Below are 255,241 nucleotides of genomic sequence, written 5' to 3'. Positions count from 1 at the left end.
TCCTCCCAAAATACCTCCCTTAAAGGCATGTTTGTGAGCTGGCCTACTCAGAATTGCTGAATAGTGCAGTATATCTGTGCATGCAACAAAATACCTTTTTTCCCCCTGACTTGGCTGTGCTCAGCAGAAGGGAGGCAGGAAGGTACACTTTGAAACTGTAGCCAGCAGATTGAATTCAATTTTAGATACAAATGTCAAGGAAAAGCTCCCTTGGCTCTGTGCTCCTTGCTTACTGAGGCGCAGTGTGATGCTCCATTGAAAGGCCTGCTGATCTGGCCAGCGTGGGGCTGATAATGATACAGGGAGGGGAGCGAGCAGCTGCCACTGCAGGACCAGTGACCTTCCCAAGGATGCAGAGGAAAAACTCTGCCAGAATCTGCTATACTGCCTGGGACAAAGCAAGAGAGCCATTTAAGACCCAGTATCACCACACATACGTTGTATCACCCACTCCCTTAGCCTGGCCTTGATTTTCCTAGCATTTAAAAGAACAAAAAGCTGGGCACTGTGACTCATACCTGTAATTCTAGCTACTCAGGAGGCTGAGATTTGAGGATCCTGATTCAAAGCCAGACTGGGCAGGAAAATCTGTGAGACTCTTATTTCCAATTAATCACCAAAAAGCAGGGATTGGAACTACAGGCCAGAGTTGAGTGAAAAAGCTAACGGAACAGTGCCTAGGTTCTGAGTTCAAGCTCTAGTACCAGCACACATATACACAAAATAAATGCCTTTAAAAGATAAAAATATGAAAGGATGGAAATAGATGATCTCTTAAGGCTTTTCTTTCTAGTATTTTTATGATCCTAGCATTTACAGCCTTTATAGAAGAACATAATTAATGTCTGCTAAAACTTGGTATAGCCTTGTGGTGGGTGATTTGATTGTAGCCTTTCTATCTTACAATGAGCATACCATTTGGCCCAGAATGTCAATTCTTTGCTGTAGTCTATGGGAATCATTGACTACACAATGATGCAAACATGGGTGCTTAGCACTGCAAACTATCAAAGGGAAATGATATACTCACTAGTAGGAAAATGGTTAAAGAAAACTAGTACCTAGTAATCAGTGAGGGAAGGGTGGATTGGGACAGATGGGTGAGATAGGAAAGGGGTGACATTGTCCAAGATGCATTGTATTCATAAGTTGCTTTGTTAAATAGCAACTCCTTTGTACAACTACTTAAAGATAATAAAAATTTAAAAATTAATAATGCAGATCCAATTTAAAAAATAAGTGCAAGGCCCTGTAAAAAATGTATTCATCGTGGTTACCTAGCTATTGAATTATAATTGATAAGCCAGCCTGGGGAAGGAAAAGTCCATGAGACTCTTATCTCCAATTAGCCACCAAAAAGCTAGAAGTAGAGCTGTGGCTCAAGTGCTAACCTTGAGTACAAAAGCTCACCAACAGTACCCGGGCCCTGAGTTCAAGCTCCAGGAGTGGTACACACACACACACACACACACACACACACACACACACACACACACACACACAAAATTAGTAAGCTAAAAAAAAAGAAGAAAGTAAGAAAAAGAATGCAGATCTGTATGAGCTGAAAAGGAAAAAATAAAAAAAAGGAAAAAAAATCCTACAATGTGACTCTAGGTAAAGAAAATAGATGGTAGATTAAATCACACAGTAAGAGCATGATTTCCCTGAAAATGAACTTTAGGTATATATACTGTTATGTTATATATTATACTTGCTTTTCACACACTTGAAAACAGCAGTGGTATATATGATAGTCACAAACCACATAGGGGTTTAAACTCAGGGCCTAGGCTCTGTCTCAGCTTTTTTGCTCAAGAGTATCATTCTACCACTTGAGCCACAGCTCCATTTCCAAATTTTTGGTGATTAATTGGAGGTAAGAGTCTCATGGACTTTTCTGCCTCCATCTGGCTTTGAACTGCAATTCTCAGATCTCAGCCTTCTGAGTAGCTAGGATTACAGGCTTGAGCCACTGATGCCCAGCTTTAACTATATTTTTTGGACAGCTGCTACAATTGAAAAACTGAGATCTTAATTTATTCAATTTTAATTACTGCAAGTTTAATTTTTTAATAACTGGCACTTAATTGAGTTATTGGACAGCTTTTCATATGTCTGCAACAATCTGGCTATGCAAATCCAGTTTTTCAACTGTATGTTTTATGAAATCTAAATTTTTAACATCTAAATGGAGACAAATACAAAATACACAGACTCAGGACAAAAAAGAATGAAAAAGTAGCTGCAATAATTTTACTTCTCATTATTTGATAATGTTACATATTGGAATGATTGCTTGGATATGTTGGATTTAATAAAATATATGACTAAGATTTATTTTACCTGTTTCTTTTTACTTGTTTAATGTGGCTACTGGGAAAATTTAAGTGATACATGTGACTCAGCTGAGATTGATGGTAGGAGGGAGGAAGGGAGGCCTAGACTTTCCTTTTTTACATTACATAGTTTTGTACTATTCAATTTTATTACAATATGCAGGGGTGACATTTATACTTTCATAATTTACAAAGAATAGTACAAACTTTTATATCATTGAAGCAAAAATTAATTTCAATTATAAACTCTGTGTGTGTGTGCGTGTGTGTGTGTGTGTGTACCAACATGTACCAGACAAGGGTTTAAAGTCAGTGCCTGGGCACTGTCCCTGAGCTTTTTTTTAATCTAGGCTGGTGTTTTGCCACTCGAACCACAGTTCCAGTTTTTAGTTTTTGGTGGTAAATTGGAAATGAGAGTCTCATAGACATTTTTTCAGGCTGGCTTTGAACCATAATCCTCAGATCTCAGTCTCCTCAGTAACTAGGATTACAAGCATAGGCCACTGTACCCTGGTGATAAACTTCTACAAACTAAGAAAATTTCTCCCTCTAATTCATTTCTTTTGTGATATTGTATCAGGGTCTGGAAGAAATATTTTGCCATCAGATGATTATAAACTAGAACTCTCCCTGGTGTCTTCATGATTTACCAGCAGTTTCTAATTGTCTAACTTTTTTTTTTTTTTTGATTACTGCTATCCTTGACAAGGTGTGATTGCCTGACAACCATCCCAGCTGTGTTGGGAAGGGAGATTTTTTTTTTCTCAGAGAGTAGGAGTTAAGCCCAGGAGAGTTGGGGAGAGGGAGAGATAAATAACCCTTAAAGAAATCTCCTCTTTCTCTCTCCAATTCCCTCCTTTCCCTGTATCAAGATTCCCCAAAGCCTCGGGAGCTGTAGCTTTAGGCTGAACTTCCTACCTCACTAAGTGACAAGGCCAGGATGTTACTGCTCCCCACACAGACATGTCTGTATTCTACATAAAGATGTCTGTGTTACACATAAACACGTTATGGCTGTAGCAATATCACTTTCAAAGGAGCACTAATCCGCTGAAGTCATCGAGTCAGAAAACATTTGCTTCTCCATGTCTGGTGTCTGAGCTGAGTGTGTGAGAGGGAGAAAGAGGAGGGAGGAAAGGATAGAAAGATAAAGAAAGAGCAATTGCGTTTTTATAAAACCTGACTCTGTAGATATAAAAGTTTTCCACTGGTTTCGTGTTTGTTATGGCATTGTTCTCATATACTACTTACCCTGTGCTTTAAAACATGGATTATGATCTTTCTGTACGAACTTACAGATATCTCAAATCAGTGTTCTGGGTAAGAAGTAGTTGGGTTTGAATGGATGTCACAGAGTCACATGGGCAGAGAAAACTCAGCTGCAGTTCTCATAAAGCTCAGGAAATAACTGACTCAATGCTCCCCTAAAACTCTATACTACTCATATCACAGCCCCCATCTCCCCAGATCATATTCGCCTATTTTTATTTGTCTGTCTTACTAGACTGAGCACACCGCGAACCACCACTATCCCAGACACTGTAGACAGTAGGCTCTTGATTATAGTTTGTTGATTACAAGGAAGGAAGGAAAGGAAGAATGGAAGGAAGGAAGGAAGGAGGGAGGGAGGGAAGGAGGGAAGCAAGGAAGGAAGAAAAGAAGGAAGGAAAGAAGGAAGGGAGGGTGGGAGAGAGGGAGGGGGAAGGAAGGGAGGAAGGAAAGGGAAGGGAGAAAGGGTTAGAGCTGGCATCTAACCATCACCACTAAAACATTAATAAAATGAGAATTTTATCACAACGACTTGTGGGATCTTCATCTTGATTAATACTATCATTTATATATGTATATATATAAATCCTATTATGGACTATAAGATGGCTAAACAAATGTTCATTTTAACACACACACATACATCCCCGCTCTTGTGACATTTACAATCTAGGGAGAGAATAAAAGGCTTAAATAAATTAGAAATTAAAACTGGGGGAGAGAGAACAAAGGGGTGACAATATCCAAAAAGAAATGCGCTCTTTACCTGACTTATGTAACTGTAACTCCTCTGTACATCACCTTTATAATAACAATTAAAAATTAAAAATTAAAAATTAGAAATAAAAATTGTTAGAGCATCTCTGAAAGATATGATCTAAAGCAAGGACGGCTGTTGGTGGGATGTAAATTAGTCCAGTCACTGTGGAATGTTCCTAAAAAAAAAAAAGCAAACATAGAACTATCACATGATCTGCCAATCCACTAACCCACTATTGGGTATATATCATTAGGACATGAAACCAGTATATCAGACAATACTTGCACTCCTATGTTTATTGCACTGCTATTCACAATAACCAGGAAATCAGATCCAAGGTATCCATCAATAGATGAATAAGATTATACATACACACATATACATGAATCTATGGTAGAGGTCTTTTAAAAATACATTTGTGTGAGTTCTACCAAAAAATAATGAAGTGGTAATGGAAACTAGAGGGACAACTCAACTTAGCCAATCTGTGTTTTCTCTGAGGAAAAGACATTTACAGTGAGTCACACACACACACACACTCACACACACTCTTGGCGGGATGGAAGCCTTGGCCTCCCAGGCTTAGCAGCACCATCACGAGCCATTTCCTTACACCAGGAGGCCACTATTAAACTACTTCTTTTTTTTTTTTTTTTTGTGATGCAGGAATGGAGTGGTAGGAGACAGAGGAGCTTTCCATGCATGCACTCAGCAACGGTTTTGGTTTTGGCGTTGTCTGCCTTTATGACTCCCTGCTGAAATGAGCTATGTGATTTGAACTTGACTTGATTCATTTGGGTGTAAGAGGCCATGCTAATTTGCATGCCTGGCTAGATGTCAATGTCTGTTGGAAGCCATGCGTTCAGACTGTAAAGAGGGCCATTTCCCTTTTTTGAATGGCAGGGTGATCATGAGAGGTTGTTGTGATAGTAGGTGAAGAAAAGGTGAGCAATGGTCTAGTGGAGTGCATTCACATCATACAAAATCATCTCATGCCTCTTCACACTAGCGTCAGTATTTCTGAACGGTTCCTATTTCCTGTTGTTCAATTTCTGTCTTAAGGATACTTTTTGTTTTTTTGTGCAGAGAGACAGTTGTTGATGAAGGAGTTCTGAGGATTCAAAAGTTAGAGAATTCTTACTTCTCACTTGCATCCCGTGCCCTTTTGAATATGTTTAACTATTAACTTTTTATAAACTAGTAAAATACAAATTGTAAACTATATGCAGTTCTAGTTACCATACCATCTTATAACCAGGTGGTGCTTGTTTTTGTTTCTGGCTTTTGTTTTCTTCTGATCATTGATGCAACACATGCTCAATGCAACTAGATTGGAAATTTCATAATTTACTCATACAGAGATTACCTCCAATAATATTTCCATATATTTCTTCCCCAAATTCCAGGATCAAAATCTACAGGAGAATTTCTTACCTGAGTTTTAATTCGGTATATAGGCAACCTTCCCATGGCCAAAGTGTCAAATTTTTAAATTGGTATATCATACTTTAAGGTAAACCAGTTCCCTTTTGAAGGACACTTTGATTATAATTTTCAATGCATAATTAACTATTAATGAATGTGTGTGAGTCCTGAGGTTCCAACTCCGGGCCTGGGTGCTGCTGTCCCTGTGCTTTAGGGCTTGAGCCACAGAGATAAGAGTCTCATGAACTTTCTTGCCTGGGCTGACTCTAAACTGTGATCCTCAGATCACTACTTTCTGACCAGCTAGGATAACAAGCATGAGCCACAAGTGCCCTCCTAATTTTTAATCTAAATATTTACAAAATGTTATGTGCCTGTCAATATTCAACATAGCATTGATTCTTAGTAATCAAAAAATAAGATATTCTCTACAAGTAGTGAAGCATCTACTGGGGGCAAACGATATATAAGTGCCTAGGCTGAGCAAGTCAAATTCTAGATTGTTCCTAACTTCATAAATGAATTTAAATAGTCAAGTCTCACTTGGTTATCAGCTTCTAACAAGGTTGGGTGTGAGCAGCAGGGGAAAATGTCTTAGAAACATCTAATGATTGATTTTACCTTATTATTTGATTTTCAGTACTGGCATTTGAAGTGAGGTTATGCACTCACACATTTCACCTTTGTGTTATGCTATTTTTCATACTCTCCAGCATTTTGTCCAGGATTAATCTTGGACATCAATCCCCCTACCTATACTGCCTAACTAGCTGGTATTGCCAATGTAATACATTGCACTTGTCTGTGCTTTGAGATAGGGTCTCTCTAAATACCTGCCTAAGCTGTTCTCAAACCACAATTATCCTAACTCCACCTCCAGTATAGCTGTGGTTACAGATCTGAACCACCATGCCCAGATAATGGTTCATTTTAGATTGATTTTGTTTTTTGTTTTTTTTTTTTTTTTGAGGGCTTCCTATCTGTATTTTTTATTTTTTTTTTAATTTTTTTTATTGTAGAGATACTATACAGAGGGTTACAGTTACATGAGTGAGGTAATGAGTACACTTCCACTTCCTCTTGAACATTGTTACCCCCTCCATTGTTTTCCCCCTACCATCCCCTCCCTCCCTCCCTTCCCCAAGGTTCTTTTTTTTTTTTTTTTGATCGTGATTAAGTGATTACTTAATTTCCAGAAATTCACAGTATTGTGGAATAATGATGCTCATTTAAAGTCACAAGTTCATTCTAACTTTCCTGGAGCAAATTGTCTATCACAGTCTGTAATATATAACGGTGCTCATATGTTATATACCATATATGTGATCAGCAGCATGGGGATATTTAGTAGTGGTTCAACCAGATGAGTGGGAGTTCTTTGTTTCTTAAGTCCTGTTAGTTTTGTCATATCACCTAACATTTTGGATTCATCATCCACTTATCAGGGAGACCATGTACTGTTTGTCTCTTCGTTCTTGGCTTACCTCACTCAACATGATTCCTTCTAGCTCCATCCATTTCCCTGCAAATGCCATTATTTTGTCATTTCTAATGGCTGCATAATATTCCATTGTGTATAGATACCACAATTTTTGGATCCATTCATCTGTGGTGGGGCATCTAGGTTGTTTCCATATCCTAGCTATTGCAAACAGTGCTGCAATAAACATGGAGGTGCATGTGTCTTTGTATATTGGTTCCTGTTGTTCAGGGTAGATGCCTAGAAGTGGTATGACTGGGTCGTAAGGGAGGTCAATCTTTAGCCTTCTAAGGACCCTCCAGACTGCTTTCCAAAGTGGTTGTATAAGTGTACATTCCCACCAGCAGAGTAATAGCGTTCCTCGTTCTCCACATCCCCTCCAGCATTTGTCGTTGGCTGATTTGTGGATGTGGGACATTCTGACTGGGGTAAGGTGGTATCTCAGGGTTGTCTTTATTTGCATTTCCTTCACCACCAGGGATGATGAACATTTCCTCATGTGTTTCTTTGCCATTTTTATTTCTTCATTTGAGAAGTCCCTCTTTAGTTCCCTTGCCCATTTAGTAATTGGTTTGTTGGGTTTGGAAGGGATTAGTTTTTTGAGTTCCCTGTATATACAGGATGTTAACCCCTTGTCTGATATATTGCTGGTAAATATTTTTTCCCAATTAGTTGGTTTGATTTTGTTTTGTTTTTGTGGTTCTAGGGACAGATCACAGGTCCTTGTACACATATGCTCTACCACAGAGCTTTGCCAGGGCTCTGCTAAGGCTCCATTTTAAGAGCATCTTGCTTCATGGTGGATGCTAATCTCTACTTAAACCACAGTGTACCCTATGACCGTAAATAGGGCAAGTTTGGATGTGGAGTTAAATGCTGAGTTCCAGGAGCCTACATGTCAGAAACAGAATGGGACCACACTGTCTGTCAGAAGCCCCCAACCAAGGTTGGGAAAAGGAAGTGTCACCAAATAACTTTTTTGTTTTTGGTTGGTAGTGGGACTTGAACTCTGGACCTGGGCGCTGTCCCTCTATCATCTCAAGGCAAAGCACTCTACCACTTGAGCTACAGCACCACTTCGGATTTTCTGGTTAATTGGAGATAAGGGGTGGACTTTCCTGCCTGGGCTGGCTTTGAACTGTGATCCTCAGATCTCAGCCTCCTGAGTAGCTAGGATTACAGGCATGAGTCACTGGTACCCAGCTTACCAAATAACTCTTAACCAAACAGAATGCCAACTCCAGGCTGGATCAGCGGCTGTCTCCAAGTCAGTGAATATACACAAATCCATTCTTCCCTCAAACTTGACATTGTCCCTAGTTACAAGCCTGTGATTTCCAGAAAGACTGTTTTCTGTTTCTTTTCAGCTGTAGCAACCTGCTCTTTTAAATAGCTTCTTTATCTGCTGGGGTAATTACAGTCTGTGACTAACAGCTGCAGTTCATAAACATGAGTTTTGCGTTTGGGTCAGTAGTTCTCAGGTCTTTTCAGAATGGCAACTCCCCCAGCCCAGGCTGATCTTGGCAGTAGTTGAGATGCATCTCTCTTTCAGCACCCACACTGCCAGTACTCAGTGTGCAGTTAGTTCACTGAGGGCGGGAGTTCGATCTCCACTCATAAAAGAGGTCACAGTTTTGTTAAAAAGGCAAATTAATATCAATACAAATCTCTGGATGTAGGTATTAATAGCAATTTTAATTTTCCCTTGAATTTTTTTAATGCTCTCAATGGTCTACAATGGGCAAGCATGTCTTCCGTATTTAGGAATAAAATGGAATTTTCAAAAAGCAATTCATTATTATAAAACTTTTAGAAGAAAATGTAGGAGAAGGCCAACATTAGCTTAGAAGCTAGGCTTGGGAAAAAAAGAGTTCTTAGAAATATACTGTATGTAGTATGAAAAGAACACAATGAAACGTATATCATCCACTTAAAAACTTTCTAGGAGCCTGTGCTGTTGACCTTTACCCCTAGCTACTCAGGAAGATCGAGGTTTGATGCCACCAAAAAGCTGGAAGTGGAGCTGTGGCTCAAGTAATAATGCCCTGAGTTCAAGCCTCAATATCGCACAGAAAAAATTAAGTTGTAAGAAAATTTTAAAAGGAGAGTTGGACAGAGGAGGAAAAACAAGAGCAATAAAGATGATGAATATGATCAAAGTAGATTATATGTATAATGGGAGTATTACAGCAAAATCTCTCACTTTGTACAATTGGTAAACAAGTAAAAATCTTTTTAAAAAAATCTCTTGATCAATTTAACTTATATTTGTATTTTAGCATATTTATTCATCTTCAATCATATATAGATGTTGGATTTTGTTCAAAATATTTTCTACTCTACAAAAAACTATTCTTAGAAAGCATCGAAAGCATAATCCTTAAACAAAAAAGGGGATAGGTAAATTAGACTTGATGAAAATTTAAAAAGAACTCTGGGAGCATCCATGTTAAGAGAATGAGATATAAACTACAGAGAAAATACCTACAAGCCACATAGTCTAATAAGGACTAATATCCACACTATATAAAGAATTCTCACAAATCAACAGTGAAAATAGTCAAATTAAAAAATGTATAAAAGATACAAAGAGTTTTCACTGAAGAATATATGCAGAGTGCAAATAAGCCCAGAAAAAGATATTCAACATCTTTTCCCCCTAATGACAAAATGCAAATTAACACCACAAGGAAATATGACTACATACCTATTAGAACAGATGAAGTAAAAAAAAAAAAAAGATGATTGGCAGCTTGGGAAGTTGAGGCAGATGATCTAGCTCGAGACCAGTGTGGGCTGCATACTAGGCTTGGACTTGTGAGACTGTCTCAAACTAAGTCAAAACACATTTTTAAAAAACAGGACAGTAAGGATACTGAGAAATTGGGTCACTTCAACATTACTGTTAGAGGCAGATATTTGAACAGGAATTTCCAGTGGTGGCATTTTGAGTTATCTCTATTGCTATGAGAGGCTATGAACACTCAGTACTCTTTTACTACTGAAAATCGAGTCAATGATACCTTTAAGTCTAATTGGATTAGAAAAGAAATCCCAGAAATCTCAAAACTAATTAAGAAAATTCACTTTAAGTACTCTCAAAGTACCTAGAGATGATGTAGAATATAACCAGTGTCTGGTTATGAATGTATATGTACATGCTATTATATCCAAGTAGAAAAGGTCTCAGGAAAAGCTAACAATGGAAAGGCTAGCATGTGAAGTGGGGCAGGGGCAGATATAAGGAATGTTTCTTCAATTCTATACCATTGAGTGTGTTCACAAGAACAGATACACTTTTTAAAAATTATCTTTAAGTAATTGTACAAAAAAGTTGCCAGCTAACAGAGTAGTTTATGAATACAGCATATCTTGATCAATGTCACCTCTTTCAACATTCTCAGAAGACTTCTTTTGAAGTGGACGGATGGATGCAGAAATGAATAATCACTTTCCTAAACATTTCATGACTTCCAGAACTGCATAACTAGTGAGTTTTTCATTCATTTTGTTGGTGTACGTATCCACACTTTAACAGTATCAAGGAATTAAGACCCCAGAGTGACAAACGTGTGTCTCTTACGCTGAGTCTATGACTGGTTCTTCACTCCTTGGAACTAATGAGCTATGCACAATTACTTATAACTTCCATTACACCTTCCAGCTTCGATGCCATTGTGCTTCTCTATTGTAACCAGTGTGTTTAAAGACAGAGCTCTGCAGCACTCCTGCCACAGTGGACAATTTCCACACGATTTTGTTAGGTTCTGCAGAGCATATTCCATATAAACGCATCATATCATTCCTAGAAATCTTGGTCACATGAGAGATAGACTTGGTCTTGGAAAAATGTATCTGCTCTAGTAGGAAATGTATCTACTAGCTTTTTCTAGGAAGTCAGAGCAGTATCAGTGTAATTTTACAGACTGAGAAACAAAGGCATAGAAGGGTGGTCAGGCATGTCCAGTCGTCTGGCAGGTTAAAGGTGATGAGATAGTATGGATGAGGTATTGGAATCAGAACTTGGATTTCTAGTTTCAACTTGGAGCCACCTAGGGAGGTGGGGAGTTGTTTTGCTTTGTTTTATTGTACAGTTTAATTCCCTGAGCTCCAGTTTCCCTGTCAGTAAATCAAGTACTACAGTAAGTTTCCTAGAGTAATGCTACCATGAGAACACATAAACATTTTGCATATTATAAAGTATCATAGAGCTGATAGGAGGAACAACCACCAGGAAATTACATATAAATAGTTACTACATTGTAGCTGACTATATAATTATATAGTTTATATTTATATAGTTTATATTTATTTACATTGTTTAGTTTTCTTGATGCCCCAAACAAAAAGATTTTAAGGCCTTTTCATCTTTTTAGAAGCTAGCCCTCATTCTTAATTATCTATCTTATGGATTTTTTCTTTACACTAAATATTTCTGCAAACAGGTTAAAAGGAGACACCAAAGTATCAGTTCCCTGCTGAAGGCAACAATACATTAAGAATGCCATGCTAAATCAACTACCACTCTGGAAGTACATTAAAGTCGTTTGAAATGCTTCTAGGAGGAGGAAAAACTCTAATCCCCACAAGGCTCCCTTTAAATCCATATTTCTTAATTTCAGAAAATTTCCCAAGTCTTTCAAAAGGCCAAAATATCATTTTACAGTTTGGAAGTAGTAATGGAGACTATTTCAAAAAAATTCTTTTTAGATCATTCTTGTTTAAAGTAAGGCTCAATGAAGCTAGATCTCCTTTGCAAAGGGACTGGGCCAAGTAGTCCATTCCTGTCTTGGGGGAGGAGGGGAGAGGAGGAAGGGGAACGTGGGAGTCAGCCATCCCTAGGGCACTGAGCCTGGAGTTCAAGGCTAAATGACTACCTGGAGAATTCCTTAAAGCAGCAGAGTCAGGCATTTTCCCTGTTATTTCTGGGTGAGATTCTCATGTCTGTCATTGTGTGGAAGAACGCCCAGTCCCTCTACTAGGCAACAGTGAAGGAAAGAAAGTTTCCAAATGAGAAGAAAAACAAGACTGGTTACAAGACAGGCCAATGAGACCATTTCCATGCCTTTAGAAAACAATTCTTTAACCTTCTCAGAGAGACAAACTCTCTTCCCCATCATTCTCCTGCTGCTTATGAAAATGTCTAATTATAAAAGCCACAGTGATCACAATGAGTATTTCTGGAAACTACCAATATGCCTGGCATGATACCAAAAATCCTATATACATGCCCTATCTCTTTCAATCTTGCCAGCAGCCTTGAGGCAGATACCACTTATCAGTTCTGTTTTACAAATAAGAAGGTCAGGGTATATATGGATTAATTAAGCTATCTAATGTCACAATTACTGGTTGACTAATATTCAACACTGATCTTTCTTTTCTTTCTCCCTTCCTTCCTTCCTTCCTGCCTTCCTTCCTTCTTCCCTTTCCCTTTCTCTTCTTTCCTTTGCTTTCTTTTCTTTCTTCCCTTCCTTCATTCCTTTGTTCTTTCTTTTTTCTTCCTTTCTTCTTTCCTTATTTCCTTCCTTCTCTTTCTTTTTTTCTTTATTTCCTTTCATTTTCTCTTTCCTTCTTTCTATGCTGGTACTGGGACTTGAACTCAGGGATGGGCATTGTCCCTTAGATATTTCAGTCAAGGCTGATGCTCTACCACTTGAACCATAGCTCTATTTCTGGCTTTTTGGTGTTCTACACCAGACTCTCCTTCTTGGGCTGGCTTCAAACTAAGATCCTTAGATATCATTCTCTTTAGTAGCTAAGATTACAGGTATGAGCCACAAGCACCCAGCTCTTCTTCTTCTTCTCCCCACCAGGTTTTTTTGTTTGTTTGTTTTGTTTTGTTTGTTTGTTTGAGCCACGGTTCTATTCTGTAATTCAAGCCGCAAACTCAAAATCTTTCTGCCTCAGCTTCCTGAGTGCTTATGATTATAACTATGCACTACCACACCTGGTTTCTGGTCTTCTGACTCTGAAATTTGTGTTTGCCCAGAATGGCACACAGCTGAAATGTAGTCCCCAGATAGTTCCAGGGAGGCCCACACCAGATACTTAGCTTGCACCTTAATTGTGGGGTTGCCTTGTAATTAACAATCGTCACTGTATCCAGGTGAATGCTTTACATGCATGATCTCATTTACCACTTCCCAGCAGGCTTGAATGACACAAACTAACCTGACCCTGGAAATATTTTGTTTCCTTCATCAGTCCCTTTTCCTTTTCCCCTGTTTCCTTCCCCCTCCCTCTGCAACGTGGAGATGAAGAGTTCCAGTTGCCCATGTCTCACCTTGCTTTTAGCCTGGCCTAAAATGCAAAACCATATAGGCAAGGAAGACAGGAGTCTGTTTTAGGTGTCTTCTGGGTTTGCTTGAGAAGGAACAAGCATCCCTCTGCTCATCTTCAGGACAACTCCCTGTACACTGGGTGCCAGAGCAGTGACCTCAGACCACAGCTCCAACACTGATTACCAGTAATCCTGCTCAAGAGGTGATAGAGTGTCCTTTCTTTCAAAAAAAAAAAAAAAGGAGATAAAAATAGCCAAGAAACAACACTTTCTTTAGTTCTCTGAAAGCTTGGCAGCCTTCCAGAATAGACTTATGTACTTTTTGTACTTGGAGGGGAAAAAAGAGATGGGATTTGATCCAAGAATGGTCCTACAAATGAGAGAAATAGAGAGCAGGCAGCTGGAGCAGCAGGCCCAAGTGGTACCACCAGCTGCAGGCCCATTAATTAACGCTCCCTGGTATGCAGCCGTGCCCGTGACCTTGGTTCTTGTTGAATTCACAGAGATAATTTCTACAGAGCCTCTACTTTTCTCACTGCAGTATATTTATCCAAGGAGTATCTTACATATTTCCCCCTCATCTCTCTCTAAGCAGTAAATTTTATTCTAATTGCAAAGAGATATAGTAAAAGTCTGATTGAGCTCTTGGCAGTTTATAGAAATTTATTTCTAGGGCTGAAGGGTTGGGTTCGGTGGTTTTGTTGTGTGTGTGGTTTTTTTTTTAAGAGTATGTGACTAGAGAAGGCCTGAGGGGAGCCAGGAAAAGGAGCCCAAGAGAAAATGTAAATTTAATGGATCTATAAACTAACCCTGCTGCAGATGAACTCTGTTTCCAAAAAGAGTTTAAATAGTCTGACCCAAGACAGCACCTGTGACAGACAGTCTGACTAGAGATCTCTGAAGCATTGTCCATTTCTCTCTGGGTTTTCAGGTTTCTCTGTGAAATTTGTTATTCCCCAAGCTAGGGGATGATGCAGAATCTGTTTCCCAGAGGGGAGAGAAGGCATATTGAACTACAAGAGCTAGCAGCTATGAAAAGAGGCAAAAGCAGACTGCAGCACCTGCCCTTAACATCACTGTCTTCTCAGGAACTCCGTCAAAGCTGAATTGTGACTTTTAAGCCGTGATTGTGGCAGGCGGATGAGGCGAGCCTGACCTTTGTCTGGGGGTTTCTGTACAAGAATGGGGAGTCTTCTGAACTTCAGTCCCCTCAGGCACTTCCAGCTGATAAGGAGACAGACCAACACTCAAATCCCAAACGGGGCCTTCTGCTCCAAATAGGCTTTGCAAGCACACATTACTGAACATTTCCCTGGAATTCTTCTAGGCTTTTGATCCCAAGAGTGACATTCATCTTTTTTGCAGCTGCTTTGCAAGTTATGCTGAGGATGAATTTTAGGACTTCCAACTGTGCAATTGGTTATATTGTAAATCTAATCATGGCACTAAAATGGAGACGTCTGTTCTGGTAGAAGAGGCAAAACAGGAAAGTATCTGAAGTGGATGCTAGAGGGAAACAAAGCCAGAGAGTGGACCACTGGTCTTCAGCCCTGGGTGAGTTTGAACTTGGGTTAGCACTTGATAGAGTTCCTTCACTTCTGCTTTTTTTTCAGAAATTGGCACACGTAGATGTTGGGAGAAACTCTGTGTGTGTGTGTGCACGTGTGCATGCAGGAGTTCGCATACATACACACACATGCACACACTCACACACACACACAAGCCAGTCCTAAGGCTTGAACCCAGAGCCTCGTGCTCTTGCTCAGCTTGCTGCTGCTTTACCGCTTGAGTCATAGCCCCTAGTCTGGCATTTTTCTGATTAATTGGAGATTGAGTTCCATAGACTTGTCTGCCCAAGTTGGCTTCAAACTGTGATCCTCCAGGTTTCAGCCTTCCAAATAGCTAGAATTACATGTGTGAGTCACTTGGTACTTAGCAGAAATTGTCCTCTGTTTGGAGAGATGACTGGGATGGAGGCAATATGGAGGCTCGAACTTAAGGCCTTCTGCTCTTGCTCAGCTCACTTGCTCACTGCTGATTACCACTTGAGCCGTGTCTTCAGTCTCTGAAAACTGGCTAGGCAAATATTAGATGCTGTAGTCCATATGTAGCATCTTGGACACATAGTGGTGTCTCCTGGACCCCAAAGGGCTGGAGCAGCTCCCATCCTGTGGCTTTGCTGTTTGCCTGTCGTGGGCTGGCTGTTTCCTATAGTTTTCCTCAACACATATTCCATGTCTCTGGCTTCTCTGATGTCCTGTGGTCTCCAGGTCCTCAGAAGGCATGCTCTATTCCTGGCATTTAAACATTCTTGTGCTTTCCCCTACAGCTTAGTCTCTACCCTCACAGCTTCATCCATTACCCTGTGTATATGGGTAGGGGAAAACTCCTATAGTAATTCTGATCCTGCCACACATTGCCTGGTCTTCCTTGGAAATCTGGGTAGAACCCTCCACCATGCATTCTGCATGCCTGCAAAATCAGCATCATATGGATGTTGCCAAGAGCTGCTGCCATTTCAACAGTAACCTCTTGGTCCACTCCTTGAACCCTGGCTATAGTGGCCTTTGAGTGGTTGGGTAGCTTAGGGAAACTCTTCCTTAGGTAGCCCTGTATAAGCAGGATTCCTTGGAGATTTTCCAAGGAAAGTCTTTCAAACGAGTTCAACCTTGAGCCTCCCATGGGTGACAGCATATGTGTGCATATGTGTATACGTGCTTGTAAGAGCCTGTGTGCTCACATTAAAGTGCAGGCTTTCCAGGTTCTAGCTCCTCTAAGGAAATGGATGAAGAAGCAGAGGGTGTATCCCAGAAGGCAAATAGGTAAAGATGAGAGTCATTTAACTCTATAGGGCTTCGTACATGTCAGAGAAGCTCAGCACTGACCAACATTTGTATGAAAAGGAGTTGAAAAACAGCAGGAGTATGGCACAGATCTTGTGGTATACGAATCCCTGGTTGATTCTCCATGGGAACTTAAATGTAGGCTCCTATGGGGAGCTGCTAAATACAATGGTGTGATAGCTAGGCCTCTGTTCTGCTTCTGTGCTCTGCTTCAGCTTTCCTCCCCACAGCTGGGTACTTTTATAAGGCTCTTGGTTCTTGCCAAGGACTTCAGTTTGTCTTTGGATTACAGTAGCCAGCACTGTTGATGTCCTCACATCCTCTGACTCTTTTGGGAGTTCACCTACAACAGTGCTAGACAGTTAACCACAAGCTGGCAATTCCTCATGCCAGCATCCATGTCTCTCTCTTCCCTCCGAGTCTTTTTTCTGCTCCATGGTGGCCTGCTAGGCTGCTGCGAGGTTCAGCAATGTCCATGGATTCAGAAGTCACTGAATGAATGCTTCAATCTTCCTGCACCCCAGTGGGACACTTCTGAGGTGTTCCTCCGAGATTCTCAAGATGGATTTAGCCACAATTCCCTAAGTCAGTAACCTCTTCATGATGCATCTTTTATTCATTTTTCTTTCTCTTCTTTATTTTCTCCATCTTCACTGATGTTTCTTGGAACCACCTCCCAAATAAGCTTTCTGTATCCATGTCTTTGTCTCAAGGTCAGCTTTTGGAGGTTCCCTACGACTTTCCCACAGCGACACTTTCTGACTAAGACTCTGCTTAGAACTTTGGAGATCTGACGGGTCCAGATCAAGGGTCAGAGTGCAGCTCAGGCTCACATAGATGTTCCCTGGTGGGTGAGTTTAGTACACAATCATCATTGCTGGCACCCCTGACTTCTCTATGCTGGGTATTGTGCTGGTGGGTGAGTTTAGTACACAATCATTATTGCTGGCACACCTGACTTCTCTATGCTAGGTATTATGCTGGGTATGGTTCTTTGTTGAGAACAAAACACACTTTCTGCCCTTCAGGGGCTCCAACTGGGAAACTGAATTATAAATAATACTCATGTTAGAAAACAGCTTCATTTTGTACAATTGTACAAGTGTTAGGAAAGCAGAATAACAAGAGTTTGAGGTATAGAGAAGAACTGACATTCAATTTCAGACTCCCCAAAGTTTGGCTATTAGAAATCTTAAGTACAAAATCTAAAAAAAAAGTATAAATAGCAATTATTATATGCTAAGGTCATGGCAAATTTCTACTTATTTAGTTCCCACAACAACTCCATGAAGTGAATATCTTGTTTCCATTTACAGCTAACCACATAATTTGTTTTAACCTTAGGTTTCTTATTTGTAATATCATGAGCAGACAGCCTCTTGGAACTCTTAAATTCTGAGAATTTAAGAAAATGTCTGCTACACTCAATCCCTCGGTTATTTGCAAATTCAGTTCCTTCCCTGTAGCAATTTTTGCAGAGAGCTAGCATACAAAGATGATCAAGACTGATGTAGTTGCTGCTTCTCAGGATCTGCAAAAGAAGTGTTTTTTAGACTTCATTGTCAGAGCACTCCTTTTTGATTCCCAGAACCAGAAAAATCAGGAATTTAGTCAGGTATGGTGATTCACACCTGCAGTCCCAGCAGTTGGGAGGATTATTAGTTTGAGGTCAATCTGGATTACATAGCAAATTCTGGACCAGCCTGTGCCACATAGGTGACTCTGTCCCAGGAAAACAATAAACAACATAATGGGAAGTTAGCGTCTCATTTATTACAGGATCCTGTTGTAGAAGGAACTTTCAGGACCTGAGTTAGGATTCTACTTCACCAAAGAGGTCCATTGGAAGAATCAAATAACTTTAACATGATTATTTAGGTGCATCTAGGTTTTAAATTTTCATCTTCAACCTCTGTGACGATTCAGTCCTTTATTTCTACCAAGGTGGTGTACTTGGGCCCTGCTACGTGCTGACCCATTTCAAATCACTTAGCTTAAATATCTCATTTACTCCTTACAATAACCAAGTACCAGTAACCACTCCCATTTTACAGATGGGGGAACCTGCTGTAAATAACCTGCCTGAAGTCACAGAGCTGGTAAAGCAAGGTTTTAATCTCAGGCAGTATGGCTCCCAGGTCTATCCTTTAAATACTCACATTAAACTGACACTTCTTTCTGAAAAAATAAGTTGCACAAAATAATGGGCTTCATTAGATTTTCACACATACATACAATGTCATGCGCTCTCATGCCTTTCTTCCCTCCTCCTGATCCCTCTCCATACATAATCATCTCTTTAGGTTCATGTTCTTTGGCTTGCTTGTGTTTATGGGTCTAGATTCCATATGAGAGACAATGTGGTATTTGTCTCAGTCTGACATATTACTTAACATGATGATGTCTAGTTCCACACACTTTCCTACAAATGACATAATTTTATTCTTCTTTATGTCTAAATAATACTCCAGTGTGTGTGTGTGTGTGTCACACTTTCCTTATCAAGTCATCAGTTGCAGAGTATCAAGGCAGATTCATAGCTAGTATGAATAATGCTGCTACCAATGGCTATGCAGGTATCTCTATTGTATGCTGATTTATATTCTTTGGTTATATGCTTAGAAATGGTATAGACAAATCACATGGAAATTGGATCTGTAGGGGGTTTTTAGGGACTTCCATGTTTATTTCCATTGTGGCTGCACTATTTACATTCCCACCAACAGTATAGAAGGGTGCCCTTTCCTCAAGATCCTTCCCAGAACTCATTGTTTAAACTACTACTATCCTCCCTCCCCCCACCTCCACCCAACCCTACCCCTGAGCTTTTTTGATCAAAGTTAGCACTCTACCACTTTGAGTCACAGTGCCACTTCTGGTTTTCTGGTGGTTAATTAGAGATGAAAGTCTCATGGACTTTCCTGCCTGGGCTGCCTTTGAACCACAATCCTCAGATCTCAGCCTCCTAAGTAGCTAGGATTAGAGGCGTGAGCCACCGGTGCCCAGCCTAAACTGTTATTATTCTTAATAGTCAGATATTGCCCAAGAGATTTTCTATTGGAAACTTAAGAGTTGGCCTCTTTAAAGAGGTGAGCAGAACAAATAAGTGTTAAGCTCCAGTCTGATAGTGTTCTAAGGAGACAATGAAAACTTGAAAGCTTTTTATTTTAGCTAAGCACTAATCTCAGGGTTATGAATTTATCCATCTGCCAGGGCATACTGCACGTGAGATGGTACATTAATATGGCATTCGTAGTACTGTTTTAAACCTTATGGTTCTACATGTCTGACAGAATTTCTGAAATTGCTTCCAAGACAAGCCTTTACTCTCTAATCTAAAGATTTCCAACACCATGCAGTATTTACTTAATGGCATCAATGATATAGATGAAAGACTCAAATATTAAAAGTAGATGCATATTTTAATCATAAAATAGTGTGCTGCCAGAAGAAAAACAAAATATGTCAAAGAAATGTGCACCATGCTATGTCAGTGAGAATTCTTGACATCTCATTTTCAAAGTCACTTTGCATAGAAATGCGTAAAATATAAACACAGTACTTTATCTGGGATATGACAAGAAACTTTAAGATGGTAATGTGTATTAAGATAACATTTCAAACCTTTCAGAGTTTCAGAGTTTCAGTCAATATTTTTTTATTGTAGAGATACTATACAGAGGGTTACAGTTACATGAGTAAGGTAATGAGTACACTTCCTATTGAGCATTGTTACCCCCTCCATTGTTTTCCCACTACCATCCCTTCCCTCCCTACCTTCCCCAGGTTCTTTTTTTTTTTTTTGATTGTGATTAAGTGATTACATAATTTCCCAAATTTCACAGTATTGTGGAATAATGATGCTCATTTAAAGTCACAAGTTCATTCTAGCTTTCCTGGAGCAAATTGTCTATCACAGTCTATAACATATAATGGTGTACACATGTTATACACCATACATGTCATTAGCAGCATGGGGATATTTAGTAGTGGTTCGACCAGATGAGTGGGAGTTCTTTGTTTCTTAAGTCCTGTTAGTTTTGTCATATCACCTAACATTTTGGATTTAGCATCCACTTATCAGGGAGACCATGTACCATTTGTCTCTTTGCTCTTGGCTTACCTCGCTCAACATGATTCCTTCTAGCTCCATCCATTTCCCTGCAAATGCCATTATTTTGTCATTTCTAATGGCTGCATAATATTCCATTGTGTATAGATACCACAATTTTTGGATCCATTCGTCTGTGGTGGGGCATCTGGGTTGTTTCCATATCCTAGCTATTGAGAACAGTGCTGCAATAAACATGGAGGTGCACGTGTCCTTGTATATTGGTTCCTGTTGTTCAGGGTAGGTGCCTAGAAGTGGTATGACTGGGTCGTAAGGGAGGTCAATCTTTAGCTTTCTAAGGACCCTCCAGACTGCTTTCCAAAGTGGTTGTATAAGTGTACATTCCCACCAGCAGTGTAATAGGGTTCCTCTTTCTCCACATCCCCTCCAGCATTTGTTGTTGGCTGACTTGTGGATGTGGGACATTCTGACTGGGGTAAGGTGGTATCTCAGGGTTGTCTTTATTTGCATTTCCTTCACCACCAGGGTGTGTTTCTTTGTTTCTTTGCCATTTTTATTTCTTCATTTGAGAAGTCCCTCTTTAGTTCCTTTGCCCATTTAGTAATTGGTTTGTTAGGTTTGGGAGGGATTAGTTTCTTGAGTTCCCTGTATATACAGGATGTTAACCCCTTGTCTGATATATTGCTGGTAAATATTTTTCCCAATTAGTTGGTCGTCTTTCTAGCTTGGTTGGGATAGATTTAGCTGTGCAGAAGCTTTTTATTTTAAGGTAGTCCCATTTGTCGAGTCTCTCTCCAATTTGTTGTGACCCTGGGACTCTGTTCAGGAAGTTCCTTCCTGTGCCTATTAGTTCAAGTGTCTCTCCTACTCTGTCCTGCAGTAGTTTCAGAGATTCAGGTTTAATGTTAAGGTCTTTAATCCATTTTGAGTTGATGTTGGTGCATGGTGATAGGCTGGGGTCCACTTTTAGTTTTCTGCATGTGGCTGCCCAGTTTTCCCAGCACCAGTGGTTGAAGAGGCTGTGTTTCTTCCATTGTATGTCTTTGGCTCCTTTGTCGAATATCAGCTGGCTGTAGGCCTGTGGATTTATTTCTGGATCTTCTATTCTGTTCCATTGGTCTTTGGGTCTGTTTTTGTGCCAGTATCATGCTGTCTTTATTATTATAGCTCTGTAGTAGAGTTTGAAGTTTGGCATGGATAGCCCTCCCATATTGTCTTTATCCCCTAGAATTGTTTTGGCTATTCTAGGTCTTTTGTTGTTCCATATGAATTTTTGGACTGTTTTCTGTATTTCAGTGATGTATGTCATTGGGATTTTAATAGAATTGCATTGAATTTGTATATTAAATTTGGAAGTATTACCATCTTTACTGTATTAAGTTGGCCTATCCAAGAGCATGGGAGGTCTTTCCATTTCTTAGTGTCCAATAATTTGTTTTTATACTTCCTTTGCAGTTAGCAAATAGCTAACCTCTACTTGAGATTTCCATTTCCAGGCTGACAGTCCAATCCAGTCTGGTATGTCACTGTTACCTAGCCATGTGACGGGGACTAAATCACGTCCCCCAAACCCATAAGAATGGCTTGGATCACTCCAGTTTTCAACTCTGTGATTCTAGACTATGGATGGTGACAGATATCATAAAAAGTACTTACTAGAGGGATTGGGCTTTTAAAAGGTAGGATAGTGGACTGGGAAGGTGGCTCAGTGGTAGAGCGCTTGCCTTGCATGCCTGAGGCCCTGGGTTTGATTCCTCAGCACCGCATAAGCAAAAAAGAAAAAAGCTGAAAGTGGCACTGTGGCTCAAGTGGTAGAGCGCTAGCCTTGAGCTGAAGAGATGAGGGACAGCGCCCAGGCCCAGAGTTCAGGCCCCACAACCAGACCCAAAAATAAATAAATAAATAAATAAAATAAAATAAAATAAAATGTAGGCTAGTTAACTGTTTTGTGAGTGGCTCATTCTTCAGCCAGCTGAGAAGAGCATAGAAATGGCAGCTTCCAGGCCCTGGAGGGGACTTGTTTGTCTTGATGTTGGTTAGCAGACATCAGGCATATTTTTGAGTAAGCAAGTACTTTTTGGACTTCCCAGAAACAACAGTCTCACCATCTGTTTCTCTGACTTCCCATCACAAGAAAGGTCTCTGCGATTCTGGAGGAACTAGCAGTAGTCCCACGATCCACAAGGTGACTTTAGACATCATCTCTCTAACTGCAATGTCATGGGCCCAGGGATACACTACCCAGAGACTCCTCACGACCAAACATTTACCCTGCCAGGCTTCCATCCCAGATGAGGGTAGGGCTGCTGCCATACTCTCCAATGAGAGCACTCTGGAGCTAGCCCTGGGCTCAAGGACCTGCTTTGCCCAAAGCCACATTGAAGGCCTGGCCCCTGGTCAACACACCCAACCCTGAAAAGTCATGCCCGCGTGAGAGCTACATCTAGTGTGTGTGTATGTGAGGGGGGGGGGTTAGTTTCTCTCTGCACGCCCATAATGCCCCAGCACTCCCCCCAAAACTCCCTGCACACAGAACTGTCTTGAGTCTACTTCCTAGAGGTCCAGATCTGCCCTGGGCCTGAGGACTGAATTCCACACCCAGCTTGGCATAGTTCTAGGGTGAGATCTAGTTTCAGAAAAGCAAAAATAATCCCCACCTCCAAGAAACACTTAACAAGGAAAGGAGCAAATGAAACACACAGTAAATAATTAATAACAATAAGTTACCATGTAGAGTTTCTCACCCATCCTGTGGTATTTTATGCACTTAGCCACATAAGCACTCTATGAGGGAAAAAAAAAACATCCTTATGTTGTTAGGGGTGAGAAAAACGGAGGCACTGAGAAGTTAAGTCACTTTGCCAAGGTCACACAGCTGATAACACACAGCCAAGAAAACAAAGCCAGGCAGCCAACTACAGAACAAGCATTTGAAGCTACAACTCTACTGCCTCCCATTGATGAGGGAAAATTTAGAAAGTAAAAGCCCCATAAATGTCACCAGCTCCCAGAACCAGCTTTAAGACAAAGTAATTAATAGAAAAATATTCTCACAAAGAATCTCTGTACTTTCATACTTGAATTTTAATATTGATAAAAGCTATGCTTATTTTTCTTTTATGGTAAAAATACCATACAGAGGGGTTATGAGTACATGAGCAAGGTAATGAGTACATTTCTTATCAAGCATTGTTGCCTCCTCCTTTGTTTCCCCATCCCTTCCCATCTCCTCACCCCCTGCTACCCCCCCACCAGCCCCATTCCCCCCTACCAGCCCCATTCCCCCCATGCTTATTTTTTGGCATCAGAACCTTGTACCCTCAAAGGTGGGTAATATAGTAAGCAGCTGGTTGAGACTATAATTTGCCACTTGATGTGACTGCCATGGGTCCCTCTACTAGATTATAAGATCATTTATTCTTGTTGGGGTTTTTCTTTGGTGTATTTTAATGAAACATGGACTGGGTTTCTTTCTTCATGAAATGTATAGAAGAGCTGGGTGCTGATGGCTCACCTCTGTAATCCTAGCTAATCAGGAGCCTGAGATCTGAAGATCCTGGTTCAAAGCCAGCCCAGGCAGAAAAGTCTCTGTGAGACTCTTATCTTCAATTAGCCACTCAAAACCGGAAGTGGTGCTGTGGCTTCAGTGGTAGAGTGCTAGAGCCTTGAGCACAAAGAGGCTCAGGGACAGTGCTCAGGCCCTGAGTTCAAGTCCCACAACTGACAAAAACAAAAATTCAAAAAAAAACAGTATACAAGGCCCACAAATAAACCAATGACAAATTATTGATTAGGTAGTGATTTTGTACACTAGTATGGGTTCAAGTTACACCATACTTCCTATAGGTCAATACTAACCCTAGGATTCTGGAAGGCACTGGGACAAAAGTCCCTGCTGTGCCCCTCCTGTCCCTGTTTATAGCTTATACTTGCATTCCCTTCCAATTCATTTCCCCATTACACTCCTACTACAGTCAGGCTTATATCAGAAATTTTCTCTTAGAGGAAAAATGTGTGAACAATGTTTGTTTGGATCCCTCCCTGTTCTACCAGTAAAGTCAGAGAACTCTCTTACTCTTTAAGGCACAAGTCTGTTGCAGTTTTTATGACTTGCCAACAAAGTGGTTTTTCATCTTCTGCTATTAGACAGCTAAAGTAGAAGAGAGGGCCTTCCACACCAAATAAATTAAGCATCCAAGTAATTTACAGCTGTAGGTACGTTTGCCAGACTAGCATAACTGAATAAAGTCAACAGATTAAATGTTCCCTTGGCAATTGGTGAGGGTATGAGATACAGCACCTGGCCTGCGCCCGTGGGTCTCACCATTAAATCACAGGCAGGACCTCAGAATCCCGGGGTCCCGAGTGACAGGCGGGAGCTGATTCTGGAGATGGAGCTTTCCTTCCCTTCTAAGTGTCTGTAAATGAGAGAGGAGAAAACATAACTGTAGAGAGAGGGAGAGGGAAGAGGGAAAGAGGAAGGGAAGGAGAGAAACGAGCAGAGGGAAACTTGCTCCACTATGGGGAAATAGAAATTGTTACTTACATGTCATTAAATTGAGTTTATCAATGTGACAGTGTGTATTTTCACATCTCAGAGCAAAAAAAAATCACAGAAAGTTAGGAAACGTCTGGTATTAAACTAATACTTGTCACCATCAATGTCAGAACAAAACCCAGAAGAACTAGCTGGTGCTTCCTTCTCCATTTCTGAATGTTGACCAACATCTGCTTTTGCTAGAGAAGGGAAGTATAATCCACAAGACTGATAGCGACAGAAGAGAAACACCAGCCTCCAAAGACTTATATGGAATACCTTATCCACCAGGTTTTAAGTGCCAGGACCATTCACCTGACTTCTAATAAATGGAGTCTTAAAATCAGAACATGGTTTTGGCTTCAACCCATCCAGACAAAATTGGGTGGGGAAACAGCAGAGATGTTGATTTGGTGAGGATTTTTTTTTTTTTTTGCATTTTTACATACTGTTTGTATGGAGCTCTGCCTCCATGTCTCCCAGGAACCGAACTGCTAGGGAGCAAGAACTATGCTTCTAACTCTCAACCATTATTGGTATAGCGTCTCTGAAGATGAATGGGGTAGGCAAGAAGAAAAATAGGACACCCACACCATGTATGCTAAATGATTACTTTGGAGGAGGAAAAGAGGTGGGGGCGAGGGAGGGGGGATATGGGTGATTTAGCATCCAACCTACAATGCATTGGAATATAAGGTTAAAAACAAAACCCTACCCATTGGGCTTGTAGCTGCCTTTTTACTGGGCATGCTAATGTTTTCATGTTCACTTAGAAAGAAAGGGAGATGAGAAGCTTCCCAGGGCTGGGTTATGAACGTGCAGCCTTGAAAATGTCAACAGACTTATTGTCTTGTTGAGTCTGCAGGCAGGAAGGCAGAAATGAACAGCAGCAAAGCAGGTGTGAGTCCCTCCCCCCCCCACCTCTGTTTCACAGGCAGCTCACTTTGAAGCTGGAAAATCAAGGACACTGGTACCTTCAAGGAAACAAGGATATAATTATCACAACACCCAATTTGCCAGTGACCTTCCATTCCTCAGGCCTGCCCTACTCCCTTTGCTGGCACCAACCCAGATCCTTACAGACAGAGCTAGATGTCCCAGACAGCTCAGATGGAGAAGCGACCCCCTCAAGTACCCTTTGAAACTGTTCTTAATCTCTTTCTACTACACTGCACTTGCTGACATAAATCCGCCAGCCCAAGGGGCCGGCAGAGCCTCTATGGAGGGAGGCCCATTCAGGCCAAGAGAAGTCTAGGCAGGCCCAGTATAGAATTTATGCTTCCTCTCACCTGGGCCATCCATCTGTGACCTCAGCTCCAGCCTATTTGTGAAGGTTCGGATATAACCTCCCAGCCCCTGGCCAAACCTGCCATCACCACCCCGTCACAGGAGCCAGCTTCTCCAGGCCACGGGAAGCACAGAGCAAAGACTCTTAACTTCCATTATTAGATCTGAAATGTTGAAAGCAGAAGCCTAATAAAATGAGTGCAGAAAAACAAAAAGGGCTATAAATTGTCATCTGAAAGGAGTGGCTAAAGAATTCATCTACTCAGAATACCAAAGGGTGATTTCTCAGTTACAACTCTAATCGAGTATTCAGTTTCCTTTCCTTTCCTGGTCGAAAGTCTGGGCTGGGCTCCTCTACCCATATTCCTTTCTGCTTCTATAAGTCAAGTGTCCAGAGTCAAGAGTAACACAGCACTCCTTTACCCTACTGTGTGGTGTGTGTGTGTGTGTGGTGTGTGTTCACGCACACACACATTTTGGCCCTCAGGGATCTACTGGGTTACTGGAATTCATTCAGAACACCAGGAATGTTTCTACCTTCTCACTCAATAATACTTGTTACAGTTGAACATTCCATTTATTTAAAAATAAGAATAAAATTCTATTTTCTAGACCCCATAAAGACTGTTTATAGGGGCTGGGAAGGTAGCTCAGGGGTAGAGCGCTTGCCTTGCATGCCTGAGGCCCTGGGTTCCATTCCTCAGCACCACATAAGCAAAAAGAAAAAAGCCGGAAGTGGTGCTGTGGCTCAAGTGGTAGAGCGCTAGCCTTGAGCTGAAGAGCTGAGGGACAGCGCCCAGGCCCAGAGTTCAGGCCCCACGACCGGACCCAAAAAAAAAAAAAGACTGCTTATGGTAAACTGATTCCTGGGAAACATCAAATGTATTATTGCAAGTAATATCAGAAACAAATTAGCAATGCTCATATTATCGTTACTATTATGTAACATCTTGAAAATTCTAGGTCATTGATGCTTAAGTGGTAGAAATTTTGCTTCCGTGGAGTCACTAGGCAATGTGTAGGGCCAGTTTTGGTTGTGTCAGCTGTGAGGATGCAGGCGCCACCGGCATGAGGTGGGTAGAGGCCAGGGATATTGCCAAGCACCCTTCAATGTAACAGACAGCTCCACAGCAAAGAATTATCCAGCCAATCAGAGTGCTGAGATTAGGAAACTTCATTCTACATGATGCAACAAAACACACATAGATAAGAATAAATTTTGGGAAGTAACTAATTTTCATTATCATTAGTTACAAATGATATGTATCGGGGCTGAGAAGGTGGCTCAGTGGTAGAGCGCTTGCCTTGCATGCCTGAGGCCCTGGGTTCGATTCCTCAGCACCACATAAGCAAAAAGAAAAAAAAAGCCGGAAGTGGTGTTGTGGCTCAAGTGGTAGAGCGCTAGCCTTGAGCTGAAGAGCTGAGGGACAGCGCCCAGGCCCAGAGTTCAGGCCCACGACTGGATCCAAAAAAAAACAAAAACAAAAACAAAAACAAAAAAAACAAACAAATGACATGTATCACCTAGGAAAACAAAACCACTAAATAGGTATTAAGAATATAGTTTAGCTAGAATGTGTGTGATTTTCTTTAAGCTCTGGGCCACCAAAAACTATAATCATTCATTCAAGGCACTAAAAACTCCACAAACTAATTACTTAATATTAGGTCATCTAAATGTCATACTGGTACCGATTCATGGTCCACAAAGTCCCAAATTCACTTAGGAATACATCCTAAAAATTCATTGGTGAAGCTTACAAACAAGAGAAACAATACCATTTATTGAGCACTTACTATGTGCCAGTCATCTCGTCACGGAACTGTCCACGTGTAATCTCAACTAAATCTCACAGCCTTACCAGAGTTACATTGATGACTAATTTTAGTGTGAACTTGACTAGTCTAAGGGAAGGGCCAGATAGTTGGGTGTGTCTGTGAAGATGTTTCTGGAAGAGATTAGCATAAATTGGAAGCTGAGGAAAGATCACTGTCCCCAATGAGAGTAGGCAGAACCCAACCCATCAAGGGTCTGGATAAAACTTCCTGTCATTACTGGGGCATCCATCCTCCATACTGGACAGTAGTGCTTCTCCCTAGTTCTCAGACCTTTGGACTTAGACTGAACTATACCACCAGTTTTCCTGGGACTTCAGCTTGCAGACAGTAGATCAGACTTAATGGCCTTCCACAACCACATGAGTGGGCTCTGGTCAGAGCTCCTATGTCTTGGAAGCTCTAGGGAGACCCATTCCTTCTCTGGGGAAATGGAAAACAATTTGGGGGGGAAGGGTCTGTCATGATCTGATCTACACACCTGAAACAGGCCCCTGCCTGCTGGGTTGGGAACCGAGGAGGGGACACTGCTAGAAGAGGGAGAAGGAGGAGGGGCTTGCATAATTAGATCAGAGGTAAGACCAACACCAGGGGAGTGACAAGGAAAGTCATTTTCAAAGGTCATAACCAGGGCCGGGATATAACTGGTGGCAGAGAGGTGGGGAGAGGCCAGGGATACTTAGTATCCCAGTGTACTTAGTTTTTCATGGCTCTTGAGTTCAATCTCACCACCAAAAGCAAACCCACCTAAAAAAGGTCATATAGCCTTGGATACATTTTGAATTGATGGTCAATAGAATTTTCCAGCAGATTGGACAGAGATATAAGGAAAAAGAAAAGAAGCCAGGGGACAAGGGGAATATCAGAGTTCTGTCTCTAGGAAGTTCAAGAAATGGAGCAGTAGCTGAGTGCTGGTAGCTCATGCCTGTAATCCTAACTACTCCGGAGGCTGAGCTCTGAGGATCATGGTTTGACGCCAGCAAGAGGTGGAAAGTCTATGAGACTATCATATGGCAAATTATCCAGCAAAAAGCTGGAAGTAGGGCTTCAGCAGGCCCTGAGTTCATGCCCTAATACTGGCATGCACATGTGCACATGTGCCCAAGCACACAGAAGCACATACACACACACACACACACACACACACACACACACACACACACACACACACACACACACACACACACAGAACAGACACAGACACAGACACAGAACAGAGCTCTTGCTAATAAGGATTGGAAAGGGTTGAGATGCCTGTTAGGAATCCAGGAATAGATCAGTCCAGGATATTGGCATCTGTTAAATCTCAAAACCCACGATCTAACTAAGATCCTCAAACTTTTAATTTCATGAGCTTTTTCCGTTGGTTAAACAAAGATGGGGGGCAGGAATAGGTTTCCAGAAATTAGGAAAGATTAAAAAAAGATAAAAAGAAAATCTCAAAATTGTATTTACATGATTATCTTTAAACTCTGAACCTTCCCAAGCCCTTCCCCATGATCAGGGCCCATTTCCTGCCTAACTTCCCCCCTTCCATCTCCAAGTAAAATCTGTATGTGCCCTAGCTGGTTTTTGGCATGCTAACAACTAGAGGAATGTATGTTTGCCAGTAGGCTTTGTGGAAATGGTGACTGTGTTTGCTGACACTTGCTGAAGACTACTCTTACATTCTTCTGTTAGTTGGGCTACCGGCTGCTTTGGATCTCTCAGTCATTTCAGAGTTCCTTCAGGCTGCTGAAGGAGAAAGACTAGGAGTCAATCCTTTCATCCTATAGCCTTGCAATATGTCAGGAGATTCATGAGTGTCCTTATCACATTATGCAATAAAAAAATCTTGGTTAGAAGTCAGGGTCACTGTGAGTTTTTTTTTCTTTGCAGCATTCAAAAGGGAGAGGCAATTGATCATTGTAGGAATAAATGACTGAATGATACCCCCAAACAGATGTCTTTTCTCATTAATGAAGTAAGTTTTATGGGTAAAGGGATTTGGGTTCAACAACATTTAGCGATCTACTACATTACTCTTGCTTCTGCTGATCTCATTTAATTTTCCCAGCCCCACTGAGAGATGCGACATTATCTTACAATAAGAGAAATGAGGAGGGAAGAGGGCAAGCAACTTGCCTAAAGCCTCACAGCCTACGTGTGACCAGACGGAGGCTGCAAACCCAGGGCGCTTCCATGTCCCATTCTAGGCTCATTAGGAGCAAATAATGAGAAATTTAAGTGCAAACCAGTTTCCAAGCCCTCTGTTAGCCAAAGATGAAACTTTCTCCTCTTCAAAATGGAACTACTCATAGGGGAGAACTAACCAACTTTTGTGCTAATAAAAGAAATCTTCATATGTAAAAATCCTATCCCAGCTTTAAAATCAACAATGAGCTGGGTACAATAACTCACACTTTCAATCCAAGCTACATTTGAGGTGGAGATAGGAAAATCGAGGTTCAAGGCCAACCCCAGCACGTGAGCGCACACACGCGCTCTCACACACACACACACACACACACACACACACACACACACACACCAAGAACCCCTCATCTCAATCAATAAGTTGGGCATTGTAGTTCACACTTGTATCTCAGCTATTTGAGAGGCAGAGGTAGGAGGATCAGGCCCAAAGTGAGTCCTGGGTATAATTAATTAAAGAAAAAAAAATTGGACTGAAGGTGTAGCTTAAGCAGCCTAATAAGCACAAGGCCCTGGGTTCAAACTACCTTAATATTAATAATAGGAAGAAATAAAACATATTACTACCTAATAATTTAATAGTTTCTCCCCTGCAGATTGGGAAATGTCACCCTTTATCTGTCTCTAGTCAGAGTTCCTGTGGGGCCAGATTAGGGCTTCTCTGTCTTCCTAAGGAATGTTGTCCATAGGCACAAATCTGGGCATGGGTAGTGGGGGCTGGGATGGCATAAATATTTTCCAAGCTCTATTCAAACACTGACTTCTATCTCCTACATATACCCAGTGCTGCACTCATTTTTTTTTCTAACAGTTGATGGCAAATTCACCTCATAAATCAATCTGTACAAGAGGTTAGAGGCCAACCACAGCCAATTAAAACCTCTTGGCAATAATTCATCCAAGGTCTGAGTAAGGATTTTTTTTTTCAAGACCTAGGAGGCTCTTGTTTATTCTAATCAGATCAGTAGAGGAAGAACTAAATTGGGTAGAGCTTACATTTTTCTCTTATCCCAGGGCACAAACTCGGATATTTTTGTAAGAGAAGGAAGAGGAAAAGGAAAAAGATATGAAAAAAAATAGTGGGAGAAAGAAACGGAGACACTTTCTTCACTTAAAGTAGTGTTACAAGAGAAGGCTCCTTCAAGGAGTGACCTGCTACAAATGGCTTCTTCCTCAAGGTTCTGTTCTACTGTTTTGGTCGGAGTCCTGCCACAGCTGTGTCCAACAAATACAACTGAACTGCTACTTTCTGCATGCCTGTGGGAGGTCAGATGCTGTGGAGAATGGAAACGAGTCCGGAGTGTTTTGTGCTTTTTGATTAGGGAAAGCTGCACAGGTGTGAGAAAGTCCTGGGAAAACTAGGCTCTATAACATACAAATCCATAACTATACACACGCATGCCTTGTCCAAGGGAAGCCACATGGTTCAGTATACTCTCATTGGTTAGTTAGTTCCCCTCAACGTGCGAGCAGACCTTGCAGCTACTTTTCTTATATAAAAATGCCCTAGGGTGGGGGGGGGGGTAAAGGGAAAGAGGGAGAAAAAAATGAAGAAAGGGGAAACAAGTTAGACAAGAAATATAATCCCTCTGTACATCACCTTGGCAATAAATTTTTTTTAATTAAAAATACAAAAAATTAAAAAAAATAAAATCTGTGTTACATACAAAGCCCATCTATTCCTTTTTTTCTGTAAAGTGCTTCACAAACACACATGTGTATATGTATACATATATGTATATATATTTATATATAAATATAAAACAAATCCCATGATTATCTGTATCCGTATATCTATGTATGGGTATATAATTATCTATAGTTTCTTTTGAGACTACAGATTGAACCCAGGACTTAACTCAAGCTAAACTCTCTACTACTGAGCTTCATCCTCACCCAATCATGACGATAGATAGACAGACACAGACAGACAGACAGATAGATAGTCCTGGGGCCTGGATGCTGTCACTGAACTTTTTGCTCAAGTCTATCCTTCTACCACTAGAGCCACAGATCCATTTCTAATTTTTTGGTGATTAATTGGAGGTAAGAGTCTCATGGACTTTCCTGCTCTATCTGGCTTCAAACTGCAATTCTCAGATCTCAGCCTCCTGAGTAGCTAGGATTATAGGTCTGAGTCACTGATGCCCAGCCTTAAGTATATTTTTGCTGTAGACTTGAAATGATCATGGACAAATTGCTGACTTCATCAAACTGTGTTGCACATCTATAAAATGGGTGATAACAGTGCCAACTCATGGGCATGGCAAGTTCAATGAGATGTTTCCAAAGTCAGCATGCTTGCTTAATGGTGGATCTAACTTTAAAGCCAGGGGCAGGTTCCTAGGTTATCAGCTCATTCTGGTCAAGGGCCATCCCCCAGCCCCTGGTCTTAATCCAACACTTGATTGATCACTTAAGGGGCCTGCAGTGACATCTACGGGAGGTCAGGGCTGAGGATCCACAGGCTCCCACAGGGAGTCGCCAACAGCTGGCTTCAGCCTCCTTCTTGTGGTGATTTGGCCCAGAGGGCAGCTCTGCCTGGCCCGAAAGGCTTCACTTGGATCATATATTTCTACCTGGTTTAGTAAGGCTCACATTTAATCCTCCTCTCAGACAGCCCGAGGCACAATCTGCCCACAGGATTTCATTTCTTTCTTTCTTTCTTTTAGACAGATTGTCTCTTTAAGTGAGACAGGCATAAATTCAAGACCTTCCTGCTTCACATTCCCTAGTGCTTGAATTATCGGCATGTATCACCTCACCTGACTCTTCCAGCTACTATTAAAAACAAAAGATTCTAATTTTGTCTAAGTTATAAAAGCAAAAGATTACTGCTTATAACAAGTGAAACAACTCTGTTAAAAATTGTTTTTCTTTAGCCTTTGTACTGCACCCACTTGAGCCACAGGTGTATATGGACACCCATCCAGACTTGTAAGGACAGCTGGACTTCTGGATGTGTTGGCTCAACATCCAATGATTCAATCAGCTGTCAATGGAAAATATTATTTTTTTAATTCTAGAAAGTTCTCAAAAGCAAAACCTGAAGTTGCTGTGTGCCAAGTATTAAATTGAATCCACAAAACTCAAGTGAGGTGTAGGTATTGCATTGGGTATTATAAGTTATCTAGTGATGATCTAAAGTGTACAGAATGGTGTAAATAGGGTATGTGTAAATATTTTTCCATTTTATATAAAAGACTGTGGGTTTGATATGTGAAAGGGATCGTGAAACCTATCTCCCACAGATGCCAAAGGATGACTGTGCTTTAAAAGTCTTCATATGAGCACATGCAACTGCACAGATACATGATTAATACTTTTGTGTAATGTGACTTCTGTACAAAGTATGGCAGACAGGCATCTTTCCCAGGTGTCATTTAATAACTCTGGCAAAGCTATGGTCCTTCCCTAAGTTCTGCAGGACCCTCAACAAAGTAAACAAACAACAAAGCAAATTGAAATACTAGCTTTACCTATTGTTACTCTTTCCAACTTCATTCAAGGAGGCCTGCCTGGTGTTAGGTTCTGAAACCTAGTTTGGGATGAGGAAGGAGGTCAAAGAACTCATACCTGTTAGTTAATTCTCTGTTAAGCCAAGTAGTGATTTGAAAAACCAGTCCTGGCTACTTGTGGTCTGTTTCTCTTTCCTAAGCAAGTCTCTTTATTGCCAGGCACAGGTGGACACACTTGGCTATTCAGGAGGCTGAGATCTGAGGATTACAATTTGAAGCCAGCTGGACAAATCTGTGAGACTCTTGTCTCCAATTAACCACCAAAAAGCTGAAAGTGGAGGCATGGCTCAAGTATAGAGTGTCAGCTGTGAGCAAAAATACAGAGTGAGAACATGAGGTCCTGAGTTCAAGCCCTGGTACCAGCTGAAGGAAGGAAGGAAGGAAGGAAGGAAGGAAGGAAGGAAGGAAGGAAGGAAGGAATAGAGAAAGAAGGAAGGAAGGAGAAAAAAGAGATGAGGGAGAGGAAGAGAGAAAGAAAAAGAGGAGAGAGAAATAGGAAAAAAGAAGAAATCAAGAGGAAAAGAGAAAGAAGAGGCTAGAGAGAGAAAAACAAAAGAAAAAAGAAAGAGGAAAAGGAATGGAAGGAAAAGGAAGAGGAAGAAAGGTTTAAGAAAGGGAAGGAATTCTCTGTCTTCAGCTTTCTGAGATGTATGCATAATTTCTCAAGTTCCAAGCGCTACAGGAACAAAGAACAAACAAGAATTGGAAGTCTTTCCCATACCCAGGACTCCAAGAGACAGAAGGGGAGAGTAGAGGGTCATAGTGGTCACAGCCAACCCAACTCCCTCTCGTGCTCTGTATTGATCACCTGAACCACAGGGAAAGGGATGTGGAGGGAGGAAGATACTCCTGTGATGAAGTACTCTAGAATTTCTCCCAACTCTTCCAGTAAGAAAAACTACTAGCACATCCTTACATCCACTGGGAATTGGTGCAAGAGCAAAAGTAAAGATTCACAGTTGAGCGAACCAAGATAAGAGAAAAGGAAAAGTAATGGATCTTGAGAGAAAGTATGCTGTCACCAAACTTAAGTCCCTAAATTCTGCCTTGCACTAAGGAGAATAAGGAGGCTCCAACCCCCCCCAGATGCACCGCAGCCCTCCTGGAGCTCCTTAACATTCACCCACCATGTTTATTACTGTCTGAGAGCCCGTGAGAGGCTGTTTCTGATAGGTGGGGGTAAGGGAAACCAGGACAGGTGGCATGGGAATTCTGAGAATTTGGGAGCTCAAGGGAACTGAGGAGGTGAGAGCCACGTGGTGAGGAGACACTGGCCCTCCACCACACATGAACTGTCACCCTGCGTCTATTTGTAGCTAGTCAGGAGCTTCCTGAAGATGAAGTGGGGTTTCATTCCCGCAGCATCTTCTCCAGGTCATTCTTTAACAGGAAATAAAGTTCATGAAGCAAGCATTCAACCGCTCTTTCCAAAGTGGAATCACTCAGAGTTCAGAATCACTTCTGATTGTCAATAAAAATAATATCATCAACCAATAATATTGAATCTAGGACCCAGAGAAGGGGGTAGCCTTCAAACGCGCACTCCTTCCCTCCTTCCTTACTCTCCCCCTCCCTCCCTTCTCCTTCTTTCTTTCCTTTCTTCATTCCCTCCTCCTTTCTGCCCTCTCTCCCTCCCTATTTGCCTTCGTTCCCTCTCTCCTTCCTTCCTTCCCTCCCTCCTTCTTTCCTACCCTTCCTTCTCTCCCTCCCTCCCTCTCTCTCCCTACTTTCCTTCTCTCCTTCATTCTTCTCTTCACTCCTTCCTTTCTCTCCCTCTCTACTTCACTTCCTTCCCTTCTCGTCTTCTTTCCTCCTTCTTCCCTTCCTCTCTCCCTTCCTACTTCCCTTCCTTCTTTCCTTTCCTTTTACTTCTCTGTTCCCTCCCTCCCTTCATTCATTCCTCCTTCCCTCACTTACTCAATCTTTTTCTCCTTTCTCCTCTTTCCTTCCTCCTCCATTTTCCTTTCTTCCTCCATTCCTCCCTCCTCCTTTCTCCTCTCTTCTTTCTTTCTTCCTTTCTTAGTATGGTAATAACACACAACTACACAACATGAAATCTACCCTTTGAACAAACGTTTGAGTAAATATCACAGTATTGCTAACTCTAAGCATAATGTGGTACAACAAATCTCTAAAATTTAATCATCTTGTGTATCAGAAACTGAAATAGTAACTCTCCATTTCCCCTCTCCCAGCACTATTTTTAAAATAGTTCCTCTGAGCACGATTTAGGACACTTAGATTTAAGATGTCTAATTTGTCACTAGTGCTCAGTCTTCTCCTGCCAGCAGCTGAAATATGTAGGTATTTTTTTATCTCCACAATTAATCAATGAAGACAAAGAACTTCAGAAGGAGCTCTTCATAGGAGTCATTCCTGCATTCTCATAAGCAAGAGAAACAGAACAAACACCATCAAGGAGCCAAAAGTTACCTCACAATGATGAAAATGCTTCATATATAGCTATTTCCTAATATTTTAATTAAATATACTTTTTCATTCTTGGTACTTCTAGGTAATTTTGGTAAGTCAGTTTGTCAGCTAATATACCTTTACATATGTAAACATGTATTATTTAAAGCAAGTGACTGTCTATAGAATATAAACTTTTTGGTTACAAAAAAAAAAAACCACCATAAAATGGAAAGGAACCCTTACAGGAATGAATCCTCAGCTTGACTCTCCTTCCACTTGAATACTGGGATGTCTTAGATACAGGTTGTCTTCCAAGGGTTCATATTAGTCCCCATGTGATGTTAAGGTGGTAGACCTTTAGGAGGCAGATCCTAGTGGAGGGTTGTAAGAGCGGCCTTCGCCTCTCCTCTGGCTTCCTGTCTGTCTCCATATATGCTCCTCCTCTGAACCAAACTGACATGGGTGCCGTGCCCTTAAACAGGCAAGATTGTGACTTAAACATTTTTTCTTTATAAAGTTAGCCAGCTTTGTGTACTACATTACAGCAGTGGGAAACTATTAGAGATGTAATTACACTTTATTATAATCATTCATGAAGTCAAGTTATTTATGGGTATACAAGCAATACAGGAATGCCCATGTCAGAACAGCTATGTTATTCTTGATATTCATTCCCAGCCTTGAGAACACACATTGAGCAACACTTCATTATCTAGTTGGAGAGATGTTTTGGTGGAAACCATGGTTAGAGTTAGCCTAAGATGTGCTAAAGCAACAGCTGTGCCCTGGTTCTCCTGAGCACATCAGATATGTAGCCCTAAGGCAGGGGATGGAATGATTCAAGAGATACTAGTTTCACCTCCTAATTAGCCGCATGGCATGGGATTGTAAGAACAGGAAACAATGAAGCTGATCATAATGGCACACACCTGGGATTCCCAGTGCGAGGCTGAGGCAGGAGGATCATAAGTTCATTGCCACGAAATGAGCTTGAAGCAGGGCTGGGCTAGAACTGTCAGAAGGAAGGAAGGAAGGAAGGAAGGAAGGAAGGAAGGAAGGAAGGAAGGAAGGAAGGAAGGAGAGGAAGAGAGGGAAGGAGGAAGGAAGGGAGGAAGGAAGGAAGGAGGCAGGCAGGCAGGAAGGAAGGCAGGAAGGCAGGAAGGAAGGAAGGCAGGAAGGGAGGGAGGGAGGGAGGGAGGGAGGGAGGGAGGGAGGGAAGGAGGGCCTGACATACAGCTTGTGCTATTGATTTTTATGCCATGATTCCTGCAAAAGGGCTGTCTGACAGGGGTTATTTGTTCCTTGACCTAGAAAACATTTTGCTCAGCAAAGAAGCCTAATACAGCTGGGGATGCAGCTCCCTGATAAAATGCTTGCCTAGCATGCTGAAGGCTTTGGGTTCAATTCCCAGCATGGGGGAAAGGAGGGGAAAGGAGAAATTTGGAGGAAGAGGAGGAGGGGGATAAAGAAGAGGGAGAAATAGCCTAATAAAAACGACATTCTATATAATTACATTTGTATGAAATCCTAATGTCCAGTGACAAAGACCACATCTGTAGCTAGCTGGGGCTGGAGAGTGGACTACACAGCAAAGATTGACTATAAAGATACTAGAAGATTTGGGGTTTGACAGAAATTTGTTATATCTTGATTGTACTGTTGGATACACAATAGTATAATGGTCAGAACTCAAACTATATGCCTAAACTGGAGGCACTCAGATGTGTGTAAATTATATAAAGTTAAAAAATGGTTTAAAGTGCTGCATGTGGCTTTGTTTTTATTTGCTGGGTGTGCACTTCAGAGCTAGTGTGGCATCAACATGTCCCTTGGCTCCTGAGTGTTGCGGTTACCATGTGCTGCAGTGCCTATTTGTTTGGGAGCCAGCCCTCCATTTTCATCACCAAGGGACCACTGCGGACCGCTGCCCCCAGAGTTCATGATCTCAGCACTTACTGCTTTGTTTTTGTTTTTTCAAAATACAGAAAAGTAATTAGAAGCCATGATGGGCAATAACCTCTGTGCCAAATTACCTTGTTTTAATTTGATGACGCTTTTGAATTGTTCAAGCTCAAATAATTAATTTAAAATTGCCAGACTCTTGATAGGATTTTTTTTGGGGGGGGGGCCTGGGGAATGTGCATGGCAAGTATTATAAGGAATGTTTTCTCTGGTGAAAATCAATCCCTTAAAACATGCAATGACCACTGGACCACTGATCTGCTTCAAATGTTCAAAAGATAATAATCCACATGGCGGGGTTGACTGCCTGGCCAGCCTCTAGGAGTGAAGTTGGACTGTTTCTTCGGGGACACTGATAAGACTCCATTGCACTAATCAAATCATGAAAAGGCTGAATGAGGTTTTAGATCTCCTTAGGGTTAATAATTAAGTTCATTCCTGAAAGTGCTACGGGGCATAAGTACAACCATGCAAAAGAAGGATTTTCTTTTCTTTTCCTTCTTTCTTTTCTTACATCCTCCTTCCCTCCCTTCCTCCTTCCTTCCTTCCTTCTTTCCTTCCTTCCTGTCTGTCTTTACTAGGGCTTGAACTCAGGGCCCGGACACTTAGCCTTTTAACTCAAGGATTGCATTCTTGTTCTTGAGTCACAGCTCTATTTCCAGCTTTTTGCTGGTTAATTGGAGATATGAGTTCTAGGATTTGTCAGCCTCAGCTGGCTTCAATTTGCTACCCTCAGATCTCAGCCTCCTGACTAGCTAGGATTACCAGCATGAGCCACCGACAAAGAGAGATTTGAAAAGAAGGATGGTGACATGAGCAAAGAAAATATTCCCCATTTAGCATGTTCCTGGAAATAGCTTTGCCCAAACCTGAGGTTAATGGAGGGAAAATTGTGGGAAAGACTATGTATTAATAAGTTCTCTGTTGGAGGGAAGAAAAGGGAGAGAAGTTCAGCTTCATGGACACTGTTGACAGCGTCCTTTATGCCTCATGTGGAGCTCTATGCCCTGTGCCTTCTTGCCAACAGGATGTGCTGCCTGATCTTTCCCACCACTGTGGAAAAGCATAATTGGCTTCCCTATTAAAAACCAGAGAAAAATTCCTGACCATCTTCTGTAAATATTTGTTCTTCAAAAGGGCAAGGTGACTTCCTAAGTAGGTAAGCTGGCCAAAGATCAGAGTGAGCTTGGAAGAGAGAGCCAGGCCTGTCCTTGAACCTGAAGAGATGTGCGCAGCAGCCCTGGCATCCGGCCCTGAAGTGGAGCCCAAAGTGGCCTCAGGAAGGTCACAGTGCATGCAGAGCTCAGGTCTCACATCTACCTCTAAGTCTCAGTCCTTGTAGGGAGTGAGCCTTGAATCGTCTTTGCTTACACAGTGTTAGAGAACGGCCTCGTGTGCTATAGATACCAGGTTTTAGTCTCATTTATGAGAAGCATATAGCATCAGGGTTGTCTCATGCAAAGTGGATCTATAGACCACATAGAAAGTTTCAGATTTTTTTGCACCTAGTATGTGCCTGATATGGAGCCAGCACTCAGTGATGGTTGAACAACTAGGTTTGGTTTAGGATTCCACTTATCTACCTATGCCTTCTTGCTATCACAAATGTACCTATTTTTCAAAGTGAGGATTGAGCCAGGTGCTGGTAATCTATGCCTTTAATCCTAGCTACTCAGGAGGCTGCAATCTGAGAGTTGTGGTTCAAAGCCAGCATGGGCAGGAAAGTCCATGGGATTCTTATCTCCAATTAATCACTAGAAAACTGGAAGTGGGCCTGTGGCTCATAGTGGTAGAGTACCATCCTTGAGCACAAAAGCTCAGGAACAGCACCCAGGCCCTGAGTTCAAGGACTGACAGATGAAAAAAAAGTGAGGATCGAGGTTCAGAGCCAGACTGGGTAAGCAAATCTGAGACTCTTCTATCCAATTAACCACCAAAAACCCAGAAGTAGAAGGGTGGCTCAACTGGAAAAGCACAAGACTTGAGAAAAAAAAGCAAAGCAAGAGCTTGAGGTCCTAAATTTAAGGCTCCAGTAAAACACTCTCTCTCTCTCTCTCTCTCTCTCTCTCTCTCTCTCTCTCTCTCTCTCTCTCTCTCTCTCTCTCTCTCTCTCTCTCTCTCTCTCTCTCTCTCTCACACACACACACACACACACACACACACACACACACACACACAAGTGTAGATCAAGTATGGTTAATAAGATGTACACTTTTGGAAATGGTTGTGATGCCTGTGTTTCCCCATAGACATTTCAGACAGCCTTAGGTCTTTGAGCCAACATACCAATGGGATGAAAGACTGGTCCCATCTTTTTGTATAGGTACCACTGCCCTAAATCTAAGTTGGTGCCAGATAACTAAATCAAAGATTTTTAGATTCCAACTTAAGGAATCTATCTTGTGGTTAGTCATTTTGTCCTACAAGTTTAAGAAATCATGTTGAAATTAAACAATACAATTTGTGGATAGGGACAGGAGGGAAAAACTGGGAGAGAGCAAGGGAAGGGGTGACACTGCCCCAAAAGAAATGTACTCTATCCCTTGCTTATGTGACTGTAACCACTCCACACATCAACTTCATAATAACAATAATTTTTTAAAATAAATGTACTCTCTACTTGACTTAGGTAACTGTAACCCCTTTGAATATTACCTTTATAATAACAATTAAAAAATTCTAGAACACAAACAATGCCACACTAAAGCTACCAGTACAACAATACTCATTACAGTATTATTTACCATAGCCAAGATATGTAATCAACCTAGATGCCCCTCAGTGGATGAATTGATCAAGTAAATGTGGTATATGTACACAATGGAATTCTACACTTCCATAAGAATGATATTGTACCATCCAGAAGGAAATGGAAAGACTTGGAAAAATTATATTAAGTAAAGCAAGATAGACCCAAAGAAACACAGGTTTCATGGTTTCCCTCATTTTTATAACTAGAATATGCCTATAAATATACAAGTAAACACACTAGGTGGTAAAAAAACAAAAAGAATATACTTGAACATGATAAATTATATAGGACTCTAGACATTCATATAATAAGACCAAAGAAGGATATTCATAAGATTGGATTATGAAGGCTCAATAGCTAGGTACATGTGATCCTATGAAATGGTATTTATCAAAATGAACTTAAATGGAAACAAGAATTTTTTTGTTATTTGGGAATTTGTTCTTTTTTTTCTTTTGCTACTATTTTTGTTTTCTGTGACTTTTGGCTTATTTGTAACTTTATCTGCTTTGGGGAGGGCAGGGGGCACAGAAGTGGTGGGACAAAGGGTGGACAAATGCAGCACTGATACTCACTAGACACTATGTTGAAAATGAGCTATGAAACTTGCAGGAGGGGGATGGAAGGGAAAACTGGCAGAAAATGAGGGAAGGAGTAACACCGTTCAAAAAGAAATGTACTCATTACCTAACTATATAATGTAACAATAACAATTTTTTTAAAGCTGAAAAGGTTTTTTTTTTAAGTTTCAGAAATCCTAGCCACATAGATAATAAAAATCAGGGTCATATATCTTTCTAGAGCCAGTAAGACTGTTCATTATTTAAAGCCTCTTCCAGGGTTTTAAATTCTACACCACCATCTTTGTTACTGGTAATGGATGCCCATGTGACCCCCCCTCCCCAATTCCTCTTAATTGTGAGCTGAATTTATGTCAGTTTTTATGCCAGGTATGAGAAAGGCTTCATCAGAAAAGCAACTCAGCAAGATGCTCTCATACTGTTATCTTTGGATTGTAGTTTTGATGTTCTCATAGCTTAAAGATTTCGTTGGGAATATTTGGCTTTGATTATGTCACAAGACCAAACCTACTGATTTTTTTTTTTTGCGGGGGGAGTCCGGTCATGGGGCCTGAACTCTGGGCCTGGGCACTGTCCCTCAGCTCTTCAGCTCAAGGCTAGCCCTCTACCACTTGAGCCACAGCGCCACTTCTGGCTTTTTTCTTTTTGCTTATGTGGTGTTGAGGAATCGAACCCAGGGCTTCAGGCATGCAAGGCAAGCGCTCTACCACTGAGCCACCTTCCCATGCCCCTACTGATATTTTTAGTGTACTAAGAATACTCATGCTTGTATTGATTCTGTGTAGTCCCTTTGCTTTCTACCACCTGCCTTTCTTCTCCATCCTTGACTACTGAGGGCTTCCACAACATCACTGTAGTAGTGTTCACAGTCCAGAGCTATGCTGTCCAGTTCTTATTTGCCTCCTGAACTTCCAGAGTTCTTCTCTGAATCCATTGCCCTTTTTAAGGCACATAATTTGAGTTGCATTATTAATACTGTTTCACTTTTCTTCTGAGTATCTCAGCATTGTATCAAGAAGATTTAAAGTTCTTACAGAACAGGAACATTGTCTTGCTTTTCATTCACACATTTTGTCAGCTTTTTGAGAGTGTTGCAAAAATACACATTTAGTGCCCGGTCAATGCTGGTTGCTTGATAAGTCACTGTGTTAATTCAGTTGTGAGTTTGGGACACTAGCACAGAGGGTCTGGAAAGGACAGTCCTCGTTGGTAGACATGTGTCACTGAAGCTAAACACTATTTCTAAGTAGGAAACTGGGAGGCAGAGCAGGACCGCACTCCCGCGTAACTGGAAGGCACACACGGTTTCACAATTCTGGACAAAAGGGCAGCCTTTCCCATTTTATGTGATGATTAGATTGTCCACACATTTGTTAACACAGCAAATTGTTCTTGAGTCATGTGCTATGTATGAAGTAATGTGTACCTTATGGAGGACACAGAGAGATAATTGAGAATCTTGCCATTTGGGGTGCCCAAACTCAGAAGGAATTAAAACCAGCTCTATTTCCTAAAAGAGTCTTGGAGGCAGAATCTGCAAATCATGAGCATCTGACATCAGTATGTGGGCTGCTCCCTTGGACCCCCACCTTTGGGCTAAAACAGCCTATCCTGGTGGAAAGAGAAGCCAAGGATCTGGACCTTTGAATCAAAATTCTTTGAAACTTCTTTCTATATTTTATAGAACTCAAAAGCATGTTAACAAGGAGCATTAGGGTGATATCTTTCACATATCCTGTTAGCAGATGTGCAGTGAGCTCATACCAGGGCATTGTGCTAGAACAGGGTGGGGGGTGGAGAGGGGGAGTGATACAAAGATTAGTTACTATCTTTGTTAATAAAGCATCTGGAGGAAAGGAGATAAAACACACTTAAAGAAATATAGACAAAAAATGTGATAAGCTATGCAACAGAATAAAAATGTTGAAGAGAGAGTTCAGAGACCTGTACCCATAAAGGAGATAAAAGGGCAGTGAAGGAAGGGTGGGCAACAAACATGTGTAAATGCGAATCAGATTGAAGTCTGAGGGTTAGAACAAATTTTTCTGCAGGGGCAGAAATACATAAGACTTGGACATGGAAGAGTGAACAGTTCCGTTTGATGGAAAAGAAAAAAAATTGGGTGCCAGTGTCTCATGCCTGTAATCCTAGCTCCTCAGGCGGCTAAGATCTGGGGATCACCTATCAAAGCCAGCCCTGGCAGGAAAGTCCATGAGATGCTTGTCTCCAATTAATCACAGGAAAATCCAGAAATGGTGCTGTGTCTCAAGTGGTAGAGTCCTAGCTTCAAGCAAAAGGAGTTCAGGGACAGTGCAGAGTTCAAGCCCCAGGACCACCAAAAAGATGAAAGAAGGAAAGAAAGAAAGAAAGAAAGAAAGAAAGAAAGAAAGAAAGAAAGAAAGAAAGAAAGAAAGAAAGAAAGAAAGAAAGAAAGGAAAGAAAGGAAGGAAAGAAAGAAAGAAAGAAAGAAAGAAAGAAAGAAAGAAAGAAAGAAAGAAAGAAAGAAAGAAAGAAAGAAAGAAAGGAAAGAAAGAAAGAAAGAAAGGAAAGAAAGGCAGAAAGGCAGAAGGAAAGAGAAAGAATGAAAAAGAAAGAAAGAAAGAAAGAAAGGAGGAAAGAAAGAAGGAAGGAAGGAAGGAAAGAAAGAAAGAAAGGCAGGAAGGCAGAAAGAAAGGCAGGAAGACAGGAAGGCAGGAAGTCATGACTCCCCAGCTAAGAATGGCTGGATAATATACCTAGGTGAGGTTGCCATACAATGTATTATCCCTATTAGGACACATTAATGTGAGCATGTTAGCAGGATCCCTTAGGGAAAAATTCTTAATGTAAGAATTTATACCTTCAAAGTGTCCTTTCTTTGACTGAAAAATGTTCTTCACTTCTTTTGGGGGGGAAAAAAAAGAAGAAGCTAAATGTGACCAGAAGCATTCCCATCTGCCATTTTGAATATGCACTCCATGTCCTTGAGTTAAGCAATCCCAGGAACTTACCACCATATTTCCTTCTATATTGTAAATTGAGCATGCTCAGGAATGTCTGCCTCCCCAAGTGCTTTCCTATATAAATATGTATACGCTCCCTGAATAAAATCCTCACACTTCTGGTTCTCAAGGAAGCCATTGCTTCTTACCTGAAATAAGTAAACTTTTCTCCTCTTTTATGTTTTGGCTGTGGTTGTTTGAATTTGCACTTGCCAAGATATAAACCTGTTGTGTTCAGTTACTAAAAGAGACATAAAAATGATTTAAGTTATATGCACTTTGAAATATTTTGACCACCATATTTTATTGTATTGGTGAACCTCTTTAAAGTTATATTGAAACTATCTTAATCAACCTATTTTTAGTTTTAAAAATGCCCATCATTATTTAGATATCAAGCAAAAAATTTAAACCTCTACATTGGTCATCGGAACATTTACCATACCATAATCAGAACCATCATGCTTGATATTCTCATATTTGAATCCGTTTCTTGGGTAGTTTTTGCTTTAATATTATATATAACATTATATAACATATATTACATATAACACTAGTATCTTTTTCTGTAAGATTATTATGTTTACACTGTTCATGAAATTATCTGTTCTTCAAAGTTATTATCTGTTCTTCAAAGTTAGCTTGAAGCTTGATACTTTTCATTTTCATCAAGAAAGAATGAGAGAAAAGAAAGAAAGGGAGAAGAAGGAGAATGAGGATGAGGAAAAGGAGGAGAACAAAGGAGAAGGGAGGGGAGAGGTGGGGAAGGAAAAGAATAGGAAAAGAAGGAACATTCCAAGTTTCAGCATCATGGTATTCATTTTGTTAGACTATATGCTAGTTGTTTAAAGGAGTTACACCATTAGAATTATCCTTTGCATATACCATACTCAGGTAATATATTTGTGTATATAGGTATATGACCCTGAATATATGTTTACATATATAATTATAAACCCTGAAAAAGTCAATAACCCAATTAATAAATGGACAAAAGAGCTAAATAGAGACTTCTCGGAAGAAGTAAAAATGGCCAATGTACACATGAAGAAATGCTCAATATCTTTTGCCATAAGGGAAATGCAAATCAAAGCAACATTGAAATTCCATCTCACCCCAGTAAGAATGACCATCATCAAGAATATAGATGTGGTAAAAAATACGGAGGAAACAGGATCCCAATACATTGGTAGAAATGTCAATTCATGAAACCACTATGGAAAGCAGTTTGGAGATTCCTTTAAAAAAAAAAACACCTAAGTATAGACCTACCCCCATGATCCAGAGATACCATTCTTGGGCACTTATCCAAAAAATTACAACTCAGGATACAAGAAGGTCACTTGTACAACCATGTTTGTTGCTGTACTATTCACCATAGTCAAGTTATGGAAATAGCTCAGACCCTTTTCAATGGATTAATGCCTCAAGAAAATGGGATATATATGCATATATAATTATATGTACATTCACAAATATATGTGCATATATAACTTTAGTATGAATATGTTCATAAATGTACACATATACATTCATGTATATATAAATGTCACTCATCTATCAGGAAGAATGATATAACATCATTTGCAGGGAAATGGTTGGACCTGGAAAAAAGTATGTTAAGTGAAGTAAATCAGTCTCACAGAGACAAAGGATACATATTTCTCTTATATGTGGAAGTTAGATCTATTTTATAAATATATATGTAGGCATATACAGGGTCATAGCATATATCCACGTATGACTTTTTGTCCATACAGTTTAAGGGCAATGGGCAGTTTAAGGGTCAATGTATCCAATAACCATCTTAGACAAGTTAGGCTTAGTTGAACATTAATGTGCCTAGTAACATCCTACCTATCTTAGGTAGAAGATAAGTTCTTCAGCATACAAAAAAAAAAAAAGTCAAGCATCAACACAGGCTCCAGGCTACTGCACTGTAATTGTCTATCTAGAATAGAGGGTTTCTATAGCAGTGGTAGAAATATCTAACTTGCACTATTGGAAGACAGGGAAATAATGATAGTCCTACCTCCACTAAAATTTTAAATATAATTCTATTATTAAGGTGTGTACAGAGGGGTTACTGTTTCATAAGTCAGGTAATGAGCACAAAATCTCCTAACTCAATTCTAGACATAGATCTTTATCACAACACCATGACATTTGCAAGAATTAGGTGATAGGTTCAAAACAGTTAGACCAGCCCCTGGAAGTTGACACCTGTAATTTGTGATGATTAATTTTGTATTTGGGAGAATCAGAAACTGTTACAGAAATTTCTGAAGTAGACAGACACATTTTAGTGCTTTTTTTTTTTCAAGTAACCATTGAAATATCTGTAAATTCCTTGTTGGTTATTTATTTTAGTCAGCATCTATTCATGGTAATGCTTATGACTGGCAGAACCTAGTTGTCAGGTATCACTGTCATTTAATCATCCCAGCAAATTATCACCCAAATTTTATTGTTGCAGCTCATTCTTTAACTAGTCTAAACTGAATTCGATAAGCCATATACTAATAAACTTTAAGAAGAAATTAGTTTTTAGATTAAATGAATTCATTCTGATGTTCAATTTCCAGACAGTAATTGCTCTTCAGAATGCCAGCAGCACACACATAGCTGTAAACTCAGAGAAATGTGAACATTCAGAGAACAGCCAGCCCAGTTACGATGTCATTAAATAAAACACACACTCACATAACCAGGAGCCACACAGACCATAAAGCAGCTGATTTCTTTCCACAAAGACCAAATGCACCTACTTGAAGAGTGAGGACTGGTTTTCCCAATTAGATTATTTCCATAAATTGAATGCAGATATTCTGAGGCTCCAAGGATTTACTAAAAACACGTGTACATAATGTGTCAATATAAAATAATTTAGGAAAAACAAAAACATCAACGAAAGAGTATTGAACTAAAAAGGGTTTGGATATTCCCACCCATTTCTGAATATAGTGGGTTAGTAGGAGAAGTCATAACATTGTAAGTAGAAAAGTAATGCATGTACTTAATCATTTGGTAACATTTTGATAAAAGCTTCAAATTTACATTGGCAATTGAGAAAACAAATTATTCTAACAGCTGAATCATAAGACATTTGTACAAAATTAGAATACGTAATTTAGTTGATTATGTTAGTTGATAGAAAAAAGGTTAATTCTGGATAACTGTGCTGTTTTTAACACAAATTTGGGAAGAAACTTAAAGTATTGGATGACATTGTCCAAATCTTGCTTTTCAATCGAGAAGTGACATAAGTCTTCATATCTCAAGGAAAATTAGCCTAGAATTACTATAGAAAACCTGTTTTATTGTAGGTAATATCAATCTACGGATATATGAATCCATTTTTAAAGGGCTTTTTTGTGTTTTTTGTTTGTTTTGTTTTGCTTTTTGTTTTTGTCAGTTTTGGGGCTTGAACTCTGGGCCTGGGCGCTGTCCCTCAGCTCTTCAGCTCAAGGCTAGCATTCTATCACTTGAGCCACAGTGCCACTTCGAGCTTTTTCTGCTTATGAATCGAACCCAGGGCCTCATGCACACTAGGCAAACACTCAACCACTGATCCATCTTCCCAGCCCTAAAATTGTTTTTTTTTAACCAGTACAAAAAGTGTAACCCAGGTCCTTGCATATACTATGCTGAGCTACACCCTCAGCTAAACAATTTTTTCAGAATGCCCATCTGTCTCACAAATCTCTTTTTTATAAGTTTTTTTAATTGTGAAAATACCGTACAGAGGGGTTTCAGTTACATGAGCAGTATGAGTACATTTCTTATCAAGCATTGTTGCCTCCTTTGTTTTTCCCCTACCATCCCTTCCCTCCCACCTCCTAAACTACACCCCCATCTCCCCACCCTAAATTGTAAAGTTTGTTTTTCAACAGTGTCTTGTACATCTCATTGTTGCAATGAGTTAACCTGTATTACTATTTAAACATTTGTTTTTTTTCCCTTCCCCTCCCTAAATTATACCAACATCAAATGCAGTGAAAACAAGGGTTATACCATGGGGGAGGGACATACAAAGCAACAAAAAAAAATCACATAGTACCTTATGAATATGTTAGAAACAATAGCAAGCAAGAAAGAAACACTTGTGTCCCTATCTTGGGGTCTTATAATCTGTTGGTGAATTGTGTATTACAATTTACTGTGTAGTGATAATGTAACTAATCTGGAATAAAAATTTAAACTTTTATGGGTTTATTATTATAGAAAAAAATAAATTTTGATTTCCATTTCTTTATGTATTTCTGTAGCAGAGAAATAACCGAAGGTGATCAACAACCCTTCAAGGTCAAAACTGCTTATGTATGGATCACATTCCATGGAGTCAGCAGAAAGAAATAGAAACAACAGCAAAGAGAAAAGACACAAAGTTTTCAACTGTTAAAGATGAGTAGTGGACTGGGAAGGAGGCTCAGTGGTAGAGCACTTGCCTTGCATGCCTGAGGCCCTGGGTTCCATTCCTCAGCACCACATAAGCAGAAAAAAAAAGCCGGAAGTGGTGCTATGGCTCAAGTGGTAGAGCGCTAGCCTTGAGCTGAAGAGCTGAGGGACAACACCCAGGCCCAGAGTTCAGGCCCCACGACCGGACCCCCCACCCCCAAAAAAGATGAGTAGTTTCTGCTTAATAAGAAATGTACTCATTATCTTGCCCATGTAATTGTAACCTCTCTGTACAGTATTTTCACAATAAAAAAAGAAGAGTAGTTTCATATATTCTTTAGGCAATGGAGTCAAAAACTATAATGGCTATAAAGTATCAGTTATGAAAGATGAATAGAAGACCTAATACAAGGTATGGTGGCTGTAGTTTACTAGATTGTACGCTTGAAATGTATTTATGTATTTCAAAGTGTCATAATGCGTGCTGTGGTGACACCTGGAATTCCAGCTCTTAGAAGGCTGAGTATACATTTGAAGCCAGTCAGGACTAAATAATGAGAAATAAATAAATTACAATCAAAATTTAAAACATCACATTGTATAATTTAAATATATATGAATTTCATTTGTCAATTATACCTCAATAAAGCTGGCTAGAAGTAGATAAGGGCATAAAATGACTCAAATATCTAAATTCCATTGGATACATTTAGAAGCGCTATTTTTCAAATGTCCATGTTTATAATAACTACATATGATATACTTTGCCATTGTCTGAACTGAGTATGGCACTTTTATTTCAGGGCAGGTGGTGCTGTTACTGAGGTTTGAATACAGCCCCTAGTGTAGGCCTTTTACCACTTGAGCCACATTACCAGCTCTATTTTTTATTTTATTTTATTTCTTGTCCATCGTGGGGCTTGAACTCTGTCTGGACCTGGGCACTTTGCCTGAGCTCTTTAGCTCAAGGCAAAGCACTCTACCACTTGAGCCACAGTGCCACTTCTGATTTTCTGGTGGTATTGGAGATAAGAGTCTCATGGACTTTCCTGCCCCGGCTGGCTTTGAACCGTGATTCTCAGATCTCAGCCTCCTGAGTAGCTAGGATTATAGGCGTGAGCCACCAGCACCCGGCCCAGCTCTATTTTTCTAATAGAGTCTTGAATTTTTGCCCAAACTGGCCTTAGACTATAATCATCTTACCTGTGCCTGCTATGTAACTGTGATGAAAGGCCCAGCCCCATACCTAGCTATTGGTTAAGACAGAGTCTCAAAAACTATTGCCCATGCTGGCTTCAAATCTTTTTATATATTTTTTTAATTGTAAAATTACAGTTACATTAGTAAGGTACATTTCCTATCGAACATTGTTATCCCCTCCTTTGTTTTTCCGCTACCATCCCTTCCCTCCCCACCTCCCAAACTCCTCCCTCCCCACCCCCAAGTTGTAAAGTTCATTTTCTACATAGTGTCTTGTACATCTCATTGTTACAATGGGTCAACCTGTATCCTTGTTTCAGCATTTTGTTATTTCCCTTCTCCTTCCCAAATTAGAAAAATGCATGTACAATATGCAGGGCACCAGAATCAAATGCAGTAAAAACAGGGGTTATACCATGGGGGAAGAACATACAAAAGAAACAAAAAAAAAATACATAGTGCATTAAAAACAACAGACACAAAGATAAAACCTCTTGTGTCCCTACCTTGGGGTTCATTTCACTTAACATCATCTTATATGGTCATTTATACATAGCTTTTGACCTTTTCTGCTTGTCTAGCAAGATTATCCTAGACGTATACTAGTTATTGTAAATAAGAGAAGCCATGGGACCTGTTTCTTTGGGCCTGGCTTATTTCACTTGATATAATTTTTTCCAAGTCTTTCTATTTCCTAACAAAGGGGGAATGTCATTCTTTCTGATGGGGGCATAGAATTCATATATATACCACATTCATCTACTGAGCAGCATCTGGGTTGACTCCATATCTTAGCTATGGTAAATAATGCTGTGATAAACATAGTTGTGCTGGTAGCTTTAGTATAGTCTTGTTTGTGATCATTTGGGTAAATGCCCAAAAGTGGGATTGCTGGGTCATAGGGGAGCTCTATGTGGAGTCTTTTGAGGAACCTCCATACTACTTTCCAAAGTGGTTGAATAAGTTTACAGTCCCACCAACAATACAGTAGGGTTCCCTTTTTGGCCTCAAATCTTGATCCTCTGAGTTTCCATGTCCAGAGTAGCTAGTTACAGGCCTGAGCCACTATGATTAGACTAATACTTTCTGATGATTGATACCAATTGTGCAGGAAGTGCATAGATTTTTTACATAAATTTGGCTAAGTATGGGAGCAAAATCACTAGATAATCCTTCTGTGGGGCACAACATACACATGGAATCCGAAAGGATGAAAAAGGGAAGTCCAGAAGGAAGAGGCTGAAGCCAATCACATGATTTCACCAAGACTCAGTTTTCTAATATGTAAAAAAGGTAATGGTGACATGACTAGATCATAAAATGTATATCTTATAAACTGTAAAGTGACAGAACAGTATTATGTAATTCACAATAAACATACAAGTTAGAATGAGTATATAGGCATTAGTCACACCCATCAGTAATTTTGTACATTTGTTAGTCTAAGTGTGTGTGTGTGTAGCTTAAATTCATTATATGGAAGAGAAAGTATAGGGGTAATTTCCATACATGTTTACAATACATTCCAATCACTGTTTCTGCTTCCTTACCCTCTTCCCAAAACAGTTTCAACAGGCTTCATTGTTCTATTTTCATGGTTGCAAATAATCTATTTTGAAAGTATTCTACCTCTTTCATCCTCTTTTTAACCCAACCCTCTCCTGAAAATCTCTCTCCTCACTAGTCTAATGATAATTTTGTTTTGAAGAGCATAGAAGGGGTAGTGGGAGAAAAACAAGGGAAGGAGTAACAATGCTTGACAAGAAATGTACTCGTTGCCTTACTCATGTAACTGTAACCCTTCTGTACAGCATCTTTATAGGAACGACAGAATAAGAACATAGAACTCGGGAGCTGGAAAAGTCTGCTGTGACCATCAAATCAAAGTCTCTAATTTCATTAAAAGGAAGCTGACTCCCAGAGACATCTAGTGACTTGTCTAAGACCACATAGCTAACAAATGACAGAATCAGGACTGATTTAAGCTTTCTTAGCCTTGTACAAAGTCTACTTACCATGATACTACTTGAATGTGATTTGTCAGTTGAGGTGTCACATGCTATTTCTACTACATTATAGTGATGCTTTAGTTTTTCACAAAGGTGAGATCTGCTTGTCTTTATAAAGAGCAGTCTACGCTGCAGAGTCTCCAGTGGGAAGAGAAACTCATGTTAAATAACAGTATTCGTGCCTTCAGGCACAAAGATAAGGAAATCACATTGGCTTGGGCCTAGGAATGGCTATGCTGAACCCACAGCAGCCACAACATACATAGCCTTGCTAAATCTTGGCAGGGTCAACATGAGAGCTTAACCTTTTAGGACAGATAAATTGAGCTTTTTGGAATGTCCCTGGTTAGTAAACTCAAAGGGGTCTTTTGGATGAACCCTTTGTTAAGTGAAGCTCAGTCTGCTTTGCATCAACTTTTCACAGTCCTGAGATCTTCTTCAACTGGATCTCCAGGAGGTCAAAGCCAGGGAATTATTCTAACAGTCTATCAACTTTTTGTTTGCATGGAAGAAATAATTGTGTGGTTCATGGCAACATTATTCATCAGGGAAAATCTTGGAAACTGCCTCTACGTTAAAAATTAAGAAATGTTTAAATAAACTATGATCTATTTGTAGGAGAAGACATTGTGCAGCCAATGAATAGTATTACTTTCTTAGAATTAAATATCTTAACTGAGCATGATGATACATACTAGCTACATGGAAAGGTGAACAGGAGAATCACAAGTTCAAAACCTGCTTGGGTTACTTAGTGAGATCCTGTCTCAAAATTAAAAATTAAAAATAAAGAGAATATATATATATATAAACTATATATAACTACATATAAAACTATATAACTATATATATCTATGTGTATAGATATATATAGTTCAATGGTAGAGAGCTTGCTTAGCATAAGGGAAGCCCTAGGTACAATCCCAGTAGAAGAAAGAAAGATTAGAAACTAGATCTAAAATACACTGGGACATGATAAATTATGTCTCTAGACATTCACACATAGTGAGACCAAAGGAGGATATTCTTAGAAGACGATCACCACAAAGTCCCAATGCCTATGTGCCTCTGATTATACAAAATATTTACCAAAATGAACTCCAAGAAATAGAAATGAGGTTTTTTTCTTTGTAGCTGTTTTTGTTTTCTTTTCTTTTTGCCTTATTTGTTGGTTTATTTGTCTTTGGGAAGGTAAGAGAAGGCACAGAAATGGAGGGACAAAGGGTAAGCAAATGTAACAGTGGTACTCACTAGATACTATGTTGAAATTGAACTATACAACCTGTGGATGGGGAGGGGAGGGAAAACTAGGAGAAAGTGAGGGAAGGGGTGAAACTTTATCTGACTTATGTAACTGTAACCTTCTGTAGATCACCTTTATAATAACAATAAAAAATTTAAAAGAGAGAATGAGCTGGATGTGGTAGCTCACACCTGTAATCCTAGCTACTCAGGAGGCTGAGATCTGAGGATCACGGTTCAAAGCCAGCCCAGACAGGAAAGTCAGTGAAACTCATCTCCAGTTAACCACCAGAAAACCAGAAGTGGCTCTGTGACTCAATGTGTTAGGATGCTATCTTTGAGTGAAAAAGCTCAGGAACAGCACCCAGGCCCTCAGTTCAAGCCCCAGAATAGATATTTTTTAAATTGCTTATGAGCCTGAAAAGTAGCATTAGTGTCCTTAGCCAAATAAATGGAAACAACTCAAATTCCCAGCAATTGATGAATGGACAAAACACGGCACATGCTGACAATGGACTACCCAGCCATAAAAAGAAACAAAAGTATCAGTATATGCTATAATATGGATGCACTGCAAAACATTAGGTTAAATTAAAGAAGCCAATTTAAAAAACACATGCAGTAGGATTTCATTTATAAGAAATATTCCTTAAGCAGACGAGATAGATTAGTGGTTGCCCAGAGATGGACATTTGTGTAGGTAGAAGGGTAATTTCCTGTCGGGTGATGGCAACATTATAAAATTGATTTTGGTGATGGTATAACCACTCTGTATATACTAAAAATACAGAGTTATATACATTTTGAGTGGATGGATGATACATAAATTATATCTCAAAGACTAAAGTATTCTTCCATTCAATGCGAGATCACACACATTAGGAAGTGGAACACTTGTTTCTTCCATGAGTTTGAAAGTCTGAGGTACTCAAAAGTCACAATTTCAGGTCCATCGGACATGAATGTGGAGTCACCAACAGATGCACCATTCAAACTTAAGTCTGAAGGACAATACTCCCAGACTATTTTTTAAGACCCCATCAAGTAGTGAATGGATCATAAAATTGACACAATTAAACAAGCTAAGCATAAACCATCACCAAAGTCAGTGGAAAACTGTAATTTTCATGGTATTTAGGGATACCAACTTGGTGACTGCCTTAACCAATCAATCCTAATGTGCCTATCAGAAGTGGATGGGATCTTGATGTATCTTTTGCTTTCACCAGGGGGAGGAAGACATTCCCACATAATAATCACATCCTTAGAGAAATTGGAAACGTATGTTCAAGTCATGGTGGTCCTGAAAAAACATAAACTCAGATAGGGTTTCTTGATTGTCACAATTCATTTTGCCCGCTGGAATAACCAGAGTTTTACCAGCCTAGACATTGACTGATAGCTTTTTCATAATAGGATATTTTACAAAATATTGAAATGTAGCTCTATTTCTACCTGACAAATGCCCGGACCTGTAAACTTTGAACCCTCATTGGCCTTTATTTCTAGTGACCTTGTTTAAATGATTAATGTTCTTGTAACCACTGCTGGCCTTGGAAGGCAGTATGTATTCCTTTTGTGTGGACTCTTTATTTGAGGCAAAGTGAAATTGTTCAAACTCAAAGCTTCTAGTCATATACCCTCTGGAACATAGTTGGATCATTTTTATTTGTTTCTCTATTAAGGGGAAGGGGTTCATAACATGTATTTTTGAGACATAGATCTTCTATTTTTAAAAGTTGTAAAATATCCTTCAGGCTTTTAATTTCTAAAAAATAATACAAATGGTATATTGATACAACTCATCTTCAAACACAAAATGAAAGGATAATTACATATTAACTTATAATTCATTTTTCCCATGTTTTGTGGCATTTGGTACCATCTTGCTGTTATCATCCAAAGTGGTGAGTTACATCACTTTCAAACTGTTAAGCCTCAACTCTCCACACCTCAATCTCTATCCACAATTAAAGTTCAAAACTTAAACATCAAAAGTTTGAATTCACCAGAAGTCAATAGTTTCTTTCAGGGACTGGGTAAAAAATGGCCTGAGTCTTTCTTACTAACATCATTCTGGAAATGGTAAAGACAGAACAAATTTCTCTTGTCTTTGTACTAGTTTTGAGGACAAAAGCCAGAAAGGAGAGACAGACAGACAAACAGACAGACAGACAGACAGACAGGAGGAAGGGGGAGGGGGGAGGAGGGGGGGGAGAAGGAAGAAGAAGGAGGAGGAGGAGGAGGAGAAGGAGGAGGAGGAGGAGGAGAAAGGGAGAGAAGAAAAGAGCTGGGAGGCAGGAATTAGAAGAGAGGAAGCAAAGAGGAAGAGAAAGAAGAGAAACAGGGAAAGAGGAGAGAGGGTAAGGAAAAAGAGAAGCAGAGGGGAGAGAAAGGAACAAGAGCAGTAAAGAAAAGAGAAAGAAAAGAGAGGGTAAAGAGAAAAACGAGGTGAGAAAAACAGAGAGAGTGAGAGGAGAGAGGGCAGCCTCCACGCTTACAAAATATTTAATGAACCTAATGTCCCCTTGTAAAGGTTCACGGGAAACAAATTAAATGATCAGTCTTTAGCAACTTGCTTAGCATACATCATTGCTCCTAGTAGGTAAAAGGATTTTTTTTAGTTTTGTTTTGCTGTTTTGGGGTTTTTTTGGTCGGTCATGGGGCTTGAACTCTGGGCCTGGGCGCTCTCCCTTAGCTCTTCAGCTCAAGGCGAGTGCTCCAACCACTTGAGCCACAGTGCCACTTCCGGTTTTCTAGTGATTTATTGGAGATAAGAGTCTCACAGACTTTTCTGCTTGGACTGGCTTTGAACTGTGATCCTCAGATCTCAGCCTCCTGAGTAGCTAGGATTACAGGCATGAGCCACCAGCGCCCAGCTAAAAGGATTTTTGCAAAAAAAAAAAAAAAAACATGCTGAAAGTGTGTTTTATCAACTAACATTTTCTTGTGACTTTGATAAGAAAGATCCTCCTTGTTTAAGGATAAGGGACCATGGGGATGGAGAGAAGCCGGGAGTTGGGAGCCCAGCTTTGTTCTAAAAGCCTGTTTACCCTAAAGTCAATGGATTCTTAACACCAACAAGACACTTCCTACCTCACCAGATTCCAAGGTACTGCGTGTAGAATTTTTGTTGAGCAATTTACATAAATTACCTATAGTATTAGAGTTAAAGAGTGTGTGTGTGTGTGTGTGTGTGAGAGAGAGAGAGAGAGAGAGAGAGAGAGAGAGAGAGAGAGAGAGAATCTGTACATTTCTTAATGGCTCTAAGGTTAAAGTTGAAAATACCAACAAGGCTATGCAGAGATGTGGCAAGATTGAATGTCAGGTCCACATTTTCCAGTAAATCTTTTCATTATCCCTAAGAATAATCTTCACTGGCTTTACAAATAATTGCTTTGCTATACTTAAAGGAAGTCTGATTTTAATTTGCTATCTACATCTCCATTCTGCTATTCTTTTAATAGATTTTAACAAGTTATCAGTAGAATCTTCTTTCACTCAAACATTAGTGAAAGTTTTATCTATCTGGAGATATCTCTAAAATGATTTACGGCCAGAGAAACAAAACCTTTTGTCTCAAAAATATATTTTTCCACCGACAGCTGTGGTATTTCACGGAAAGCACCAGAGCTATGACGGTCTGGACTGCAATCAACCATTCTTAATAGGAAATTTTACAGACTTTTAATAAGATATCCTTGAATAATTTATGGGGAGAGGTTTTGAAGTAAAGAGGCATTGTTTGCCAATATGTTCTTCCTCTAATCTCAGGAAATTTAAATAAAAGAGTACTCATTTCCTCTGAACTCCGCAGTTCTCCTTTAAAAGAAAAAAAAAAGATTAAGTAAAACACCTGCTACCAAACTCCCAAAACATGGTTTACATTCTCCTAACAAAGTATGCTAACAGAAACAAACAAACAAACATGAACTTCAGCACGAGAGTGCTCTTGTAGGCTTCCTGGTCTCTGACAGGTTAGAAATTTCCATGGAGGAATACACAGGACAAGGCTGTTTGAAAACCATAAGAGAAGTTGTTCTTTGCTTATAAAGTATGTGGAGAATCCCCAAATCTCCTGCCCATTCAGACCCTGCTTCCTAATCCCTTCCATATGACCAACCCCACCCCTGCCCAGCTGTTTTCTTGTTATCAACTTGATTCCGTACTTAATTCTTCCCATCTTCATCGTTTTCCTACTATTTTGGAGGTTTTGTTTGCTTGCTTTGCTTTTAGATTATAATATTGTTTTTCTAATGACAGCATTCATTCCATTTATTTCCCACAAGGAGTACTAGGTAGACTAGATTTGTACCTCACAAGTTATTTGCTTCCTTATTAGTTTATTTCTATATTTATTTATAATATTTATAAGTATTTATGATAGTTATAATATGATGAGTGATTTAGGGCTGATCCTCATGATATTCACCTCCTGAGTGAGTAGGATTATAGGCATGAGCCACCATGCCAAGCTTCCTCTCAAGTTTTAATGATACAAATCATTTGATATCTGTGTTTAAAAGCTGGCTTTTGTCTTATAAGGTCTGCACCTCTGGTGCATCTGCTGGGTGATGCCATGTTACCACGCCTGGGGTCAATCCCTGAGAAGCAAAGACTAGATGATATTAAAGGTCCTTTCAATGTTCGATGCAATCTCTTGGGGTGTCAATGGAGTTCCTGTAAGGTCACTCAAGGATCGACAAATGATCCAAAAACTTGATAAGAAAAGTTCAAACAGGTTGGTAGCCACTCATGTCCATTTCCCTTCTTTCAGAATTACAATAAGGAAAAGAAAAAGAAACCAAACATTAACTGACTAGCAGTAAATGTAATGTTGAAGAGATCTTTGCCTTAAGTCAAGAGAAGGTTATTTTACGTATTTTCATGCCATCTCTTTCTCTCCCTCTCTCCTTTTTTCCCCCAATAACCTTGTCCCATCTCCTTCACACACTGACAGTTGAGCAGCTCCTGAACTTAAATTTTGTTTACATTCATCAACTACTATTCAAAAACTCATGACTATATAGTTAAAACAAAGGATGAAAAAAGATACAGAACTAGGCCTCTGATAAGATGTATAGTTTACTGGAAGCTCAGCAGGATTGAGAAGCAATGTGGATTCAATAGATTCTCAAGATATCCTGAAGCTTTAGCCACTTAATCTAAGAGATCCCTTTCTCCAGTAACTGCTGATTCTTACCTCATTCCACTAAGTCTATAACTAGGGGTGGATCATTCTTAGACCTTCAATCAAGATGTGAATAAAGATTTCTTTCAAGTTAAAAAAAAGAACTGATTTAGCTTAGAACCTATTATGATGGGATAGCTGTCATGGATTTTTCTTCTTTCCTCTTTCAAGCAAGAAATATAGTAATTTTTTTAAAGCTAGAAAAAAGAAAGATGGAAACCAAAATCTCAGTTTTGTTATTTCTTATTTTAGACTATACTAGGGATTGAAGTAAGGGCCTATGCTTGCTATGCAGGTGCTCTACGACTTGAGACATGCCTCTAGCTCCTTTGTCTGTTGGTCTTTTTTTTTTTTTTTTTTTTTTGGTCAGTTGTGGGGCTTGAACTCTGGGCCTGGGCACTGTCTCTCAGCTCTTCAGCTCAAGGCGAGCACTTTACCACTTGAGCCACAATGCCACTTACAGTTTTTGAGTGGCTAATTGAAGATAAGAGTATCACAGCCTTTCCTGCTCGGGCTGGCTTTGAACTGCGATCCTCATATGTCAGCCTCCTGAGTAGCTAGAATTACAGGTGTGAGACACCTGTGCCCATCTGTTGGTCATTTTTGAGGTGGATCTCAATTTATGCCTGGGCCAACTGGCCTGTGATCCTCCTACTTGTTCTTCCCTGTGTCACTGGGGATGACAGACATTTGTCATTGTGCCCAGCCATAGGTTGACAAGGAGTCTCATGAACTTTTATCCACTCGCAGGTCTCAAAATGTGATCCCTGATCTCTACTCCCCCAATAGCTAGAACTACAAGCTTAAACTGCCAAGCCCAGTGTGTTTTCTAGTATTTTTCTTCCTATTTTCTGTATTTTTCAAGAGTATATACCAAGGATATATAGATGAATATCCAAATTAATAAAAGACTTCAACAGTATTCATGCTTACCATGCATAGATGAGAAGAATTTTCCAGAAATATACTTTTAATGAAATTTCCAAATCCATTTGCATAAGCCTTTGGTTAGATTGTTTGAACTAATCAAAGAACAAAATAGCTAATGCTTGGCATAAAGTCAAAGATCTTAGCAACTACAGCAAACAAAAAGAGGAAGAATAGAGCAGAAGACAAAGAGGAAAGAACAGACTAAAACTGAAAGAGTTTGCTCTTGCTGGGGAGGTTTCCTTTTGGAGGAACTTTTCAGGCTATGAGAAAGAAAAGGAACCAGTGGCTCATGGCTGTAACCCTAGCTAATCAGGAGGCTGCAATCTGAGGATCACAGTTCAAAGCCAGCCTGGGTAGGAAACTCTGTGAGACTCTTATCTCCAGCTAACCACCAGAAAATCAGAAATGGAGCTGTGGCTAAAAGGGGTAGAGCACCAGCCTTGAGCAGAAAAGCTTAAGGACAGTGCCTAGGCCCTGAGTTCAAACCCCACAATTGACCAAAAAAAAAAAAAAAAAAAAAGGAAAGAAAGAAAGAAACCATGCCTTGGCAGGTACCATGAACAATGTACCAGCAGATATAGGCAAAAGGCCCTTAGTTCACTATTCATTGCTGTATAACAAACAATCTCAAAACTTAGTGTCTTTAAACAGTAACTCTACTATGTCTCACAACTTTGTAGGCCAAAGCTTTGATGGAGGCTTAGCTATTCCATAAGTTGTCAATAGAGGCCACTTGGAGATATTCAGCAGAAGGTAAGGAGAATGAGGTCATCCGTAGCATCCAAACTGGCTTCACTCCCACACCTGGAAACCTGACAGGATGCTCAGTTGGAATGCTTGATGATATCCAAAGACTTCTCTGGCAAGAAAACTCAAGGGACTAGACTTGTCAGAAAGGCCATTTTAGTGACAAGGAAGAGTCTGCATGCATTTTGTGACTCAGCTTTGGAGGTCACATGTCTTGGAATTCTTTTGTCCAAGCAGTTACAAACCTGCTATAGTCAAAGAGAAGGGACAGAGACTCCATTTCTTGAAAGGAAGAGTGTCTATTTTTTAAAAATTCTTACATCCCAAATGCATGAAGTACTTTAGAAATATTCATAGTGAATATAAATTCAAGCAAATACAAACTGTTTTTCTTGCTGTATATATAAAATGACATAATAAAAAGAGAGGACAAAATGGATCCTTTGAAACTATATTATTCAATTTGGCAAAAATGTAGTTACTTTCTTTTATATTGCTACTGGTATTTTATGCTATTTTCAGCCGCTTTGTGAAGTCTGCAAATATTGGAGTTTGCAGTCCAAAATATGTGACAATAAATTATAGTTCTTACTAACAATAATATCCTGGAAATTTGTTATTGTACTTCCCACATTAGGATTTTATTTCCCTAAGAAACAGATACATCAATGGATTACAAAGTGTTTTGAAGTTGCGCATGGTGGCTCATCTCAGTAAACCCAATACTGGAGAGGCTGAGGGAGAAAGATTGTGAGTTCAAGGTTAGCCTGAGTTTGGACCACATAGCATGACCCTGTGAAAGAAAGGAAAGAAAGATAAAGGGTGAGGAGGGAAGTAGTAAGAAGGAGGGAAGAAGGAGTGGGAGGAAGGAGGCAAGCAAGGAATGAGAGAAAGAAAAAGAAAGAAAGGAAAGAAAGGAAAGAAAGAAAGAAAGAAAGAAAGAAAGAAAGAAAGAAAGAAAGGAAGGAAGGAAGGAAGGAAGGAAGGAAGGAAGGAAGGAAGGAAGGAAGGAAGGAAGGAAGGAAGGAAGGAAGGAAGGAAGGAAGAAAGAAAGGAAGGAAGGAAGGAAGGCAAGGAGGGAAGGCAAGGAAAAGAAAGGAAAAGAAAGAAAGAGAGAAAGAAGCTTTGGTACCTAAAATTCAATACTACTGGTAACACAAATTAGTCAGTTTCTTTAGAGGCTTGAGCCAGATACTATCTTAGATCATTTATTCATCACTTCTAATCTTTCTAATCAATTATTAACTTAAGTAAATAATACAAATATGATTATTAACTAAAGTAAATTAAAATCTAGGAGAAATTCTTTTTAAGTAAATGATATACAATGAGATTTTCATACTTTATATCATTCACTGTCCAGGTTACTCTGTACTGGCAGCAGCTGAGATTAGCAAGCAGTTAATAAAACTAAAATTGGTCAAAATCTGAAAAATCAAGACCCGGGATCAGAATTGCTCATGAGATAGAGAGAGAGAGAGAGGAGAGAGAGAGAGAGAGAGAGAGAGAGAGAGAGACAGAGAGAGACAGAGAGACAGAGAAAGAGAGAGAGAGACAGAGAGACAGAGAGAGAGAGACAGAGAGAGAGAGGACAGCCACACACCACCATGAGGAAACAGAGTGAGCATCTGACCTCCTAAATAATGCATTCCTGGGTAAACTCTTCCTAGCTACACCCCAGGAGTGACTGCCACTGGGATATGGTTCCTTTTAGGAAGCATGGAAATATTCTAGTTCCTAAAAAAAAAAGTACTGAATTGTGTCTTTAAAGAGGTGAATTTTAAAGTATGTGAATTATATCTTTAAAAATGTAAATAAAGTACTAACAATGCATGTTCCTTATAGAAAAATGGGGCAAAGGAATGCCAGTAACACCAGATAATCTTTAAAAATGCCTATTAGCAAGTCAAGTTACTATACACAGTGTATTATGCAGTGCAATCTAATTTATATTTTCTACCACGTGCATTGACAGTACCAACAACTCTGAGGTATTAAATCTGCAGTCAGGAAAATGAGTAGTGAGTTAATCTTTGCCACTTGTCCTGCTTCCTCTCACCCTAGCAGCCATACTCCCTTAACTGATCATTAAAATGTCATGGAAAGAATGTGACCCAACCTTCTCAACCCTGCTCCAATAAGACCTCAGCACTACCAAATCAATACGGAAACGCACACCATCAGCTGTTGGCAACTACTCAGAGTGGAGTTTACTTTTGAAGTCGCCATGAATAAAACCCCACAAAACTGCACATTCATGCTATTCATAGTTACTAGGGATTGTTTGCTCATATAATAGGTATAATTTCTTTTTCTGTCTTTTCTCGACCTAAGTGGATTTAAACAACATACAGGCCCACATTGTACTAAAAATACCATTTTGAAGTGGCACGTCACTACAAATAGGCTAGAGAATTCCTGCCAATCATGAGTGCTAAGATAGTACGATATGTTACTGATGTACTCTGATGGCATAAAAAATACTTTAAATTCCAGGATAAATGGATAAAGTTCATACATTCAAGCATCCAAATCTAGGGTTTTAACTAGAATTCAAATCCCCTACCAAACTCTTCCACAGCTACAAATATCCTACATAATTGCCCCTGGAGTGCAATCTGTGCTGGATTTCCTTTGAACGTGGCAGAGATCCCTGTGCTGCTAAAGGACCCTGAGAGATCAAAGGGCAGTGGTACAAACTCATGTGAGTTGGGTAGTGAGATCCCATCCCCAAAGCCTGTTCTCATTTGTGGCCCTGCCTCTCATGAGCTCTCAGGCCTCTGTTGGCCCTGACTGCTCTGTGATGCCTGGAGTCCCTGATGTGGCTTTCCATTCCAGCTATCACCCCTGACCTTGCCCTCTCCTCCCATGTTCTCCTCCCATGTCTCTTCATCAAAGCTCCAATCACCTCACCGACCCTTTCTCACTGTTGTTCAAAAAGTGTTATGGAGTATGCAAATGCTCTGAAAACTGCACAGCTCTGTACTAGCGGTCTTAGCTGTGGTAAATAACTTCAGGGTGACTTGTGTTCATATTTTAAAAACACAGCTTGCAGTGATAACTTTGATCCAAGGAATGCATCTGTAATGGTAGAATGGTGAATAGGAGGAATGCTTTGGGAACTAGAGCTTTCCCAGCCAGCCAGCCATAAATCACATCATATAGGTGCTGTACGCTCTGGGATAGTGTTCACTACACACAGCTTCTAACTTCATTTGTTTGTAAAGAGGCTGAACTTTCATCTTTAATGCTAAATTGCTTATTATTGGATGACTGCTACCATATGGCTTGGAAAATGATGACCATTTCAGTTCAGTGAGTTTCTAAGTACATAGCAAAATATTTACTAAAGTATTTACTACTACTACTACTACTACTACTACTTTGGGACAGTCATCATTCAAAGGTGTCTCTTCTGTCCTTAAATTGTCTAGCCCACCAGGTACCACGCCCCTGTTCTTCATGGAAAGAAGGTTCTACTGAACCATGGAAGACATTTTCCCTGTTCTCTCATCACTGTGGTCTCAGATTCTAGATCCACCACCTTACTTCCATGTGTCGACTCTCCCTTCAGTTCAAAGGACCATCTACATCCTCTTCTGGCTTTCTGTGTTTTGTCTAAACTTTGCTCCTTCTCCCAGTTCTGGTGCCCTACTTGCTTTCAGATGAAGTACTCTAGATAGATGTCTACAAGGTTCAGTCCAACCTCTCAGCAAAGCGGCAGGAGAATTCACAAGGGAAGAATCTTACCTTTCATGCTAGTAATTGTTATGTAAGATAACCACTTGTTATATGTAATGGGTTACTGAAATTATTTTGCTAGGATAAATGGGGAAAATAATTCTTCTATAGAACTATAAACCCACTTAACCAGAATGCAGGACATGTATTCTATGCTATAGTGCCTAAGGACTTATGCTCAGCTTCAGCAGCTACTCTGATATGCACCACACAAACCCACCAAGCAAATGGCTGTGGAAATTTAAAAGTCCATTTTGTTAAGCAATAAAGTACCCTTCAAAGTTTCACAAATCAAAGAAAATTCAGTCAAATTGGACTGAGCCCAAGGAAAGGACATTTTAAAGAAAAACGGTATTTTTCGTGAAATGGTATTTTGTTGTGCTTGGTTGATGGCAATTTAAAGGACATATATGAAGATGGATCTGGGACTTTATAACTGTCAATGAGTTTATTTGAATTTGACTGTCACTAGACATGCTGAGAATAAACTTCATTTCTATCCTAATTCATTTAACTTTCCTTACCCAAGTGGGTAAGTCTCTCATCCAGGAAAGGCTGGAAAGTTGGAAGATTGCTTTCTTGGGTCACTGGAAGCTAAGTGTGTTGGATCCTAAAACTTCCATAACTAATGACCACAAATTAGGTGGATTAGAATGGCAGAAATATATCATTTCAGAAGTGGAAGATCAAGATGCTGGCAAGACTACCTTCCCTCCAGAGGCTCTAAGAAGATGCCCTCAAGCCTCTTCCAGCTTCCAGTGGTCCCAGGTGTGCTTTGGTTTGAGACTGTATTATTCCATCTCACACAGCCTTTCCTTCTCTGTCTTGTAATCTTCTGTCTCTTACAATGATATTTGCCCAAGTAAGCCAGGATGGGCTTATTTTTGAGACTCTCAATATAAGTCTGCAAAGATACAGGCTTGGGAGACTTGCAAGTTCAGGTTCCAGATGGACATTCAGCCCACTAGGAAAGCGTACCTGAAGACGAACTGGGTTCTGTCCATTCGATGTACCATGTGGAGGTTGAAAGGCAGAAGTGAGGAGAGGCTATCTTTCTATTACTTCGGTCAAAGCTGTTGATAATCATTTATGAAGATCTTGGGATTTACTGAAGCATGTTAGCAGTGGATAGTCTTTAGATTTGTCAAGGAAGGTCAAAAGTAACTACAGAAGTATCTTTCTGATCTCTAGAGTCCAGAGCCATCTTTAAGTTTTAGAAGTCAACCTGCTATCTAGTTCCCCACTAGAGGAGAAGCAGCTATCTGAATAAACTAGTGCTTTGATGTTATTCTAGGAGTTAAATTCTGGAGGTCCAGCCTATAACTTATCACTCTAGTATATAATCCCCTGTATTAAATCACATCTCACTTTAAGATAGTTGTGTTTCCTTCAGCTAACCCTGACAGTATAGGGTAGATAAAACTTTAATATTTTAATTTTAATATTCAAAATAATGTCATTTTGTTTGAGCTCCATACTATATCTGATCTTGTTTCATAGTGACTGAATTTTTTTTAATCATATGAGCAGTAATGCAGAGATTTGTGTGTGTGTGTCTTTGTGTTTGCACACACATCAGTCACATGGTTTGAACTAAGGGCCTGAGCACTGCCCCTGAGCTTTTTCACTCAAGGTTAGTGCTCTACCACTTGAACCACAGCTCCACTTCTGGCTTTTTGGGTGATTAATTGGAGATACTCGACTTTCCTGCCCCAGGCTGACTTTGAACCACAATCCTCAGATTCAGCCTCCTGAGTAGTTAGGATTAGAGACGTGAGCCATTGGCATCCAGCTGAGAATCTCTTTTAGGAGAGTGAAACTATATGGTGCAGAAATGGTGAACAGATGATAGTATACATTTACCAAAACCATAGAATAGGATACTTCTTCATTCTTCCCTGGGATATTCTATTTTGAAGCTATGAGTCCTGATCTTTTCTCATACATAAACTACATATCCTCAAAAAGGTGAAAAGTATCCCTAAGCTAAAAACTGGGCTGTCAGATAGTGGAATAATGGAACTAGTTGCTGGCATTTCAAGATTAGCGATTTATATATTGTGATATGAATTTATAGTTTTAAAATAAAAAGAGGCACTTGTAAGACCAAGCCCAAATTTGCATCCAACAGCATGCACAGAAATCATCATCTAGAGCTAAGCTGATGTTGGTTCTTTAGATACTACTATCCATTCTGTCACAGTCTCCACCAGGCCCACGGCACTCCACTAGGTTACCTACCCCATCTGAATGTGCAGCCCCCGAGGTAATGGGGATGAAGGTAGTCCCTACAGCTGACCTCCTCTCCCCTTTTGGCCCTTGCTCCCCTTCTTTAAGATTCACCTCCTGCCTCTTTCCCAAGACTCTTTCCTAACCTATTTTCTCAGAAAAGAAAAGCAATCTGGCAATGCCTGACAATTTAGCACCTTTGTATTTGCAGAGAAGAATCTAGAAAAGACTGCAGTAGAAAAGAATTTAACACTTGTGTGAGTGTTTAACTTGTAACAAAGACCGATAGATGTGACTTAGAACTCACCATTCAGGATGAGTTCAATTCATCTAAGAAGGAATATGATGTTTTTTAAAGAAAAGAGTGAACATTTCTGGCAGTGTTCCAGGCACCATCAGAAACATTCTCAGCTATACCACTGCTGCCACTACTCAATCTCTTTATAATGTAACTCTTGGACACAGTCTCTGGCAAAGCTCGAAGACATGCCCTTAGTTAGAATTGAGATTTTTTTTCTTACCATGGACACAGCAATAGTGAAACATGTCAACTAGTAAGCCTTTAGTGTTGAAACTCATTAAATTTATTGGTTCTTTGAAGTCCAATTCATGGCAAACTCTCATGGTTATTTTGCCAAAAGATGTCAAGGTCATAAAGTTGTATTTTTTTTAATGAGTATTGATACACTCTTATGAAAAGAACTTTGTGGAATTTTCTAAGGAACATCCATTTCTCTTCTTCCTAAGTACAGTAACCTTGTCATGGCCCTTTGAGTATTCAACACCAGTGTGAACGCTGTTTTCTCATGAATTGCACAACCGATCTGACAAAGTATTCTGACTTCTGCACCTAAATGTCAAAACCTTTCAGTTGTCCAAGAGAAGAAAACATCATTATCAAAAGCTTTTTTCATGCCATACTTATGGAAACCACTAACCATTTTAGGAAAATAACAGGCCAGCAAAGTTCAAATGAAGAAATTCATCTTTCCTTTGTGATAAAAAGTTTGGCCATGACTTGAGAACTCACTACATGCTTCATTGGCCGCAATACGGTCTTTCTGCATGAAAGCCTGGGTACTTCAGACGGGCCTCCCCTCCTGAGGATGAGTAAAAACAATATCATTTTCCCTGATAGCTGCTGAACTGCAGGGAAGGATTATTTATTTAAACTTCTGAAGCATGAAGCAAAATGCAGCCAGTGTGTACTGTGTCTGTCTGAGAAGCCATAAGTCAGAGATAAGAGTTTACGAAGCGTTAGGTCAGCAGGATGAGTCTCACTTTCTCATGCGGAGCCCCAAAGAGCAGCAGGCTGCTGCAGCTACAGGCTTCGCTAAAGGAACCAGTGTCTCTGTGCTCCTGCTCCTGAAGATTTATTTACCTCTTCTTTCTTCCCAGAAATATGGACTGTTTTAGTACTTTCTAACAGCAATTGTTAGTACTAAATACAGTAACATAGCGCTGGGAAGGTGGCTCAGTGGTAGAGTGCTTGACTTCCATGCATAAGGCCCTGGGTTCAATTCCTCAGCACCACATAAGCAGAAAAGGCCAGAAGTGGAGCTATGACTCAAAGGGTTGAGCGCTAGCCTTGAGCTGAAGAGGTGAGGGATAGCGCCCAGGCCCAGAGTTCAGGCCCACGACCAGCAAAATAAATAAATAAATAAATAAATAAATAAATAAATACAGTAGTGTGTGTGTGTGTGTGTGTGTGTGTGTGTGTGTGTGTGTGTGTGTGTGTGTGTGTGTGTGTGCTGGTACTTGTGCTTGAACTCAGGGGCTGGGCACTGTCCCTGAGGGTTTTTTCTATTGTTTTGTTTTTGCTTGTTTGTTTGTTTTTGTCGGCTGTGGGGCTTGAACTCAGGGCCTGGGTGCTGTCCATAGCTCTTTTGTTCAAGGCTGTGGGGCTTGAACTCAGGGCCTGGGTGCTGTCCATAGCTCTTTTGTTCAAGGCTAGTACTCCACCACTTTGATCCACATCTCTACTTCTGGTTTTCTGGTTAATTGAAGATAAGAGTCTCATGAACTTTCCTGCCCAGTCTGGCTTTGAACTACAATCCTTACATCTCAGCCTCCTAGTAGCTAGAATTACAGATATGAGCCACCTGTGCCCATCTGTCCCTGAGTTTTTTGCTCAAAGCTTGCATCCTACCACTGGAGTAACAGCCCCACTTTTGGATGGTTAACTGGAGATAAGAGTCTCATGCCAGGGCTAGCTTTAGACTGCAATTGGCAGACCTCAGCCTCCTGAGAAGAGTATTTGTGAAAGCCTCTCTTCTCTATCCATCCAGCCACCCTCCCCTCATAGCAAGGGTTGGCCAAATCCCATCCCTTCAGCACCCAATTGTTTTTCAAAGTTGCATTCATTCCTTACAGCCTGGCTTTGGTTACCTGCAATCAGAACTCCTGCAGCCCAGCCTCCAACCAACTTGTCTTCAAGAGCTGCTTGGGCCTAAGGTACAATTTGAAATTGTACTGTTCAAATTTGAGTCAATTTGAAATTGAAACTGTGCTGTTAACTACTCCTTGGCCCAGGTGCTGTTAACTACTCCTTGGCCTTGTTAACTACTCTGTTTACTTTCAGCTAAGCACAAGCCCTCCAGGGGCCCTAAGAGGTCTTCTAACACTCCCAGCTCCCTCAGTTGTTATGGGCCAAAGCACACTGTTCACCTCCTTTCTTGGTTTTTCCAATAATGCTCAACGCTCAGTATTCATATCCTAGTAATGTCCTACCAAATGGTCACAAACATATTGGTTTGAAACAACAGAAATTTCTTCTCTTATAGTTCTTTTTTTTGGGGGGGGGTCACTCATGGGGCTTGAACTCTGGGCCTGGACACTGTCCCTCAGCTCTTCAGCTCAAGGCTAGCAGTCTACCACTTGAGCCACAGCGCCACTTGAAGATAAGAGTCTCCTGGACTTCCCTGCCTGAGCTGGCTTTGAACCTCGATCCTCAGATCTCAGCCTCCTGAGTAGCTAGGATTACAGGCATGAGCCACCGGTGCCCAGGTTCTCTTACAGTTCTTTTAAGACAGAAGTCCAAAAGAAGTTTTATGGATCTAAGTTCAACTTTTAGCAGGATGGGTTCTTTCAAGAAGCTCCAAAAGGAAATCTGTTCCTTGCCTCTTTTGGTTTCTAATTGCTGCTGCCATTCTTTGGCTTGTGGCCATATCATTCTAATCTCTGCTTCCCATGTCATATTCCCTTCTCTTCTGTAGTCTAATCTCCCTCTGTCTCTCTTTTATAAGGGCATCTGGAATTAAATGTAGAGCCTAACCAGGATAATTTCCCTATCTTCAGATCTCTAAAACTCCTTTTGTCATACAAAGTAACAGGTTCTAAGGCTTAAGTCAGGGACATTTAATGGTGAGAGGTTGGTATACACACACACGCACACACACACACACCATGTTACAAAGATGAATTCATGATTTGACTATTGTTTCCTTCTTGGTAATATGTTTTTGTTTTGAACATGGCTGTTAGGAGAATATAAAACTTTTTTTTGCTTTTATTTATCCTTCTTTTTGTATGACCTATAATCAAGTAGTTGATAAGACAGAGATAGATAGATAGATAGATAGATAGATAGATAGATAGATAGATAGATAGAATGACTTCACCTGATAAATAGAATTGTAGAATTAAAAGGCTCAAGGCAGCCAGTGGGCAGTGGCTCATACCTGTAATCCTAGCTACTAAGAGGCTGAGATCTATGGATAGCTCTTCAAAGCCAGCAGGAAAGTCTATGAGACTCTCTTTCAGTTAACTACCAAAAAACCAGAAGTGGAGCTGTGGCTCAAATGGTAGAACACCAACCTTGAAAAGAAAAGCTTAGGGATAGTCCCCAGCCCCTAGGAATGGCCCCCACCAAAAAAGGGTGGGGGCTCAAGGCAGCCCCCTAACAAACTAATGAATTGTGTAATCCCTAATGAATGAATCCATCTGCATAATGATGATCCATAGCTATCAATTCACAAAGCTGTAGTAACGGACCATGACCCTTTTGGGCAGAGACATGCACTCCTAAGTCACTTTACAGAAAAAGGATGCCAAGTAAACCTAAACAAAATTCTAAACCTAATCACTAGTGTTCAGAAAATGCAGAGAGAAAGGAACATGTTCAACAATACAAGGTAGATGCAGTTAGTAAAATTTGTATGAGAGGTACTCCGCAGGACAAAAATTGGTTGGGGAAAAAAATGATGGAGGAATGTTTAAATTTTAAAGGGTTTCAGTTGGTATATCTATTGATCATAAAGTAGAGACTATAGTTTTATTGTTGTTTAGACTATTAAAATGTAGCAATAGAATAATCAAGAAAATAAAAACTATGAGTAAATATTTAGTGATGTTAAGGAATTGGTATTAAACTTTTAAAGGTCATTTGTATAGTAGTTTTAGGTTCATAGGAAAATTAAGTGGAAAGTACAGAGATTTCCCATAACTGCCTGCACCACACACACACGCACACACACACACACACACACACACACACACACACACACACACACACACACACACACAGCCTCCTTCATTATCAGCAGCCTCACCAGACTGGTACATTGTTACAACTGATGAGCCTACACTGATCTGTCCTAATCATTCAAAGCCCATATCTTACATTAGGGCTTATTCTTGGTGCTGAACATCTTGCAGGTTTAGACTGATGTATACTGATAACATTATATATTATAGTAGGGGACACATGATCCCAGGTTCAAGTATTGGTACACTGTTTCACTACATGAATTTTACTCAAATGTCCCCAGTTTTTTAATATATTATATATTTTATATATTATGGCTAGACATATGATTTAAATGGGCTATAACTCTTTACAATTTCATGGATTGCTCTTATTACCTATTCTCAAATGTCTTGATAATATCCATAGCTATAAATCTTATATCAGGTCATACCCTTTTGTATCTTGGCACTGGAGAGAAAATTCCAAGCAAAAGTCAACCCATCTCCTAATGCAGACTTGCATTTGGGAAAATAATATGTAAAAATAGTAGCATACTTGTTAAACTATAAAGATCTTCCAAAGATATACCATGCTCTAAGTAACTCAGACTCAACACCTTGGTATAATTATTGATACATCTTATATGACCTTTACGTTAGATATTTTTTGAGTAAGTACTATGTGCTTGGCATTGATAATATAAAGGAACACATATATTCTTGTTCATGAACAACAAAGCCTAGTGGATGGAAAAGAACAGATATCTGGCAGTCATTTGACTCAAAGCTCATGAGGACATGTTGAACAAAAGGTGCAAGTTTTATCTTATCGTATGAACAAGTTCTGGGGATCTTATTACAGCATGAGTGAAGATGGACGTTGCTAATTTAATTGTGATAATCTTATACAACATTGGACATTGCTAATTTAATTATGATAATCTTATACAACATCTATATAAATCATCATACCATACATCTTGATAAAACCTTGTCAATGAAGGAGTTTACTTAAGTTTTAGAAAAAGAACCTAGCAAATGTTCTGATGGAAGCTCTCACATTTTTCATCTTTTTGTTGTTGTTGTTGTTGTTGTTGTTAGTCATGGGGCTTAAACTCTAGGCCTGGGTGCTGTCCCTTTAGCCCTTCAGCTCAAGCTAGCACTCCACCATTTGAGCCATAATACCACTTCCGGGTTTCTGATGGTTTATTGGACATGAGAGTCTCATGGGCTTTCCTGCCCAGGCTGGCTTTGAACTGCAATCCTCAGACTTCAGCCTGCTGAGTAGCTAGGATTACAGGTGTGAGCCACTGGTACCCGGCTCACATTCTTCATCTTTTGCGTGCCATTGTTTCCCTCTGGTTCTCAATAGCCATTATCTGAACCACCATGCAGTGTCACTTCAGACAGTGTGGTCCATTCCCAAGAGATATGAGAACACACAGTTAGGGGCCCAGACTTCAGTGCTGGACTCTATAGGTGAGAGTCTTGCTTACATAGCAATATATCTTGGAGACATTTTGTATATATGTATCGCTGCACCTTCCTCATCTATAACCTAGGGTAAGGATCATACCACCTTATAAGGTTGTTGTTAGGCTTTTATGAGTCCATATCTATAGAGAAAAAGAACCCGATCTGAAAAGACCCTAGGAGTGTTTGCTACAATCACTGCTGCTCTATTTGTGGGAATCCACAGACACATCCTACTCATTGTTCATTGCCCATGACTCTTGATTGCTTCCTTCTCTATCTTACTACTTATTCAAGCTGCTCTCCTTGCTTCCTCTAATTCTTCAAGTCCTCCCAGGAAGAAACTATTATTGTTCATACAGACTACTGTACCTAGAGCGACTCTTTTCAAAAAGTCACTTTGAAGGCATCTCTCTGCTCATGCCTTGGCCTGCTACGGTGTTTGAGGACTCTGCCCTGAAGTTCATCACGGTGTCCGCAGCCCACCCTCCGTCCCCACTCCCACCCCGGCATGCCAAAATCTCTCCCTTGGTCCTAGTAAGTAAAAAAGCTCTGTTTCAGTAATAATTTCTTCACAAATGTTCCCTGCTCACAGTAAGACACTTTTCACTGTTAGGCAAAGCAATTTAGCATAATTTAGTATCCCAAGCTGCTTTATGTCAAAGCAGTATTTCCTTTTACCTTTGCATAATTCAAAAGGCTCATTATATGTTATTTTTCTTACAGAGTAATGAACAGTCTTCACTTAAAGAATTCCCCAGCCACGTCTAGACTGACATTAACTCCATTTATTTCCTTTGGTTTTAAATTATTTTGAGTTCCTGGTACATATGCATAGACAAATCTCATGAACAAATCCAAGAAGGCTTCCTAGTAACGCTTAAGCCTTAACCTACCTCCACTTCACATTCTTTCTTGCTCACTGTGTGTCAGGGGTAAGAAAGAGAAAGGGACTGAGGTGAAATATGGCACACCCAAGCAGTGAGTATCTCTGGGTGAGGGACTTTGGGTGATTGTTTTTCTTCTTTATACTTTTTATACTACCCAACTTGCTACAATGAATATGCTACATTCAGTATAAGAGTAAAAAACTGGCACCAAAACTTGTCTCCTATCTAATGTTCCCTTTCATTCTTGTTGCCTCACCTTCTTCCCAGGTCCTTTGATCTTGACATTCCCCTACTTGCACCTAACAGTGCCCCCCCCTGCTTTTTCCATCCAGATCTAATAAATGACTTGCAGGCTTGTCTATAATGAATCCTACTCCACCTCCTATTATATTTCCCCCTTCATACACTCATTATTCAATCCAAAATTTCAAAGGGAAGTGACTGTTTTTCATGATTCTGAGATCTCTAAGAGAAATATCCCACAGTGTCTAAAAATGCTTCCTTGAATAGATCATAAGGGTTAGCTACATACAAAGGTGTCAACATGTGTATCTCCTTTCTAGGAATTGCCATTACTATTCACAAGAGTCATGTAGCTACTAACTGCAATGTTTCATAGATAAGGCTAAGAAAGTTACCCAATACATAGGGCTAGAGGAATCCAGGACCTGAGTCAGGACACAGGTCTGCTGAACGTCAAAGTCACGCTCTTTCTATTACACCATGCCTTTCGCAAAGAGCATTAGTCATATTTATATTCACAATGAGCTATACACTCAGACACATGAGTTGAAATTAAAACATCCTTTCTAACAAAATCATTATTCTCACAGTCTTTGCCTGTGGCCTATAATTTAGCACATTTTATATTATATTGGATTTTTACTATGTCTTCTAAGTCCTGTCTCCTTAACCAGATCATTGACTTAATGAAGTAATGCCCACTAGCTATGTACATACTCAGAACTTACATATGAAGAACTTCTTTTTATTGACTGCTTCTTTTACCAAGAATTGAAGTTTATATAATTCCTTCTAAAAGCCTGAAATGAAAGGATAATTTGCCAAACATAAACATTAATTAAATGTTTTTGAAGACAAAGGAGAGGGGCTGGGAAGGTGGCTCAGTGGTAGAGTGCTTGCCTTGCATGCATGAGGCCCTTGGTTCGATTCCTCAGCACCACATAAGCAGAAAAAGCTGGAAGCTGCACTATAGCTCAAGTGGTAGAGTGCTAGCCTTGAGCTGAAGAGCTGAGGGACAGGGCCCAGGCCCAGAGTTCAGGCCCCACAACTGGCAAAAAAAAAAAAAAAGACAAAGGAGAAGCTAATAGGTATCTTATGAAACTATTTGTTACATTATCTACTATCAATATTTTCCAAACACTGATGGCTCTACTACTTTTACAAATATTTATGTATGTGTGTATGTGTGTTGTCATCTAATCTACAAAGGAAAATACAAATGGACACACATTTTAAAGATAGATAGATAGATAGATAGATAGATAGATAGATAGATAGATAGAACTACTTGGGAGAGCAGAAATTAAATTTTTAAAAACAATTTTTTTGGGGGGGACAATCCTGGAGCTCAATCTGTCCCTAAATTTTTATACTCAGGACTAGTGCTGTACTACTTGAGAAATAGCTGCACTTCCAGTTTTTAATGTTTAATTGGAGATAAGAGGATCATGGGCCTGGCACTTGGGGCTCACACCTATAATCTTAGCTACTCAAGAGGCTGAGACCTGAGGATCATGGTTCCAAGCCAGCCTGGGCAGGAAAGTCTGTGAGACTCTTATCTCTAATAAACCACTCAGAAAACCAGAAGTGGCACTATGGTTCAAGTGGTAGAGTACTAGCCTTGAGCTGAAGAGTTGAGGGACAGGGCCCAGGCCCAAAATTCAAGTCCCACGACCCACGGGGGAGGAGGGTGATTGGGGGGAAAGAGTCTCATGGATTTTTCTGCCCAAGCTGGCTTTAAATCATGTTCCTCAGGTCTCAGTCACTTGAGTAGCTAGGATTACAGGCACGATCCACCAGAATCCAGTTACAAAGACCTTTTTTAAAGGAGTAAGAAACCAAACCAAGAAAACTGAGAGAGTAACTCAAATTTATATTCAAGAAAAGTCTACAGAAATTACTTAATCTGTCGAGGATGGATTTCTACCTAACCAATTCTTCTTTTCTTTTTTTTTTTCTCTTCTTTCTTTCTTCTTTTTTTTTTCTTTCTGTTGGTCATGGGGCTCAAGGTTGCCGCTCTACCACTTGAGCCATAGCTCCACTTCCAGCTTTTTCCACTTATGTGGTGCTGAGGAATCGAACCCAGGGCCTCATGCATGCAAGGCAAGCACTCTACCACTGAGCCACCTTCCCAACCCCCCAAACAATTCTTAAGACAGAAAAAGCAGTCCGTAGATTGACCCAGATGTTTCTGTAATGAAGATTACTTCAGATCTGATGCCAAGAAACTCATGATACCGAACTATCATCATTTAATTATAAACTATTGCCTTTGCAATGATAGATTACATAGAATAGCTATGTACAAAATGAAACTTTCTACCAGGTTATTTCTTCTTCCTGTTCTGCCTCATTGGAGAGAGAGGAACGACAGAGGTGTTATTTAGCAAGTCATTTCTTCCGTAAAACAACATATACAACTTTCTTTTCTTGTAAGGCGTCTCAACTCCTCCAATCTCCACCCTCACCAGCATTTTCCTTTGGGACTGGATCCTGTTTTTACATACTTGACTGTACTTGTTTTCATTTCATTACTTTTTTCTGGTTGGATTATAAGGTCTCCCGCAGTTGGTTTTCTGTCTTTTCCATAAAAACAGTATCCTCTTAGCTCTTTGTACAGTGCAGTGCCAGAACAGACATTCAATAAATTAAAGCTTTATTGGGTTTTGTTCTCCTAGGGTCGTTCCCCTGCTTCTCTCTCCTCAAGTCTTTGGCCTTCTCAAAAACCACACTCTTATACACAGCACAGCTGAAATAACAACGCCAGCTTGCCTTTTTATAGTACCATATAGTTTTCAAAGTGTTTTCCTATCTCTTATCTCATGTCTTCTTCACCAAAATCCTATGAGGTAAGTAGAGCAGATATGGTTCGTCTTATTTGATAGATGGTAAAACAGAGGAAGAGGGAGGTTAAGTGACTTGCCCAGTCTCTCACCACTCCACTACATCTGCCAGAATTATCTGCCTCAAAATAAATATAAACATGTCATTCCCCTGCATAAAATCATCAACGGGACTCTGGCTGTCTACAGGGTAAAGTGCAAACTCCTTAGGAGGGCATGTGTGTCCCTTCATATCCTGGCCCCCTGCTCCCGAGCAGCTTCATCTCCCACCACTTCAGCCAGCATACCACATTCCCCCAGCCAGTCCTGTCCCCCAGTGACATCATCTCCTGCCTCTGACACATGGCGTTCTCTGCCTGGACAGCCCTTTCAGCTTAAACCTCTCCGTGCCACCCTTTAACCTGAGATGTCCTGGCTCAGTCTCCTGTGAGTCAATCAAATGAACCCTTCTCTACCATCTCCCCTCTGCTCTACTACTTCCCATCTTCTTCTCTGCTGGGTAAGTCAGCCACTTATTTATTCATTTAGTTAAAGACATGGTCTTGTCATGTAGCCCAGGTTACCCTGAAACACAGGATTTGCTTGTGTCAGCCTCTGGAGTACTGAGATTACAGTCATGTGATACCATGCCCAGTAGGCTAGTCAAGTATTACAAACTACCAATCCATACAATGGTGTTCCCCATTACCCTATTTTTCCTTTTCCTTTTTCTATATACTCCTAACATACTGCATACTTTAAGTCTTCAAGTTCTATTCTGCTAGAACAGAAGCCCCACAAAGGCAGGGAGCTTGGAGGGGTTTGCTCACTGGTATATCCCATGGACCTAGACTATAGTAATGGTCAGAACATAAATGCATGGTACCTTCTAAAAGCATTCATTAGGGCCTGGCAATGTGGCTTAGTGTTCAAGTACATGCCTAGCATGTGCATGTGTACAAAATCCACAGTTTAATCTCCAGCATATCAATCTCTCTCTCCTCCCTGCTCTCCTCCTCCCTCTCCTTTCTCTCTCCTCTCCCTTTCTCTCTTCCATTAAGAAACTATTATTCTGATATGAAGACTACCCAGATAACCAGGTGCTGGTGGCTCACACCTGTAATCCTAACTACTCAGGAGGCTGTGATCAAAGGATAATAGTTCGAAACCAGCCAAGGTAGAAAAGTCAATGAGACTTTTTTCTCCAGTTAACAACTAGAAAACCAGAAGTGGAGCTATGGCTCAAAGTGGTAGAGTGCTAGCCTTGAGCACAAAAGCTCAGGGACAGCACCAGGCCCTGTATTCAAACCCCAGAACCAACCAAAAAAAAAGTACCAAATAAACTGTAGTTTCTTTGGTCTATGGGGGGGGGGAGGGAGAGGGAGAGAGTAAGAGAGGGAGACAGAGGGAGAGAGATGAACTGAACCACACAGAGAACTATAATGGTCACAGTGGGAGCTAGGGACACAAATAAGGAGGCACAAGGAGCCGGGGACTAGGGATAGGGTATAGACTGAGTACAGACAGGAGAGGCTGAAGGGTACATGCATAATAAAGAAAACTTTGACATCCATATACAGGTCAACCAAGTTCACAAAGAGCATCTTTCTATTAGTCATTACAAGTAAGTGTTCAGAGCGTGATTAGGATGCATGGAAAGTAGATATAAAACTAGAGTAGTAGCAGGGTGCCAGTGGCTCATGCCTGTAATCCTAGCTGAGATCCCAGGATCTCAGTTTGAAGCCAGCCAGGGCAGGAAAGTCCATGAGACTTCTACCTCCAATTAATCCTGGTTTAATCCAATTAAACCAGGAGTGGTGCTGTGGCACAAGTGGTAGAGCACTAGCCTTGAGCAAAAGAAGTTCAGGGACAGTGCCCAGGCTCAGAGTTCAAGCCCCATCCCCACACACACACACACAAAAGACAAACAAACCAACACCAGAGCAGTAATGACTGTATAGGAAAGGCAGACGAGCCCCTGAGCAGTAAAGACCATACCTTCACATGTACTTGGATGTTTCCACCCCTAAAACTGTTTTACAAAACTTTTACTTGTAATAAAAAACTGCCAGAAATTAACAATTCTGATGTTATTAGTTTCAAGAGGAAATCAGTCTGGGCTCAAAGCATTTCACCCAGATCTCCTTATGACTCAGAGAAAATCCTAGCACTCATATCTTGAAATATTAAACCTGTTCATTCATAGAGCTTCTAGATTAGCAGAAATCTGATACATTTTCCCTTATAAAAGCCCCTTCTTTTGCCCTTTTTAGTTTAAAACAAATTTTCATAACTAAAAGTATATCTAGTGAGTGATTAATTGCGGTATTTGGCTTAATTTTAACAGTAATATTTTTATTCTTTCATTAGCTCAATTTCTTTCTTTCTTTTCTTGGGGGAGGGGGTTGGTGCTGAGGATTGAATTCAGGACCTCACCCTCTCTATTAGGGTTCTACCACCTGAGTCATATCCAGTCCTTTTGCTTTTAGTTCTGTTTTTTTCAGATGTCTCAGGCTTTTGGTGGGGCCAACCTCATGCTGAGATCACCTTGTCTTCCTCTTAAGTAGCTGGGTAGCTGGGATTACTGGCAGGAACCACCACACCCGGTTCTTGCTTAACAATTTTAAACTAATGTGCTTGGTCACTTGTGACAAAGACTAGTGACTCACGATCATAGCTGTTATAGCTTTTGTAGACTGGGATGGACAGGCAGATGTGTAAGTGTCATATAAATGTTACAGCAATAAATTATGGAAGTATACACAAGAGTCAGAGGGCAGACAAGGAAGGAAGTGCTTCATTACTCTGGGAGAGAGGGAAAGAGGAAAGCAGGGTTATAAGGCATCTCAGAAGAGAGGACACCTGATCTAGGTCTTGAAGTTCTGTGTATACTCAAGGTAAAGGAGGAAAAATGGGAACAGGATTGAGATCTGAAACCGACTGAAGTGTTCAAGGAAATACAAGCAGTTCAATATGGCGGGGCTGGTGGGGGTGGGGTGGGGGGCACTTGAGTGTGCTACATGATATAGTAAGGAGTGGGGATTTTACTCAGTAGGCCAATGTGCTCTCAAATTGTGATTCCCTTATGGTCCTCATTAAATTGTAGATTCTGGATTCTCAAGAGGAATGATGGGTAAGTCTGGATAGAATGAGAATCTTAAGGTTTTCTAGATGTCTGCATTGTACAATGAAAGCTTGAGGACCGCTGTAACAGGTGATTGGCAGCCATTCAAAGGTTGTAAACAAAAGCAAACCAATTGGATTTGCTTTTATCAAGATTATTTCCTGGTTCCAGTAGTGCAGAAGATCCTAAACTCTGATGTTTACAAGAGCAAGATATGTAATATTTTTTCATGTAAAGCAGGCTGTATGTGTGATAAACTAGGGAATGGTGATAACTGACAATTGAGGAGCCTGGCACTTGGTTAAAGGAAGTAACCATTCTGCAGCTTCAATTCTTGACTAGCAGGAATTTCAATCCGGTGCCATCAGACTATTGATTCTTTTCTTTCCAAAGTAAATGAACTATCTTAGTTCATTGGAGGTTACTCTAACAGCACTGGAGACTGAAGATGTAGGATTACTCCACTTGTTATCATGCAAAACCAGTATACATTCCATAGAAACTATACTTGCAATTTTGAGTTTCTACTATTTTTTTCTGACAGCTTGCAAGACTCAGTGGGATACCCTCACAATGCTGGGAGCTGCAGCAAACCACAGCACATGGTCAGCCACATGACCATGAAGGTGAACAACTGGTACTCTATGGTTTGCTGGGCTATGTTAAGATATCCAATGGCTTAGGTGTATTCAATACGTTTTCAACTTAATGGTGTTTTCAAATTATGATGAGGTTTATTAGGGAAATTATTCCATGAGCATCTTACTCATTGAATACATATTTCCGTGTTGTTTCTCTGTATATCTTACAAGCAGAAGCACTGACACCACTTGTTCTGAGATTTCCAGCTTCTTAGGATAAGCACACTGGATCTGTGGCTCTCCAGCCCACAGAAGGCCACGGTGAAACTACTCAGCCTCTGATGGTGTAAGTCAATCTAATAAACCCTTCTTAAAATTGTATGTGTATAAAATTATACATAATATACAATTATATATAACATATTATATATGCATAGCATATAATATATATTATATAATAGTATAATATAGGGCTGGGAAGGTGGCTCAGTGGTAGAGTGCTTGCCTTGCAATGCATGAGGTCCTAGGTTCGATTCCCCAGCACCACATAAGCAAAAAGAAAAAAGCCAGAAGTGGCGCTGTGGCTCAAGCGCTAGCCTTGAGCTGAAGAGCTGAGGGACAGCACCCAGGCCCAGAGTTCAGGCCCCACAACCGGACAAAAAAATTTAAAAAAAAAGTATAATATAAAATATAAAATATATTATTATATAATAAATTATAATATATAAAATGATACATTATATTATGAATATATTATATATAATTATATATATAATTTTATATACATGTATATATGTGTCTATATATATTGGCATATATGTATATACATGCCTATATAGACATGTCTACATATGTTTATATGCCTATATATGTTTATATTTAAACATATATAGTATATGTGTATATATGTATATAATATATAATATATATTTATATATAAACATATGTGTGTATATATACATATACATATATATATATATATATATATATATACACACACAGAGAAAGAGAAAGAGATTTTAGTGGTTCTGTTTTGCTAGAGAACTCTGGACAATGCAACAAGGTTGTAGTTTAATGTGGAACTCTTTTGGAGCTCAAACTAATATTTTTCCCTAAAAAAATAAAAAATTATGAGCTCATAAAACTCCTCTTACATTTGTATTGTTTGCAGTTGATAAGCCTTTTGACTACTATATTTCATTTTCTTCCTCTTCTAAAGTCATTGTAAAAAAAAAAAACCTGGGTGATGATTATGTCTTTCTTGAACAGATTTATGAATATCTCAATAACTGACTATGTCATGTGAAGTGAAGAGGTTAACCTTATGAACTTTCTCTTACTACAAAGACTACTGAGAGGGTTAACACTTTCTTGTGCTGAGTGTGTTTAAGATTTCAGGTACTGTGTTCTACAGCTGGACTATAGCCTCAATGTAATACATTTCAATAAGGTACTAATCAACTGGCTTAATCATCATTTGTTTCACCTATAAAGTCAACTGCAATCATATGTTATATCACTAATATAAAATTTCATTATTAGCTATAAATCCCTGAGATCCAAAAATGATAGTATCTTTGTAAATTCAGTGTTACACTGTAACAATCATGAGTCCAAGATTCCCACCATAAACAGACAATAAAATTTTGTTAATTTGCACTTACATAAACCTTCTACTTACAAAATATGACTGTGAACTTCGAAGTTTTCTTTCTATGTCTAAGAGAATACCAGTGTAATAGTACATAAAGTGAGATGGAGGTTTATCTTCTGTGCTAATACAAGCTTAGAGGTAGGCATTCATGGACTGGCACCACCCTCTCCTGATGTCACCAGGGATATGGGCTCCTTCCATCTTTCCTCTCCCTGGTTGGCATCCACCTTTAAGGTCATGGTTCCATGTTATCTCATGTTTCAAGCACAGAAAGGGAAAGATCAAAGTCAGTTTCCAAGCTCTTTTTTAAAAACCCAAGACTCCCTCTTAAAACTACTATTTACAACTTATTGGCTATGTCTAGTTATAATAAAACTAATCAATTGAGTTTCATAGAAACGTATACTGCTACACCTACAATGACACACTGGTTTGCTACTAAAGTGGAGATCAGGTTGTCAAGACTTTGCCACACATCTACAAAATTATTCCCCATGTCTTTCTAACATGTTGCTCTCATTCATTTTCATGCAAAGATTTAATTCACTATTAAATGTTAAAGCAATTATTGGAGATTTATTACAAATCAGTTCAATGAATCAATTATTAGGGTGCTATTCACTAGTGTACCTTCTTTGTATCAGACATTCTGGTAAAGAGATGGTGTGTACTAATGGCACACCCCCTCCTTTTCAGAGTTCAAAGTTCATTTATGCCAGGCACTGGGCACCCCTGTAATCTTAGCTACTCAGGAGACTGAGATCTGAGGATCACAGTTCAAAGCCAGCCCAGACTGGAAAGTCCGTGAGACTCTTATCTCCAATAAACCATTAGAAAACCGGAAGTGGCGCTGTGGCTCAAGTAGTAGCGTGCTTGCCTTGAGCTGAAGAGTGCAGGGACAGTTCCCAAGTCCAGAGTTCAAGCCTCACAACCAACAACAACAAAAAAGTTGGTTCACTAAAACTATGAGGTACTAATTATATAAATAATGCCCATTTGGAATAGGTTACTCTCCTATGTGGCATTTGTATTCAAGTAAAATTGTATGTAATATTTTAACATAAACATATACTTTGATCAGGTGAATAGTTACACAGTTCTAGAATGTCTATTAGATTTGAGTTTTATAAATCTGTATCATGTGAAGTGTTCTCTTTGTAAAAAATAAATAAATAAAGTTTTTGGTACAATAGTAACTTTTCAAGTACTTAATGTGGCCATGCATAATTAATATAGAGCTAAATCCAGTTTTTCCCAAAATTTGCATCATAAAGAAACCACAGAAATAACAACAGAGAGGAGGTAAATTAAATAACTGAAACTATGGACATTTGGTTTCTTTTTCAGGTTGAAAAAGACAACTAAAGGAATTTAACTTATTCTTGTCTTGAAGAGTATTTGAGGCTTGGTTTAATTTTCTGATTGCTCTTTTCTAGACAGTTCCTAGGAATGTCTTTGAGAAACTCTAAAGAAGAATATGATACAATAATAACAGGTTGCTATCATAGTGGTGGAAATGACAGCTCTTTATTAGCTTTAACAACCAGTGACCTATATTTTATTTCATGCATATGATCAAGTTGGAATTGGCCAGCTCCAATTTCAACTAAAGCATTTGGAACTTTTCATACCATACGTAGTAAAATAGTATTTCTTGCACTGTTTGTCTGAGTTAAATGAGGCTTAAGACCAGAACAAAATGACTAGAATACATTGATTTCATTTAATAAAAATCAAACTTAAAATGGTTTGATTCATTTAAAAATGAATTTAATCTCAGCTGTCATTAAAAATGAATACAGGGGGCTGGGAAGGTGGCTCAGTGGTAGAGTGCTTGCCTTGCATGCCTGAGGCCCTGGGTTCCATTCCTCAGCAAAAAGAAAAAAGAAAAAAAAGAAAGCAAAAAGAAAAAAGAAAAAAAGCCGGAAGTGGCGCTGTGGCTCAAGTGGTAGAGTGCTAGCCTTGAGCTGAAGAGCTGAGGGACAGCACCCAGGCCCAGAGTTCAGGCCCCATAACCGGACCCCCCAAAAAAATGAATACAGGGCTCAGACTATAGCTTAATGATAAAGTGCTTGCCTAGCATGTGCCAAGCCCTAAGCCTGATCCCAGCACAGCAAAATAAGATCAACATAAAGCATCAGCATCCAGAATTCATACTACATCCATGAGACTGGAACTTCCATCACTACGGAGTGGCTCCTCTCCCCAAAGCCATCAAAAATGAAACTCACAGTTCTGAGCTCTGAGAATTAGACATGTTTAGAAAAATAGATTTTAGCTGGGACACCACAACCATTCCTATCCTCACTTAAAATACAGCACTTGATTTTACAACAGTTCCTGGCACATAATAGAGACAAATACTACTTTTTTAAGAAATAAAGTTTACTCTTCTGCACTTAATCTTTCACACCACAATGTTCTTTTACTTCACAAGGACCACAGAATTAAGAAAAATACTAAAATGAGCAAGGCTTTTAATCAGTCAGTGAAAGATATGTTTCAGTTTGCATTCCTAGAATTCAGCAGTAAGATGTTCAGAGATTATTCCTTCAGTACCAACAGATATATGTTGATTCTCAGGGGCTGAGTACTGAGATAGGAGCAGGAAATGTAGAGTTCCATACACAAGTTCTCTATCTTCAAGTTCAGTTTTTCCTTCCTTCCGTCCTTTCTTTCTTTTTCCTTCCTTCCTTCCTTCCTTCCTCCTTTCATTCTTCCTTCCTCTTTCTCTTTCCTCTCTCCCCTCTGCTCTCTCTCTCCCTCCCCATCCCCTTACCTCCTCTTTCTGTACTGGAGTTGGAATTTGGGCCTCACACTTGTTAGAAAAGTACTCTACTACATGAGTCACAATTTAGGTATTTTTAAGGTAGGTCTCAAGTGTTTGTCCAGGACAGACTGCAATCCTCCTACCTAGAGCCTCATATATTGTGGGATTTCAGGTGAGTGCCACTATGTTTATATTATTGGTTGAGATGTGGTCTTCCCTAATTTTTTGCCCAGCTGTCATGAAACCAAGATCTTGCTGATCACTGCCTCCTGAGTAGGTGGGAGCACAGGCATGGGCACTATGACTTACTTTTTTTTTTAAAGTTAATTAATTTAATTGCAATAATGGGAATACCTAGGGCCTCATGCATACTAGGTAAGTGTTTTACCACCTGAATCTATCTCACTCCCAGCCCCTTTTGCTTTGTTTTTGAGATAGGATTTTGCTAGTTTGGCCTGAACCTTGATCTCGTGATCCTCCTGTGCTGCCATGATGGTTAGCTTCTACAGCATTAATGTTATTTCCCAAGAGAATGATTTGTTTTTCATTCTGGAATTGAACCCAGGGCTTATGCATACTAAGCCCTAGTGTTCTATCACTTGTCCTACAGTACCAAACCTTGTTTGGTTTTTGTTTTTGGGGGGGGGGTTGTTTTTTTCTTTTGGTTGCTTGGTTTTGTTGTTTGCTTTTTAGTTGTTGTTTGAGACAGAGTCCCTGTATATAGCCCAGGCTGATCTCAAACTCACTGTCCTATGGCCTCTACCTCCAAAGTGTTGAGATTACTAACATGTACCACATCCAGCCAAGAATGGAGTGTGTGTATATATGTGCATGCACATGCATGAGTGCTTGTGCCAATCCTGGGGCTTGAACTCAGGGCCTGGGCCTGGGCACTTTTCCTGAGCTTTTGTACTCACAGCTAATGTTCTTCCGCTTGAGCAACAGCTCCACTTCTGGCTTTTTGATGGTTAGATGTAGATAAGGGTTTCACAGACTTTTTTACTTATGCTAGCTTTGAACTGTGATCCTCTGATCTCAGCCTCCTAAGTAGCTAGGATTACAGGCCTTTGCCATTGGTGCCCAGAAAGTATTTTTTAGTTTAATCTAGCCAGATATTTTGAGCTCTTTTCTTCCACATGTTTGTTTTGCTTTGTCTAGCATTTTCTTATATTGAAATAAAATTCTAGTATCAGTAAATAACATATTTTAGAAGTATACAACTTGATATGTGTGTACATTTATACACATATATATACAACCATTAACATAGTCACCACAATCAAAATAATGGCATATCTATAACACCTAAAAGTTCCCTTGTGCAGCTCTGTGATCATTTTTCCCTCTTTCTTGCCCAGCTTCTATTTCCTAGGCAATAACAGCAATGAATAGTGCTGCCAATGAAGATTAGTTTGACTCTTCCTGACTTCTCTATGAATGGCATCAGAGAACGTGTCTGGCTTCTTTTACTCAGCAAAGTGACTCCAAGATACAGGAATGTTTTTTGCATGCTCCTAAAGTTCATCATTCAATTGCCCCACACTGTTTCATTACCTGCTGCCGTATGGCCATTTGTTTATTGATTTCATTCATCTGTCCATGAACAGTTGGCCTATTTTCAGGTTTTGGATATTTAAAATACAATGACTGCCCCTTTTGGAAAATAACTCCTGAAAGCCAAACATGACATCAACACAGAACTCAGTGGCTCCTCTTATAGGTGTATGCCACGAGAATATAAACACAAATTCTCAAGTATCTCCTACCTGAGTGTTTATGGAAGCATTACTGATGATAGCCCCCAAATTGAGAAACAACCCAAATACCCACTAAATGATGGTTGGATAAACAAAAAGTGAAATATTAATAACACTGGTATATTATTATAAAAAGTAATGAAGGACTGACATATGTTTCAACATGGATATGCCTTAAAAACCTGTTAAGTAAAAGAAGCCAGACATAAAAGGTCATACATTTTATGGTTTCATTTATAAGGAATGTCTAGAAAAGGCAAATTCATGGAAGGAGAGAGCAGACTAACGGCTGCTAGGGCCTTGGGTTGAGGAGGGGAATGGAGCATGGCTGCTAATGGATACAAGGGTTTCTTTTCAGTTTGACAGGATCCTAAAATTAGTAGTGATGGTAAGAATTTTATGTGGGAAGTCGTTTTTTCTTTCTTGCTATTGTTTTTAACGTATTTAAAAGCACTCTGTGATTTTTTTTTTCTCTTGTATGTTCTTCCTCCAACAGTATAACCCATTTTCACTGTATTTGATGTCGGTGCCTGTATCTTGTATATGCATTTTTCTAATTTGGGGAGGGGAAGTGAAATAACAAAATGCTGAAATAAGGATACAGGTTGACCCACTGTAACGAGATGTACAAGACACTATGTTGAAAATGAACTTTACAACTTGGGGGGAGGGGGCAGGCGGAAGGAGGAGTTGGAGAAGTGGGAAGGGAAGGGAGAGTATGGGACAAACAAAGCAGGAGGTAACAATGATCGATAGGGAATGTACACATTACCTTACTCATATAATTGTAACCCCTCTGTACAGTATTTTTACAATAAAAAGATTTGAAAAAAGGAAAAAAAGAATTTTATATGGGATTTTATGTGGCTAACATGTAATCTTTCCAATAAAAATTGCATCAAAAAATTCATGTGTAAGTGTTTTGTGTGGATTTGACATTTTTCTTGGTAAACAGTAGAATAATTGGGCCAAATGATGTGTATGTTAAATTTTTTAGGAACTATTTCTGTCTTGCAAAAGTGACTGTAACCATTTTGCATTCCTGGCATGTATGTAGATCCCAAGTCCTACACAAATACACCAATATTCAGTATAGACATTTTTTTTTACTTTAGATATTCTTGCAAATATATAGTGCTAATTTCATTTAACTCACATTTTCCTAGAATCATGTTGCTGTGTTTCCTTCTGCTTACTGAATATCTGTGCATATTCTTTTTTTTTTTGGGGGGGGGGTCCGGTCGTGGGGCCTGAACCCTGGGCCTGGGCGCTGTCCTTCAGCTCTTCAGCTCAAGGTTAGCACTCTACCACTTGAGCCACAGCGCCACTTCCGGCTTTTTTTCTTTTTGCTTATGTGGTGCTGAGGAATGGAACCCAGGGCCTCATGCATTGCAAGGCAAGCGCTCTGCCACTGAGCCAACTTCCCAGCCCCTATCTGTGCATATTCTTTAGTAAAGTGTGCTCAAAGTTTTTGCCCACTCTTTTTGAAATTTTAGTTTATGGAAGTAGTAGAGTTTGAATTCTGGGGCTCATGCGTACAAGGAAAGCACAATACCAGTTATGCCAAATAGTTATGCCCTTTTTTGCTTTAGTTATTCTTCTGATAGGGTTCTGAGCTTTCTGCCTAGGACTTACTTCGGACCACAATCCCCCTACTCAGCTCCTGGGTAGTTGAGATTACAGATGTTTGTCACCATGCCCAGCCTCTTTGCTCACTTAAAAAAAATATTGTATTGTTGTAGAGGTGATATACAGAGAGGTTACAGTTACATAAAGCAAGTAATGAGTACATCTCTTTTTGAACCATGTCACCACTTCCCTCGCTCTCTCCCAATTTTTTCCTCCAGTCCCTACCCCAAAGTGAATAGCTCATTTTCCACATAGTGTCTAGTAAATACCATTGTTGTATGTGATCACTCTTTCTTCCACTTTTCTGTGCTCCCCCTTACCCTCCCAAAGACACTTAAACTAACAAACAAGACAAGAGGAACAGATTACAAAAACAGCAGCAACAACGAAAAATTCCTTTTCCTGGAGCTCATTCTGTAAGATTTGGGGGGTGTGGGGGACCTGGTTCTAAGGCTTGAACTCAGGGCCTGGGCACTGTCTCTGGGTCTCTTTATTCTCAAGGCTAGCAATCTAACACTTGAGCTACAGCACCACTTCTGACTTTTTCTGAGTAGTTAAAATAAGAGTCTCCTGGACTTTTCTGCCCTGTCTTCAAACCCCAATCCTCAGATCCTAGCCTCCTGAGTACCTAGTATTCTAGGCATGAGCCACCAGTGCCCAACCATAAGATGTTCTTTTATATGATCATATGCATATAGCTATTGAGCCTTTATGATCCGCTCCTGAATATCCTTCTTTTGTCTCACTGTGTGAATGTCTAGAGACCTGTATAATTTATCACATCCCAGAGTACTTTCTTAAACCATCCAGTATGCTTACTTGTAGATGTATAGGCACATTCTAGTTACACAAAATGAGGGAAACTATGCAGCCTGTGTTTCTTTGGGCCTGGCTTACTTCGCTTAATATAATTTTTCCAAGTCTTTCCATTTCCTTGCAAATGAAGCAATGTCATTCTTTCTGATGGAAGCACAGAATTCCATTGTTGTCTATATACCACATTTTCTCGATACATTCATCCACTGAGGGACATCTGAGTTGATCCCATATCTCAGCTATGGTGTACAATGCTCTAATAAGCATGTATGTGCTGGTAGCGTTAGTGTGGCCTTGTGTTCTATTGGATAAAAATGCCTGAAAGTAGGATTGCTAGGTCATACGGAAGCTCTATGTTTAGTCTTTTGAGGAACCTCCATGCTGCTTTCTAGAGTGGGTGAACAAGTTTGTATTCCCACCAACAGTGAGCATTCCTTTTCAGCCACATCCCCACCAGCATCTGTTATTTTTAGTTTTCTTGATAATGGCCATTTTAACTGGAGTAAAGGGGGGGTCCCAATGTTGTTTTGATTTGCATATCTTTTATGGCCAGAGATGTTTAACATTTCTTCTTATGTCTACTGGCCATTCTTACTTCTTCCTCTGAGAAGTTTCTCTTAAGTCGTTAGCACATTTATTACTTGGGCTTTTGATTTTTGAGGGTTTATTTTGGGGGGTTTAATTTTTGTTGCTCACTTCTTAATTGAGCCATTTTCTTACTGAGTTTTGAACATTCTTTCTATAGCTGGCCCTCTTCATATCTATAGGTCAACTACAGACTTAAAAAGAATTCAAGAGCTAGGTGCTGGTGGCTCATGTCTGTTCTCTTAGCTATTCAGGAGGCTGAGATTGGAGGATCATGGTTCAAAGCCAGCCTAGACAGAAAAGTCCATAGGGACTCTTACCTCCAATTAAGCACTAGAAAACTGGAAGCAGAGCTATGGCTCAAAGTGGCAGAATATAAGTCTTGCATGGAAAAAGCTTGGGGACAGCATCTAGGCCCTGAATTCAAATCCTACGACCAACAATCAACAACAAAAAGTATTCAGGTAAAGTATCTGTATTGAATATATGCACTAACTTTTCTTGTCATTATTATCTAAACAACACAGCCTAGTAAGTATTCAGGGAATATTTACATTGTATTAGGTTTTGTAAGTAATCCAGAGATTATTTAAATATATATGGGAGGATCTAATAGGTTATGCAAATACCTCACCATTTTATAGAAGTGAATTGGGCACCCATGGCAGGGAGAGAACCTGGAATCACCCATAAACAAATACTGAAAGACAACTGAACATTATTGGTATAAGTCCTTATTAGTTTATGGTTTGCCAATATTTTCTCCCAGTCCGTGTCTTGTCTTTTAATTATCTTAGCAATGTTTTTCAAAGACCAGAAGCTGTAACTTTGATGAAGTTCAACTAGCTAATTTTAAATTTATGGGCCATGCTTTCAGGAATATTTTTTTTAACTTTTATCTAGACCAAAGTCACAAATTTTTCTATTTTCTCCTAGATGTTTAACAGTTTTGGCTTTTACAATTAGGCCTACAATCTAACTTTTTCATTTAGGACAAAGATTCAGTTTAATTTTTTCACATATGGTTATCCAATTGTTTCAGCACCATTTCTTGAGAAGATTAAATGGCCTTTGTATCTTGGTTAAAGATCAATTGATTATATACATATGAGTCTGTCTCTGGGTTTCTATTCTGTTTTTTTGACCTGTTTGTCAAAGTTTGAACTCAGTGCCTTGAACTTACTCTTTGGCACTGTACCATTGGAACCATGCCTGCAGTCTGGCTTGTTACTGGATATTTCAGAGATGGAGTCTAGACCTCAATCACCATCCTCTAGCTCTTAGCCTTCTGAGTAGTAGCTTAGATTATAAATGTGAACCACTGGCACCCTGCAACAGCACACTATTTTGATTACTTTTAACACTTTTACATTTCTACCAGAAATGAGTAAAACTTCTGTTACTCCTTGTCCTTGTTAAAACTAGTATCTTCAAGTTTAAAAGATAGTACATTTTTAATCTATTATAATAAGCATGTAGTAGTATCTCATCTCAATTTGAATGTTTTCTTACTACCAAGTTTCTCATCTTTTTCATTTAAATTTTCCCTAGTTCCCAAAACAAAAAATAATAACCATTCCAGTGTGTATCAAGACCTCTTTGTTGTGTTTCCTTGCACTTTCAAATTAGAAAACTTGCAAATTTTGCAAGTAGATATTCTGTCCCAGATTACTAAAGAATATTAGCTTGAATTCAACCAAGCCTTTGGAATCACCCTGATTTCCTTTTTCTCTCACACTCCATGTTTGATCTGTCAGCAAGCCAATTTTGCCATTAAAATGACCAAAATCCAATCAATTTCTCATTATGATTCTATCATCCTCTGTGGCCTGGCGTCTATAATAATGTCCTACTGGAGGTGAGAATGTGGCTTAGTGGTAGTGTTAACTTTGCATGTGTGAAACCCTGGGTTCAATTCCTCTGTACCACATAAACAGAAAAAGCCAGAAGTGGCACTATGGCTCGAGTAGTAGAGTGCTAGCCTTGAGCAAAAACAGCGCAGGCCCTGAGTTCAAGCCCTAGGCCTAGCAAAAATAAAAATAAAAAATAAATGTCCTATCTGGTATCCCTAATTTGGCTTTTATTCACTGAAGTCAACTTGTAAAGCACCCACTGAAGTAATAATACTCTACCAGAATAACAGTCTACAAAAAGTGTTAAGTTTGATCTCTTCACTCTTTTGAGCAAGGTTGTGAAGTCATGAAGGGTTAAAACAAACATTCATCATTGCTGAAGACTCCAACCCCATCAGACAATAGCTATCTCCTCTCCTGTTGCTCCTTTCTTCCTCATACTCAGCCACAGGCCTCCTGGCACATACTTCAAATCCTTTTCTTAGGTGTTCAAGAAATACTTCTTCCACCGAGTTCTTCCTTGTTACTTTCCTCATTCCCTTCAGATCTCAAATACCAGTTGGGCTGTTTTCTTTGATTACTGTATCTAAACAGGCATGAACTGACAGACTTACCCACCACCCATTTATTCATTTTCTGAGTGCTACTATGTTTCCTACATAAATTATTTAGTAATACTCCCTTACAGTGCTCACTATGTACTGAGGTTTTTACAAATTAACTCACTCCTCACAATACTGTCCATGAATTAAGTTTTCTTACATTTCCAAGAGGACAATGAAGCCCAGAGACCAGGCAATTACTCAAATCCCCCAGCCCTCCAGCCCTCCAATGGAGCATCTGGGACTCTATCCCCAGGAGTTCCACTGTGGAGAGCCGGCCAGCTAGGCCTGCCTTTCTAATTACTTTCTAGTGATCGTGGGTCCCTATTGAAACGCAAGCTGCACTAGGGGGCACCCTTTGAAAAGCAGTCGCCCGAACTCAGGGAAGCTTCCGGCCAGCTGGTCCCTCAAACAGAATAGGTCAAATCATACCACGAAGGCCGGGGTGGAGCGGGGCGCGGGAAGGAAACCTGTCCGCTTGGCAGCAGACGTGCATCCTGAAAGCTCTGCGCGACGCTCGGGCGCCGGTTTGGGCAGACGATTAGGGAAAATCAATTTTCAATGGCCAACAGGTCTAAAATTCCAGAGAGGGACCTGCAGGAAGGTGAGGCGAAGCCCAGGCCCCCAGGGTTAGGGACGCTGAGGGCCGGCGTTCGGAGGTGGTCTGCGCGGCGACGTTCACGCAAGCACGCCTGCCACGCCCACAGCCGCCGCGGGAGCCAGAGGACTTCAGGCCCCGCCCCGTGACCTGCCCCGCCCCGTGGCCCCGCCCCTGCCCGGACCGGCGCGGGGGTGACCCGGAAGCGGTTGTGCGGCACTGAGGTTCTTGCCCTGTTCTCTTTTCCGGTTGGCGTGGTCTGCGTGTGTGGCGTCCGCGGCGCCCAGGCCTTCGCCATGAGCGTCCCGGCCTTCATCGACATCAGTGAGGAAGATCAGGTGCGCTCCGGGGCCGTGGGCACCGCCTCGGGTGGCGCGGGGACGGTCTCAGGGGCCGCTGCCGGGTCTGGGCCGGGCGCGTGGCACCCTGCCCGGCGGGCGGGGATCCGCGGGTTTCACCCCCGCGTGGGAGTCGCGAGGCCGCGGGCCCGGGCCGTGCGGCCCCGCCGCGGGTCGCCGGAGGGCACCGAGCCGCCATCGCCGTTCGTTGCCAGCCTCCTGCGAGTCGGGACTTGCAGCTGTCGTCGGTGTGGACCACCGTATTTTTCGGCTGATTAGGAATGGTGACTGCTTCCGTCCCTCGATTGCAGCCACTTCCGGTCTGCGGGGAAAGTCATTTTGTATTAAAGTTGCAAAAACTGCTCTTACTACTGTGTAATCACAAAGGCGAAGGAGACTGGTATTGTCATACGTGGACTGTTGTCTTCTGTTCTTGTTAGTGCAGGGATGAGATCTGTAACTTCAAACTATATTGTCAGTCTGTCCTTAAAGGCTCTGAGCCATTACGCCTGGAGCACCATCTGGATCTATACCGATCCTTGAAATTTACAGTTTGGGGTTTGCTCTTTGGTATTCAGGGCTGATGGCTGATGGATTTCGTTTTCCCCATAACAGAAGTTTTAACTAATCGGTTGGGAGCTAAACTAAACGTGAAATTATAGTAATTCTGTATCATTGAAAACTATTTCTCGAAGTTTTAGCTTCGTCCTTTTTTTCGCTTGCTACTCCACGAAGATGGGGGTTTTGGCTTCCACATCTTTGCTGGTCTAAGATAACTTGTGGGAATGTAAGAAAAATACTGATTTAACAAAGTAAACTTGCTACTCGTAATTGGTTATATATTACTTTAAAATAATGGGTTTTTCTTAACATATAAAAGGATTCATGAATGAAGATGCTCTTGTCATTGATCTTATAAAGCGTCATTTGTTAAGTTACAATATTGGTGTAATACATGAATTTCTAAGTAGCTATTCCTTTCAAGGAAGTACTTGACTGCTCCAGGTGTTAATATCTGGTCATATGGTCAGTATGATTGGCATTAAGATAGTAAATGCCCCAGAACCATTTGTGGCATGTTAGAATGGCATTATCATTATTATTATTATTACCATCATCTTGGGCCAGTACTGAGGCTTGAACTCAGAGTCTGGGTGCTGTTCCTTAGCTTTTTTCCACTCAAGACTTGAGCCACAACAACTCCACTTCTGGCTTTTTACTAGCAAATTAGAGATGAGTCTCACAGACTTTGCTGCTCAGGCTTGCTTTGAACTGCAGTCCTCACAGCTCCTGAGTAGCTAGGATTGTAGGTGTGAGCCACTGGTGCCTGGTCTCATTTTATTGTTTTTAAAGCTGTCTGCATTAATATTTGACTACCAAGTCTCAATACTATATGTAGGCAGTAGGGTAGAAAATGTCCAAATGAAAGTTTTCCTGGACAAACTGATTATTGTATTAGAAATACAAAATACAAGTGACAGGAGGCTCCATATAAATGGTAGGTAGTATCCCTGGAGCCACAGGCCTTGTAGAGGGAGGAAAACCTGTGGCTCCTATGGAAGAAGTGGGGGAGATGCCTTTTAAAGCAGATTAGTTAATACTTGTCTCTTTTTTTCAAAAGGTTTGAGACCTTATGTTTTGACATATATAACAACTCTGGTTCCACAGGCTGCTGAGCTTCGTGCTTATCTGAAATCTAAAGGAGCTGAGATCTCAGAAGAGAACTCAGAAGGTGGACTTCATGTGGATTTAGCTCAAATTATTGAAGCCTGTGATGTATGTCTGAAGGAAGATGATAAAGGTTTGTTTTTAATATTTTTTCTATTTCTTGATAATCATAAAAACAGACTTTAAGGTTTCAGTGGAGGCCAGCTTGAGCAAACAGAAATTCATGAACTATGTCAGCCACTGGCTGGGCATGATGATTTGCACCTCACACCTGCTATCACAGTAGTAGGGGAAAGCACCATGGCTGGCTGCAGTGGCACATACTTGTCATACCCAGAAAAAATAGAAAAATCACTAGGAGACTTGCAGCCCAGGCTGGCCTAGGCATGTAGTAAAACCTCAAAAATCAGTAGCTAGCTATGCATTAGTGGCTTACACCTATTATCCTAGCTGTACAAGAGGCTGAGATCTGACAATTGAAATTCAGAGCCAGCATGGGCAGCAAAGTCCATAACTACCTCCAATTAAGCAGCAAAAAGCTAGAAGTGGGAGGTTTAGCTCAAATGGTAAAGCACCAGCAATGAGCAAAATAATCCAAGTGAGAAAGAGATGCTGTGCTCTGAGTTAAAGCATCAGTAGTGGCAAAAAAATAAATAATAAAAATAAAAAATGTAATCAGTGGAAAAAGGGGCTGGAGGTGTGGAACCTGTGGTACCTGTCTAGCAATCAACAGGTCTGAATTAAATTTCTTTTTTGGGGGGAGAGGGGGGAGGTCCGGTCGTGGGGCCTGAACTCTGGGTTTGGGTGCTATCCCTTAGCTCTTCAGCTCAAGGCTAGCACTCTACCACTTGAGCCACAGTGCCACTTCTGGCTTTTTTCTTTTTGCTTATGTGGTGCTAAGGAATCAAACCCAGGGTCTCATGCATGCAAGGCAAGCGCTCTACCACTGAGCCACCTTCCCAGCCCTTTTTTTTCATTTTTGCACATTATTTGAGTTTATCTTATCTGTTAAACATGTGCAGTAACGTATTTTGAGAAAAACCTATTAGTATGTATATTTCTTGAGTGCTACTGCACATATGAAATGTTAATTTCAGAATGAAAAAAAAATCCTGTTAATAAAGCTTAAGTAATACCAAGCATCATCTTACTTTTAGGCTGATTTCCTACTTATTGAGTTTTAATATTGCATTCTGAAATCTCTGAAATTTAGAGATTAAAATTGGCATTGGAGAGAGCTGGGAAGGTGGCTCAGTGGTAGAGCGCTTGCCTTGCATGCATGAGGCCTTGGGTTCGATTCCTCAGCACCACGTAAGCAGGGGAAAAAAAAGCCAGAAGTGGCACTGTGGTAAAATTGGCATTGGAATAATATCTATAATACCTGAAAAAAATCATTTAACCAGAAAATTAATAGCTTTCTTTTCTGAATAATTCTTTACATAAGTACCAGGTTTTCCTCAATTCAGACAGCATTCTGACCTAAAACCTAACAAATAATACCTTTATCATTGAATACCTGCCAGTAAAATATTATAGAAGTTTGTATATGGACATGTATGTCACCTATCTTTTACTGGTTAGAAACCAAAACCTAGATAGCAGTTGCTGTCTTCTTTTATAAAATACACTGCTTTCTGAATGTTGCTGAGCAACAGTGCTTATTTAGATTGAATTCATAATACTGTTTGCAGCTTTCCATTGACAGAAAAGAGCCATCTAGTACTGTTTCATAGTAAGTAACCAAATGACATATTTTAATGTCTTAAGTATAATTTTTTCATTATTATGAGAATGCTTATTAGACACATTTCGTATTATAGCATCACTGTTGTGTTATTGTACTTGTGTAGATGTTGAAAGTGTGATGAACAGCGTGGTATCACTCCTGTTGATCCTGGAACCAGACAAGCAAGAAGCATTGATTGAGAGCCTATGTGAAAAGCTGGTTAAGTTTCGGGAAGGCGAGCGCCCATCTCTGAGACTGCAGCTGTAAGTTAAGATCTGAAAGAGGCCTGTCTGTTTTTATGGCACTACCTTTTAATGACTAAAAGCAAGAATTTTTGAAACTTTGACTGTCAGCTATGGCTCTTACTAGTTGTGACCTTGGGTAGTCATTTAACTTTTGTGTATCTTAATTCCTTCCTTGATAATAGGGAAGTTACTATTAGTACCATCTCAAGTTTGTTGCGAGAGCAAATAACTGAACTTAATATGGTGGTGTCTCATCTTAAACATTGTTTTACTTGTTAACCAGGCTAAGCAACCTTTTTCATGGGATGGATAAGAATACTCCTGTAAGATACACCGTGTACTGCAGCCTCATTAAAGTGGCTGCATCTTGTGGGGCCATCCAGTACATTCCAACTGAGCTGGATCAAGTGAGTTACTTATGGAACACTTGCTCTGCTTATACAAAATGTAGTTTTATATTGTAGCTAAAATAATAATCTGTTTTTTGTATCCTAAATGTTATCTTTAAATTGTGAAAATGCACTCTGCCATGATACTAAGTTTTCTCCTGTTGTGAATCTCATTGTAGGTGAGAAAATGGATTTCTGACTGGAATCTCACCACTGAAAAGAAGCACACCCTTTTAAGACTACTTTATGAGGCACTTGTGGATTGTAAGAAAAGGTATTCAAAAGTAGTGAACTTACAACTTAATAGGGAATATAAATAGGTGGGTGTGGTTTTTGAAGACTAGTAAAGCCAGTCATTTTTATTCTACTTTGTTCTCTACAGTTGTTATAAACCTATTTCTATAAATTGTACCTTCTAAATTAAAAGATAGTTGCAGAGATTAAAGTGTTTTACCTCATCTGTAAACTTGTTAAAAGCCGAACACTTGCTTTTGTTTTGGAATTAGTACGGTTGTTAATTCCAAAACTCTGTGTGACATTTGACTGGTTTAATTAATGGTGCTTTCATATCTTAGTACAGTCATGCTGTTGCTTTTGTTGAGTGGTGGTGAGGGTACATCAGTCAGAGGTTCTCACAGCTGGATGCCAATGGCTAATGCCTGCAATCTTAACAACTTGAGAGATTGAGATCTGGAAGGTTGTGTGCCAGGCTAGCCAGAGCAGAGAAGTCCATGCAACTCATTAAAACAGGAAGAAAGCTGCATGTGGTGATGCATGTCTGTTATCCCAGTTATGACAGGAAGCCTAAAACAGGTGGATTTCAGGACAGGTATGAATCTGGGAGAAAAGCAAGACCATGTCTCCAAATAATCAGTGCCAAGAAGACTGGAGGCATTACTCAGCAACTGGGAGGCAACTGCTAGGCATTGCCTAGCCAGGGAGGCCCTGAGTTCAAACCTAAGTTCTACTCAAAAAAAGACAAACCTAGTCCTACAATATTTATTATTCTTTATATGTACTTTTAGAATGCCAACAAATGCTAGCTCTCTGCTACTTGAGCCACAGGTCTACTTACAGCTTTTTTGGTGCTTAATTGGAGAGAAGAGTCTCCTGGACTTTCCTGCCTGGGCTGGCTTTAAACTGTAATCCTCAGATTTCAGCCTTCTGAGTAGTAACATTACAGGTGTGAGCCACCATCAACCCAGCCAGACCCAGCTTTTTAGTTTTCTAAGTTTTGTGCTAGCTTTTAGTGCCAAAATGTTTAATGTATTAGTATCAGCAAGAACAGTTACCATGTAAAAGCTAGATGTGATGCTCAAGCCTGTAATCACACTTACTTCACACTTACTTCAGAGGCAAAGATCAGGAGGATGGCACTTTGAGGCCATCCTAAACAAAAAAGTGAGACCTCATCTTAATTCAACAAGCTAAGCACAATGATGGACACCTGCCATCCAAGTTATACAGGAAGTATAGACACGATTTTGGTGCAGGCCTATAGAGGCAATAATTTTTACTAAAACTAAACAAAAAACTAAAAAGGACCAGAAGCAACTTTCAAGTAGTGCAGGGCCTGTCAAGCTAGCACAAGGACCTGAGGTCAAACTCAATACCACCAGAAAAAAATTGTTTCCTTTATACAGAGAATCTTTTAGTGGCTTTAGAGGAAAAGACAGTCAACTCCAGCACCATAGTACTCACTCTTCTATAGTAAACTCTTTGTATCCATGTTGCTTCCTGCCCCACCCCTACCCTCTTCACATCTACTTAGTTGTTGTGAGAAACACTTCCTAGTACCTTGTAGCTAGCTAACAGCACCACCCCATCCCTATTGTATTATTTTTCCATTGTGCTAGCTATTACTAACAGGTATCCTAAATATTTAATGTTTAGTATCCCCACAAGAACATAAGCTTCATGATAGTAGGGATATTGCTTTGTTACTAGAACAGTACATGACTCTGGTAGAAAACTGATATATATTTGTTGGGAGAATGACTATTCCCAAAACTAAACAGTGACAAAAAAGTCAGACACACAAGACAATAATATGAAGTGATAGTTTGAACTACAGAGTATATGCTCTTTCCAAAGACAGTCACATGAAATTATCATAACACTTTCCAAGTATAACAGCCTTGACTTTCCTCTAGTTTTCTGAAGTGAAAATTAGTTTGCAGTATTTGAATTTCAGGTCCTGTAAGAACAGATACAGCCCAGTGGACATTCTGTAGACCCAGTCCTGGCCTTTCAACAGTATTGTACCCCTTTTCCTCAGAAGCTCTTCTCTTGGCTGATTCCCACTGTGCTAGTTTTCTCCACCTCTTTGACAGTTCATTTTGGTACCTTTGTAAATGACTGGTCTTATTCCTTAGATGATTGGTATTACTCAAGCTGTCAGCCTAGAACCTTTCTGCTCACTTGGCTCCCTTTTCCTGGGTCATCTGATATGTTCCCATGGCCTCTATCACCTACAGAGTAACAGTCTAGGTCTTGAACCCAGACTGATCTTCCAAGTTTCAGATCTGTATGTCAACTGCTTCCTGTTTCTGTCTGTATGTGGCCCAGAGGTGCCACAAACTCAATGTAATCAAAATGAATTTAGCATTCACTTCTGCAAGTGAAGTCTCTGTGTTCTTACTAGCACATGGTCAATCTCATATCATCCTTAACATATACACCCCCTGCCTCCTTCATCTTCTTATTGAAAGTACCATATTTGGTTATTTCTGCCTTCACAGTAATTACCTCTCTATAAACCAGTACTATCTCTGAGCTTGTCACAGGTCTTCATTGGGCAGCCACTGCTGTTGTAAACTTCAGCATATTCCTTGGATATTCACTTTCTCCAGGTTATAGTACAAATTCTTAATATAGGGTATAATACCTCTCTCTGGGGCCTCAGCTTGGTGAAAGTGATGAAAGTCATTTTTGGATGGCTCAGTGACAGACTACAAAAGCTTTATATGAATAGTTCCTCAGCTTTCCTCTGTGTTAACACACATACCCCACCCCACATACCCTCTCTTGTTACATCACCTTGACATAATGAACCTGTGTCCGGGACACACCACCATGACCTTTCCCAGCTGGATAGTTAATGGCACCTATGGATGGGCCACAAGCTAAGAATGTTTTTTATTTAATTACTTTTGTTGGTTATGGGGCTTGAACACTGTCCCTGAGCTTTTGTGCTCAAGACTAATGCTCTGCCACTTTTGAGCCTCAGCTCCACTTATGGTTTTAGAATGGTTAATTGGAAATAAAGAATCTCATGGACTTTCCTGCTTTGGCTAGCTTCGTGATACTCAGATATCAGCTTCCTGAGTAGCTGGGATTACAAGTGTGAGCCACTAGCACTGGCAGTTTTTATAATCAAAGCAAGAGTAATATTACATGATGAGAACATTATATGGATACCATATTTTGGTGTCCATGAAGTTTTATGGGTAACACATGTGCTGACTCATTTCTGTACTGTCTCTGGCTACTTTTGTCAAGTTGAGTAGGTAGGTGCAGCAGAGATCTCAGCCTACAAAACCTAAAATATTGACTCCCTATTTCAGAAAGTATGTCCTTGTTAGACACGATCTAGTCCATACAACTTCATTTCTGCCAGAAACATTCCTTTTTGAGGCTCAGTTCTTTTTATAGCACCGTATTTTTATTTCTTTGTCAGTCATGGGGCTTGAACTGTGGGCCTGGGACTATCCTTGAGCTCAAGGCAGGCACTCTACCACTTGAGTCACAATGCCAGTTCCAGTTTTCTGGGTTTATTGGAGATAAGAGTCCCAGACTTTACTGCCCAAGCTGGCTCTGAACCACGATCCTCACATCTCAGCCTCCTGAGTAGTTAGGATTACAGGTATGAGCCACCAGCGCCTGGCCAAACATGCATTTTTATGAGAGCATTGAATGTCCTTTGTTAAATACAGGTGCAGGTTCAATGAAAACAATGAACTTTGTCAACCTTTGCACTCCCAAGAATATTCAGCACATAATGGGCACTGAGTGGGTGGAGTGACACCCAAAGAAGGAACTGGAATTAAAGACAATAGTTGATGCAGATGTGAAGAAAAAGTGTTATAGAGAAACCCAGGCCTGTTTTCTCCCACTACAGAGCTTTCTGAACTAGCTCAAGATTCATCGGTTAAAGGAAGTAATGAAGGGTGAAGACAAACCATTTTCTGAGTTCAAATGAAATGAATGTATTTAGCTACTTTATCCTCCTCTTGGCAGAAATCATTGATTGTGTGTACAATTCTAAGGATAATTTAATTGGAGAGATAGCTTAAACAGTTCTGTAAATATTTGATGTTGGCTCAGCGGCCATCCTTGCCTCAACAGTTTCCCATCCTGTGCCTTTAGTTCAGTCTTCTCTCATTCTGGAAAATCATCTTCCCCCACCTTTCACCAACAGCTTTTTACACAGCTAAGTCAAGAATAATGAGGGATATTTTATACCTTGGGTCTCTATTTACTTGTCATTTCTTGAGAGAGACTTCCTGCACACTTGATAAAGCAATCTTCCCTTTCTACTTTATTTTCTTGTGACTTGTGTTACTTCACCATTTATTTCCTTGATAGCATTTACTCATTAGTTATTTTCCCCTTAGTTTTATCTAGACTTTCATATTAAAAGGGAAGTGCCATGATTATTATTTCTTTTTTTTCCTTCTCTTTTGTAGACAGGGATGTGTCTTGTTCTCTATTATATACCATTACAGGTCTTGTCATGTACTTTTAACTGCGTGACAGTAACATTCAGTTCCTAAAGCAGTATTTCTTTTTAGTGATGCTGCTTCAAAAGTCATGGTGGAATTGCTTGGAAGTTACACAGAAGACAATGCTTCCCAGGCTCGCGTTGATGCCCACAGGTAATATTAAGCTTTGCTCTGATGAGAACAAGTATGGGTCTTACAGGCTGAACTGCCACATTCAAAATTTTGCTCCATACCTTATTTAGAACTTGCTGAGAAGTTACTTGTTCTTTTTGGGCTTCTTTCTAAATGATGACAAATAGGCATGATGGTATTATATGTGTCAGCGTTGGAGGGATGACTTATGAGAAGCCTATAAAGCACTTGACACATGGTACAAGGCAAGGTGCTGCTGCTTGCTCTCTGTTCACCTTGGTGCTTTCTCCTCAGCTTGTTTGTCTACCATCTATTTTATTTCATCATATTAAAACAAGTATATCTGCATTTTAAAGATTTATAAGCCTATTTGAACCTCTTGAACCTTTCTTGTAGTGTTGTATATTAGATTCTTGGTTTATTGAAAATATTTTGTGATCTGCAAAAGTATATATGGTTAGGATTTCAATACTCTGATCATACCTTTTTGTTTTGTTTTCTAACTAAGGTGTATTGTACGAGCACTGAAAGATCCAAATGCATTTCTCTTTGACCATCTTCTTACTTTAAAACCAGTCAAGTTTTTGGAAGGCGAGCTTATTCATGATGTAAGTAGTTGTTCAAGTCTCTTTTTTCCAAAACGTTACATGCTGGAGCAACAAGTTTGCATTAGACTTCTGTTTGCATTGATATAACTACTAGAGAGATCCTACTGCCTTTATATCCAGATCAGGCTGCTATTTAGGCCCACGTCTTCTCCACCACTAAAAACAGTGCTATTCTTCCTTACCGTCATCTCCTTAGTCCATTATGAACTTTGATAGTACACTCTTCTTTGAATTACTTCCAAATTGGGAAGATACATCTAATATTTTATCATAAGCCAGTTGCTACATGGTTTATGCTGTAATTCTAGCTACTTGGGAATCTTGAGATCTGAATATTGCAATTCAAAGCCAGTGTGTAAGACTCTTATCTCCACTTAACCACCAAAAAAAAAAAAACCAGCCATAAACAACCATGTATGCCTATACTTTCCTATAATCACAACAGTTAGAAGGCTGAAGGTTGAGGCTTGCAAGCTCAATGCCAATCTGGGCTACCTTTCAAGACCCTCTCAAAAATAAACCGAAAAACCCTCGTAAACATACTTTTGAAATGCAAGTATAAATACTTTTTTGATTATTTTCCATTGAGTTGTTCCATTCACACCATCCTTCATTGCTCATAGCATATTAATGAGCAATATGAAAGTAGATGACTTGAATGGTAATCTGATGAAACCACTGATTCTTCCCTAAAATATTTTCTTATTAGGTCAGTGGGGGGTGGGGGGAGGAACCTTGATTGTGAGTCTTAATTCTGTTTTAATGGCTTTTTTTCCTTGTCTCTTTTTAGCTTTTAACCATTTTTGTGAGTGCTAAATTGGCATCCTATGTCAAATTTTATCAGAATAATAAAGACTTCATTGATTCACTTGGTAAGTTTTGGGATTTTGATGAGATAGAAAGATGGGATCATGCTACTCTGTAAAAGTTGTCCACTGTGAGACCCTGCAAATATACTTCAGGCTTTGTATGTAGATTACCCTAATGAGTGCTGTGTTATAGAACAGGGACCTACATTAACAGTTGAAAAGATGACCTAAGGATGAATTAGGAACCAGAAACAAAGATATAAACAGCATTAAAAAAAAATTTTTTTAGACAAGAGCAGGAACCAGAAACAAAGATATAAACAGCATTAAAAAAAATTTTTTTTAGACAAGAGCAGGAAACTAGCTAGTAAATAACCTAGATCTTTTTCACTTCCATGAAGTCTTTAGGCCCTTCTAACTCTGCATTACTGTGATTCTCATTAAATTCTAGCAAAAAAAAAAAAAAAAGGTGTGTTTAGAAAAGAGACAGATAAAAATAGTTTCATTAATAATGTGTTTTTAAAATTGGTGAGAGAAGGTGCAGAAAAGTAATTGAAAGAATTTTTACTTTAGTTATAATGGGAGGTGTGGGGGGAGATGAGAAGGGGAAACAAAGGAGGAGGCAACAATGCTTGATAAGAAATGTATTCAGGGGCTAGGAAGGTAGCTCAGTGGTAGAGTGCTTGCCTTGCATACATGAGGCCCTGGGTTCGATTCCTCAACACCACATAAGCAGAAAAATCTGGAAGTGGCGCTATGGCTCACGTGGTATAGCACTAGCCTTGAGCTGAAGAGCTGATAGACCAGTGCCCAGACCCAGAGTTCAGGCCCCACAACCAACAAAAATAAAGTTGTTTAAAGAGTGTGTATATGTATGTACATAAGTATGCGTGTGCAACATTATTTTCTAGATACATTGTGATTTATATTTTTGACTGCTATTTGTTCTTAATAGATGTAGTTAAAAGACTGTAACAGTTCTTTTCCCTCCATAGTATTTCATTCTTGCTTGGACACCACCCACACATTCCCTCCCACCCAACTCCCTTCACCCATTACCCCACCTCATCCATCATCATGACCCATCTGCCCAAAATTTAAGAATTACAGAAGATGTACCATTATTAATTAGATCTAAAGAAATAGAAATGAGAATGTATTGATTTTACTCAATTTCAATAGAAATGTTGCTGGGCCTCCATTTCATTGAAGACAGTATAAAAATTCTGATTTTGATCTTTAAATTTCATTACCTTAATTCATCAGATCTCAGAAAATTGAATAACTTCAGTATTTTCATTGTCTTTCAGAGATTTTTTTAAAATTACAGACTACTTAAAAAAGTTGCAACTTTACAAGATTCTAATTGTAAAACTACTAAGTTCTTGCGTTTGTTTTGTCGGTTTTTTGACAAGATCATCAACTATGAAACTAATGGGCTTATTTTTCTGTTAGGCAATAACCAAAATCCCTTAGAGGTTGACTATGTTTCATATTAAAACTGAATTATAACTTTCTTGGTTGAGGTGTAGATGAAGAAGAGTATAATTATAATCTACTTGACTAGACTTAGCCTAGTCTTAGACCAGACTTAATTCCTGTCATCTGTAAATCTGTGCAGCCATTGGGATTGGGAAAGATTGATTTATTTGATAGTAAGGCAGTTGAAATATAACAAAGATTTAAATAGATGCAAAAGCATGTAGAATGCTTTGCCAAGTGCACTAGACCCAGAAAACCACATTCTGTCCCAGTTAATTTGTTTTGTGGCATGAAGCTGTGTGATGGAATGTTAATGTCAGCATCCTCTTTATTTACGCACCAAGGCAAAAGGAGTAGTAATTAACACTTTGACACTCCCCCATTGATGTGTAATTGACTGTTTCAAAGGAGCACTGGTTCATAAGCTATTGCATGCATTAAAACTGCGTTTTCTATATTGCAGCATTTTAAGACGGGTCAGTGACAATGCAGAAATTGCTCAATGGTGCACATTTTTTTATTACTGCATTAAGCTCTTGACATATTAGTAATGAATAAATGTTTCCATAAAATTAGATTTTTTATAACTTTAAAATTGAAATATGACACACAACATTGTGCCTTTCTCTTTGAAGGTAGTATTCTAGTTTTATGAAACAAATAAAGCTTCCTGTAAATCTTTAACTCATACCTTACCTGCTTGCTTAACAGTTTGATGGTTAGAACAAAAGCACAAGAGGCTTTAAATTTGGTTTATTTTAAAGTAGTTACTTTAAGCATTTATTTGAAGTGTTTTTAGACATAAGTTTCCACATGTAAAATAAATAAGAATTTTATATAGTTTATCCTAGAAATAATCTTCATCCCTTTGATATGCTTATTTCACTTGCATTAAGGTTGTACCTATATAAAGTAAGAGTGAAATTTAAAGAATACTTTTAATTGGATTTTAGAAATGTCAGAAGCTTCAACTCATTTTGTCATATTCAAAGAAGATATATGCCCATAGAAGTAGAATATTTAGGAATTTTTGAGCTTCTGTAATGTTTTATTTTTATATAATTATTATTACATATTATTGATGGGAAAAAATTCCTAACATTGCTAACTTATTGTGCCAGCTGGAAATCAGATTCCCTAATCTGTTTGATTTTGAACATCTATGCAAATTAAGAATCTTCTATTAGCAATTTGTTCATATTAAAATGCCTTGGAGAAAACATTTCATTAAAAGTTTATGTTTGGGGTTCTTAATGTAGTAAGCATTTGTTACAGCTGAAAATTGATTCCACAGGTGGTATCAGGGTGTTAAAGCATGTATTTTTTTATTAACACTGACAACTTGGGGCAGTAGTATCATTATCTTGTGTCAACTGAATTGCCCTAACATGTCCACATGTAATCTGGTCTTATCCAGTTGTTACCTTCTTGCTTCAGAAAGTTAATCAGCATCTGATTTGCATTTGTTAATTAGGGTTAATGTGCACTAATTGATTTTTTTGATGCTTGTAGATTACCATTAAACCCAGTTAACAATACTTACTTTTGCACCTCATTCATTTGAGTTATGATGATCATGTTTTTTGTTGAATCTGTGCCAGATAGGAAGACTGTATCATAATTACAGCTAATTAACAGATGATCATGTGCTACATTAATGAGGTTTCTCTAATAAATGAATGTTATAAATTTCATTTTAGAGAGTGCTCAGACATAGAACTTTTTTAGCAATACAGACTTAGACTGAGTTTATTTGCTGAGTTTATGTAATTTCAAAGTTGAAAAAAGGAACATGCAAATCTATATTCGTTTAAAAAATTTTATAATACGATTAGAACAAATACATAAGATATACTTTAATTCTGTTTCAGCTTGGAACCATGATATAATTTAGATATGTAGAATTTTTAAATTATTTTTTCCTTTAAGTGCTTTGTTTTATAAATGGACCTAAGTTCTAGGCCTTGGACAACTGCTGACTTTGTAACTTTAAGTTAGTCATTTGATCTCTTTGGTTTTGTTTTTTAAAGTAAAAGAATCATATTTTTAAACTTTCTTCCTAGGCTTAACTACAACAGCATGTTTCATTAGAAATTATAACACAAACTTTGATATAGTTTCCTACTTTTTTCCTTATAAGGAACAGATAATTTTATTTAGTATTAAAGTATATTGGCCTATAACTGCATATATACTTATGTAATATATGTATGTATGTTACAAATACTGAGCACATTTTTGGCAAGTTTTGATTTTTAATATTAGATCCAGAGTAGCATAACAGGAAATGAAGTATTTTTATAACTGAAAATAAAAATGTTAAGAATGTTAAATGAAAAGAAACATTACAAAAAATAAGTGTGTGTGTGTAATGCATTTGTAAAAATTATCAGGGGGGTGTTATGGTATATCCATATATCTATACATATACTAAACAAATTCACCCCTCAACCATATTCCTGTTCTTCCCCTACCTCCTTTCCAATTTTGAAAATAAGTTTTAAACACTATAATGTCAGTTCATGGTTTGCAAAAATAACTTTATTCTAAATGCTCAGTGATTTCTACATCTTAACTCAAAGAGTTATAATTGTGTAGATGTTTCATTAATTTAGGTACTCAACAAGTTTCACTATTGTGTTATTCAGGCCTGTTACATGAACAGAACATGGCAAAAATGAGACTGCTTACTTTTATGGGAATGGCAGTAGAAAATAAAGAAATTTCTTTTGATACAATGCAGCAAGAACTTCAGATTGGAGCTGATGATGTTGAAGCCTTTGTTATTGATGGTAAGACAACTAGAACTTTTTTTTCTTACTACGTAGAAATTTGTATTTTTACCTTGAAATGAAACTTACGTTAACAAAGCAGATTGTTTTGTAGCAAATATATATGTTTATTTTATTTATTTTTATTTATTTTTTGGTCTGGTCGTGGGGCCTGAACTCTGGGCCTGAGCACTGTCCCTCAGCTCTTCAGCTCAAGGCTAGCACTCTACCACTTGAGCCACAGCGCCACTTCCAACTTTTTTTTTCTGCTTACGTGGTGCTGAGGAATCGAACCCAGGGCCTTATACTGCAAGGCAAGCACTCTACCACTGAGCCAACTTCCCAGCCCCAATATATATATATGTTTAATTGATAAGCAAATACATTTGTAGATTGAAAATTCAGCAGACATTGGTTTGGGTGTTCTGCCTTGTAAAATTGCATAAATCGTAGTCTTTTAGGTGTTTGAAAGCATAGATTTAGCATCAGATGTAGGTTTAAGACTAGATTTTCTTTGTTGGTTATGGAAGAATTCACTTGTAATTATGAGTTCTAAATGAATTAATGTAGATAAATTACGGTTCCTGGCACATAGCAAGTACTTTGCAAATATTAAACATTGCCAATTTTTTTTTATAATTAGGTCAGAAATAAGATTTCTTCCTCAACAATCACATTATAAAGTAATTGAGTTAATCAAGAATTTTCCCCCATTTTTTGATTTAAAAGCCGGGAAGATAATAAATTAAAATCTATAGAGGCGTTGACATCATTTCTAATGATGTAACTCTCAATAGTCATCTAAGAGTAAAGAGTAAAACCTTAGTAGGAAATTACTTCACCTGCTGTGTACAATTATAGGAAGAACTGGAATTATTTTTGTTCTAGTTCCTGCACTGGGTCCTTGTACTCCTCCTCACAAGTCGTGCTCTACTACTTGAGGCACACCTCCACTTCTGGCTTTTGTCTAGTTAACTACAGTGAATCTCTCCAGTCTTCCTAGCCTGGCTCAGAACCTTTGTACTCAGATCTCAGCCTCCCCAATTGCTAGGATTATAGATGTGAGCAACTGGAGTCTAGCTATAACTAGAAGTCTAAAACTGTATAGTAATAATTGAGTAGATTGACCCATCAGCCATAGGACTGTCAATTACATAACCATCCTCTTAATTGCAGTATATTGCTTTTCTTACAAGATTCACAGAGTTATTTTATAAAACAAAGCAAATTTTTATTGTATTTTGTTTTAACTGTCTTTCTTAGAAAGTTTCTGTATGACATATCTTATGAAAAATCTTTTTTCAGCAGTGAGAACTAAAATGGTCTACTGCAAAATTGATCAGACCCAGAGAAAAGTAGTGGTCAGGTAAGATATTTAATATGTTGCTGCTTTTTGTAGAACATTTAGTTTATTCTGATCATTTATTTCATGAAAATATTTAGAGAACCAAGGTGGTATTCTGTTGACTGTAGTTAAATAGTGGCTGTTTATCATAATTTTATTAAAGTTCAAACTGAATGTGATTAGCTTATTTAATGAAAGAGTCCTATTTTCCAGCACATTTCATTTAATGACTGAGCATTGTCTAGAATACTAATGACTTTTGAGTCTGTTTTTGTAGTTGGTGAGAATAGAAGGTTTAGAATCAATATGGCAAAAACTATTTTTTTAAATAAGCATCTGATTTTTAAATTCTCTAATTTTAAATTGTCTGTTATTAAAGGTTTGCTTTTAAGTAGATTCAAGTGTGTACTATGATGAAAGTATACGAGAGGATAGAAGATTGACTAATATTTTGTTTTAATTTTTTGATTTTTAGTCATAGCACACATCGGACATTTGGAAAACAGCAGTGGCAACAACTGTATGACACACTTAATGCTTGGAAACAAAACTTGAACAAAGTGAAAAACAGCCTTTTGAGTCTTTCTGATACCTGAAATTTAATGCATACAATTTTGTTCTTTTGGGGGAAAAAAAAAGAAATCCTAGTAAAATATACTAAAATCTTTTATAGTCTGGACATTTGTTCTCTCAAAGTTAAAGTATAATCGAAAATGCCAGGAATTAGAAAGTTATAGATTATAACTTGGAAAGAATTACATGCAGAGGGGAAGACAGTAAATAAAGCTAATTAAGGGGATGTGGATACTAACAGCTAACTCAGCTAATCTAGAAATTATTATTGATATATTTGCAGAATAAATACATAACAAAACTATCACATTCAAAAAACTGGGAAACTCAAGACAACTGTATAGCTTTATATGAAGTTTTCACTCCAATAAAAATTATGCCAGTGTTTCACTCATATCATTTCACCAGTGAATGCATTTATCAACACTACTCAGTCTATTTTTTCCAACATCTCTTCTGCTTTTCTTTTTTTAGATTGGTTGTCATTTTCTGCACTTAGGAAATCTGCAATTTCAGTTAGTTGATTTGTAACATGATCCTGCCAATCATCTTCATCAGAAATGGCAGCCAGATCAAGAATAGCTTTAACCTTGATTGCTTGATAATGGCTTTGTAGCACAGGTGAAATCAGAGCCTTTCCTTTTACCTAAGAAAGATGGAATTTATTTTGTCTTTGAAAAAAAACTGGTAAGCCTCTTAAATTGTCAGTATTTAATACAGCCAACATCTCTGTAGCTAACAATGACATTAGTAGTTTTAGCACACACAATAAAATCCTGTACAATGTGAATATGTGTTTTTATGTGGTAGTTCTGCAAAATCTAATCAGTTCCAGGAATACCACATTTCTAAAAGTCTTGTGTTTACAATGAAAGAAATTTATACAGGTAAAATCTAGTTTCATTTTTCACACCTTTTCCAAACATGTCTATTTTTGTGTCTTCCATCAAAACTGGTGGAAACCTAAACATTCAAATGGAAGTAAATAGTCAAATATTTGTTAGAAATTTAAAAATAGAAAAACCTATGTAAAAAACTAAAAATTATTTGTAATTCACTACCCAAAATGTTGAGACCAACATTTTACCATTTTGTACAAGTCTTTTTTCCCCTTTTTTTAGCATTTTTTATCTCTATAGAATTTCCTATCTTGCCTTTTCCTATGACTAGGTTTTAGAGGTCTTTGAAACTTTTATTTATTTATTTTTTTTTTGGGGGGGGGTCCAGTCGTGGGGCCTGAACTCTGGGCCTAGGCGCTGTCCCTCAGCTCTTCAGCTCACTTGAGCACCACTTCTGGCTTTTTTCTTTTTGCTTATGTGGTGCTGAGGAGTCGAACCCAGGGCCTCATGCATGCAAGGCAAGCGCTCTACCTCTGAGCCACCTTCCCAGCCCCTCTTTGAAACTTTTAATAAGCAATTGTCTGTGGCAGCAAAAAAAAACAAAATCCCTTTTATTAACTGTGTAATGATTTAACTATGTTCTATTGAATGTTGAAATTGTCTTCCAGTTTATCCAATCAAAAATAGATTAGCGGTCTGGAGATGTACCTCAGCATCTGTAGCGAATTTAGCATAGTAAGATGGAGGCCCTAAATTCAAACCCCAATACTGAAGAAAAAAATAAATTTTAGGTAATTTCCTGTGAAAATCTGATAGAGTCCCAGATTTAGTGTATTCATCTTTGCTAAATACCTTTTAGATAAGTTATTGTGCTTTACGTATAAGAAAAATGTATGTGTGTTTTAGAAAAAATGCATGATAAGAATCACATTAAAGATCCCAAACATTCAACATTTTGTTGTAATTCTTCTAGACTTAAGTGTGTTTGTGTGTGTTATGTGTCAGTAGTGGGGCTTGAATTTAGGTCCTCAAGCTCTCACAGCTGATGCTCTACCACAGGAATCATGATTCCAGTTCTGGCTTTTTGCTGGTTAATTAGAGATAAGTGTCTAGACATTTTGTCTGGCTGGGCTGGTTTCAAATCTCAATCCTTAAGAATTCGGCTTTCTGAATAGCTATGATTATATTCTTTTAAAAATATTTTTATGAGGTTTGTGTTGCAGTACTAAAACAATTTTAGCATTTACTTATTTCTTACAGATCTGTTAGGACTCCATCATATATCCTATAATTTAATATACTATTGGATGCCTACAATTTAAGAAAGTGATCACTTTCAGAAACTAGGCTATACTAGTCATTTGTCCATAAATTCTTGTGAAGGCCTTTGAGCACTGCCTTAAAATCTTTCCAGTTTGGTGAAAGTGCAGTTTAGTAACATTTTAATTCTTAATATGAAATTAGAGTAATAAATTCATTTTTAAATGTTAGGATCTGCTGGGCACTGGTGGCTCATGACTCAGTATGTGAGAGTCATAGTTCAAAGCCAGCCTGGGCAGAAATGCTCATGAGACATTTCCAATTAACCAGCAGAAAGCCAGAAGTGGAACTGTGGCTCAAATTAGAAGAGTGCCAGCCTTGAGCACAAAAATTAAGGAACAGTACCCACGCCTTGAGTTCAAGCCTCAGTACTGGCACACTGAATGACTGAATGAATGGTTTGTAATTAACCAGTTCCCTAACTATTGCTATAGTTGACTCCCTGAAAAATTATACGACACTAGTTGGGTTGAGAACATGTTCGTAAAAGGTGACCAAGAGATTGGGCATGTCTTAGTCTTTATGAGCCTCGTTTTTTCAGCTTCTTTTAGATCCTAGATTTTATTACTGTAAAGAGGTAACTGGTATAGAGTAAAAATGTGTATAAATGTATGAATTTCTGGTAATTCTGGCCTAAATATTCAAACCCTATTTAACTCAGAACCAAAATGGATTCTAAGAAACCCACATAATAGTGAGATTAGATGAGGAGAGAAAGATCAAATATAAAACTTGATTGTCTTTCAAACTCAATCTTATTTTACCAGCAAATTGGCAATTTCCAAAAATTCTGATTCTTTTGCTTTTTAATTTCTGATTAAAAGGAAGAACATATTTACACCTATATGCTTTAATTTCTTTTCCTTAACAACCCACATAGTGAGGGGATGGAGCGGAGATTCACCTTAAAGAAACAAGGTAAAATGTAGATTAAGATTTTACTTACCTAATGAAATTTCTCCTATTTATCATAACTAAGGTTCCTGTAGCCTACTGCAATAATTTTAGTTCCAGCTATTGCCAGTCATGTTGTCATATGTCTTTCTCTTCCCCTTTCTATACTTCTTCAGAAATTTTGCTGTTTCCTACTGCTTCCTACCTGACATTTCTTATAGCTTTAATACTATTTCATTTATTTCTGCCTGGGATTAAATATATGAAATGAATAGACTTACTCTAGGCCCTTTCTACATTTTCATTCTGAATATAATCAATACTGTAGTAGACTACCAACCAGACCCAAGAAGAAAACAAGACTCTTTTCAAGTGGTTCTGGTTTCACATGTACAAAGTAAATTCGCACCTAGTATCTACATTAAGTTTTACAGAATTGTGCAGACTACAGAAAGAATGCGGTGAAAAAGAACTTTTTTGGCTGGAAAAAAAGTTCACTTGGCATAAAATTCACTTGTCTTTATAGTCTGCAAACTATGCAAATAATCAGGCCAGGGGTGGTGGTTTAACATGAGCTACTCAGAAACTGGAGGATCATGTTTTGAAGCATGCTCAGGCAACAAGCCCATCTCAACAAACTTTACAGGTGATTCACAACTATAATCCTAGCTATAATGGTGATAGAGGTAGGAGGCTCACCCTGGACAAAAAGCTTAATCTCTAGCTTAAAAAAAAAAAAGATAAAAAGGTCTGGTAGTGTGCCTCAAGTAATTGTTGAGTGCCTGCCTGCCTAGCAAGTCAAAGGCCAAGTTTAAGTGCCAGCACTGCCTACCCACACAAAAGACAAGGGGTACTGTAGGCCAAATTGCCTCAACAGCTCAGTTTCATCATCACAGGGCAAAAAAAGACAACTGAGTGTGGATTTGCTATAATCAGATTTTACTTCCACAAGATCTACTTCTGGACTTAGCTACATTATATTGGTAACTTAAGCTTAACCTAGGATATAGTGCTTACTATTGTGCTTGACAAACACTAAGATACATATTTAGAAAACACATTAATATGCATATTTAGAAAACAATCTAGCCAGTGTTTTATATTTAGCAACGTGGTTTGTTTTGTTTTGTTTTTAATGAAATGTTTTCTATGATAGTTGAGGAAAACACAGTAACATCTGACTCAGACCCAACCATATAGCCTGGGTGTGCTGTAGATCAGCTCTAAATGACCCTGGGAAATCACTGCACATCTTGGATTAAGTAGAAAAAGAGTTATTTATCTTACAGGATGTGGGACTATTTCTTTGAGGTCTCAGAAACAGCATTAATTACTACAGTTAAGAACACCAGGAATTAGACACAGAACTTCCCGATTAGGTTAGTTATAAAAATAGGCTTTCTAGATATTTAAATTTCCATTGCACTAAGATGTATGGGATATCTAGCTCTGATCTCAAACTTTCTCCTTGATTCTCTGATTTACCCAGTTGTTCCAAGAAAAAAAAAAAACATAGTTTTGCTAATGCCAAATTTATGACTCCAACTACCCTGTGTCAGTACTTACACATACCAAGTTGAAAGTAGACCTCTGTCTCTTAAGTCTGGTTATGAAAATTTGAAAAGGATAGGATGTTCCTGATTTTTTGCTTCAGTTCTTAATTTGAGATTTCTCCAATTCAAAAAAAGCAAAAATACATTTTTAAAGAGCTGTTATTTGCTAAGGATGTGTTGATTTTATCATTTTATGCTACAGGAAAAAGTGTGCCTCTAAAATATAATCATTTCTAACATTTGAAGTCACCTTCTAATCAGTTACTGCCCATACTCTTCTTTTTGGAAAACTTTGAGCTCTACACTTTTTCTTGCTTACATTTTGCAACAGAAAACAATAAAACGTACACATTTAGCTAAATAACCTGTCAACTATATTTAGTTAGGAGTCATATGACCTCTACAAATACTCTGCTTAATACATCTATACTTAGGATATATCATGTTATATTTCAGTTATTTTATCCTATCATCCTCTATATTCTAATTCAAAATCCTCACTTTCCGAAAATAACAAATTAAACTAGGTGTAACAAAAGCAGCTAAGCTTGACTTGCTTATTTTTAGGCATCTTTTGTTAATAAAAATATTTGGGTGTTCAGAATGTACTATTTGTAAACTGATGTGACTAAAATGTACAAGTAAATAATAGGATGTCATCATACTCTCCTTTCCAAAACAAGCTGGATTCTATCTATTTGATTTACACACTGTGACTTTTTCCTGCTGTTTTCTATCAACCTTAACTGTGAAAAATGGTGCCGTGTTGCCCTCTTGATATTATTTTGGAGATCAGTTAGGCCTTAAAGCATCCAGATACATATAGTACTACACATATCTATAGAATTAGCTCACTGAGTTCTGCTCAGTAATATTTTTAATTGACTTACATGTTCTGTGGGAAAAGAAGAATCATAAAAAGGTTTTGCAACTGCATTCCTCTCTTCACTGGGCTCCCCCTGGGGATCTGGATGGTTACTCCAGTTAGTCAAAGTGTCAGCAACTCTGTTAATGCTGGTAGTGTCTGATTGACAAAGAGGAAATGGCAACAACTGAATTTTGTTCTCTAGATACTCATTTTAGTAACGACTTTCTCTCCCATACTCTTGTATTTAGAAAGTATTTTTTTCCTTTTACTTCATATCTTAAAACCTGCTGGTCACCATAATTTCACATTAAAAAGTGAAATTGGATAAATAGCTTCTGAAAGAAAATAGCTCAGAAAATTGCTACCTTTATTCCTGTTTACTGTATTACACATGTAAACAACTCTGCAATGACCATTTTACCAATATAGAATATTGAGAAAGACTGAACGTTTATAAACTATATTTGAAGAAGCTGCTATCAAAATAACTCAACAAAGACTGGTTACAAAGGTAAAGAAAAGGTTCATCGAGCTTCAATAAATAAAGCTGATTTAAAGAAACATACTGTAAAGGTTACAGACATAACATGCTTAATAAACGTTCCAAATTCAATTCAAAATTTTAGATGTCTTTCATATTTTCCTTATAACATTGAAATGGCACTGGGAAAATTTATATTTATTAGGCCAGCCCCTGAGGCAGAACTTAATTCAAAATTAACACAATCTAAAATAACATTTCACTGGGAATCAGTGGCTCATGGTTTGAAACCAGCCTGGGCAGTAAGGTCCATGAGACTCATCTCCAACAAAGTACTCAGAGTCCTGTGGCTCAAATGCTAGAGTGCTAGCCTTGAACACAAAGAGAGGAGGCTCAAATGCTAGAGTGCTAGCCTTGAACACAAAGAGAGGACAGTGCCCAAGCCCTGAGTTCAAGCCCCAGGACCAGCAAAAAATAAACTAACATTTTGTTACAAAATAACAATACTACAAATGTCATTTTGTGTATGTTCATCTTTACACATTAATATATAATCCTTTACATTCAAGATTATAGTGTGGGAAATGAAGTTAACATTTCAGCATTTTGTTTTATTGTGCTAGTAAACATGGCATATTTGTTTTATTTTTAATCTCCAAATATTTTTTAATTTTTTTCTCAATTTTCTCTTTAAAAGCCTATAGAGGACCATATAAAGCTTTTCTGTATTTTACTGCATTTCTTCAACAGTTCTAAGTGCATTGTTAAATAGAGTTCCTTAAAATTAGTGAGGACATGGTGGCTACTCCTGTTGTCACAGCACTGAAGCTGAGGCAGTATTGTGAGTTTCAAGCCAGCTTGAACTACCTTACAAGAGCCTATCAAAAACAGATTAAATTTTTCAAAAATCTCAATATGTCATCTCAAGAATCTTGATTATGAGACTTATTAACAAACATTTTTCTCATTGCTTTTTATCTTCAGTTTATAACTAGTCATATGTAATGTTTGTAAATATTCATATAAAATATTCATATAAAAATAGAGAACGTAGGCCACAGTGTACCTATCACCCAGCTTCAGCCCATTAAGTCATATTGATCAAATTAACTCTACTCTTTTTTTCCTGGAATATTTTATTTTATTTATTTATTTTATTTAGTCAGTAGTGGGGCTTGATCTCTGGGCCTGGGCGCTGTCCCTGCAACTCTTCAGCTCAAGGTGAGCACTCTACCGCTTGAGCTACAATGCCACTTCCGGTTTTCTAGTGGTTTATTGGAGATTAGAGTCTCACAGACTTCCCTGCCCAGGCTGGGAACTGTGATCCTCAGGTCTCAGCCTCCTGAGTAGCTAGGATTACAGGCATGAGCCACTGGTGCCCAGCACCTGGATTATTTTAAAGGAAAGCTTAGACATGTCATTTCATGTGCTCATTTTTTAAGAATAAAGTAGTCCACCATCCTCTTAAGCTATTTAATATTTGAATGTATTAATATAGGTACATAGGTATTGAGGCATTCAATATAAAGTATTTCAGACAGTAACAGATGTAAATAATATAAAATTCTTCTGTTGTACTATTAGAAAACAAGAACAAGCTAAATTTGTGGTGCTGGCAAAAGAATAGAAACAAGTAGAAAAACTGCAGGGGGAAAAAAAAAAACTAGGGAAGAAAAATGACAACCATAGGTGGCTCACACCTTTAATCCTACTGAGGAGGCTGAGATCTGAGGATGGTGGTCCAAAGCCAGCCAGGAAGGAAAGTCCATGATACATGTACTTCTAATTATCAACCAAAAAGCCGAAGTGGAGCTGTGGTTCAAGTGGCAGAATACTAATCTGTGAGCAGAAATTGTTCAGGGACAGTGCCCAGGCCTTGAGTTCAAGACCCCAACTGACACCAAAACAAGAAATAAATATAAATGTGTGTTTGATGGAAGAAGTTAAAGATGCTGACAGGATAGATAGGAAAGGAATAAACATGCTCATTGTCAGGAACCTTACCAACTCCTCAGATTCATCTGTTCTAAAAAGTAAAAGAAGATTCAAAAGTAGGTCATTAAGTAACTAATCCTAGTTTAAAATTAATGACCCAAACCTATTATGCCTTCATGATAGAAAAAAAAACAACCCTTAACAATTCTAAATGTGATTGTACACATTGGTAATACTGGCCTATAGATCTAAATCTCTATAGATCTATAGATCTAAATCTTTCAAACTTTTACCTATCTACATATGTATATAATACATTAGGCTTAGACAAAAATAAGTATTTTCATTTTAAACAGTCAATTTGGAAAGCTCTTACCAAGAATAAGAAGTAGTAAAACAAATTTTAAGAACTAAGATATACCCTGGTTTTCTTACCTGGCTGATTATCCTTTGTACCATCCTCCATACCAACATTTTTACAAGGCGTCAATGACATGATCCTTTTGTTTTCTGTTGGAACTGCTGGTCTCTCCTTCACCAACAAAGGAATACTACAGGTTAAAGTACTCACTATTTGACTTTCATTTTGATTTGCTTTTGACCAAGGACTAGTATCTAAATTCCTGTGTACTGGGGTTTTCTCAATTTGTTTATCTGAAGTAGAAAAATCAAAGGATGACCTTACACTCCTGTTTACTAAATCTTCAGATGGTTTTATGTGAAATGAATGTGATTCTTCCAGCTGACCTTCATTGTACATTTTTTCTGAAATGATGTCATTTAACGACTCTGTTTTCTCTGTATTCTTTAACAATGTATGCTGTCTTTTGTTAACATTGACAAAAAAGGGATTATTTTTTGTAGTTTCAGTTATCTGATTTTCATCAACCTGTCTTTCAGTGGAAAACTGTAATTCTGTGGATGTTTTCACATGAACACAAGTTTCCAAATCTTTGCTCTCATGGTTAATCTGAAGATGGGAACTGGTTACATTGTTTTCCACATATCCCAAACAGTTCTTAGATGGACTGTTTTGCATATTATTCACAGTTTTCCCTACAGTCCCTTCTTCAGGGCTTGAGTTGGTTTTCACTAACTTGAGCATAATACTGTTTTCTGAATTTTTAAGCACTTTCAAATTAGCAAAAGGAACAGATGAAGTGGGGCAGTTGATTGTTGTATCACAAGGAATAGTCTCGTCAGGTTTTTCTTTAGTCTGATGATAGACCTGGTGGAAATTTGAAGTTTGTTTAAAAGGTAATGTGCTGCAATCACTTTTTTTATTTAACAGTTGCATTTGTTTTCTGTTATACAGTTTAATATCTAATCTAACTTTATTTGAATCCTTTAAGCTATATTCACACTGAGAGGGATTCATTTTTACATCTTGAGACAAATCCAGTTCTGCTTTGTTTTGGTATCTATTTGAATTTTCCTTCTCCATAACATTTTCTTGAGTCCCTATAAGCATTATGAATTGTTTGCAAGGTTCATTCTGAGAAACATCCTTATTATTTTTTTCCTGAGCCATAGCATCTAAAATACTATCAACTGATCCTCTGTTATTTTCCATGTCCAGAAGTACACCCACATCTGTATGCTGAAGACCCACCTCTCGTGGGTGTCTCTTTTCTGTTTCTATTAGCATATCCACAGCTGAAAAGGGATCCTGTGGTAATTTAAAATTTGTACATCCACTGCCTTTTTCCAAATCTTCCTTGTCTTTGATTTCTGTAGTAACTGATTTTCTACATTCAGTAACATTCAAAGTTTGTTCTTGACTAACTGCAACTTTATCTATGCAGAAAGTTTTGCTTAGAGAGATTTCACTTTGATTTCTACTCTGAGATGATACCGTCATACTAATTTCATTCTTGAGGCTCTTTTCAAAAATCTGTAAGTCTGTCATAAAGAGAACACAGTAAAATTTTATGTTGAACAATAAAGTTTACTCTTTTTTAAAACATATGTGTTAACCTATTTTTATAAAAAACAAAAACATTTAACCTTAAATATTTTATTGGCCAATTATTGCACAAATATTATGCCATCATTTTACCTAAATCTTGGAATCCTTTAATTAAAGCAAGTATTCTAACAGTTTACACTCTCATTTCTATAACAGCCAAGGTCTAACAATATTTAGAATTGCTAGCTTCAAATCTAAAATCATTACTTTTTTTATTTACCATGCTTTAAATATTTTCAAATTCTGTAGTATATATTTGTAGATATATACTATTAGTTTTATTCATTTATGTTCTAACTGTATATATCAAATCTTAAGTATAGTTAACATAATATAGAATACAAAATTGTCTTGAAGGGCTTTTTTAGTCCAACCATTCTTTCTACAACATCTCCACCAAGTGGTTGGTTCTTCAGCCTAGGATTGAACACCTTCAATCAGCAGCATATTTAAACAAGTCTTTCTCAAGATGGAAGAATTAGTACATCACTGGTTATGGGTCATTTGAATTAAGAAAAGTGCTCTATTCTTCCCAGAAAGGCATTGCTGATTTAGAACATCCCCACAACATCAAAAAATGAAAGCAAAAATACAAGAAATAGATGTAGCAATGCAGAAATCTAGCTTTCCACAAAAATATGTGTTATAAATATTGACTTAAGGAAGAGCTTCAATGATGCTTTGTTGACAGACTACACAGTCTTAAAAGGCTATTCCCCTAAATTCCATTGACAACCCACCATGGTACTTTGCTGATCCTTTATTTGTAGGGGAAAAAACCCTCAAATATACAAGTTAGAATATGTGTAACTTTAAGTTACCGTCTGTAGTGGTTTCTTCTACTGGTAAGTGGTCTATCTTTTCTGCTTCTTCCCTGTATTCAGTATCTGAACAAAAACTTTTAGTATTTTCTTCCCTTATTTCAAGTCCAGATTTGTATTTCTGTAACATGATGCTTTCTGACTTTTCAGTTAATACATCACTTCTTTCATTATTTATTTCTGGAACATTCTAGTATAAAATGGAAAAGACAACTTTACTGTAGAACAAGACTTTTTAGAATATATTACATTTGAGTAAATTTTGCTGGTAAAAGTAGAACTGAGCTGGGCACCAATGGCTCATACCTATAATCCTAGCTATGCAGAAGGCAATCTGAGGATTGCAGTTTGAAGCCAGCCTACGCAGGAAAGTCCATGAGACCCATATCTCCAATTAACAACTAAAAGGCTAGAAGTGGAGCTGTGGCTCTAGTGATAGAGTGCTAGCCTTGAGCAAATAAGCTGAGGGACAGTGCCTAGGCTCTGAATTCAAGTTCCAGGACCAGTTCAAGAAAAAGATAAAAATGAAAGAGAGAGTAAAAAGAAAGAATGAAAGAGAAAGAAAGGGAAGGGGAAAAGGAAATAAAGGAAGGAGAAAGAGGAAGAAGGATAAGCTGATTCTAAAAGTAATATGAAAATTAAACATTGATAAAATAATTTTGAAAAAACAACAGAACTGAAGAGCTTATACCACATCCTAAGACATCTTAAAATGCTACCATTTCTTAAAAACATTGTGGTACTGGTTTAAATATAGATATCAATGAAACTGAATGGTCCTGAAATTGGCACATATGTATTTAATCAATTGATTTTTAAAGAAATTACCAAGGTACAATATAAAAAAGTAGGATATTAGGGCTGAGAAGGTGGCTCAGTGGTAGAGTGCTTGCCTTGCATGCCTGAGGCGCTGGGTTTGATTCCTCAGCACCACATAAGCAAAAAGAAAAAAGCCAGAAGTGGCACTGTGGCTCAAGTGGTAGAGTGCTAGCCTTGAGCTGAGCTGAGGGACAGTGCCCAGGCCCAGAGTTCAGGCCCCATGATTGGACCCAAAAAACAAAACAAAACAAAAAAGTAGGATATTTTCAACAAATATGTCCTGGGACAACTAGAAATCCATACCCCAAATTAGGACTCTTGATCTTTGTCTGTTTTTCTGTTTGTTTTTGGCCAGTCCTGGGGCTTGAACTCATGGCCTGGGCATTGTCCGTGAGCTTCTTTTTCTCAAGGCTAGCACCCAACCACTTGAGCCACAGCACCACTTCCAGCTTTTTCTATTTATGAAGTACAGAGGAATTGAACCCAGGGCTTCATGCACGCTAGGCAAGCACTCTACCACTACGCCACATTCCCAGCCCTCTTTGTCTTACTGTGAGGAAGAGAAGTTAACTAAAAATGTGTTGTAGATCACATGCTCATACTCATTCTTATCCCACATGGCTGGTGCCCTACCACTTCAGCCACACCTCAACCTTAAACCCATTTTTGGAAATTCAGAAACATAATAAGCAAAGAGAAAATTATCAGTGATGGTAACTACAGTTTATATCCCAACACCCTTGAAATTTACCTGTAGTTTCTTGTCTTCCTCAAACTTTTTCTGATCACATACTTTGTTGTAATGTTCTTGTAACTTACTATGCGTTTCTTTAAGTGATGATAATGCATTTTTAATATCATTTATTTCTCCATTAAGTTCTTCAGCCTATAACAACATTTAACCCAAATGAGTGAGTGTTTAAGTATGCTTTGTCCAAAAATAGTAATACAAGTTTTGTAGGATAATAACTAGACACATATATTAATATGTAACGAATTCATTATTAATATTGAAAAAGAACATTTATGTAAATGTACTGAGCTCTTACACATAATCATATACTCAAAAAAACTATGAGATACTGAATCAAGTAACTTACCCAGGATCATGTAAATATAAAATGGCAGGATTAAAATCCAAAGCCAAATACAAGGGTTGTATACTTACACCAAACAGCCTCTTCTTACTACTAACAATATTACTTTCAGTCATAAAAATCCAAAAGAACGTATATTTTTATTGTTGCAAATTGGATGTACAGATTATAACATTATCCAATGAAGAACAGCCTTTAAACAGTACAGTAGAAACTGACATGGAGTGTCTGCATTGTATTTATATCTACACCTATAAAACTTCATAATCTTTTTCTTAGGGGAGTACTCTTTCATACAAACACCATCAAATGTGAGACAAGGTCTGAAGAGGAAAATACCATTTTATCATAGGGATGATAATTCTCTTAAAAAAATTTTAAACTGCAGTCATAAATCTCATATATGTGTGTAGCATTCCTTATAGAAGCCAGCAGGTATAAGCTTACAATACTATCTTGTCCAGTCCATTCCTGTTTTTTTTTTTTCCTTGCGGGGGGGGGGGGGGGGAAGGGCAGTTCTGGGTTTTGAACTCTGGGCCTTGGTACTGTCCCTGAGCACTTTTGCTCAAGGCTAGTGCTCTACCACTTTGAGTCACAGCCCCACTTCTGGCTTTTTCTAAGTAGTTTATTGAAGATGAATCTCATGGACTTTCCTGCCCCAGCTGCCTTTGAACCAAGATCTTCAGATCTCAGCCTCCTGTGTAGTTAAGATTATAGCCGTTAGCCACCAGTACCCAACTATATCATTTCTTTGAACCATCTTTTAATCTATCTCCACAGCACATCTTTTCCAAGGCAACATTCTTCATATGTTCTCTGTCCCAGCCCCTATTCTCCTTAGTCTTGATTCAAGCAATTTTCTCTTTTCTTCTACCTGTGCTTACTCTCTTATTGTGAGCATTTTCTGTTCTGCTCACAAATACCCTCCCCTCATATTCCTGATTTTTTCTTTTTAACTCAGTTATTCTTATTTCTCAAAATAATCCACACTTGATATTTTCAAATTCTAACCTACCATGTCTTAACAACTTGACTTTAGCCATCATTGTTCTACTGATTATTTACTACTTCTCAGGCTGGGAATGTGGCTTAGTGGTAGACTGTTTGCCTAGCATGCATGAAGCCCTGGGTTCAATTCCTCAGTACCACATCAGCAGAAAAAGCCAGAAGTGGTGCTGTGGTTCAAGTGGTAGATCACTAGCCTTGAGCACAGAGAGGCTCAGGGACAGTGCCCAGGCCCTGAGTTCAAGTCCCAGGACTGGCAAAAAATAACAAAAACCAAAAAGCTATTTCTCAAATAGTAACTGTAAATTAGCAAATGATGTTTTTCACATCACACCATTAAAAAGCTTTGACAATGTTGATTATTATTTTTATGATACTGGGGTTTGCACTTGCTAGTCATGTGCTCTACCATATAAACCACACTGCTAGTCTTTTTTGCTTTGGTTATTTTTTCAGATCGAGTCTCCCATTTTACCCAGGCCTGCCTCATACTTTGATCCTTCTATCAATGCCTCTCAGTCTGTTGGGATTACAAACTCACAGCACCACATCCAATTTGTTGGTTCAGATGACAATTTCTTAACTTTTTGCCCAGGCTATCCTTGAACAGTACCTCACAATCTCTGCCTCCCAAGTAGCTGGGATTACAGGCATGTACCCATACCTAGCCTTCTACTTTTCTTTTTGTTGTTGTTGCTGTTATTGTTGTCAGTTGTAGGGCTTAAACTCAGAGCATAGGCACTGTCACTGAGCTCTTTTGCACAAGGAGAGCGCTCTACCACTTGAGCCATAATGCCAATTCTAGGTTTTGGGTGGTTAATTGGAGATAAGGCTGGCTTTGAACTGTAATGCTCAGATCTCAGCCTCCTGGGTAGCTAGGGTTATAACTGTGAACTACTGGCACCCAACTAACTCCCATTACTATTCTTGAAACAGATTCCTTTCATAATACTATGCTCTTTATCCTGCCAGCTTTCTATTTTGATCAGATTGCCCTCCCCTCCAGCTCCCAAACAGGACTAAAAAAAATGTTGCTACTCCCCAAGGTTCTTCCTTGTTTAGCACTGTTCAAGCTTTCCATTCTTTCTATAGATGGTCTTACTTCCCCTATAACTTCAAAAATCCCCTCCATGCTAATAAATTTTAAATCTATACCTCCTCCCCAAACTCTCCCTTAAGATGAAATTCACATTTCCAAATGCATGATATGCATTTCAAGCTAAATGTCCTGCAGGAACCATAAATTCAGCGGTTCTCAAATTAAAGTCATTATTTCTATCCTCCAAATCTGTTTCTCCTTTTACATTTTTCATGTCATTTAATGATATCATCCTATGAATTATACTAATCTTGGCATCATCTTTTTTTTTCTTTTCCCCTTCTAATAGCTATTATATATAAGAAGTCACTAAATCTGCCAATTCTATTCCCAAAATTCTTCTTGCATCTATCCCTTGTCTTTACTATCACTCCTACTGCTATAACTCACATTCTTCTGGGCTAATGGCTAAAGGGCTATTTTATTCTCCTCACTGGTCTCCTTCCATACAATTATCATTCATACTTTGCAAGAGTTATTTTGCAAATCTCAAATCTGCCTATGTCACTTCTCTGCTTTCAGACTTTCCATGGTGCCAGATGCCAGCAGCTCATGCCTATAATCCTAGCTATTTAGGAGGTTAAGACCTGGAGGATCTTAGCCCAAATCCAGCCCAAGAAGCAAAGTTTGTGAGCCTCCATCTTCAACTAACCAGTAAAATGCCAGGCTGGAGCCAAGACTCAAATAGTAAAAGTGCCAGTTATGAGCAAGAAAGCCAAGCAAGAGAATGTGAGGCCCTGAGTTCAAACCCCATTACACACACACACAAATACACACATATGCACTTGGTGCCCATGGATCATGTCACTCAAGAGGCTGAGATCTTGGGACAGCAGTTTGAAGTCAGCCCAGCCAGACAAATCTGAGAAAATCTTATCTCTAATTAACCAGCTGAAATGGAGATATAGCTAAGATAAAGCTCAAGGCCCTGAGTTCAAGCTCCAGTACTAGCATAAAAATAACCAAAATAAAAAACTTAAAGTTGCTTCTTATTACTTATAAAATTCAAATCTCTTAGGAAGACAGGGAACAATGGGTACCTTTTACTTGGTGAAATCCTGTAACATCTTTCAAGCCCAAACTTGTATCTTTTTCTCTAAAACTGTCTAACTAAAAGCTATAGAACTTTGTTAGTAATCCTAAAAATAACTCTACAGTCTAGATGTTGGTGGCTTACACCTGTAATCCTTGCTACTCAGGAGGCTGAGATCTAAGGATTGCGGTTTGAAGCAGCCCAGATAGGAAAGTCCGTTGACACTGTTATCTCCAATTAACTACCTAAAAACCAGAAATGAAGCTGTGGCTCATAGTGGTAGAATGCTAGCCTTCAGCATAAAATAAAAGCTCAGGGTCAGCACCAGGCCCTGAGTTCAAGCCCCACAACCAACAAAAATAAAACCCTCTACACTACTGTGTTTAATTCAGTATCTATCCCTGAATAGTAAGGGCTCTCATCTTTGCATTTTAGGCATTTTTGACATTCTACTGTCAGGTATAGTAACATACACCTGAAATCTCAGCAACTGGGAAGCAGAAGTAGGAAGATCAAGAGTTGAGGCCAACCTGGGCTACGTGGAAAGGCCCTGTCTCAAAAACACCAAAAAGTAAAGGAAATCCACTGCCTATAATAGTAATAATACACAGTATATACTTAAGGTTGATAATTCAATTTCTCTTGTTAACTCTTTCTCCTTAAATAATTCATCTGTCCATAGATATAGATAAAAATATATAATCAATGGATATATATGGATATATTCCATGGATTATTAAACTAGTCCATATAACAGATGGATAAAAAATATATAACATTGGTTTTTTAATATTTAAATGAATTTTAAATATAGATTCTAGTATAGACTACGTTTTATTAACATACTGTTTTCTTTTCATAGTATTTTCTTTTCATACATGAAATGGTATTTCATACTATTTTTGAGTGACCAAGTTTGAATGACTACTTTTAGGAATTCTACCTTATTTTGTCAGTATCATTTTTGTTTTTTTTAAACCCATTTTAATCCAATCTCAGTAACTGCACTGTCCTTCATTGAAAAATATCATAAAGAAGAGACAGAAAGAGAGTGCACAGATTCAATCTCCCATTCAAGAATATGGTTACAGAACCAAAGCAATTTTTTCTTACTTAATTATGGTCTATACTAAAGCATTAGAAAAGTAAAAGGATGTTTTAATAAAAAATTTATAAAACTATTTTATCCAAAAATAGGTTACAGTCTTATCAGTAAAGCACCTACAGTTTCTTGATTCAATCATTTTTTAATCTGGAAGATAACTTCATAGTCTCTTAAGAGAAAATGAATGCTTAATTTTCTGTGGTATGTTGGCACATTTAATATCTATTTTCATTTTACAGGGGTTTTTTGGGGGGGGGGGTCGGCCAGTGTGGGGCTTGAACTCTGGCCCTGGGTGTTGTCCCTCAGCTCTTCAGCTCAAGGGTGGTGCTCTACCACTTGAGCCACAGCACTACTTCCAGTTTTTGAGTGGTTAATTGGAGATAACAATCTCACAGGGACTTTTCTGCCTGCGCTGGCTTCAAACAGCAATCCTCAGATTTCAGCCTCATGAGTAGCTAGGATTATAGGTGTGAGCCACCAACACCTGACTCATTTTACAGTTTTCTTTCTTTTTGTTTGTTTTTTGTTTTGGGTTTTGTTTTTTTTTTTTTGGTTAGTCGTGGCACCTGAACTCTGGGTCTGGGTGCTGTCCCTCAGCTCTTCAACTCAAGGCTAGTGCTCTACCACTTGAGCCATAATTCCACTTCTGGCTTTTTCTGCTTATGTGGTGCTGAGGAATCGAACCCAGGGCCTCATGCATGCAAGGCAAGGCCACTGAGCCACCTTCCCAGCCCTTATACTTGTTTTTTAATTATAAATTTTTCTGATATACTATTAGTATTATTATTTCTAAATGTTTATTCTAAATTTGAATAAAACTTAACAAAATCAGTACTGAAAATTTGTCTCTCCAAACTATAAATATAGAAAATATGTTAACTACAAATGAATAAAAACAATAGCTACTTATATAATTAAATAAAATCCTCATAGAAAATTTGATCAACCAGATATTTAGGTGATATATTAGTATAATTAAAACATATACTAAAATTAGTGTAAGAGTCTCTGTAATTATACAGTTCTAAAAACAGCTTCAGAAACTCATACTGACTTGTTTTTTTTTTTACTGACTTTCTATTGTACTAAATCATGTTTTTGTTTTTGGTTTTCGGAGTGCTAGAGATTGAACACAAAACATGTGCTTCATTCAATCTCAGCATATTGTGTTTAATTCCTTAAAAAGAATTGAAGACAGGAAGTGGCGCTGTAGCTCAAGTGGTAGAGTGCTCGCCTTGAGCTGAAGAGCTGAGGGACAGCGCCCAGGCCCAGAGTTCAAGCCCCACGACCGACAAAAAAAAAAAAAGAATTGAAGACAATGAAAATTGATATTAAAATACAATAATCAATTCTGAGGTTCAAAAATAATGTAAACCTTTTATTTCACAACTTGAATTATTACCATTTTATATATACTTTTATCGACTTAAATTAAAATTTAGTGTGAAATAAACAAATGTGCTTTAAGAAAATACCTGTTCACAATATCTCAACTCTTATGATAAAATGTTAATACAATAAAAACAAAACTACTGTGTACTTGCTCTACATATATCCCTAATACATCTCAACAAAACTGCTGAGGAAAGCAAAATAGATCCATTAACAATAGTCCATTTTTAACTCTAATCATTTGCTAAAATACACTGCAATGGTTTTATGAAAAAGCAAATTAATTTTCCTTTGTCACATATAGAAAGTTATTCAATATACATTCAAATACATCCACACATACATATGTATGCAAACATGTATATGTATGGTCTTCCAAGCATGAAAACATTACTGGGAATTTTATTAAATTTACCTTATTAAAAAACACTCTAGAAATATGAGTGCAAGAAGATGTGTCTGACTTTATTTTTGAATTACTTTTGCAATATTATCTTAGTATTTAATAGTTATTTTAAAAGTCTACATCTATGTAAATACTTTAATATTTTACAATTTAATAAACATACATGTCTCTTCCAAGTTCCTAGTTCTTTCTCATGCTCATTTTGAAGATTAAGGAACTTTTCTTCATTTTCTTTTACCTTCTCCCTTTGCAGCTCATTATCTCTTTCAAGGGTCTGCAATAAAATTAATTATCCAAAAAAGAATCAATACCACATTAATGAATTTTGATGTGTTTTATGTTGCTTGGACCTTTGCTTTGAACATGCTGAAAGTGCCATACAGATCAGTGATAATGTGCTATCTCAACAATCATTTTCATAAATTAGCAGAAAGGTGCTTATAGTTTAGTCAACAGGAAATAGGGGGAGGTTATGATAAAGAAATGGCTATAAAAGGGTATAAAAACATTGCCATTATTCAGTTTCACTGCATAAGTTTTAATGTACTGAAAAAGTAATATAAAGTACAGAACTGAAAAGTATGAAATGTAGCATAATCTAGCCTAACCCTACTAAAAAGTATTTAACTACCACAGGACATTTTATTTTAGAAATTAACTGTCTAGTAAACTCTAAAATACAATTTTAACTTTAAATTCATGCTTTTTAGCCTAAATTAAATACTTGTCATTTAACTATTTCATTGCAATAATGTAATAGAATCATTACACACTTTTCCTCCCCCAAAATAACTTCAAAAATGCCAAGTACTAAGAAATGTATGCATTATCCTGCCCATGTAATTGTAGCCCCTCTGTACAGTATGTTCTCAAATAAAATAAAATAATATTAAAAAAAATGTCAAGTATTTTCTAAGACTATATCAGTGTAATCATTAGTATTAGTTATCTTCAATGTCTGCTTATAATCTAAGCAAACATCTGTAAATAAGTAAGTATAAGAATTCATTTATACATCTAATACATCTGGGAATTTTGAGTTCATTTATTTGTCATCCTTAAACTATGTAAAATCATGGTTAAAAATTTCAAGTCGCATAAAAACACATAAGTAGAAAAAGTAAAATTATCCTCTATCAGTTTGCCTCCCAAAAGTAATTACTAGTTTGATTACTATAATATGCCTATAATATGCATGTGTATAAAATACAGAGGATACCATCTCATAATACTTACTGTTATATAATCTGTTTTTTCCCTAAAAAAGAACAGTCTTGTTTACTTTCTATACTATTAAATATAAGCCCATCTCATTTTAAAGGTTTAATAACCTATTTAAAGTATCAATATGCAAATATATAATTGTGCAAAATTAGAGCAACTTATCTGAGAACAAACATTTTACAACTTCCAACATAAAAATTTATCTTTCTTATAAATACTCATTTTTAAGAACCTCCAAACAAATACTTATTTTTGTTGTCTATTTCAGGATAATATAAATTTTTGTGTGACTGTGTGCTGGTCCTGGGGCTTGAACTCAGGGCCTGAGCACTGTCCCTGACCTTTGTTTTTGTTTGTGGGTTTTTTTTGCTCAAGGCTAGCACTCTACCATTCCTTGAGCCATAGATAGATGAGTCTCACGAAGTTTCCTGCCTGGGTTACTTCAAACCTTGGTCCTCAGATCTCATCCTCCGGATTGGCCAGGATTACAAGTGTGAGCCATAGATACCCAGTCCTATAAGTATTTTCATATAAAACACATTTCCTTAATTCATTGCTTCATGTAGTAATAGTTTCTAAATAGTTAAAACAGTGTAAAATTAATAGATGCTCAGTACACTCACATTCTAACAAATATTTTACACTATGTAACATATTACATTTTTATAAAACAAACAAACCATAATTTTAGGGAAAAGATTAGAGAACAAAGTTATTCGCTAAACCCAGTAACAGTAACTGACCTAGAGCATTATGTTCTTAAAACGGTGCACAGATATGTTCATCATTTCCTGTCCTGACCCATATCCTCACCTAATTGACTCTTCAGGTATCTCTCAGTTTCAGCTTTTATGGAAACACTCCATCCTTCCACTACAATTTGCATATTCCTTTCAGTCTGCTGCACAGAACATGTTATCTATCAGGACTCCTATTGCTCTTTTGTCATAGGTCTCCTGTTTCCTAGATCCCAGTGTCCTCATTCTTGTATTACTGCTTTTTCATGAAATAGCAACTTTTCTGTTCATTTCTTTTCTGAAGTACTGAGCACTGAACTCAGGGCCTTGAGCTTGGTAGGAAAAGGCCCTACCTTCCCAGGCCTTTTGCCTTTAATTTGTTCTTCAGATATACTCTTGTGCTCACTTTGCCTGGGCTGATCTCCAAATGAGATCTTCCTGCCACTACCTCCCAATTAGCTGGGACCACCATATCTGGCTTGTTTGTGATGTAGATGTCACTTTGGTCCAGGCTGCCTTCTCTTTTTCCTTTTTTTCTTGATGGAGCTGTAGTTTGAATTCAAGTCCTTTTTTTTTTTTTTTTTTTTGGGGGGGGGGTCTGGTCGTGGGGCCTGAACTCTGGGCCTGGGTGCTGTCCCTCAGCATTTCAGCTCAAGGCTAGCGCTCTACCACTTGAGCCACAGCACCACTTCCGTCTTTTTTCTTTTTGCTTATGTGGTGCTGAGGAATGGAACCCAGGGCCTCAGGCATGCAAGGCATGCGCTCTACCACTGAGCCACCTTCCCAGCCCAAGTCCTTTCATTTGATAGCAAGGACTCTACAATTTGAGCCATGCCTCCAAATTCTTTTTGTTTTATTTTTTTAAGATAGTGTCTCATGCTTTTTGCCTGGGCTGGCCTCAGACTATGATCCTCCTACCCAAACCTCCCATGCACCTGGGATTATAGCTAAATGCCATCATTACCTGGCTTGTTCTTTGGTTGGTGGTGGTGGTGGTTCTAGGGCCTGGGCACTGTCTCTGAGCTCTTTTTGCTCAAGGCTAGCCTTCTACCACTATAAGCTACAGTTTCACTTCCAGTTTTTGAGTGGATAGTTGGAGATAAGAGTCTAACAGGGACTTTTCTGCCCAGGATAGCTTCAAATCACAATCCTCAGATCTCAGCCTCCTGAGTAGCTAAGAGTACAGGCGTGAGCCTCCAGCACCAGGCTACCTGGCTTGTTCTTTGAGATAGTCTTTCCATCTCCACTTCTCAGGCAGCTAGCATTACAGGCATGAAGCACAATTTCCAAGTGGGCATTATTTCTTGATAAAGAACACACACATAAAATTTTTCATACTATGCAGGTCTGCAAACATTTTTATTCTACTAGTTCTTGGCAATTAGATTAGCTCTATTTTGGAAATCAATTTCTTCCCAACCTCTGCATTCATGGTTCTATTATCTTCTACCTTCCAATATTGCCACTGAGAAACTGGAGGCCAATATATTGTCATTCTCATTCTTAGTCCTTCATATTGTTATCTTTCTTCCTTCAGTTTTAGAATCATCTCTTTAGGTGCCTGATATACATCAGGCAAAAAAAATCATTCTTTCTCCCTCCATTTTCTCTGTTCTCTCTCTAAAACTCGCCGGATTCCTTGGATTGACCCCTATTAATTTTCTTTCTCCCTTGTTTTCAAACTTACCGTCTTTCAGTTCTACTTTCGACAAGACTTTCTCAACATTATCTTCCAACCTTTCCACTGCACTTTTTTTTTTTATGTCAGTCCTGTGAGCAGTCTCGGAGCTTTTTTGCTCATAGCTAGTGCTCTACCATTTGAAACACTTCTGGCTTTTGGAGCGTTAATCAGCAATGAAAGTCACACACTTTCCTTTCCAGGAAGCTTTGATCTCAGTCTCTGAGCAGCTAAGGATTGCAGGTATGAGCCACCAGTGCCCAGCAGCTTACTTCTTTATTTTTATTTATTTTTGTGTGCCAGTTTAAGGCTTGACAGCCTGAGTGCTGCCCCTGAGCTTTTCTGCTCAAGGCTAGTGCTCTACCACTTTTTGTCTGCTAATATATTTGCCTTTAATGAAAGCTTCCTTATGTACTCTTAATTACTGATTTGTGGATCAATGTTATCTTTAAAACATGTTTTCTTAGTTTCTATGTATTCTTTTGTAGTACTCCAGGTGTCTTTTTTCATACTGGAGACTTTCTTCACATGTCCAGTGATCCTTAATTACCTATTCATAATTAAGAATGAGACACTAAGCTGATTAGAAGCTTTGTCAAATGGTGAGTTTCACTGTAGTTTCATCTGACTGAACTACTTCATATAGAGACCTTTTCTCTTAGGGTGGCAAGCTTCCACAAAAAGGAATCTTCCCGGGGGTTAGGCTAGTTGGTCTCTAAATGAGCAAACTACACTGGGAGGCCTCATTTAGTATTTTTTTTATCCTATTTCAGTTTAATATTCTCAACAGTGTACTTAGTGAACTGGGTAAAGAGGAGAAAAGGAGAGGGAAAGAGATTTAACTTTTAGTATCTAACATTTTCATTCTTGTTAAATATTGCCATCATGGGCAACTTCAAGCCACTACTTTTTTAACAACCAATTCTCAAAATTTTCTTAATGCCGAACAATCAGAACTCATTGTTACAAGCTTGCTCCAGAATACCACTGAATCCTTCCCCAATCTCAGCCTCAGCTTTCTCTCAAATTTCCAGCAGAAACCTCTAATATTCTGCCAAGTAAGAATGGGGCAGTGTTTGTCTGAGTCTAGGGTTTCAATAGGGTCTTACATAGGTCTTCTAGTTTGGGGATTCCATTGCAAACTCTACTTTATAGTTCCTGCCCATTCCTCTGTGTGTTTAGTGTGTATACATGTGCATGTTGGTTGTTTTATATGGCAGTGTTGGAAAATGAACAGTGTCTTATGCTAGGTAAGGACCAATGGAATCACATCAAAGCCACCATTCCTACATCTTTGACTTATATTTCAACTTCTTTTATGTGTTAAATTACCAACTGTCTACCTGGTTCACATCTTTAAAACTTATTTTTAATGTTGCTCCCCTACTTCCTTGTCCTTGTGGATTTATTAGTGTAATTCTATTGCCTTTTCAGAAGGAAGTGGAAGCAAATGTGTGTTCAATTCAATGTGTTTAGCTAGAATCTCTAACCAGGAAATATATAAAATTGGGAAGAGAATGTGTTTATTCCTATTCATTTATTTTAAAAAACTTAATGAGGTAAAAAAAAAACTTAATGAGGTCCTATTGTGTCCTTAACCCTATTTAATTTCCTTATGCTATGTAAGTGAAAATGTTGCTATCCTCATGGAGTTTATACAGTTTTCCAGCAGAAAAGTATTTGTTATTACTTGCAAATGACTTAATAAATCTGAAAAAAAAATCTGTGAAAAGGGGGTATTGTGGAAGATCAAAGTAAAAATCAACTACTAATGTTTAAAAATAAATCAACGGTACTAATAGTGTAGTTATAGAAATAAACCAAGTATATCATTCTTAGTGCTAGATTATAGTAATATAACTAATAACTAGACTGCATTACCATTAAATCATAGTAGAAAGTATTTTCAACTTGAGAATTTAAGTCTCTGTGCTCTAAAATTTACTACTAAGAAAGTAAGACAGATGACAGTACAATAGAGCATTGAAAAACAGTTGGCCATTATCAAGAGTAATGAGCCCTTTTAATACAGGTGGAATTAAAATGCTCCTCAAGACAACACTTGCAATGTCTATGCAGTATAATCCTTAGCAACAGGTCAACACTCATGTTTTGTTATGCTATATATCAGTGGTTCTCAGACACCAGTCTTCAGGCAAGTACTGATCCATGACAAAACATTTACTAGGCAAAAAAAGTCAATATATAACCATCAAATGACTTTTACAAGGAACTGTCTTTTATCTTGAGATTATATCCTTAATACATTCAGATGTCAAAATGTTCTATTTTATCAAATAATAGTCATGATAGTATTTCTTGTTCCTTAATGTCTTTATTAAAATAAACAATTCTGGGTTTGACAATACTATGAAATATCAAGAAAAAGGTAATAACTGTAATAATTAAAGGGAAAGGTATTTAAGTTACCTAAGATATTGGTAGTTATAGTTAAAAGATCCTGAGACCATATCTATAACCATGATTAACTCAAAGAAATATTCAAGTATATATTTGTGACTCCATTCATGTCTGTAGAATTTATATATAACTGTACATTGAGCTTGGAGCTTATAGTCAATCTGAGAGTTGTAGTTTTGGTATAAATAATCTAAGAATATTGGCAGCTCTTATAGATTTAGGAAAAGTATTTTAAGGGTATAACATTGTGGAAATAGTACTAAATTAGATTTAAACTGGTTTTGCCACTAATTATAAGACCTTGAACACCATTACTTATTATCTTCTAGCTCTCTATTTCATCATGCAAGGAACTAGATTAATCTCATAATATTTGTTTCATCCTAAAAAAAATCTATGTTTCAACTCCTTTATGAATTAGGAGATAGTCTTGGTGAGAGCTACTCATAAAGATTTTGGCCAAGTAGGATAGTACACACCTATCATTCTAATACCGTCTGAGGCAGAAAAATATCCAGTTCAGAGCCAGCCTAAGCTAAACAGTGAGACCTTGTCTTAGGCATTTTTTAAATGAAAGAATAAGGAAAGAAGAAAAAAAAGAAAAGGGAAAGGAAAGGGAGGAAGGGAAAATGGGAGGAAGGGAAGAGGCGGAGAAGGAAGAGGAGTGAGGAAGAAGGAAGAAGAATTTGAGTAAGCGATATGTTCTTAGGAGAAGGGTAAACATATTAGGGAAAAAGTCCCAGTTATCCAATTATAGTGTGTGGTAGGAAGAGGTAATGTGGGAAGAGGTTCTTGCTTGTAAGGGAAGTAGACTTGGAGATAATTTTTAATTAGTCTTCTTTTAGAATACATGAAAGGATTAAGGGAAGAGAGAAATTTAACTCTAGCACACCACTGCTTTCTCCCTCTTTCTCTTTGCCATGTAACTCCTACAGTATGAGAGCTGATAAAACTCCCTTTATATGAAAAGTAATTAAAACAGAAACATGGGTTTAAAAAAAGATTAATTGCATTGCTCAGGTCCCAGTCATTAGTGAGAGACTACATAAATTTTGTGGTTAGGAACAAAAAAATTAAAAGGTAATGTTATTAGAAAATGCTATTAGAAGTACAAAAATATGTGATCTCTCTGAGAGATTCTGTGTCTCTCTCTCTGTGTCTTTGTGTCTCTGTCTCTGGGTCTCTCTCTGTGTCTCTGTCTCTCTCTGTGTCTCTCTCCCCTCTTCTCTCCCATCATTCCCCTCCCTGCCATGGTTCTTTTTAATTTCTATTTACTAGCATGATCTGCTGGGCAGGGAAAAACAGAACAAATGTCACAGATGTCCTAAAGACTCCTTACCATCCAACACAGCAGGAGTGAAATCTGCTGGTTATCAGGTTCTCTTTCTTGCCAGTTTCTTCACCCATGTACTGTTCTTGTCAGAAAAGGAAAACAAATCTTCCCTTCCAAGGGACACTTTACCCAATTGATTTCATTATGGTGACTGTTAAAGGATTTCAACTACCAGGCAGGTGTACTTCCAGGCAAGTATGAAATCAGTCTTTGGACTGGGACTCCCCCTGACCCTGCCAAGGTACTGCCAATCTTTATCAGGGACAGCAGCTGCCATTCCCAGACCCCAAATGTTTCGTGGTTGCATGCCAGGGGACAGGGAGAATTTCTTTTTCCAGAAACTACAGAGTCTAGAATTTCAAGTATGCACAAAAACTACACCAAAAACCAAAAATATTTTCAAATTTCCTCTTTCTGCTCTATTGCTAAGGACTTGCCTCACCACTTCCAGTTCACCTGCCTCCCATTCCAAGATACTCCAACCTGAAACAGGGGCAGCCACCACCATGCCTCCACTGATGCTGCAGAGTGTATGTACCCAAGCTTCCCCACCTGCATTTAGACACACAGAAATAAAGGTTGTTGGTACAACATAGGTCTTTCCTCATGTCTTTCCTCACAAATGAGACCCAGTTAACCTGCAACAGTGAGAGAAAAAGAGGAGGGCAGGTAGAGTCCAGAAGTACTTGCAGCCAAAGAACTAAGACTGGGATCAGAGACAAGAAAATGCTGACGGCAAGCCTCTAGAGCACGTGCTCTATTGTCTAATAGACAATCTATGAAATATAAATTCAGGGGTAAAAAGTAATTTTTTAAAAACCTCAAAGATAATGTCTGCCAAAATTAACTGAAGGCCCTTCTGAGTGTGGGTTTCTAGGCAACTCAACAGTCACATACTCATAAAGTTGGCACTAGTCTCTACTAGTTGAGAGGCACCTAGTTTTCACTAGAAATGTTCTCTGGATTATATTTCCTTTGCCACCAAAAAATCAGAGAGGAAGAAGTCTCCTCTATTGGCCATCCCAAGCTCATTCTGAATCAGAAATCTCATCACTTGGTCAATGGCTCCTCTCCCTGCTCTCACCTCTATGTTCCTTCATATGACTCCAGAACCACCAGGTTCTTTCTAGTACACCATTCCAGAATCACACACTACTGAATCAACCAAAAAACTTTTTTGCGGGGGGGGGGGGGGGTCCGTCGTGGGGCCTGAACTCTGGGCCTGGGCGCTGTCCCACAGCTCTTCAGCTTAAGCCTAGTGCTCTACCACTTGAGCCACAACACCACTTCTGGCTTTTTTCTCCTTATGTGATACTAAGCAATTGAACCCAGGGCCTCATGCATGCAAGGCAAGCACTCTACCACTGAGCCACCATCCCAGCCCTCAGTCTGGATATTCTTGACAAGCTTCCAACTATAAAAAAATATATGCCACCTCCTCCACATGAACTTACTATATTTGTAATCAAGACAGGCCCTCTGACATCTATAGAAATCTCAAGCATCCATCAAATACAAGGTGAAAGCCTCTTCTTATATCAAACTTTATGAAAGCTTTTATTTATTAGCTTACATTAATTATAGAGGATTTCAATGTTGAATTTCCACAGGTGTTTACAATGTGTTCCATCAATTTCAACCCCTCTAGAGGGATTTTTCTTCTAGATCCTCTCACTTAGCTTTATGCTCCCCTACTAGGGAAGTAAAAGGAAAGCCTTTTGTTTTGAATTGTAAATTCTAAAATATTAGTGGTAATAGAATGTTTTCCCCCTCTTACATATGCTGGGAAGTGAATGCTGGGGAGATTGGGCTAATGTGGTAATTCTATCAAATTCCTGCAAGAATGTATCAGGCCAAAACTTTAAAAAAAAAAAAAAACAATTTCAATGAGTTTTCTTACATTATTCTCATACATACATATTAAGAACTTTGATAATATTTATTTTCCCATCACTGTCTCCTTTTGCACTATTCCCTCCCCAAATAGTCACACTTTTACAGTCATGTCATTTTGTTAGGTCTAGATTCCCCACATTAGAGAAATGTGTGACTTACTTAATCTAACATGATAGTCTCCAGTTGTATCCATTTTCCTTGAAACACCATAACTATTCTTCTTTATGGCTGAATAATACTCTACTGTGAATATACACTACCTTTTTAAAAATTCATTTACATTTATTTGCCACTTAGGCTGATTATTAGCTTGACTATTGTGAATAATATTGCACTAAACATGGATATTCAGGTATCTCTATCGCATTGCAGCTAACATTCCTTCAGATATATGCTACACATATACAATTTGATTTCTTTTTTCCTATTCGTTTCCCTTTCCTTCTCTTGCCTCAATATTCTGGCTAAGAACTCAAACACTATATTGAGTTAAGAGTGGTAAAAATAGACACCCTTGCTGGGCACCAGTGTCTCACACCTGTAATCCTAGCTACTCAGGAGGCTGAGATCTGAGGATCATAGTTCAAAGCCAGCCCGGGCAGGAAAGTCCATGAGACTCTTATCTCCAATAAACCACTGGCGCTGTGGCTCAAGCGGTAGAGCACTCGCCTTGAGCTGAAGAGCTCAGGGACAGTGCCCAAACCCAGAGTTCAAGCCCCAAGACAGACCAAAAAAAAAACAAAACATCCTTGTCTTGCTCCTATCTTTAGAGAAATAGTTTGTTTTTCCCCATTTAGTACAATGTTGCCTACTGGTTCATCATAAATAGCTTTATTATATTCTATTCCCAGTTTCTCCAAGGCTTTTATCATGAAGGGATACTGAGTTTGGTTAAAGTCATTTCACATCTATTAAGATAATGATGTGATTTTTGCCTTTTAATACTATATAGATGCTATTGTTTTATGTATCTTGAACCAAAATATCATCCTTGGAATTGACTAGATAATAGTATCATGTTCTTTTTAAATGTGTTAACTTCAATTTGCAAGTATTTATAGAGGATTTTTGTGTCTATAGTCATCAAAGAAATTTTATTTTTCTATTGCATTTTTGGTACTTGATGCTTTTGCTTATTGGCTGGCACTCTACCAACTGAGCCATTCCTCCAACTCCTTCTACTGCATTCTTACCCAGTTTTGGCTTCAGGTTAATACTGGCTTCAGGTAATGAGAGTGGTAGTATTCTGTCCCTTTCTATGTTATAGAATAGTCTGAGGAGCACTAGTATGGCTTTTCTTTAAATGTCTGATAGAATTCAATGTAAATCCATCTGGTTGTGGGCTTTTGTTTACTGAGTCAATCTCATTGCTTATAGATCAGTTTAAGTGGTGTAAAAGTTATTGGCTCAGCTTTGTTGGTTCATATGCATCTCAAAATATATCCTTTAACTGGCACTTCTTCTATGCCAATGTCTTTGCCTTTTAGTAGTGTTTCAGAAGTCTACTGTGTTCCATTTATATTTTTCTCTTTATCTTTATTTAATGTCCTAATTCATCTAATTTGACTTCAACCTAATCTAACCTATTGGTAAAGCTATCAACTGAATTTATTTATTTAGAACTTTCATTTCCAGAATTCCAACATTATTTCAGGATTTCTATAACATTATTCATTTCCACTTTCACATCCTACATTCAAGATTACATTCCTTATTCCATTCATCTGTTCATTTGTATTCTCTTTATATTTATTTGGGTATTTGTACCTGCTCCCTTAAATTCTGTTAATAATTCTAGTAATCATTCTTTTGAGTTCAGGATTTCATCCACTTCACATCCATTACTGTGGAGTTATGTTTTAAAAGGGTTGTGTTGCCTTTGTTTTTTTTTTCATATTTCCTGCATTTCAACAGAAGTATTGTTAATATTCAGCCAGGGCTGTATAGTGGCAGGAATGAGGTACAGTCTTTCACACTGGACTGGGGATATACTCTGTAGGCAAGCATTTGTCCACATGCTCAAGGCATTCTGGCAAAACCATTATCACTAAGACCAAGGAAAACTACACAAGTTTCTTATATTTCCTAAGGTACAGGTTGGTGCTGTATGTGGGTGAAGGGCAAAGACAATCAAGAATCAGGTGTCCACTTCTAGGCTGCTTTCATTTCAGAAGCTTCCCTTATTTATTCACTGGGATCTGCTGTTAGTCGCAAGAAGTACTGCAGTCTATGTGTCACATTTGTTTCATTAGCCCCCAGTTTGTGCTTCCAGTGGCAATAAGTGTCCAAGCCTAGAGGTGTTGTTCCAAATGTAACACATAGTGGGGGGGGGGGGGGGGGGCGGGGCAGGGGAAGGCAGACCTGAAGGACTGAGACATTCTGCCTTCTGGTTTCAAATGTTTTCAGACTGTCCAGTAGTTGAACATCCTATACGAGGGATGAGGTTGATGATTTGATATGACATGACACACAGGCTCTAAGGGTCAGAACTGATCTCAACCTGATAGGCAGTATACTACTCTATGGGAGAAAAGAGGCTGACTTCCCCAAACATTTTGAGATCTAGTTTATTACTTTCTTAAAATGTGGTTGATACTTTCAACTTTCATTTTTAATTTTAGACCTTGATACAATTCTAAGACAAAGTCTGACTCATCCCACTATAAAATGAATTCAGATAATGAATAAAATCTGTAGTTTGGCACTGGTGACTCATATTGGCTACTCAGGAGGCTAAGATCAGGGGGACTATGATTCAAAACATCCCAGGCAGAAAAGTCAACTAGACTGCATTTCCAAAATAATCAGCAAAAAGCTGGGCTGGAGGGATGGCTCAACTGTTAAATAACATCCAAGCAAACAAGCTGAGTTTAAACCAAAGACTGAGTTTAAATCTTAGTGCTAAATGACCTTTAACTAGTTACTTAAATGTTACAAAAATGTATTTGTTACTTTAAATACTGATACCACAACTTGTTGAAGGAATCTAGTATCTTACTCCTAAAACTTAAAATGATCTTGATAAAAAACAACTAGGTGTGAACAATGAGGAAGCTTATTAGATAGAAATACATTATCACATATGCTAATATATGTATATAAATTACCTGGTTGTTTTCTCTTAGTATCTTCAATTCTGCATTTATTTCAGCATTAGCTTTAATTTGTTGCTGAAGTAACTGCTGCATATGTTGAAAAGAAATGATGATATCCTTCAAAAATATAAATGATATATTTATCATATATATAAATGATAAAAATAGTATATATATATATTTTTTTTTTTTTTTGGTCCGGTCGTGGGCCTGAACTCTGGGCCTGGGTGCTGTCCCTCAGCTCTTCAGCTCAAGGCTAGCACTCTACCACTTGAGCCACAGCGCCACTTCCAGCTTTTTTCTTTTTGCTTATGTGGTGCTGAGGAATCGAACCCAGAGCCTCAGGCATGCAAGGCAAGCGCTCTACCACTGAGCCACCTTCCCAGCCCAAAAATAGTATATATTTTAAAATTAATTCTTGATATAAATTTTCTACTTAATCCATTATCTTTAAGGCTTAATTTCAATGTTTTATGTTTAACTAATAGCATATTTTATCATTTACTTTTTAAAAATATTTGTATTATCTTTAAGTAGTTGTACAAAGAAGTTGCCATTCACCAAAGCAGTTTATGAATACAGTATATCTTGATCACTGTCACCCTTTTTAACATTCTCAGCCACCCTCCCAATAATTTACTATTTAAAATAATTTATATTTTGCAGTTTCCTAAAAAATACTATATGAAAAGTACCTTAAGCTGGGTGCCAATGGCTCATGCCTATAATCCTAGCTATTCAGGAGGCTGAGATCTGAGGATCATGATTCAAAGCCAGTCTGGGAAGAAAAGCCCCTGAGACTCTTATCTCTAATTTACCACTCAAAAACCAGAAGTAGAGTTGTGGCTCAAAGTGGTAGAACACTAGCCTTGAGCAGAAAGAGCTTAGGGACAGTGCCCAGATCCAAAGAACAAGCCCCACAACCAACAAAAATAAATTAATTAAAATGTCTTAAATAATTAAGTTTTTTAATTACCATAGATTTTAAGATGTTATTGAAAATATGGGAAAAAAATCAAAACTAACATAAATTTTTGTTGGCTTTTCTTATCCCCAAATAGTGAAAATACTTCTCTCCTAAAATTTCATATGGGCTATAAAATTATAAAATGCCATACTGTACTAGAACATCATAAATCAAATGGAATAAAAACAGAGTAGAAAAGAAACCAACCTTTTTGTAAATATAATTATTACAAAAAACAGATTCCAATGTGAGAAAAATGTCCTATAAAAGCATGTCCACATATAAGTACATGTCAATAACTATCTGCCAGCATGCCACTAGCTAAACAAAGAAAAAACAAATCTTTTAAAATGAGATTATAGCCAGACACTGGAAACCCACACCTGTAATTCTAGTTATTCGGGAGGCTGAGATCTAAGGCTCATAATTCAAAGTCAGCCAGGGAAGGAAAGTTCATAAGCTGTGAGACTCTAATCCTCAACTGCCAAAAAGCCAGGAGTGAAGATGAGGCTCAACCGGTAGAACACACACCTTGAGCAAAAAAAACTCAAGGGCAGTGCCCAGACCCTGAATTCAACTCCCCCAGGACAAGGAGGGAAGGAGGGAAGGAAGGAAGGAAGGAAGGAAGGAAGGAAGGAAGGAAGGAAGGAAGGAAGGAAGGAAGGAAGGAAGGAAGGAAGGAAGGAAGGAAGGAAGGAAGGAAGGAAGGAAGGAAGGAAGGAAGGAAGGAAGGAAGGAAGGAAGGAAAACTGATAAATATCCATGTGTTCATTCAACATATATTAACCAAGTACTTACAAATGTAATTACGCCAAACCTTCATAGGCCATGATTCCATCTGTTACTTAGTTTCTTATTTCTTTTTTGCCACACAATAGCTAATTTTTTTTTGGCAGTAGTCAGGTTTGAACTTAGAGCCACAAGCTGACACAATACCAATGAGTCACACATCTAGTCCTATTCTTTTCTCTGGTTCTTTCTATAATAGTCTTGCTTCCCACTTGGGGAGTAAGCCTGAGCTGAGCCATTATCTGGGACTTCTCATCATTGCTGGGATCACAGACACACTGTGGCTGGGCTCTCAATCTCAGCTATGGGTTGAAAAGGGGTCTTCCTAACCAACTTTTCTGCCTAGGCTGACCTCTAATCACATTCTTTTATTCTTAGCCTCCAAAGTAGCTAGGATTACTGGCATCAGTCAACTGTACCCAGCTATTATAGGTTTTTTTTTTTTAAATACATGCTGGACCTTAAGGTATCTAATAACTGCTTACCTGCTTTTCTTCTTGAATACAGCTAATCTCCTCATTAATCTTCTTGTTTAATTCCAACTCCTTCAAAATTGAATAATTTTAAAATTATGATGTAAACTTCAGCATATTCTGTATTCAATTTAGTACCCACATTCATTTGTGGTCAAAAAATAAGTTCTAATGAATTAGAAAAGGTCTTAGAATCCAATAAGGACAACATGTAAATATTAAAATTACAATTTTCTTATCTCCAAAGCTGTTTCAAGATACCACTGGACCAAAACTGAGTGCCAGTGGCTCATAATCCCAGCTATTCAGGGGGCTGAGAACTGAGGATCAAGATTTGAAGCCAGCCAAGGCAGAAAACTCTGTGAGACTCTTATGTCCAATAAGCTACTCAAAAAAGCTGGAAATGGCACTGTGGTACAAGTGGTAGAATGCTTGCCTTGAGCAAAAGAAGCTCAGGGACAGTGACTAGGCTCAGCATTCAAGCCCCAGGTCTGGGGGAATAAAAAACATAACCACTGGACCAAGATCTGAAATGGTATCTGAAAAACATATTTAAGGAGAAATAAAATGGGCATAGCCAAATTTTGTTGTTCTAAAGTTCTAGTATGACAAAAATTACATAATAATTTTTAAAGCAGACTCATAATTTTTACATATATTAATTTTATAAATTAATATTTTATATAATCCTGAACTCATGTTTTATTGTAAGTTATTAATTTTACATTAACTTAATTTTACATAATTTTATATTAATCCAATACCACATTGAGTCTTTCCTGAAGTTCTTCACATTTTTGTTCTTTAATTGTTAGACTGATGTTTTCTTCTCCCATCTTACACTGACAGGTAACCTTGGACTTTATCAAGTCTGAAGCTACTTTTTTTAGTTCCTTAATAAAAGAAACATCAGAAAATTCAGTACATAAATTTCATCAAAGCAAGATACAATCTAAACATCCACCTTTAAATCTCCAATTATATCCTAATATCTAATTATATCTTAAGGTTTACATTCCTTAGATCCTTTGTAAGATTAGCCTTAATCTTACAAAGCTCACCATGACAGCATGTCCCATATGGTGGGAATGCCGTATGTGGTTATAGAATAGGCAAGGCCAATACATGGAGATAGAAAAGTGTGTACTAAGTGTCATAACAAAATGTATATCCAGTTACAGGCATCAGGTAGGCAGTATACAGAGAGGCTGGAGTGGTGGTGCACACTTGTAATCCCAACTACTTGAAAGGTGGAGGCAAGAAGATAGTGATTAAAAGCAGCCTAGGAAAAGTTAACAAGAATCTATCTCAAAAAAAAAGCAGGGTGTAATAGCACAAGTCTGTGGTCCCAGCTATGTGAGAGGCCATATGTAAGAGGATCTTGGCCTAGGCTGCCTCTAGGAAAAAATATAAGACTCTACCTGAAAAACAACTATAACAACTAACAATAAAAGAGACTGGGGTATGACTCAAGAGGTAGAGAACATACTTGCCAAATACAAGATCAGGTATTATTCCCTAGAAGAAACAATTTTCATATGTAGTTTACAAAATAGTATTTAAAGCTATGGGAACATATTAATAGAGGACAAAAGATGAAAAATGACTGAGTCCTAAGTACCTCCAACATATGTAGTTTAGCAAAAAAGCCAATATAGAAGGCTGAAAAGTAGCTAACTCAAGTAGAAGGTGATACAAGAATGTGGTATCAAGGAAAACTAACACAGGAGCAGCAGAAAACTGATGCTCTCTATGGCCTACATGTTAGTTTTACTCAATTATACCTTAACCTTCAATTCAAAATCCAAGAGGAAAAAAAATCATTAGTCTTAGTTCACATACCACTTTTGAATACAAACATTGCACAAAATGACTGCTAGAATAACTCTATGGATCAAGAGCTAGGACTCTATTCTCAGAAAAGCAAATTAATGTCTGGTATAAAGAGAATAACCTGGTATAAAGAAAATAACCAAGTTGTATTAAAGTAATGAAAGTCTATAAGAAGGACGTGAAAAAGTAGTAAGCTGGATAACTCCATTTGTCCCTCCTAATTTAGTTTCTCTTCTATCTCTACAATGCTCTGTGCCCAGAGATAGTCCAATTAACATAGAGGCAGGGCTTCCATGACCCATTGAAAGCTCACCATGATAGCATGTCCCGTGAAGGTCAAACATGGAGTTACAAGAGTAAAAAACACATATTTTTCATGCTGGGCTTTGGGTTTGGTCTCATCATTTATTTCTATGCCATTTAGAATGGAAATGTTAGCTCATGCTGAAAACACATAATGTTTTTAAACAGGGGCTCAATGTAGAAACTTGAAATGGCCTTTTAAAAAGTACTATATTAATATTTCACTTTTTTAATATTATTTTATTTTATTTGAGAACATACTGTACAGAGGGGCTACAATTACATGGGCAGGATAATGCATACATTTCTTACCAAGCATTGCAGCCTCCTCCTTTCTTTACCCTTCACCTCCCTTCCCCACCTCCCCCCTCCCCACACCCAATTATACCCCCCTCCCCCCCCCCACCGACATTGTAAAGCTGGTTTTGACATGACATTTTGTACTTCTCATTGTTGCAACAGGTCCACCTGAATCCTTAAACGACTTGTTTGCCCCCATCTCCTCCACATGTTATACTGACATCAAATATAGTGAAAGCGGGGGTTACACTGTGGGGGAGGGACATACAAAGCAACAAAGAAGTAATCTTATAAATGCGTTAGAAACATATGCATGAAAGAAACGAAAACATTAAAATACATATTTAAGGGTTCATTTTCCTAACATCACATTATCTGACCTTTTCTGCTTGACTCATACCTATACTAGATATTGCAAATAAGGGAAACCATGGGACCTATGCTTCTTTGGGCCTGGCTTACTTCACTTAATATAATTTTTTCCAAGCCTTTCCATTTACTAACAAATGGGGAAATGTCATTCTTTCTGATGGAGGCATAGAATTCCATTGTGTATATATACCACATTTTCTTGATCCATTCATCTACTGAGGGGCATCTGGGTTGGTTCCATATCTTAGCTATGGTAAATAATGCTGCAATAAACATAGTTGTGCTGGTAGCTTTAGTGTGGTCTTGTTTGTAAACATTTGGGTAAATGCCCAAAAGTGGGATTGTTGGATCATAGGGGAGATCTATGTGAAGTCTTTTGAGGAACCTCCATACTGCTTTCCAAAGTGGTTGAACAAGTTTACATTCCCACCAACAATGAAGTAAGGTTCCTTTCTGTCCACATCCCCTCCAGCATCTGTTGTTGTTAGAGTTCTTGATTTTTGCTGTTCTAACTGGAGTGAGGTGATATCTCAATGTTGTTTTGATTTGCATTCCTTTTATGGCTAGGGATGTTGAACATTTCTTCATGTGTCTATTGGCCATCCTTCTTTCTTCTTCAGAGAAGCTTCTCTTTAAGTCTTTCGCCCACTTATTTATTGGGCAGTTGTTTCTTTGAGGATTTGTTGTTGGGTGGTTTAATTTTTTGAGTTCCAAGTATATTTTAGATATGAGACCCTTGTCCGTTGTATGGCTAGTAAAGATCTTCTCCCAATCGGTGGGCTTTCTATTGATCTTGCTAGCTATGTCATTTGCCCTGCAGAAGCTCTGCAACCTTATGCAATCCCATTTGTCCAACCTTTCTTTGATTTGTTGTGCTTCCGGGTCTCTATTCAGAAAATTTCGGCCTGAGCCAAGGAGACCTAAGGTTTCTCCTATTCCATCCTGTAATGTTTTCAGAGTGTCTGCTTTGAGTTCAAGGTCTTTGATCCATTTGGAGTTGATTCTGGTGCAGGGTGATATATAAGGATCTAGCTTTAGTTTTCTACATGTAGTTAGCCAATTTTGCCAGCACCATTTACTGAAGAGGCTGTCTTTCTTCCATTCTATTGTTTTAGCTTCCTTATCGAAGATTAGATGGCTATAGGTCTGTAGGTTCATTTCTGGGTTTTCAATTCTATTCCATTGGTCCTGAGGTCTGTTCTTATGCCAATACCAAGCTGTTTTGATTACTATGGCTTTATAGTAGAGTTTGAAATTTGGTATTGATATTCCTCCAGCAGTGTTCTTTCCGTTGAGGCGCGTTTTTGCTATTCGGGGTCTTTTATTGTTCCATATGAATTTTTGGATTGCCTCCTCTATTTCCTTGAAGAATGAGGGTGGAATTTTGATAGGTATCGCGTTGAATTTGTAGATAGCCTTGGGAAGAATTGCCATTTTCACGATGTTAATCTTGCCAATCCAGGAGCATGGGAGGTTTTGCCATTTTTTAAGTTCTGTGTTGATTTCCTTTTTCAAGATTTTAAAGTTTTCATCATAGAGGTCCTTCACTTCTTTGGTTAAGTTAATTCCTAGGTATTTTATTTTTTGTGGGGCTATTACAAATGGAGTTGCTTTCCTAATTTCAGCCACACTTTTCTCATTGTTGGCATATAGAAAAGCCATTGATTTTTGGGGGTTAATTTTATAACCTGCTACTTTGCCAAAGTTTTGAATCAGCTTGAGTAATTTGGGAGTGGAGTCCATGGGATTCTTTAAATACAAGATCATGTCATCTGCAAAGAGGGAGAGTTTTATTTCTTCTTTCCCTATTTGGATCCCCTTTATGTCTGCATCTTGTCTTATTGCTGTAGCTAGGCATTCTAATACTAGATTGAAGAGAAGGGGAGAGAGTGGGCATCTTGTCTCGTTCCTGAGTTAAGAGGAAATGGCTTTAGTTTTTCACCATTGAGTATAATGCTGGCTGTAGGTTTGTCATATACAGCCTTTATTGTATTGAGGAATGTTCCATGGATTCCTAATTTTTCCAGAACCTTCATCATAAAGGGGTGTTGGATCTTGTCAAATGCTTTTTCTGCATCTATTGAGATAACCATGTGGTTCTTATTCTTGCTCCTGTTGATGTGATGAATAATATTAATTGATTTGCGTATATTGAACCAGCTTTGCATCCCTGAAATGAATCCTGTTTGATCATGGTGTATGATTTTTTGGATGAATTGTTGAAGTCGATTGGCCAAAATTTTGTTGAGAAGTTTTGCATCAATGTTCATCAAAGAAATGGGTCTATAGTTCTCTTTCTTTGATGAGTCCTTGCCTGGTTTTGGGATGAGGGTTATGATGGCTTCATAGAATGTGTTCGGTAGTGAGCTTTCTCTTTCAATTTCATTGAAGAGTTGGAGGAGTATTGGTGTGAGCTCTGCTTTGAAGGCCTTGTAAAATTCCGCTGTAAAACCATCTGGTCCTGGACTTTTCTTAGCTGGGAGGTCTCTTATTGCTGTTTCTATTTCAATGCTTGTTAAGCTGGTTTAACTCATCTTGGTTTAGTTTTGGCATGTCAATATTTGCTAGGAAAAGGTCCATTTCTGTCAAGTTCTCAGACTTATTAGCATAAAGTTTTGAGAAGTATCCCCTTATAATGTTCTGAATCTTGGTTGTTTCTGTGGTGATGTTTCCATTCTCATCTCTGAGTTTATTAATTTGGGTGTGTTCTCTCCTTTTTCTGATTAGATTTGCTAAGGGTCTGTCAATTTTGTTAAGTTTTTCGAAGAACTAACTCTTTGTTTTGTTGATTCTTTCTATAGTTTTTTGGATTCTAATTCATTTAATTCTGATTTAATTTTGATTATTTCTTTCCGTCTACTGGATTGGGGTTTATCTTGCTGCTCTTTTTCAAGGAGGTTTAGATGTGTCATTAAATTGTTAGTTTCCGATCTCTCCAATTTGTTGATGTAGGAGCTCAGAGCTATAAACTTGCCTCTGAGTACTGCCTTTGCTGTGTCCCAGAGGAGCTGGTAATTTGTGTGTTCATTTTTGTTGAATAGCATGAACATTTGAATTTCCTTTCTAATCTCTTCCATGACCCACTCATGATTCAGCAGTGTGTTGTTCAGCCTCCATGTGATACCGGACTTTCTTTGGTGGCTTTTGGTGTTGAGTTCTAATTTTATTCCCTTGTGGTCAGAGAGAATGCAAGGTATAACTTCAATGTTTCTGAATTTAGACAAGTTTGCTTTGTGGCCTAAAATGTGGTCTATTTTAGAAAACGTTCCATGTGCTGCTGAGAAGAACGTGTATTCTGATGCTGCTGGGTGAAATGTTCGGTAAATGTCTGTTAAGTCTAGTTGATCTATGCAGCTGTTTAGATCTGCGGTTTCTCTGTTGAGTTTTTGCTGAGTTGATCTATCTAGTGGGGAGAGTGGTGTGTTAAAATCCCCAACAATTAATGTCTTTGGATCTATATGGGATTTGAGGGAAAGTAGTGTTTCTTTGATAAATTTGGGTGCTCCATTGTTTGGCGAATAGATATTTAGAATTGTAATATCCTCCTGAAGGAGAGATCCTTTAATTAGTATGTAGCGACCTTCTTTATCTCTTCTCACGAATTTTAGTTTGAAGTCTATTTTATCTGATATTAGGATTGCAACTCCCGCCTGTTTATGAGGGCCGTTTGCTTGGTAGATTTTGTTCCAGCCTTTAACATTGAAGATGTGTTTGTTTTTACGGGCAAGATGTGACTCCTGCAGGCAGCAGATAGAAGGGTCTTGTTTTTTAATCTAACTAGACAGTCTATGTCGCTTAATTGGAGAGTTCAGTCCGTTAACATTAAGAGATAGTACTGAGAGGTATTTGGGAGTTCCTGCCATGTTATCCACCTTCTTGGGGGTTGCGGAAACTGGGTTCTTCCTAAGGTTCTTGGATTCTCAGTTTGGGTGCAGTTTCTTGGCCTTTGTTGTGGTCTTGTTGGTTTTCTATGTGTAGAACATCTTTAAGAATCTTTTGTAGGGCTGGTTTGGTGGAGATGTATTGTTTCAATTTTTCTTTGCTATGGAAGGTTTTTATTTGGCCTTCAGTTATGAAGGAGTTTAGCTGGGTACAGTATTCTTGGTTGATAATTATTTGTTTTTAGGGCATGGCATACGTCATTCCAGGCTCTTCTTGCTTTGATTGTCTCTGCTGAGAAATCTGAGGTGATTCTAATTGGTTTCCCTTTGTAGGTGATTACCCTTTTCTCCCTGACAGCTTTAAGGATCTTTTCCTTGGTCTGGGTTGATCCTGTGTGGATTATAATGTGATGGTGGGATGTCCTATTCTGGTCTGGTCTATTTGGGGTTCTAAAAGCTTCTTGTATCTGAATAGGCCTATCTTTTTGTATGTTTGGGAAGTTCTCTGCCAGGATCCTGTTAAACAAATTTCCTAGACCATTAACTTCTGTTTCTAGGTGCTCCTCTACACCCATTATCCTTAGATTGGGCCTTCTGATGGTGTCTTCCAGGTGTTGGATAGACCTATCATATTTCTTGGACTTGTCTTGGATGGTTGTATGTTCTTTCTCTATAATATCTAGGCTGTCTTCAATCCCTGAGATTCGATCTTCTGCATGGTCTAACCTGCTGTCAAGACTCTCTACTTTGTTTTTTATCTCTTTTCCTTCTAATTGGTCAGCTTTGATGGCTTCAAGTTCTTTGTTGAAGCTCTGTTTTAGGTCTTGTATGAATTTCTTTACTTCCTTAATTTGGTGTTCAGTGTTTGTTCTCAAATCACTTAGTTGATTGGTTATGGTTTCTTTGGACTCCCATTCCTTCTGTTGGGTTCCATTCAGCATTCCCTTTGTGGTCTCCCTGACTTCCTTCAGCTCTTTGTTAATGGATTCCATGAATGCCTTTAGTGATCTTTGTGTATTCTCTACCTGGTCTCTCAATTCCTGAATTACTCTTTGATTAGCTTCTTCCCGTCTGTGGGATTCTTGCAGTTCTCTTTCTTCCCGTTCGTGGGAATCCTGCAGTTCTCTTTGAGTGTTCTCTGCCTGCTCACGCCATTCCTCCCTTTCTCTTTGAGCATTCTCAAGTTGTTCACGCAAATCCTGTATCAGTTTTTGAGTAGCTTCCTCACGCTTATGATATTCCTGTATAAACTTCTGGGATGCCTCCTCTCTCTCCCTATCACGCTCATACAGAGTCCTTTGTACATTGTCAAACTTCTCATTTATCATGTTTGCTATTAGTGTTTGTAGAGCTATTTGGGAACTCTCCTCTGGATTATTCTTTATCTGTTCTAATCCCTGATTATCAAGATTGGGAATTGAGATACCTGAATTTGCCATTTTTCTTGTGTTTTTCCGGCTTACTCGGCCCATTTGAGATGAAGATTACACCAGTTTTATGCTAGAACACTATCTTAAGCCAACCATCAACCAAAGTTTGCGTTTGTACAGTCAATAGTCTACAGATACAATCTAGTTCAACAGATACATCTATTCAACTTCAAACAACTATATGTTAAAGTACTTCGAACCGCAGAAAAGAATTTGGAAAACCAGAAATTATTAGGATTAGGGAGAGATGTGGGTAAAAAATACGAATAGATTGGTGTGGGGAGGCACAGGGAGAGTTAACTATGTCCTAATCACAATGCAGGAAATGGGTTGGGTAGGATGCAAGTAGAGAGAGAGAGAGACCAGAAAAAAAATAGAAACATAAAAATTAATGTTATTATAGAAGTTAAAAGACCGTCTATTTAGAGAGGAATGTGAATATGTTCCGAGAAGGGGAGGGACATAGAGGAGATGTGAAAAGCTTTAAGGATGGGAAAGGGAGAAGAAAAGATCAGAAGTTCAGTAGAGCTAGACAAAAAACAAAAAGATAATTAAGAAAGAAAGAAAAAGAGAAAGAAGACAAGAAAAGAAAGGAAAATGCTCATTCACATATTCCTAAAATAAAAATTATAAGATGAGAAAAAAAAAAGTTACTGGAAAACAATTATTTTTTCAGAAGAGGCAAAAATTAAAGATTAATAAAAGTTTTAGAAGGGAAAAAAATATATATATAAGGTAGCAAAAAACAAAAAACAAGCAAAAAAAAGAAAAGAAGAAGAAGAAAAGAAAAAAAAGAAAAGAAAAAAGAAAAAAAAGTCTTTTGATTTTTTTTGGGGGGGGGGGAGGAGTGGGAAGAATCCTGTATCTCCCTTTTGTCTCTAACCAGTCTCTTGTTGGAGTCTCTGGTCAGCTTGAGGTCCTGTGGCTTGATTGGTTTCTTAAGTCGGTTGGTTGGAAGAGGCAGAAAAATGCTCTGCTTTACCCAAGATTTTGAGATCCCCCTCCCAGGTTAGTTTTCTGGGAGGGTGATCTGCTTTGAGAGTCACAAAAGAGGGGGATGTGGTGATGGGGCTAGGTTCTGGGTAGAGTTGAGGCCTTTCAACAAACAGTAGCTTTTCCCTGGGGCTATTTTGTGATAAAGCTCACAGCGCCCAGCCTGGAGCCATTCTCAGGGTTTCTGTTTTTCAATTGATTGTGGTGGCTGCTAGAGGGAGGGGTAGCCTCTGGGTCTGGTTACCCAGTGAGGCAAGGCACTCCAATGGCTGGCGCCTGAGCTGGGTGACTTTTCCCTGGATGGTGCTGAGTCTGGCAGGTCACTTCGCCGTTAAGTTCTTGTGACCTGCTAAATGACTCGTTTTATTCCAAGGCCTGAGCTGGAGCTAGCAGCTCCTCCGAGCTTTGTCGGTATCCAAGATGGAGATCACCGGTGCTGGGGGGGGAGGGGTAGCCTTCCCTCCTCTGCTTCCTGAGAAGGAGTGAGGATGTCGGGCTTGTACTCACGCCGAGTCTTGGATCCTGGGTCGTCTCTGGTCTGCAAACAGCAGGATGAGGATTTCCGCTCCTTGTCGGTTCTTGTTGGTGTTGTGTAGAATCCGCTCGTCCGCTGCGTCTGGCTCCTTCGTCCCGGACTCTCTGTGTCTCAGGTATGACCCCGCGGCGGTGGTCGCCGCCGCGACCCTGCCGCCGTAGCGGCAGCTGATATGTTTCCTTGGCTTCCCCTCTCTTGTCTAACTCTCTGTCCTGTGATGGCTCACTTGGTGTGATTCTCTGGCTTAGGACTGTTCACTAGAACTCTAAAATTGCTTTCTATGCGAGAGCTTGTTCAGATTCCAGCTTCTCCTCCGCCATCTTCCCGGAACCAATATTTCACTTTTTTAAACTAATTTCTTAGAGTAGTTTTGGTGTCACAGCAAAACTACGAACCAGTTCCCATTAACTGGACTTTCGAGAAATGCTGGAACTGTTGAGATTTTTGGAACTCTAATTTTGCATTAGATGGACTTGAGCCTTTTGAGGGCCAGAGGTAGTATGTTATGATTTTACAATGAATTGAATCCCAGAAGGCAGGCTTGTAGAATCTCAGCTACCGGGGATGCAAAGACTGAGGATCATGATTCAAGGCTAGCCTGGGCAAAAAGTTAATGAGACCCCCATTTCAACAAGCTAGTTTGGACATGCTGGAATATACTCGTCATCCCAGCTATGTGGGAAGGAAAAGTAGAGAGCTCCTGGTTAAGGCTAGTTTGTGTAAAACATAAGAATTTACCTGAAAAATAACTAGAGCAAAAGGGGATGGAGGTGTGGCTCATGTGGTACAGCACCTGTCCAGTAAGTGTAAGGTCCTGAATTCAAATCTCAGTACTGACAAAATTAAAGAGATGTCTCATACATGAACATATTGGGGATTTGGTTGCCAGCAGATAGGCTTTTGGGAAGTGACTAGCTCATGAGGACTCTGCCTTTGTGAATGGATTAATCCAATGATGTACTCAACATCTGACCAGACTATTGGGATATAGTGATACTGTGAAAGATAGGTCCTGAAGAGGGACTCTTTGGGGACTATATCTTGCCTTTTCGTTTTTTGTAAAGGTGATGTACACAGGGTTATAGTTAGGTAAGTCAGGTAATGAGTACATTTCTTTGTGAACAGTGTCACCCCCTCCCTCATTTTCTCCCAGTTTTTCCCTCCTGACCCTCCTTTTTCCCCAAGTTGTATACTGTTAGTTCATTTCCAACATGTGCCTAGTGAATATCATTGCTGAATTGGTTCACCCTTGTGCCACCATTTCTGTGCTTCCCCTACCACTCTGAATGTATATACAAGAAAGAAATCAAAAAAATGATTTAAAAAAGGGAATAAAAACAAAGGGGGGTGATAAAAAAAAAAAGAACCACAAACAGTACAATAAAAAAACCTCGTTTTCCATATCTTGGGAGTACATTTCAATAAGCATCATTTTATATGGTCATATGCACATAGTTACTGAGCCCTTTTGATCCTCTCCTAAAAATATCCTCCTTTGGTTTCCCTGTGTGAATGTTTAGAGTCCTGTTTAATCATGACCAAGTATAATTTTTTTGTCTTTTACTATCCATTGGGTTTACTGGCAGATTTATGGGCATACTCTAATTATTACAAATGAGGAAAATCATGCAGCCTATGCTTACTTTGCTTAATGGAAATACTTGGAAAAAGTATATCTTACCTTTATAGTTGAAAGGACTGTTCTTTCTTGCTCTCTTCCCCCCACCCTTGAAGGGACTGCTTCGTCTCCTCCCCCCCTTCCTTCCTTTCCTGTTTTTCTCTCCCTCCCTCTATTTCTTTCTCTTTCTCTCTCTCCTCCCTGACCGCTATAAGTTAACACTTCTGCCACATGCTCCTGCCACCATAATATTGTGCCACACAATAGGCCCAGAATCAATGAGCCAAGGGCTATGTGGCCCTAAGCAAATAATTCTGCCCTTTCGTGCAGTTGATTTCAGTATTTTGTCACAGCAATGAAAAGTCTAACTGATCTGATACAGTTCCACCATAAGACAAATGATTTTTAGTGGACAATTCAAGAGAGGAAAAAAAATTGTGTGAGTGGTTTAATGCTTTTATTATTATTAATAAAATGGTTAAGATCAGAATCTGGGGCCAAATCTGTCTTTCAATCTTGGTTCTATTTTCTTTGTTTTGTAGCTTTAGTCAAGTTACTTAATTTCATTCTGCATCTAAGTTTCTCATCTGTAAAATGGAGGTAATAAACTTTTAAAGGTCTCTGGTATGTAATAATCCATGCAGCAAGTATTTGCTAGACATCTAATATATGCTAGATAATGTCACCTGTACCACTATGCTTCGGCAAGGAATTTTATAAATTTTACAGCTATCGTATAATATAAAATTATGTTCCTACTTATAGAATACAGCACTCTGAAGTCTTAATTATCACCATAAATATTAAGTGTTCTTTTTATTTAAAGAATTAAGATTTGTCCACTTGTGGAACAAGAGCTTTCTTTTATAAATACCTCAAAGGAAGGTACCATGTTTCATATTTGCTTTATATTTTATAGCACCTTAATTTATTCAGGAATCTAAAAGTTACAGTATCAACAGAAAATTATAATAAAGGGCTGGGAAGGTGGCTCAGTGGTAGAGCACTTGCCTTGCATGCATGAGGCCCTGGGTTCCATTCCTCAGCACCACATAAGACAAAAAGAAAAAAAAAAGCTGGAAGTGGCACTGTAGCTCAACTGGTAAAGCGCTAGCCTTGAGCTGAAATGCTGAGGGACAGCGCCCAGGCCCAGAGTTCAGGCCCCACGACCGGACCCCAAAAAAAAAAAAAAATTATAATAAACATATGATAAAATGTAACAAACCTGTCTAAAACAAAATTTTAGTGAATTAAAAGTTTTAATGCATTTAGAATAAAGTAAGTGGCAATAAAGATAATTGATAACGGGGCTGGGAAGGTGGCTCAGTGGTAGAGCGCTTGCCTTGCATGCATGAGGCCCTGGGTTCAATTCCTCAGCACCACATAAGCAAAAAGAAAAAAGCCGGAAGTGGCGCTGTGGCTCTAGTGGTAGAGCACTAGCCTTGAGCTGAAGAGCTGACGGACAGTGCCCAGGCCAGAGTTCAGGCCCCACGACTGGACCAAAAAAAAAAAAAAAAGATAATTGATAAGATCAGTCAGTGTCAGTCAACAGACTGTTACTGGTATAGGAGTTCATAGTCTTATTTGCAAGGTTGCTTAGAAAGTAGTGAAGTAAGGAGACTGGGTCTGAGAAAAAGGCCTTAATAATAAAGGACATTTTTTTGCTTGAAAATGTGTTTTGAATTGATAAGTTCCAGAAAATCATTATATGACTGACAAAAGTAAAAATAAATAATTTTATATCATTGTCTCATATTAATTAATCTTAAGACTGTAATAATTAAAATCAAAGACCTCCACGAAATGATTTTCCACTGAAAAATACACTTCTGATTTTATAGCCTTTACAAGCTTTTAAATATCCTGAACTTTTAGTACATTGTCTGTTTTCTAACCATTTTATTCAAAGCTGTTAGTGCAGCAAATAAACAGTACATGCTTTGATCTCATTAAATTACAACTTATAGTTCCTAGAGTCATAAATACTGTGCTGTTTTCTGCTTCACCCTTCCTCTTCTGGCTTAGGGTAGTCTGTTTAATATCACTATCTCCTTGAGTGTACTGACATTTACTCAGACAAATAACAGAGGTTATGAATGCTGCTCATAGATAATATCAGGAATTCCTCATGATTGCCATAATAGTGAACCCAACATTCAGAACTGTAATACCTATTTTATCTAACAACTAAGTTTGATCTGTTTAACTGTGCTCTGCAAAAAAAGGAATTCCACCTTATCATAAACCAATAACTTAAGTGTTCTGGACAAAATCAAATAACAGTATAAAACAAAAATGAAAATTATCTTTGAGAAAATTAATGCTCAGAAGTTTTAAATGAGTGATATAATCAGTGTTTGTAGATTTGCTTAGCTTCTGAAAAACAAAGTCAAAAACTGAAAAAAAAATCTTAAGGTTAAATAGCAATGCTACATAAAATATTGTTAATGAACCTAGACTGTAAAATTGGCTCTTAAAAATACTTTTTTATATTTTCACCCTTGTAGTCACTCAGACTTTGAAGTCTCAAAAGTAACATCATTCTCTTATTTTACTCTTTCATACAATCTCTCTTCAAAAGAACAATTTGGCAGAATAGACTCTGTTATGGTTTGGATGTGAAAGGTCCTTCCACAGGTTGGCTGCAGGAGGCCTGGTTCTTAGCTGCTTTAGGAGGTGGAGACTGACTGGAGGAAAGTAGGTCACTGAGAGCTGTATCTCTCTGCACTTCTATCTCTGTCTCTGCTAACCACCTGAGGTGAGCTGTTTTGCTCCAACACATGCTCCCCACCAAGATATTCTGTCTACCATTGGCACAGAAGCAATGCAGCCAAGGACTGTGAACAAAGGACAGAAAGAAATAAATCCTTCCTTATGCATGACATCTGTTCTTTCTATTAAAGTCGTGGCTTGCCTATGAGCTTCTAATCATATTACTTATTGATATGAACTCCAAGAAATGAATAAGTGGTTTTTTTCTTTGTTGTTGTTTTGTTTTCTTTTTGTCATTTGTTTGTCTCTCTTTGGCGGGTAAGGGACAACACAGAAAAGGAGGGACAAAGAGTAAACAGATGCACTAGTGGTACTCTCTAAACATTATGTTGAAAATGAACTATACAACTTATGGGTGGGGACAGGAGGGAAAAACTGGGTCTCAGAGAGCAAGGGAACATTGTCCAATAAGAAATGTACTCTTGGGGCTGGGAAGGTGGCTCAGTGGTAGAGCATTTGCCTTGCATGCCTGAGGTCCTGGGTTCGATTCCTCAGCACCACATAAGCAAAAAGAAAAAAGCCAGAAGTGGTGCTGTGGCTCAAGTGGTAGAGCGCTAGCCTTGAGCTGAAGAGCTGAGGGACAGCGCCCAGGCCCAGAGTTCAGGCCCCATGACCAGACTCAAAAAAAAAAAAATTAAAAAAAAAAAGAAAAGAAAAAGAAATGTACTCTTGGGGCTGGGAAGGTGGCTCAGTGGTAGAGTGCTTGCCTTGCATGCATGAGGCCCTGCGTTCGATTCCTCCATACCACATAAGCAGAAAAAGCCGAAAGTGGTGCTGACGCTCCAGTGGTAGAGTATTAGCCTTGAACTGAAGAGCTGAGGAACACGCCCAGGCCCAGAGTTCAAGGTAGACAGACAGACAGACAGAGAGACAGACAGAGAGAGAGAGACAGACAGACAGACAGAAAGAAAGAAAGAAAGAAAGAAAGAAAGAAAGAAAGAAAGAAAGAAAGAAAGAAAGAAAGAAAGAAAGAAAGAAAGAAAGAAAGAAAGAAAGGTACTCATTACCTGGATTATGTAACTGTAACTACTCTGTACATCACTTTTATAATAACAATAAAAAATAAAAATTTTTAAGACCATTGCTATGTTAATCATAATTTTTTTAATTCCTTGTTTGATAATTCCAGCATTCTGGCCATGAATGACTCTGGTTTGGATGCTTGTTCAATGCTTTCAAATTTTGTCCTTTGCAACATAGCTTGGGAATAAATAGAAAACCCATAGAATGGGAGAAATTTTTTACTAGCTGTTCATCAGACAAAGGCTTCATATCTAAAATATACTTAGAAGCTCAAAAAAATTAGACCTCCCAAAAACAAATCTTCAAAGAAACAACAACCTAATAAATAAGTGAGCTAAAGACTTAGAGAGACTTCTCTAGAGAAGAAATAGGAATGGCCAATAAACACATGAAGAAATGTTCAACATCTCTGGCTAAAAAAGAAATGCAAACCAAAACAACACTGAGATTCCACTTCACCCCAGTTAAAATGGCCATTTTCATAACAGATGCTAGCAGTTATGAGGTCAAAAGGGAATGCTACTATACTGTTGGTAGGAATGTAAACTTCTTCATCCACTCTGGAAAGCAGTGTGGAGGTTCCTCAAAAGACTAAACACCGACCACAAACCAGGGCACACTAAAGCTACCAGCACAACTATGTTTACTGCAGCATTGTTTACCATAGCTAAGATATAGAATCAATCCAAATGCCCCTCAGTGGATGGATGGATCAAGAAAATGTGGTATATATATGCAATAGAATTCTATGCTTCCATCAGAAAGAATGGCATTACCCCCATTCATAAGGAAATGGAAAGTCTTGGAAAAAAATTATACTAAGCAAAGTAAGCTAGACCCAGGAAACATAGGTTACCTGGTTTCCCTCATTTGTAATAATTAGAATGTGCCTATAAATCCCTGAGTAAACCCAATGGATAATAAAAGACAAAAAATTACACTTAGACATGATTAATTAGACAGGACTCTAACCATTCAAACAGTAAGACAAAAGGAGAATATTCTTAGAAAAGGATCACAAAGGCTCAATAGCTATGTGCACATAATCATATAAAATGTGCTTACAAAATGTACCCCAAGAAATGGAAGCAAGAGATTTTTATTGTACTGTTTGTGGTTCTTTTTTCTTTCCTTTTTTTCTTTGGTTTATTTCTTTTTGTCACTGTTTTAGATTTCTGTATCCTATTTCTGTATCCATTTTTTTATTGTGAAAATACCTTACAGAGGGGTTACAATTACATGAGCAAGGTAATGAGTACATTTCTTATCAAGCATTGTTGCCTCCTCCCTGGTTTCCCCTTCCCATCCCTTCCCATCTCCTACCCCAACAACCCCCCTCCTCACCAAAATTGTAAAGTTTGTTTTTTTACTTGTACATCTCATTGTTGCAATGGGTCCTTTGATTTGGGGAGGGGAAGAGGAAGCACAGACATGGTGGGACAAAGGGCAAACCAATTCAACAGTGACACTCACTAGATACTATGTTGGAAATGACCTAGACAACCACTTGTGGGGGAAGGGAGTTGGGAGGGAAAAAACTGGAAGAGAATAAGGGAAGGAAATGTACACATTACCTAACGTATGTAACTAACCCCTCTGTACATCACCTTTACTATACATTTTGTTTCCTGTAATCAAAGAAATACCTATTTATTTATTTTTGAGATTAAGTGATTACATAAATTTCACAGTATTGTGGGACAGTGATACTTTGCTAAAGTCACAAACACATTTTAACCTTCACAAGGCAAATTGTCATTATCTTGGTCTATAAAGCTTATGAACTCTATGAACTTGACAAATAGAACTATTTCTTCCAAATTAGGTGATATGTACATTGCTTTCATTTTGCTTAGTGTAAACTGTTTAAATTTTTTTAAAAAATTGTCCTTTGCCTCTTACTATACTTAGTAATTGTTTTCACTGAAAGGTAGATATGTATACTAGATATAAGGAGCTGGGGTGAATAGGCCTTTAGTAATAAAGTGTTAAGGTATTAGGAAGGGAAGCATTGTATGATGCTTTTGATGAACTTGTACCACTATGCTTTTTTCCAGTTTTTTCCCATTCCCCTTAGGTGGGCCAAATATTCAGTGGAGGAAGCTGGAGTTTGGTATTTACTCTTCTCCAACGAATATTTGGTTCTGATATGACCCTACAAGTTAGGCTTTTATAAAATAGCTTTCCTGAAGACAGGCCACACCAGGAATAAGAGACAGCTAAGGCATACTCGAAAATGGTTCTTTTCCCTCCCAATGCTTGAAATACAGGAGGTTTCTGTTTTGTTGATCTGTAGGATCAAGGCAATCACAGTCAAAATACTAATAAACTATTTTGTAGATACTAATACTAGTTCTAAGTTTATACAGAGAGGGTAATAAAATAGTCAATTCAACATTATAAAAGAACCAAGTTGCAGGCTTGGGCTGGGAAGGTGGCTCAGTGGTAGAGTGCTTGCCTCTCATGCATGAGGCCCTGGGTTCGATTCCTTAGTACCATATATAACTTCAAGGCTTATTATAAAATGCCAGTAATCAAGACAGTGTGGGGTAAAAAACCATAGCTGAAAAGTCTATAGGTAGAATATGATGAGGGCTTGGTTGATTCACAGACTCAATAATGTCATAGGATAAGTAACCCTTGAAAAATTCTTTTGCTAGTACTGATGCACCATGCGACCAATCCTAAATAAGTTCTTCTCACTTTTTTCCCCAAGGCCACCCTGGTATCATGGTCTTAACTACTTATGCCTCCTACATTACTGGATCACAGGGGCACATCACCATTCTTGACCAGTTGAGAGGAAGGTCTAGCAAATTTTTTATCTGCACTGGCTTCAAACCAAAATCTACCCAATCTCCACCTCCAGTATGGCTATGGTTGTAGATTCTGAGCCACTGAATCTGGCTAAAAAATAGGTACCTTTATGTAACAATAATATGCCATTTACATGTCAAGCTCCTCTCTTTTGGATTCTCTCATGGTTGTTGGAAAAAGCTTCTATGGGTTACTTCTTTTTTTCTTTTCTTTCTGTCTTTTTTTTTTTTTTTTTTTTTGGCTGTAGGGTTTGAACTCTGGGCCTGGGCACTGTCCCTCAGCTCTTCTGTTCAAGGCAAGTGCTCTACCATTTGAGCCACAGCCCCACTTCCATTTTTCTGGTGATTTACTTGCGATAAGAGTATCCCGGCTTTCCTCTCTGGGTTTGCTTTGAACCATGATCCTCAGATCTCAGCCTCCTGAGTAGCTAGGATTACAGGCTTGAGCACCTAGCTGACATTTTTCTTTATTTATAACCACTAAGGCTACTTGTCCATTCTTGAACCAATGACTATGGGGAGATAAAAAGAAATGTCATGGATTTCTGCTTAAATGAAGAGGCACCAAAATAAAATATGAAGAATGTTAAGAGGAGAAAAAGGGATGCTGGTGCACAGTATGTAACCAATGCATCCTTCTTCAGGATGCAACTTTTTTCTATTTTCAAATATGCTAAACTCTTTCCTGCCTCAACACCATTGAATATATTGTTGTTCTTGCCTAAAACTATTATCTTCTGTCCTCCACTTTATCCCCAATCCAATAGTCATCACATTCCAATTTTTTCTTCAGTTCATTTATACAGTTTTAAATTATTTTTATATGTATGCTTAATTGTTTTATTCCAAACTCCCCTACTGAACAACAGTAGAAATGTTTTATTTTCTTCATAGTTCTATCCTAGTCTATATAGTGCACTTTTGTGTGTGTGTGGCACACAGTAAATACTGAATTAATGTCTGAATGATACTAACAGTGAGTTCTTGTTGATTGCTCACATTGCTATAAAAATTCATGCCACAGATAAGTCAAAAGAAACAATACATGGATTGAACAAATTCATTGATTATATTCACTAGAGTCATAACTCAAACTTTATGAATCTACATTTATCTTTGTATCAGTAATATCAACCCAGCATTTTTGTGATATTCCATAGAACTAATTATTTTAAACTATATTTTTATTTGTATAAAGTTTTATAAGTTATACCTTTTTTAAGCTGCATAGTTCAGATTCTTGTTTTTCATTTAAAATTGAAAGTTGTTTATTTAATTGTATTGCTTCCTGTACTGTAATAAAAAACCCAAGAAAATATTATATTAATTGTACATTTCAAAAATTATCACTGACATAACAGAAACATTGTCCCAATGTAATATATAACTATGACTTGATTTAATACTAGTATCAGATAAGTTCAATTTATTCATGAGAGTTCCAATTAAATGTTCTCCCATGAACATGTAAGTTTAAACAAGATAGTACCTACCATTTTGTTCTAACTTTACATGATCCTCTTTCACCAATCCAAATTGACTTGTTATTGCCACACAGTATTTCTCAATTTCATTCCACTGTTTATGATGATCTTCTTTAGCCAAAAGATTTAATTGGACCTTTTGTTCCTAGTTGGCAGAACAACTTTAAAGTCATTTTTTTCTTTATCTCTCCCTCTCTCTCTCCTTCCTGCCCCCCTCTATCTCCCTCTCTCTCTCTCTCTCTCTCTCTCTCTCTCTCTCTCACACACACACACACACACACACACACACACACACACAAACATACACAGAAACACAGAAAATATGTAAATATATAGTGGTAAACAACTGCTTCTTGTTAATATGTCAAAAATAAATGTCATAAAAAGCATTCTCTGAGCCGGGCACTGGTGGCTCACGCCTGTAATCCTAGCTACTCAGGAGGCTGAGATCTGAGGATAGGGGTTCAAAGCCAGCCCGGGCAGGAGAGACCGTGAGACTCCTATCTCCAATAAAAACCACCAGAAAACCGGAAGTGGCGCTGTAGCTCAAGTGGTAGAGTGCTCGCCTTGAGCTGAAGAGCTGAGGGACAGCGCCCAGGCCCAGAGTTCAAGCCCCACGACCGACAAAAAAAAAAAAAAAGCATTCTCTGAAGATCCACCATAGTAGGGAGAAAATATTTATTAGGAGATATTTCATAATCTATGTAAAACAATTTTCTTTCTATAATGAAACAATCATTTCCGGTTAGGTTATACTTGCTTTCAATTTATTTCTCAAATTCAAACTGCTTTATTTATAAAAAGTTTATCAGTGTCTGGCACTTATGGCTCATGCCTCTAATCCCAGAAACTCAGCATAATGGATCCAAAGGATCACTGTTCTAGACTGGCTTAGGCAGAAAAGTCTATAAGACTTAATCTCAAATATAACCAGCTTAAGAGTTGAACTGGACGTTCAAGTAGTGAGCATCAGACGTCATACTAGGAACTGAGTTCAAACCCTGGCAGAGTAGGGGTGCAGAAGAAGGGTAGAAAAGATAATCTGTCTAGCACTAAATAAAATGCAGTGGTTAAGAGTAGTATTTAAAATATTCATTTTATTTTTTCTTTCCCTAAATTATTTTAAAATTAGGACTTGGATTCTTGTTTTAATTCTTTGTCCTTTCTATTTGAAACATAGGGTTATCAAAATTGAAATTTCTCATAGAATAATTTTAATGATATAGTTTAATGTAATTTCATTACATATTTTTAAATGGGATAAAAGGACAGTATTTCTCAATGACCACAGTAGAAAATCTACTTCAGGAGCCAGGCACTGGTGGCTCACGCCTGTATTCCTAGCTACTGAGGAGGCTGAGATCTGAGGACTGAAGTTCAAAGCCAGCCTGGGCAGGAAAGTCCATAAGACTCTTATCTCCAATTAACTATTCAGAAAAAGTGAGAAGTGGTACTGTGACTAGCCTTGAACACAAAGAAGACCAGGGACAGTGTCTGGGCCCTGAGTTTAAGCCCAGGACTGGCGAAGAAAGGAATAAAGGAAGAGATGGAGAGAGGGAGGGGGTAAGGAGAGAGGGAAGGAGGAGAGGGAGGGAGGGAGGGACGGAGGGAGGGAGGGAGGGAGAGAGAGGGAGAGGGAGACAGAGACAGAGACAGAGACAGAAAGAGAAGAGAGAAGAGAGAAGTGGGAGAATCTACTTCAGTTAGACATATTGGTTAAAAAAAAATTAAGCCCTATTTAAAATAAAAGTCTCAGGCTGGGAAGGTGGCTCAGTGGTAGAGCGCACGTCTTGCATGCTTGAGGCCCTGGGTTTGATTCCTCAGCACCACATAAGCAGGAAAAAAAGCCGGAAGTGGCCCTGTAGCTCTAATGGTAGAGCGCTAGCCTTGAGCTGAAGAGCTGAGGGACAGCGCCCAGGCCCAGAGATCAGGCCTCATCAATGGACCTAAAAATTAAATAAATAAATAAATAAATAAATAAATAAATAAATAAATAAATAAATAAATAAATAAAATAAAGGTCTCTACTGTTTTCAGCTAAGAGGGCTTTTACCGTGTTTAGAAAAAATGGCAACAGATGGGCCTGGAAGGTGGCTCAGTGGTAGAGCACTTGCCTTGCATGCCTGAGGCCCTGGGTTCGATTCCTCAGCACCACATAAGCAAAAAGAAAAAAGCCAGAAGTGGCGTTGTGGCTCAAGTGGTAGAGCCCTAGCCTTGAGCTGAAGAGCTGAGGGACAGTGCCCAGGTCCAGAGTTCAGGCCCCACGACCGGACCCAAAAAAGAAAGAAAGAAAGGAAGGAAGAAAGGAAGAAAGAAAGGAAGGAAGGAAAGAAGGAAAGAAAGATGGCAACAGAATCAACAGTCTTTAAAAGTTTTTTATGTTGACCTGACATTAATTGGCTTCACTTAAAAAAAAAAACAAAAACTGTTTCTGGGCTGGGAATGTAGCTTAGTGGTAGAGTGCTTGCCCAGCATGCGTGAAGCCCTCAGTACCACATAAACAGAAAAAGCTAGAAGTGGCACTGTGGCTCAAGTAGTAGAGTGCTAGCCTTGAGCAAAAGCAGCTCAGGGACAGTGCCTAGGCCCTGAGTTCAAGCCCCAGGGCTGGCAAAAAAAAAAAAAAAAAGCAACTGTTTCTGATTCTTAAAATAAAGAATGGTATATGCCAATCAGGTGGCACTCACTAATTTTTTTTTCTTTTTTAAATCAGTAATGGGGCTTGAATTCTGGGCCTGAGCACTGTCCCTCAGCTCTTCAGCTCAAGGTTAGCGCTCTACCACTTGAGCCACAGCACCTTCTGACTTTTTCTGTTTATGTGATGCTGAGGAATCAAACCCAGGACCTCATGAATGCAAGGAAAGCACTCTACCACTGAGCTACCTCTTTCCAGCCCTCAATAATTGTTTTCTGAATGAATTGTTGTCCTATAAACTTCCAAAGTGGAAATTTGTTAGATTCCTCCTAACCAGGATCCATTTCCTTTGTCTGACAGTACCATAATGTACATTATTGATTCAAGGACCCCATTCTTCCATAGTAAAGAGAAGTTGATGTTACTCAAAATAAACCAATTTATTTCTGCCTTCCCAGAATCTGAATCTCAAGAAACAAAAACACTTAACTAAAATAAATAGCTCAGTGGTGTTCCTATCCAAAGCTTGTTTGGGATTTCTATATCTTGCTCCATAAACTCTGAAATTAAACTTCTCCCTGTTGAGTACCAAAGTAATTCTCTATTGTCTACCTGGTTGTAAATGCCTTCACGCAATTTACATTTGTGTAAGTTAACTGGAATTATTTTGTACTGCTTTAAACCAAAGTACATGAAATATGGCACAGTGGTCAAAAGCGAGTCTGCCTATAAATTCTGCCTTTAATTTCTGCCAATGTGATCCTGACTACCAGGAGGCTAGGATAAAATGAATGTATAAAAAGTACAGAACAAAACCCAACACATAATGATCAACATGAGGTGTTTATTTATTTTTGATACAAGATTCTCTGCACTTGAGGCCTTTATTTATTACTATTTAATGGTACTGGGATTGAACCCAGGGTTTTCTATACTAGGCAAATGCTCTACCACTAAGCCATGCTTTCAACCCAGTATGAGGTTTTATTATTCCTTTGCTGATAAAACTATCTTTAACAATTTTAATTTTTTGTTTAAAATAAAAACAGCTTTCACTAATACTAATAAAGAAAACACATTACAATTTGAACTATAGCTTACTAAATTATCTTGGTAAGTCTTATACTAGTTTTAACTTTTTCAAAGTTATTTTTAATTATTTTAAATAAAGTGATAGTGTAATTGGTAATTATGTTAGATCAGCTGAAAGTTTCTGACATATTTCTGTGGTCTTTCAGAGTCACAATTTGATCCATTTGTATAGATTGTGTGGCAGTTACAAATAAAACAAGTTGACAACCTTTGAGATCTTGTATTTACTTGAGTAATCACTATTTTCAATTACTAAACAATGAAAAATAATGACCCATATTAATCTTGTCTAAAGTATCATTTAATTGCTGACTTATGAAATTATATTAACCTGTAGCAGATGTATAGAAATCAAATACTATTTCACTAAAAACTGTCTAACAGTATATTTTCAATTTAAGGAATTTTCCAGTTTTTTAATTCAAATCAGTATTTGTATAGATGTTAAGAGAACACTCTCTACAACTCTACAAAAGCCTCCTTAGCCTCCATGAGCAGAAAATAAGGTAGTAACTACAATAATGTTCAGGAAAAATATACTGAAACGATATTCTATAGGCACTCCCTATTCATAGAGCTCAATATACATTACTTTGGTATGATATATTCTAGTCTAACATCCTTTGCTTAAAATCAAGGTTGAACTCAAGGAAAATGCAATAGAGAATAATGGAAGGGGTGACATTAATCAATATGCTTTGTACAAATAAACTGAGATGCTAAATTGAAATCATTTTGTATAACTCCTTAAGGACAACTTTTTAAGACTCCAGATATCTGGAAGGTCTTCAGTGAATAAAACCTTAGTGAAATGAAGGAGGAGGAGGAGGAGATGGGGAGGAGGGGAGGAAAAGGAAGAGAGGAAGAGAGAGAGGAAGAGGAAGAGACACAAAACTAAGTTTCATTTCTTTGCATGATATAATTCTGCTTTTCAAATTCAAAGTAATGATATTATTATCATTAAAGCTTAAAAATTACATGCAATATCCTAACCACAAAGATTGTATTGTTGAACTGAATTAAATACACATTATGTTTTCTTCTTCCCTCTGTGAATTGATTTGAATTATTATTTCTCCTACACTATTTTACTACTAAAATAGTAAAGATTTACTAAGTTCACAAGACTTAGTTTAAAGGAAAATAGCAAGATGCACTACCCTCTAAATCATGTGAATCTCATTTTAAACTAATCTATAAAAATCAAGATTAGAGAAAAAACATGTGCATAGTTATATATGTGTGTGTAGTCTTTGTTTACTTTAAAGCCTTAAGATATTTAAAGTGGGAATAATTTTAAAACAGTATTTGTACACATTTTTTTAGAAAGACATGCACTAATAAAAATCATAGCTATACATTTTCCCTTCTTCCTATTTTCGTAAGGAGAATAATGTAAAAACTTCTGTAGACAATTATTCATAGATAAATTTCATAGAAAAAAACTTAAGGTAAATTTTACATATTCTTAATTTCCAGTTTTGCTGTGTTTTTCATATAAACCCAGACCAAACAATAATTAGAAAACTCAGTCTTTTTCTTTAAGTGTGTGTGTGTGTGTGTGTGTGTGTGTGTGTGTGTGTGTGTGTGTCTGAGTGTTATCCTTTAGCTTTTTTACTCAGGCTAGTACTCTATCATGTGAGCCACAGCTCTACTTCTGGATTTTTTTTTTTTTGAGTAGTTTATTGGATATAAGTCTCACAGACATTCCTGACTGGGCTAGCTTCAAACCATGATCCTCAGATCTCAGACTCCTGAGTTGCTAGAATTACAGGTATGAACCACAAATACCCAGCATAAAACTCAATTTTTACAAATAGATGACATTTTGGGGGGAGGAGGGTCGGTCCTGGGGCTTGAACACTGGGCCTGGGCACTGTTCCTCAGCTCTTCAGCTCAAGGCTAGAGGTCTACCACTTGGGCCACAGCACCACTTCCGGTTTTCTAGGTAGCTTCCAGTTTCCTGAGTAGCTAGGATTACAGGCTTGAGCCACCAGCATGCCCAAACCGATGATATCTTTCTTATCTTTATTTCTTTAGTGATTAATATAAAGCATGCATATTACTTATAAAACCTAAAGGTATGATGTTAATGTGTATATAGATATACATAATATTTACAATCACGAAGTAATTTCCAGACAATCTTCAATCTAAAAACATTTTATTCTGAAAGAAAATACATAATTATCAATCATATCAACCTTTGCTTTAGTTAAAAAAGAAATTATAGGGACTGGAAAGGTGGCTCAGTGGTAGAGTGCTAGCTTTGAGCTGAAGAGCTGAGGGACACATCCAGGCCCAGAGTTCAGGCCCCACTACCAACAAAAAAAGAAAAAAAGAAATTATAGCAGCCATTATGGAAATCAGTATGAAGGTCCTTTTAAAAACTAAAAATAATTGGGCACTGGTAGCTCACGCCTATAATCCTAGCTACTGAGGACCTGAGGACTGCGGTTCAAAGCCAACCCAGGCAGGAAAGTCCATGAGATTCTTATCTCCAATTAATCAACAAAAACCGGAAGTGACCCTGTCGTTCTAGCCTTGAGCAAAAAGAGCTTGGGGGACAGAGCCCAGTCCCTGAGTTCAAGCCTCATGACCAATTAAAAAAAAAAAAAAACCACTAAAAATAGAACTGCCATAGGATTTTGCTAAGCTATACCATTCTGGGGGCCTCTACCCAAAGGAACAGATCAACATACAACAGAGATAGCTGCACACTCATCTTTACAGCAGTACTATTCATAACATCCAAGCTATGGAATCATCTACAGACCCAACAATCACTAAGTAGACAGAAAGAATGTGATACATATATTCAATGGAGTACTTTTCAGCCATAACAAAAAGTTTGAAATTGTTAGTTGCAAGAAAATGGATGGTACTAGAAACTATCATCTTGAGCAAGGTAAGCTCAGAAAGATATCATTTGAACTCCTATAAGAGATCTAGACTTAAAATAATGTCATCATCATAATATAGTGTGATTTTAAATAGGGGGCTGTTGGGGGGAAAACAGTAACATGGAGGAAGAAAGAAGACAGAGGTGAGAGGTGAATATGATCAAAAGTACATTATATATGCATGAAAATAGCATAAAGAAATCCATGAGAAAAGAGAGGAACAGAGGAGCTAAGAAAGACATAGAGGGAGTAAATCGAAGTACATTATATGCAATAAGTAAATATCACAAAGAAACCCCTTTGTACATTAATTTACACACAAATAAAAATGTGAAAACCTGCTCGCTTCAGTAGCACATATACTAAAACTGTAATGATACACAGAATTAGTATGGCCCCTGCACAAGGGTGACACACAAATTTGTGAAGCATTCCATATTTCTTTAATGTGGTAAAAAATGAGATCTTTCTTTTACATGTCTTCTGTAAGAAAAAGTGATTAAAAAAAAAAGTAAATACAACTTAAACGCTCCCTAGTACCAAAAAAGAAAAGACAAAAAAATGTGATTTAAAGATGATCTGATAAATTTTTACCTATCAAGCAATATTAGCTTACACAGTTATACAACAGTCATCTATAATTAAGTATATAAGATATCGATATAGTTAAAACTGAACACAGCAGGAAAGATTTTTCTTACTTACCAAATCACAGTGATAGCTAATTTAATATTCTATATTTTTTCTCTAACATGTTTTGATACATTCCTTTTTGGTAATTACTGTAATCTTTTTTCAAGGATAGGTTTACAGAATAGAATTTAATAGACAAATCTTTCCATTCATGATAAACATATCTAGAGAAAAACCACCACTTCTACAAGAAAATCAGCTTACTAAATTTCCAGAAGACAGAGATTTACTAGTACTTAAGTGCTTACCTGTAGGAAATGAGACGATGGATTTTTTTTTCAGTAGTAGAGTTTGGGTTTGAACTCAGGTCTTTTTAAGCAATCACTCTACCACTTGACCCTGCCAAGCCCCATTTTTGCCTTAGTTACTTTTCAATTAGGGTCTCAAATTTTTGCTCAAGGCCAGCTTCAAACTATGGTCCTCCTACCTATGGCCTCCAATGTAGATAGGATCACATGCACACCAAACACCTAGTTTATTTGTTGAAAAGGAATCTAACCAATTATTTGCTTAAGCTGAACTTGAACTGTGATCCTCCTGATCTCCATCTTCCAAGTTATATAAGATTACAAACATGAGCCTCTATAACTAGCCTGTCATTGACTTCTTTTAAAAGTTTCTTGCTGGGTGTGGTGGCTCATGCCCGTCATTCTAACTACCTGGGAGGCTAAGATCAGGAGGCTTGCTGTTGAGGTTTGCTTAGGCAAAAAGTTTGAAAGATCTCATATCAACTGAAAAAAATCTAAGTGTAAGTGTGCATACTTGTCAGACTAGTGTAAGAAGAGTAACTAGGAAGATCTTGGTCCTGGTCAGCCAGAGCAAAGAGTGAGACTATTATCAAGTGTATCAAGTAACAGTCTGCCTACAGGTATGAAGCCCTGAGTTCAAAATGAGGCCCCACCTTTACATTACTATAGTTGCTAACTTATTTCCTGTCTTACCCATAAAGACAAATATTATAAAAGGATAATATACCACTTAGAATAAACTAAGATTAAATTTAAATAATGAAAAGATGATACAATTTATATAATAAAATAATGAGATAAGAATTACAACCTAAGCCAAAAATATACAAGACTATTTAGAATGAAAGAATATTTGTAACTTTTGAATAAAAATGTAAGAATTCGGGCTGGGAAGGTGGCTCAGTGGTAGAGCACTTGCCTTGCATGCCTGAGGCCCTGGGTTCGATTCCTCAGCATCACATAAGCAAAATGAAAAAAGCCGGAAGTGGTGCTGTGGCTCAAGTGGTAGAGCGCTAGCCTTGAGCTGAAGAGCTGAGGGACAGCGCACAGGCCCAGAGTTCAGACCCCATGACCGGACCAAAAAAAAAAAAATGTAAATATTCTGTCAGAGGATATATAAAACACTGATCAATACACAAAATTATTTTAATGAACAGTAATATAAATGACAGTAATATAAATGCTTTGAACTGCCAGAAAAATTATAACTATAACTCAAATAGCATTTAAGCTAAGATTCATAGTAACAAAAATACTTGGAAAGTAACCAAACACTAGGATAAGTGTACTGCATTCCCATGTTTTTTTTGGTTATAGTATCTGTTTAATGAAATTTTAAGCTAGAATAAAATAAAACACGTTTTATGTTGGTGTTGATCTTTAACTTGTAGTCCTATCTCCCAGGTCAAAGGGCATATTATTCAATTTCACTATATTTTGTGTAAAACCATTGTAGCGTTGAAGATGACTTTCTGTACAAATGTCACAGTACTTAAAAAGCTAAACTGGAATCTAGTTTTTCAGCTTCTTAATTAAAATTGCAGTTTAAAATAGTCTGACAATATTATCTTTACTCTTTCCAGTTGAACAGCAACAGAATTTTCACTCTTTTATTCAATCAAGCTTAACAGCAATCTTCTATGAACTCTTTTATTTTTTGATGCACCAAAACAATTCAAAGAAGCAAAATATCTATGCCATAGGAGTGTTCTGTTATTTCTTACTATATATATATATATATATATATATATATATATATGTATAATATGGCATGCTCAAAAATTAATTTTACTTGTGTTACTCCAGAGAATGAAGACTGCATAGCACAAACCCATACAAGAAGCCTTCTGAAGATTTAAGTGTATATAGAAGAATTTTGTTCAATCAAAATCACAGAAAAAATCTTTCTAAATCAAAAAGGGTTACAAAAGGAGACTATTAAAGAAAATATTCTATAAAATGTTATACTGTAAAAAGCAGAAATATTAATTTATATATAAAATAAGAAATAAATACTTGTTGAACAATAAATAATAAATACCATATCCTAAGTGTAGAACTATAGAATAAATACCATGAAATGCCACTATATATTTTTTCAGTCTATAATAACTACATGTATACATAAATACCTAGAAAAATCATTAGATTTTAGAACTCATTTTACAATATGTAAGATTATGAAAACTGCAAATAAATTTGTGAAATAATTCACCTAAACTATACTGTACTTGAAATTATGGTAGGCCTTTAGATGATATAGCAATATCCAGTTTAAACTATTTATGTTATTGTTTTTTAAACCAATGTCAGATTTAAAATCACAATATTTCAATAGATCTTATATATACTTAGCCAAGTAATATATATATTACTATATATATATATATATAGTAATTTCCTTACCATTTCACTCACTTTCTTCTGTAAAGAATATTCAGAAACCTTGAAATATGAAGAAATAAAATCTCATTAAAAGTCATTATTGGGCTGGAAAGATGGCTCAGTGGTAGAATGCTTGTCTTGCATGCATGAGGCCCTGGGTTCCATTCCTCAGAGCCACATAAGCAGAAAAAGCCAGAAGTGGCACTGTGGTTCAAGTGGTAGAGTGCTAACCTTGAGTTAAATACTGAGGGACAGCACCCAGGCCCAGAGTTCAGATCCCACGACTGACAAAAAAAAAGTCAGTATTACAAACTCCTTTGGAGTTTAAAATTGTATGATACTTGATATTTGTTTTCTATGCATATTTGCTTTCAATGCACAATTTTAGATGTTTTAATTTTTTTAATTAAGTAGTTGTAGAAAGGTATCAATTCCATAAGTCAGATTATGAGTACAATGCATCTTGGACAAGATCACTCTTTCCATTATTCTTCCCCATTTTTCCCCTTATGCTCAAGTTATGTAGTACAGTTTTTACATAATGTACATTGAATATGACTGCATTTACTCACCCTTTCTCCTTCCATTTGTGTGCCCTCCTCTCCAAACATGAAATTTTTACTTTTTTCAAAAGCTTATTTACAATAAAATTTTCTTTGTAACAAAAACAATATATTCACTAATTTGCTTAATGTGTATTTATAGCACCTACTATATATACTAGACATTTTTCCTAGGCTCTTGGGATACAGCAATGTACAAAACAAGTCACTGCCCTTCTGAAGAATTTTTCCCAGCAGGAGTGCTGGTAGACTATAAGTAACATAAGCACAATATAAATAATATATGTGAGAGTGATAAATACTAAGACAAAAATTAAAAAGTGGGATAGAGAAAACAGACTAAGAGAATTTCCTGTGTCATATTAGCTCTTCACTGAAGAAAATTTGAAGGAACAGATAAGGATAGGAATGAAAGTTATTATAAATAAATCACAATCCAAAGATAAATCATTAATACTTTTGTACTTTCAATTCTTCTTTGTATTTATGCTTTTAAAAAGAGCCAGGGGCCTGGGAATGTGGCTTAGTGGTAGAGTGCTTGCCTTGCATGCATGAAGACCTGAGTTCAATTCCTCAGTACCACATACACAGAAAAAGCCAGAAGTAGCACTGTAGCTCAAGTGGTAGAGTGCTATCCTTGAGCAAAAGAATCCTAGGGACAGTGCCCAAGCCCTGAGTTCAATCCCCAGGACTGGCAATAACAATAAGAAGAAGAAGAGCCAGGAATGTGGAGCACGAGTGGCTCACACCTGTAATCCTAGCTGCTCAGGAGGCTGAGATCTGAGGATTGTGATTCAAAGCCAGCCTGGAAAGCAAAGTCAGTGAGATTCTTTTCTACAATTAACCACCAAAAAGCCAAAAGTGAAACTATGGCTTAAGTAGTCAAGCACTAGCATTGGGCAGAAGGTGAGGGTGGGGCTCAAGAACAGAACCTAGGCCCTGAGTTCAAGCCCAAAGATCTGAACACACACAAAAAAGGAGTAACTTTCAAAACTTTTTGAAGGCACTGTTCAAACCATATCACTTTTGCATTTTATGTTTACTAAATCCACAGCTATCTTTTATTAACATTTCTAAAGCACTGCCCAGTTGTAGCTTAAGTTTGAAAGTAATATAATTACATTGACATACAATCTTTTTTATGGATGATTACACACACACACACACACACACACACACACACACACACACACACACACACACACACACACACACACACACACACACACACACACACACACACACACACACACACACACACACAGAGTTATGGAGTTTGAACTTCCTAAGCCCACACTACCACATAAGCCACACTCCTAGTACTTCATTTTACTTTAGTTATTTTTTGGATAGGATCTTTTGTCTTTGCTCTAGGAAGGCCTTGGACTAAAATCATGTTACCTATGGTCTCCCAAGGAACTGGGATCACAGAAGTGATTCTCCGAACCTAGCTTATTGGTTGAGATGGGTTCTCAACAATTTTTTTTTTGGGGGGTGGCCTAGATGAAATCCTCTCAATCTCTGCCACTGGACTAGCTTGAATTAAAGAAATGGGTCACCATGACCAGCTAGATAGTACACTTAATGTTTGCTTTTTAACTCAAAAATATCACATAATAATTGATTAACAGCACCAGATATAGACGGCTATGTAGTATAGAAAGCTGATACTAATTAGTGAACTAACTATAAAAGGCAAATACAAATATGATACATAAATTCTATAGTTATGATAGGCGCCAGTGGCTAGGCATATAGCTACTATAGTTATTATGTTACAGAAAATTTTTAATTGGCTAAATAGCACACTTATTTAAGGAAACTATTTTCCTATTCATTTTCAGGGTTATGAAAGTTGGAAAAAGAGGCCCAAAATACATTGTTCAAAAGCATTTAATCCTTTCCTTTTCCTGGCCAATTCAGTCCAGTTCAGGCAGAACAAAGTAGGGGTCTATGAAGAAGTGAAAAAAGAGTTATGACTGGATCATTCTAGAAGAGAGTATATCAGCCTGGGTGAGAAGAGGATTCCCTACAAGAGAGAAGGACAGTTCATTGTGAAGAGTCAGGATGGAGCCAGAAATGTGATTCAGTAGCACATATGAGACCTAGGGTTCAGTCCTCAAAAAGAAAGGAAAAAAATTGAGGAGGCTAAGGAAGATGACCCTGTAAAAGTGCAACCCAACTAAACGTATTATAATTATAGGAAGAAATCATAATTACAGGAAGGATGGACAGTGTGTTGGTCAAAGAATGACATACATGGTGATTTTACAACTAGGTAAATATATAAGCAATAAAAGATTTTTCACTAAAATGGAAGGAAAGGTATCAATTCAAGAAAGAATAAACTAAAATGATGTTTATGATTTGAGACTAGAATTGGACATGGCATGAATTAGTGGTTTTCAAAATACATACAGGGCTGGGAAGGTGGCTCAGTGGTAGATCGCTTGCCTTGCAGGCATGAGGCCCTGGATTCGATTCCTCAGCACCACATAAGCAAAAAGTAAAAAGCTGGAAGTGGCACTGTGGCTCAAGTGGTAGAGCGCTAGCCTTGAGCTGAAGAGCTGAGGGACAGCGCCCAGGCCCAGAGTTCAGGCCCCACGACCGGACCCCCCCCAAAAAAATAAAACAAAATCAAAATACATACAAATAAAAATAAAGATATTACAAGTGCGTATATACATATAGATGTATATATTTATATATATATATATATATATATATATATATATATATATATATATATATATATTCCTTTCCAATATTCAGAAGATCTGAGATCAGTGACAACCCAATGCAGATGTATAATAATGCCGATATCTTGTCTTGTACATACCACTTCTACTAACAGGAACACTTTCTTTTTTGTCTGTCATAGGGGCTGAACTCTGGGCCTGGGTACTGTCCCTCAGCTCTCCAGCTCAAGGCTAGCGCTCTACCACTGAGCCACAGTGCCACTTTCAGGGTTTTTTCCTGCTTATATGGCGCTGAGGAATCAAACCCAGGGCCTCATGCATGCAAGGCAAGCACTTTACCTCTGAGCCACCTTTCCAGCCTCAACAGGAACACTTTTAAGATGAAGAAATTTTTTTCCAGAAAAAGATCAGGTAATATACAAGGTGATTATGATATCTTTTATTTTAATGTAAAGATGCATGACATCCATAAATGGGCATGTTAAAATGAAAAACACCCTTGAGCTAGGTGTCAGTGGCTCATATCTGTAATCCTAGATACTCAAGAGGCTGAAATCTGAGGATGTGGCTTAAAGTCAGCCAAGCAGAAAAGTTCATGAGTCTCTTCTCTCCAATAAAATAGTCAGAAAAAGTCGGAAGTGGCGCTGTGACTCAGTTGATAAAGCACTATCCTTGAGCATAAAGAGGCTCAGGGACAGTGCCCAGGCCCTGAGTTGAAGTCCTAAGACTGGGGAAAAAAGGAACACCCTGTTCCACTAACTAATAAAAAATAGTGAGCCAAGCCTCATTGGGTCAAGCCTGTAATCCTAGCTACTCAGGAGGATGAGATCTGAGAATTGCGTTCAAAGCTAGCCTGGGCAGAAAAGTCTGTGAAATTTTATCTCCACTAAACTATCAAAAAAGCCAGAAACAGAGCTGTGGCTCAAGTGATAGAGTGCTAACCTTGAGCAAAAGAAGCTTAGGGACAGCATCCAGGCTCTGTTCAAGTTCCAGGACTGGCACCAAAAAAAAAAGTGTATTTTTATAGAGAGAGTATAAACCGATGGCAAAGTCAAAGTCAAAGCTTTCTCCATTGACTCTATAAATGAGAAGAATCTGGGTTACCAAGAAGAGGTTGCATTCAGAAGAGAAAAAAGAAAGAGAAAATGAGAGGAATCATACTGAGAACCACAAAGAAACAAACAGTATGATGAAACAGAAAGGTGACTGAGTAAATCAGGAGCAGTTAGCTGTCCAGCCTCAACTCCCTGGAAGGGAAAGAAAGCTGAAACCTCCAACGTACTGTAAGCTAAGTGGTTTCTGTGACAGATGATAGACCTAACTGCAGATAAGCCCATACCTTCCCCAAGTCTTTTTTTTTTTTTTTTTTTTGTAGTGGGGTCTGAACTCTGGACCTGGGTGCTGTCCCCCAGCTCTTCAGCTCAAGGCTAGCACTCTACCACTTGAGTGCCACTTCCATGTTTTTCTGCTTATGTGGTGCCGAGGAATCCCTTCCCCAAGTCTTAAACCTTATTGTGGGTAGGGATAGGTGGGATACTGACTTCTTCAGCATAAGAGACTGACATTAGAGAAGACACTCTTTCAGACTCCATATCTCAAGAGTAGGGGTAAGGAACTATCTTGAGAAAGGATCTCCTGTTCAAGGTTGAGGTACTCAGGGGATCTAAAAACAAGGACAACCCTAAGTTATGGTTGTCTTGGGACATCCAAACAACACAGGGTCTGGGAGGGAAACAAAAAGAGGTTCATGGAGAAGGAAGAGAGCTAGACATGGATGAGCTGAAAATTTAATGGGAGCCTGGGAAGCAAAAGAAATAGTAGTTACTAGCACTGCCTACTTAATCATGAGCACAATTTCACTGCCTAAGGTTCATTTTAGCAACTAAACTCTTGAGCCTTTGGCTGGTAGAGAACTCAGGTTCCAGGAGCTGCCAGATGTTACAAGGTCAACAGCCAAGCAGGGTGTAAGACTGAATTATGGACACAAAGAACAGTGGAGCTCAGGAAGTCCAGTGACAGTATCTGAGAAATAAAAGGTCATAAGAGGGGGTTTTAAAGAGAAAGGGTTTTTGATGTAGGCAAGCTGAGAAATTAAAATAACACCCAACACTCTGGAAGTGAAGGGCCTGGTAGTTCTGTCTTCCCTACAAGTACCTGAGGATTAACTACACATGTCTTCAAATGTTCCTTTCTGTTAAATATCTTCAAGGTTTTCTATACCTGAATGGCTGTTTCTTACTTAAGATATAAGAGATTTTGTTGCTATTTCATTTAGCTTCCACTTTAGCTTGTACTTCCTCCTTCATCCATGCTCCTGATTTGTAAATTTGGTCTTTTAATAGTATACCAGAGGTATTGCATGTTCCATTTGTATTTCTTTTCCTTTTATTTGACTGTTCTAATATATCTATCTTGTCCTCAAACCCTTGTTTTGGGGAGTTGGCAAGGGGAGCTTGTAGTGGAGTTTGAACTCAAGGCCTTGCATTTTATAAGCTGGTGCTCTACCACTGAAGCCCAGCTTTTGTTGATTATTTTGGAGATTGAGTCTAATATCACATATTTTCACTCATATGTAGAGTCTAGACCTTAAAATGTAATAACATGACATTATTATACAAGAGGTATATTTTGAAGGGGAAGAGACCAGTAGGTAAAGGGAAAGGTAGAGGATGATAATGGAGTATATTAAAAAGTAATACACCTGGGCATCAGTGGCTCATACTGTAATTCTAGCTACTCAGAAGGGTAAGATATGAGAATTACACTAGGAAGCTAGCCTAGGCAGGAAAGTTCATAAAACTCTTATCTTCAATTAACCACCAAGATGCCAGAAGTGGAGTATGGCTCAAGTGTCAGAGTACTGGTCTTGAGCAAAACAGCTCAAGAACAGTGTCGAGGCATTGAGTTCAAGCCCCAGCATAAAAACAAAACAAACGCATATACATATACATATACATACACATACGCATATGCATATGCATATACATATACATATGCATATATATATATATATTTGTAGCATAGTAAAACCTACCAAAAACCCACAGAAAAGGAAATGAAGGGGCGCTAAGAAAGTAATATAGATGCAGAGTGAATTTAATCAAAATACATTATATGCATGCTCACATATCACAATGAGGCCCCTTTATGTAACTAATTGATGCTAGTAAAAATTTTAAAAAGATGTAATAATATATAAAAATATTGGCTCATAATGTCAATAAGCACATTGTGTCTCATAATTTATTTAGAATTCCAATAATTTCTCTGAACAGTATATTACAATTTTAGTCTATAAGTATTACACATTGATAATTTTCCCAAACTATTTCCTAATTTTTGTGCTGTCATAAACTATATCATAGTTGTATTTCAACTTCTGGATGTCTTTTTTTTTTTTTTTTTGTCTGTTCTAGGGTTTGAACTCAGGGCCGAAGCACTGCCCCTGAGCTCTTTTGCTCAAGGCCATTTGAATCACAGCTTCACTTCCAGCTTTTTTTTTTTCTTTTTTTTTTTTTTTTTTTTGGTAGTTTATTGGAGATAAGAGTCTCATAGACTTTCCTTTCTGGGCTGGCTTCAAATTGTGATCCTCAAATCTCAGCCTCATTTGCTAGGATTACAGGTATGAGCCACTGGCGCCTGGCTCTGAGTGTCTTTTGAAATAAAAATAAAATTTGTTTTTATATATTGACCTTGTATATTGTGACACTGCCTCTAACTCACTTATTCATTCTAGCTAGTTCTTTGTAGAAGCTTATTTCATGTAAAATGACTATTTTGTCCTCAAAGATTTAGTACTTTTTCTAGTCTTCTTAAAGAATTTTATATCCAGAGAAAACATTCTACATGAATAAAGGTAAAGTAAAAACATACTCATATAAAGAAAATCAACCACCAGTAAACCTGGCATAAAAAGAATTGCTGGAACAATTTCTCCAGACAGGAAAGGAATAGTAACAGATGGAAACTTGAAATCAGGAAGGAAGAATGAAAAGTCTAGGTTAATAGTTTATTCTTTTCCTCTTGATTATTGAAAATTGTATTTAATTGTTGAAAGTAAAAATTCTAACATTTCTGATGAGTTGTACAGGGAGATAATATGAAGACAAAAATATCGTGAAGTATGAAGAATATCAAGGTGTCTATGATCACTTACAAGAGTAAAATGTTGCTCCTGTAAGGTGAATATAAGAAGTTAATTATGTGTGTGTATGTGTGTGTGTAAATATATATATATATATATATTTGAAACCATGAGACTACATTTTTCCCCAATAATCATTCTGTTTTTACTTCATTTTATGTTTTGTAAGATATACAAGGACAGAGGTTTTTCTCTTTACTCATTGCTGTATCCTCGGTTTTAAGAAAAGAATTTGGCACATAGCAGACATTAAATAAATGCATACTGAGTGAATTATCATCATTAACTGACTTCTGTATTTTCTACAATACTGTAAACAATTTAAAGGCAAAGGTGATGCATTCATAACCTATATTTGCACACAGTAACACAATACTTAACACATACTTAAGGATTCCATCAATGCTATTTTATCATAATTTTTAGGGACAAATAAGTTACAATATATAGACTTTATTTTCTTCATATATAAAATAGTCAAGTATTATTTAACAATGATGACATGGAATATTTTTTAAATAAATGATGATAAAACAAAAATCCTAGCTAGGCGCCAGTGGCTCACCCCTGTAATCCTAGCTACTCAGGAGTCTGAGATCTGAGGATGGTGGTTCAAAGCCAGCCCAGGCAGAAAAGTCTGTTGAGACTGTTATCTCCAATAAACCACTCAGAAAACTGGAAGTGGCAGTGTTGCTCAAGTGGTAGAGCGCTGGCCTTGAGCTGAATAGCTGAAGGACAGCACCCACGCCTAGAGTTCAAGCCCCATGACGGACCAAAAAAAAAAAAAAATCCTAATTTGAAACTTAAAGCTCTCAGGAAGAGTATTAAATTATATAATACGAATGTTGTCAGCTTTGCTTTGCTAGCTTATAGTGGTGTTTTACTTACACAATGCTAAAATAGCAAAATTCTTCTTAAATAATAGTTACTTTACCTGTAGTGTTTTTAATGTTTTCTTCAATCCTTCTATTTCTTTTTCTTTTATTTCTGTAGCAAGTTGGTATTGTCCCTTTAAGTAAAAATTTTATTTCAATTACATTTATAAGATAAATATTAGAAAAGGGAAAATAGGGGCTGGGAAGTTGACTCAGTGGTAGAGTGCTTGCCTTGCATGCCTGAGGCTCTGGGTTCGATTCCTCAGCACCACATAAGCAAAAAAGAAAAAAAAGCCGGAAAGTGGCGCTGTGGCTCAAGTGGTAGAGCGCTAGCCTTGAGCTGAAGAGCTGAGGGACAGCGCCCAGGCCCAGAGTTCAGGCCCCACGACCGGACCAAAAAAAAAAAAAAAGGGAAAATATAAGAGCTCAAAAAAAACAAAATCTGTATCTGCAGAGTAAATTACATGCCAATTAGCTTCAACCTATTGAAACATAGCATTAGACCTTTGTATAGTACAGATTTCATAATATGAAGTATCTTTTTTTTATGGTACTAGGTACTGAATTCAAGATCTTTCACTTGTTAGGCTGGTACTCTACCACTTAAGCCACTCCTCCAGCCCCTTTTGCCTTTGTTATTTTTTTTTTTTTTTGGTTGGTCGTGGGGCTTGAACTCTGGGCTTGGGCGCTGTCCCTCAGCTCTTCTGCTCAAAGCGAGCATTCTACCGCTTGAGCCACAGAGCCACTTCCGGTTTTCTAGTGGTTATTGGAGATAAGAGTCTCACGGACTTTCCTGGACTTTCCTGCCCGGGCTGGCTTTGAACCTCGATCCTCAGATCTCAGCCTCCTGAGTAGCTAGGATTACAGGCGTGAGCCACCAGCGCCCGGCTTGCCTTTGGTATTTTCAAGGCAGGATCTCATTTTATGCCTAGGCTGTGATCCTCCTACTGCTGCTTATCCATATCACTGGAGATAAGAGACCATGCCACTGTTTTCAGCCATTTTGTTTGCCCTGTAGCTGGGATAACAGGTACATATCACTCCACCCAAAGTTAGTGCTCTACACTTGAGCCACAGTTCCACTTCTGGCTTTTTGGTGGTTAACTGGAAATGAGTCTCACAGACTTTCCTACCAAGATTGGCTTCAAACTGTGATCCTGAGATTTCAGCCTCTTCAGTAACTAGGATCATAGGCATAAGCCACCAGTGTCCAGCTTAATGAAATATTAAGCTGGGAATGTGGCTTAGTGGTAGAGTGCTTGCCTAGCATGCATGAAGCCCTGGGTTCAATTCCTCAGTACCACACAAACAGAAAAAGCCAGAAGTAGCACTGCGGCTCAAGTGGTACAATGCTAGCCTTGAGCAAAAAGGAGCTCAGAGACAGCACCCAGGCCCCGAGTTCAAACCCCAGGTCTGGCAAAAATAAATAAATTTTAATTTTAAAAAATTAATCATTTTTATCAGCAGAGCTTTCCTAAGAGAATTTCTAGATAGCTATTGTTTTACATTCTTAAATCTGGAATATACCCTCTTCTCCCAAAATCTGTAATTAATTAGTCCTAAGACTTCCATGAATAAAATATGAGGATGCTCAAGTCACTCATATTACAAAGTGACAAGAAAAAAAATCTATACATATCCTGTACAGATGTAACATTTCTTTCCTAATATTCTGAAACAGAATTTGGTTGTACTTATGAATGTGAAACCTGTTGCTAAAGAGCCTTCTGATTAATAAGGTATATATTTGCATGATGAATGTAAGAATGGGGGAGATTTTTTTCCTAAAAGGCCTTTTGCTAAAAATAACTATAAGTGAATATTGTAAAAATCTTACAGTGAATGTAAACATTGTAGCCAAAAACAAAGAACATTAATTTAGAGAGTAACCATTTTCTGTATTTTATTCCCAACTTTACTCTGTCAAATCTTTGGACTTGGGGAAGTTGTTTATATGGGCTTTTCTTTTTTGATTTTGTTTATTTGAAACAAAGTCATACTGTGTAGCTGAGGCTGGCCTTGAACTTATTCTACAACCCAGGCAGGTCTTGAACTGGCATATGCCACCACATCTGGCTATGTCTTTTAACCTTGTTAGGCCTAAGTATTCTCAATTGTAAATTGAAAAGAGTAAAGTAACATGAATATCTGTTCATAAGATTTTAAGCAATCAGCTTAAAATCAGGCTCACACATGTACTAGCTACTCGGGAGGCTAATAGCTGATGCTCACAGTTTGAAGCCAGCCCCCACATACAGGAAATCTCTGAGACCTTTAGCCAATAAACTGCCAGAAATAGATCTGTGGCTGAATTGGTAGAGCACTAGCCCTGAGCAAAAAAGCTTAGGGAGCCGAGCATTGGTGGCTCACATCTGTAATCCTAGCTACTCAGGAGGCTGATATCTGAGGATCACGGTTCAAAGCCAGCCCAGGTAGGAAAATCCGTAAGACTCTTGTCTCCAATAAACCACTAGAAAACCAGAAGTAGCACTGTAGCTCAACTGGTAGAGCCCTAGCCTTGAGCTGAAGAGCTGAGGGACAACTCCCAGGCCTCATTACCAAGCCTCATTACCAATGGAAAAAAAAAAAAAAAAAAGGGCTGGGAATGTGGCTCAGTGGTAGAGCGCTTGCCTTGCATGCATGAGGCCCTGGGTTCAATTCCTCAGCACCACATAAGGAGGAAAAAAAAAGCCGGAAGTGACACTGTGGCTCAAGTGGTAGAGCGCTGCCCTTGAGGTGAAGAGCTGAGGGACAGTGCCCAGGCCCAGAGTTCAGGCCCATGACCAGACCCAAAAGAAAAAAAAAGCTTAGGGACAGTGTTCAGGCCCAGAATTCAGGCCCCAAGGCTAGCACCAAAACAAAAAAAAAACACTTTTTTTAAGCAATCAACATTCTCCATTAATTACTGACACTCCTAGTATAATAAAAAATTATAATTACATTCATTTATAGTTTAATTTTTAATGAATACATACCTTATCTTCTTCCAAAGCATACATCTTCATTTGAAACTAATAGTTTTTAAAATTAAAATAAAAATTAATAAACTGTTATAGTAAATTATACTAGTTAATAAGACTATGAAACATTTTACATCTCTATGTTCTTTGGCTTATAGTGAACATGCTACTTCCACATTTAGAAAATAATTAATGATATAAAAGGGAGAAAAGCCCATTGTTAAAGTAAATAAACAACTGAATCACATTCAGACAAAAATAATCTCTCAAAGTTTAGTTTTCTCTTCCAGAAATTTTCTTAAATGTTGGAATATTTTGCCATCTCCTCCTAAATAATCTCCTAAATAATATCATGTATCATTTTTAGAAAGTGCAACTTATGAAATCAATATAATTTGTATTTAAACGTTTAGAACATACGTTCTGGAATTTTTAACACATGATAGTAAAATAATGACCTTTCCAAAGTAATGGCATTTTAAAACAGAGAAACTGAAGTATACATGCCACAAAAAAATATTCTAATAAGCATAACTTATTTTAGCAAGATTGTCAAGGAATAAAGGTTTCTTTGGAAATTCCCTCTCTCCTTTTCTAAACTATTTACTTACATTAAAAAATTCTGTTTATTGGGTGGGGGGGCGGGGGAGGGGAGGCTGGGAAGGGATGGGAAGGGGAAACAAAGGAGGAGGCTACAATGCTTGATAAGAAATGTACTCATTATCTTGCCCACGTAATTGTAACCCCTCTGTACAGTATTTTCACAATAAAAAAATAAATAAAAGAAAATTTTTTGAATAATATTGAAAAAAAAATTCTTTGTTTAACCAAACTCAGTGGTAGAGTACTGATCTAGCAAGTATAAGACCCTGGGTTTGATCTCCAGTACTATAAAACAAAAAGAACCCTCTACTAACTTTCAAGTATCTAGGTATTCTTATCTTACCCAAAGTCTCTTCTGATGGCAGAGATGACTTGTTCTCTCTAGAGAACACTATACTATACTTGGGCTTTCTTTGCCTTTCAATTAAAACTCTCCTAAGCCTAGTTTAGGCCTATTTCAGATTAAAGGAAGAAAGTCTGTCATTTATTTAAACAAATTCATTCTAAGATGTAAATGATCAGTAGTCTTAACCCACAAGTGATGTAAAATATATAGGTTTATTTCTTTGGATGCATTTCTTTTCTAAACACACACTTAAATAGAGATGAAAACAAAAACAAAAAGAAAAAGAAAAAGAAAAATGAGGATGCCGAATTAGATATAAGGAAAAAAAATCCCAAATGATATTTACCTCAATGCATTTTCTTACTCATGTTTCTATTTGGAACAGTGAAGGGCTATGGAATTCAAATTAACTGCCTGAATAGTTGATTTGTTTCTTTAAAGTCTTTTCCCTTTTTTTTAACCATATTTTTCTTTCTCTCTTTTTTTTTTTTTTTTTTTTTGGACAGTCCTGGGGCTTGAACTCCAGGCCTGGGCGCTGTCCCTGAGCTCTTCAGCTCAAGACTAGCACTTTACCACTTGAGCCAAAGTGCCACTTCCAGCCTTTTCTGTTTATGTGGTGCTGAGGAATTGAACCCAGGGCCTCATACATGTGAGGCAAGCACGCTACTGCCCCTCTTTCTCTATTTTCTACTAGTCTTTCTTATTTACTGATGGTTTAGCCTATGATAATTATCCCTTCTTAACCTTTACAACCCCCTATCTTTTTTTCTTTTTCTTTTCTTTTTTTTTTTGGTTGTGGGGCTTGATTGGGCCTGGGAGCTGTCCCTGATCTCCTTTGCTGAAGGCCAGCACTCTAGCACGTTGAGCTACAGTGCCACTTCTGGTTTTTGAGTGGTTAATTGAAGATAAGAATCCCACGGGAGGGCTGGGAAGGTGGCTCAGTGGTAGAGCGCTTGCCTTGCATGCCTAAGGCCCTGGGTTCGATTCCCCAGCACCACATAAGCAAAAAGAAAAAAAGCCGGAAGTGGCGCTGTGGCTCAAGTTGTAGAGCGCTAGCCTTGAGCTGAAGAGCTGAGGGACAGCGCCCAGGCCCAGAGTTCAGACCCCACGACCGGACCCAAAAAAAAGAATCTCACGGGACTCTCCTGCCTAGGCTGGCTTTGAACCCCAATCCTCAGATCTCAGCCTCCTGAATAGCTAAGATCACAGGTGTGAGCCACCAGTGCCCAGCTCTCTAACTGCATCTTAGCTCTTCGAAAGTTATTATGATTAACTTTGATAAAGGTAAAATGTGAAAAAGTTAAGATCCTAGAATACTTTAACCAAAAAAAAGAAAGAGAAAAAGCACACATTAGAACAAATGAAAACCAACCAACTTTAAAAAGTTTTCCAAATTACCTTTACATTCTTTGTAATCACTAATTATTCAAAATATTTATTCATTTTTTTACTTTCCATAATACCTCTTTTCTCTTTGTCTGCTGTGAACACTAGGCACAGCAAGTTGTAATGTTCATGGGAAAAGAATTATAATCTTATAATATCTATTTTTATTACCTGTTTTTTCAAACCTTCCATTGCTTCTTTGTGTTGCTTTACTAATGCTTCCTTTTCATTTACAAGAGTTTCCTATTGTAAAAATAAGGAAAATTTAAACCAAGTTCCTATTTTATCAGTTTAAAACGACTGGATTCACAAGTTAAATAAAATTAAAACACATTTTATGCTCTTGAAATGTAATTTTAAGTCGAATTGGTTTTTTGTCATTGAATCATTATATAATATTTGTTTTCATGACCATCTTCATGATAGTTTAAAAGTAGATGCTAAGGTACTAGCCTTGAGCAAAAGAAGCTCGAGGATAGTGCCCAAGCCCTGAGGTCAAGTCCCAGGACTGGATAAATAAGCAAACAAACAAACAAACTTTCACAGTTCATGACCTACTGATAATGGTCATCTGTAATAATCCTCACTCACCTTATTCTGTAGTCTGTGAATGTTAGCCCTGGATTTTCAAGTGAAAAATACGATATTCTTATTTATTATTCTATAGCCATTAACTTAAAAGATATGCATGCATATATGTATATGATAGTGAAAATTAAATGTTTAAATCTTTTTTATTGCCATTTAGTTGCCTCAGTCTCTTTTTTTGTGTGTATGTGCCAGTCCTGGGGCTTGAACTCAGGGCCTGGGCACTGTCCTGAGCTTCTTTTGCTCAAGGCTAGCACTCTACTACTGGAGCCATAATGCTGTGGCTTAAGTGGGAGAGTCCTAGCCTTGAGCAAAAAGAGGCTCGAGGACAAAAGTCCAGGGCTGAGTTAAATTTCTAGGACACACACACACAAAATTCAAAACGTTTAACTTTCCATTCAGATTCTTTCATATATATAAAATGAGTAAAAATGTCCATACATATATAAAATATAAAATACATATATATGAAATAGGCATGGGGGCACACCCCTTAATGCTAGCACTTAAGAGGCTGAGATGGGGCTGGGAATGTGATTTAGTGGTAGAGTGCTTGTCTAGCATGCATGAAGCCCTGGGATCGATTCCTCAGTATCTGTGTAGAAAAAGCTAGAGTGCTAGCCTTGAGCAAAAGAAGCCCAAGCCCCCACCCAATAAACAAAGAATTTTTTAATGTAAGTAAATAGTTTAGAAAAGGAGAGAGGGAATTTCCAAAGAAACCAGGAACAACAACAAAAAGCACCCTGCTTTTTGTTGTTGTTCCTGGTGGTGGTGGTGGTGGTGGTGGTGGTAGTGGTGGTGGTGGTGGTGGTGGTGGTGGTGGTGGTACTGTTTTTAGTAGTTTCCTGGAGATAAGAGTCTCACAGATTTTCCTGCCCAGGTTGGCTTGAACTATGATCCTCAGATCTCCCCCTCCAGAGTAGCTAGGATTGCAGGCATGAACCACTATTACCCAACAAAATTAGATCAATAAAAAAGATAAACTACAGTAAAGTAGTAAGAGAAAGTATACAGTGTTTGACAATTTTTCAAGAAATACTTCAATGAACAGCAACTTCTTATACAATATGTATCTTTGATCTCTGTATCTAATAAATATCACTGACAGAGAAAAATATTTAAAGCTTGCTGTTCTATTATTCAATAGAGGAAAATCATGACAATATTGTCTCTAAGCAATGACTATGATATAAACTTAGTAGATGTTCTCCCTAAATTAAATATAGGTATAATCTTGTTAGTTAACAGGTCATTTATTGAAACTCAAAGGGAAAAATATCAGATAGGATACTCTGAAAAAGCCTCAACTAACCTCTATATTATCACTCCTTACCAGAACTAAAATCAGCCAAGATACAGAACTTACACACCTAGGCAAAGTTTGCCAGTTGTCCACAGGTAAGAGCTAATTTTCAGAGCAGTATGCCTTTGGAGGTGTACATAATTTCAGCATACTGTAAAAATAGTAAGGATTTCTGACCTCAGTGGGAATCCCAATTTCAAATGATCAATAATTTTCAGTACACTAATCCTGAGGTGATTATCATAAATCTACACTAAAAAATGGTAAAATCTAAAGGAAATGTCTTAGCATTCTTCATGATATAAGGTCTTGACCCCATGAAAACCAAAAAGTCAAATCTTTGCAAAGATTAGAAAGGGTTATTTTGAAATACCTACAATTAGCTCCAGCATATGAAGAAAGCATGATTAGTAAATTACAAGACATAAACTCTTTCAGGACACTTGCTGGACAGACACTTGGTGGCACCAGAGGATATCAACAGAACTTCACAAAAAATTTAATTGCAAAATAACTAAATAAAGTTAAATAGTTGTAAAAAAAAATTTAATTGCAATTACCTATCAGACAAAGGACAGATTGAAAACTACACTAAATAAGCACTGATGGAAACTTTTACTGTTAGGTATTTCATCTGTCATCAGACCCAACCTAATGAAACTGTTATCCTTGCAAATTCGAACTTCAGGAGGCCTAACAGAGTTTCTAAAATTAGCCCCTGTACTGGGTCTGGGACGTGATATTATCATTCCTTACTTCTTTCTAGAATAGACTGACATTTCTTGCCAAAGAACTACCATTCTGAGCATAAAAAAAAAAACACAACAATTTTCTTTGTATGATCACACCCCTGAGGTTTTCTCCAGTGAAAGGCACTCGTTTTACTGAGATTGTTATTAAATAAATTTGAAAAGCCTTGTCACTTATTTAGAAATTCATTGCCCCTATATAAAAATGGAGAAGTACAATGGTACATTCTTTTATTCTCGATCTTAGAGTCCTTCCTGAGACTATGAGGTCTATGATTTTCAGCATATTAATCTTGCTCTATAAAACTGGCTACTTTCCCCGGATCTGAACCATCTGCTTACTTTAAACAAACCTGGTAAAATACTGAAGGGATTAATGAAATTTTCTTAAGAATGTTATCAATAAACATAAGCTCATTTTCTCTTCATGATCTAAAATTCAGTGATGATGTCTTCTATAAATGAAGCCAGAAATAAAACAAAACACCTTGAAACCATGTTTTAACATTTCTATCGGGTGCAATAACTAAACTCCTGGGTTCACATCTCCTTCAGGGATGAGGAAGTTGGTTTTTTTCTGCCAAGGATATTTATAACATCATTACAAGTCATACAATATTATCAGTACAGGCAGCTACCAGCCAATGAGAAGCTTTTCCTATCTGTAACACTTTGTACCAAATTGTTTCACTGGCCTTGTAACATTCCTCACCCTTGTCAGTGGAAGATCATTCCACCAATAGCTTTAAAACTAGAGTACTAAGGAAAAAAAGATTCTCAAAAAAAGATTCTACACTGGAATTATGGGTCTGGAAGACAGCTATCTAATAAGATAGCCTCTACCAAAGACATACAGAATAAGATCTAGGTTAGAGTTCAATAATTATGACCGACAGGCCAAGTCTAGTCAATTACTTCCTTTTATACAACATGTGAGAAAAAAATTATATTTACATTGCGGCACTGGTAGCTCATATTTGTAATGATAGTTCTTCAAGAGACTGAGTTATGAAAATTGCAGGGGGGTGTTTTGTTTTGTTTGCTTTTGCCATTCCTGAGGTTTGAATTCAGGGCCTGGGAGCTGTTCCTGAGCCTCTTTGTGCTCAAAGCTAACACTATACCACTTGAGGCACTTCCAGCTTTTTCTTAGTAGTTTGCTGGAGATAAACAGATCTGAGCTTCCTGAGTACCTAGGATTATAGGCATATGCAACTGGCACCCAGCTTTACAGGGTTTGTTTTGATTTTTTGTGCAGGACCTGGGGCTTGCACTCAAGTCCTGGGTGTTGTACCTGAGCTCTTTTGCTCAAGGCTAGCACCCTATTACTGAAGCCAAAGCTCCACTTTTGGCATTTTGGAAGTTAATTGGAGATTAAGAGTCTATAGACTTTCCTGCCCAGGCTAGATTTGAACTGCAATCCTCAGATCTTACCCTCCTGAATATTTAGTATTACAGCTGTGAGCCACCAGAACCTGGCTTGAGAATGACAGTTTGAAGCCACCCTGGCCACACAAATCTGAGAGGCCCTTATTTCCAACTAACCAGCAAGAAGTCACAATGTCAGAGTGGATGTGTGGCTCAAGTAGTGGAATGCTAGCTGTGAGTGAAAAAAGTTGAGAGAGTGGGAGGCCTAGAATTCAAATCCCAGTAAAGGGAGGAAGAAAAGCTTTTTACATTTTTAAGTGGCTAAAGAGAAAAAAAATCAGGACTGGGAATGTGGTAGAGTGATTGCCTAGCATGCATGAAGCCCTGGGTTCAAATCCTCAGTACCACATAAACAGAAAAAGCTAGAAATGGTGCTGTGGCTCAAGTGGTAGAGTGGTAGAGTGCTAACCTTGAGCAAAAGAAGCTCAAGGACAGTGCCCAGGCCCTGAGTTCAAGCCCCAGGACTGTCCAAAAAGAAGAAAGAAAAAAGAAAAGGAAAAGAAAGAAAGAAATCAAAAGAGGAATAATATTTCAAAATTGTGTGAAATCTGAACTTTAGTGTCTGTAAAGTTTTATTAGAATATATATGCACTTATTCATGTAAGTACTGCCCATGGCGGCTTTCAAACTACAACAGAATTAGGTAGAGATCATATGGTCCACAAAGCTTAAGTACTTACGTATGGCTCTTTACAGAAAAAACATGCTGATCTTTCATCTAAATGAGCAGAACTACTAGTTGTGATACTTTGATTGTCCCTTACTTTCCTTAATATTTTATTTCCTCTCTGTTAACACTCAAGAACCTTGTGCAGCCCTTAGCTGCACCACTTGAGATAAATTTGATTTGGTGGTGTTTTCTTGGTTTGAGTATTTGGTTGCTGACTTATAAGTGATGTACACTCCTAAATATGTTACCAAGCTACTATATTCAAACATTCTAATGTGTAACTTCTAAAGTCACACTTTTTTTTGGTGGTGGTACTGGGAGTTGAAATCAAGGCCTTGTGCTTGCTAGGCAGTACCTTTTTGCTTTATTTTGGGGACAGGCTCTCACATTTTTGCCAGGGCCAGGACTATAATCCTCTAATATATACTTCCTAGATAGCTGTGATCAAAGGTCAATACCACCACACCCAGCTATTGGCTAAAATGAGGTTCTGACTAATTTGGGGGGAGGGGCGGTGGAGGGTCTGAGCTAACTTTGAAAATGATACTCCCAATTTCCACCTCCCAGGTAGCTTGGTTTTAGGTGTGAGCCAACATCCCTGGCTATTAGTATTAAATACCATTGTACAGGCACTATCCTATAAGGTGATCCAATAAATAATAATAAAGTAGGAAATAACCATCACCGAATTACATAGTTAAGATAAACAGTCATCATCAAAGATAACCATATATATTATCATGATTTTCATAAAGCATAAAGTAGTATAGATTTTGACTTATCACAACTTAAATAATAAAGGTTCTTCTGCCAACTGAAGCAAAAGCAGAAGAGAAGGAATGAAAACTGCAACCACAGTTGAAGTTAGGGAAATAAACCCTAAGATATGTATTCAAATGTGTTTCTAACACATTTATAAGATTATTTCTTTGTTGTTTTGTATGTCCTTCCCCTGCTTTCACTGTATTTGATGTTGTTATAATTTGTGGAGGGGAAAGGAAAAAACAAATAGTTTAAATAGGAATACAGGTGGACCCAGTGCAACAAGGAGACGTACAAGTCGTTATGTTGAAAACGAACTTTACAACTTTGGTGGGGGGGGAGGGTTGGGTGGGGGTATGGGGGGAAGATGGGATGGGAAGGGGAAACAAAGGAGGAGGCTACAATGCTTGATAAGAAATGTACTCATAGCCCGGCACTGGTGGCTCACGCCTGTAATCCTAGCTACTCAGGAGGCTGAGATCTGAGGATCGCAGTTCAAAGCCAGCCCGGGCAGGAGAGACCGTGAGACTCCTATCTCCAATAAACCACCAGAAAACCGGAAGTGGCGCTGTAGCTCAAGTGGTAGAGCGCTGGCCTTGAGCTGAAGAGCTGAGGGACAGCGCCCAGGCCCAGAGTTCAAGCCCCATGACCGACAAAAAAAAAAAAAAGAAATGTACTCATTATCTTGCCCATGTAATTGTAACCCCTCTGTACAGTATTTTCAAAATAAAAAATAAATTAAAAAAAAAGAAAACTGCAACCACCTATATCAACAGAATTATCAGTAATAAGAACTGAGAATACTTATATCAATATGGCTTAGTTTTTTTTTGTTGTTGTTCAAGGGAACATTTGTTCAGTAAATACCACTTATTGAATAATGTATCCTTCCTCACTGATTTGAAAAGCACATATATCATTCACTAAACTATTTTATGTATTTAGATCTATTATGTTCTATTGAACATGACAATTCATGAATGTGACCAACCTGTTTTTATTTCTATAGCTTTACAATATTAAGTATGACTATATCACCTTATTTTTTTTTTCAAAACTATCCCAAACATTCTTGTATGTTTATTTACACATGAAACTTACAATCAGCCAAAGTCCAAACAGGCCTTTAGTATTTTTTAATTGGGTTATGGTTAACTTGGAATTAAAATAATTTTATACTATTAATTCTCACTCACCAAAAAAAAAGATATAGGGCTGGAAGCATGATTCACACAATAGAGTACCTACATCACAAGCACAGGCCCTGAGTTCAATTACAGTACTGGGGAAAAAATACACACACACACACACACACACACACACACACACACACACACACACACACACACACACACACACACACACAGCATACCTACACACACACACACACACACACACACACACACACACACACACACACACACACACACACACACACACACACACACACACAGCATACCTGTAGTCTCAGCTACTCAAAAGCTGAGGTAGAAAGAGCACATAAGCCCAGAAGTCCAAGACCACCCTGAGCAAGACATACATCTCAAAGCAAACAAATAATCAAACTTGAAAAGAAGAGAAGGAAGATGGAACAATACTTGTGTGTGTGCACATGTGCACCATGTCCATATTCTGTACGATCTTGTGAGTCTCTCTGGGCCCCCAAATTCTAACAACTTCTAGTTAGTTTTAAATTATGCCATTTGAATTCATAGTCAAATATGTTACCCTTAAATTCCTGTTTAAATATTTAAAGAAGGAACTATCAATATTAACCTTTTTAACTATCAATATTAACCTTTCACTTTTTAGTTTAGTGCATGAATGCTTTAATATATTAAGTTAGAGAAAATCAGACCTGATGTTATTTTTTCCTATTTGACTGCATTATATAACAATACTCATTCTAGTGCTGAGGTCTCACTGCTTTCAAATTGTTCTCATTCTTCTGTAACACTACTATGTTTTTTATTTGCAAAATACAAGTTTTCAGAGTTATCCTCAGTGTAATATCAGAAAGACTAAATAAAGCCAGCCTCAGTGGCTCATACCTGTAATCCTAGCTACTTAGAAGGCTGAGATATAGGAAATAAGAATTCAAAACCATATCAAAATATAAATGCACATGACTCATCTCCAATTAATCAGCAAAATATCAGGCTACACATTTAGCTCATGATAGAGCACCAGCTTTGAATAAACAAGCTGAGCAAGATCCTGAGGCATCAAGTTATTTTACCAGACTGGTGAAATAAGCAACTAAATGAATAAATAAACAGCCTGAATAAAACTTTTACTCTCAGTTTTATGAAAACCCAAATATCAAAAACAATTTTAGTTGGAATTGTCCTGAAGTTTTGTTTCAAGTAATGTACTACTCTTGGATATATTTAGGAAATTTAAAATTTTCATTTTAGCAATAACTAGTATACGTTATAAATGGATGCTAAAAATGCCAATTGAGGGGGAAAACACTCACCTTTTGCCATTTAAGTTCTTGTGTTTCCATAATAATTTTACCAATCTGTTTTTCATATTGGATTTCAGCCTCCTAAATTAAGAAAAGAAAAGTGCTATGAAAATTACAATCTCAAGCCGGCATAATGTCTAATGCCTATAATCCTAGCTACTCAGGAGGCTGAGATCTGAGGATTGCAGTTCAAAGCCAGCCCAGGCAGGAAAGTTCATGAGACTCCTATCTCCAATTAACCACCAGAAAACCAGAAGTGGTGCTCAAGTGACAGAGTGCTCGCCTTGAGCTAAAGAGCTGAGGGACAGTGCCCAGGCCCAGAGTTCAAGCCCCATGACTAACCAACAAAAGAAAATTAGAATCTCAAGACATTCATTTCCAGCTCTTTCTAGAGAAAAAGAAACTATCTTCTCACAACCATTTTTTTTAAAGCTGGAAAATTGCAAATTAAATGAAAGTTCTTACAGTGGGCTACTATAAGACCATGGATCAGGGGCTTGGAAGGTGGCTCAGTGGTAGAGCACTTGCCTTGCATGCTCGAGGCCCTGGGTTCGATTCCGCAGCACCACATAAAAAAACGCCGGAAGTGGCGCTGTGGCTCAAGTGGTAGAGTGCTAGCCTTGAGCTGAAGAGCTGAGGGACAGCGCCCAGGCCCAGAGTTCAGGCCCTACAACCGGACCCAAAAAAAAAAAAAAAAAGACCATGGATCAGCAGTAGGCTTTTCTTGTAGGAAAACCTACCAAGGCTATGGAAAAGATAGGAGAAGATAAAGAAAGTTTTCATCTTTTCTATTAGCAGAGAAAGTAGTCACAATCTATCTCCATTACAGATCCAAAATATTGATAAGTGGAGGAAGGATGACCAAAAGGATAGCCAAGTGAGGCAAGTAAACAAAGCAGGATCCATAGTTGCCAGGGTGGTTCACTAGACTGGTCCACAGATCCACCTCGGCCTAAGGAACAGTCCAGAGGCAGATAAAACAGGATCCATGGGCTGGGAAGGTGGCTCAGTGGTAGAGTGCTTGCCTTGCATGCATGAGGCCCTGGGTTTAATTTTTCAGCACCACATAAGCAGAAAAACCATGAAGTAGCTCTGAGGCTCAATGGTAGAGCACTAGCCTTGAGCTGAAGAGCTGAGGGACAGCGCCCAGGCCTACAGATCAGGCCCCACAACTGACCAAAACAAAATAGGATCCATGGTTGCCAGGACCACTTCTAAGACCAGCCACAGATATACCTACAGATCTGCACCTGCCTAAGGAATGCTGAAGAACCCTTCCAAAAGATAACCCGACTGCAAAGGCATTGACAAGGTGCTGATAAAGTTCCTGTGATCAGCTTCACTGGGGCCACATGATAACAGGCTATTTGTCCAGCAAAGCAGAGTTCTCACCAACTGTGCATGAACTGGGAACAAGGATAATGACCCTATAATGACTTTTTACCATACAATTCCCAGATTCTTACTTTAAGACTGCCCAATCTCTATGAGGAACATGTACAAATTCATCCCAGAAAGTCTCAACAAATCTAGGCATGCACAATGTGTTTGTGCATGAAAGCACTGACTAAAAATCACTAGACTAGTTTAGTAAACACAAGTAGAGGAAAAAAGCAAGCTACAGGAAAGCAACAAAATGACAAGAAACATGACATATTTCTCCATAGTAGCTAAACATCATGGACTCAACTTCCAAACTAAAAAAAGCAAGCCCCACTTGTCAATCAACCTGTTCATTCAAATAAAGGACTACCATAGCTCTACCAAACAAACCACACACTTTTCCTGAGCTGCCTACAAAAAGCACTTTCCCACAGCCCATTCTTGTAGTCTCACAGGGCATACATTCCCTTTCAATATATCTATATATTCCTTTATCCTGCTCAATTCCTTATTTGGAACACAAAAGACTTGGAACCAAGATCCAGATAGGGGACTCCCTTTCTTCAAACATTCACCTGGTAACACAGACATAGTTGAAAAGCTGGGTAGTTGGCAACAACTACCCAGGGGTCCAATCAACAGGCATCACTGAACACTCTTAACGCAACAGATCTGTCTTCCTTGTCTCCTCTAAGAAACAAAAGCTTTAATGTTCAAGGGGAAGTCCAATACAAATCATAACCTCACTATACTTCTGGAAACCTACTGCAACTGAGAGGAGAAAACCAAGAAAACAAAATTACAGATGGCAGAAATTCATGCTATGCCCAGCACTGTATCTAAAAGAGGGATCAGAACAGTTGGGAAGATCTCATCCTAAGACTTAGGTTCAGCTAAGACTAAGGACTAATAGCAGTATCACAGAATGTCCTCCTCCCACCTGTTACTACCACCGCACTAACAATTAAAAAGATGGGGCTAGGAAGTTGGTTCAGTGGTAGATTGCTTGCCTCTCATGCATGAGGCCCTGGGTTCGATTCCTCAGCACCACATAAGCAGAAAAAGCCAGAAGTGGTAGGGCGCTAGCCTTGAGTGAAAAGCTAGGGACAGCGCCCAGACACAGTTCAGGCCCCACCGCCTATTAAAAAATACATAAATAAAAAGAACGTGGAGGTGGGCGCTGGTGGCTCATGCCTTAATCCTAGCTACTCAGGAGTCTAAGATCTGAGAATCACGGTTCAAAGCCAGCCTGGGCAGGAAAGGCGGTGAGACTCCTATCTCCAATAAACCACCAGAAAACTGAAAGTGGTGCTGTGGCTCAAGTGGTAGAGCACTAGCCTTGAGCTGAAGAGGGATAGCGTCCAGGCCCAGAGTTCAAGCCCCAAGACTGACAAAAAAAAAAAAAATGGACATTATATTGAGAGACCTGCAAAGACAGTCTCTGTAGGAAGCAGAATGAAAGGAAGACACAAAGATATGTGGGGAGGCAGAAAGCCAGCAAGAAGCAGCCATTTGGAAACATCCTCTGGTTTTGTTCAAAATAATATACTCTTGAACTAGTTGCCTATAATGCTAGCTACTGAGGAAGCTGAGATCTAATGATAGTGGTTCTAAGCCAGCCCAGGCAGGAAAATCCATGGGACTTTTATTTCCAATTAACCACAGAAAACTGGAAGTGGTACTGTGGCTCCAAGTGGTAGAGTGAAAAAGCTCAAGAACAGAACCTAGGCCCTGAGTTCAAGCCCCATGATCCACAATCATCATCATCATCTTTTTTTTTTTTTTTGGTCAGTTGTGGGGCTTGAACTCTGGGCCTGGACGCTGTCCCTGAGCTCTTCAGCTCAAGGCTACTTCTCTTCCACATCATCATCTCTTGAATTGGCCGACACCATATACATAAGATAGCATTAGAAAAATCGGAAGCTTCTGATGAAAATCTCAATAGGTAGAGTTGAAAACTGCCTGTCTGAGTGTTAAAAATGTGCCTCAAAATACCTAGAGCCTTTATGTGAAGACCAGAAGATCTCCTGTAGATATTTAAGGATATCTTGATCAAATCTCAACCTGACCATTCAACTAGAAAATGGCAACTTTAGTAGTCACATATGACAAAGACTACAGACTTAACAAATAGTTCAGAAAAGTTTTTAAACAAATGACAGTAAGGAACAACCCTAGAGTGGAGCAAAATTTAGTTTTCAGTGTTTCTGAATGCGCAAGAATTTCATTTTCAACAAAAGAAAAATCATATGGCATGCAAAGGCGTAAATCCATCTACTAGGAAAAAAAATTAGGCCAGCCCAGGCAAGAAAATCCATGAGAGTCTTATCTTCAATTAAGCACCAGAAAACTGGAGGTGGCACTGTGGCTCAAAGTGGTAGAGTGCTAGCCTTGACCAAAAAAGTTCAGCTACAGTGCCCAGGCCCTAAGTTCAAGCCCTGACTGGCCCAAAAAAATGTATATGTATATGTGTGTATTCATATATATACATATACATATATATACATATATATATATATATATATATATAAAGGAAGCTGTTCTCAAGTAAGCCCACATACTAAGTTCAATACACAAAGACTTTTTAAATCAATTACTTTAAATATGCTCCAAGAAAAAGTATATACAAAAAATACCCCAGTCATTAAAAAGGCAATAAGAGAATGTCTTTTTAAAAAACTTTTTACTTATTTGTCAATTATAAACAACTTAAACAATTTAAATAGACAAAATCCACAAACTTCCTAAATTTCACTAAAATAATATAAACAATCCAAATACCTTTACGACCACTAAAGAAGTTGATTTTGTAACTAAAAACTCCCTCATATAATATTTCACTGAAAAATTCTACCAAATATCTTAAGAATGAATGTTACTTTACCAAGTCTCTTCTAGAAAAAGAGAGAAAGAAACACACTACCTTCCTTTAAGGGGTTCACATTATGCCAAACCAAAGATACAAGAAAAAGAGAAGTATCATAGAAATTTTAATGTAAGTCTTTTTTTCTTCAACAGGTGAGATTGTATAATCTGGACTTGCAACACAGGGCTGGGGAAGAAGAAGATGAGGCCACAGGTACACTGAATTAGTCCTGAAAAACCTAAGTGGTCCCATTTGGAGTTTCTAAATAAAGTCTCACAAAGCCAAATATATTGGCTAAGACAAGGTTGTATCCATAATCTCTGAGAAAGAATTCATTTCCAAACTCATATAGGTCAATAACTGAATTTACTTTTTATAAAGCTAAAGTCCCTGTTTCCCTTAGAGCCTTCCCCAGGGGCTTGTCTTTGCTGCTCCATGAAGCCCACAGGAAGAGGTGATCAAGCCCCACTCTATCTTTCAGACTCTTTGACTTTAATATAAGTCTTTAAGGACACTGTAACAAACATAATCCACCAGTGATTCAACAATATAACTGTTTAAATCAGTCAGTGAACTTAACTCATATCATTAAGCTAAAGAAGAAAAATATCAATTGATACAGAAAGAAGTTTTGACAAAGCTAAACATCCATTCATGATTTTTAAAGTTCTCAGCAAGGTAGGAAAGGAGGGAAGTACCTTTACTTTTGCAAAGACATTTAGAAAATTCTTACAGGGCTGGGAAGGTGGCTCAGTGGTAGAGCACTTGCCTTGCATGCCTGAGGCCCTGGGTTCGATTCCTCAGCACCACATAAGCAAAAAGAAAAAAGCCGGAAGTGGCGCTATGGCTCAAGTGGTAGAGTGCTAGCCTTGAGCTGAAGAGCTGAGGGACAGTGCCCAGGCCCAGAGTTCAGGCCCCATAACCGGACCCCCCCCCAAAAAAAAGAAAAAAATAGAAAACCCTTACATTAACAATGTTGAAAAACTTAATGTTTTCATTTCAATCAAGAAGATACAGGGATGTCTACTCTCATTGCTACTGTTCAATACAATACTGAAAGTTTAGTCACTGCAACAGCCATAAGTAAAAACAAACAAAAAAAGATTAGAACAGAAGAAAAAACTGTCTATTTGCTGATAAATGACTATACATAATCCTAAGAAATATACACAAAAAAAGTCTCCTAGAATTAGTGAGTTCAGCAAGATTTAGTGCCCAAGTCTCTATTTATTTGGCTTTGTTAGTTTTTGAGACAGGGTCTTTCTATATATCCCAAGATGGCCTCAAACTTACAACTTCCTTGCCTTGGATTTCTCAGTGCTGGGATTACAGATGTGCATCACCACATGAGTCCCAACATAACTTCACTTGACTCTTACATTTCACAACAATCCAGTAAAGTATGGTTTTGTTCATTAAATCAGTTCAGAGATCAGTAGAAGGGCTTCAGGGCAGCTACCTTCTCTAACCTATCCATTGTGTAATACATCAGAAATTGCTTGTGGACAAATAATATTAGCTTGAAAAAATAATGATCTTTGTTCTTGAAATGTACACATCTGATAAATACCTTGTGATCAGGTAACTACTGTGAGTCATTTGGCCACATACTTTCACTAGTGAGAAGTCTCCCATCAGTCTTCAATCACCCATATTTATATAAAAAGTCTTCAATCACCCATATTTATATAAACCACCACTAAAACAGTCTTCAGAGAAGATGGTCCTTCAGAGAAGATGGTTCTCCATCTTCCAGTCAGCTTGCTGATCATAATGAATCTTTTTCTCTGCTACCACCTTGCCTCTCAAGTAACTGGCTTCTAATTGCTTCCCTCATGGATGCATAGAGCAACCCTTTTGTGAGGTACAAACAATATATAAGGTCAATACACAAAAAATATTAGTCACATTTCTTAATATTAATGATGAACACAAAGAAAACAAAATTTAAAATACAATTTATGGCCAGGAGCCAGAAATTCACACTTGTAATCCTAGCAATTTAGGAGGCCAAGATCTGAGGATTGTGGTGCAAAGCCAGCCCAGGAAGGAAAGTCTATGAGACTCTTATCTCCAGTTAACCAACAAAAAGCCAGAAGTAGAGCTGTGGCACAAATGGTAGAGCACTAACTTGGAGCAAAAAGAAGCTCAGGGGCATCTGGGTTGGTTCCATAGCTTAGCTATGGTAAATAATGCTGCAATAAACATAGTTGTGCTAGTAGCTTTAGTATGGTCTTGTGATCATTTGGGTAAATGCCCAAAAGTGGGATTGCTGGGTCATAGGGGAGCTCTATGTGGAGTCTTTTGAGGAACTTCCATACTACTTTCCAAAGTGGTTGAACAAGTTTACACTCCTACCAACAATACAGTAAGATGCCCTTCTGTCCACATCCCCTCCAGCATCTGTTGTTATTAGAGTTCTTGATTATAGCCATTCTAACTGGGGTGAGGTGGTATCTCAATGTTGTTCTGATTTGCATTTCTTTTGTTCTAAGGAGGTTGAGCATTTCTTCATGTGTGTATTGTTCATCCTTCTGTCCTCTTCAGAGAAGTTTCTCTTTAAGTCTTTAGCCCACTTATTTATTGGGCAGTTGTTTCTTTAAAGATTTGTTGTTGGGGATTTAATTTTTTGAGTTCCAGGTATATTTTAGATATGAGACCCTTGTCCGTTGTATGGCTAGTGAAGATCTTCTCCCAATCCGTGGGCTTTCTATTGATGTTGCTAGCTATGTCCTTTGCCACGCAGTAGATGAACAGATCAAGAAAATGTGGTGTATATATACACAATGGAATTACATGCCTCCATCAGAAAGAATGACATTGCCCCATTTGTTAGGAAATGGAAAGACTGGGAAAAAATTATATTAAGTGAAGTAAGCCAGGCCCAAAGAAACATAGGTCCTATGGTTTCCCTTATTTGCAATAACTAGTATATGTCTGAGACAAGCAGAAATGGTCAGATAAGTTGATGTTAGATGAAATGAAGCCCAAGATAAGGATTCAATTTTTTTTCTTTCTTGTGATTGTTTCTAACATATTTATAAGATTACTTCTTTGTTGCTTTGTATGTCCCTTCCTCACGGTATAACCCATTTTCACTGTATTTGATGTTGGTATAATTTGTGGAGGGGAAGGGAAAAAACAAATTGTTTTAATAGGGATACAGGTGGACCCATTGAAACAATGAGATGTATAAGATGTTATGTCAAAAAACAAACTTTACAACTTTGGCAGGGGGAGAGGGGGATTCAGTGGAGGAGGGAGATGGGAAGAGATGGGAAGGGAAAACAAAGGAGGAGACAACAATGCTTGATAAGAAATGTACTCATTGCCTTGCCAATGTAATTGTAACCCCTCTGTATGGAATTTTCACAATAAAATAAAAAAGAGAAGAAAAGGAATCCATAAAAATCATAAAAAAAAAAGAAGCTCAGGAACAGTGCCCAGGCCCTGTTCAAGCCCCAGGACCAGCACATACATACATATAAACAGAGCAATTCTAGGATTATTTCAGTGGCTTACTCAACAATAGCATCAAAAGGTATGACTATGTCCATCTTTTCATATTGCCATTATCAAAGTAATTTTCCTTAGGCTTTCCACACACTTTATGGTTAGAAAACAGCTCTCACAACTAAGCATTAATGACAGATAGGAAAGAAACTTATAGCAGAAAAGTAAATCCTCTTAAAAGGATAATGAAAATCTTCTAGGAGCTTCCCAAAAGATTTCCTCTAATATCTTATTGCCATAACTGGGTTACTTACCCACCTCTAAATCAATCATTAGCTAGAAGGATACACTCAAGCTTCAAGACTAAGACCGGTAAGGATTTATTTGATTCACACTGGTGAGAGGCACCTCAAGGTTGTTTCAACTTAGAAGAAAACAGGAAAAACATAGCACTAGATACCAACAGTGTGTGCTACATGATAAGGGAGATTAGAATCTCTTACAGTACACCCATTATCAAAATCTATTGGCAGCAAGAAATCCAGGCCTATATTTTCAGCTGACCTGCCTGGGCAACCTAAAGAGATTCATCTAAAAACAACAACAAAATGCAGAAAGAATAAATGTGTGTATGCATGTATTTGTTCAAGGATATGAAGGAAGTATAATAACACACATACATTCTCAAAGCACTTGAACTTAAAATAATGCAAGATCTGTTTTCACATATATCTTATTATGAATTTATGGTTGGTTGTTTGTTGCTAGAGTAGATTCTAAGATTTTATCATGACCCAGGTATTGTACAAGGCACTTTTTATGTATTTATTAACCATAAGATAAATTTTAAAAAATATATTCTTATTATTGTTACTTTACAGATGAAGAAACTGAAGTGGCAAGATAATATATAATTTGCCTAATGTCACAACAGATAAACAAGCAAAGCCAATTTTTTAGTTTGGTTTGTCTTTTTCTTTTTTTTGGGGGGGGGGCGTGGGAGGCGTGGAGGGGAAAGGGAGGATTAGTACTGAGGCTTTAAATGATTGCTTCTCATTCTTCTTGGCTTTTCCACAAAAGGCTAGCACTCTACCAGTCAAGCCATACCCCACTTCTAGGTTTTTATAGATTTTAATTGGAGATAAGAGTCTCTCAGATTTGTCTGCCTGAACTGGCTTTGAACCAGATCCTCAGATCTCTGTCTCTGAGGAGCTAGGATTGCAGCAGTGAGCCACCAGTGCTTGGCTGGTTTGTCTTTTGAGATGGGATATTGCTATGTTGCCCAAGATAGTCTAAATGAGCTCTTCCCAAGTCAGCCTCCTGAATAACTGGTACAACAAGTGCACACCCTCACGCCTGGCTCAAAAGCCCATATTTGGGCTTCCCTATCTCCAGAGTTTCTAGCATTGAATAATACTATCTTTAAAAGATTGTAGCTACAATAAAAGAGTTGTGTTGTATTACTCACCTTCAAAAATCCCAGAATTCATTTGTCATATCCTACAAAGGTCAGATAACCATTCAAAATCATCTTACCTGTGTTAAATATATAAGCACATCCTATTTTTTTGATAGAATGCTTCAAGATAAATACAAGAAATACTTGCATGAAAAACAGAAGAATTTAAGAACTGCTGGACTGGGAATCTGGCTGAGGTGGTAGAATGACTGCCTAACAAATTAAGGCTCTAATTTAAGCATTAGTACTGCCAAAAATAAAAATAAAAATGCTGTGGGCCAGGTATGGTGACGTACTCCTGAAATCCCAGCTACTCAAGAAATAGAGATCAGAAAGATTGAGGCCAGCCCTCAAAAAAACTTAGTAAGACCCTCATCTCAACAAACAACCTGAGCATGGAGATATATCCTGTAAACATAGTTCCAAAGGCAGAATAGTGAAAAGGATCAAAATCCAAGGCCAATCCTGGGCAAAATACACAAGGCCTAACCTAGCAAGACAACGCCTCGAAGTACAAGGCCCTAAATTCAAAGCTCAGTGCCACCAAAAAAAAAAAAAAGAGTTGCTATGAACATTTCAATACTAATATTTTTCTGTATCAGAAATTGTCATAATATATTAAGTATGTATTGAACTCAGGAATTTGTGATTACTAGACAAGTTCTCCACCAGTTGAGCTATGCCTCAGTTGGAAAAGATACTTTAAGTAAATTTTTAAGCTATCCATGAATATTAAATATATTTATCTTGAAAACTGTTTAATAAGACCAAGAAAGTATCTAGAAGAGTGTGGTTTTTTGTGTGTGTTTTTTTGTCGACCGTGGGGCTTGAACTCTGGGCTTGGGCGCTACCCTCAGCTCTTCAGTGCAAGGTGAGCACTCTACCACTTGAGTCACAGTGCCACTTCCGGTTTTCTAGTGGTTTTTTGAGTCTCCTGGACTTTCAGGCCTGGGCTGGCTTTGAACCACGATCCTCCTCAGATCTCAGCCTCCTGAGTAGCTAGGATTACAGGCGTGAGCCACCAGTGCCCGGCTTATGATGGTTTTTTTTAGACAACATAAGAAAGTAAGTTGAGCCATTGTGTAGGAGATAAATCATAAGTTTGAAAAGGACAGTGAAAGTATCCATTGACAGTTTGGGCTTCTTGGAGATATGCCTGCTGTATATACTATCTCCCTAAATCTGTTCAGGGTCAAGAATTGAAAAGGTCTGACCAATATACAGCCCATCTTGTAAAACTACAGCCTGAAGCAAGCACTTTAAAAAAAGCATGACACTTTCAAAAGGTTATAAAGAGTAAATAAACCATCAAATTACTCCTCTTTTATTGTTTTTGTAAAAACACTTAAATCCTTGTAGTCCTAAGGCATCTAATAAAAATAAACACTTTTAGGATTCTATATTCTGGGATACTTTATTGAACTTAGAGATGGGATTTTCTTGCTAAATTTAGTATTTTATTTTCTCAGTGACAATTTCTTAGGAATTATTAAAAAAACTTTTAAAAGCTGCTTGAAGAACAGATAGAAAATGAAAGATAAATAATTTCTGAAGAAAGTGTGACAAATTAAAATCCTACTATAGTAGGAACACATACTAATGCTTTATGGCTAACTCCAAATACCCATCAATTTTCCAGGTAGGATAAAAATATTTATCCTATGAATTATAATACTCATAAAGGGGTATGAATCTATTCATTAGTAATTCCAGTAATTTTATGAGGCACTGAATACTGTTTGTTATTACACTACTAACTGCCCAGTTTTCCCTCATAATTTCCTTAGCAAATCATTGTTACTTTACCCAACACTCCATTGAATTTATTGTTTATTTAGAATTCAAAACTTTATTTCTATATAATTATTTTGCAAATTCAATGTGTCCTTTTTCTCAACTACAATAAAATTTTGTTTATAACTCTATTATGGAGCCAATGACTCACACCTGTAATACTAGTACTCAGAAGGCTGTGAGATCTGAGTATCATTGTTCAAAGCCATCCTAGGAGAAAAAAAATCCAGTGAAACTCTTATCTCCAATTAACTACCACAAAACCAGAAGTGGCACTATCAAAGTGATAGAGAACTATTCTTGAGTGAAAAAGCAAGGGGACATTGCCCAGGCCCTGAGTTCAAGCTTCAGGACTGGCAAAAATTTAACAAATACTAATAATAATTAACTACTTAATTTTTTTTTTTTTTGTCGGTCATGGGGCTTGAACTCTGGGCCTGGGCGCTGTCCTTCAGCTTTTCAGCTCAAGGCAAGTACTCTACCACTTGAGCTACAGCGCCACTTCCAGTTTTCTGGTGGTTTATTAGAGATAGGAGTCTCACTGCCTTTCCTGCCCGGGCTGGCTTTGAACCGCGATCCTCAGATCTCAGCCTCCTGAGTAGCTAGGATTACAGGCGTGAGCCACCAGCACCCAGCTTACTTAATTAAATTTTAATTCTCTTAGAGACTGAGAAAATTTGTAAAAAGTTATGAGTGGATAAAATGAATGGAAAATAGTCTCAACTCTTCACGATAGAATCTTTAATTACAGTGTAACATTATAAAATACTGTACTAGAAACCTATTTGTTTAAAAACCTTCAAGCTACTTTCAATTTTTAAATCTAAAAGATGTCAAGTTGAAATATGGATTTCTAATTTCTTTTCATTAGGACACAGGACCTCCAATTCAACATAATTCAGCCACACTACATAATTATTATGCACTAAGAAAAGATGTTGCATCTCAGAGATCAAGGATAGTTTGGATTAGAAAGAGTCTGGGAAGCAACAATATGCAGTCCTCTTACCTATATGGATTGAAGGCTAAAAAATTAATTTTATACTTTATTCTCTATTTTATATTGTAAGAAAAATATATAAAATATTATTAAGTTTAATAACAGGCATATTAAAGTAATTTGCAATTTATTTGAAAATGTATCAAAAAAACAAAATCAATGCCAGATGGATATATTATCTGAGTACACAACAGAACCTAGATGGTAGGTACATTCAATTTCGAGTGCTGTAACAAATTATAACATTATTCTCTATAGATGAAAAGGCCAGAAAGCTGAGGGATGCAGATCTTCTGGAACCTGTGGGGAAGAATCTATTTCCTTTCCTCTTTCAGCATCACATTCATACATTTTCTAACATGTAGTACAGTGCTTTCCTCCACATTCAAAGCCAACAGCGTAACACCTTCAAATCTCTTTCTCTTACTGTAATCCCTACTTTCATCACCATATCTATTTCTTTGACTCTGAATCTGTTGTTATCTCTTATAAGAACCTTTTTTGAAAAACTACTCAGATAGGAGGCTGTGGCAAGAGGATAACAAGTCTGAAGCTAGACTGGGTTAAAAGCAAGATCCTGATTCAAAACAAAACAAAACAAAAAACCACACCTTTGTGATTACACTGCACATATAGAAATACAACATGATCTCTCCATCTCAAAATCCCTAATCACAACTGTAGTCTGTTTTGTCATATAAGCTAATATATTTTCATGTTCTCAGGACTAAGAGTATGGATATTCTTAGTTCCATTAGTATATACCAAGCTATATATTATATTCATATAGTAGATATATAAGTATTCATTTTCAACTGTTTTTAACTATTGTGTATATTTGAAATTTTCTTAATTAAAAAAAAATTAAAGTCTAGCAAAACAGATGAAATATTGCCATCTGAATAAACATGAAAAATAAAAATTGCTTTCTTCCAATAAAAGGCAGAAAAAATTCCCATTTCCTCATCATTGAAATTTCATTGGAAGTAATTTATATACTTACATTTATTCAAAAGACTATTCCCACTCTTTTAAGTCCAGTTTTTAGGAGCATTCAAAAAATAGCTCTCCTGGGCTGGGAAGGTAGCTCAGTGGTAGAGCGCTTGCCTTGCATGCATGAGGCCCTGGGTTCGATTCCTCAGCACCACATACGCAAACAGAAAAAAACCAGAAGTGGCACTGTGGCTCAAGTGGTAGAGCGCTAGCCTTGAGCTGAAGAGCTGAGGGACAGCGCCCAGGCCCAGAGTTCAGGCCCCACGACCGGACCTTAAAAAAAAAAAAAAAAAAGCTCTCCTGCTGAAACCAACATTCTTGATTTTTTTTTTAAGAGAGGGTCTCTCTATATACTCCAAGGTAGCCTCAAACTCAAAATCCTCAGGCCTCAGCCTCTAATTGCTGGAATTACAGGTACACACTATCACACTCAGACCATCTTTTACAATTTTAAACAATATATATTCCACTTTAAAATTTTCAGAGTTGTCTCTTTAAAACATAAGGGGCCAGGTGCCAGTAGCTCACACCTTTAATCCTAGCTACTCAGGAGGCTGAGATCTGAGGATCACAGTTCAAAGCCAGCCTGGGCAGGAAAGTCCGTGAGACTCTTATTCCAATAAACCACTAGAAAACCAGAAGTGGTGCTGTGGCTCAAGTGGTAGAGTGCTTGCCTTGAACTGAAGTGCACAGGGACAGCGCCCAGGCCCAGAGATCAAGCCCCACGACCGACAAAAAATAAATAAATAAATAAAACATAAGGGAATTGTGTGTGTGTGTATGTGTGTGTGTGTGTGTGTGTGTGTGTGTGTGTGTGTGTGTGCATGCGTGCTAGACCTAGGGCTTGAACTCAGGTTCAAGTTGTTGTCTCTGAACCTCTTTTTGCTCAAGGATAGCACTTTACCACTTGAGCCAGAGCTCCATTTCAGGTTTTTTTGGTTGGGGGGGTACTTTATTTGGCTGGCTTTGAACCATGGTCCTTAGATTTCATCCTCCTGAGTAGCTAGGATTATGTATAAGCGACACCAGCACCCAGCTTAACATAAAGGAATTTTATTCCTTGAACTCAGAATATTTATAATATACATTTACTTTGTTGCTTAACCAATGCTGCTTTGTTTAATCACTTCAAAGGCACCTATCTTATAACTTAATAAAAATGTAATATCCCCAAGAGTAGTTATTTTTAATCAACCATGGTATCTAATGCATGTGTAAGACACAATAATGAAACCTCTTTAAACAATTAACATTTTAACAACAACAAAAGAATATTAGGAATTTGAAACATTTCATGTCTGAAGTGTTGACATTAGTGGGAGGGGGAAGACAAATGAAGAAAGGGAGGGAGGATGAATATAGACAAAATACTTTAAATACGTGTGTAAAAATGGAACATGGCAACTTGATGAGACTGGTTTAGGGAGGGAAAGGAGGGAGAATGGTTACAGGGATGATTATGATCAGAAGGCACTATATACATAAATGGACTTGTTAAAATGAAACCCCCTTGTACAACTCATTCATGTCAATAAAAAAAAAAACAGCTTACCCTCCTCATTCGCAATTCTTCTAATGCTTCCAGTAAACTTGTTTTAAAATCTAAGAGCTGAATAGAAACCATTGTCTCTGAAGAACTTTGAAGTGTAAAGATAGATGATTCAGAATTGAAATTGTTCTCCATATTAACATTTCCTGTAATATAAAAGGTTTCAAATGAAAAAAATCATGTTTTTCAAGTAGATACCATAAAAATCTAAACCTGTATCTCATGATCCCCCCAAGATAAACACTGAATAAGTTTTGTATTACTCCTATCCAATGCCCCCTCTCTCTCTTTCTCTCTTTCTCTCTCTCATTTGGCAGCAATAGTCTATTCTATATACCTAAATAGCCCTGGAGACTATATTTCAGCCTTTAAACACAAGTCTTCCAAAGGCTGGGTTCTAAATATTACTATCAAGGGTTGAGCCCTCACTAGTTGATTCATGACAAGACAAATACACATTCTCTTCCTAAAATTTGTCTTGTCATAGCTATTTTGCAAGGATTAAATGAACATTAACTCATAATAATACAATCTTCAAACTCAATAAAAAGGCCTCACACAGAAGCCCCTTCATTGTCATATCCGTTCCGTTCCCCTAATCTTAAACCCTAGCAAATTTCAAATGAATTGGTTAAGGAAAGTTGTATTATGTTGGGTGATAATTTTAAAACCCTCAACTTATTAAAACAGTTTGAAATGAAGACATTAGTAATGTCTATAAGAACCTTGCAGAAACAAACAAAAATTTCTTCCAGAGGGCTAGGAAGGTGGCTCAGTGGTAGAGTGCTTGCCTTGCATGCATGAGGCCCTGGGTTCAATTCCTCAGCACACCATAAGCAGAAAAAGCCAGAAGTGGTGCTGTGGCTCAGGTGGTAGAACGCTAGCCTTGAGCTGAAAGCTGAGGGACAGTGCCCAGACCCAGAGTTCAGGCCCCACGACCAAAAAAAAAAAATTTCTTTTTAAATTTCTTCCAGAACAATGTAATTTTATCCCAAGTACTCAATAAATTTTCAGAAATAAATTTTCAGAAAAAAAGCAACAGCACACAAATGTAAGAGGCATGGAAATCCATGTGGTATTATTAGAGCTAATTGAAAAGCATATGGATGGGGCTGGGGTTCAGTGGTAGAGCGCTTGCCTTGCATACCTGAGGCCCTGAGTTCGACTCCTCAGCACCACATAAAGAAAAAAACCAGGGGCTGGGAAGATGGCTCAGTGGTAGAGCGCTTGCCTTGCATGCATGAGGCCCTGGGTTCAATTCCTCAGCACCATATAAACAAAAAGAAAAAAGCCGGAAATGGCGCTGTGGCTCAAGTGGTAGAGTGCTAGCCTTGAGCTGAAGAGCTAAGGGACAGCGCCCAGACCCAGAGTTCAGGCCCCATGACCGGACCCAAAAAAAAAAAAAAAAAACAACAACAAAGAAAAAAACCAGAAGTGGCCCTGTGGCTCAAGTGGTAGAGCGCTAGCCTTGAGCTGAAAAGCTGAGGGACAGTGCCCAGGCCCAGAGTTCAGGCCCTACGACTGGACCCAAAAAAAAAAAAAAGAAAAGCATATGGATGGAAATAAATACACACATATTGCAGAATTTGGCTTTATCTCATACAACATATATGAGCAACTATGCTTACTGCTTACTATGTTTAAAGAAATAAAGCAAAACAAAATTATCTAAAAAAGAGTAGATATTTTTTGTTTTGGGTTTTTTTTTTTTTTTGATAAAGGGTTTCCCTATGCAGCCCGTTATCCTTAAACTCAGGGAACAACTGTAGGCTAGCCTCAGAATTGAGATCCTCTTATCCAAAGTGCTAGGATGGAAGGTGTGTACCACCACACAATCTGTGTGTGTGTGTGTTATTGAGGCTTGAACTCGTGTGTGTGTGTGTGTGTGTGTGTGTGTGTGTGTGTGTGTGTGTGTGTGTGTGTGTGTGTGTGTGTGTGTGTGTGTGTGTGTGTGTGTGTGTGTGTGTTATTGAGGCTTGAACTCAGAGCCTTGTGCTCCTGACCTGATTTTTCGACTCATGGCAAGCACACTACCCACTTAAGCCACACCTTGCTTCTGGATTTTTTTCTTGTTAACTGGAAATAAGAATCTCATTGACATTTCTGCCTGGGCTGACTTTGATCATCAGATTTCATCCTCCTGAGTAGCTAGGATTATAATCATAAGCCACTAGTACCTGGCCATTGTGCCAATGATTTCTTCTTTTTTTGGGGGGGGATGGGGGGTCCGGTCGTGGGGCCTGAACTCTGGGCCTGGACGCTGTCCCTCAGCTCTTCAGCTCAAGGCTAGCACTCTACCACTTGAGCCACAGCGCCACTTCCGGCTTTTTTCTTTTTCCTTATGTGGTGCTGAGGAATTGAACCCAGGGCCTCAGGCATGCAAGGCAAGGGCTCTACCACTGAGCCACCTTCCCAGCCCCCAATGATTTCTTCTTGAGATAACAAAATACACTTTGGAAATTAGTAGTAGTGGTAGTTGCAACCTTCAGAGTACACTAAAAAAACTAAATTGTATATTTTAAAGAGTTAATTTTACAATATTAGAATTCTATTTTGGTAAGATTATGTTTTAGGAGTGAAAAAATAAAAATAACATTTTAATAAGGAAAGTTTTTCTTCAGAAAAAAAAAGGAAAATGAATTTGTCTTTACAAAAAAGAAAAAAGAAAAATGAAGCTGAGAATGTGGTTTAGTGGTAGAGGGCTTGCCTAGCATGCATGAAGCCCTGGGTTCAATTCCTCAGTACCACATAAGCAGAAAAACCCAGAAGTGACACTGTGGCTCAAGTGGTAGAGTGCTAGCCTTGAGCAAAAGAAGCCCAGGGACAGTGGCCAGGTCCTGAGTTCAAGCCCCAGGACTGGCAAAAAGAAAGAGGAGGAGGAGGACAAGGAGGAGGAGAAGGAAAGGAAGGAAGGAAAAAGGAAGGAAGAAGAAAGGAAGAGGGGAAGAAAGAGAGAAAGAAAAAGAAAGAAAGAAAGAAAGAAAGAAAGAAAGAAAAAGAAAGAAAAAGAAAGAAAGAAAGAAAGAAAGAAAGAAAGAAAGAAAGAAAGAAAGAAAGAAAGAAAGAAAGAAAGAAAGAAAAAGAAAAGAAAGCCAGGCTCTGTAATCCTAGCTACTCAGGAGGCTGAGATCTGAGGATCATGGTTCAAAGCCAGCTCATGCAGAAAAGTCTGTGAGACTTATCACCAATAATCCACTCAGAAAACAGGAAGTGGTGCTGTGGCTCTAGTGGCAGAGCAGGAGCCTTGAGCTAAAGAGCTGAGGGACAGCACCCTGGCCCAGAGTTCAAACCCTACAACCAACAAAAAAAAAGAGGGGGGGAGGGAAGCAGGGGGGAGGGAGGGAAAGAAGGAGGGGGGAGGGAGGGAAGGAAGGAGGGATGGAAGGAAGGAAGGAAGGAAGGAAGGAAGGAAGAAAGGAAGGAAGGAAGGAAGGAAAATCAAGCTAGATATGGAGGCTCATATCTATAATCCTAATTATTCAAGAATTGAGATCAGGAGGATTATTGTTTTAAATGACAGCCCAAGCAAAAAGTCCAGGTGATCTTTTCTCAACCAATAGCTGGGTATGGTATTATACCCCTGTCATACCAGATACACAAGAGGCTGAGATTAGGAATACTACAGTCAGGCCAAGCTGAGCATAAATTTCACAAGACTCTATTTCAATGGAAGAAGTTAGGCATGGTGATTTGTGTCAGTCATCCCAGCAATAGCAAGAAGCATAATATAGGAGAATCACAATCCAGGTAAACCAGTACAAGAAGTAAGACCAATCTCAAAAATAACCAGTTCAGGGCTGGGAAGGTAGCTTTGTGGTAGAGTGCTTGCCTAGCATGCATGAAGCCCTGGGTTCAATTCCTCAGTACCACATAAACAGAAAAAGCCACAAGTGGCATTGTGGCTCAAGTGATACAGTGCTAGCCTTGAGCAAAAGAAGCTCAGGGACAGTGCCTAGGCCCTGAGTTCAAGCCCCAGGACTGGCAAAAAAAAAAAAAAAAATAGCCAGGCACTTGTGGCTCACACCTGTAATCCTAGGAGGCTGAAATCTGAGGCTCACAGTTTAAAGCCAGCCTGGGAAGAAAGTCCAAGAGACTCTTTTTTTTTTTTATTTGTGAACATACTGTACAGAGGGGTTACCATTACATGGGCAGGATAATGCGTACATTTCTTACCAAGCATTGCACCCTCCTCCTTTGGTTTACCCTTCACATCCCTTCCCAGCCTCCCCCCTCCTCCCCAATCCCAATCCTTCTCCTGCCCCCCCTTCCCCACCCCCCCCCCCCGCACCGACGTTGTAAAGCTCGTTTTGGACATGACAACTTGTACTTCTCATTGTTGCAACAGGTCCACCTGTATCCTTAAACAACTGGTTTTTCCCCATCTCCTCCACAAGTTATACTGACATCAAATATAGTGAAAGCAGGGGTTATACTGTGGGGGAGGGACATACAAAGCAACAAAGAGATAATCTTATAAATGCGTTAGAAACACATGCATGAAAGAATCCAAGAGACTCTTATCTCCAGAAAACCAGAAGTGGTGTTGTGGCTCAAATGGTAGAACAATAGGCTTGAGCTGAAGAGCTGAGGGACGGAGCCCAGACCCAGAGTTCAAGCCCCACAAATGACAAAATAAAATTTTAAAAATTTAAGAATTTTAAAAAAATAAATAAAAAATAACCAGTCCAACTTGGCACCAGTGGCTCACATCTACAAAACCAGGCACTTACAAAGCTGAAATATGAGAATCACAGTTTAAAGCTAGTCCAGGCAGACAGTCCCAGAGATTCTTATTTCCAATTAACCAGCAAAAAGCCAGAACTGGAGGCACTGCTCAAGTGGAAGAGTGCCGCCAGCAATAGGCGAAAGGATGAACAAGAGCATAAGAACCTGAGTTCAAGCCCCAGTACTGAAACAAAACAACAATAATAATAATAATAACCAGTACAAATAGGGGAATAGAAGTATAGTACAAGTGGGAACAAGTATTAGATGCCGATTTTAAACCATAAGTACCACTGAAAATTAAAAAATAAAAAATTAAAAGAATAAAACCAATCTCTTGAGGAAGCTTGAAATACAAAATGATGAACAAGACTAATGTATAGTATATGCAGGAGTAAAACTCCAAGGTGTCAACTCTTTGAACAATTAAAACAGTTTAACAAAATAAATATCAAGAAGCTGAAACATATTTTGAGTTGAGGGGGCTTGTGGAAGAGGGGAGGATAAATGGAAAAGGGAACAGTAGACAAATACATGGTGTTTAAGTTAGAACTCAGGGCCTTGCACTTAGGAGGTAAACTCTCCACCACCTGAGGTATGCTTCCAGCACTTTTTGCTTTAGATTATTTTTCAGATAAGGTCTTTTACTTTTTGCCGAGGGCTGACTTCAGACCACAATCCTTAAACATATGCTTCCCACATAGCTAGGACATCTGCTAATGTTCAACTTGTTTGTTGAAATGAGAGTCTAGTTTTTTGTCATACTTAGCCTTAAACTATTTTCCCTATTTTTGCCAGCCAAGTAGCCAGAATTACAAGTATAAGCCACTGTACCTGGCCCTATCATTTCTTTATGACAAAACTTTCAAAATCTTCCTTCTTTTTGAAATGCCCAGTACATCATTTATAGTCACTCTACTATGCAATATGCCACAACTTGCTCCTATCAACGACTGATTTATTTCCCAAACTTTCCTTCCCGCTACATTCCTTAGCCCCTTTTTTTTTTTTTTGTCGGTCATGGGGCTTGAACTCTGGGCCTCGGCGCTGTCCCTCAGCTCTTCAGCTCAAGGAGCTACAGCGCCACTTCCGGTTTAGGAGTCTCACGGTCTCTCCTGCCTGGACTGGCTTTGAACTGCGATCCTCCGATCTCAGCCTCCTGAGTAGCTAGGATTACAGGCGTGAGCCACCAGTGCCTGGCATTCCTTAGCCTCTTATTACCACCATTTTACTCCTCCATGAAATCATTCCAAATATAAATACAATTATTTACACACTGTGTTTAGCTTATTTCACTTAACATAGTGATCACTAGCTCCATTCATGTTATCATGATGGTATGATTTCATTTCCTTTGGCCATATTCCCAGCTAAGTCATTCTGTAGTTCGACTTTTGTTTGTTTGCTTGTTTGTAATAGAGTTTTGTTATGCGGTCTACGTTACCCAGGATGGCCTCAAATTTGTGATTCAACTACCACCTCAGCCTCACAAGTAGCTGCTACTAGGTTGCCTGCCACCATACGTGGCTATTTTCAATGTTTAGAAGAAGTTCCATACTGTTTTCCATAAGGCATGTGCTAATTCACATTCCTACCAATGGTGAACAAAGGTTCCCTTTCTCCACATACTTGTCAGCACTTGTTATCTTTAGTCTTTTGAGTAATAGCCATTCTTATTGAGGTAAAGTAATATCTTACTTTATTTAATTTTCCCAATTATTAGTGATATTTATTAGTGGTGCTGGCTATTTGTTTTAGAAACCAGTTGTCTCAGAGTCTTCTGCTCTACCCAGATAGAAATCATAGTTGAGATTCTATACCAAAAATAACCAGAGGTAGCTGGGCACTTATGACTCATACCTGTAATCCAAGCTATTCAGGAAGCTGAGATATGAAGATCATAGTTCAAAGCCTGCTCAGTCAGGAAAATCCAGGAGATTCTTATCTCCAATTAACTACCAGAAAACTGAAGTGGAGCTGTGGCTCAAAGCGGGAGAACACTGGTCTTGAGCAAAGAAGCTCAGGGACAGTACCCAGGACCTAAGTTCAAGCCCCACAATTGACCAAAAAAAATAGAGCTTAAAGGGCTGGGGGCATAGCTCTAGCAGTAGAGCACCTGCCTAGCAAATGTGACAACATGTAAATCAAACCATCAAAAATAAAGTAACACATTAGTTAATATCATTTAACATATCAGGGAGACTGCTGTAAATTAGACAACAGACATATACTATATGCAATGTGTAAACTTCAATTGGACTGAAAAACAAATAACTTACTAAAGATAGGGGACAGATAGGGAAATTTGAACATCAAGTACAGTAGATGATATTGCTAAATCAGTATGATATTTCTTGGATGGCTATAAAAAAGAATGTCCTTACTCTTGTTATTAAAAAGATACATGTGCCGGGAGCCGGTGGCTGACGCCTGTAATCCTAGCTACTCAGGAGGCTGAGATCTGAGGATCGGGATTCAAAGCCAGCCCAAGCAGGAAAGACGGTGAGACTCCTATCTCCAATAAACCACTAGAAAACCGGAAGTGGAGCTGTAGCTCAAGTGGTAGAGCGCTCCGCTTGAGCTGAAGAGCTGAGGGACAGCACCCAAGCCCAGAGTTCAAGCCCCATGACCAACAAAATAAATAAATAAATAAATAAAATAAAAAATAAAAATAAAAAGATACATGTTTAAGTACTTCAGAGTAAAGTGTTATAATGTTTATAAATTACTTTCATCCAGCTCATTAAAAGTACATATTGAAGTTGGGTGCTGGTGGCTCATGCTTGTAATACTAGCATTGTGACTTAAGCAGTAGAGCACTTTGCTTAAGCTGAAGAGCTAAAGGATAGCACCCAAGCCCAGAGTTCAAGCCCCATGACCGACAACCAAAAAAAAAGTACATATTGAGATAACGCATATATAGATAGATATAGATATAGATAGATAGTAAATGTTTACTCTGGTGAATCTAGGTGAGAAGTACAAAGGTGTTGGTTTTTCTATGATTTTTGTGTAAATGTGGTCTTGAGGCTTGAACTAAGGAACTGGGCATTGTCCCTGAGCTTTTCTGCTCAAAGTTAGTGCTCTGCCAGTTGAACCACAGCTCCTACGTTTTTGGTGGTTAATTGGAGGTAAGAATTGCATGGACTTTCCTGCCCAGGCAAGCTTTGAACTACAATCCTGAAATCTCAGCCCTGAGTAGTTAGGATTACAGACATGACCCACCAGCATCCAGCAAATCTTTCACTAAAATAGCATATGAAATCTTTTTCAGTGAAGTGCCACTGTGGCTCAAGTGGTAGAGCACTAGCCTTGAGCTGAAGAGCTGAGGTATAGCGCCCAGGCCCAAAGTCCAAGCCCCATGACCAACAAAAAAAAATTTATTTCAGCTTTAAGACCTGTATACTTGCCATATGTACATCTGATCTACTATTCTACCTCAATATCCTTACATTTAACTACCTTTGTGTTTTATTCTGGTCTTAGGTCTAATTTTACTTCTATACTATTCCCAATCACTTTTACACACCTTATTTTACTTTGCAATACTTACCACTATCCAAAATATTGACTAAATTTGGTGCAAATTTTACTCTAGCTCTTTTCTTTCCTGCTTTGTAAGAGCATGAGCTCATCTATCTTGGCTGTTATATTTTCAGCACCTAGGACAGGGCCTAGTATGAGTATAGGAGATTAAACATTAGTTAATTTTAAATGAATTTATTCCACTTATATAGGTTCTGAAAGTATTTGGCGATCTCTGTTATAGGTAGCCATGTAACTGCATTCTGATACTAACCATTCTGCAATACTTTAACATGAGATTTATTTCAGCTCCACAATTCTATTATGTAACTACCATGTGAATAATTCCTGATGCAACATCCCTTTCATCTCAAATTAAATGAATCAAAATGTATAATTTTTATTCCTCCTCAAATCTTTCATGTCAGTATCCAAAATCTCCAACGCTCATAAAATCTTTTCTCATTCTCTACCTGTTTCCCATACCCCCTTGCTCACTCTCTTGATCTCATCCTCTCATTCTTTTAGCTTTTTATCCTCTAAATCTAATCTTCAAATGGACCTGTTAGTTTTCCTTCTAATTGTCCCTTAGGTTCATTCTGTACCATTCCTCTGTTATCACTCTACTTAAATGCTCCTACCTCAAACATGAATTATAGCCAACCTTCCATGTTATTTAATCTTCTCTTTTACTCTCTGCTTTGCATATTTTCTCCAGTATTACTTTTTTTTTTTGCCAGTCCTGGGGCTTAAATAAAATATCACTTAGATCTCAATCTCTAAATTCAAGAATTCTTTTTATAATACAAATCAAGCTCACGTGTATGTTATTGAATTTTAAGGGTTCCTATTTTTTTTTGTTTTTGTTTTTAAACCAGCTCTGGTGAGTTTTATCAAAGAAAAATTGTGCATTCTGTACTTTTCTCCAGTTTGTTCTGGCATGCTTCTAATGATATCAGAATCACCTGGATCAATGATAGTTAGTGTGCATACTCTGTAGTATTTCCCACATGCTGTGCCCAGTTCAATTTTATTGTCACCATAGTGATAGATACCAGTTTTTTCCAACATAGCACAGTATTCTATTTCAGATTTCCTCAAATCTTGGCAGTTGTTGGTGAGGATGACCAATTTCCCTTTGCCCTGTCTGATTATTTTCAGAGTCTTCTTGTACCCCAGCATGTACTTTCCACTTACCATAACAAGTGGTGAGTCTAGAGTTGATGAACTCCAGAGACTTTTTCATCTTCTTGGCGGCCACCATCTTCCTGCCTTAGGTGCAGGAGGGCTCCCAACAAAAGCAGCTGACAAGATGGAGAGAAAGGGGGGTTCCTATTTTCTAATTTCATCTTCCTTTTCTTTTTTTCTTTTTTTTTCTTTTTGGTCAGTTATGGGACTTGAACTTATGGCCTGGGAGTTATCCCTGAGGTCTTTTTGCTAGCCACAGCTCCACTTCCAGTTTACTGGTAGCTTACTGGAGATTCTCAGACTTTCCTGCCTGGGTTGGCTTTGAACCGTGATCCTCAGATCTCAGGCTCCTGAGTAACTAGGATTACAGGAATAAGCCACCAGTGCCCAGCTTCATCCTCCTCTTCAATCTTAATCTTCTGCACTCAAAAGACTTCCTTTACTTTGATCTACTTCTTTACTATGTCTATCCATGTCCATACCCACCTTTAAACCTAGAATAATTTTTCAACTCTGCTGCCACCTTAATTTTACTCTTCCTTTATTCCCAATTCAAGACCTATTTTCACCTTCCCTTAGTACTCTAAATCAAAATGAATAATATTTAGACTAAAGTATTCCCATTTCTTTTTTACCACTTTTTAAATCTTTACGTAATTGTACAAAGGGGTTTCAAGTTAACGTGTCCATTGAGTACAGTGCCCCTTGATCTGTGTCATCACCCTTTCCATCATTCTTCCCTACTTCTACCCCAAACCTGCCTCAGTAATACAGCACTTGTCTAGCATACATGAGGCCTTGGGTTTGATCCACAACATATTTATTATTTAAGTATTTTTAAATAAAGCAAATATACCACAAAATGCTTAAAGTATTTTATCTATTAAATCATATTACTGATTTTATATCACATATATTGAAGTTTTTCTAAAACAGTATTTTCAAAAGCACATAATAAAAATCTGTATTTTGCTATAATTCAAGAGCTATAAAGACTTTTATCTTTAGAGGTATGTATTAAAATTACATTTTAAATACTCTACAATGAAAAGAAAGTTAGCCCATAGTCCTGATAGGGGTCAGAGTAATAACACAGAATGGACAAATTACACTGTCATTCTACTTAAATTATTTAAGTTATTTAATTTGACCTGTAGATAGTCTCTTGTCTTCTCATCATGCCTGACTTTTAAGTGGGAGGTCTTCATTCATGATGATCCTTTAATGGAAGCAAAGCTTTCCCCATTTAACCCATGCTGTTATCAATCATGTACAGGGATAAATGAGCCTGTAAGATTTTTGCCAGTATCACAAATGACACTGTGACCTGAGGCCAACATCTTTATTTGCTTCTCCAGTGATTCACTTCAGCAGATATTAACCAATTTTATAATCCATGAAAGGCAAAATTAAAGGACACCATCCATAAAACAGAATAATTCCTATCAGCAACAAAGTGATGTGTGTATTATCTTATAAATTATATGGCCATACAGTGTGGTAATGTAATGAAGTAAAGATGGTAATAATCAAATGCCTAGGGCAAACGCTAATATGCATTTAATCACACAGCATGAAGCCATTTGTCACTACAGTTGAATGCATGTGTACATAAAATACATGAGTCACGTCCTTATCGTTATACTATAACAGCATCAATTTCACACTATCATTTCACATAACAACTATCAGTAGACTTCAATATTAGCTAAAATACTCAAGAAATAAAACAAAATTGTCAACAATAGCTACAAATATAAAAAATGATTTGACTTTCCCCAAAAAAGTTGTTAAAAAACTAATTCCCAATTTATTTTTTCTTAAATACATAAGTTGGTTTTATACACAATTTTTTTATTCTTTGGAATGCTTATGACCAGAACTAAATGCCAAATCATCTGATAAATATCTCTCCTTCATAAGTAATAAATTCAGAATTTAAGTATAAAATATGGATCACATTTATCACAAAAAGTAAAACTATGCCCAAAACTATACTTATTCATTAAACATAATCTGGTTAAGTGTATACTATAAAAAAGATTGAAAAAAACCACAAGACATGATCTAATTGAGAAAAAATACAGACATGATCTAAAATTGTGTAAAAACACTAATCATCTAATCTCAGATGGTAATTTCATAAAGACATTTTATAATCTAATAGTGCAGAAATATTACATTTCCTAAGGTATACCTCCACTAAAGCCTATGAAGTCTTTTATTTCCATATAACCAAGTGCTAAACTGAAACTATTTGCATACATATTTATCATATTCTATCTTTTTTTTTTTTTTTGGTCCAATCGTGGGGTCTGAACTCTGAGCCTGGGTGCTGTCCCTCAGCCCTTCAGCTCAAGGCTAGCACTCTACCACTTGACCCACAGTGCCACTTCCAGCTTTTTTTTTTCCTGCTTATGTGGTGCTAAGGAATCAAACCCAGGGCCTCATGCATGCAAGGCAAGCACTCTACCACTGAGCTACCTTCCCAGCCCCATATTTTATCTTATATCAGCAATTGCTGCTTTAGCCATTATTTTGTAAGTTCTTAATCAGTGACTAAGTTTTAGTTTTGTATTCTCACACTGTCAATATAATATAAAAAGCTAGGCACTCAGTATTTGTTGCACTGTCCATTATACTAAATGTAACCAATTATTCCTAGCCTTTAGAAAAGGTGGAAAAAGGATATTTGGAAGTCATAAGTAGTAAGGTAGCATATGCAACCACACTGATTTCCAGTAACTAAGATGAACTTTTTTATTTTGCCAGTCCTGGGGCTTGAACTCAGGGCTTGGGCACTGTCCCTGAGCTTCTCAAAGCAAGCACTCTACCACTTGAGCCACGGCGCCACTTCCAGCTTTTTTTGTTTATGTGGTGCTAAGGAATCGAACCCAGGGCCTCATTGCATGCAAAGCAAGCACTCTACTACTGAGCCACATTACCAGCCTACTAAGATAAACTTTTTTAAGATATCACAAATAAGAGGACATTTATATGATGGAAAAAATGGGGGGGGGGAAATCTATATTTTTTATTTTTTTATTATTTTTTTGCCAATACTGAGTGTTGAACTAAGTGACTCATGCTTGTTCACTTGGGGGCTTTACCAATGGGCCATACCTCTATTGTGGCTTTTGTTGGTTATTTCTATAGATGGAGTCAGACTGTTCTGTCTGGGATGGAGGGGGGGGGGGGGGGGAAGGCAGGAGGCTTGAACTTTCCACCTGGGTGCTGTCCCTGAGCTCTTCAGCTCAAGGCTAGTGCTCTACCACTTGAGCCACAGCACCACTTCTGGCTTTCTGGTAGTTAATTGGAGATAATAGTCTCATGGACGTTCCTGCCTGGGCTGACTTTGAACCACTATCCTCAGATCTCAGCCTCCTGAATAGCTAGGATTACAGGCAGGAGTCACCAATACCCAGCTGAACTTTTTTTTAATATTTTTTTAAGATACAGGGTTATGCTATTTTTTCCAAGGCTGTCCTTGAACTCTAGACCTCAAATAATTATAGCACCAAGCCTCCCAAGTAATTGGGACTGTAAATGCACAACACTATGCCTAGCTCTGTGTGTGTGAGAAAGGGGGAGAAGAAGGGAGAGAGAGGGAGAGAGAAATAGAAATAGGCAGACAGATAGGGCTTGAGCACTGTTAGCTTTTTCACTCACGGTTGGTGCTTTACCTCTTGAGCCACAACTCCAGTTCTGGCTTTTTGATAGTTAAATGGAGATAAGAATCTCTTGCAGGGCTGGAAAGGTGGCTCAGTGACAGAGTGCTTGCCTTGCATACATGAGGCCCTAGGTTTGATTCCTCAGCACCACATAAGCAGAAAAAGCCAAAAGTGGTGCTGTGGCTCTAGAGCGCTAGCCTTGAGGTGAAGAGCTGAGGGACAGTGCACAGACCCAGAGTTCAGGCTCCATATCTGACAAAAAAAAAAAATAATAATCTATGGACTTGCATCCCTGGGCTGGCTTTTAACTGGAATCCTCACATCTCAGATGAGGAAGACAGTTTGATACTAGCCCAGGAAAAAGCTGATAAGACTCTTATCTAAAGCTCAAGCCAGGTATTGTGGTATACAATTGTGGTTCCTATTTCTTTGAGTCTGAGAACACCAAGAATGCAAGTTTGAAGTCAACCTAGGCATCACGGTGAAACCCCATCTCAAAGAAAAAAAGAAAAATTTGCCGGGCGCCCTTGGCTCATGCCTGTAATCCTAGCTACTCAGGAGGCTGAGATCTGAGGATCTCGGTTCAAAGCCAGCCCAGGCAGGAAAGACCATGAGACTCCTATCTCCAATAAACCACTAGAAAACCAGAAGTGGCACTGTAGCTCCAGTGGTAGAGCATTGGCCTGGAGCTGAAGAGCTGAGGGACAGCGCCCAGATTTCAAGCCCCATGACCGACAAAAAAAAAAAAAATTTAAATGCAAGCCTGATCTTGTTAAATAAACTTCAAAGTACCAGAACTAAGTAGTACCTTAAAGTCTGAAAATATTAATATATAAGCAAATAAAGGAAACAAAGAAAAATCATGCATTCATTCATGCAACTATTATCTGTTGATCCCTTCTATATTCAAATTGTAATCAATTAAACAAACAAGACGGAAGATTTGCATGGTGGCACACACTTGTACTGTAGTATCCAACACAAAGGAGGCTGAGGCAGAAAGATAGTGAGTTCAAAGCTAGCCTGAGCTACATAGTGAGATACTGTCTCAGAAAATAAAAGACTTCTCAGGATCTCTGTTAAAGAAATACAAGGGACTAGAAAGTGGTAGAGTGCTTGTCTAGCATGTATGAAGCGCTGTGTTAGATTCCCTAGTACCACATAAACAGAAAGAACCAGAAGTGGTGCTGTGGCTCAAGTGGTAGAGTGCTAAGCCTTGAGCAAATGAAGCTCAGGGACTGTGCCCAGGCACTGAGTTCAAGCCCCAGGACTGGCGATAGATAGATAGATAGATAGATAGATAGATAGATAGATAGATAGATAGATAGATAGATAATAATTATAATACAATGTGATCATGTGCAATGCAAATTTCTACCAACAGCACATGCTTGTCATTAGAAACTATGCAGGAGGCTCCGATTAGAAAGATCATAGTTCCAGACCAGCCTGGGGAGAAAAAATTGTAAGACTCTTTCCCACAGAGGGAAACTGGATGTAGTGGTGCAAGCCTATAATCACAGCAACAATGGTAAAACTATAGTAAGCAGACTATAGCTTAAATGTATTCCCAGGCCAGAAGTGAGACCTATCTGAAAAATAACCAGTGGGAAACAGGGCTGGAGGTATAGTTCAGCTATTTTGAGCCAGCCTAGCAAACGTGAAGCCCAGAGCTCAAAATCCCAGTAATAAAAAATGAAAAAGAAAAACTGCTACCAAAACTGACAGAAGAACATAACCTATCAACAAAAGTATTTACCTTTAACATTTATTGCTTCCTTTGACAATAGCCCTTTACAGAGTTTCCTGAAGTGTTTTCCATTAGAAAGCAATTCACATTCACACACACACACACACACACACACACACACACACACACACAACCTATGAAATAAAACTATAGGTGGAATAAAGCTACAGTGAAATCAAACTATAAATTATGATTTTTTTTTTTTTTTTTGTCAGCCATGGTGCTTAAACTCAGGACCTAGGCACTGAGCCTCTGTGCTCAGGGCTAATACTCTACCACTTTGAGCTACAGCTCCACTTCCTGTTTTCTGGTGGTTAGTTGAAGATAAAAGTCACACAGACTTTTTTGCCAGGGTTGTCTTTGAAGCAGGACCCTCAGATCTCAGTCTCCTGAGTAGCTAGGATTATAGTTGTGAGTCACCAGTGCCCAGCCATCATGACTCATTCTTTTTTTTTTTCTTTTTTTTGGTTGGTCGTGGGGCTTGAACTCTGGGCCTGGGCACTGTCCTTGTGCTCTTCAGCTCAAGGCAAGCACTCTACTGCTTGAGCCACAGCACCACTTCCGGTTTTTTAGTGGTTTATTGGAGATAAGGGTCTCACAGATTTTCCTTGCCCGGACTGGCTTTGAACCGTGATCCTCAGATCTCAGCCTCCTGAGTAGCTAGGATTACAGGCATGAGCCACCGGCGCCGGCTATCATGACTCATTCTTAAGAAATCATTGTAATATGTCTTAACCAGAACTTCTTTTAATGAAAGGCCAGACTAGAAAAGTAAAACAGAAAATAAAATGGCACAATGTTCCATTGTTCATGGTTTAAAAAAAAAAAAGTACTGCCTCGAGTGTATTTTATTTTTGGTGTTCATACTTATAATGGCCTGCATATAAAATAACTTTTTTGGGTAAATTCAAGCCCTGAGCTCAAGCCCAAGGACAAGGAAAAAAGATACTTATACTCAAATAATTTATTGCAGATCATGGCACTAATATACACATTCAATATACCGTATCTGGGCTGGGAAGGTGGCTCAGTGGTAGAGCGCTTGCCTTGCATGCCTGAGGCCCTGGGTTCAATTCCCCAGCACCACATAAGCAAAAAAAAAAAAAAAACAACATACCGTATCTATTCACTCTCAGAATAACATTATCACATCAGTATGCTTATGACACAGAAACTAAAAGCACTATGCTGCCGCCTACTGGACATTAGGATGTTTAAATTAAATGTAATTTCTTCCTGACACTATTATGAAGTAGCATAAAAATTAAAATATTTTCTCAACTTACATCTATATATTCATTTTATAACAGTAGAAAATCTAAATTTAATTTGAAAAATCACTTCATCCCAATCTTTAAGCCAGGAATAGTTATCATAAACAATTGACCTGGGTGAAGAAATGGCGGAATAAAAGTATGAAGCTCAAAAAAAATAAATATGAAGCTCCAGAGAATATATTCTACCATAATATTTGCTTATTTTCAGGTTGGAATATTTAGTGGCGCTGTAGCTCAAGTGGTAGAGCGCTCGCCTTGAGTTGAAGAGCTGAGGGACAACGCCTAGGCCCAGAGTTCAAGCCCCACCACCGACAAAAAAAAAAAAAAAACTATATAGAGCACTCAGGTTGGAATATTTAGTAAGAGTTGTGGCCCCCTTAAAGGTAAAAAGTAGCCCTGGACATTCATCAAAACTTATGCAATGGGGGGCTGGGAAAGTGGCTCAGTGGTAGAGCGCTTGCCCTTGCATGCCTGAGCCCCTGGGTTCGATTCCTCAGCATCACATAAGCAAAAAGCCGGAAGTGGCGCTGTGGCTCAAGTGGTAGAGCGCTAGCCTTGAGCTGAAGAGCTGAGGGACAGCACCCAGGCCCAGAGTTCAGGCCCCACGACCGGACCCGAAAAAAAGAAAAAAATACGAGGAGACCCTGTCTCCACGTTTAAAAATGAAAATAAATATTTAATTTCCGGGAAAAAAGAAAAAAACCACTAAGAACGTCCTTCGTGCTTGACCCACTTGTACCGCCCGAAGGACTGTGCTAGAATCCGGGGCTGTCCCGGAATTCTCCACAGCTGAGCATCAACCGCCTCACCACCAACAGTTTAGAGTTTTCTAGAACAAACACTCGCTCCAGACAAAAACAAACGCTCCGGGGCGCGAACGTAAACCACGCTTCCTACTCCAACCCGGAGGACGCGCGCCACTAACCCGCAGCCGCCACGGCGGACAGCACTCGGCGGAAGATTCTAGAAAACCACCTTCCGAGCCAGGCCTGGGCAGAGAAGCGCCCTCAGAGCCGGAGTGTTGGAACCCGGAGGTTCGGCAACTCCAGGTGGGGGGGTCAGACGGTGAAGCCGCCCTGGAAAGAGAGACCAGGGCTGCTGCCCGCACACGCCAACAGCTGCGGCTGGCTGCGAGCGACCCCGCGAATCACCTCAGGCAAGGTAACTGGCCCTCACTTCCGGTGAGCCTGCCCACCAGTGCTTCCGGTTTCCGGTTTGCGGTTTCCGGCCTTGAAGTTCCTACTGAAGACCATGGGAAGTCCATCTTCCACACGTGCGGCAAAATTCAGCCGAGTTTCAAAGATACAAGCTCCCGGGGACTCAGGCCTGTAATCCAAGCTACTCAGGTGGCTGAGAGCTGAGGATTGTGGTTCTAAACCAGCCAGGGCAGGAAAGTCCTTGACACGCTTATCTCCAATAAACTATTCAAAAAAGGCCGGAAGTGGAGCTGTGACTCAAGTGGTAGAGCCTAGCCTTGAGCAAAAGAAACTAAGGACCGTGCCCAGCCCTGAGTTCAAGCATCAGGACCAGCACACACACACATACCCGTTAAAGAGAAATGAAAGCTCCAATCATGCTGATGATTGCACCTATTTAACACCTAATTAGCTCAATAATTCAATAACATGTTGAAATTTGATTAAATAGGAATACAATATGTTTAGGTCTATATAGTTCTTGCATGCTATCAAAATCTTGAAGAAATAATCTGTGCTATCAAAATGTTAACCATACTTAAACATAAAACTATTTCTGGAACTCTTTTTTCCCCCTCTCTCTTCCCTTTAGGCCTTGGCCTAAACATTGCTATGTTAGGGAACTCATCTCTGACTCTCCTATAGTAATACCTACAAATATAGCTTACTTTGTCCCCACCTTACTTTACTTTCCATTACAATCTCCATCTACCTTGGTGTGTTTAATTATTATTTATGTCTTAGAACAAAAGCTTCGTGAAAGCAGAATTCAATTTTATCCACTCTCACTTATCAGATTCTAGCACAATGCCTAGGATATGAATCCAAGAAATTAAGATAAATGGATACATGATATATGACCTTCCAACCTGATATACATTAACCATAACAGCTACATCTAATAATGACTAACATTTACTAGTAATTTACTGTGTGCCAATCAATGAGGTAACCGTTTTACATAACTATCTTATTTTAGTCTCCATATTGTTTTGTTTTGCTTTTGGTCAGTCATGGGGCTTAAACTCTGGGCTTGATAGCTGCCCCTCAGCTCTTCAGCTCAAGACTAGCGCTCTACCACTTGAGCCACAGCACCACTCCCAGTTTTCTAGTGGTTTATTGGAGATAAGAGTCTTATAGACTTTCCTGCCTGGGCTGGCTTTGACCCATGATTCTCAGATCTCAGCCTCCTGAGTAGGTAGGATTATAGGCATTAGCCACCCGCACCTGCCAGCCTTATTGTTAAATACTTTTTGTGTATTCAGAAACAAAGGTGTAGAGAATTTAATGTGTTGAACCTAATGACTTTGGGATCCCCTTGTAATTTTGTGAATGTTTCCTAATGACTAATACTGTAATTTGATTTTTTTTAGTGTATTTGTCCCCTACAAAATTCACAATGAAACTTAATCCCCAGTGTATATTAGGAGGTGTAGCCTTTAGAAATAATTGGGTCAAGAAAGCAGAGCTCTCATGAATAGAATTAGATCCCCTTGAAGAAAAAACTTTTGACAGAGGATGTAGACTCTCTTTTTTGCCCCTTGACTTTCTTTCACTCTGTGAGATAAACATGTTCCTTGTCACCAGAGGATGCAGTAGCAAAGTACTATCTTGGTAGCAGAGAGCACTCCCTCATCACATACAACCTATAGTGCCTTGACCTTGGACTCCCCAACTTCCAGTACTATGAGAAATCTAGATTATTTAAAATGATCTGGTTTTTACCATTTCTTGTAGCAGCACAAACAGACCAAGTCAATTAATATGTACAAAATTATAAATTTTAATAAATATAAAGTAACTCCAGGAAATTGAAACAAAAGCTTTTTAATATATACATATAATAACACTTGCTTTTAAAGTAATTTTCAGAATTGTTTCATTGTTGCCATTTCTTTTCTGAAGTATTCATTATAGGTATTCCTACTTAAATACAAAACACCTTATTTATCATTGATTTTTTTCTTTCTTCTCTCTTTCTCTCTGTTTTTTGTTTTTGTTTTTGTCCTGGTATTAGGCTTGAACTATGGCCTCATTCTCTTCATTGACTTTTTTGCTCAAGGCTATTATTGCTCTACCCTTGAGCTACCTTCCAATCACAATCCTGCAGTCTCATTCTCCTGCTTAGCTAGGAATGATGACAAATGAAAGCTCCAGCACCCAGCTGCATTTTTTATTTTAAAAGCAAGAGCTCAGTAAACTAGTATAATCACTCTGGACAGCAGTGTGGGTATTCCTCAAAAAATGAAAACTAAACATATATCTACCCTATAACTCAGCGATACCACTTCTAGGCATCTACCCAGAATATCACAAACCAGGATACCATCAAGACACCTGCATATCCATATTGCTGAATGATTCACAGTAGCCAAGCTATGGAAACAGCCCATATGCCCTACAATAGATGAGTAGATCCAAAATCTGTGGTACCTATACACAGTGGAATTTTACACAATCATTAGAATAATATTATGTCAATTGTAGAGAAACAAATGGACATAGAACAAATCATGTTAAGTAAGATAACCCAAGCTCAGAAAGACAACAATACATTTTCTCTCATATGCAAAAAGTAGATTTAAAATACATTGGGACAGGAATTCACACATAGTGAGACCAAAGGAGAGCACTCTTAGGTGAGGAACACAAAGGCACAATGCCTTATGTGCATCTAATCATATAAAATATTTATCTAAATGAACTCCAGGAAATGGAACCAAGAGGCTTTTACTTAGTTACTGTTTTTGTTTGCTTTTCTTTTTGTCTTATTTATAAGTTTGTCGTTGGGAGGGTAGGGGGAGGCACCGAAATGGAGGAACAAAGGGTGAATAAATGCAGCAGTGTTACTCACTAGACACTATATTGAAAATGCACTATACAACTTGTGGGTGGGAAAAACTGGGAGTGAGGAAAAAGGATTGTTCAAAACGAAATGTATTGATGGGCTAGGAAGGTGGCTCAGTGGTAGAGTGCTTGCCTCACATGCATGAGGACCTGGGTTCGATGCCTCAGCACCACATAAGCAGAAAAAGCCGGAAGTGGTGCTGTGGCTCAAGTGGTAGAGCACTAGCCTTGAGCTGAAGAGCTGAGGGACAGTGCCCAGGCCTAGAGTTCAGGCCCCATGACCGACAAAAAAAAGAAAGAAAGAAAGAAATGTATTGTTTACCTGACTTACATAACTGTAACCTCTCTGTGTAGCACCTTTATAGCAACAATTAAAAAGGGGGAAGGGACAAGAGTTCATATTCCTTTTTGTTGTTGGTAGTGGTGGTGGTAGTGGTGGTAGTGATCACAGGGCTTGAACTCAGGGCCTAGGCCCTGTCTCTGTGCTTTTCTGCTCAAAACTAGTGCTCTACAACTTTGAGCCACAGCTTCACTTCCATGTTTTGGTGGTTAATTAGAGATAAGAGTCTTACAGACCTTCCTGCCTAGGCTGGATTTGAACCACCATCCTCAGATCTCAGCCTCCTGAGTAGCTAGGATTACAGGCCTGAGCCACCAGCCACTGTGTCATATTCCTATTTTAAACAAGGCCTATATTCCCTCAATAAACATTCTGTCACTGAGCTACAGTCTCAGCCCCTGGGTAAGTTCTTCAATTTAAAAAAAAGTACTAAAATTTGTTACGTGTGTGTGTGTGTGTGTGTGTGTGTGTGTGTGTGTGTGTGTGTGCTTGAATGCTTGTAATCACAGCTACCTGGGGCACAAGGATTGCCAGTTCAAGGCCAATTCAACAGAGCAAGACTTTTTCAACAAAATGATAGATAGATAGATAGATAGATAGATAGATAGATAGATAGATAGATATCATGTCTACACAGTGAATTTTGTTCTGTAGAATTGTTCTCTCTTTTTCTCTCTTTGCCTCTGCTCTTTCTGCTTACAGAGGTATCCAAAATCAAGCCCAGATGACAAAAATGTCTTCCTCTTTCTTCTATATTCACCTTTTTCTTTTTGTCTTCAGCCTCGATTTTTCCTCCCAATTAATTTAATGTTACTTTACAGATATTCCAATTAAAAACTTACTGTTACAAAGCCTGTTTTTTATTTAATAAATGTTATTTACTGTGGAATAATTTTTACACTTTATATCATAAGCCACAAAATGTCTTAAGGCAGTCCTAGTCATAATTGTCAGAGAATGGAAGTATTTCGTTTTTATTTGGTGTAGTAAAGGAAATGAGCATATTTATGTGTCTCCAAAACTAGGTTTTCTCTAATGAAAGCTTTCTTGAGCTATGTTAATAGGCTTGGAGCTAGTTAGAGTTTGTTATGGTTAAACACAACGACTCCCTAGAAGAATGATAGAAGATAACCTATATCACACACACACACACACACACACACACACATAAACACACACAGAGTGGATGAACAGGTTTCTATATTCTACTTACATGCTATTGTGATCAAGTGTTTACATTCAGGGCACTTACCACATTTCAGTATAGTTGGTTGTTTCCCTCCTTGTGGGCAGATTGTTACTAGTTTTGTTTTTTGAGATAAGGGCTTAACTATGTTGCCTAGGATGGTCTTGATCCTCCCATCTCAGCCTCACAATCATCTGGGACTAAAGGTACATATCTGGTGTTCAGAGATTGAATCTTATTTATCTTTGTAGATGCAACTTAAGTACAGTGGTTAACACACAGTATACATTTAATAAATATTTATAGGGAAATATTTGACATTTCTTTTCTTTTCTTTTTTTGGTTGTGGGGGTTGAACTCTGGGCCTGGGCACTGTCCCTCAGCTCTTCAGCTCAAGGCGAGCGCTCTATGACTTGGGCCACAGCACCACTTCTGGTTTTCTAGTGGTTTATTGAAGATAAGAGTCTCACAGACTTTCCTGCCCGGGCTGGCTTTGAACCATGATCCTCAGATCTCAGCCTCCTGAGTAGATAGGATTACAGGTGTGAGCCATCAGCACATGACTAGAAGTTTCTTATAACTCAAACAATTTCATAATAATTAGTAGTGCCTTAAGTTGTGGTAGAAATCTAAAATTTGGGGCTTGGAAGGTGGCTCAGCGTGCTTGCCTGGCATGCATGAGACCCTGGGTTCGATTCCTCAGCACCACATAAGCTGTGGCTGAAGTGGTAGAGTTCTAGACTTGAGCTGAAATGCTGAGACACAGCGCCCAGGCCCAGAGTTCAGGCCCCATGGCCAACAAAAAAAAAAAAAAGAAAGAAAGAAAAAAAGAACAAAAGAAAGAATGAACGAACGAATGAAAGAAAGAAATCTAAAATTTGCTATTTATGTTGGATTTTTCCTTCTGCCTTTTCAATTTGATATAATGTGATGATTAGCTATTAAATTTTAGGTATCAATATTAGGATAATAGATTACTTAATTAAAAAATATTGTCTAGATTTACTACATACACAATGGGAGAACTTTTACTGTGAACTTATGATTTATTGACTTTATTGAAATTTGCTTTACATAAACAAAAAGATAAAAAAAATCAAAATTCATTCCTATTAGAAAATTCAGATTAAGGATATTCCTCCTAAGACTTTGCTTTTTCCTAATAGACTGACATATTTTGTTCTTAATATTGTTTATTGTTTGTATTTCCAATTCAAAATTTAATGAAAAGTGTTAAACTAAACAATTTTATATTTGTATGTTTTACCTCCAATTAAATCTTGTCCTGTCTCCTCACTCTAGATAATAAGATCATTCTCCTAATTAACCAACACAAAAACTTCTGAGTAATAGTATATTTCTCCTTATTTCTTTTTCTTCTGCTCCAAGTTGAAGGACTCACTAATAAAATAGGATGAAATACTGGGAAAGTGAAGTAATGAGTTCTAGGGCACCTAAACAAGCAACTTGGTAATGGTGTGATCATTTAATTAAATGAAGAAAAACTAAATGTCTATAATTAAGGGGTGAAATTTATTAGAGTGTTTTTTGCTTAAAAAAACAGGAAAATTCTTCTTAAATTTAATCAATAATGAAATATCTCAGACAACAGGAAGTCAAAAATGAAGGACTCTAGTTTTATCTTGTCAAATTACCTGCTCTACTTCTTAGTAAGGCTCATTGTTTTTCCATCCCATGATGCTAGCTCCATTCTCCCACTGATAACAAGACAGCTTTTAGTTATGAGGATTGTATATAATATACAGAGAGAAAATGTCATATTGTCCAGAGACTACTTAGAAGGGAGGAAAACCTTTCCCAAAGGCTTTCCTGCAGACATTGCCTCAAACTCAATCTCATGCCTATCTTAAATAGTGATTACACTGACAAATGGAATCAAATAACCATGAATGCTTAGATTCATCTAAATCTACCCATAAGCCAGGCTTTATGGCATCTGCCTACAATTCCAGCACCCAGGAGGCTGAGGCAGGAGCATGACAAGTTCAAAGACAGCCTTGGATACATAGGAAGACCTTGCCCAAAATACAATTTCTGTCACCATCTCATGTCTGAGCCTTCATTTGCATTACCAACTATGAGAACATTAGTGTGAGATAACCCCATTTGTACTCATTTTACACCTCTCTAAAGAAATGACAAATGTGCCAAGCCTGAGTTTAAAAGAAAAAAGGATAGATGATTTAAGAGAAAAAGATACCAAAATGTTTTCAATAGAAGTTACAAGTATAAAAAAGCAGTAACTGGGTTCATATGCAGGTTTAAATATATACAGAATTCTTCCTGAAAAAAAAATCATTTTTTTTTTTTTTTTTTTTGCCAGTCATGGGGCCTGAACTCCGGGCCTGGGCGCCGTCCCTCAGCTCTTCAGCTCAAGGCTAGTGCTCTACCACTTGAGCCACAGCTCCACTTCTGGCTTTTTCTGCTTATGTGGTGCTGAGGAATCGAACCCAGGGCCTCATGCATGCAAGGCAAGCACTCTACCATTGAGCCACCTTCCCAGCCCAAAATCATTATTTTTATACTTGAAAGTTTGCTTTAGGCTGGAAGCCAGTGGCTCATCTGTAATCCAAGCTACTCAGGTGGCTGAGATCTGAGGATCACAGTTCGAAGCCAGGCAGGGCAGAAAAGTCCCCATGAGACTCTTATCTCCAATTAACAACTCAAAACCCAGAAGTGGTGCTGTGGCTCAAGTGGTGGAGCACTAGCCTTGAGCAAAGAGGCTCAGGGACAGGGAAGAAAGAAAGAAAGAAAGGAAGAAAGAAAGAAAGAAAGAAAGAAAGAAAGAAAGAAAGAAAGAAAGAAAGAAAGAAAGAAAGAAAGAAAGAAGAAAGGAAGGGAGGAAGGGAGGGAGGGAGGGAGGGAGGGAGGGAGGGAAGAAAGGAAGGAAGAAAGAAGGAAGGAAGGAAGGAAGGAAGGAAGGAAGGAAGGAAGGGAAAAGAAAGAAAGGAAAAGAAAAGAAAGAAAGAAAAAGAAAAGAAAACAAAAAAAAGGAAGAAGGTGGTTCTAACAAATCAATTCCTGCTGGTTATTATGTAAAAAATGCAAAACGGTCACTAATAACTGCTACTATGAAGAACCTCTTCTATCACAATTTTAAATCACCCCTTTTTTATGAAACTCTACCAAAATCAACCTTTAATTCTAAAATATCTTCCTCGGCTGGGGAAGTGGCTCAGTGGTAGAGTGCTTGCCTTGCATGCATGAGGCCCTGGGTTCAATTCCTCAGCACCACATAAGCATAAAAAAAAAAAGCTGGAAGTGGAGCTGTGGCTCAAGTGGTAGAGTGCTAGCCTTGAACTGAAGAGCTGAGGGACAGCACCCAGGCCCAGAGTTCAAGCCCCACAAGTGACCAAAAATAAAAAATAAAATATCTTCCTCCCCAATAGACTAAAGCAGAATGAACCTTTATTGAATATTAATAAATAACCTACCCATTTAGTTCATGGTCCAGTTCTTTAGTGAAATCAAACCCATGAAGAGACGAATAAAATTAAACTTTTACAGCCTTAACTTTAGACATTGAACTTTATGTGTGGCTGCATGTCAGCCTTTTGTTTCTTTTTTTTTTTTTTTTTTTTTTTTGCCAGTCATGGGGCCTGAACTCTGAGCCTGGGTGCTGTCCCTCAGCACTTCAGCTCAAGGCTAGCGCGCTACCACTTGAGCCATAGCACCACTTCTGGCTTTTTTTTTTTCTGCTTATGTGCTGAGGAATCGAACCCAGGGCCTCATGAATGCAAGGCAAGCACTCTACCACTAAGCCACCTTCCCAACCCCCTTAGCCTTTTGTTTCTATGACAACCTACTTGAGAAAACAAGAGAGGAAATTTATTTCATCTGATAGTTTCAGCGGTTTCAGTCCATCATCTGCTATTACACCAAACACCACAGCAGCAAGAGAACATGGCAAATTTGCTCTTCGTGTGGCAGTCAGGAAGCAAAGACAGATTGGGCCCCAGACACAATCTATAGCACCAGCGACCTACCTTCTCCAACTAGATCTACTTCCTAAAGTTCCATCACCTTCTAATAATGTCATTAGATTATGAATCCAGCAGTAAATCAGTCCATTGTTAAGTCAAAGCCCTAATTATCCAATCCTTTCCCAATTATTGTATGCACCAACTAGGAACTAAGACTTCAGCAACTGACACTTACATAACTGACACTTTGTATGTAAACGCTACACTACTTAGTTATGACTAGCCTATGTCACTATGTCTGAAACAGAGTGAAGGAATAAAACATTCTAAATAGTTTGTGTGGAATCATGCTAATAGATTTTCTTTATATTTGAAGATTAAACTCCAAGTCATGATTGGCTCTCTTTAAAGCATGACCTTGCACTCTTAATCATTTTGTGGTGTGTTTGTCAAGTTGAATGCATCATGTCTAGTACTTCTTTTCTTCATGATTATGTTTCCTTTTTTTTGTTTGTTTGTCTGGGTTTTTGTTTTGTTTTATTTTGTTGGTTGTGGGGCCTGAACTCTAGGCCTGAACATTGTCCTTCAGCTCTTCAGCTCAAGGCTAGTGCTCTACCACTTGAACCATAGCTCCACTTCCAGCTTTTTCTGCTTATGGGGTGCTGAGGAATCAAACCCAGGGCCTCATGCATGCAAGGCAAGCACTGTACCACTGAGCTACCTTCCCAGCCCATGAGTTTCCTTTACTAGCTATAATTGACTAAAATATCAGGAAGACTCAGGGGATTAAAATTAGCTCCATCCACATTAACAGCAAGTTGATACTGCCTTTTGCCTAGGTTTTCAAATATTAAACTATTCCTTCATTCACCAAATCAACTATCTGCCCCAAAATAGCAGATAGTATCTTCCTTCTTCTTGCCATACTATGATTAAAGCAATAGTCTATAATCTAACAAAATTTACTTTACTTATGTCTGTTTAAGTGCCTTTGATTAATAATTAATTAATAATAAAGTGAATTAAATAATATTTATCAACTGAATAATGATTAATCATAATTAATAATTCCCCTTTAACATTTACTTTGATATTAAAAAAGAGATTCCACTTACACTAATGCTCATTCTAATACCCCTTCCCTACTTCCTGTAAAATTAGTTGTAGAAGCTGGGTGCTGGTGGCTTATGCCTATAATCTGAGCTACTCAAGAAGCTGAGATCTAAAGGCTGCAGTTTGAAGCCAGCCCAGGAAGAAAAGTTCGTGAGATTCTTATCTCTAATTAACACCAAAAAGCCAGAAGAGGAGCTGTAGCTTAAGTGGCAAGGTGTTGGCTTTAAGCAAAAAGGTATAGGGACAATGACCAGGCTGTGAGTTCAAACTCAGGACTAGAATAAAAAGAAAGAAAAAGAAGACAATAAATTGTAAAATGTAGATAAGACATTAATCATTTTGTTTCTTGACTCCAAACTGCAGAATAAAGGAATGGATGCAAAGATCTGAAAAAAACAACTAAAAAATCATACAGCAAAAAAAAAACACATCTGCCCTTGTTCTCATTGATACAGCAACTCAAAACATACAGAACCTTATTCATGAAAGAAATCACTTTCATTACTCAGTAAGTTTCTCCCTGTAGTCCCCCAATTTTAAAGTGAAAAAAGAGGCAGTTACCCAGATATTTCAATTTCTCATCCAATCCTCTTTAATTGCTTAGCATATCTTTCTGAGTACCACAAAAAGTAGACATATCTTCAACATCTTATTTTATTTGCTCATACTAATACGATTTGAACTTTTATATAATGTTCATAAACATGCAATACCACTTTTATGTGTAAAGACTGCTTACAAACTTTTCAAGGGCTCAGACTCCCTTCTTTCAATCACAGTAAATCCCTATGACATTAATAGGAATTCCACATAAGTAGGAAAAGGATGAAAGAGCTCTTAAAACTTATACGGCTATAAAATACCCCAAATGCTTGTTAGGCTCCTTTATTTCTAGAATTCAGTAAACCAAATCAAGTAAAAGAAATGTGAGTTAAACAAAAAATATAAACACAAAGCCAATGTCATGTTATTTTATAAAGAAAGTTCCTCAGGGGCTGGGAAGGTGGCTCAGTGGTAGAGTGCCTGCCTTGCATGCATGAGGCCCTGGGTTCGATTCCTCAGCACCACATAAGAAAAAAGAAAAAAAGCCGGAAGTGGTGCTGTGGCTCAAGTGGTAGAGCGCTAGCCTTGAGCTGAAATGCTGAGGGACAGCGCCCAGGCCCAGAATTCAAGCCCCATGACCGGACCAAAAAAAAAAAGAAAGTTCCTCAGACCAGATTTCACCTAACACAAAAATATATGCTCTAGACAATGGTTGACTGGAACATCTATATAAAATTGGTTTAAAACAATGTCATAAAATAAAGCAGAGATCTATAGTGGTTTGGGGCAAGATATGGTATTCTTTTTCAGGTAATTTTTCCATCTATGCCCAGTTCCTCTGTTACTGATCAGCCTTCTGAGCCACTAAGTGCTCCTCTGCATGATTCGCTGGAACTGACCAATGACAGGATCCAGGACTGTAGTCAAGTAAAACAGTGAAAAACTTTAGAGTCAGAAGGAAATACAATTCTCAGTTTAAACCACTACAGTGCCAACAGTTAAAGAAAGTCAAAGAAAGCTATAATTCTAAGTCTATGGTTTATTTAGTGTCTTCTCAGGGACTAAAACCCATTTCTGGAAATTCTCTTTTCTTCATTAGAAGTAATAAACTAGCTGGATCCAAAGTATTTAGTTCGTTTTGCCCTCTAAACTTCCTGGCTACTATGTACTCTGAGAAGGAAGCCAATTAACAGAGTTTAAAAACGAAAGTTTGATTTTTTGTTGGCTAGGCATGGAGGCAACCCCCAGCACTCAGGAGGCTGAGGCTGTAACATCAAAAGTTCAAGACCAGTCTGGGATACATAGCAAGACTCCGTCTCAAAAATTCAAATGCAAGTGTACATACACAAAAAGGTTAGGGAAAAAAAGAGAGGAAGAAGGAAGGAAGGAAGGAAGGAAGGAAAGAAAGAAAGAAAGAAAGAAAGAAAGAAAGAAAGAAAGAAAGAAAGAAAGAAAGAAAGAAAGAAAGAAAGAAAGAAAGAAAGAAAGAAAGAGAAAGAAAGAAAGAAAGGAAAGAAAAAGAAAGAAAGAAAGAAAGAGGGAGGGAGGGAGGGAGGGAAGGCAGGAAGGAAGGAAGGAGCCAGGAGCTGGTGGCTCACGCTTGTAATCCTAGCTACTCAGAAGGATGAGATCTGAGGACTGAGGCTCAAAGCCAGCCCGGGCAAGAATAAGTGGGAAACAGAACAACATACAACACAACAAAGGGGGCCCATCAGCTGCATTGAACATAGAAGAAAAAGAACCGAGCAATGCAAAGACAGCAATGGGAAGGAAGGAATGAGAGGGCAAGAGGGAACAGCTTACACTAAGCAAAAGGAAGCAAATGTAAACATCAACTGATATGGAAGAAATAATTGTATTTTCAAAACTCATATAATTCACAAACTTTACAGACTATGATAATGACAATTTACCTTGTGAAGGTTAAAATGTGTTTGTGACTTTAACTAAGTATCACTATTCCACAATACTGTGAAATATGTGAAAATTATGTAATCACCTAATCTTAATTAAAAAGAAAAGTGAGAGAAGGGATGGGTTAGGAGCAATGCAGACACCTTGTATACATACTGTTTTGTAAAATGGGAACTTCTTTGTATAAATACTCAAAGATAACAATAATTTAAAAATATTAAAAAAAAAAGGAAGAAAATCTGTGAGACTCTTATCTCCAGTTTTAACCACCAGAAAACCAGAAGTGGCACTGTGGCTCAAGTGGTAGAGCACTCACCTTGAGCTCAAGAGCTGAGGGACATACAGCTCCCAGGCCCAGAGTTCAAGCCCCACGACCAATAAAAGAAATAAAAAACATTTTATACATATTACTTTGTAGCTTGCTTTCCTTGTCGATATAATAGAAACATGTACGTTCCATAATTTCATTCTTAACTTCATTAATTAGGTCGAATTTTTAAAATGGCATTCTCTGAAGATCTTATTCAAAGACCTATTATTATCTTGTAGCTAGACTTCAACCAATGTGATAGAGATGTTTTAAAATTTAATACAGGGGCTGGGAAGGTGGCTCAGTGGTAGAGTGCTTGCCTTGCATGGACAAAGCTTGAGTTCAATTCCTCAGCACCACATAAACAGAAAAAGCCGGAACTGGTGCTATGGCTCAAGTGGTAGAGCGCTAGCCTTGAGCTGAAAAAGCTGAGGGACAGTGCCCAGACCCAGAGTTCAGGCCCCATGACAGATCAAAAATAAATAAATAAATAAATAAAATTTAATACACATTTCAAAGTGTACAGGATGATATAGAAATTGGTAAATGTGATACTTGTAAGAGTAGTAAGATTAAGAAAAACAAAGGAGGAGGTAACAATGCATGATAGGAAATGTACTCATTACCTTACTCATGTAACTGTAACCTCTTTGTACACTATTTTTACAATAAAAAATGTATTTAAAAAAAGAGTAGTAAGATTAAGGAATCTACTTTCTTGTATGCAAATAATTGAAATCGATTATGGCTCATAAAAGCATAAGAGGAATTTATTAGAAAAAGAGAAAGCAGCTCACAAAATTAATGAGAAACCTGGAAGAGATTTAGAAAATGACTGAAGTCAGAGCAGACTTAGTAGCAGGAGCTACATCTCAGACAATACCAGAGGAAGTCTGATTAGGAAGTAAGGAGTTTGAATAGTGAGTATAGGGGAGGAAGAAGGTCAATACCACCGATATGAGGGACATCATAATAGATTCTTGATGTCTTTGCCATGGCAAGTAGTTCCTAAAGGTTTTCTGCATCTAGGACCTTTTCTGGGCTAGGGTATCTAAACCTTGCAGCCTAGATAAGGAGCCTTTAGCCTGACTGTCACAGCCTAGGAAAGGAAATATGGTCTCTTGAACACAAAGAAAAGTAGATAAGGAAGAAATATTTTTGCAGTGGTCTTAGTCTTAATGTTCACAACAAAAACTTACTAGATGGGGCTGGGAAGGTGGCTCAGTGGTAGAGCGCTTGCCTTGCATGCATGAGGCCCTGGGTTCGATTCCTCAGCACCACATAAGAAAAAAGAAAAAAGCCAGAAGTGGTGCTGTGGCTCAAGTGGTAGAGCACTAGCCTTGAGCTGAAGAGCTGAGGGACAGCGCCCAGGCCCAGAGTTCAGGCCCCACGACCAGATCCAAAACAAAAACAAAAACTTAATAGATGCTAGGAGCTTGTGGCTCATGCCTGTAATGGTAGCTACTCAGGAAGCTGAGATCCAAAGTTTGAGATTCAAGCCAGCCCAGGAAAGAAAGTCCATAAGACTCTAATATCTACCAAAAAAAAAAAAAAAGCTGAAAGTGGAACTGCAGCTCATGTAGTGCAGCTAACCTTGAGCAAAATAGCTCAGGGACAGCATCCAGCCCTGAGTTCAAGACCCAGGACTGGCACACACCCCCAAAAAAATTATTAACTGATCCTTCACTTTTAATAGTCTTCATTAAATAATGAAGACAATACTGGCTCCTCCTAGTTTCATTGATATGTTATAAAGATAAATGATTTCATATCTACAAGCTACACTGAACACCTGAGGGAAAGAATTATAGATACAAATTATTTTAATTAGGGAAATTATAATTAGCAAAGATCATAATAGCTGCTGTGTTTCCAACATAGATAATAATGTTACCACATCAAACATACTGGAAAAGCTGATCTTTTGCTCTAACTACATTACTACATTATAGAAACGTATGTTTTTAAAACTGTAATAATTGTTAGGTAACTTTTTAATCTATGTTTATATTAAATAATTCTGAGGCTTAGGTTGGAAAAGGGAAGAGAGATGCACAGATGGTTCAGTTGGTTGGATCTGTTACATTAATTTCACAATCCGTGAAGGAGTCGATTGCTCCTTGAATGGTAATGGAAAATTAGTTTATTTCTTCATTAAGACTGTGGGAGGAAAATTAATACTCTCCCAGCTTTTCTAAATTAATAGAATATATCTTTATTAAAATGATGAATGTCTGTGCCCACTTCCTTTGTGGTTGAGAGGCTTTCTAACATAATAGGATGACTTAAAGATAAGCCTTAGAAAGCATTTTGTTAAGAAACTGAGGGTCAGAGAGGCTAAATTATTCACCCAAGGTCGCACAATAATTAAGGGACAGAGTGAAAGTAGAATAATGGGCTTTTACTAGGAACTGGTAGCTCATGCCTTTAATCCTAGATACTTATAAGGCTAAGATCTGAGGATCAAGGTTCAAATCCAGCCCATGTAGAATAATCCAAGTAACTCTTCTTTCAAATACAGATGTGATTTATTAGGTGGTAGAGGACTAGCTCTGGGCCAAAAAGCCAAGCAAAAGCCTAAGTCCCTGAGTTCAAGCCTCCAGTACAGAAAATAAGAGAGAGGTGGGGAGAGGGAGGGAGGGAGGAGAGAAAGGAAGAAAGACAAAGACAGAGGAAGAGAGGAAGAGAGCAAGGAAGGAAGGAAGGAGGAAGGAAGACAGGGAGGGAAGGAGGGGAAGGTTAGGTTTCTATTTTTTTTTTTGGGGGGGGGGGTCCGGTCGTGGGGCCTGAACTCTGGGCCTGGGCGCTGTCCCTCAGCTCTTCAGCTCAAGGCTAGCGCTCTACCACTTGAGCCACTTCTGGTTTTTGTTTTTTTTTTTGCTTTTTGCTTATGGGGTGCTGAGGAATCGAACCCAGGGCCTCATGCATGCAAGGCAAGTGCTCTACCACTGAGCCACCTTCCCAGCCCCAGGTTTCTGATTCTTAATCTATTGCTCTTTCAAATTCAGCAAACCTCTTTTGTGTGTGTGTGTGTCGGTCTTGCGGCTTGAACTCTGGGCCTGAGCCCTGTCCCTCAGCTCTTCAGCTCAAGGCTAGCACTCTACCACTTCAGCTACAGCGCCACTTCCAGTTTTCTGGTGGTTTATTGGAGATAAGAATTTCACGGACTTTCCTGCCGGGGCTGGCTTTGAACCTGGATCCTCAGATCTCAGCCTCCTGAGTAGCTAGGATTACAGGCGTGAGCCACCGGCGCCTGGCCAGCAATCCTCTTAAAGGAGGGGAAAATATTTGTTCTCTTCTTGGTGTTATAATACCTTTGGTTCCTGTGTCCGGAGAAGTAGTAGTAAATCCTTATACAATATCCTAAAAGAAATCTTGTGTTCCCAGTTTTGTTTTTCAGAGGTTTAGGGTGGGGAAAGGGGAGTGAGGGTAATGGAACCATTACCTTGGAAAAGACTAAACATATAAAACCATGAAGTCAAATCATTCCTTAGCTACCCTTTTTTTTCCCCATTTATACTACTAACACAAAGCCAGTTATGAATTAATTAATTGCCCTCACAACTCTTGTTTAAAACCTATCCAAAGCCAGATACAGTGGTGCACATCTGTAATACCAGCTACTCTGGAGGCACAGGAAGGAGGATCCCAAGTTCAAGGCCAGCCCAGAAAAAGGTAAGAAGACTCTCAAAAGCAAAACAAAACCAGAAAGACTGAGGACATAACTCAAATGGGAGTGTTTTCCGAAGCATGCATAAGTAAGACTCTGGGTTCAAGCTCCAGTAATGAAAAAGTAGAAAGGGAGTCTGAAATTTTATTTTACATTTTATATGAATGCACACATGAGTACATGTATGCACAAGAATGTGCCTGGATGTACCTACCACAGATTTTAGGAAATACATCATTAGAGCTTCTTTTACATCTACCTGATTATACCCTTCTCTCAGGCTCAAAAGTAACTCACCACTAATCACTCTCCAGTCAGTTCTTCCTTGCCTATTATTTCTTTTATTTTCTTTTTCTAAATTTCTATTATTAGTGGATGCACTCCTAATTAATGCATTGTTTAGTTTCATACATGCTTTCCAACTTCATATAACTGGCATAAACATAAACATGTTCCTCTAGCTTTCTTTTTGTTCTCAATGTTTCATTTGCTACATGTGTGATATGTATTTATATATGCCTATATATACATATGTACCTATACATATGTATATAGATACATATGTGTGCATGCATATGTGTACATATACATATGTGTATATATATGTGTGTTTCTGTCCATGGTTCTGGACTCAAAATTCCCTCATCAAGGCAGGCTGTAGAAGCTAAAATTCCTCTTCCCCAAGGCAGGTCAAAGGAACTCCAGTCTTCCACACCTTTTCTTTCTTTATTTTTGCACTTGTTTAAACACACACACACCACACACACACACACACACACAGAAGCTGGGCATCCATGGCTCATGCCTATCATCCTAGCTACTCAGGAGGCTGAGATCTAAGGATTGAGGTTCAAAGCCAGCCCGGGCAGGAAAGTCCGTGAGACTCTTATCTCCAATAAACCACTCAGAAAACCGGAAGTGGTGCTGTGGCTCAAGTGGTAGAATACTAGCCTTGAGCTGAAGAGCTGAGGGACAGCACCTAGGCCCAGAGTTCAAGCCCCATGACTGACCAAAAAGAAAAAGTGCACGGAATTCTGTGCTTTTTTTTTCCTTGCCAGTCCTGGGGCTTGAATTCAGGGCCTAGGCACTGTCCCTGAACTTCTTTTGCTCAAGGCTAGCACTCTACCACTTGAACCACAGTGCCACTCTGGCTTTTTCTGTTTATGTGGTGCTGAGGAACCAAACTCAGGGGTTCATTCATGCTAGGCAAGCACTCTATCACTAAGCCATATTCCCAGCCTGAGCTCTGTCTTTGTAAAAGAGTAGCTCTTAACACTCCCTTCATTCCAGAGGGGTCCAGCCTTTACCCTAGAGGGAGGGACTTTCCTACCCAGGCTGGAGATCCTCAGATCTCAGCCTCCTGAATAACTAGGATTTACAGGCATGAGCCACTGGCACCCAGCAACAATCTGTATTTCAAACTGGTTAGAATATTGTAACTACTATAGGAAGGAATAGAATTGTGAACAACTTCCCTGTGTTATTTAATATGTTCTGCAATGTGAACTCATAACATTTTTCTGATCTTATCTTAGTCTCCACTTTCCTACACATACCGATGATCCAGTTAAAATCATGTAGTCATTCTTTTCTAAAACATGACCCATAATTTCTCATCTCTTTGTCATCATCTAGTGATGAAGATCCATGTCATGATACTACCAGCCTCCCTTCCCCTGCCCCGGGCAGATTTTACTAATTAACCATCCCACTCTTTCCTACTGAGCCCTATAGGATACAATGTTTCAACATAGTGCTACAGACTAAAGGCTTCCTATTAAATGGAATTGATATTTGAAGTGAAACTAACTTGCCAACCTTGTAATAGTTCTTTCACCTACTTGGCATTTACCCAAGCTCCTCCTCTTCAATTTGTTCCTGTCAACTAAGATTCATTTCAAATGTTTCCTCCTCTAGAAAGCCTTTTTCATTCCATCTTCACCTCCAATTCTCTAGCACATCACATAGCTCATGAACTTCTGATTTCATTTTGCCATTTTTCCCCCTTCACATTTTTACTTGTGAGCTATTCTCTGTTCTTTTTAGATTGTATCTTAAGATAATAAATGTAATAAAATTTCAGGTTCTGGAGCCAGACTACCTTAGATCATTCCTACAGCTCTCCCAACTAGCTAGGAGCCCTTGAGCAGGCTAAAAACTTTAAGCTTCAATATCCTTCTTGGCACATTTTGGATATAAACACATAATCCTTGCTGGGAGTTTATTTGATGTCATGTATAAAACATGCCTATTTGACAACATGCTATGATCTACCTGGAATGATTAACTCCACGTGGTTCATTTGGAAATGGAATTGCATATTTTTCTTTTTTTCCTCATCCTCTCACTTCCATCTACAATGAACAAGCATTGCTTTTGTAATAGAAAATAATAAAAAGTATTTCTTAACTTTTTGAAAAGTCACAGAGGAGCTATCTCATTTTGTCATTTTATGAATTAGAACTTTTTTGAGCTTGTTAGTGATTTACCTAGAAAATGATCAAGAAGAAAATATAGAAGTAACTTAAGAGACATTAAATCTGTAATTAGAGAATTGACTCATGACACATCTCCTCAAACCAGAAGCACAGAAGTGCACAGTCAAGTTCATGAAAGTGGATGAAGCAATAGTGTGATGTTTCAGAACCCAACCTCCATGCTCACTGAAGTGACTTGCTAATTGCCTTCTGAAAGGGTTAGTCCCTTAGTGACCTGACAGTATCCTTTTCCCATGCCCTTCCCAGAAAACAATAGGTCATTTTTTTTCCTTTGGCAGCCTAAATGCAGAAAAAAAATCATAGTTTAATTTTTATCTCCTTGATGACTAGCAAAGTTCAATATTTTCTAAGAATTTCTCATTGGTTATTTGTATTTTTATCTGTTTATGTATTATCTATCTCTTAAATGATCTTTTTCTTATTGATTTCTTATCATTCTTTAAGAAGCAAACATCTTAACCCTTTATCTGCCATATAGTGTAAATGTTTTTCCAGTTTGCCATTTGCTTTAATGATGTATCATAATATCTAAACATGTTTAATTTAATGAGGTCAAATCTGTCCATCTATTCTTCTATCATATTTCTTTTATTTTTTATTAGAGTCCTTTTTCACTTTATATGAAAATATTATCCTCCTGTATTTTCTTTTAATTTTCAATTTAATCTTTAATTATGTCATTTAATTTATTTATTTAATTCTTAAAGTCATCTAGAACATATTGCAGGGTAGCAACTAACTTTGAAAAATATTTTTAGGCTGGGCACTGGTAGATTACACCTGTAATTTTAGTTACTTAGGAGACCTGAAGAGTCATGTTTGAAGCCAGCCCAGGTAGAAAAGTCTGCAAGATTTCATCTTCAAAAATAACCAATGAGGGCTGGGAAGGTAGCTCAGCGGTAGAGTGCACACCTAGCATGCACGAGAAGCCCTGGGTTCGATTCCTCAGTACCACATACACAGAAAAAGCCCGAAGTGGGACTGTGGCTCAAGTGGTAGAGTGCTAGCCTTGAGCCAAAGAAGCTCAGGGACAGTACCCAGGCCCTGAGTTTAAGTCCCAGAACTGGCAGAAAAAAAAATAACCAATGAAAAACCAGGCTGAGAACAAAAGCTAAGCAATTGAGAAACTTTAATTTAAGCTCTATACTGCCCCCTCAAAATATGTGCATACCTGCATATATACATATATATACACACATATACATATACATATACATAGATATATATACACATACTTTTAGAACTTTGTACTTACAGCATATGCTGTGCAAAGAAAATATTTGCAATATTAAATGTGTCCAAGAAATCATCACGTGATATAATAGAATTTCCTATAACTAAAGTATTTAGACAATTCTTCAGAGTTCCTTTCAACAGTCATTCTGTGTTCATTTTAAAAGGCTTAGGCATTGAAAGCTTATTTTAATAGTTTTTATTGAGAAAAAAATCCTTCTAAAATTCCCTCTCTATTATTAGGCTGTCTTACAAAGGGTACAATTGCTTTGATATGAAACACTTGGAATTTTATTCTCAAAAAAAGAAAAAATATGCCCTTCATTGCATGAGAGGCTGATGCCACATGTCAGAGTCAGATCTTGAATTTCACCTTTTCAAGACTGAAAGAGAACAAAAGAATCGGTTCACAATTCATAGGGCATGAATCATAAGTGCAATTACGGAGTGATTAAGTCAAATTCAAATGGCAAGAGGGTAAAGTAGAAATCCTATTGAGGTAGAAACGAGAAACCCTGGTTTCAATGCCCCTCCTCATTCACTTCCCAAATTTCATTAAACTAATCTCTCAAATACTCTGCACCTGTTTGCCAATGCATTTAACAAAGATAATATTTGATTGTTAGAAATGAAGGGCTCATGAGTTACCATATTAAAGCATGAAAAACATCTTGGACTAAAAATCTCCATAGGAAGGGTCAAAAATTCACCATCAGGAAACCTGAAATGTATCCACAACTGACAAATCCCCTTTCCAAGTCTCAGATGTTATTGCCATGAATAAAAGTTCTGAAAGGCTCATTAAGGAGAATAGAAGTGAATGGTTTTGGTAATAACAGATATTCCATTTTAATGAAATTGAAATCATAATACATTTTAAGAATCCTAATGGGGCTGAGAAAGTGGCTCAGTGGTAGAATGTTTGCTTTGCATGCATGAGGCCCTGGGTTCAATTTCTCAGCACCACATAAGCAGAAAAAGCTGGAAGTGGGGCTGAGGCTCAAGTAGTAGAATGCTAGCCTTCAGCTGAAGAGCTGAGGGACAGCGCCCAGGCCCAGAGTTCAGGCCCCACGACCAACAACAACAAGAAAAAAAGAATCCTAATCATCCTTCAATTTCTGCAATGTCAGAGAAAGTTATTTTTCTTCTAACATATTTCAACTTTTTTGGGTGGGGGGTCCGGTCATGGGGCCTGAGGGGCGCTGTCCAATGCTCTACCACTTGAGCCACAGTGCCACTTCCGGCATTTTTCTTTTTGCTTATGTGGTGCTGAGGAATCGAACCCAGGGCCTCATGCATGCAAGGCAAGCACTGAGCCACCTTCCCAGCCCCCATATTTCAACTTTTTAAGATATGAACTGTATGTAAGTACACAAATAAGTGTTCACAAGAAGATGCATGTGCTATAAATTTATGTTTATTAATATTCATGCAAATATGTCTAGAAAAACATTAATGTAGGTAACCACAAGATCCTGACATTTGTCTATAACATACTAATAATAGGGGTGGCAGACTTAAGTAATCAGTAAAATTGTTTAAGTTCTTTTTTGACTAAAAATTTTGAGTCTACTCTAGAAAAGGTGGTGAATACTCAGGAGATTAAAGCAGGGGGAGCTCAAGTTTAAGGCTATCCCCAGGGACAAAGTGAAACTTTCAAAAAACAAATACACCTGGGAGCTGGTGGCTCACGCCTGTAATCCTAGCTACTCAGGAGGCTGAGATCTGAGGATCACGGTTCAAAGCCAGCCGGGCCAGGAAAGTCTGTGAGACTCTAATCTCCAATAAACCACTAGAAAACCGAAAGTGGCACTGTGGCTCAAGTAGTAGAGTGCTCGCCTTGAGCTGAATTGCTGAGGGACAGCGTCCAAGCTGAATTGCTGAGGGACAGCGTCCAAGCCCAGAGTTCAAGCCCCACGACTGACAAAAACAAAAACAAACAAACAAAAAAACTATTAAATTGCTGATATAGACTATTTGAAGGGTGGTAACTGGGGATCAAACTTAGGGATTTGCTCTCTTGCTTGACTTTTTTGCTCAAGGTTGGCATTCTACGACTAGAGCCACCCCTCCACTTGTAGCATTTTGCTGGTTAATTAGAGATAAGAGACTCTTACATTTGTCTCCCTAGGCTAGCTTTGAACCAGAATGCTCATCTCAGCCACCTGGGTAGCTAGGGTTACAGGTGTGAGCCACCAGCATCTGGCTAGTCCTTAGAAGGAGAAAGGAAAACAAGAACAGTTGAGGCTCTCAGTCTGTAATAAAAACTGACAATCCTTTTTTTTTCTTTTTTGTAGATGTACTGGGGTTTGTACTTAAGGCCTCACATTTGTTAGACAGGTTCTCTGCCATTGAGCTGTACCTCGAAGTCTTTTAGTATGTTGTTTATTTTATTTTATATTTTTTGGTCGGTCATGGGGCTTGAACTCTGGGCTTGGACGCTGTCCCTGCATTCTTCAGCTCAAGGTGAGGGCTCTACCTCTTGAGCCACAGCGCCACTTCCGGTTTTCTAGTGGTTTATTGGAGATAAGAGTCTCATGGACTTTCCTGCTCAGGATGGCTTTGAACCGTGATCCTCAGATCTCAGCCTCCTGAGTAGCTAGGATTACAGGTGTGAGCCACTGGTGCCCGGCTTGTTGTTTATTTTTTTTTGGGGGGGGGGAGTCTGGTCATGGGGCCTGAACTCTGGGCCTGGGCACTGTCCCTCAGCTCTTCAGCTCAAGGTTAGTGCTCTACCACTTGAGCCACAGCGCCACTACCAGCTTTTTTCTTTTTGCTTATGTGGTGCTGAGGAATTGAACCCAGAGCCTCATGTATGCAAGGCAAGCGCTCTATCACTGAGCCACCTTCCCAGCCCTTGTTGTTTATTTTTTATGTACTGTTTATGTTTTAGATTTATTTACTATTCCTTTCACCTAGCTGTCAGGAAATCCTGTTATGTGTCCTTGAGCTCTACATGGGTAAAACATTTTTTCTTCGGCTCTCAAGCAATTTACAAGGTGGGATTGTTGAAAGTAAGCAAGGGCCACACATAAATTTTATGAAATCCATCGGTGTACTGCAGCAAAAGATATGATACTTAAAAATCCACACTCTATATTTTAAAACTCAACCTTATATTTGAGAGCTTCAAGATAGGTGATATGCAACATAACAAATGAGTAACTTTCACCACAGGAAGACAAAGGGATCAGCAACGTTGTCACTGAATTATTGTCTTTCTCACTATGCAGCCCAAGCTGGTGTCAAACTCCTGATCCTCCTGCATCATCCTCCAGAGTACTTGTGATTGTAGTTGCTTGATATTCAGAGTCTTCCACTGCTACCACCAAGGTACTCATTCTACCACTAAGGTAGAGCCCCAGCCAGTGAATGATTCTTGGGCACTACAAGTTTAGAACATGGAAATGTACGATTTGTTTGAATTCTCATTGTGTATGAAATGTATTGTTTTGCAATTAATACCAAATGAACTTGTGCACAAAAAAATCTGTTCATGATGAATTTACAAAAATAGGCCAGAAAAATTGTGTGGCAGCAGGAATGGCAGTGTAAGCCTGTAACACAGACTCCCAGGAAGCCGAAGGAGAAGGATTGGGAGTTCAAAGCCATCCTGGGCTACGTGGTAAGACCCTATCTCAACAAAAGAAGGAGAAGAAGAAGAGAGAAGGAGAAGAAGAAGGGAGCAGGAGGAAAAGGAGGAAGAGGAGGAGGAGGAGGAGGAGATGAGAGGAGGAAGAAGGAGGAGGAAGGAGGAGGAGGAAGTAGAGGAGGAGGAGAAAGAAGAGGAGGAGAAAGAGGAAAGACTCAGCCACTGCTTGTGACTCACACCTGTAATCTTAGCTACTCAGAATGCTGAGATATGAGGATCATGGTTCAAAGCCAGCCTTGGCAATAAAGTCTAGGAGACATTTAACCATCTAAAAGCTGAAATTGGAGTGTGACTCAACGATAAAATACTAGAATGAGTGAAAAAGCTAACAGACAGCACCCAGACCTTGAGCTCAAGCCCCAGTACTTGCACAAATGAAAGAAGGAAGGAGGGAGGGAGAGAAGGAAGAGAGGAAGGGAGGTAAAAAGGAAGGGAGAAGGGGAGGGAGGAACGAAGGAAAAGGATTATGTCACACACAGGCTGTAATATGATTCTGCTAATAGAATGATGAGTGAGTGCAGTGTTACAGTTGTAATAATACAAGTTACAGTTCTATGGCAAGCTGTGACACAAGTCTTTGTCATAAGCCCAGGAGGCAACTTAGAATCACACAGATACAAGTTCCTGTGTGCCCAGTAAGGACTAGAAGGATTATTTTTTTAATCATGACATGTAATTCTTATCACCAGGCATAGCTTGAGAGGAAATGAGAAACCAGGTAACTTTCCTACTGTTCTCGATTTAATTTTGTTTTGTTCTTAATAGTAATTCTTCTTAAATGACAGAATTAACTATAAGATTTGTCAAAGTTTCCTAGGAGGGTTTTCAGCAAATATTTTATGTGGAATTTTTAACTCCTTTATCTATTTGGTGAACCTGATGTATAATGCAGATGTATAATCAACCTTGGAGAGTAGGAGTCTTTTACTTTTCACTTACTGACTTTACTGAGCTGAATTAAAATGTCAGGACTAAAATGTCACAGAAACATCAAGTTGAGGAGAGTTGCTCTCCTCCTCAGAGTAGTCTGCTGATACAGTCATCCGTGTGTCTTTAAGGATGTGCTGGTGACCTTACCTTGCACAGTTTCATGGCTGCAACCTTAACATTTCCTGTCACAGTCTTTGAGTCAGTCTTCATACCCACACTGAGAAGCCAGTTTCCATTTCATTCTTGAATTCACACAGGTAAACGGGTGGGTGTGTGCTCAAACTCACAGATGCTTTTCACATTAACCCAAGCCCATTAATCTTATTGCTGTGATTTCTTTGTGTCTTATTTCCTTTGAAATGAAATAACTCTTTGCTCACTGCCCTTCATTGCTTAATAACTCAAAAGTAAGCACTGGAAAGAGTGAAGAATCTAATACTTATCCAATGACCATTCATTTCTTTCATGCTTCAATGTCCCCTTGTGAAATGTGAATCATAACATCTGCCCAGAATGAGGGAAATACTATCTGGAAAAGGACTTAAAATGCTTTGAAGCAAGGCATCAGAACACTGTAACTTTAAAAGGCAAATGGCATGAAATAAGAAAATGTATGCAGGGGCTGGAAAGGTAGCTCAGTGGTAGAGTGCTTGCCTTGCATGCATGAGGCCCTGGGTTCAATTCCTCAGCACCACATAAGCAGAAAAAGCCAGAAGTAGCACTGTGGCTCAAGTGGTAGAGCTCTAGCCTTGAGCTGAAGAGCTGAGAGACAGAGCCCAGAACCAGAGTTCAGACTCCACATCAGACAAAAAAAAAAAAAAAAAAAAAAAAAAGAAAGAAAGAAAGAAAAAGAAAAAAGGAAGAAAATGGATGCAGCAATGAAAGAAATCAACAATCTTGGACACTGTGGTTACAGGCTATTCTTGTGTTTTCTTTCTGTTGTGAATCCAGAATCTCTTGCAGTTTTATAACAGTTGAAGTTTGTGTGCATCCTGCCAAATGTTATAACCTCATCTAGGCCCATAGTCCAAAGGATACATAACATGCACAGGATAATTCATCACTAACAAACAGACTTTCACATCTCTATATGACTCTGATATTTGATGAGATTACAAAGCCACATTTGTTTGGGTCTAAAAATTCCAACATGTGGGTGGACTTATTCTACTAAAGAATGTAGTCAAAGTTCAGATTTGCTGGGGAGAAGAGGGAGAAAACAGAGTGAAATGTCTGACTATTTGCCTCTGCCCAAAGCAGTGTGAAGCACTTTTCCTACTTGAAAATTAATATTATTACCACCTAACAGAATGTGTGGGGCAAACATAATGTAGAAGGCACTATGCTCAGTGATGGAAAGAAGCCTGCTTCTGCCTTACAGGCCCTTGTTCTTAGATCTAGATTTCAGCCCAATCCAGTTCTCCAGAATGTAGACTGTAAGGTTTATCTTTCTATCTCAGGGCTCCTTTCCTGAGTGAATAAACTGAAGAATGAGTATTTCCTGTTCTGTTCAAGCAGAAGAAATTATTTCTAATTCCTTCAGTCTGGTCTCAATTCTTTAAATAAAAGAGCCAAGCCCCAATGGCTCACAACTATAATCCTAGTTGAGATCTGAGGATTGAAGTTTAAAGCCAGACCATGCAGACAAGTCCAAGAGACTCTTAATGTCCAATTAACCAGCAAAAAGGTGAAACTGGAGATATAGCTTAAGCAGTAAAAAAGCCAAAGCAGAGCTGGAGGCCCTGAGTTTAATCCCTAGTACTAGGGTGCACACACACACACACACACACACACACACACACACAATGGGGGGAGTGAAAAAAGAAGAGAATGGAGAAAGGGAAAAGAGAAAACATTGTCTAGAAGAAGAGAATGAAACAGAATGTCTGAACAGTACTTAGGAAGAACTCATTGGATAAAATAAAATAGTAAGGCTGGGAATGTGGCTTAATGGTAAAGTGCTTGCCTAGCAGCTACATGAAGCCCTGAGTTTGATCCCTCAGTACTATATAAACAGAAAAAGCCAGAAGTGGCTCTGTGGCTTAAGTAGTAGAGAGCTAGCCTTTTGAGCATTAAAGGAAGCCCCAGAGTAGCTAAATAAAATAAATAAATAAATAAATAAATAAATAAATAAATAAATAAATAAATAAAATAGTAGCTTTGGAAAAAGAGGGATTTAATAGAAATTGAGCTAATCAAAGATTAGAAAAAAGTTGCCGGGCGCTGGTGGCTCACGCCTGTAATCCTAGCTACTCAGGAGGCTGAGATCTGAGGATCGCGGTTCAAAGCCAGCCCGGGCAGGAGAGACCGTGAGACTCCTATCTCCAATAAACCACCAGAAAACCGGAAGTGGCGCTGTAGCTCAAGTGGTAGAGCGCTCGCCTTGAGCTGAAGAGCTGAGGGACAGCTCCCAGGCCCAGAGTTCAAGCCCCACGACCGACAAAAAAAAAAAAAAAAGATTAGAAAAAAGTTTACTTTTTCATTCCTTTTTTTTTCTTTTAGCAAGTGTCAAGCCACATTGGCCAAAGAATGAAAATAAATAATGTTCCAAAGAACTGTTCAGCAAGGAAGAATATGACTATCACCTGGCACAGGTGCTCTGTCCACCTGCTTTCATTATTTGAGACAACAGTTCTTCGACATTGATCTCAGAGCTTCTTCATATTCTTTACTCCTTTTATTCATTTGAATTACATCATTACATTATATTATTACATTATTCTAGTAGCACCAGAGAATTTCCAAAATGTTACATTGAACCAAGACAGTGTACTTATTTTCTCTCTCGCTGTGTGTTACCACATAAACTCAATGTCAAGTTCAAGATTATTTGAGAATAAGGAGCTTAATGATCCTGGTAGATATGACTAAAAATAACAAAAGTTCAAAAGTATTGAGAACAAGCAAACTTTATTCATCTTTATAAATCTTACATTAATCTCGATATAAAATTACCTTTGATTCTAATCCTACATCATAGAAAAATACTCGAAAACTCAAGCATGTGCCACTGGTATTTTGTTAGCAGAATGATGATGTCATTCCTGTCATATGAAATCACCTCCGGAAATTTCCACTGTACACTCTTGAAAGAATGAAGGTGAAAAGGGCAAAACTCAATTCTTGTTTTCATAATGGAAATCATTTTGACCTGGGAGAGAGACACCCCAGACCTAATGAATTCCATGTATCAATTCATTTTTAGGCTTCTTCTTATTCCATATCACTCACGAAATGATTTTGTCTGATGAGTACTTAGTTCTCGATTGAGAACGGTTGGCCAAAGGTAACCTCAGACTCCTCGCTTAATGCAACGCAAAGCAGAAAAAGTCTTCCAAGTGCCAAGGGCGTTCTTGGAAGAACTGAGATGTTCCCTGGAATTCGCAGAGAAAGCCCGATGGAGAAATGAATCCTAAATGTACCACCCGCGCTGCCGAGGCGGGGCCACGGCGGGCAGGGGCGGGGGTTGGGGGAACCCGAACTTACCCAAGCTTGGGGACAGGAGCTGAACGGCTGACTCGCTCAGGGCCCGGGAGACGCCCGGCGCAGGCCCAGCAGCCACAGGTAAGCCACACCCCCGTCCCGGGAGGCGGAGCCTCGCCAGGTGCTCCCCCTGGTAGCCGCCTCCTCCTCTTCCCACTGATCCCCCTCCCCGACAGCCGCCGGAGACGCTGGCCGGAGCTCGGCCGGGCGGTGCCAGATCCCCGCGCGCTCCTCCGCGGACCCTCGGCGCTCATCGCGCGCAGAGCCCGGCGCTGCGGAGCGCGAGAGCTGAGTGTGGCCGAGATTTAAAGGGGGCCGCCGGAGACAAAAGGGCCTGGAGGCTTTAAGGACAACCCAACCCCGGGGCTCCGGCCCGGGAACTGCTGGAACATGTGCGGGAGAGCTCAGGTGCGGGGTGCGGGCGGGGTGGGGGGGGGGAGTGCTGCGCCACGGTGCCCGGGTGGGGAAAGGGATTATTCGGAGTGGGGAACAGGTGAGGGACCTCCGCGGAGCAGGTCGGACTCCAACGCAAAACACAAGGGGACAAGTGTCCTCGTTAGAGTCCTGGGGTTTGGTTTCCTGTCTTCGTCTCCAGGCGCTGTCAGGAGCCACTGGCCTGGAGCGCGCGCGCGTTGGGTTGGGGCCACCGAAACTCGGGTGGGGCGCAGTCGGGGGGGGGGGTGGCTTTTGAGTACAACTGATTTGTGACTCAGTTTGCCACTGAAACTCGAAGTGCTGAGATAGGGTCTTTTCTTTGATGTGCTTTTTTTGTTGTTTTTAGTTTCCCTGACAGTCGTCAGACTATGTTTTCACTTCTGATTCTACTCAGCCAACTGCCCCTAGCTACCTTCGCGTTTCCTCATTGCGCAAGAGCTCTGAAGGATGCCAGGCATGCTGGAGAAGAAGGTAAATAAGCGTGACTGCTGTACATAAGCAGGTCTGCAGTTTCGCAGAAAACCTTTCTGGAAACTCGAGCCACCTGTTAGAGTTAGCAATCGAGAAACTGCATTTTGGAATTACACAACACACTTTTCCCGATGGATACCTATAGTAGGTAAACCAGAAAAGCACTAAAATATCCTTTAGTTTGTGGCTTACTTGGTGATGTTGTGGAGATTTAAGTTTTTAACTATGATGTATGATGTGTACAAATTCGTCTCCCTGCGTTTTTCTTTTCTTTTTTCTTTTTTCTTTCTTTTTTTTTTTGGTCGGTCGTGGGGCTTGAATTCTAGGCCTGAGCGCTGTCCCTGCACTCTTCAGCTTGATCAAGGCGAGCGCTCTGCCGCTTGAGCCACAGCGCCACTTCCTCCCTGCGTTTTTCTTTGATATGTTTCTCTGTGTGTGTGTGTGTGTGTGTGTGTGTGCGCGCGCGCGCGCGCGCAGCATACGAAAGAAAGGACAGAGAGAGACAGAGACAGATCTGGTTTGTGGTTCACTGAATGGAAAGCCTATTTGGACTTCTAAAAAAAAATCATTAAGCGATTGTTTTCCTGGATAAAGCTAATGTAGTATTGTAATGAGCACAATTACTTCATGGAAAGATGGACAGAGAGTCGAGAATCTTGTCTGGGCTTGTTTTTTGCATTGCTGGGAGTCTCATGGTAAGCAAATGCTTTACCACTGAGCTATATCCTTTAGTTTGGATTTCTGAGACCCTGAACAAGTTAAGGCCCTTAATCCCTTGGGAATTTTTAGTGCCTTTTTCTATAACATGAGGGAGGATGAGAGGCAGAATTTTAGGATCCTTTTGACTCAAATATCTAGTTGTCTAGATAAGGGCAGATGGCTGAGAGGTTGAGTTTGAGACTTGCTTACCTGAATGCTATGGCTTTTAAATTTGGGTCTTAATCCTTGGGTTCCTGCTGCATTTGAAAGCTTATTCTACCTAGCAAGACCAGAAGAAAACAATGGCTAGACAACCTACTTATTGTCTAGTCATTGTGATTCCCTTCTTGACCACCACTACAAATTTACTTAATACCAGGTGTTGGTTTACACCTGTAATCCTTGCTACTCAGGAGGCTGAGATCTGAGGATCCCAGTTCAAAGCTAACCCAAGCAGGAAAGTCCATGAGATTCTTATCTCCAATAAACTACTCAGAAAAAGCCAGAAGTGATGCTGTGGCTCAAGTGGTAGAGCACTAGCCTTGAACACAAAGAGGCTCAGGGACAGTGCCCAGGCCCTGAGTTCAAGCCCCAGGATTGTAAAAAAAAAATAACTAAGTAACACATTCTGTCCCTTATCCTTCCTCATCAGATCCCATTTTCTTTTCTGTTTTCTTTTTGGTCCTGGGGCTTGAAGTCAGGGCCTGAGTTTTTTGCTCAAGTCTAGTGCTCTACCACTCACAGCTCCATTTCTGGTTTTTAGATGGTTAATTGGAGATAGAGTTTCTCAGAGGGGCTGGGAATGTGACTTAGCGGTAGAGTGCTTGCCTAGCATTCATGAAGCCCTAAGTTCAATTCCTCAGTACCACATACACAGAAAAAGCCAGAAGTGACACTGTGACTCAAGTGGTAGAGTATTAGCCTTGAGCAAAAGAAGCTCAGGGGGAGTTGGGGGGTGCGGGGGGAGGATTGGGAAGGGGGGTCGGGGAAAAAAAAGAAAAAATATATATTAATTAAAAAAAAAAAAAGAAGAAGCAGCAGCAGCAGCTCCGGGACAGTGCCCAGGCCCTGAGTTCAAGCCCCAGGAATGGCCAAAAAAAAAAAAAAAAAAGAGTTTCTCAGACCTTCTTGCCTGGGCTGACTTTTAA

General features: G+C 38.6%; 3 protein-coding genes, 1 non-coding gene and 1 pseudogene across 6 annotated transcripts in view; 3 read left to right on the top strand and 2 right to left on the bottom strand.

Annotated features, from left to right (window-relative positions):
• Positions 1-92,337: 92,337 nt before the first annotated feature.
• Eif3m (eukaryotic translation initiation factor 3 subunit M) lies at positions 92,338-108,986 on the top strand. Of its 2 annotated transcripts, none has more exons than XM_070032650.1 (11): positions 92,338-92,419; positions 94,088-94,220; positions 95,938-96,076; positions 96,342-96,465; positions 96,627-96,721; positions 101,241-101,324; positions 101,812-101,911; positions 102,702-102,783; positions 106,851-106,994; positions 108,279-108,339; positions 108,794-108,986. In XM_070032650.1, the coding sequence occupies exons 1-11, from the start codon at positions 92,378-92,380 to the stop codon at positions 108,912-108,914; spliced, it is 1,125 nt and encodes a 374-aa protein (XP_069888751.1). In that variant the 5' UTR covers positions 92,338-92,377; the 3' UTR covers positions 108,915-108,986. The 2 variants fall into 2 exon arrangements, with proteins under 2 accessions (XP_069888751.1, XP_069888752.1); XM_070032651.1 differs by lacking the exon at positions 92,338-92,419 and adding an exon at positions 92,686-92,739.
• On the bottom strand, positions 108,948-224,712 carry Ccdc73 (coiled-coil domain containing 73). The gene is made up of 18 exons (XM_070032649.1): positions 224,555-224,712; positions 207,497-207,639; positions 193,006-193,077; positions 185,201-185,272; positions 182,710-182,745; positions 179,794-179,868; positions 171,475-171,513; positions 161,510-161,645; positions 161,230-161,309; positions 142,905-143,033; positions 142,153-142,212; positions 139,924-140,028; positions 127,691-127,801; positions 121,142-121,276; positions 119,572-119,761; positions 117,217-118,683; positions 114,388-114,521; positions 108,948-109,537 (listed from the first exon to the last, which is right to left on the bottom strand). The coding sequence occupies exons 2-18, from the start codon at positions 207,626-207,628 to the stop codon at positions 109,322-109,324; spliced, it is 3,189 nt and encodes a 1,062-aa protein (XP_069888750.1). The 5' UTR covers positions 207,629-207,639; positions 224,555-224,712; the 3' UTR covers positions 108,948-109,321.
• LOC138834239 (U6 spliceosomal RNA) lies at positions 168,466-168,570 on the top strand. Its single transcript, XR_011374015.1, has one exon. It is a non-coding gene; the product is annotated as a U6 spliceosomal RNA (small nuclear RNA).
• On the bottom strand, positions 216,581-217,014 carry LOC138834226 (large ribosomal subunit protein eL30 pseudogene; annotated as a pseudogene).
• A 27,941-nt stretch (positions 224,713-252,653) lies between the features above and the next one.
• The window catches only part of Prrg4 (proline rich and Gla domain 4), a 21,025-nt gene continuing 18,437 nt past the window's right edge, over positions 252,654-255,241 (top strand). For both annotated transcript variants that reach the window (XM_070032646.1, XM_070032647.1), the window contains exons 1-2: positions 252,654-252,896; positions 253,270-253,394. In XM_070032646.1, coding sequence (XP_069888747.1) covers positions 253,292-253,394 — 103 coding nt within the window. In that variant the 5' untranslated portion in view covers positions 252,654-252,896; positions 253,270-253,291. The remainder of the gene's footprint in view (positions 252,897-253,269; positions 253,395-255,241) is intronic.

Source organism: Dipodomys merriami, unplaced genomic scaffold (assembly GCF_024711535.1).
Source record: "Dipodomys merriami isolate MVZ:Mamm:240054 unplaced genomic scaffold, mDipMer1.0.p SCAF_21, whole genome shotgun sequence".
NCBI lineage: Eukaryota > Metazoa > Chordata > Mammalia > Rodentia > Heteromyidae > Dipodomys > Dipodomys merriami.
The sequence above is the reverse complement of the archived record's forward strand: the minus strand, read 5'-3'. Positions and strand labels throughout refer to the sequence as shown.

What these genes read in the sequence shown, in the direction of transcription:
- Eif3m (XM_070032650.1), top strand. Translation starts at nt 92,378, where the DNA reads ATGAGCGTCCCGGCCTTCATCGACATCAGTGAGGAAGATCAG. An exon ending in CCATCTCTGAGACTGCAGCT is followed by an intron (nt 96,077 to 96,341) that starts GTAAGTTAAGAT and finishes CTTGTTAACCAG; the next exon opens with GCTAAGCAACCTTTTTCATG. An exon ending in GCTCGCGTTGATGCCCACAG is followed by an intron (nt 101,325 to 101,811) that starts GTAATATTAAGC and finishes TTTCTAACTAAG; the next exon opens with GTGTATTGTACGAGCACTGA.
- Ccdc73 (XM_070032649.1), bottom strand. Translation starts at nt 207,628, where the DNA reads ATGGAGAACAATTTCAATTCTGAATCATCTATCTTTACACTTCAAAGT. An exon ending in TGTAAAGTTAGAACAAAATG is followed by an intron (nt 161,310 to 161,509) that starts GTAGGTACTATC and finishes TTTTTATTACAG; the next exon opens with TACAGGAAGCAATACAATTA. An exon ending in TTCAGGAAAGACTCAATGTG is followed by an intron (nt 142,213 to 142,904) that starts GTATTGGATTAA and finishes TCAATTTTGAAG; the next exon opens with GAGTTGGAATTAAACAAGAA.